General features: G+C 41.7%; 9 protein-coding genes and 1 long non-coding RNA gene across 21 annotated transcripts; 3 read left to right on the plus strand and 7 right to left on the minus strand.

The window, feature by feature from the left end:
- Nucleotides 1-20,150: 20,150 nt before the first annotated feature.
- Nucleotides 20,151-42,773, minus strand: ZNF831 (zinc finger protein 831). Of its 7 annotated transcripts, none has more exons than XM_085241675.1 (7): nt 42,476-42,766; nt 26,509-30,766; nt 25,518-25,660; nt 24,695-24,739; nt 23,734-23,903; nt 22,914-23,065; nt 20,151-21,830 (listed from the first exon to the last, which is right to left on the minus strand). In XM_085241675.1, the coding sequence occupies exons 2-7, from the start codon at nt 30,733-30,735 to the stop codon at nt 20,982-20,984; spliced, it is 5,586 nt and encodes a 1,861-aa protein (XP_085097801.1). In that variant the 5' UTR covers nt 30,736-30,766; nt 42,476-42,766; the 3' UTR covers nt 20,151-20,981. The 7 variants fall into 7 exon arrangements, with proteins under 7 accessions (XP_085097801.1, XP_085097798.1, XP_085097799.1 ...); XM_085241672.1 differs by having other exon boundaries at nt 26,509-30,809; XM_085241673.1 differs by lacking the exon at nt 42,476-42,766 and adding an exon at nt 34,829-34,991 and having other exon boundaries at nt 26,509-30,809.
- A 10,925-nt stretch (nt 42,774-53,698) lies between these two features.
- On the plus strand, nt 53,699-59,458 carry PRELID3B (PRELI domain containing 3B). The gene is made up of 6 exons (XM_085241541.1): nt 53,699-53,904; nt 54,509-54,677; nt 55,020-55,109; nt 55,786-55,856; nt 56,580-56,682; nt 57,297-59,458. The coding sequence occupies exons 1-6, from the start codon at nt 53,873-53,875 to the stop codon at nt 57,414-57,416; spliced, it is 585 nt and encodes a 194-aa protein (XP_085097667.1). The 5' UTR covers nt 53,699-53,872; the 3' UTR covers nt 57,417-59,458.
- A 2,888-nt stretch (nt 59,459-62,346) lies between these two features.
- TUBB1 (tubulin beta 1 class VI) lies at nt 62,347-76,543 on the minus strand. Of its 3 annotated transcripts, none has more exons than XM_010722558.3 (7): nt 76,397-76,543; nt 72,100-72,208; nt 71,811-71,921; nt 67,200-71,692; nt 64,208-64,320; nt 63,628-63,728; nt 62,347-62,527 (listed from the first exon to the last, which is right to left on the minus strand). In XM_010722558.3, the coding sequence occupies exons 3-4, from the start codon at nt 71,869-71,871 to the stop codon at nt 70,629-70,631; spliced, it is 1,125 nt and encodes a 374-aa protein (XP_010720860.2). In that variant the 5' UTR covers nt 71,872-71,921; nt 72,100-72,208; nt 76,397-76,543; the 3' UTR covers nt 62,347-62,527; nt 63,628-63,728; nt 64,208-64,320; nt 67,200-70,628. The 3 variants fall into 3 exon arrangements, with proteins under 3 accessions (XP_010720860.2, XP_003212169.3, XP_085097663.1); XM_003212121.5 differs by lacking the exon at nt 76,397-76,543 and adding an exon at nt 73,815-74,083 and having other exon boundaries at nt 67,263-71,692; XM_085241537.1 differs by lacking the exon at nt 76,397-76,543 and adding an exon at nt 73,815-74,083.
- Nucleotides 67,723-68,826, plus strand: ATP5F1E (ATP synthase F1 subunit epsilon). The gene is made up of 3 exons (XM_003212122.5): nt 67,723-67,754; nt 67,838-67,973; nt 68,696-68,826. Exons 1-2 carry the CDS (start codon nt 67,723-67,725, stop codon nt 67,959-67,961), a joined length of 156 nt encoding a protein of 51 aa, XP_003212170.1. The 3' UTR covers nt 67,962-67,973; nt 68,696-68,826.
- A 414-nt stretch (nt 76,544-76,957) lies between the features above and the next one.
- On the plus strand, nt 76,958-81,803 carry CTSZ (cathepsin Z). Its single transcript, XM_085241540.1, has 6 exons — nt 76,958-77,095; nt 77,529-77,692; nt 79,014-79,193; nt 79,779-79,929; nt 80,223-80,385; nt 80,911-81,803. Exons 1-6 carry the CDS (start codon nt 76,959-76,961, stop codon nt 81,022-81,024), a joined length of 909 nt encoding a protein of 302 aa, XP_085097666.1. The 5' UTR covers nt 76,958; the 3' UTR covers nt 81,025-81,803.
- A 1,651-nt stretch (nt 81,804-83,454) lies between these two features.
- Nucleotides 83,455-92,917, minus strand: NELFCD (negative elongation factor complex member C/D). Of its 2 annotated transcripts, XM_085241535.1 has the most exons (15): nt 92,762-92,917; nt 92,366-92,481; nt 92,138-92,247; nt 91,455-91,564; nt 91,044-91,151; nt 89,934-90,086; nt 88,465-88,595; nt 87,937-88,102; nt 87,157-87,291; nt 86,678-86,817; nt 85,922-86,036; nt 85,555-85,650; nt 85,186-85,326; nt 84,728-84,857; nt 83,455-84,357 (listed from the first exon to the last, which is right to left on the minus strand). In XM_085241535.1, exons 1-15 carry the CDS (start codon nt 92,825-92,827, stop codon nt 84,323-84,325), a joined length of 1,752 nt encoding a protein of 583 aa, XP_085097661.1. In that variant the 5' UTR covers nt 92,828-92,917; the 3' UTR covers nt 83,455-84,322. The 2 variants fall into 2 exon arrangements, with proteins under 2 accessions (XP_085097661.1, XP_085097662.1); XM_085241536.1 differs by lacking the exon at nt 85,555-85,650.
- A 3,817-nt stretch (nt 92,918-96,734) lies between these two features.
- On the minus strand, nt 96,735-232,519 carry GNAS (GNAS complex locus). Of its 2 annotated transcripts, none has more exons than XM_085241538.1 (12): nt 232,150-232,519; nt 181,798-181,870; nt 146,599-146,653; nt 146,398-146,517; nt 133,023-133,120; nt 107,684-107,738; nt 104,803-104,876; nt 104,373-104,431; nt 103,179-103,299; nt 102,544-102,674; nt 101,426-101,493; nt 96,735-100,580 (listed from the first exon to the last, which is right to left on the minus strand). In XM_085241538.1, exons 1-12 carry the CDS (start codon nt 232,397-232,399, stop codon nt 100,434-100,436), a joined length of 1,251 nt encoding a protein of 416 aa, XP_085097664.1. In that variant the 5' UTR covers nt 232,400-232,519; the 3' UTR covers nt 96,735-100,433. The 2 variants fall into 2 exon arrangements, with proteins under 2 accessions (XP_085097664.1, XP_085097665.1); XM_085241539.1 differs by lacking the exon at nt 232,150-232,519 and adding an exon at nt 185,170-186,388.
- LOC146542982 (uncharacterized) lies at nt 212,790-214,604 on the minus strand. Its single transcript, XR_014887738.1, has 2 exons — nt 213,822-214,604; nt 212,790-212,960 (listed from the first exon to the last, which is right to left on the minus strand). It is a non-coding gene; the product is annotated as an uncharacterized LOC146542982 (long non-coding RNA).
- A 16,265-nt stretch (nt 232,520-248,784) lies between the features above and the next one.
- On the minus strand, nt 248,785-262,438 carry NPEPL1 (aminopeptidase like 1). The gene is made up of 12 exons (XM_085241679.1): nt 262,227-262,438; nt 260,989-261,174; nt 259,703-259,873; nt 257,428-257,517; nt 256,683-256,764; nt 256,340-256,482; nt 255,752-255,829; nt 253,437-253,537; nt 252,940-253,063; nt 251,260-251,436; nt 250,498-250,608; nt 248,785-249,706 (listed from the first exon to the last, which is right to left on the minus strand). Exons 1-12 carry the CDS (start codon nt 262,374-262,376, stop codon nt 249,548-249,550), a joined length of 1,572 nt encoding a protein of 523 aa, XP_085097805.1. The 5' UTR covers nt 262,377-262,438; the 3' UTR covers nt 248,785-249,547.
- A 2,370-nt stretch (nt 262,439-264,808) lies between these two features.
- Nucleotides 264,809-275,153, minus strand: STX16 (syntaxin 16). 2 transcript variants are annotated; one of them, XM_010722554.4, is made up of 9 exons: nt 274,781-275,153; nt 272,480-272,491; nt 271,529-271,636; nt 270,233-270,373; nt 269,565-269,727; nt 268,543-268,634; nt 268,166-268,309; nt 267,589-267,669; nt 264,809-266,728 (listed from the first exon to the last, which is right to left on the minus strand). In XM_010722554.4, the coding sequence occupies exons 1-9, from the start codon at nt 274,913-274,915 to the stop codon at nt 266,624-266,626; spliced, it is 981 nt and encodes a 326-aa protein (XP_010720856.3). In that variant the 5' UTR covers nt 274,916-275,153; the 3' UTR covers nt 264,809-266,623. The 2 variants fall into 2 exon arrangements, with proteins under 2 accessions (XP_010720856.3, XP_085097796.1); XM_085241670.1 differs by having other exon boundaries at nt 272,480-272,523; nt 274,834-275,152.
- Between the last annotated feature and the right edge of the window lie 13,205 nt (nt 275,154-288,358).

Below are 288,358 nucleotides of genomic sequence, written 5' to 3' on the forward strand. Positions count from 1 at the left end.
TTTGGAGAGGACATATTTTGCTTTCACTGGAAAGCCAAAGGATCAGAAACCCTGAACCAGCTGTGCTGTATGGAGCAGAGTCTGCAGGGAGAAGCCACTATCAGGGATACACTGGATTGCCACTGGAGTGAAGTGGGAGTCTGCCATTGCCATTGCTGTTCTCCTAGCAACTAGATGAAGCAACAGCATGAAGTGAACAGTGCCATGATGCTGCTTTTTACAGTTGCCTTTCTTCAGAGACGTAGCTTTGCTGGAATAACAGCCTAATGCTCGTGTTACCGATGATGAAGTTCCTAGTCCTTCTGGCTGTGAAGGGATCTTTACAACATCTGCTGGATTTTGAATTGAGAAATTGGATTTTGCGGATATGTTTGGTCTATTTGTGTGGTAACAATTCCCGTTTGCCTTGTTAATTGGTTTTGTTTTGTTTTTTTCTTAGTGTGGTTTAGTGATCAGATGCAGGAACATCCTTTTACAAATCTGTCGATGAGATAGCTGTCTTATAGCAACCAGCAAAAGTTAATTGCGTGTATAGTAGAAAAAAATGTGCACATCAGTAACAGAAACCTCCTTTGTTTTATATGACGTATCTAGGTGGATAAGACTGTTAAAATGTATATAGCAGTCAGTAAACTGTGTGCTAATAATTCGTTTACCTACATGAAAACCAGATGACCATAAATACTTTTTTTTAATTATTATTTAAATGTCTTTTTCATATTTGCACTAAATAACATTGGTTGGAGACTAATGCTTCTGATGCTCTGATTTGTAGTCTAGTATAAATAGAAGTTCTGCTGCAGTTGCCAGCTACTAATGAAGTCAGTGTGCTCTTATTGAAACTTCTTGGTAAGACTGATCTTAAATGCAAGTACAGGTCTGACCATTTCTTCTTCTGGAGGGTCAACAGCTGAGTCTCATCAGCCTAGCAACAATCTTGACACCATGTTTGAATATATAACCTTTCCTCTCCCCAAGTAACTTATCTCTCAGTAAGAAAAGACTTCCAGAGAGAAATAAACAAGTGTCTGCCTGTATGAACTAGTAAAGGGAAAATAAAATGATAGATGAACCTTTATTATTTAAACAGTGTGACATGACAAACTGCAAGTGCTGCTCACACCTAGCCCTCTGAGAGCAGCTTTCTTTGTTGATAAGCTTTGGTTGAACCTGAACTTTAGTAACTGAAACTAGCTTTGCACATACATTACACACTGGCATGACATCGCAATCCTCCAGATTTTCTTCAGACCGTCCATGAAATCATATAAATGTCTGAACACAAAGGCAATGCCAAGTTGAGCATCAGTGCTGTGAGGATTCTGATGTAGTCACCCAGGAGTACTTAAGTTTGGTGCAGAGGCTGTGAGGGCTAAATCATTGTAATACCTGGAAAGACTGTGCGTATGGGTAACAAGCTATGGCATGAAAACTGGGATAATAACTGCAGATCATGTGTGCGGGTTATGTGGCCTAGGGCTGGTGCATACTTAAGTAAATGAGGGTAAGAAAGCTGTTTCACTGCCAAAGCGTGCCACACTCTCTTTCTGCAGTGCATTTATGGTGCACAGTTACTTTTGTACCTCACAAAACATCCATTTAGGTGTGTGCTGTGGGCCTAGAACACCTTATGGCACAGAGTCTTCTGTTCAGAGCTAGGTTACAGGGTCATTATACAGTTTCCAGAAGCTGTCTTCTGTAAGTTTGAGATGCTGTTGGTAAAAAAGAGGTGGCATAGATATCCAAGGTGGTTATGACAATGCAATTCATCTGTTGCCATATTGTGTTTCGTCTGATTTGGTGGAAGAACAAATGGCAGCATCCTTATTGATGGCTGGAAAGGAACACTTGTTTCCAGAAGAGGTTGAAGTCAGCAAAATAAACACGGTTGCAAGATGAGTATAAGCCTAATGTAACAAGGGAATTCTTAATCTATTTAACTGTTCTCATTGACATTATTGTACTTATTCTCAAGGGTCTTGACCTCACACTCAGTTTAATAACACATGCCTAATAATAATAACAGTGGAATACTTCAGACTTTGCAGAAATTCCATACATTTTGCACGTTTAAGTCATACGTTGCCTTCTTGATAGGTGAAACATCAGGTTAGGAAGAGGAGAAAAGTGTGCATACCATACAAACTGCATACAAGTTTTGGATGCAGCTGATAGAGTTTTTCCCCTTTTCACACTTTCCACAACTGCATTTCACCCTACTTTGTCAGAGCTGGTAAAGCAAGTGGTACTAAACTGAATTCTAAGAAAGGGATGGGTGCCAAAAGAATGTTCTTTTCCAGTTAGCAGGGATAAATACTGGGACATCAGCTGAAACAGGACAGCAGTGTTTAGTAGGAAAATAGCAGAGATAATGTGGAAAACCCAGAGACAGGCAATGGAAAAAAAGAAAGTCAATTAATTGATTTTTCACAAAAATATCTTTTCTGTATAAAAACAACCAAAAAACAAAAAATAAAATAATTCAACAAGAAAATTAATGGGATAAGTAGAGAAAAGGAATAAAGAAACAGGATGGAGGAAGAAAACGAGATGCTAATCTGTTCCCAAGGGTCAAGTATATCCCTCTGACAGTCAACACAGCTACAATTTTGCTTCTACTTCTGCTGCTAAGTGCTTCTGTAAAGTAAATAGCTAACCAGGCACCAGGCTGTTTAGGTTAGTTGATTGCTATTTGAGCTTCCTAGGCATTATGCTATTTCCCTGGCAAAAATTCTTCAGCCACAAATATTTTTGGGCCTTGGTTGTGTTGTCGTTAAGGTCAAGAGAAGAGAGGCAATTGGCGATTATTTCTGAGTAGTGGTACTTTTCATGGTTTTGGACAATGCTTTGTGATAAGCATTAAAATAACGTTGGGGTAAACTGGAACAAAAGGCAAGTTCAAAAAGTTATTTTATTGATTGAAGAACTTAGTGGGGGAGGGAACGAAGAAGGGCTGGGATTTGTACAACTCTTTAACAGTCTGGCTGTGCTCTTTTGTCAGTGTTTTTATTGACTTTCTCTTCCAAAGAAACAATGATGCTTCAAGCTGTTCTCTAAAATCTGGATATACCTTGGTGAGCTGAGACAGAATGCATCACAGCTGGTAGCAAGGGGTAGATGTGTATACACACATTTGAGCTACAGGAACAAAAGAGTTGTGGTAAAGCTTTTCTCACTCTGAAGTGCAATTGTTTCCATGTCTTTGAGTTTTGAATAACAGGGCTTCACACATTATAAGGGCCATACAAAAAGTAACTGTTCATAGCTGTGAAATCATTTATTGTTCTGTTGAAAATTTTCTCTCTCACTAGTTTGTGTTTTCTCAAACTTGGAACAGAGAATTTGGAGACAGACTTTCTGCTTCTGATATTTGCAATTTTGAGAAGAAAGATAGACCTAATGTCTGTTAGCAGCTGAAGTTAAATTGTAGTGGCTCTGTGTTATAAAAGTACCTAACTGAGGAGGGCAAAGTACTCATCTTCATTTTGTGATGACTCAGAATTTAGGGACAAAGATTTTATATATCCATCATGATGGTAATGGGCAGCAGATCACTATCTTACCATAAGGTAGCTACGAGTATTATTGTAGAGTCCAGTTAAATAGAATAAAATATGAAATTGGTAATGACTGTCAGGTTTTCATGCAACAGATAGTTTAATAGGAATCTGATCAGATATAGTTTCTATCACATACTATTATTTACTTTTAGTTACTTGGTGAAGAGATGCATGGGTTATTAATAAAACATAACTAACTATTGCTTTAATGTGTTTGCTTAGAATAGTTGAAATAGTTTATATTTGACATTCTGAAAATTCACTGGGACCTTAAGATTTGCAGAATATAATGAAAATGCAAAAAAAGAATTGGCATGAAGTATATGTGTGCAAGTAAAGTTAATTATGCTTCTGGAAACTGGCCACCCAAGAAGATCTCACAGAGAAAGTAAAGTATTAATAACATTATTAATCTACTGAGTTTTACTGCCAGTAAAATAAGTAGAGAAAGCAAGATCAGAGAGAAGTTATAAAGCAGCAACACAAATAAGAGATTTACAGTTGTCAGAGATATTACATTTGTGGTTCCTGCTAGCAAATTGTGAGTATACACAAGCAGAGCAGCTATATACCATGTCTAGATATTGCAGTTTGCAATGGGAAAAAGGGCACAGCATCATTTAAACCTAATATCTTTCTCATAAATCCCTCATGATTATTTATTAAAACCATCAGAAGACATTTTTTCATGGGTTTTGGCAATGGGAAGGGGAAGTTGAGTGTTGGATTAAATGCATTTCTTCCGCTCTTACTCTGCAAAGTTCGGGTACCATGGCACTGTGCCACTGTTACTTCTCTGGAAAGATACCTATATATTTTTTATCAAACAGTTTCTATCATTTCAAAATATCTCAACCAATTGAGACTGTCATTCATGAAAAGCTTAGGACACAGTTTAAACTGTTCCTGAAAAACCACTTCTCTCCAATCCAGCACCAGTCAGGGCAATGCCACATCATGCACTGTAATTCTCTAGTGTACTTTCTGCATGTATTCACGTCAGTGCTTTGGTAGAAACATGTTAAGCTTTGATTAAGGGATACATATTATTTCTAATGCAGAAAGAAAATTCTGCTCTAAGTCTGTGGTTTTCCATTAAGGTTCAGATTCCGTTGCCAGTTTTTGGTGAACGTTTTCTTTTAAGCACTATTTTGGCTTTGTTGTTCTTGCCTTCATGACACTCACCGTGGCCTTCTCAGCTTCATAATCAGCATTAATTTTTCAGTATATGCTTCTCAGTGATAAAGAACTCAGTTACACAGACCTCCCTGGAAATTATAGGAAGCTGCTTAGGGTGCGGTTGGACTTGATGATCTTGAAGGTCTTTTCTAACCTGAGCAATTATATGATTCTATGATTTATTTATTATTTCTTTTATATTTAGATTATAGCACTAACTTAAAGGGCCAAAACAGAAGGATGTGATTGCTAGAGGTACTCCATGTGCATAAGAAGAAGCAATTCCTGCCTCCTCCATTCCTGGTCAAGACAGTAGGTTTGCACAGTTGGGAACTTGAACAGATTAGACCTATCAAAAAAGCCACACACGGCTTAAACTTCCCTGAAAGAGAACCATCATTCACTTTTCAGTTCTTCAGTTGCAGAGGAGGACACAGCTCTTTCCTCTATTGCTTCAACTTTTTTATTCGTAGTAAAACTGTTGTTTAGTTTGAAAATTCACATCTGTTTTATACAAACTTCAGCTTTAAATGCTGTTAAACCATCATTTGCTTCTCCTTGTATGGTTTATAATTGGGATCACATACTCCCTTCTTGAATCAGGAACTGAGGCCAGGATTCCCTGTCTCAGTAAATATCTCAGAAATCAGTGACAAACTCAGTCTCATGATGTCTCTGAGCTGGGATCTGTCACTGGTAACAGCTATTGGTTGCTACCAGCTCCTAGGCTGGCTCAGGAGGAGGAGAAAAGAGCTGGGAATGCAAGTGTACACCCCTGCACAGGGGGCTTGGGCAGAGCAGACCTTTCTTTTTGACCCTTTTTTTTTTTTTTTTAATATGTCTATTTGTAAGTAATTTGTTTGTTTTCAAAATCTTCCTTATTTCCCTTTTTCCAAACTAAGTTAAACCCAAGTAAGCATCCTGTTTAAAAGTAAATAAATAAACAGAAGAACTAAGTATGTAATCAAATCTCAAGTGCATTGCTTATACAAATGATCTGTACTAAGTCTCCATGAAAACCCAGAGAACTGGTATTTTATGCCCTTAAGATGTAGTTTTTGGTTTTAAAAAGGCCTTTTTTTTTTTTTGCTGGGACTCTAACATACCTCTAAAATGTAGTTGCTTTATGGATATAGTGGTATATAAAGGTGTTTTCTAACCTTTCTTCAGTATTACACTCTGCTTCTGCCCAAGGGGTGTGTATTGTACCGTGTGCTTATTTTCTCTGTATTTGTTTCTCAGGGCTGCTCATATAAGCTCTTAGGTCTGTAAAGTGTGTCCAGGTTGCTTTTCCATTTGGAAACTAAAATACAGCAATATAAGAAGCAGAATTAATTCAGATATATATTTTTCATGATGATTTAAGAAATCACCCTCTCTTTTTGGAAGTATTTTACAATCTGGGCAGATGGTGTTCTTTGAGGCAAATTATTCTTGTCCTTTGTGAACTTGTGAACACTATCTCAGTGTTTGCATTTTGTCTCTTGGTGCCACTGAAAAATGAAATATGTAATAGTAAGTCTTTCTAGACTCCATCTTTAATTCATATCCATCACTGAAATACTGATTATTCCTAATCTCAAAGAAGTGTATTTTAAATAAGCCAGAAGTTGAAAATAAATGTATCTTGCTTAAACCTTTCTATTCTGTTTCAGTGATATTCTGAATGCTGTTTTATTTGAGACGGGTGTTTGGAATTAAAATTCAGCGGTCTTACAGAATAAAGGCTCTGTATTTGGGGCATTTAAAAAGTGTGGCTGATTTTATTTTGCTCTTCATTTTTGCACTCTGGCTGTATTTACATTTTATGCCCAGATGGTTTTCTTTAAAGTCGTAGTATAACTTACATGTAACATCTTGCACCAGAGTTGTTTTCTTGATTTATGCCTCAGTGTTTGAACAGCCTGAAACTTTGCTAGGGCACCTATGGGAAAACTGCTTTTTTAACACTGTGTATGGCTGTTCTCTATCAACAGAAAGTTGGAAACGTGGTTTGTGTGAGTTGTGGGACAGCATTACCGTCATGTCCTGCTGGATTTTGCTTTTCCTTTAAAGAGCCTAAAACCTTTCTCACAAATTCTTCATTATCATGTCAAGTATAGTTCTGGAATTAAGTAAGATGTAATCAAATGCATAGAAGGTCTTTAGGCCTGTGTGTCTATGATAAAGATGAAACTTATGAGCTGACACTTGTCATGTTAACTATTCATAGATAAAAAAAGCCTGCATATGCAATTGGCTATAACCATTCTGTACGTTATCTATAATATAAGGTCGCACAGTAAATAAATGTTTGTTATATTTTAAAACTAGTCTGCAACCTGACGTGCAATTTAGATGTCCCTTGTTGCTCAGATATTTCTGTTCAGAGAATAAAAGAACCTGTTTTGAAATGGCACCCTAAAAAATAATACGTATAGAAATCCATCACATGCTGAACTTAGCAAGTGAGAGTGTTCTCAAAACGAAGTAGTGTGGGCTTCTCATTTCTGCATCTGGGGAGGTCCTGTGGGCTTTTGATACTACTTAAAAGGTGGAATATCATTATGGATGAAATTATGCAGCTGGCACAAGGGATTGATTTCTTATCAATTTTGTCTGGGCCAGTTATGAAATGTTTTGGCTGCAATAAACACCAAGTATTTTTGTTCCATTCTTGAACAAAGTGGGCTAGTAGTATTCCCAGAGAGTGACCTTAATGTTTCCTCTCGAAATGCATTGTAGCCAGAGTTCTGTTTCACCCCAGTTTAGAGGAGGAAAAAGTAGAAAAGCATTCTGTATAATCTGAATTAAGTAGAAATTACAAATACTACTTCAAATTCATTACTGTAAATATGCCTAAATTTACTGTAAACTGGCAGAGCCTGAGTGACATTGGTAAAGTGAGGATATTAACTAGGTGACCTTACCAACACATTGTGATCTTCTCAGCGAGGAAGAACTTCTCTGCAGTCCCAAAGAGATTCAGTCTAGTAAAGCAATTATTGGTTACACTGAAAAACACCTGTTCTTGTCTGAAAATCTTCCCATGTAAGTTTATTTGCATCCTTTAACCACTTCAGACAATGGTTAGAGGAAATTATTATGCTAAGTTCACTAAGTTGGCAAAATATAAGCATTTCTTATTAGAAAACCTGAAAACAGCAGTTTTTCATTAAATCATGATTTTCAAGTAATCTCTTCAATGTTGTATGTCTACACTCTATATTCTGACTCACTTTCACATAGAAAATAACAAAACATATAAACTTTACAAACTGAAATGCTATCTGATCTGTGGCTTTGAGTGAAAGAACAGGTCTTAATTTCACTGACTGCAGCTTTTATGTTTGCCTGGGTCACACAGTCCTACAGACCATCATCACTGAAGTAAAATGTTTTCTGAATTAATGTTATGACTTGGTTGATTTAGTGGAAGAATTTAAATCCTTTTGGTCTGACAAAAGGCTATTAGGATTTTATTGCTATTAAGACTTCTTTATGTATCTGATTTTTAGCAGAACAGCAAAGGTTGTAGGCTTAGGAGTCTTTGGAGCAATTTACTTGCTGCTTTCTGTATTTTTGCTCGCAGATGAATGTGTTTAATACAGCCTTGTGGTCTGTTTTAAGTTGAGCTGTTCTGTAAAGCCCTTTGTTAATTTTCCCTGCATTGCATAATTTTGACTTCTCAGTTGCCGGAGGAAGGGAAAGTACTTGTAAACCTGTTCCACTTTGCTAAGGTGGCTGGCTCCTTATAGGTGCTGCCTGCAGGTGGCTACTAATAAATGCCACTGTGCTCTCTGGGGGACAACGTTCTTGTCTTGTTGGTCCAGTATTGCTGTGGCACTCTAAATCTCTTCCTAACACTGTTGTGTGCTGTCATCAAAGGTACAGACATCATGAGCCTACATTTTCTCTACGTCTGAGCAATGTTCTTGCTAATTCATGTTCATGGCATTCTTTATTTGCTGCTGATCCTGCTCCCATGGTCATTTTTCAGGCTGTTATCTCTGTTGTTTTCAGCACCTGCTCATCAGCTAATCCCCTGAGCTTCTGCCATCTTTCTGCTTTCATAGCAAGGAAAAGCACCAGAAGTCTCCTTGATGCCATCTGCCCTAAAAATGTAGCTCTCCAGAATTACATATTTACAGCTGATCAAGAAGTTTTTGTATCTGAACTTTGCTCTGCAGTTACATCCAAGCTCCCTGCAGCATCCCATTTCTGTTGCACGTTCTTGTGCTTTGTTTCCTGTTCTGAATTCCTGTATTCCAGAATGACACTTCCTCTCTTTGGTTGATTGAATAACAGACTTATCCTCTAGCAGATAGCTATCAGTGTCCTTTCTCTATTATTTTTTCCACATTGACCTGTGACCCAGCCATTTTCCTCCTCTCCCATTTGAATTTAGAAATAAAGAACTAACAAATTAATCAAAACCGGTTTTGTGAGACCCTTTGTTGCTTTTTCTTCAGTTTTGTAAGTCATGTTAACTCGGCCAGTTGGACGTGTTGATTTAGATATTTTGTGAGTAGACTGGCCACATACCCAAGCCTGAGATATTGCATTTAAATCAGTCTTCAAGAACCAGGTTAGTCTGGTGACACAGCTATCTGTTCAATGCTTTAGAGCTCTTTTTTTAAGAAGTCACTCGTGGAAGTTCCAGGACTTCTCAATAGGGTTTAGGATTTATTAGCTTGGGTGAAACTCCATGTAGTCATGATTAGACTCTAACTTGGTGGTTTACTTCAAACCAACTTCATCTGTTCTGATCTTCCATGTTTACAATATTAACCTCAGTTATAAGCATTCAGACAGACCCAACTCAATTCTTCCTGACCCCAGAAACGTGTGGATCTGCCTACCCAGAATGGATATGGGGGGTTTGGAGCAAAGGGAAAAGAGAACAGTGGAACAAAGTGAGGCAAAGTGGCAATGAGGAATCAACGTGTTCCTGAAAAGCTCTTCCAGAAGATGTGAGACCCCCAGGGAAAAGACTTATTGAGAAGAACTTGCTGAACTAGTATTTGTTTTTAGCATTAATAGGTATTTTTGGCTGTATCCAATGAAGGTACTTTATTAAAATATCTCAGAGATCTAAAATACGCTTAGTGAGAGAAAATAAGAGAATGCTATAAACATGTTTTGCCATTGGTGTAAATATATTATAGACACTCATTTCTTATAACTGAAATTAAGCAAAAGGCATGAGCACTAGTAGTTGCACTCAATTAACTTTCTTGTCTGTCTTTTCAGAAAGTATTTGAAGCAAGTCATGTAACTTGCTACTGTGCTATCACGGATGTAGATTTGGGGAAACAACTGAGAGACCCATTCAAAGGTGGATTAAATATAGTCTTTTTTCAACAGCATTGTCCAACACACCTTAAAAAAGGGAATTCAACATCCAAGTTAACTGCCTGTTGGAATGCTAGCCCCGAGTCTTCCCAGAAGAATGTGGAATGGATTTAACTTTTCAAGGAGAGAAGATATTTAAAGTGATACAAGCTATGTGAAGAGCTTAAGGATAGTCAACGGAATAGTTTTCTGTTGAGTCAAGCTCTCTTTTTCTTATTGTCACGCAGCATGTTCTTATAGTCACGCAGCATGGGATCGAGGGTGATGGAAATATACATGTGCGGAAGCGTGAAGAAATGACTGTCTCTCTTTGTATATCTTTTTGTGGCTTTTTTAGACTTGGCTTTACTGCTCCATAGTTACTGTTGCTACAGTCCAATTTGGAAACCTTCCATCAGAACTGCTATTTTGAGTACTGACTTCTCCATGTCTCATATCTCGTTGTTCTTAAACTTGAGGTAGCTAGAGCTTAGGATGAGAGGAGAGCAGCAAATATTGTTTACCTGAATTTTAGCAACACTGTGATGTGGTTTCCCACAGCATCCTTGTGTCCAGTTCAGGATCTTGTCTTAGGCAGTTAAAATGCTAGATGGAAAAAATGGTATGGACTTACTGGAACTTCATGCAATTCAGCAAGGACAAATGCATAGTTCTGGGATAATGCGAAATAATGTCCAAGTGAATAATTCAGATCACTTATCTACTCATGGACAATAAGCTGAACTGACTGCTGCTAGGCTCCTTTTTACAGTGAGACCAAGTTTCTGCAAGCATCTTTCTGGATTCCCAGTAGCAGAATTTTGATGATTTTGGGGCATAAATATACATGCTTTGAATCTCTTTGCCTTGTAGCTAGTAAACTAAAAATGTCAAGGATAGTTGCCACTTCCAAAGACAAGATACCAGCAAATGTATGTATTTTCAAGAATATCTTAGAGACTTACTCTTGACTGCATTATTCAGGAGGCAAAGATAACTGGTAAGGTTGTTGTCCTGGCCCTAGTTTTCTTGCTGTGGCATTGTAATTAAACCAATACAGTGATGTTTATTTTTTTCCTACTTTTATTTAGTTTCTTTACATGTTGTGTTCTTGATGAAAGCAAAATGGAAGATCAGGCAGAATTCTTAACATAGGAAGGCAATGCAGTGCAACTACATTTTAGTACGCTAATCCAGCTTGGATAGGCTTTTGTAATTCATTAGTAACTACTATGTGAATTAATGTAGTGAGAAATAGTGAATGTGGATATGGTCTAATTCTGTGAATGATGGAATCATTAGTAGACTTCTAGAAAAGCTGCTTGATCATATTGTCTAGTGACCTCCTGTGTAGAGTTGTACAGTGAGTAGCTCTGTTCTGCCCTCACTTAAATATGCCAGAGGAGGGATTTAGTAGATGTAACTGTAGTGGAACGTTCCCTGACTCTATTTCTCTTTTTTTCAGTTTAATCTTATTGCATGACCTATTGTTTTCCAAAAATACTTCATCAATTCTTTGCCTTCCTGGAGGATTTCTTCTTTTAAGCACTTTTAAACAAACTCTTAATAAATTTGAGTTAACTTTTTTATTATTATTATGTTGGTACCTTGTCATTTAATTTAACTGGACTGCATTGGTGTAACTGAGAGCAGAAGGTTGATTCATTTAATCTTTCTGCATATGTAATCTATTTCTCCAGTCTTTTTTTCCTGCTTGGAATTTCTTCAAATTTGTCAACATCTTCAGGGTAAGGAGGTTCTCCAAGATCTAATAGCACCTGAATTCTTTTTGAAGTACAGAACATGTTTCCGCAGGCATGTTATTAATTACAGATATTTCCCTAATTCCACTTCTCTGACTGTTGTCCAGCTATTCACATCTGCAAATCCACATCTGGAACAAATAATGAGAAAAAAAAACAGTTGTGTTTTTCATACCAAACATGTAAGAATAATGAACATTTTGCTTTTGTTCATAATTTTAAACCAAAGTTTGCAAATCCTTTTTATATAATGTCTTAAACTCCATAATATTGCACAGGATGAGGCAGCTTTTTGCGCTTTTCTTGGCTGTATTTACTTTCTTGCTTCTGGACATTGAGTGATTTGAGGTCTGAGACCTTTGTATCATTTCCATTTTTAATATTTGCTCCATTTACAGCTAGCATAACCCATAACTAGAACCAACAAAGCTATGCAAAACTTTTTCATAAGAAGAATGAGTATAGAATTGGAATAAAAACACTTGCGGTGTGCAGAGGTGGCGATGATTTGTTTTATGTGCCTATATTGCATTCCATTTGAGGAGCTCGATGCAAATCATTCTCTGTAAGCAACGGGAACTTTAAACGCATTGTAGAGTTAATGGTCAAATTACTTTTTAAGAGGTGTTATTTTCCCTGTTCCTCCCTTCAGCCAACACGCATAAACATGTATGTGCACATCTCTATCTAAATTGCTAGTTGTGCCAATCTTGTAATTGCATTTGTACATGCAGGTTCTGAGATTTGTGCTATTAAACCCCCTGCTTAGCTTCCCCGTGATTTATTCCTCTTCTCACACTAGAGTTTCCTTTCATAGGTAGGAAGAACCCTGGCACCTCTTCTCCTGTTTAGCTGATAACCTACATTGCTGCCAAAACATTCTGTGGAAATAAGATTTGTTCTTTTCCTTTTGCTCTAAGCGTTTTGATGGAGAGAGGGAAGTTTCAGTAATGGCATGTTTTTACAGAGGACAGTAGGCAGCTCATCTGAATGACCCTGTCATACTCCCTGCTGCGTATTTAAGACAAAATCTTTTGCTTGGGAATGTACAATGAAATGAGAGGTATGTTATCAAGCAAAATAGGATTATGATATGTACAGTAAAGAATGATAAGTCATAGCCAGTGTTTTATCTCTAAAAATCTGTGTAAAAAGAATGGGAAGAGGTACTGTTGTGACCTTAATTTTGCACTGTGAATCCTCTAATGTCTTTAGCCCAGAGAGGTCCAGTGTAATTCAGGAAGATACAATGAAATCTGACTCCATAAAGGCTTAGCATTCTACATTTATGCAGAGTGACTGACCTCATCACCAGCACTACTGGACCTAAGTAGCATTTAAGACATCTGGAAAACAAGACCACAGTAGGTTATGAAACACAGCTCCCATGGCTCTCATCCAACTTTTCATTTTGTTAATGGCATAATAATCTTTGAGAAGAATCTGAGTTTAATATATCTGAGCTTGCTCAGACTCTGAAACACTTCCAATCATTGCTGGATTAAGTACATACTCCTAATAACAAATCATGTTGTACTTAGCATTGCTTGTTTTTGTCAGTCAGCAAAACAAATACATGCTACAAATGCATATAAACAAAACCTGCGAAGCTTAAAGAAACTAAATTATGGATTGACTACTAGAATCACTGTTTTGTTTGTCTTTAATTAAAAAAAAAAAAAGAATTGTTTTTCTTTTCCAAGAAAACAAACACCTTAATATGAGGGACCGTTAATGAGACAGAATAAAACTGTACATTGTCCCTTGGCACTAGAATACTTTTTGACCACTTTGTAAAGCATCCAAAAATGTTTAAGAGAATTTCTCCCTTGTTTAACCTACTCTTCTGAACTCAAGCATTACGTAAATAGAGAGCATTCTCAGGCAGTTGTCATGAGTAGTCAGTAGGTGCACGGACACTGACTGTGAGAAAGAGGACCACTTTTTTAAATATTTGAGTACTACTTAAGGTTAAGGGAATTGCTTATAACCAAACTGTGGAAGACACAGCTCTTACATTATGTGCTTCTACGTGATGTTTATCCAGTTCCACCAAGACACTTTAAATGTACTATTATAATCTCTCAGTATTTTATGGTTTAAAAAAATAATATTGACCTTTTCGTCCACATGACTTTTGTGGAATGCTGACGGTAAATGAAAAATACAGACCAGGAGACTTAATCTGCAGCCTTAATTCCACGCAAATCCTTAAGGTAAAATTAATCTTAGAATCATAATATATCCCAAGTTGGAATGGACCCACAAGGATCACTGTGTCCAAGTCCTGGCTCCACACAGGACCACCTAAAAATCAAACCATATGTCTGACAGCGCTGTCCAAAAGCTTCTTGAACTCCAGCAGTCGTGATGCCATTGCCGCTACCTTGGGAAGCCTATTCAGTTCCCCACCACTCTCTGGTGCAGACCTTTTCCCTCACCTGGTCCTCCCTGTCACAGCTCCATGCCATTCCCTCAGGCCCTGTTGCTGCCACCAGGGAGCATTGCCTAGTGCTGTCCTCCGTTCCCTGTGAGGAGCTGTAGGCTCCCATGGGTCGTCCTCTCTGCCTCCTGTACTCCAGGCCAAACAAACCAAGGGACCTCAGCCACTCTTCCTGTCTTGCCCTCCATACCATTCACTTTGCAGCCCTCCTTTTAATGCTTTCTAGTAGTTTTATGTTCTCTTGTTGTGGCACGCAGAACTGCTCACATTGCTTGAGGTGTGACCCCACCAGTGCAGAGAAGAGCGGGGCAATCCCTTCCCTCATCTGCAGTGCTGGGCCCCACAGCACCACTGGGCCTTTTGGCTGCCAGGGCACAGTCCTGGCTCACATTCAACTTGCTGTCAGCCAGAGCCTTTTCCACAGGGCCGTTCTCCAGCCCCTGTCCCCCCAGTCTGTACGTGTAACTAAGCTTGCCCCATCCCAGATGCAGGATCTGGTGCTTCCTGTTGAACTTCATGCAGTTGGTGACTGCCCAGCCCTCCAGTTTGTCAGTCTCTCTACAAAGGCTTTCTATACTCAAGGAGTCAGCATCTCCTTCTAGTTAAGTATTATCTGCAAACTTAGTATGCATTCAAGTCTTGCATCTACATCATTTATAAAAACATTGAAGAGAAATGGACTTAAAATGGGCTCCTGCGGAACCTTGCTAATGAGTGGTTGCTAGCCTGATGTAATCTCATTTACTGTAACCCTTTGAGCTCCACTCATGAGGGCATTTCTTTTTCACCAGTTATATTACTTATCTAGCTGTATCCTTGACATTTTGCCTGGAAAGATACTGTGAAGATACATCAAAAGCTTTGCTAAAATTGAAAAAAAAAACAACAAAAAAACAACCAAATGTACAGTGGTTTAGCAAAGCTACTTAACTACATGATGATAATTATAACATGAACTAGGAACACATTTGTGTAAATAAAACACAAGCAATAAACAATACCAGATATACATTGCAGTATACATTCTGAGTAATGCAAATCAAATATGTTTAGATACAGTTCACGTGTGTATAAACAAGTAGTGCATAAACAGCCACGGAAGTACTAAATATTTTTGGCATGGTGTTTTGAGGAAGCTACTGACAAAAAAAAAGAATTTATTCACAAATGACATTATAATAAGAACACTCATCTAAACAGTTACTGAAGTTCCCAAATAATGAAGAGTCTGTAATCTCCCTGGTCTATTTTCACTTGTTCAGTTACTCTTCAACAGGGATCTTTACTTAGTATCCAAATTATTTGCTGTAAATTAAGCCCATTATTTCATATCCTCTTAGAATGGATGTGATAGTGTGTTCCCATTTTGTTCATACATCCTTAATTTTCTGATGCTGAACCAATCTGTGCTATCTTTTCTTACAGGTTATATTTTCAAGGTGTATCTTCATAGCTCTTAATCTCTGGGATTGCTCTGGTTGGTTTGCACCCCTCTCATCCACCCTAATGAAATTGCATGTATGAGTTATGATTTTCCAGACAGATCAATGAAATATCTGTTATTAATGTGATTAATAGGAAAGTTTGAAATAATGAGAACTTGTTCGCTCACATCTAAAGAGAGGTAAAAAACTGAAACATTCACACATTTACGGTCTATTTGAGCAGTGGGTGTTGTATATAGATCTTAACAGTGACAGATTTTGCCTTTTAATTTGCATTCTTCAACAGAAGAAGTAAAATTATGATGAGAATCAGTCACATGAAAAGAAATTTCAGATGTTTTTGTAGCGCAGTAATGATCCATCGGAACTGCTGCTAACTTTGGAGGATGAAGAGACAGATTTTTCTCTGTGCTGGTGCCCTCATGTGGCTTTGATATTCAGCTTCTTGAGAATTAATTAGAAATATCACTGCATAACTGACACATCTTTTGTATAAAAGGCAGAGAATAATTTTCCTACATAGCCCTGTAGCTGCCTTGTTCTGTGAGTACAGTATTGCACTGAAAGCCAAAATATGCTGTTCGCCATATGGCCAGTTGGGTTTGGATATGCAAACTCCAACTTCTGTAACTTAAGAACATTTCTCACAGTTTTCACACATTGATGCATGAGATTTAGACCCTTCTCCTGCAGGGGTTGTCATGGCCAGAAAGACCGTGCTGGAGTCACTGCCTCCTTTTGTGATGCTGTTAAATATGCAACAACAGATCTGTTAATGCTTTCAAAGAGAGATGATTTTTTTTTTTCAGTTTTCAATTCTAATGTTAGATCAAATTGTTGAACTTCATACTGAGTTAACATATCAGGGATTACTGCTGTCAAGAAATAGTTTAAAATATTCTTTCTCATCTAGCTTAAAATCATCCCATTTTTGCTCCAACTACAGCTGTGATATGACAAAGAAATTTCTATATTTAATGCTGTGAAATCTACAAAGGATAAATGTTTCTTCGCACAACATTTCTGAATTTCTTTAGAATGTTCCAACATTACTGACTGAGAAATTCCACTTTAAAAGACATGATTTAGCCATTATGCAAGAAAAAACTTTCTACAGCAAATTTATGACACATCCATAAATTATTTTAATGAGAGAACTCTTGCAAAAGCATGAGGTGAATATAGCTAACGTGGAGGCTGCTGGTCTAGTCTGATACAAGTGTTGTCTTGTCTTGTGCTTTCTAAATGTCATTGTCAAAGGTTTTCTTTACATCTGGGTTGGATTTGACAGGTATAGAGATTTTCTAAAAGACTTCACATTTTTAGGAGATTTTGCAAAGCTTTGAAGCATTAGGAATTTTACTTTGTTAGGTTTTTGACACAGAACTTTAAATTCTGATTAAAAAGTGGGAAAAAAAAACCCAACATATTCTTGTCATCTGTGCTATTATTAACAAAGATATGAAGAAAGTTTGAAAATGAAGATGGAAATATAACCTTTTTAAAGTCCTGCCTGACTATTCCTTAGAACACTATGACTTGTGTATTTCTGCAAGCACATTCTTCTTTTCCTGCTCTCTCTACAGATTCAGAATCCAGATGTAACTTTGAGTGATCCCATCAGAATAAAATCTCAAAACTACTGTTACTACACTCCAACTTAACTGGCTGTAAGGCCATTGCAGCTCTAACTGAAAAGAATGTCTTTATCATATTAATCTGTCACTGTTCAGTGATTTCTCGTGTCTTGACATAAGACTTCGATCCTTAGCTGATTTTTTTTTAATGCAAAACATTTAATTGTCATCAGTTTATTTGAAGTGTAGACATCCTCTTTGCAACTTCATAAATATTTATATCAGACTAGTGCTATCCAATGGTTCTAGGAAAGAGACGCAATATTCAAGTGGCTTGGTATTAGTTTTCCTCAGCACAATAAAATAGCAGCTAAAATCTGGTTGGGAACAGATTTGGAGAATACTTTTCACTGTAAGGACATGATATTTTGATACTGTATCTGGTGTAGTAGTGCAAGGAATTGCTTTTCTTGAGTTAACTTACTTATATATGTACATCAGTGTGACTCCTCAGAATTGAAATTGCTTCATTAGTAAGGATGCTTAACATTTTTGAGTCAGGAGTGGCCATAAATACACTTGTTCCTTCATAAAAAGTAGAGTGTTTTCCTTTCATCTTTAATTTGAGGTAAAACAGAAATATTGGCTGAGCTGACTCTCAGGTTGCATTGCATTGCAACCTGTCAGTCACAAGCAGAATCTGTTAAATATGATAAATTAAGGTTTGTTACACCTCTGTTATTTATGGGATGCCTGGTAGTTCAGTTTGGCCTCTATATTTGCACTGAGTTTACTCCATCTGAACAACACTTTTTGTATTCTTTAAGTTTAGGTATCGTTTGTTTGCAGTTAGTACCTTTCTGGATAGTAAACATGCATTTATTTTTCCTGTTTATATTTACTGTTGTCACGTAAAGCTTTCTGGATTCCTTTAAGACCATTTCAGCCTCTCTGAAATAAAAACGGCAGGGACTGCATCCTTAATTATTATTCTAATTTATGGACAGCAACCATCACATTTTTCAGTCAGTCAGGGTGATTGGATTTTCTTCTTCTAAATCACATCTCTGTTCCTTGGTATTTAATAATGAGGTACTTGAGCAACGTTTTCTATTTTGTGTATTCTCACAAGATTTTCTGCAGTCTTTATGTTGACATCTCTTCCTTCTCCCTCTTCTCCCTTCTTTCCTCTCTTTCCCTCTCTTCTTCCAATTTAGATTAACATTATTGTATTTCTTTGACCTCACAATATTCTCTGTACCAAAGATTCACTAAGAAACTCCCCACTGTTTGTGGAGCACTAATACTGAGCAGAACAAGAACAATTTAGGTTTTCCTTTGATCTTTCTAGTCCTGGTAATACTAAACTTAGTGAAACTCGGCAAATTACGATGTTGTCAACAACTTTCTTGCTAATCATCTCTCTCAGAGGTTTCCAGAGTAACCCATTAGTTCTCCTGTTAAGTTTTGATGTAGACTGAGAAACTTAAAACAATTATGACTGAAAATGATTAAAATTCAATATGCTTGAATTTGAGTAGTAAGGGTATTTTTGAAAAAAAAAAAAAAGATTTTGTGTAGGCTCTCTAGTAAACTACTCTGAGTTTCTACTAACAATTAGAGACAGGAACTGGCAGCTCATTAGTTATGTCCATGTTTGTAGTTAAGAAAAGATTTGCTTGTGAAATTCTATGGATAGCATAGTGCTTAGTCTATACTCTGAGAATAGTGACATTCTCGAGCTCCCATCTCTGCAGTTGGTTCTATAAATTACCCCTAGTAACTAGCACAATATTAGTGATATTTTGATCTTCATGTTTTATTTTTATTAAGATAAAACAACTCAGCAGTATAAAGACAAAATTCTAACAATATAAAAACAATTTAGAGCTGTATCAGTCTTCTTCAGCTGTATCACTCTAAATTAAATGGTAATTTCGTACTGCTTCTCTAGTCAACAAAACACACCATTGACAGGGCCATACCACTGCTGATGCCATTCATTCTTCAGGTATACACCCATGCTTGCTGAGCTCTGAATCCAAGGCTTACCAAGTTAGGCAAGATATGATGTCATCTTGTCCTCTTGTTGTGTGGCACATGGAAATACAACTTATGTTTACAGAAATTTACAATAAAGTATAGCAAGAGAACTGACTGTACTTCTGAGCTGCAAGTTGTGAGGTTTTATAACCTCTGCACTTAGTAAATGAGAAGTAAAGGAGGAAACTGAAAATGCATAATTCCTTAAACTAATGTTCCTAGATTCCTTTCCTTGCAGTTTTGTCACCAATTATTTATGTAATGCTATTGAAAATTCTGTGTTAATTCTGTGTTGTGACATTTTTAAAAGAGGAGAAAACTTTTGTGGCTCATCCTCAGTTCTGAAAGAGTAGATTTTTTCCTAACTTTTTAACATTAGAAGTAGCAATTAGAAGTTTTGTCACTATGTTTATTTTCTGTAACGGTGTACATTTGTGAACATAAATTGTGTCTAACTGTTAAGTTCTGTGTGGATATTTTCAAGAACTGTCCCATTTATAAGACATATGAAAATACAGGAATTTCATGGGACTCAACTCTTGGTTTTGTTTCTGTTAGCTGATGCCATGGGATGTTTGGCATCCTTTTTCACATATGCATTTATTTTTTTTCCCTATAGTATACTAGATCTATTTGTAAGTAGGATCTATGTAAGCTTAATTGTGCATAACTGAAGTAAAAGCAATTCCAAGTATTCCACATAGGTTTATCTATAAAACACTATATGTGATTCACAGTATTAAAACTGGTAAATGTTTAAGTAAAGAATTTGACTATAGTGTAGAAGTGAGGGATGCCGATTGGTTTAATCAAGTGAATACACCTGGTCAAATTTGAACTAATCGTTTATTCACAAAGAAACCAGTAAATCTGGGGGTTGGTAGCACAATTTATGGTACAGCTTTTTTTTATAGTTTCTTCACTATCAATAAAATAGCATCATTGCAGTTACATCTAAGAGCCTGTCAGATGTTTTACCACAAGGAGGTACTAATAACGAACATCCATGTTTTCCAACTAGAAATCAAGAATATTTGAGTAGATATTGGCATAAAAGGCACAGAACACAAACCAAAGCGTGCTTGTGTCAGTTGTCACAAAGAAGCATTGACATTTGTGCAACATGGAGAAGGATCAGTGTTTTTGCAGACTCTTTCAGTATCACATACACTTAGGGAATCTATCTTCCCCTTAATGCCAGTTTGTCACTCCCAGAACAACTAGCAGTGACTACAAAAAAAGAGTGTATAGGAGTACAACCATATCCTTCCAGGAAATCTTTGCTGCTGCTGCTGCTGCTGTTGGTTTGTGTATTTACATAAATACACTGCAGGCTTTTAATAATACAACCACTGGCAGCTAGCACTTCTGGGCACTAGATGAGACTGGTAATAAGGTTAACGATGCTAGAAACCCCTCATAAACGCAAGCTTAATATTTCCATTGAAGTATATGATGCAAGCTTCCCCTTTTTGTTTCAAATAAGTTTTATTTTTAAAGTTTTGAGTCTGTGGAATAAAGAATTCTCTTGAGAAGGGAATGCTGCGTGTTGCACAGAGGAATGGCTTTTCTGATCCTAAAGTGCTTCAGAAATGCAAACATACCTGGTATTTCCTTAGGTAATGGGCCATCATGCAAGTGTGTTACTAGCAGCCTACTTATATTTCTATAACAAGCCTGTCTTCATCATCGCTACTAGTGTCATCATATTCAACTCTGATTTGCTTCCTCATCATCTCTAAACCTCTCTTTTTGTATGTCTTGGAAGTTGTTGCTGAGTAATTATTGAATTCAGGGGACCTGAGTGTTACTGAGGGCTTTTTAAATGTAGAAGAAGCTGTTTCGTGCTGCCTCCCATAGATCTCTGTCTGCTGGTGGGCTCCATTCTTGGCTGCAGCTCCATGAAGGTGAAGGATTTTTTGCGAGTTCTCCTGCTCTGTGCATTCTGTATGGGATAATTTAGCCATGGAGACTGACTCAAGATGAGATTCTGCTTTTGATCCCAGCGAATGCAAACATCTAGCTTGGGAATTGTGAGTTGAGTTTTCCTTGGAAGATGAGCGTGTATTTTCTTCAGTTTGATCTTCTGTTATTCCTGAGGCCCGAATCATTGAATCTAATGTACCAAAGCTTTGAATCTCTAAGTCTACATTTGGTACATTTTCCTGTCTTGCCTCTAGACTTAAGGAAAGAGGACAAGTAGTCTCTGAGTTTGTGCTGATAGATTGGTCACCTTTGATTGTATTTGTAAGACCAAAAGGACAAGACCAAAAAGAAGATGCCATTGAGTCTGTCTGAACATTTGTCTGTGACTCCTCTGGAACTGATTGTTGAAGCACAAGTGGTTGTGTCACTAAACAGCAAAGTTCCACATCACTGCTGACTTCCTGCATGGCTGTATTGACTGAGGACGGAAAGGAATGAGCTGTCATTGGGATTTCCAGAGGTGCAGTGTTCTGAAAAGAGAAATTTGTTCTTGTGTGTTCCCTGATTTTCCCAGAAATGTCCTGTAGAAATTAAGGAGGGGAAGAAATTTACGTTAAAAATTTTCAATCCAAAGCAATGCTGTCCTTTAAAAGAGTGTGATAATAATGTCAAGTATGTTGGTATTTAGCTGTGCAATAACTTGTATCAACTGAGTAGCTAAGGATAGTATCAACCTTTGTTCAAACAACTCATTACTGCAGACCAAGTTACTCATCCCTCTCTTGATGAGAAGGCTTTTCTTTCTCCCAGTATGTGAGGTGTAGTAATAGATGTATATTTTTCCTAAGGTGTTTTTTCTTGGTTAGGTGACAAATCATGCTAATAATTTTTGGGTAATGGGAGCCAAACATTTCCAGTTCCTTGTGTATGTCTAGGGATAGCATTCTTTTTATTAAGATACTTGAATATATATCTTTCAAAGATGTTTATGCATCACTGAAGGAAAGTTTTAGGATGAATCTTTAAGAAATATGATGTCTGAGATTGTGAGATATGAAATAATTTTATTTCCTACACATAAAACACATCATAAGAGTTAGGCTCCTAAATGTTTATGCTATGTGAGGAACCAGTGCCCCTGCTACACAAAACCAATCTGGCTCAGTAGCATCTGTTTTCGATTGTGGCTAGTCTAGGGAAAAGTAAAACAGTTAGGATAAGAACATAGACTATTTCTCCCAGAGGCTCTGCTGACACTGCATACAACAGCATTGTTTGCAGCATGCACAGCTGTGCCTAAGGCCCCATCTAGCCAATGCAGCTTTTGGTTGTACTGAAACTGTAGCCTCACAGATGTACCCAGATGGCTGAAGAAGCCCCGATGCCATGTTGGATGCACACACTTTCCACTGCACGTGTCTCTTAGCATCCTCCCCGTTTTTCCAGTGATAAGCTAATACCTGTCTCCATCACAGGGCACTCTGTGCCACGTCTGCTGGCACCTCTAACAGCAGTGCCCCAAAATAATTTTAATACATTTTTAATAAAAATCTGTGGTAAAGTACTCTCAACTTGAATTATGTTTAGCAGTTTTAAAGTTCAAGTTTTAATTACCAGCATGTTTTGTTTTCCTCTCATAATAAACAGTCACGTACAATACCTACTTGTTTATCCTCTTTGTCATTTTGCTTAACGTGAGTAAGGTTTTCAATGTGGGAAAATATTCCTGAGTTATTTTTTCCTTCTTTCTTCCTTATGCAAAGCAGCTTGTCTGAGGCAGAGCAAGATGAGTCCTTTTGCTGGTGTAAATAATTTTCTATTGAAAAAAGGTTTGAATAAACTTTTACTTTGAGTGTTGTTCCCCCACATGCCAGAATTAGTGAATTTCTCATTATTTCACTCATCTAACTTTCATGTATTTATTGCTTTCTGTAACTTTTTATCCTAAGCCTTATACATTTTCCCAGCTACCTTTTCTCAACTTTCTGTTTTCAGTGGTAATTAAGATGTCTTGCAGAGTAATACCTATTCATATCTGCTATGAAAAACACACAAGATAATGTCTCTGCTTCAAAGGTGGTCACAACACAAACATTTCCTTACTATCACTCATTTAAATCAAGGAAGCAGAATATTTTCGCTGAGTTACTGAAACCAAGTCAACACTCCAGACTCACTTCATACAGCAAACATAAAATCTTGTTTCATAAAATGATAAATATTGATCCTAAACTGCGCAGGCTCCCAATAGAAGGTTATTCTGTGTCATTTATTTTTAAAATGACCTCCTAATTTGCAAGTTCACTTATATATGTATAGTATATGTATGAAAGTCGTGTGGTTATATTTTCACTTGCAGAAGATACAGAAAGCCAAAATCAATTTGCAGTTCATGTAAAGCAGGTACATACCAGAAATACTGCTAACGTTCAACCTTTTCAAAGCCAAACATTCAGTACACTCAAAAATATTTGAAATGCTCACCTTGTACTTTTGACTGAGGAGAATGGCACTTCTTACAGTGGTTAAATTTACAGGCTTGTGATGAACAGCCCTTTTTCAAAACATCCAATGTTCTATTTGGAAAACAGCGTCTCTTGTTCAGTCGGTTCATTTTCAGCTGAGTATATCCATGTATGTGCCTTCCTCCGTACCTGCATTACAAGTGGCATTGAAAGGCTAAACAAATATGTGCTATTTAAGACTGGCCATGGTAGAATAAGAATAATACCACAACATCAGGCCTTTTTCTTGGGAATTTAGGAATTTACTTCTGTGAAGGAGATGTTAGTTCATGTTAATTCAAAAGTCAAGATACTCCGACAATTATTTTATTGAACTTCTCAGTGTTAGATTTCAGTATGTCCTTGGCTTGCTGGGAGAAAAGAATTCAGGAGAAAAACCTTTCTGTATTTGGAGTTTTAAAACAGCATGCTCATAAATACTGAAATGCACAAGAATCACATGAGAGCGCACAGTTGTTGATATTTTGCTTTTCTTTTTTGTACTTCTTATGTGCAACCTATTTATCATCAGTGCCGAACAACATGTTTCAGATATTTAGAAAACTCACACTGGTTAATGCAACTACTTTGTTATTTACTCCAGCTAGTTCAGTTAATTTTAATTATTGGGACAAAATTATGTTGGAAGTTTCCATTCCTCTATCAATAGAATCAAACATGATACACACAGTGCTAAGTAAATCTAACAGCTTATTTAGATGTTCGGTGTATAAGAAAAATATATTACATTTCATTATTAAAAGTTTGGCCAGCTAGCTACTGATATAGATTGGCTTTCTGGTACTCAGTTGAATCTCTGTACTTTTTTGATATGGCCAAATCAATTCTGAGACTAGCAGAAAAGAAATGGGGGTGAAGAAGGGAAAAAAAGAACCTGAAAGTGTAGAAGAATGCCACAAAACAGTTTGGGTAATACAGACCTGAGTATTCTATTTGTGGTCCGATGATCCTTCAGAGCTGAGGTGCTGTTTATGAAGGTAGACATGGCGATTAAGTTACCAACAGTGATTTGTCCTGAAGGAAAAGCTCTGTCTGATTTTGGTCATGAGATTAAATAAGAGGGATGTATGCACAAGATGTGTTTTTGTTGAAGCATTTCATCGGACATTCTGCTGCCTCACACTCCTGAAACATTAAAAATCTTCCACTGATAGGAACTGCCATTGAAGTCAGAGGAACTGCATTGATTGATACAATGTGCCTTCAGTAGCTTTATGTTCTTTAGCTTCATATTTAAACTGAATGATCATTTAAACTACGGCTGGCTTTATTCACTTAGTGCTAAAACTTGATTTTTTTTCCTCTGCATTCCCTTGTGAATAAAAGATACAGAGCTGAAGACAGAAGGGTCTTGCACATAGCTTTTAACTGTAACAGGAATAAAACTGAAGTTTTTTGCTTCCCTTCATACAAAACAGAGTGCTGACAATTTTGAGAGATAAGAATCAGTTCTAAAGCACAGTAACAGTCACCTGACCAGTCATCATCTTTCTTTGGTGTATGTCTCTTTTGCTTAGAAAAGTTTGCTCCTGACAGCAAATAGCATTGATACTTTTGATAACTTTGAAAATTTACCTTTGTGGAACTGCTGCAGTGTGGGAATAGATCTTTCTATGAGAAAGTTTTGACAAGGATGAACTTTGGGGGTGGCTTTCTGTTTTCTGTGGACATTTTTGTACCCATCGCAGCAAAATGATGTTTGTAACCAGGGAAAATGAAACCATATAAAACCATATTCCTTACCATTTGGGGAGGATTTTAATTTTTTTCTGTTTGTGGCTCCTCTTGAGTTTATTTGTTGCTGGTTTTTCCTTTTTGCAAACTGATAGTTTCTTCTTTTTCTCTGATATGTTTTTAAAAGCACCACCAGGAGCTGCTGAGCATAACTATTAAAAATATTGAAAAAATTGAAAGCACGTTAAAAATTGTGAATTATATTAACTGAGATAGTAGGAATCTATGCTCATTAGGTGGCACTGAGTAGCACAGTAGTTGATAGTATTCTCTGACATTTTTCCTAGAATTTTCATGTTCGTTTTTCTGATTGCTTTGTCCATCTGATTTTATAAAATTTAAATGACCCATTGCTTTTGTGGACCTGTACAGAAATCAGTGTGTGTTCTTTTGCATTCTTCTCCCTATATAAAAAACAAGCTGAGTCTTATAGAGCTGTTCTAGTGTATCTTCACTTGCTTAAAAACAAAAAGCTTTCAGACTTTAAACACGTACAGGATATTAATACAATTTGATTTTGTTGATGTTTGTCTCTCACCATAAGGAAACATCTAATACATAGCCTGCCTCTGACTCTAAATATCTCCAAGTAAAATAAAGTCTTGAGCTTGGCTATCTCATAAGTCCTACTCTAATTCAAATACTAATTTAAAATGAAAATTGTGAAATACAAATACTGTCACAAAAGAATATAAGAAATACCCCAGGGGGAAAAAACTGAGAAACAGAGATTATGATCTTCTCACTAGACAGCATTTCTACTGAAATTCTCAAGTGAGAGGTACATGCACAGAATTATGCATGTTTTATACCAAACAAATATGACTTATCTTGTAACGATATAACTGATAAATTCTGCATCCACAAATGCCTGCAAATGTCCATAAACATGGACATTAGTTTCTTAATTTGTTTCTCAATTGTCTTGTTTTTCTATTAAAATTGTCCTTGTAAGCTGATTACACCCTTTTGAGGAAGGAAATAGGATCCTTAATCTTACCTCCTGCATCTGTTGTCCTTGAGAAAAGGATGAAGGCAGTGTGTTTAAGCTCTTGTTTGTTAAGCTATAGGCCACAGTCTTGCTAATGTTTTTCATTTTGAAAATAGAAATATCACATTTTGACAGTGTGCACTCATTGCTGGATTCCTTGTGGATGTGCATGGAGGAATAAGCAGAGTCTGCATTCCCTTTCTGCTCAGCAGGCAGAGGAAGGCTTTTTGTTAAACAGCACCAGGTTAATCGAGTTTCAGCATTTAGTGATGGGAAGGTGCTCTTGGTGCTCAGTACTGTAAAACTTTCAGAGTAGGAAGTCAGGCTATTGCTGCGTAGTGCTGGGAATTCTTCGCGGTGAGTGGTGAGAGCGTGGCAATCAAACGTGCCAAAGGAATGGCACAAAGAAGTGGAGCTATCTTTTGATCTCTGAGTCTGCTCCCTATCCTCTGATGTTGGTGACGTGTCCTTAAGAATGCCTGGGCTTCCCCCTGTGTCCCACCCCATGACTGTTGACTCTGCATCCTTGCTAGAAGCTTCCTTTTGGCCTGATGCTGTCATCGAAGAGTCACCTCCTGAGCAAAGCTGATGTAAAACTTTTTCTTCTTTGATGTCGGCTGATATGACAAAACCACTCGAATACATAGAAGTAAAGCATATCTTCTTCTTTGGGGTTTGTGCTGATGAAGTTGTTATGCTCATCCACTTCCCTTCTGTTTGTTTTTGATAATTGAGATTATTTTTATTCTGTTTGTTTTTCCAAGCCCCTCTCATAATTTCCTCCTTATAAAAGGTGCCATCTACTGTTGTTAAGATATTTGTTGTTTCTGAACTGACTGGTGAGCACAATACTGGAGTTTTCCAGTTTGCATGTAAGTTCCATCGTAGCTCTCCTTTGCTGCCTTTTTGTCTCACTTCAAATTTTAAAGGGGACCAAAGCACATCACTGGAATGAGAACAGGGTGATCTGCTGTTGGAAGAGCAGGGTGGGTTGATTAAGGAATCTGTCACAGAAGTACGAGGTGTAATCTGTTCGGATTGAAGCAGAATCGACACTTCAGAGTTTCTCTGATCTTGTGGCAATTTAAGGATATATTTTGGAGAAAAGGCATTTTTCGATGGGTCTGGAGTTAACTGACCAGATTGCAGATGATGGATTTTGGAAGATGCATTAGCAGTGTTGTCACTGAAAAGTGGTACTCCTGTTTTCACAAGACATGTTTTGACATCTTTATCTGTTGTGTTGTGCAAAGCAAAAGTATCGCAATCACTTCCCCTGAAGTCAGTCCTCAAAAATCCCACAGACGAAGCTTTTGAGATCCCTGCTGGATGTGAAAGAGGGTTAATGTCACCATAAGGAACAACTTTAGTGGGGAGTCGGGTTGTTTTTATACAATCCACGTTCTCAGCACCTCCAGCTGATTCGTTAATTCTTGTGCTTAATTTTTGCTCCTCTGTTTCACAGGAGAGTTTCACTGGTGCTGTGGAAAGACAAGGAGTGATAGTGCAACAGGCAGTCTCTGCTTCATTTGCTGCACTGCTTTCACTACAGGGACTAGGGTAGCACTTTGAAATAATGTTTTCTTTCTTCTCCACTTCAACTTTCAGCTTTTTTCTTTCTGATGGTAAATTCTGGGATTTCCCTAAGGATTCTCTGTTGCTGCAGTGGACCCACAGGGGCATCAAGGCATGCCGGACAGTTTCCTGATTCCTGTTATGGTTTCCATAATTGTTTGAAGTGCTTTTATAATCTGATTCAAAGGTACTGGATTCTTTCCCAGGACTTGATTCTTCCCATTTGCTACTCAGTACTGGCAAGCAGTCATCCTTCATTCTGTTAGTGTTGGGTTGACACTGAGTATTTTGCAGCCTGCACTCTTGACTGCTTGGAGCTGGTAACGTGTTGTTGCCACCCGTGTGTTTGTCTGTGTCGCTGCCATGGGGATCTTGGGAAGCTTTGCTCACTGCAGTATGTGCACTCACATTTACTGAATGTGATGTCTTCATTACATAGGTTAAACTGTCTGTGGTTTCCTCTAAGGACGCGTTGTGTGGAATACGGTTACCATTAGCACCAGTTTCTGATTTAACAGTGTTTAATTCTGTTGTCACAAGGGAGGAAAGGCTGTCACTTGCAGAGCTCCTGACATCTTTTTCTTCAGCGGTGTCAGTACTGCTGACTGATTCCTTTGAATCAGGAGTGGAGCCTGTAACATCTGTAATCTTATTCCCCCTTTCTTTGATTTTCCTGGCATGTTGACTGCTTTTCATTTTTTGGTAGATTTTCTTAAAGGTTTCATCTCCATACATTTGCCATTTTTCTTCCGAGAACATCTTTAGCTTCCTTTGATTGTGTTTCTTGTTTTTAGTGCCGACTGTTTCTCCAGTCCCAAGCCTCGTACTCATCTGCAGCTCCTCCGAGGGAGGATGATCAGCCACGTTACTTAGTGGCACATCATCCACTGCTGTCTGTCTGACTAGAGCTCGAGGATGGCTGCTGGGAAAATCCACCGAATTTGCAACGAGATTGTTGCTAGGCAGCAAAGCAGCAGCGCCTGTATTTACAGACTGCTTAGTAAGAGACAGCGGTTTTGAGCAGCCTGCGATGTCATGCACCGCTCTTGTGCCTTCCACAAATGGCAGAGAGTTGCTTCGTGTGACAGGCACAGCATCTATCGTTGTGGAGAACTGTGTGGGGACTGAATGAAAAAACATGGGCTTGCATTTCTCTAGGGGTGCTAAGGTAGATTTTGCTGAACAAAGAGAGAAGTTCTTTTTCCTGTTGGTGTCAGAAGTCCTGATGTCAAAATGGAAAGAGTCTTTGTATGTATAAGGCATTGGCAGATCTATGCTTCCCTGTTTAGAAAGGACAGTTTTTCTGGGCCTGACATTGTCTAACTGAGTGTCATCCACCACAATTTTGTTATGAGAAATAAGTTTTGAAATGTGTTCCTCCAGCCTCTTTTTCTCTAGCATCAAGGCTGTAGCTTTCTCAGCTGGCTCTGACTTTGCACTGCTTCCGGCCGTGCACCTTGAGCTGCTGAAGGCAGTTTCATTTTCCAGTTCAGTGCTGTGCTCACAGAGGCTGTGCAGCGGGCTGGAGGATGCCAACTGTTGTTCTGTGCTATCAGAGCGTGACAGATACCCTGAGTCGGTGCTCTCACACTTCTTTAGCTTGCAGTCAAATGGCTTGTAATCCCACTGTTTTTCTGAAGAGGTTGCTTGCTGCCTTTGCAACTGAATGTGCTTGTTGGCAGCTGAAGTTCTTTGCTCCTGCATCTTCTTTATCTGGCACTGACCATTTGGCAAGGCAACTGGAAGTGATAAACTTGCAGGTTCTTTTTCAGAAACTTCCTGATCAGTCTTTGAACTAAAAGACAGATGAGGTCTTTCTTGATTTTCTGAAACTACTGTCGAATTGCTTGTTGCTGGCACTGAAAGGTCATTAAGTTTCTTACTGTCTGTTACAGCACTGGTCTCCAAAGTCACCTGTTTCATCTGCATCCCCTGGTCTTCATAGCTGCTACCGTGTCCTTTGGTGCCTTGCTGTGACGTGATGCTCTCTGTTGCTTTCTCATTTTGCTCCAATGTACCGGTGTTGTCAGAGTCTGAGGGTAGTTTGGTGTTGTTGACGTGTGTTTGAGTTCTTCTGTGTTTGTACAAATTACTTTGAGTTTTAAATGCAATACCACAAGTGGTGCATGGGAAGGGTCTCTCTCCTGTGTGAGAGCGAATATGTTTCTCAAGGACACTTGGCTTCAAACAGTCTCGACCACAGTGTTTACAGATATATTTCCCAGCATTTTTTGATTTTCCTGGGCTTCCGATAGGTGCGTTGACAGAAGAATTTGGTGATGATAAAACGGGTAAAGTGCTCACTATGTTCAATGTTAGAGTTTGCCCAAGTTGTTTCTGAAACACTGACTGGGGCTGATCTGTGCCTTCGGAAGGAACAAGCGGGTTCAGGATCAGAGGAATGTTACCGCTATCCAGGTTTCCACAGCTCCTGCCAGCCACTAGCTGACTGCTTGGCTGAAAGCACCCTGCCTGGACAGGCTGGTACAGGGGAATGGTGAGGGCTTTTAGGTACACGGGTTGAGGCAGTGCTTGTTCCTGTGGAGGAACCGCACTGCTTTGGCTGAGAGCTGAAGGACCCTGTGCAGGCTGAAGAGAAGACGTTGGAAGTGGCTGGTCTGCTAGTGCAGCTGTCAGACCAGGATGCTTCTGTGCCTCCATTTCAAAGGTTATCTGTCAGGTACTCATGTAGCTGTAGGGAAGGGGAAACAAAACCAGTAGGAGTCTTCAGAAAGCTAAATAAAATAAACATATTTTTATTAGTATATATATAAGTCAATCACTGGACTTGAAATGCTAGCAAATAATATAACAAATCATATATAGGCATTATACAGACTATAACTACTATATTTTCCAGTTAAATTGATTCACCTTTCATTGCTAAGCTAGAAATTAAAGAGTTCTGCATAGTATAAAGAAAAATGAAGAATGCACTTAAAACCTACAATAGGTGCACAAAGCATTAGAGATAAATCTGAGTATCAGATCTGCAAATGCAAGCTCTAGCCCAAACTCAGCAAAGCCAGGTGAGCTCTGAGGTACGTTGAGGTCACTCCATGTGTTACTGAGGATTGGAAAACCACTGAGGGTAAAACATCTTTGGGCAACTCGTTCCAAACACAGGACATTAAGCATGGCTGTATCATCTGAGTTTAACCAGATATGGCTAAAATTGAACCAATTTTTTTACACCAATGAGACTTAGATAAATATGTACAAAGTAGAAAAGATGCTATCACAGTGAAATAGCAGGGTAAATTAAAGCTGTTGTTTGTGCAGCCCACATTCAATTTGACTAATTAAAGGGAATAGGATGGTACACTGTTTATTTTTAGATGCTTTCAATTCCAGCTGAAAACATTTTATAGACAGAGTTTTTGGATGAAGTAAAGCCATTCTTATGAAAATCTGCCTAAATATATTCAGGGTTGGTACTGGTTCAGACTAATGTTTCTTTTCCTAAACAAAAAAATTTCTTGCTGTTTTTTTCCCCTCTTAGAAATAAACTGTTTGAAACAAGGTAGCTGACAATTATTTCTGGAAAACATAATAGACATCAGCATCATCTCATTCTAGTTTGGGTAACAATTAGAAAATGATCATTGAATGCTTATTCAAATTATTATTATTCTGCCATATTCACAACTGCTTATTTATTGCTTGCCTCCTCTTCATCTAGTCAGGATGTATCAAGCTGTAGCCCAATATGTAGTATGAATATAACTGCACTTGTGCAAGCAATCACAAAAGTAAACACTTAAAAGAACATCAGTGGCTAAACGTGAAATATACAATTTGTTGCCTTACTGGGTAGTCTGTAGCAGCGTTGCAGTACCCTCCTTACATAGTTTTAATAGTTAACCATTACTGGGAGTGAGTAATAAATGCTTACCCCCCAAATGTTCTTTGATTAGTGCCATACGGCGCACAGCGTGTTAGCATTGTTCAAAATAAAATCTCCGTTGCATGCAGTTACTGGGAACTTTCCAAATGATTCGTATAAAGTAGAAATGGAAAACTCGGTGCAATTGTTTTCAAGTATTCCTCATTTACTGCTCGATCTCTTGATAGAGATGGTAAATTGATGGCTGGATGAAAATCCAAGTCCTGCTACTTCATAGCTGAAAATGGTAGCACCTCACACCACATGAAATAATGGGAAAATAATTTTCTATTAGTTATCAAGTGGAATAGGTAAAGGTCAATGGGCTATATGCTCAGTGATAAATCTGTTTAGCATCTTAATAAATAGACTAGGAATTCAGGTACTTTGCATATGAAATATATGCAGCATTGAAACAGGACGATAAAGCAACGCTCTCAGCAATCCTTTGCAAATGTAAAAGTTTTGTGTTGTAGGAAATTACCTTTCATCCCTTTGATTATGTCATCCCTATGTGTAGCTCACAATGCAATTGTAAGTACTTGTCTTGAAAATCCAATATACCTGGTGCCTAATACTGCACTCTTCTAATTCTACGCCGCATCTGGAGAGTCCTTGCTGACTGGCAACCCCTGCTTCACTGTCAAAGCTTCTTCCTATCTCTTTTCAATATGCTTTGCTTACTGCAAGAATTGGAAAAGTGAAGGAAAAGACAGCAATGCAGTCCCTGGGATGTGTTTTCTGACTTTCCTTCTGGAAACAATCTTTTCTTCTTTCTCATGAATTTTGTGAATCAAATTCAACATATCAAGTCTGGAGTTTTCTTGTTCACTCCCCTGCTTTATAATAAAGCATAATAAATAATATTCTTGTCCACATAGCTGCTTTATAATAAAGTTGTTGACTGTATTCGTAAGGATGTTACAAGATTATGGCTGATTAGTGGAATTAATTTATTATCCATATTCTGCACTGCGGTTAACCCTACACAATAGGTTGCTCTAATTTGCAAAATGAGGTGGTAGACATTTCACATCCCTTCTAGGTTCCTAAGCTGCTTTGATATGTAGGCACTTACATAGTGTAAATTTGACTGATTGCTAGGAGCTGTGATGGCAGAACCCATGAAATACCAGGTATTGTATAGAAATAAAGTCTAATATTTGCTGCAAAATGTATAATAGCATGCAGGATTTATCTGCTCAGTGCAGATAAATTGCAACTGTACTTAACAAAGACAGCAGCAAGTAATACAACATGAGTCATTGGCATTCATAAACTGGGCCTGCAGTAGTTCTGCCAAGGATGTTATATAGACAGGACTCGAAGAAAAGCGAATAACATATAGCTAGAAGATCTAACAAATAAACCACATCAGACAAAACAGATCATAGTGTCTGTGCTCCCCTGGAGAAGTGTGAAAATGTAGAATTCATGTTTCCACCCCATTAAGCCTCCTCCAGAGTCACAAACTTATTCCTCTTTGAACATCCTCCTGTGCGTGCACAGCTGATGGTCACTGTGAGGCCAGACTGGAAATCAGTAGGACTTGTAACGGAAAGATGTTTTTAGTATTTATCCTCTAGTTCCAAGCACCAGAATCTGTGTAATTTCACTCAAACTGTGAAGTTGTCTGAGGCTCCAAAAACAGTATAATCCCATAAATCTTTTCAGTGTTCTGTAATATTCTATGAGGAAAATACCCACGTGCTTGCAGACCAGTTTTAAGAGTTTTATAATACATTTCAAGCAGCTATGGAAGTTTGCTACTGCCTACAGCAAACAAAATATACTTCTGTGGCTTGTACTCTGTACAAACATATTCTCTGTAGTGATCTGTATTCTGAAAAATGGTATTTTTCAGATCTGTTGTTTATATGCAGAAGTTACTGTATTTCTTTGCACACTGATAAAAATAGCTTATCTCAACTTAGTTATACCCCAGCACTCATTCTCGACAGTCCTTGCTTAAAGTAGGAAACCTTCCTTTGCTGATTATCCTCCAGACTGTTACTGGGCGGCTCCTACACAACCATCTGAGCTCCATTTGTGGCTTGTAGCATGGAGTATCAGTATCCAGTATCAGTATACTGGAGTATACCAGTATCAAATCCTGATCATCCTTAGATAAATAAACGTTTTCAATAAGCAAAACTAAGTGCAGGATTTGGTATGCCTGAAATTTAAAAAATTAATTTCTTATCAAAACTTGTCAAGAAAACTCAATTAAATGCAGTTATTTTGTCCCTAGTTTGAGCTATACTTTTAGGTATGCACTGTAGGTAGGCCTGGAACACTACAAAGTCAAAAAGTATTTTCGTATGACAAATCAGCATAACAGAACCTGTTTTATTCTGTTAACTGGTAGAAAAAAAGACTAAATAGATGTGTTCCCTATTTCTGTATATTTTTTTTTTCCTAATTCCAAATATGCTTGCTTCTTTTAATCAGCAGTGTTATAATAATCTTGGATTGTGCAACCAAGTGATGTTTCTTATCTGCGTGGCACACATGCACTGTCAGTTGTCCGACAGCCAGTAACACTAAATGAACTTGTAACTGCTTATTTCCTGTATCTGTATGTTACTTCTTGGTATTCCATTAAGAGGAGCATTATAATCCTTAAATCCAGATGCAGTGTTACTTCCCGGGCTCGGTCTACAGGTACAGTCCGTAGATGTAATAGTTAGGTTATTTTTTTACCATACAGATGTAGCTTTTCAACGCCCTGAACAAACAGTGTACTGCACTATCTTAGGAATCTTTGCATTTTTTAAAGCTTCTGGTGATCTCTACTTTAAATATAATATCATAAAGCACACAGAGGAGGAATCCTCTTTAGTTTGTAAATAATTTTAGCTTACATACCTGTTACTGAGGCTCACATTTCAGCAAAAGAAGTCTCACGTCTGTCAATACTTCAGACAAGCAGAGAGAAACAAGGACAAAGACTTGAAACAGATTAGAAGTAGGAAGTATTTTTTTTACATCGGTGTCACAGAAACAACCTTCAGAAAACAGGAAGAGATGAAGCAAAAGAAAATGAAGTAGCATTTCAATCTGCTCTTATCCTTTATTCACACAGAAGCCCATAAACAGAAGCAGCTGCCTCTGAGTACAGGCATTTGGCGCTGCTTTCAGTGGCAGCACTCAGTGAAACAGGCTGGCACAAAGGTAGAAATTTTCCTTTGTCTCCCTAAAGATAATTTGCCTGTAACCTTAAAGTAAAGATACCTCCCAAAATGTGTTGGAAAAGGAAGCAATGGAGGAGAGAAGCTACTTTCTGTTCACGAAAAGCTAAACTCATCCAGATAGGGTATTATCCCAGCAGCTCCCAGCAGTGCCTGCAGCAGGGTGGTAACCAGCAGGCAAAAGCTGCAAGGACGTTAGAAGTGTTTGGGGCGTTCTCAGCATGCCTCTCCAAAAGCTGTGAAAAGCTGTAGTGAAAGAAGGATAGGACGCAGTCAAGAGAAATGAAAAGATCATTTTGAGAATTTAAGCAGTTTGCGGGTTAACTTTGGTAAAAGCCCTCAAACAAAATGGCCAGCCGGGGTGACCAGCAAGGAGGAGAGCTGTTCCTTATGTGCGTGCATTGGAATGGCTGCTGCTTCTGCTGCTGTTACACTGAGTAAATCCCAGCCTACAATGGCAAGATTCGTGCCCAATAATTTTACAACATTAGCATATCTGACCTGTAAAATTTCATTGGGAGCTCTTTTGGAAGATGTGGTGTTTAATCTGTTCATAACTTAGTAAGCACCGAATCCAAATAGCTGCAGCCTGCTGGTGTGGATTGGACGGGGTGAAACTGTAATATTTACGATTGTTTGTCCAACATCCACTCTAGCAGAAGCTCTTTCTTTCAGTAATTTGGTTAGTAGGCCAATGCTGGATATGTAAATGGATTTTAATTCTACACAGCTCTATTGATCTCAGGGAGTTTTGCCTGTTGTTTGGGTATTTTTGGTTCTTTTCTGGATTCTATTTTAGTAGACCTCCAACACTGATGGCAGAGATATATGTCTGTCTTATCCTTCCTATCTTTCTTTTAGTTATGTGGTCTAGTATTGTTGCCTAAGATCCTACTTGTTTCCATCATACACTGGATTGGTCCTAGTAATGGTAATGTAAATGTCTAAAATCAGTGACTCTAGAAAACCACTTGACATCGTGCACTGCTTTTCAACAGACCCACACTGTCCATACGGACAAAGGGGACTGCGTGCAGCAGCTGTGTCAGCTCTGCTGGGAGACATGTTCCTAAAGCAACGGATTCTCACACAGGAGGGTTACTGCCTGCTACAGCCAACAAACTATCAGAGTCAAAACACTGCACTTCTTACACAAGAACCCTGGCAGGAATGTATACAAATAATTGATCACGGGCATTTTTTATGAAGTACCATCTCCTCAGTTTTAGCGCATATATGGAGCCAGTTATATTCTATTCCACTGAGAGTCTGACTATCACTGAGGTGAACTTACTTAAAAAGGAAGCTCATTTTAGACAGTACTAATAATTCCAGCAGTATGCTGGAACTAGTAAGGACTCTAAAACATAAAAGCTCTTAAAATTAATTATTTTGCATACTCAGTAGAGTATCAAATTCTAAATGGTGAAGTTGAAAACTAGTTATCCTGAGTCCAAAAAGAAATAGTCAGATATAGCAAGTTACAACTAAAGCAAGTGGCTGACTGAATTCAGCACCTATCATATGGTTTCAGGGCTTAGCAGAGACTTTTGAAGCTTGGTCTGATATTCCTAACCCTTATACAGCTGAGCCTGGAATCAGACTGATGCCACCAGTGCGATGATCCCCATGTGTATGGGTGAACAGACTGCTCTGATGGCTGTAACAAGTGTCAGCTGAATGCTTACTGACAACTTGTATCATACTACATTCATTCTGTTTGAAATTAATTTGAAACTAATTATTTTTGTTTTCTATTTTTAGCCACTCTCTGTAGGTGTTACTACCTCAGAATCTCTGTGCAAGATCACTTCAGTTCACTTAAGTTCAAACCGTTACCCTGCTCAAGGAAACCCAATTAATTTCAATTGCCAATATACAGCAAAGCAGCTAGTTCAGCTATGCACAAGGATAAGCCTGCTGTCGGGGACAGGGCAGGGTATACGTGGTGCTTACAAGCTCATTTCATGCTTAATTCTAGTCTTACTCAGGAATGGATGAGATAAATCCACGTACCATTGCCATGTGTTTAAAGTTCCAAGAATGTGTGGAAAGGGGCTTCTTCCCAGCCATTTATACCCTGCACCTGTCAAAGACCTGCAGGATTTTAGTCAGAGTTGTGACCAAGTGGAAGGAGCAGTAAGCCTGCTTCCTAGAGTAACAAGCTAATAGATTTCAAAGACCCTATCAACCACGTTTTAAAGGTTAAAATAAATAAAGTGTCTTAAAAATTGTTAACTATTAATTTTCTTTGTGAAGACAATAATGCTGTGAACAGCACACGGTATCTGTGTATAAGATACAGATGCTGTTATTATCATTTCCAGCTGCTAGGTTACCACTGATGGCTAGCAGGAGGTGTCAGTGTTCATGAAGAGCTCTCTTAGTTGACTAGACAAACTATTTAAATACAAATATAACGAAGTAATGAACTATAGAGCCAGAAATAAACTTCATGCAGGTACATCAAACACTGCTACTTTAATGGAAAATAAATGTTTATGAGTTCACCCTAACGCTGGAGCTTTCTAGATCTCAATTCAAATTTGCAAATGGAACTGATACCTCTTCTGATTAGCACAGAAATGAAAACCTGTTTGGCTCACTGAAAAACTGCTTCCTGCCTTTATTCTTTTCTCAGTTTGACTTCATACCTCAAGGTGTCTCATAACAGAAGTTCTGACTTCACCTTTTCACTTGTTTTTAAGGGATGTCTCTGATCTCACAGGACTGCAAGCCTTACCAGCAGCATGCAAGCTGTGTATAACTTTATTGACAAAGTAGGGAGCCTCAGTTCCATGCAGAATTAGGATGAAAATGTGTAATTTCCTGATCTTCTGAAACTGCCACAATCTTAAATCATTTCTTGCTCAAATTCTGACTTTTGGAAATCTTGCTGCTCATTAAGAAATAATTGTTCCTGAAGTTTCGCCCTGCTTTGTCTGCTATAGGAGTACAAAGCACCTAAGGAACACACTCATTGAACTTTGAAGGTCTGGTGCTATTTCTTGTGGACAAACATTTTTGATACTTTACTCCACTGTGTTAAATCAGCTTTTTATGTGTTTTGTTAAACACAGAGTATGGTGTTAAAGCCTTTTAAGAAGAATGTAATCTGCAGCACGTTTTCTTCATTCTGATCAGAAATAGCACTGACTGTTCTGATCATTATTAAATATATAGTTTTCTATATTTCAAAATGCTGACATTGATAATAACACTGTCAGATAAAATTTTAATGTATAAATAGATGTTATTTTGGCCCTTTTGAGCTCTCCATACAGTTAGTATCAGTGAATGTTTCCTGTTCTACTTCTCATGTTTCTACTCTTCCAGTTCCAGTAATGAAAAATGCTTTCAGTTTATTTTATGTCTTTATTTCAAATCTTATCACTGCTTGCTTAAAAATAAAACAATCAAATCTAAGCCATCTGTTGGTTTTGTAACACTGTTAGTGACTTCACAATGAAAAACACCAAACAAAAAAGAAGATTGTTAGTGCTTAAAAAAAGAATCCCTAAAAACCTCAGAGGATTTCCATTCTTTCATCCTTTTATCACATTTGCTCCTGTGCATTATTTCTCTGGTGAATAAAGAGTTAACCTCCAGCCAGCAGTCTGTAATCAACAGGTTGTTCTAACAGAAAAATAATAACCCCTATCCATCTCTTAAAGTTTAGAAGGTTGGACTAAATGATAAAAAAATATTGATTAAATCCCCTTAAAAACAGAAGTGGGGTCAGGACTAAAATGAAAGGCTTTCTGCTTTAGTAAAAAATCCTCCTCGTTCCTAAGTGAAAGAACCATTACATTAATAACTTAAAAATATATCTCACAACACCCAGAACTTAATTAATCTCTGTCGATACAGAATGATAACAAAACACTTGCTAACCTTTAGGTGGCCAATTCACAGGCAGGTGGAGAGGTTCAGGTCTCCCTGGAATAGCGTTGGAACAAAAGCAGCATCCTGTTTCCTTTTTTCAGTGTCTTTCTCTTCTCTTTTTTTTTTTAAGCATTTGAAAATTGAAGGGTGGGTGTTGGGGAGGGGGCGAAGGCAGCCCACGCCTGGGGTGGGAAGAGTTTTAATGGCCGATGCTGGTAATATGGTTTGCCTGCTACAGTGTCTGCACTACTGCAGCTCTGTGTGTGGGCGTAAAGAAATGACACGACTGGGTTTCAAACCATTACACTGAAGATTTGCAAACAGTTAAAAAAAAAAAAAAAAAATGCACAAACCCATCAGGCACAAATGAAAAATGGTTACTTTATTTCTCTTTTTCTGAGTTGGGGTTGTTGGTTTTTTGTCTTTTGTTTGTTTGGTTTTGTTGTTTTTTTTTTAATTGAATGGATTTAACCCAGTCAGGTTTTCTCCTCGACCTTTAAAATAAAAAAGGTAAATTAAGTGTTTAAAGAAGGTTCTTTTGTTTGAAGTAGTGTGAACATTTTGTTATCGTTTTTGCTGCTGAATTTTGAAGAAGAGTCCGTATTCCAAAAGGTGTCCAAGGTCCCACAGTAAAGGTCTCCAAAGCATGCCTGTATTTCTGCCTCTGCTGAATCCTGGTAGCACCAGGCAGAATGGGGCTATAGACATAGCAGCTGCCCCACAGCCAGAAAGGCAGGGTGTTTTAAACCATGATTGTTGCCTTGAATGTTCCACAAAACACAGCCAAGACAAAAAGGGATGTTCTGGCAACCCATTTTTGGTCAGTACTCCTGCAATGTATCAGCCTTGCTGACCCAAATCCAAATCAGACAGAAAACAATTTGAATGTTTGGTGTAAGTAATGAACAAAAAGGAGGCCAACAGCAAGGAGGCAAAGGGATTGTTCTCTATAATACCGTGGGGAAGTAGAGGAAAATGCTATTTAAGCTAAAACACAATTGCTGGCAGCAGTGGGAATGAATATAAGTGGGTATGAACAAACCATTGTTGGGAAGGATGGGGAAATTGGCTGTGAGACGAGTGAGAGCAATTTACAGGAGTACTGTTGACCCCCCAGAAATGAAACAGAAACAGAACACTTTTAGAAAGGAGTTCGAAAATTTCAAGGAACCTCTGTGACTCATCTGCTCCATGACAGTAAGGAACTAGAACTTGTTAAATGCATTTCTTCATGTATGTATGGGAGAAGGCATCTAGACTGAAAATTGTGTGCCTGTACCCAGAACAAATGCATTCCTTAGTGCAGTTTCAGATGTGATTCTTTTAATATTCAAATGAGTCCCAAATCAAACATATTTTGTTGCCATTAAAGAGCAAGACAACCAGACAGCTAGGCAAAGCAGGCTGGCAAGGAGGGGATACCCACAGTGCTGTATAGTGCATAGTGTCACTGGCAGTTCTTCACCCCATCCTGGTCACAGAGGATCCAGAGCTGAATACCAAATCAGCAGAATTCAGTGTGTGAATAGAGGCAGCAAGACTGAACTGAGCACTTCAGGCTACTAATTCCAACCTTTAACAAATAGAAGGTAGTTAAACAATGAATCACACTACGGTGAATGAAAAAAGATCTTCATTTCTAAATCTATCTGGTAAAACTGTCAGAGAGATGTTACTGCTAATCCACAGAAGTACAGGCTGATGGGGTATTAAGTGGGGTCTGGACACTAGCCATAATAGGAGCTTGAGTCTTTCCTTCATGTATAAACTACAGGCTGAGGTCAGCTCCAGTAAATTTTGCTAGAGAAATATCTGTGGCCTCAAAAAGCACATGGTTAGGGGGAGTAGAAATATGGCTCCTAGCAGTGTTACAGTCATGCAGACTCTGAATATAACTGTACAACATGATGTAGAATGCTGACTGAAATTGCTTGAATCAGTAAAACTGGTAATTTTCCTAGCACTGTGATTTTTTGTGTGTAAATAAGTAAAAGACAGGTTTTTATCTTCTTCATTTTTTGTGACTTCCTCTAAACTGTAAGTTAATCATGTGCACTGTGTGCTCCATGAAAGCACTTGCGGTCAGACACAGTGTGCGTTATTCATAAGTCCTTTAAATCTTGCTTTTTTTAAATTAAAAAAAAAAAACATTGATTGCAACTTTCACGGCAGTTTGAATGAGTAGTAACAAAGTGCAGTGCTTGAAGCAGTATCTCTGATAGGTACACACTGCTCACTTTGCATGTCATGGACAGCAGTGACTGTCAGCTGTAGTACCTCTATTTCCATGCCACTGTGGCATTTATCATTTCTGCCATGGTATCATCAGCCACTGTGCTGCAGATAAAGTGACATCTCAAATGTCTGAATGCACCTAGTCCTCCTCTGGGGACTAACCCACATGAACAATTATTATATAATAATTCAATCAGTTATCACATACAGCAGTGTTCATATGTGTGAACTCTTAACTTTGAGTGTACAGAACACGATTGCCTACATAGCTTCCATTTGACCACAGGTACACTTAGAGTACACTTAGGTATTAGTGTGATATATTTCCCCACGGAACACAGCTCTATAAATTGATAGAATCTCTTAAAGCAAGTATTAAAAATCTGGAAACATTAGATCATAACAATAAAATTGAAAGCAGGATTAATCAGGGCATTCCAGTAAATTGGAGAGCTAATTATGACTCTAATATCAGTAATGAATAATGGCTACTGATGGTCATGTGGCACTTCTGTATGTTTTTGCTCGACAGCAAAAACTGCCACCCTAAACACAAGTGTAACCCTCACATATGTCAGGCCAAAAAAAAATAGAAGTCCAGGAGAAAAGAACTTAAAGACAAAAATGTGCTTGAACAGCAAAAGGGAGAGACATTTTCATTAGAAGCAAACGTGGTTCTACTTGCCAAAGAAATGCCAGTACAGGGAAAAGAACTAAAACACAAGGCATAAGTAATAGATCCCATAGGGAAGAGAGTCAAGGGCTGCTGAGAAAACACTGAGGCAATCAGGACCAAAGTGTAGCTGATTATTCATGTAACCAAAGTGTTTCACTATTGAATTTCTGCTTTAAAGTGCTCGTAGGTTTTCCATACCTCAACAGCAGGGCTGTGCATGCAGACACTCACCTGTGTGCATACATATATAGGCTAGTTGTAGCCTCAAGCCATCTCCCATTAAAAGTTACAGACCCTATTTTGTATAAAATTATATTTAATATGCTTTAGCTAAGGTTGTAAGTGCTGATTCATCGTACAGGGTTGATTTGGGGCTCCACTTGGTTTATATATTTTTAGTATTAATTCAGCATGAGCAGTTCTGGCAGATTTATGCATTAATTCATAAGGATATTCCACAGCCCCAAAACAAAACTTAAAACTGAGAGAAACAACAGGTCAGTGAGTTGAGAATTGGTCCTAACGTACCTGGAAATAGGGTGGGAATGAAGAGAGCTTCGTTTACTCCTCTGTGCTCAAGTCATTCTTTTGCTGAGAGCCGAAAGGGTAAAAAGAGGAGGATGTTAATGCTGCATCTTCTACAAAATAAATGTCTTGCAGGAGGAGTATGAAGAATCTTTCCAGGTTTTTCAGATTGCTGGAGTAATGAGCTATAGTATTTTCAGGCATATCACATCATAAAAATGATTAATTACAATTATGATGCGCTTAAAAGCCATGTAGCTTTCAGAGGAACAGTTGCTTCAACTCAGAAAGTCAGGAAGGTTAGGTTTTTTTTACATACGCACAGACTACTCATACCAATTCCTCCATCTGTTTCTTGTTTGTCATAGAAAACAGATAACTTCAGAACTGCTGATGATATTCAGAAATGTTCTAAAAACCAACAGCTACATTCACTTAAATGTACTTTGCAGAAAATGAGACTGGAATTTGACAGGGTCATTCATCACTAAAATCAACTTTCGGATCAATGTCAGAAACAATAAAGGCAAACATCAGTAACCAGAACTGCAGAAGCACATCACTGATTCCAGCCCAGTACCACTCACATGGCTAAATCCATGTTCCACACTACTCAGCCAACTCAGCTATCTTTTTTCTTATTTTCTCCATAAGCTTTTATGTAGTTGTGTTTTTTCTCAGCCTGTTGTCAAGGAAGCCCTACATTCTTGTAGCTCAGTATCCAGCTCTTTATTCTATAAACACAGAACAATATAGGATTTTGGATTGATATTCCAGTATGAAGTGCTTCTTCTATAACCTTCTATAATCTTCTATAAAGATTTGTTTCTACCAAAATATCAGTGTTTGCCAATTAACTTGACCTTTTATTTACCTCTGTATTACTAATGCAATTCCTCTTGTATTTTGTTGTCTTCGAGCAATTTTATGTTCCTCTAAAAAAACGTGGGAGGCTACCAGCTAAATTTTCAGTGATAACAAGATTGTACACTACTTGTATCCCTTCGTGTGCCATAAACTTACATTTCTTTATAATTTTTATATGCCTTTTTGTTGGAATAGGAGGTACTATGTACACACAGAATTTATGATGCACTTCAAGGAACTCCAAGTTCTTCAGCACTCGAATGTGAATCAGTGTCTGCTCAGCCCAGGGCTAGCTTTCTCTAGAGTGCAGTAGTCACATCCACACTGCAAAGAGCTTGATCTGTCTCAAGTTTTGGCACTTACTGCTGACATGACCTGACCACTGTCCAAGCAGTTCTTTCTTAGTTGTGTCTTCCTGGCAGAGTACTTTCACCCTTCCCAGTGGTGCATGTCATGGCAGTGGACGTACATTTCGGCTGTGGATCGTGGTTAAAGGCATTCCTGTCGTTCTCCCCTTTGGGTTTCATGGAGCTATGCTTTTCTCCTGTTGTCAAGGAAACACCAGTTTTTTCCCCCTTGCTCATTAATGTCTGCATTTTTGTTTCCATAGCTACAAAGGAACCTTAGTGTTTTAAAATAGCGGTAATTGGATTACCTTAATTTTTTTAATTTGTTGGCACCATTAATGGCTCCAATTTTCAACAGCAGACACCAAAACTGTATCAGCGGTTTTTCAGCTACTAATGCTGAGCGTCCCCTTGTCCTGAAATACTGGATACGTGCTGAGAAAACTCTTCAGCATCCAACCTCAGGCTCTACACATGGTACTCCAGTTTAAGTCACTGAGTTCTCAACAGGGATGGGCAATCTCTTGTTATATTTAAATGTAGCTTTCTACATATACTAATAAGGTATATGCAAAACTGGAGATTTTGCTTATTTCTTCTTTTGTTACTAGTTGCCTAATATTCCCTCCATAACTATATTGAAATGCAACCATTATAATTTAATTGAAGTTTCCCTGATCATGTCTGATGACCATCTATCTGGCACTGGCTGAATTTCCAAACACCTGTTTGGCACAAAATACGAGCTGCAATTACTGAAAATAGTCTTTTCAGTTGCTCTGATTTCTGATAGGAGCCTTGTGATAGAAGTTCTGTTGTGAATTTTCAAGGTGTTGACCCCAACATTTCGCATATTTCTGAACTTCTGTAAATTTGACCACCAGAAGAATAATGTGGGAGAAATTTTACAGGCAAATATCTAACATACCTGGGATAGCAGCAGCATGAGCTAGCAGTGTGCCCCTGTGGCTAAGAAGGCCATCGGGGCTCGTTAAAAAGAGTGGCCAGCAGGTCGAGGGAGGTGATCCACCCCATCCACTCTGAGAGTGCAGAAACCCAGGGTGGTGGCACTGCTGGTTGGAGCTGTGTGTGATGGATTCAGTGGATTTCTGTTCGGCCTGGTGCCCAGCCAGCCAGTGTGAGTGGGGATGCCTCCTGGTTAGGGGATACAGGACAAGATGTACTGAGGCTGAGGACGGGAGGAACTTGATACTGGAAAGTAAGAAAGGCAAAGGTACAGAATGTGCATTTATGGTGCATTGTAGCCACTTCAGATAGGTAGGTAGAGTGCAATAAATAAATAAAAAGTGTGAGAGGGTGGCATGGTAACAATTTCAGCGTGGTAGGAATGTACACACAGGCAGAGACAGGCTGGCTATCTAGGAGTTTCGGTCTTCAGAAAAAGTGAGTTATGCCCTTCTAAGTCATACCAGTTCTTAGCTACACTGGGACTCTCAATCCTGTGTGCTTTTCCCATGTTCCTGAATCTTTTTTTTTTTTTTAAGAAAACAAACTAAGGAGGGTCTCCAACCTAAAAGTAGTTACAAGCTAATATAAGAAAGATGTGACAGAAAGGAGCTAGATCTGATCACTATAAACAAGGAATTCCCATTAACCTAAAATACTAGTTCCTGCTTTTCATCATGGGTTTTCTTGCATCCTTGAGGCAAAGAAACAGTATTACCATAGAAACAGTATCCTGTGTCATTGCAGGCCTTTCTGGTGCTGTGTGCTGTTATGGAAACAGACATCTTAACTGCTGTCCACATGTTACACATTTCAATTATTGTGTTTGTAAAGATATGTTATTAAACTATAATTTCAGGATTAATTTTAGTAACAACTAAGTCTCTGAAGTGTTCAGCAATTTACTGAACACCTCAAGGTTGCCCCATTTTAAAAACAGCATTAAAACAAAATGTATATAACAGTGTCCTTGAGGCAGTAACCGACCTGTCCAAATCTTAGCAGGTGCAAAAAATTGGAATAAGATGGACTGTCCAACCTTCCAATCATTTGTAAAACTACTTCAGGAAAGCAGATTCTTAAGCTATATGATGTGTGCAAGGACACATCCTTCCTGTGTGTGTGCATGGAAATGAATGGCAAAAAATTCAGTGAGAAAATGTGACTTAGTTGGCTGAACTGGGAACCATGAATTCTGAAATGTTAATCCCTGCTGAACCATTCTTTTGTCTTGGGAAAGCCATCTTAGATCCTGATCTTAGGCTTATTCCTGGGTATTGAGTCCTTAGAGCTCTGAGAAAATCTCCTCAACCTTCCTGTATTCAGAACATCTGACACACTTCATATGTATACACACAATATACTACGTATTTCACTACTGTTCTGCAAGCATCATTATTTCTTAATTTTTGAAATAAAACCATTTAAAAATCTGTGACACAATTGTAAGTTTTTACTTGAGTTTGCGGTCATTCATCATTTAACTTGTCAGTTGTAAATAGCTTCCTGGCCAATTATATTAATTATACTTTTTAATTACTGTAATTCAAGAAGCCTAAGTGTGCCCTTCTTTAACTTCATCTTTCATCGCTTTATCTTTTAACTGATTTTAATCATAATTATCTGTACCAGGAAGGTGATACGCTGCCTCTTTTCCTTGCAGTTATTACAGCCTGTAATGGGAATATTTCCTAACACCGAAAAACTGAAAAGATGTCAACTACAGATAGGATTCGAACATGTATAATGAAAACAGCCAACCATAATGAATTCTTTTTAAAATTCAGGTGCCTCTGCTGAGCTTCAAGGGAAACAGAAAAACAACATGGAAAATGTCAGTTTTGAAATTCGTCTGATTTTCCTCATAAGGCCAATGATGCAATGATGCCTCAACAATATTCATATCATTTAAATGGAGCAATGTTTTATGAAGCACTTCTAATTTAGCATCAGTTTGACTCCTTACACACTTTTTCATCCCTAAACCAAACTACTGAAGATGGTGTTCTTGAATTCAGCTTAAAAAAAAAACAACATGTTAAGATAGTCCATCAAAACTCCCCCAAAAAAGGCTTTCAAACTGGAACTGTGAGTTCATTTCTTGTATTCATCTCACATCTCCTCCCCCCACCCCAAAAAAAAAACAGCTGTTTCACTCTATACTGTCCGTAACATTGCAAATTTTAAAAATGTAAATAATTTAAAAAAAAAAAAAAGGTATTCACATATGTTGCACCTTCAGGGCTACAATATCTTGCAAAAACTGCTCCTTATTAAATCTCTTTGCTTGCCACAAAAAACAAAGCGACCTCAGAGGTCTCCATATTACTTATTCTGATCAACTAAAAAAAGTCTTGTAATTTATTTAATGAATGTTACAACTTCTGTTGCAACCACAAGACCAAGACCTTCTTGTTATACCATGCTGACTGGCACAAGACACCTGGTTGCTCCCATCTCTGAGACGTGCAGTGGCCTGCAGTGATCTCCATAGGCTTCAGCCCTGTGTAGAGCTGGTTGATGCTCCTGGCTCAGAACATCATTTTCCACAGGAGATATAAATCCCTTATCAAGGACTTAAAGGTCAGGGCAAAGCAACCCTTGTCTCAGCATGTGGGAAGTGCCTGATGGGAGGATGCCACCACCCAGATCCCACCAGTGGCAACGCACTGACTGAACACTAAACGTAGCACAAAAAGAAGCAGATGTGGAGTGCTTGTCTTTGCTCTGTGCTCCAGTTTCATGTGCTGATAACATCCCCTCCTGGGAGATGTGAAAGTGTCCTATTGAAGCCTGCAGCTAGTGAGGTAGGAATTCCTTTCTGGCTCTGAAAAATGAAGGGATCCAGCAGCTGAGGTTTGCCTAAGTCTTAATTGTGAACATTTTTCATCTCTGTGTTCCTCATGATTATTTGAATAATCATGGGAGTAATTATTGAACTGAAAAGAATATTCACCATCACTTTTCTGAAGAAGGGGCTGTCTTTCAGGCAGTTGTAGTCATCTTATTTTTGTTTAAATCTGCTCAGATCCCTTATATGTGTGTCCATATCCTTTTGAAAGTACTCCTTTAATTCTGAGCATTTCAGCAGGGAGTCAGATATGTATGGTAACTGAAATACATGTTTATAACAGTAACACTGATTTGGAAATAACTGAATTAAGTTTTCTTTTTTTCTTCTTTATCTTAGCATGTCTCAAGGTTCTGTGCTTACTGAAGCTTTGTGGGGGTTTCTTATTAATATCACTTTTTACTTAGACCTCACCACGCCTCCTGATTCCATCGCTGATGTATCTGGCAGCACCAACCTGTTTGAGTCCATATGCACAGGGAAGCATTCAGCTGTTCAGGCAGTATTTGTTTTTTCTGTTCCTATGGTACCCATACCATCGCACATTTGGGAGTCCCTTATTTAGAAGGCACATGGTATTCATATCTTGATTAAAAAGAAAAGCAGCTGTAGCTCCTACTTGCTTCATTTTACCTTTTTATAGACTTCAATTCCTAGTAATTATTGATTTACAGTATTTAATGTATTGCAGAGTACTGCATCCCCTGAATTAGCCACAGAATGTATAATAGAGCAATTCTTCTTTCTGAGCACTAAAACCATACACTGACATTAACCAAGAACTCCAGTTTTGCCATCTTATCTGTCATCATCTTGCTGACAACAATGTATTTCCTACTGACTTAGTGATGTAGAACTGATGTGGATATTATTTACTTGTGCAGCAACGTAAAAGATTTCTTAATAGAATCTTAAGTTTAGTGGAAAATAATAAATTGAGGCAGCTAGTAAGAAAATATATAAATGTATACAATGCAAGACCTAGATTTGAAAAAAATGTAAATGATTGCTGCTCTGTGAGCATTGCTCACAGTCATTGCTATGCCTACTTTGTCCAAATATTTATGCAATTTCTTCATATTTTTCACTTTGTGGTTATTATGTCTTGGACTCACTGCAGATAACAGAGAACATTCCTGGGAGGTGAATGGCATTAACTGAAGTTGGCTCATTCACACAATAGTAACTTTGCTGCTTCGTGCTTTGGATTTAACTTTTTGTTTCCTTTACATTTCTTATTTATTCCTTTAATTGTTGCCTTTGCTGAAGCACAAAGTTGCAGTCAGCTTCCTGGACAGCTTAATTTCAGTATAGCTGAAAGCATACGAAGAATTCTCAGCTTTTATTTCCAGGTTGCGGTTTCTTTAAACCTGATAGAGCACAAGATGTCTGAGACAAAGAGTTTTATATGCAATTTGAAAAAAAGAGCATGGTCGGAAGACCATGAGTACATATACAGCTCCATATTTGTGATTTAACATGTAATATTTCATGACCACTACTGGTTCTTTGAGGTTTTACATTGGACATTTGCATTCAGCACGTGTTTAATAGCCTGGTGTGCTTTTATAAGAGATGTTGTGGTCTTTAGAATTAAACAAGGATCAGATATAGGGAAGAAGCACAATTATTTCCAAACAACCTGAAGTTTTAAAGTACTTTAAGACATGTTTTATCTTTAATTGTGCTGTTATTGTGCTTGCTCATGAGTTGTGGGTGACAACGTGATTATCATCTGCCTACTTGATCACATGCACATTTGCGATGCTTGCAAGAAGAAACATTGTCTAGCTGGTAATTGTCATATTACACAGGTTCCAAGAGACTGTTTCCTAGACAACAGGAGAGTTGTGGTGCATCCACAAACTGCACACTGCTGTGTATCTGCTCTTCAGTCAAACACCTGATGGCAGCTGCTGCTCCCACTGATGACATGGACAGGATGCAACTGTTTCTATAGCCAGAAACAAACTCCTTGATCTCTGCAAGTCAGAGAAGCTGTTGTTTCATAGGTATGTGTTACATATTTCTCATACTATGTTCCTGGCACCTAAAGTTTTTTTGTATAAAAATTCGGTGTTAGTGAAATATCATTTTTAGCCTTTCTGGGTTTCCTGACATGAACTTACTGGCACAGGCAGCAGTGCTGTGAGTTGTGTTTGTGTAGGAGGTGACCAGAGCAGAAGTGTTTGTTAGTGTGTAAAAAGTGAGCAAAGGAAGCAGTGTGACTTACTGCTGAGCTTGGCTGTTCTGCAGGCCAGGCACCTATTCAAAATGCTGACAATCATTGTAAGTGATGAACAATGGACAGAGATCTGCTGCCTTGGGAGAGGATGTGCTGCTGTTCTGCTCCTTTGATGTCACCCATACAGAGGGATTACATGACTCTCTGCAAAACATGTTGAAGTAATTTATGTAATCTAGTAAACAAAAAAATAAAAAATCTTGATGTGTTAGTAATTTGACTGTTTTCTTGAGTAAATGGAAACATCAGTATGGAGGAGCCCAGACCCACAAATAAATTTCAGATGGCTTTCACAAGATCATATGCTATTTTAGAGATTAGAAATTATTTTCCTAAATTGACTGAGAAGGAAATGAAGGCCATCTTGAACCAGGAAATAAACAGACAATAGTATTATTAAGAAAGTGCATCCCTCTTTCTGACCCTGCCTGTATCACCACGCTTCAGAACAGGGCCACTATTTTACTACAGTCATACAAAGCTTGATGTTACAGAGAAATAATACATGTTAAGAAACACCAGAAGGAACCCTTGTAATACAATCCCTATTGGAAAACAATTTCTGGATCTGCATATGAATCCGTGGAACAGAGTTCCTTGTTGGTTTCAGTCACAAGAGCAAAGTTTCTTTCTCCCTTTTTTATGTTATAGACATTCTTCCTGTTGTGTCATCTTCTATTTCCCCAAAAGACAAGAAAAGCTGTGTGAGACACACTTGTGTGTTGTGGTTTGTGCTTCAGTGCATTTCATTTCTGCAAAAATACATATACATGTCTCCATATGCAGAGCACAGAGAATGACATTGCATGTGTCTGGGTTTGATGCTGCTGAGAGAGCAGTTCACTTTTCTGTCCTTTCTTTCCACTGAATAGGTTTACATGTGATTGAAACTGGCATAAAAAGGTGCTTTGGAAACTTTCTGGCCAGGCAACAAGAGGCTCTGAATCTTGGGAGTCTTACAAGATTCCTGCAGCCTGTCTCACATCTCTGCTTGTCATCGTGGTCAAGGAAAATACTGAAGGTGAATACACAAAGATGCTGGAAGATTGTTATTTATATACATGTCATCTGAAAACCTCTCTTCTTCTCTTGCTACAGTACTGATGACACAATGAAGATCTGGACACGTGTGTTTACTGCTCTTTCGTGTTTCCTGTGTCAGAAATCAGAATGCCCATTACTTTCCTTTCATCCTTTCATCCTTTCATCCTTTCACTGGCAGCATGGAACACCAGTGTTGGAGGGGCAGCAGGTTTCTGTGGTGTAAAACACTGCTGAACAGCTGCAGGGTACTTGGGCTGTACTTTCCGAAATGATCTAAACTAGCCTAAGATCATTCTGTTGTCAGAGGGAGTGTCTGTGGCTCTATGTGTCTGTCTCCTCCATTTTTTGGCTCCTATCAGTTACGCTGCTGTAACCAATATCAGCAAACTGCTCCTGCAGAAAGTTAGCTCTTCTTTGTAGGTTTAACTTTCTGCCAAGTGAAGCAGGCTTTATCTAGAGGATATAAAAGGAATCTCTCTTATTATTATCTGGGGATGTTTTATTGCTGTTATGTTTTCACTCATAGTTTTGAAGTACTGGAAAAGCACTGAATGTATCTTTCTGTTTTGTTACCAGCAAGGAATTTCTGTTACATCCCATTTTAACACGGAAGCGGGGGAACAGTTTATTTCTGCAGAAAATCATTCTTCGGATTTGAGGCTGGGGAGCCTTCTGAGAGTGCTTGGGATGAGAATCAGAGATCTGCCCCCTTCCTCAGGGCAGTGCTTAGAGATGCAGGCACATGGAGGTGAGTTTGCTTGTGAGGAGGTGAGCTCTTTCCTCTGATGAAGTCTTCTTGTGGAGAACCTTACGGAAATTGAGCCCCCTCTTGTGGATTTTCCATACAGAATGTACAAATCAGGTCAACCTTTCTTCTGAATAACAACATATATTCCTGTTTATTTTCCCTGACAGCTGACAGCTAGCATGTTTACTGCTGTTCCATCTCTTCTTAGGTGGTGATTAATCTCAGCATAATGAAAATGTGTAAAATGATAACCTGTAAAAATTCTGATTTGCATTTCATAGGCAGCATGGCACCATCTTTACCAGAACGTGGGGAGTGAGAGGAAAGGGATTTGTTGGCTACTTCTATTGTCCAATTTTTCTTCACATGAGAGAAAAAGAGCATAGAGAATATCCTACAGGGTAAAAAAACACTCTCCAGGTTAACTGAGAAAATATGGAAACAAATGCAGACACTTGGTTGTCTTACAGTGGTCTTGTTTTATTTTGGGTTGAACTGAGTTGCATGACACTAACAGATACTGAGTCAGTGCCAGTGGAGGAAGAACAAATGTCACTGGAAAGCTGTGGAATGTCAGGTTAAAAAACAAACCATTAGCCCATAGTTTCTCTGAAGAGAAAAAGAGGTGGCTGCTTACCACTGAATCACCTGAACGCTAATTTGTGGCGTACTTAGAGCTCAGTTCTAACCTGGCAAAGGTGTCCTCATTTGCAACAGCTTTTGCAGAGTGTTACACATTGTGGAGTGGTGACATTTCCCCACTCCTTTTAATCCCAATCAGAAATCCAGAATGATCAAAACGACTTGATCAGAACTCAGAGGAATTGGTTCCAACCCACACTGAGATGCTGTCGTGCTTCCTTTCTGAAAAGATTGGGACTTATAAGAATTTGTACAACTCATCCAGACACAGATATGTACAAATGACTTGCAAGGCACTGAGGAGCTGATTCATAAAGCACTGCAAAGAGATCTTTGCTATCCAACAGAGGTTTTTTAGAAGCACATGCAGGAAAACTCTGCCAAATGGTCACAGGCTGATGCTGAATTCCGTGCTGATGGTGAAAGATGGTTAATAGGTAGGGCGTTCATTAAGAGTTGTATAATGAAAATAATTTAAGAAGTATGTCTGGAAAAGAAAACATTGCTGATGTAGGTTTCCTTACAGTACAACTGCCAGGCTGACAAACAGTGGGAACTTGCCTATCTAGCTCCAGAAAAGGGCAGGAGCCCTGCATGGTTTTTGTTAACGCTGTATACAAATGTCAATCTCCCAAACACATCAAAACTTCTGCTCTCGGATGAAGAAGTGATGCAGCTCTATTGTAGTGTTAGCTGCATTTCAGAATGTGGCAGGAAAATAAAACACCGGCGATCTGCACCTGCCAGGGCCGGGCAGGACGGGGTGCAGCTCTGTGCCGCAGCCCCGCAGCCCCCATCGGAACTCCGGGCGCTTCCAGCACCGCTGCAGGCATCTGTTGTAGGACATCGCTGATGAATCTCCACGCGTTTGGCACCATGACGGATAACGTGGCTTGTTTATTAATCTTGCCCATCACTTCAGCTTGCTTCAAGGACGCGTCGAGAAGCAGCGCGGGGCAGTCGGTGCCGGCTGCGGAGGTGCTTTATAACAGGGCACAGAGCGGCCGCAGTTCCGTACCGGCGGTTACAAAATCGCTCGCGGGCGGAACGCGCGCTTACAAAACCGCGCTGCCGCGCGGGTCCGCTGCGCCCCCTGGCGGCGGCACTGAGCGCGGGGCCGGGCGGGGCCGGGCCGCCTTCAGCTGCTGAATTCCGGCCGGGCCGAAGCGGCAGCGCCTGTGAAACACGCGTTGTAGCGATCCGCAGCGGCACAATCTGAAACGCTTTAGGATGCATCCAGAAGTTAGTTCTCGGTTAACGAACGGTACCGCGTTGTACTCTTGAGCCACGCCGCCGATCGCCGGGGGAAATGGCTCAAGAAACGCCCCGCCCGCTGCGGTTAGCGAGACGGGAGAAGTCACTTCGAAGCCGCCGGAAGGCCAACGCCCGGGGCGCCCCGCGGTGCCACGTGGTGCCGGCGGCGCCCGCTGGGCGCGGCTCCGGACGCGGCCGTGTCACGCGCATGCGCACTGAGCGGGACGCGGGGCGGCGCCTGACGCCCTCCGCGCGACTCCAAGGGCTCCGCGACCTCCGCGTCACCGCTGCGCCGCGCGCGGATTGGGCGCCGCCGCGACCCGGCCACGCTGCGCAGGCGCTGCTGCTGCCGCCGGCGGCCCGGCCCGGCACCGCGGGGTGACGGAGGGGCTCCGCTCCCGGAGAGCTGCGGCGGTGCCGCCCCGTACCTGCCGCCATGAAGATCTGGACCTCGGAGCACGTATTCGAGTGAGTGCCGGGCGGGGGCGGCTCAGGGAGCGGGGCGGCGGCGACGGCGGCTTCTTCCTCCTCTTCCTCGTCTTCTGTCGGGTCGGGGCCCGGGGGAGCTTCCCCGCCTCCGAGCCGCTCTGCCCCGGCCGGCTCGGTGCCGGTCCCAGTTCGGACGGGGCGGCCGCGGCTTCGCCTCTCCTCCCGTAGCCTTTGGGGCCGTTCCGCTCCGTGCCGCCCCTCGCGGGCTGGGGAGATCCGGGGGCTTAAAAACCGCTCCGGTTGGCGGCAGCTGAGCCCGCGTTTCTTGGGGAAAGTTCCGGCCCGAGAAGTTTTCAGTCTTTCGGCGTTATGTCACGGCGAACGCGTTCTTATCGCGTTAAACCGGGAGGTAACGGGTCTCGGGATCCTTGTGAGCCAGGCGCTCTGTGCTCAATTCGCACCACCTGCCGCTGCCCCGCCGCGGTGCGGCTGACTTCTGCTAGGGAAGGACGTGTGCGGTTAAGAAACGTAAACTGAACTGCTTTACAAGCACAACCCGACCGCTGCGTTGGGTTCAGCTTGAATAGAACTCCGGTTACAAAGCTGCGGTGCTCAGCCTTGTGCTTCGGTTGTGTTTTGGCAGTCATCCCTGGGAAACAGTAACAACAGCTGCCATGCAGAAATACCCAAACCCGATGAACCCCAGCGTGGTCGGAGTGGACGTCCTGGACAGACACATTGACAGCAGCGGGAAGCTGCACAGCCACAGACTGCTGAGCACGGAGTGGGGAATCCCAGCCATCGTGAAATCGGTGCGTGTGCTGCGGCACAGCTGGGAAGGGACCGCAGGGAGGGGAAGTTTGTGAGGATGTTGTAATAGAGATGTGTGAGCTCGTAACGAGTCCAGGCAGTTGTGCACGAGGAAGTTTTTAACAGTCCTATGTATCCTGAATTCCAGACAGACAAAAATTGGCAAGCTCTTACCTTGCTTCCAATTGTAAAAATGAGATCTACCTCCCTGAGTAGTTTTATTTTTAACTAAACCTCAGTTGTCAGTGTCTGTTCAATACAGTAACCACTACAGGTGCATTTAAAAGCACTAAAAATAATGGCAGTTGTTTAGCATAATTAATTGTGTGTATCCCATCTCCCAGCTCATTGGCACGTGCAGAACGAAGACTTACGTTCAGGAGCACTCTGTCGTTGACCCACTGAAAAAAACAATGGAGCTTAAATCCAGTAACGTGAGTACTCTGGTTCTGGTTATGCAGTTCAAGTAGATTGCAGCTGATAGTTGTGCCTTAGAGATTTGAAGACAAAAGGCACCTTACAAATGATTTGCAAGTTGCATTAGAACACTGTTACGTGTTTAAGTGATGTGCTTATAGCTGACCAGTTCTTCTCAGAAAGGAGCTGCTGTGGTTTTGGTACTGCTCAGCTGTGAAGCATCTGAATCGTAGAATTATAGAATCACTCAGGTTGGGAAAGACCTTCAAGGTCATCAAGTCCAACCATAAGGCATACAGAACACAGTGATGAGCAGATTTCCTCTTCTTGGTTTTGTTTGGTCTTCTGGAATGTTTTTTTCCAAGCCCTTTGGTGCACAGCGTCCCCATTTCCTGATGGTTTAACATCTGCTTTACGTAATGCCGCACCTTTCTGATTCCGTGACATGAACGTGGTATTTGTGTATGCTAAATGTTGGTAGCTGATAAATGACCCAAGCAATCCAGGAAAAGACCTGGATTGATGAGATCAGCAAGTGCTGAACTTGGAGGTTTATTTATCGAGTTCTACAACCTTAATACTTGCAAGAAAAACCTTGTTTAAATCGGATCTGTGTGAGTTTTCTATCTGCAGCTTTATATAATATTTCTGTAATACTTTTACTGAGGGGTAATCTTGTTTTATGTTCTGCAGATTTCATTTACAAACCTCGTGTCAGTAGATGAGAGGCTTGTCTATAAACCACACCCTCACGAACCAGACAAGTGAGTACTTCTTCCTTCTGAGACTGCCCGAGGGAGAGCAGACTTTGGCTCTGTAAATTGCCTCGGTCTTCCTTACAGAGGATGATGCAGTGGGGTTTGTGTGACTTCTGTTGTGCTGCCTTGGCTGAAAAGAGATGATATACTGTCACTTCAGCTACATTGCTTCTGCAGAGCACTACTGGGAATGTGAACGTTTGGCACAGTGGAGCCCAGTTCAGACCAGTTGTTCAGGGAGTTCTGCTGTGTCCTGCATGTAGCTGAGCATATCTGTATGTCTTCAGTTACCAGCTGTGAGTTTTGATCCCTTCATCAGCCCAAGCACAAAACTGCACACTGCACATTTATCTGCCTCTATTTTATCATTTTGGAGAACATTAATTTATCTATTTAAGGCAACTTCAAAGAGTGCTGAATCTGTACTCCTAGAATTAGTGAAGATTTTTTGCCTATGGCCATGGGAAAGGCTAAAACCCACTGTTGCTCTAACTGCAGGCTGCTGACGTTGGAAATAGCTGAGTGCCACAAAGAGTCACTTGGACTTAGTGGGGACTCTTGGCTTTTGTTTCATGGGTAGAAGTGTGTGCAGTTAAGCAACTGAGACAGTGGGTTGTTGTGCTACCAGCAAAGGCAATGACAGTGTCCTTGTTGGGGCAGAGCACAAAGCCTTTAGGCAATGCACTGTTTTAAACTACTCTGCACAGTTCACTTTCTGTTCTGTTTCAGAACCGTTTTGACACAAGAAGCAATAATATCTGTAAAAGGCGTCAGTCTCAGTAGTTACCTAGAGGGATTAATGGCAAACACAATTTCCTCCAATGCTAATAAAGTAAGTATGACCTCTGTGTAATGTGTGACCACTGGCTACGTGGCAATACAAATCTCTGTATTACTTTTTGGCTTTGTCAGCAGTCTTAGGATACAAGTAGTTCTACTGTCTGTACTGTAGATTCCTGAATGCTTAGCTTTTTGAACTCGCTCTTTTTTTCTCCTTGCAAACGTGGACAATAAATCCTATTGGCAAGTGCTCTGAATCTTCATTGGAAAAGCATTTCCATTCACTTAAGTCTGTCACTCCTTGGCTGCCCTCTTGATGCCATCTGTTAGGTTTGCTATTGAAAAGGTACTCATCAAAACTCACCTGAAGCAGTGATGTGGAGTAATGAAGTGATGTTTGAAGGATTGTTCTTTGTGAACCTTTTGAGAGTTTACCCTTTGAGTTCAGCCTCAAGAATGATAAAACACAAACTGAATAAAAAGCCACTTTGTGCTTTGTAACACAGCACTGCTGACATAAGGAATCTTCTTGGTGTGAGCCAGCACATCTTTCTGTGTTAATCAGGTTTCTGAAGTAAAGAATGTCACAAAGCTGTGTATTTCTGTACCTTTGCTTGGATCACTGCTAGGATTCATACACTAAAACTTATTTTTTCTAACCTGTAGGGCCGTGAAGCATTGGAATGGGTAATAAATAGACTCAATGCTGAAATTGAGGAGTTCACAGCTTCAGCAAGAGGAACAATGAGGAACTCAATGGCAGCAGCAGCATTTGTAGAGAAATGATAGTAAATATATTTGTGGTATTAACAAGGTTTAGCAATCTAAAGCTTCTCTCCAAATGTAAATATATATATTCTTTATTATTTAAGGGCATACCTATGTATTAGGTATGTTTCAAGTTTAATTTGGAGAAAAGCTAAGTTCTTACTAATGAGGCTGATTGGCAAAGCTTAATTAATATATTGGTTCAGCTGGACCGAACTTAAGTTGCAGATGAAGAAATAATTTTCAAGTGTAGTTCCTGTATTTACATGAACACTAACTTATAATACTTCAGACATGAAATGGCCTCGTTTAGAGGTGAGGCTGTATATGTTGGAGGAGACTGGCATGTTTGGTTGACTTCTGTGGAACTTTTGCTTTTGTGTGACTTATGGACTACCTCTGGGGACCAAGCCCAAAATTAAGCAGAAGGTTTGTTCCAGCATTGTCCTATTTGTTTGTTAAGCATTGACAGTTGTCTGACACAACTCGGTTTAACAAAGTTTATTACTTGAAGCTTGAAAAACAAAAGAATGTAGAAAATATTTTTTATATGCTTTTTAACTAGTTTGACTAGTTGAGCTAACCTGGTACTCTATTTTTCAGTCAGTATAGGTAAAACATTCAGAAGTGTCTCTTATCTGCTAACACCTAACTTCTGTTCCTAAGTGTGACACTGCTGGGCTGGACAGGCAGAAATATGAGATAAAGTTTTATCTTAAACTTATGGAATAACTCCATTTCTAAGAGCCCATTAAATAAAGAGGTACAGTATGCACAGAGCCTTAAAAATATCATAAGCTGATGGCACTTCTGAGAACAGTAGCTGTTCACTCCAGAATTTCAAAGTATCATGTGAAGGACTAAAAAATGTTGCTGAAGCTGGGTAGAGATACCTGAGCATAAAAGAAAGTAATATTAAGAACACTAGCAATATACTCATTAACTTGATCATGCTCTGGAAGTAACTTGTTACACAACAAAAGACGACGATTTGTTCTCCTTTAAATTAAACACTGTTCTGAGTTCAGAAGGTCCTTTACATTTTAGGCTTATTTGCTCACAAAATAAGGCTCTTTAAATGAAAACCTCGAGTTTTCTACACTTTTCTTTCCTGGTACTTAATACAGATTCTCGGTACTGACCTCAGTGATCAGCTGTGGGAATTTCAAGCTCAGTCCCTGACATTTGTACTTAAATAATACACTTTGCTGGTAGTCCTCTGACTTCAGTAGAGGCTGCCTGTCCCATCTGACTCCTTCAGCGTGAAGAAATAATGGGGAAAATGCAGCCCCAAATCAGCTGGGTCCTTCATTCTGGTGCCAGAGACATTTCCTGCAATTTTAATTCTAAGCTTACAAGTAATCTCAATAGTCTCTTAGCCTTTAAGAACTGTAATGTCACCTGTTCCAGCGTATTTTATGTTGCATGCCATTTCTGTTATATGGAACTGCCCATTGAATAGTATCTGCTATGTGAACAGCTTATTTTAAGTGGGAAACTTAAAGGGGGAAACCAATGAGTTTGGGGGGAAAAAAGAGGTATGTATGTATGTATGTATACACCTTTTAAAAGTTTAACTATTCTAAATATTTTTCTAAAACAAATGATTTGAAAATACCTTTATAAACTGAAATAATTGTGGTTTGTTGTGCTTTTACAGAAGATTATTGCAGCTGAAATAGCATTTCAACTTAAGTGTATTTGAAACTTCTGCAAAACTGTACTGTAACTTCTGATTAAAAAATGCAGTGCTTAAGAGTGACTTCAAATATTTGTTCAGCCTTCAGCATCACTTGCCATTTTAAAGTCAGTTTTATCTTTTCCTAGTTCTTGTGCACTGAGGGCCTACACAGTACGAATTCAGTTTGTCCTTGCACTGAAAAAACCTTCAGACTACTTAATTTTTGCAAGCATTCAACAACTTCTCGAAGATCATGATTTATTTTGTTCTATTTTATTTGTATGCCTGCACTCATTATTCCAAGGAATATTGTTTTCTGTATGTGCTTGGTTTTTTATTTTAAATAAAACATTACCTGCGTTCTGCCTAGTTCCTCAAACTGTTCTATTCATTTCTTTTAATTGTTAGAGTATTAATCTGGGTGGGACATGGAGCTGAAGGAATAGTCCAGACTTAATAGCTTATTTTATTCAGATGTGTATCTTATAGTGTACATTTGTAAGTGGCAATAAATCAAACCTGTTTGCAGCTACTGTGGTCTTTCTTGCTCTTTTATAAGTAACTACTTTTTTTCCACAAGCCTGACACTAACTAGCAACCAGATTTCAGTTTCCTAGATCACATGGGAAGGTTTCTGCTCTGTTTAGACTGAGATCCGTGTACTACACTTTATCAAAGTATCAAAGAGTATGTCTCCCTACATGGAACCTAATACTGTTGTTAAGAGCAGAAGGGTTGCTTGAGTCTGTACAGTCAAGGGAACAGTTGGGTTGTTTACCCACAATGGTCATAAGAGGAGACTTCACCTAAAGAAGCTTTGATTTGGTGTGATGGGCTGTGCAGCAACTACACACTGTGTTCCATCAGAGAAGGAAGTGTGTGCACTGCTGTCAGTATGCATGCGTGCTCAGATGGTTTCTTTGCTAGCTGCCTGCACAGCTGTGTCATGGCTGGCAATGCTCAGGTGAATGCAGGGTGCTGTGGCTGAATGCTCTGATGCTGCAGTGAATGTGATGCATGCTTGTGCAGAGCAGCTGTGCATTCTGCTGGTCAGAACCAATGAGGCAGTGGGAAAGAAAATGGAATTACAATTGGAGGGACAAAATTTAAGGACTAGAAAGAAAGAAAGGGGTGGAGGGAGGGATAGAGAAATATGATGAGAACAAATCAGTGGGGGGGTCTGGTGGATCCTTACTTCTTTCAGCTTACCCAGGTGGATTCATTCTTCACCTCACCTGCAGATGCTGTTAAATTGGACAAACTTCAAACTCACTCAACTGAATAACTTTCCTAAGAAACAGAAGTGAGTAAGCTTTAGATCCAAAGCTCATGGCCTGGAGATGATGATAAGATCACTTACTACACTGTTCACTTGAATTTTTAACTAAGTTAGAACTCATTAGCTATTGTTGCTATTCATTGTTTTAAATGTTTTGAAAAAACAATGCATAAAAGATGTTTTTTGCTCGCATATGATATGAGAATTGGTGATGCTAGTAGTGGAATTTTGCTGTTAACTTAGTACTGGAAATTGCACTTTTCTGGTCCTAAGGATTTTTACTGTAAATTACACCTAACTTGTTCTTCACTTCTTGATTCACACAGATGCTGGGGGTGGCTAAAGTAGCAACTTGTTTCATATTACTTGCAAGGTGTTTTAAGAAGATCTGTCGGGTTTGTAACTTCTCAGTGCTGTGTAGTTGTCCAGCTTCCATGCACCCATCTGCACTGTAAGTTTTTGTTGAAGACCTGTGTTTGTGCTCTGTCAATCTTGCTGATAGCCTAACATTTCAGTGTTCTGAAAGGTGCCACTATTCGCTATCTGGAACAACAAACTGATGCCATGGAAGAGGGAAAAATTCCTAAATTTACTGTAATGCTGCAATGACTTGTGTTTGTGTGTACACTAGATGTAAGAGACTTTTCTGTTAATGACTGAAGTCTAAGAAAACAAAAGGCTTTATTTATCATCAATATTTCCTCTTGCTAACAATGGGTGACAGCACCTGTTTGTTCACAACGCAGTTAGCAACTGATTTACAGCTTATTGGGGGAGGGGGTGTGGAATTAACCACAACTGCCTACAACATTGCTGTTTTGTCTGTTGTGGTCTGTATTTGCAGTTAGAGCACACAGCTGAGTTTCTTTCCAGTAAGGTACAGCTAACTCCCCACTGTCTGCACACCCTTTACAGTGACAGGCACTGGGATCAAAGGAAAAAATTAGCATCCTGTTGAGGTTCAAAAGTGAACAGATGAACCAAAGAATGCTGATAACACAAGTTTGTCTGAAAGCTCTGAGTCATTTTAGAATGCCCATGTTCTTCAGGGTGCAAAGTTCGTTCTTGCACGTGTGCAGGACTTGCAGCAAAATCTAGTAGATATGTTGCAAAACTAAGAGTAAGGAAACTGTAGTGCTATAATATGATGGAAAATATAGCAATAATAGCAGGGCAGCAAAGTCTGTAGCTGCAGCAAATGAGAAGAAACCCAAATGCAGAAGTTACGGATGCATAAACAAAGGAAGAAAATTTGCATACTTTCAGAAGGGCTTGGATATACAAAAATCTCCAGCAAGATGCCCTCACCTCCCGTGCCAGCCCTTAAATGAGGGCTGGAAGGGGTGGATCCTGGCTCTTCCATCACTCAGATGGATTGCTTACACCTGAGCTCCCTGGGTTGGCCCTGCCTTCCCACCAGGTGCTCCATCACTGCTTCAGGCCCTGACTCAGCACTGCTGCTATAGAAACTGTGTGTCAGAACCTGCACTTGGGACTGAGTCATACTGTACAGTCACCTTGTATTTTGAATTATCTGGCTGAAGTAGTAAAAGCATTTAACTTTCTTAGCCTGATATTCCATCCAGGTTTATTTTCTCTCTTTTTAATCCTCAGTTTTGAGAGACATTCAGCAAGCTACACAATTTCCCCTTATTTCTTCTAGACAGGGAGAGGGGAAGGAAAGGGAGGAGGGGGAAAGGGGATGGAGTAGGGTGGTATTGCATAGATGATGTTATACTAGTCTGTAAAGTGAAGTACAATAATGGTGGTTATTTAACTAGGATCACACAATCAAAGGGGGTAGAAGGGACCTCCAGAGATCATAGAGTCCAGGTTCCCTACAGCAGGATCCTAAGTGAACCTAGCCTTTCAAAGAAACACAAGCACCTGTAAGACTTAAAACTTTTGAAAAAGTGCCCCAGCTCTTGCTGCCACCTCCATGCTTTTTAAAGCTTTATTCAACATTGTAACAGACCGAAGACAGAAAGTTTTAGGTTATCATGCTATTTTATCGTAACATTTAAGAAAAAGCTATTAAGCACATCAAAACATGTACAAAATCATGCACAACATTCTTAGACCTTGAATGTACCTGAATTGTTCTCTGCAGATCCTGGGTTCCTCCAAAGACTATTTATTCCCAGATGGGCAGCTAAGACATGGCAGACCCTGCAAAATATTTTCTACTTGAATCCAGATGTCCAAAACTTAAAAATAAGTTTCCTCATCTGCTTCATCAAATAACCTTCAAAATGGAATAGAAAACAACACAGAAGTGCAACTTTATTTTAAGATTAGAGCTGATTTTGGAGCATGTTTTCTGCTGGTGCTCTGTGCTTAGTGCTGTGCTTAGACAAAGAGGAGATTTAATAGGAGATGACCTTTATTGTCATCAGCATGCCATGATTTCCAGTAGCTGTGGAGCAGATTAGGGTCATCAGCAGAGAGAACAGCAGAGCATTAGCAGCATAGCCCAATACGGCTTACACAAGCAGAGAAAGGAGATAAATCCACAGCTATCAAAGGTAGGAAGTATGACTACTGATCTGTATATTTTATACAATAGTAACCATAATTCCATGTTTCTTGACAGTGTTATTTCATAGGAAAATAGGCAATAACCTTATGGAGTTAAGGCATAAAGAATGCAGTGAAGGGGTAATGGCTCTTATAATCTGTTGGAAATCACGTTGATACTGGCTTTTCTTTCTATGGTAATTTTCCTTCTGTGCAATTATTTTTTCTTCCCTGTACAGCGTACTTGAGAAACTTTATAAGATTAGAGATAAAGTCAGTCACAAAGCGATGCAGTTGTTAAATAACAAGGACTTTTTTTTAAGGAATTAGTTTTATTTTCTTACTGTGAGTAGAGGACAGCATCACAAAGATGCATCAAGAAAGATTTGTCTGCTCTGCCTTCTCATCTACAAATACTGAACTTTTGACAAAATTACATGCTGCATAAGCTCTAAAGTTACAGATACATTATGAATACACATTCAGGTGCATTCATGAATTATTTCAGATCTCATCATTGGCACATATCAGCTCTTTTTTTTTTTTTAAACTCTGTTAATTTTTGTCTTGTGTTAAATCCCCACTTTTAATATTTAAACAGTAAAACATTATTCTTGTCACCTTCAGTCTGTGTTCAGCAGTCACCTGCCGTTAAAAGGTGACCTCAGTGGGAGTGCTATGCCTGGTGATTATGCTAAATCCATTATACACCCATCAGCTGTATAATCACAGCAAAGCCTGGATGTATTCACCTGAGAAAAGGCAGTCTCCTGTTGGTATGTCCACTTTCTTGGTCCATAAAATACTCCTGGGATAACATTCTGAAGAACTCTGTGCCATCTTCTGCCTATGACTGGAAAAACAACAGGATTCCACTACTGTTTTACAAAACAGTCTTGAGATGAGAAGGCAGCAGCTGCAGATCAGCCTCTTGATCCACTCGTACTATAATTAGGTGTACCTTTTTGAACTAAAATATAAGCTGTTCCATTTCCTTTTTAATTAATGCTCCTTTCTATCTCTGTAGTGTTATTCATCAATTCAAGCTTACCACAACCTAAAAATTACTGTTGTTACAGTTCAAGTTTTATGCCCAGAGGTACAAAATGAAAATAAGTAAGACCTCACATTACCTAAAACCAAGCAGAACTGATATCACTGCGTATTTCTTTACCACACCATCAGTTCAGCACACTGCTGGCTTTCAAAAATAAATCCTGTACTCACTGTGGAGAAAAATTAGTTATTTCTTTGCTACTTTGTTAGCATCATCAGAAAGATCCACAGTTTTGAGTTAGACATTATGAATCAGAAGGAAGGAATCAGTCACACCTTTACAGTGAGAGACTTGGTTGACTCGAAGCCGCCCTGTACATCTGTGCATTTTTATTTTCATCTCTGTACATAAGCAGTAAGCAGCCCGGTGTCTGGATATCCTCTGGTATCTGGAAAACAAAAACAAAAACATTTTCATTTCCATTACATTGCATTGCCATTGTTTTATTTCAGACCTTCAAAGGGTACTCTTTGTCAAGCTGTCATAGATGTTAAAATCTCACTGAACAGGGAGAGCCATGCCAAGACACAAAAATGGCTTCTACTGTAGATACTCTTCTGGATGTGTACTTCTGTACTGCTCCACTGTGAAGGAGCAATATTCTAAATAATTCTGTGAGCTCTTACTGTTCAACTTTCCTGCACAAAATCAGCAACATCAAGACTAGAATTGTGTGTTTAGTTATTCTCAAAACTGATACTTTTTGAGTTTCGTTGTATCTTTTAAAGTTGTTCTGATGTTATTAGAGATCTTCAGTTAAAAATATTTCTGATTTAAAATCGGTCATGCTGTGAATTTACTTGGCTTTTCAGTTTCATCTCTCACCTGGACCTTCCTGGTCTCACTTTTTGGCCTCCCTGGACCCCTCCAGTGTAAAGACTTCAGCCTCCTTGGAACTCTTAAAAAAAATCCCCTTTTCAGATTCTTTGGATCTCTCCAGTCTGAGCTCTTCATCCTCTGTGGAATTTTCCAGTCTCACTTCTTCATCTTCTCTGGACCTTTCCAGTCTCACATCTTCAACCTCTTCAGACTTCTCCAGTACATCCTCTTCAGTCTCCTTAGAGCTCTCCAGCATCACCTCCTCAGATTCCTGGGAGCACTCCAGTTTCACCTCGTCCATTTCACTGGACCTATCAAGTCTCACCTCCTCAGGCTCCCTGAATCTCTCTGGCGACAGTTCCTCACTCTCCTTAGATCTCTCAAGTCTCACCTCAATACCTTCTCCAGACTTCTCCAGTCCAACTTCTTCATCCTCTTTAGACCTCTCCAGTCTCACTTCCTCACCCTCCCTGGATGCCTCCGGTCACACCTCTTCAGCTTCCTTAGACGATTCCTGCGAAATCCCTTCGACCCCAACATACATCTCAGAGCAAACCTCAACCTCTTCAGAATCACTGGATCTCACTGATTTTAACTACTTCATGTTTCAAGGCTCCTCTGAGTTTCCCTCATCGACTGCTGAGGATGTTTCTAACCTCATCTCTGCACCCTTCACAGATGTCTCCAGTGTCTCCTTTCGGGATTCTTCTTCCTTCACTTCCTCAATTCCTATGGACATTTCTAACCTCACAACTTTAGTTCCCACTGATGTATCCACTCTCACATTTCTAGATGTCGCTAATCGCACCTCTTCAGCTTCTCTTGATCTCTGTATTTAACTCTTTTAATATACCCTTTCTTCTCTCTGCAAACTCACTGTACCCTTATAATCCTCCCTCCTTTGTGTGCTCCTTTTTAAGTTATGTTTCCTATGCCTCTAAAAGATTTTATCTGATTCAGGCTTTACAAATACATTCTAGCATTTAAACAAAACTTGAACAGGGCTTGAAAACAGTTTGTACAACTCTATAATGGTGCCTTGTTTACAGCTTTATAAATATCAATATATACTCTGCAATTTTTGTAGAGCTCAATTTCAGTCACTAATGTAATTTCTATTCTGTCTCAGCATGGTACCTCTCCCAAAAATTTAACTTCTAATTCATGCTGACAATTTTGTCTTTCAAAACCTACCAGTAGTAAATAGAGCTAAATGTGCAAATAATTGCACCCACATCACGCATCTCCAAAACAGACTGAAATCTGAGGGCACTGCACAGAACTGCAGAGGCATTTCACATGGAGATACGGAGAGGGAGATACAGAGGTGGGGGGGAAAAAACAGCTGATTAAAAAGAGGAACAGGTGAGAAACAGCCAGGCGGGGAGAGGGAACAGAGGGACACACAGCAGGAACTCAGGTGTCCATTTCAGCTACAAGAACTTCTGTTCTGCTGAGCCATGTTTATGGCCTGGCAGCTCACAAGGCTTAAATTGTTGGTCCAGACAGAAGGAACTGCTGTAGGAAACCCTGCTTTCAGAACGTCAGCACAAGAGCAGTGTGATCCCAGAGACATCAACTGGCAAATAAGGACAGGAAGTTTTGCCTTCCTACTCTCCCTTCCTGGTTGCTGTTCCTCTTAATTACACTAATAAGGTAATCATCTCCTCATACTGGCTTATGATATCCTGGAGACAGATGACAATGTACCTGGTGAAAAACTGTTTTGTTTTTTTTTCCTGTAAATCTATCCTGACATCATTACTGTACGGATTGTTAATTGCAGCGGCTCTGGGCTGAGATCTCTAATAAAGAACATTATTCTGTGCTTTAAAGCTTTGCTATCACCAGTTAAATCGTCACTGCGCAGTGATGTGACAGCACTCCGTGGTCTCAAAGGAGGTGAGCAAAGAGGACCAAAGTCAGCCCAGGACCTGTATGGCTCCTCAGGGCGTCCCACAGGCTATGTGATGCGGTTTGGTTTTGGAAAGAAGACACAGGGAAGAGGTATGAATACTTAAGTACAAGGATTTAATAAAATAAACAATCCAAGATCTCCTTAGCCCTAATTACTTCAACATTTGCATATTGTATATGGGAATTGTCTGTTTTCCCATCATTTACTGGATCATAGCCTCGAGTTTGCTGTATTTTCTGTTGTTAATCTGTTTGGAGAAAGTGTTTTATAGCACTTCAGGTGCGTGCAATAAATGCACCTTACAGCCAAAGGAATCCCAGGCTGCGGGCACGGATCAGGACAGGCACAGCTTAAACTCCAAACAAAGGCAGCCTGCACTGCAGCAATCAGTGGCTGCACACGTTTACAGATCGTTCTCATCCTCGCACTCTTAAACTGAAAATGCTGGGAAGCGATAGCAAAAAGGAGAAGGGAAGACAACTGATAGAGCTTGAGGGAAAAGGAAAACCCAAAACGCCTTTAACTCTTACCTGAATTCTTAGATTACACGAGAGCTTCTTAGCAAAGAAATAACGCGTAACCAACATACGTACTTTATGGCCACGCGTAATGCGGTACGTTATCAGCTCTGAACCACTGCAGACCACGCACAGAGCTTTTCTGGATCCCTAAAGCAGAGCCCAACCGGCCGAGGCCGCCCCGACCCACGCCCCGCCACGGGTAAAACACGCAGAGAACCGCAGGGGCGGAGCCACGCTGAGCTCCCAGCGCAACCGCCGTGGCGAGGCGACTCCCCCTCGCGCGACTCGTCGAGAAGAAAGGCGGAAGTCGCGCGCCCCATTCAGCCTGCTGATTGGTCGCTACCAGAGAGCGGTAACTGGGACTAGTGTAACCGACAGATTACCATTGGTCAGCTTCCCTAAGGGAACTCGAATTCTGATTGGAAGAAAGATCACTCTTGGTTGCTGCTTGGCTAGGAAGCAGAGGGGCGGTCTTTCCCCTTCCGGTGGGCGCTGACCTTGTGGGCAGCGGAGCGTCCGTTCATCCGCAGCCATGGTGGCGTACTGGCGGCAGGCCGGGCTCAGGTAGCGCCGGCGGTGGCTGAGGGCGGGGCGGTGCCGTTAGATTCCCAATTTTATTCTCCTCCCCTTTCTCCTTCTGTTTTCAGCTACATCCGGTACTCCCAGATCTGCGCTCAGGTTGTCAGAGCGGCGATGAAGCCTCAGTACAAAGCTGAGGCGGAGAGGGCGGCGACGGCGACCGTGAAGACTGTGAAGGCCAAGAAGGAATAGCGGGGCTAGCAGGTGTGAGCACGGCCTGTCTTGTGCCGCGGGTGGGGGAGCGGCACGGGGCCCCGTGTGCAGGGCTGGGGGCTGCTCTGTGGGCTTCTCTGTGGGCAGTGCAGAGATCGCTGTGCTCTGACCGCGGGGCTGTGCGTCCCTTCGGGCTCTGCGTTGAAAAGTTTGGGTTTTGTTCGAAGTCATCTTATCTGTGCAAAGGCTGTTTGATAGCTGTGGAAGAGACCTGCTGCTTGTAGCTCTGTGTGTGACACTGCACGTGCAGCCAGCAGGTCAGGTCTCTTCTGGGCTCTGCCTGAAGCACTACATAACAGGTAATTAGCAAGGGCAGTTTTGTGACTGGGACTGTTACACTGATGGGACAACAGCCTGTCCCCATAAAGTCAGTGTGTGTACCTTAACGTTACTGTAGTTGTGCTAGCAGAGTACTGTTGCTGAAATGTCTTTCTGTAAGATGCTTGTAACTAACAAGACTGTCCAAAAAATACATCTCTGTACCAAGGCCTGCAGCTCACAAGGCTGCCAGGAGCCACGCTTGGTTTTGTAAAAGTTGTTGTAAGTATGATCAGGAGCGATTGATTGTGTTACACATCCAGAAAAAAATAAGTGGTGATAACATAAATGTTGGACAGATCTATTCTTGATCTCAGAGTAAGCATTGCACTGCTTGAAGTCTGCCTGCATGTGTTCTCTTGAATTGAGTAATTTGTATTTTAAATCTCTTGTAGGAACTGCTCTGCTGAACAGCGAACTCCAAGCTGTAGGCAAACTCAAGACCGCAGTTAACATCAACACGTTAACTGTAAAATTTGCCCATGTACATAAATCAGCTAATAAATTTCATTGCTGAATAAACAAATGAATGTGTGGCAACTGTTGTTCCTTTGGAAACAAAATACTCCCTTTTGCAGAGACATTTATCTTTCGTGTGTGTTAGAATGGATGACTTTTTATCACACTCTACCATTTGTTAGCAACAGATGTTTATTGTCAAGGCAGATCTCTTCGTGGCTTTCATGCTGATATTTCAGGTCTATTAATAAGAGAGAGATGTAAGTGCTGTTTAAAATTTTTTTGCCTGCTTCATTTCCATAGTGAATGAATACTTTTGTGCTCAGAATAAACTTTGTCAGCCAAAGACATCTTGATGCCACTTAAATTTAAGGCAGAACAAAGCAGAATACTTCTCCGTGGAGGTGCTGCACATGATCCATCTCCAAGACTGAACCACGATCAATGAATCAGGAGTTGGAGGTGGCTCCCTGTATGGGGTGGGAAGTGCAGAAGGCTCTGGACTGTACTCTGGACTGTATTACTGTCCCTGTTAGCACTTGGTCACTTTCCCTGTGAGGGAGCAGGCATGAATTCACTAGGAAGCAGTAGGAATGGAGGGGAACACAGTCATTTCCCCTACCCAAGTGAAGACGGAGTATGTTTCTGCTGCTGTGTATACTCAACAGTATAATATTGTCCCTGTGCATAGGAAGGAATATAACGTACTTCCATGACTGGCTTCAGATTTGTGTTTACCAAGATGCTTCTACTATTGACTATAATACAAAAGACTGAAAGATGAGGCATGGCTTTCTTCAGAGTATAACAAAATCTCTTCTGAGAGAACAGTAAAACAAGCTTTCTTTTTTTTTTTCCAAGTAAGAATTTTTAAGTGCATGTTAGTCATTATGAACAATGATTTTTGCCTACTAAATTTTTCAAGTGTTGAAGTATTTTACAGAATGCTATATATTTTTATTTCAAAGAATATTATAAATGCAGTGTTAAGTAAATGGCTGTAAAAGGCATACTTTTCTTTCGCAAGGTATTTTTCTTATTTAGTGATTGACATTGAACTTACTTCTCTTATTTAGCTGCAAACCATCCCATCTGTTGCTGTACTGAGTGATAGGAAGAAAATTTACAATAGTTAATACATAGAAGGGAAATAAAAACCAAAACACCACCACGCCAAAACTGTTAAACTGTTTACAATTTGGTATGCTAGTATAACTGAAGCTATAGTTTGAAATTGAAATAAACCACAAAATGAGTACAAGCTCTGCAATAATGCAAACCAGCAACGTGACAGGACTATTAAAATATATCCTCTTAACCAAAAAAAAAAAAAAAAAAAGGTGAATATTTAATCTTTTGTTTTTCCCCTGCATTCTGCTGCTAAAGGAACTGAAGTTGTCAGCAGCTCTAGATCTATCTCTAGAGTGCATGATGACATACTGCCTTTGTAGGCCCTACAAGTGTGTATTCCCAACACAGTAGCAAGTTCACAAGCAAAACATGGACTGTGGTTACCTGAAAATAAGTAAATTTGATAAGTTTATAACATCTTTTGCAATTGCTTGTGATCCTAATGCACACACACAGGCTGTATATTGTATAGTTAGCAATAATATTCCAGAAGGGAATACATTTGCAAGACTGTTATGAGGGAACCTGTCTTCATAGTGGATCATATCTGGGAGTGATTTAGTATAGACAGGAAAGTAGAGCATACCTACTGTTAATTTCAAAAGCTGTATTGTAATTTTGGAGAGGAAAATAATCTTAAGGATGATGTTATTTTTGGTATGCGGCTTGTGGCTAGTGCTTTTCCTTTAGTGATTGACAAAAGGCTTAGTTGGAGAATGTTTTATACTGCCACTGTTTTTATGTTTCCTTTTCTGGGCTAGCTTCCACTTCTTCGTATTCCTCAACATCTGCAGTGGCATCTTGGTACTGCTGGTACTCAGAAACAAGGTCATTGGTGTTACCCTCTGCTTCAGAAAACTCCATCTCATCCATGCCTTCACCAGTGTACCAATGGAGAAACGCTTTTCTTCTGAACATAGCTGAAAACTGTTCAGAAACCCTGATGAAGAGCTCCTGAATGGCCGTGTTATTGCCAATAAAGGTAGCTGCCATCTTCAGTCCTCGCGGTGGTATGTCACACACAGCCACTTTGACATTATTAGGGATCCACTCCACAAAGTAGGAGCTGTTCTTGGTCTGGACAGACAGTAACTGTTCATCCACTTCTCTGGTAGACATTCGGCCTCTGAAGATGCATGCCACAGTCAAATAACGCCCACGACGGGGGTCGCAGGCTGCCATCATGTTGCGTGCATCAAACATCTGTTGAGTAAGCTCTGGCACTGAGAGGGCTCTGTACTGCTGGCTACCTCGTGCTGTTAGAGGAGCAAAGCCTGGCATAAAGAAATGCAGGCGAGGAAAGGGCACCATGTTAACAGCCAGCTTCCTCAGATCTGCATTCAGCTGGCCAGGAAAACGGAGTGAGGTTGTAACACCGCTCATTGTTAGGGACACTAAGTGATTGAGGTCACCATAGGTGGGATTGGTGAGCTTTAAAGTTCTAAAACATATATCATATAGTGCTTCGTTGTCAATGCAAAAGGTTTCATCTGTATTCTCTATTAGTTGATGGATGGAGAGGATGGCATTATAGGGCTCTACAACTGTGTCAGATACTTTGGGTGAAGGAACAACACTGAAAGTGTTCATAATTCTGTCGGGATATTCTTCTCTGATTTTGTTGATGAGGAGCGTGCCCATACCTGAGCCCGTACCACCACCAAGAGAATGGATGAGCTGGAATCCCTGCAGGCAGTCACAGCTCTCACACTCGTTCCTGACCACATCCATGACATTTTCAATCAGTTCAGCTCCTTCTGTGTAATGGCCCTTAGCCCAGTTGTTCCCAGCACCTGAATTACCTGTAAGCAGAATTACAAAGAACAACCACATTAACAAGAGTAGAGTTTTTTTAAGAGAGGTAAAGGCAAGTTTGGACCATTAGCCTTGGTTGGTTTGCTAACAGCATGCCGTACATACCATGTATAAAATTGTCAGGTCGAAATAGTGGGCCAATTTTACTAGATCGTACACTGTCCATTGTACCAGGCTCCAGATCCACCAAGATAGAACGGGGCACGTATTTATGGGCTAGAACAAAAGGAAATTTTGTTAGAAATAAGAGACAGGCTTATAATCTATTCAAAAAAATCCACCCCACCTACAGGTTTTGGGGAGGGGATTTCTTTAATTCTATTAATTCTATTAATTCTTTTAACCTTCCTGTCGGCCCTGCAAATTGCTGATGCCCTGTGTGCTGTGCACTTACAATAAGCTTCGTTGAAGTACACGTTAATTCGCTCAAGCTGCAGCGATGCATTCCCACGGTAGTTTCCAGCAATATCAATTCCATGTTCATCACTTATCACCTCCCAGAACTGGAAAAATAAAGAGGTTCAAAGTCATAATTAATTTATTTTTTCAGTGCAATGTGTACAGCATGAGCTCTGCTGCTCTTGTGCCAGTGGCTGCACACAAGGAGGGAACTGTGCCTGAAGCAAGGAAAGCTTTGTCATTTGTTAATTAGGCTGTAGAGGGTGGAAGAACAATCAGAGTACAAAAAATGAATGAATTGCAATAGTACCCATCACAGCAGGGATCCTGCACCTAATAAGTTCAGGAGAAATGCTCAGTAGCCCATTTATGCTGGTTGGATTATTGCCCACGCACTTTTAAGGTGGAGGCCTCAGTTCATTACCTTAGCAATAAACTATTGTAAGTTTAAGCAACACCAGTACTTGGTATGAATGTAACAAAAAGCCAGTGTTGAGGCAGGGAGGGGTGTCTGTCATGGACAAGTGGGGCTGTGGCATGGCAAAGCTGTCTCAGCCAAGTATGTTTTATCTTGACATTCATATGGCTGTCCTGCGCTGGGGCTCTTATCTTGGAGCTGCCATAGTGGCAATGTAGACCCACCCAGCTACTGTAATGACCCAGCTATTCTAACTTTAAAGATCTTTTGGTTTAACATCCAGTCTCATTTTAACTGTACAAACACAACACTGCCAACATGTGCGTGGTATGTTTATGTATGTGTGCTTTCATATAGGTCTTGTTAGACTTAAGTGGTTCCCAGGGCAAATACAGTAGAAAAATGATTACCCTTTCAACGTTCAGAATAGTTACACTTAAACTGTGTCTAGGATTTACATTTCCTGGCCATCCACGGCTTCATGCGTCAATAAAAGAAACCAAGGTGAGATTTGTGAGAGCAAGAAATGGAGGAAGAACACAATGGAACAACACTTCAACTACCATGCTTCTTCAAAAACACCCCCAGTCACTAGTTTTTATTTTTATTTTTTGGTACTACTTCCTACTAGTGAACAAAACAAGATGTTTTAGACATCACACAGCGAAAAGCAACGTTTTTGTTTTGTTTTTTTTTTTCCTCCTGGTACATACAGTTAGCAGTGACTGACCTCTCTAAACCACTGTTTAACCTACAAAAATGCACTCCAAATGACACAGCTGTCTCTCACAGGAGGCTAGGTAGGCAGGAGTCCTTAATTTAGGAAAGCCTAATTGTTCACTGATAGCACAGGGCGTTCTGCACAATAATACAATCCCATACCAATGATCATTATGTGGCAGTTAGTGCTGTGCACCTGAACTAAAGTACTGCCATGGCAAATTTGCAGTCCTGAAGTCACTGGCTCCTTCACTTGTCCTGGTAATTTGTAGACTGGATTAATGCCCCTGGGAACACAATCCCAGCACAGTCTGGAGTACTTACAAACACTGTAAACAACAAACAGTTGTTGCAGATGTTTCACTCTTTGAGTTTCAACCTTCACATGAAGAGCAGGTCCATCTTACCGTGTTCTCATCAATATACTCATGTTCATGGCTAGCATTTTCTTCATCCTATCCCCAAGTCAACAAAACAATTGACCCTCCTTCAAAATCCCCATCTGTTAGCAATGTTTGACTCGGTAGAAATGATAGAACTTATTCCTAGTAAGTAATATTGAAAGACCATACCTTAGCTCCAATTTGGTTTCCACACTGGCCAATCTGAAGGTGCACGATCTCACGCATTTTGCGTAGCTTAAGTGTTGGTAGCTACAACCTAGCACAGCTTTTGCAGCTGCAGTCCCTAGGAGAAGCCCTCGTTCTGCTGCTGTATCAGCTACACCCAGCACAGTCTGCCCCTCAGGGCCCTTTTATACTGCTGGGACTGTCACTCTGCCAGCAAGGGGAGTAGCTGACTCCTCACAAGTGGCTCATCAGATGTTTCACAAGGAGGCAAAGCATCCACTCACCTTTTGGAAGAGACAATTGTCACATACACACAACACTTAATTCCAGTTCTTTGTGCAGCAGTGTGACTCAGACCGTGCACACCGTATTTGTGCTTAATTACTTTATGTGTATCATATGTAGAAACACATATTCATGTAGAAAGAGTACAGCCAAAAATGAACAGCGCCAAGTACCTCTGCTTCTATCACAGAAACTGTACACGTAACGAAAGTCACACACTGCAACATCCATAATAAAAACAATAACAGCTTCTGAGCATTAATTCCCTATAATGACAACATTAGCACTCCGCCTGGCAAAGTTGCAGTTTGCTATTAAGCATCATTTGCAGTGTGCAACTGCATGAAGAAGAGGGACACAGCCAGCAAGAAAAAATACTTTGTACGCTGCTCAAACATTTAATAAGAATCCATAATTTTCAGCCAATCTGAGAACTGGGTCAACCCATGACTAACTTGCACAGACGCCTTCTCTGTCCCCACTCCTCTCTCCCACCACTAAGAAAGACAATATTTCTTATATTATTTTTCTCATTTTCTTGTATCTGAGGCGTAGCATCGGAATTTTTCAGGAAAATGCTAGAGTGAAATCCCAGCAATTAGCTATATTGCCCATAATGTGAAATGCTTCACTGCACTTAAGGAAATAATGCAAGCCTGAGTGAAACATGACAGGTTGCCTGCTGATAAAACAGGGCCAATATCATTAAGCAACAGAAGCCCAGGATGGACTTCTTCTGGAAATAGAGTATTTTGTTTACATCAGATGACTGACACTGCTTTGCAAGTGTTATTTTTAAGGATAGGAGAAAGAACTATAATTAGGAAAGCACTTTTGATTATTTTGCATGAAAAGATGGCACTGGAAGGACTTGGCTTTTTGAAAGTAACTTTTACCACATTGTGGGTTACTAATGATAAGGCATCTATGAGCTTTCATTTTGTTACAAGAGAAAAATCAGCTTATTCCAGACTTCCCCACCACAGATGACTTCCACTTTTCCCACCAGCCAATGCAGGAGCAGATAACTACTTCTAAGACAAAATTTAGCAACGCAGCAGCATCACAAAAAGGAGCTAGGAAACACTCTGTCACTCCCTGCCAAGCTATAAGCTGTCATTAAAAGCAAGATCTATAATAAAGTAACGCGTAAAGTAAATAAAGATCTATAAGTAAAGAACTCCAGCAGGTCAAGGCTGTGCCCACTGCCCTTTGGTGCAGAAGCCTTTTCCCAACACGCAGCCTGACCCCCCACAGCCCTTCTGTGGGTTCTGATTGGGGGCTGCAAGGACACAAGGTGTCAGTCAGCAACTAACAGCAAATAAATGTTACTTAACATATCCAATGTGTTAATTTACAATAGCTACAAGTTATGAAGAAGCCAAAGACCCCAATTTTTTGTCCAAAATGCTTGGCAACGTAATTTCAGCAGCACTCACTGAGGGCATTTCACAAGCACGGGAAAAAAAAAAAGGAAGTGAAGGAAATATGCAATATACAATCACGAAACATTGTTTTTGTCTCTTGCTAAAAATAGCTACTGGGAGTCATATGCCTCCTCTGAAGCAATTCCTAGTGCAGTCTTTATTACTACTGCACGTGACACAAAGAATCCCAGTGCTTTGTGGAAGTGGTTTTGTGCCTCTTTTCTGGCCCTCCCTCAGAGTGCTTCTATGTGGCCCCACATCTCCCTTTGTACCAAACCTGTATGAAAAGCATGTTTCTCTGTAGGTTTTGTTTGTTTGCAGCTCTGTCATGCTTCAGTGCTGAGAAACCTCGAGCCTGTTTGCTACACAAGTACACTTCCCAGGGACAGCCATTTGCTGCTGCAGATTAGCAGCATGTGTCACAAGGAAGAGAGGAGGACGTGGTGGAAGGCTTGGCTCTGAGCAACTTTTGGCACAGCAGAGATTAGGGGCAGCCTGGCACCGAGCCCAGCTGTTACCAGCCTGTCCCACAGCTCCTGTTATCAGCCTGACCGCTGCTTCCACCACCATCAGAGTGGGCCTGAGATACCGAAGTCTGGTGATGGGTGTAAGGAAGGACCACAAGCAACCTGCATTTAGTTACTGGGTTGGTTGGTTGTTTTTTTGTTCTTTTATTTTCCTTATTTTTTCACTTTGCACCACTCCAGTACACATTAGCAACAAATACACACATCCAGGGAAGCTTTCTGGGATGATTTTTTTTTTTTTAAACATAGTTTGCTTAGAAGGAACCAGTTTTTCCACAGTAGCGAAGAATATATTTTATATTTGAAATGAAGAGCCACGAACAACACCCCCAGTGCTGTAACTCACCTTATCCCTGTCCCCGCCAGCCCGTCCTTCCCTGGGGCTCTCTCAGACCTGGCTCTGCGCTGCTGAGGGGCAGGCAGTCACCGCTCGGTCTGAGACTGACCCGGCTTTCTAAGACCCGGCCCGTCCTGCCGCAGCCCCGCTCACTGCTCAACTCTCGCCGCACTCTTGGTTTTGTTCCCTTCCTCCTCAGCGCCTCCGTTTCTCTGACCATTAAAGGCACCGTCCTCGTGCCTCTTACAAAACGCGCTGAGAGCAGGGGAGGAGCTGCCTGCGGGCTGCTAAACCTGCTTACAAAGCGGAGCGGGTGATCTGGCGGCCTGCCCCGGCAGCCCAGAGGGAACTCTGCTCCCCGGACCGGCGCAGCTCCGCAGCCTCACAACCCGCCGCGCCTCACGACGCGCTGCTCACCCCCTCGCCCATCTGAGCGCTCCCCGCGGGGCCGCGCCCCCAGAGCCGAGCGGAGCCGCCCCGCCTGATCCCAGCCCATCGCTGGGGTCTCCGCCCTGCCCTTCAACGCCGGCGCCGCGGCCGCGCGGTGCAGGGAGCTGCTGTGGTGCTCGGCATGGCCGATCCGGCGCGGCGCCTCGCGGCCCTTCTGCTGCTGCTCTGCGGCTGCCTCTCCCCCTGCCGGGCCGGTCTGTACGTCAGGGAAGGGCAGCACTGCTACAAGCCGGCCCCGCGCAGGCCGCCGGGGCTGAGGTGAGTTCTCCCGTCTCTCGCGGGCCGCCACCCGGCTGCGGGCTGTCCGAGCTGCCCCGGTCCCCTCGCCGCCGTCTTGCCGCAGCCGCGGCGCCCGGCGGCTTGGCGAGGCGGGCATCGTCCGGGCGCGGTCGGGGAGCGGCTCCGGGCAGTCCCGAACCCGCGGCTCCGGGATCCGCTGCCCGATCTGCGGCTGTCACGGGGCTGAGGGAAAAAGGTCGGCACCGCTCCGCCGTCACGTGACCCGCGCTCCGGGCCGGGCGCGTTACGAAATGCGGGAAACTCCTGTGCTGTGGTTTTATTTCTTTTTGGTTGTTTTTTTTTTTTTTTCTTTTCCCTTTTGTCTTTAAAGTCCTTTAATTTCCATGAAATTTCCCCTAGTCTTCCTGAAGATACAGGCGACCAGAGCTCTTCTTTTTTTGTCTCCGTACAGAACCTACCCCCGGCCTCACGAGTACCTGGACATCGCCAAGCTCCCGCAGAGCTGGGACTGGAGGAACGTCAATGGCGTCAACTACGCCAGCACCACCCGCAACCAGCACATCCCTCAGTACTGCGGGTCCTGCTGGGCCCACGGCAGCACCAGTGCCCTGGCAGGTACTGAGAGCTGTGTTCTCACCAGCCAGCCTCTTGCCCTCAGTGATCTGTTGCTCTTTGCTGAGCAAAGGGTGTTCAGTTTAAGCTTAGAAAACAGCTGATACGAGAGCAGCCAAAGATCACGTGAGGGGGGAGTACTGGGGTGGTTAAAAAGCTGTTTGCAGAAGGATTGCATCTGTAGTGCCTGCTAAGCTGCTATCCAGAGTGGGAATTCAGCATTCTGTTGAAGGAAGCTTATGAACAGGAGGGAGACTGACTTTTTATGTGGCCTGATAGCGACAGGACAAGGGGAATTGTTTTAAACTAGAAGAGGGGAGATTCAGGTTAGATGTTAGGGGAAGAATTTTCACTCGGACGGCGAGGCTGTGACAGTGGTGCCCAGAGCTGTGGGTGCCCCATCCCTGGAGGCTTCCAGGGCCAGGTGATCTGGTGGGAGCAGCCTCCCCATGGCAGGGGTTGAAATTGGATGGGCTTTAAAGTTCCTTCCAACCCAACCCATTCTATTCTTCTTGGAGGGGCAGTGAGGGTAGAAGCAAATACAAAAGCAGTCAGTGTCCCCCCATCCCTTTGTTGGTAGCTCAGCCTGCTGCACCACCTGCTAAGGCAGCAAAAGGCCCTGCTGTGCTGAGATATGAGGAAATGAAAGTTTCCACTTACAGGAAGGGCCCTGTTATTCAAATGAACTGACTACCACAGTATACAGACAAAGCTCTGTCAAAGTGTAGCTGAATGTCACATGTCTAATAGGGTTAGAAAAACAGTTGTGTCAGTTAAGATTGCTAATGCCCTGAGAAGCACCTTGTAAATATTGATTAGGAAGCCTTGCTGCCAGGTAAGCAGCTATTTCAGACAAAATAAGGCAGCAGGATGGCAATACCCATCTGAGAGCAGATGGTGAGATGTTTTCGCAGCAGCATGGATATACTTCTGAAAGTTTTTTAACTGCTTTATGCTTGTGGCTGCTGTTACCTGGAGCTGGGCTGCATGGGCTTATGACTAGTGTGCTGGTTTCATGATTTGTATTTTGATTTGAATTAAGAGCTCCAGGGCTCTTCAAGGGTTTGAACAGATCTTATTATCTGCATCTTTTTGCTGAGCTTTTAATGGAAAAGGCTTGTAATGAAAACCCACAACCACTCAGCTTGCCTCATGCTATGTGCCTTGCTGCAATAGAGGCTTTTCCAACCACAAACACTGTTGCTTGCAAGTAGTTACAGGTTCGATGAAGGAGACTGTTTTAACACTAGATGCAATGTTTAACAGCCCACGCTCTCCAGTAACAACTACTTACTGCTTATACTTTTATTTTTTTAAATTGCAGATCGAATCAACATAAAGAGAAAAGGTGCATGGCCTTCTGCCTATCTCTCCGTGCAGAATGTGATTGACTGTGCTAATGCAGGATCCTGTGAAGGTGGAGACCACACGGGTGTTTGGATGTATGCCCATGACCATGGGATTCCAGACGAGACCTGTAACAACTACCAAGCTAAGAACCAAAGTATGATGCCTGTTTGCTTTGCGGTAGGGTTTCAGTCCAAATGTAGAAGATCTTGATCATTTTCTGGGTTTTCCATCTACTCGTTCCTGCCTTTCAGTGTAATACCTGCTGCCTGACTAACAGAACAGGTTTCTGTGTCTTCCACTCTAGCTAGACAGCATAACGCAAATCATGTCCAAACAAGCTAAACCACCTAAATTGTCTAAATTTAATCTCTTAAGTCTGGGAAACATAATCTCTAATGTCCAAAATACTTAGGAGTATCTCCTCAACCTAAAAAAAGAAGAAATGAAATGTTTGTTCTAGTATTACTGAAGTGGTTCCTCTTTCTATAGAGAAGGACACTTCATCATCAAAGCACTTGTGCCTATTCCAAAAAGAACAGTAACTAGTGATGATAGAAGCTCCAAGTATAATTTCCAGAAAAACAATTAGTTCATTAGAGATATGTATCAGTAATTATTCCTTATAGGATCATCCCCAAATTAAGTGTTTTAAAAAAAAAAAAGGAATAATCTTAGTATGGTATCATTAGTTCACTTGAAAAAAAAGCATTCTCTTGTGATAATTTCTTTTACTTTGCAGAGTGCAAAAAGTTTAACCAGTGTGGAACATGTGTCACTTTTGGAGAATGCCATGTGATTAAGAACTACACCCTCTGGAAAGTTGCTGACTACGGTACTGTCAGCGGAAGGGAAAAAATGATGGCAGAAATCTATGCTAACGGACCAATTAGGTAAATAAATACATATATATTAAAACTAAGAGGTAGAAAAGAAGAAAACGTTTATGTACTAGTAATATTTGGATTGAAATATCTGGAACTCAGTCTAATGACTGAAGTGAATTTCTGTGCTCTAGCAGCTGTTAGCAGCTCTGCACTAATGCACACTTCAGTTTGTTTGTAGAGAAACTGAGCTCTGAAGTCAAAATGCAAAAAAAAAAAGGGTGGTTTGTTTTTTTTTTCTTTTTAGCCAGGCCTCCAACCTGATTCCTGTGTGTAAAGATGCTTGCTCTGTTTCATTACAGTTGTGGTATAATGGCTACTGAGAAGCTGGATGCTTACACTGGAGGACTCTATACGGAGTACAACCCCTCACCCACAGTGAATCACATTGTATCTGTGGCTGGCTGGGGTGTAGAAAATGGAACAGAATACTGGATTGTTCGTAACTCATGGGGTGAACCCTGGGTAAGGAAGCATGGGAAGAAAGATGCTTACAGAATTACATTAGAGGAAGAGTGGAGTTTTCTCCACTTGCAGAGAGGTAGTTTTTCTATTTGCAAAGGTAGTTTGCAGCTAGGGAAAATAAAACTTTCTTTGAACTAGATTTTCAGTTAATTAAAAATGGGAACTACCTAAGCTGAGGACTGAGACACTTGTCCAAAGTCACTTAGCTAATATCTACTCGATCTCAAACGCTGCCCTTTGTTGGGTATATGCCTTCTGTTACAGGCAGCTGCAAATAGGTTGGTTGTAGGCAAAAATCAAGTCTTGTACGTAGGATATTTACCTAAAGGGGATGTAAATTCACCACGGCAAATTGCCCCTTCAAACAAGATTGTCCTGTGAACCTAGTGCAATGCTTCTTCTGTGAACTCCTGGATTCACTTCTAGATCATTCCCATTTAGAAAACAGAACAGATTCAATAGCATAATTATGTTTTCAAAGTCACAATGTCTGTGCTTATACTGATGCAAATTAATTCTCTTCAGGGTGAAAGAGGGTGGCTCAGAATTGTGACAAGCGCATATAAAGGTGGAAGAGGAGCAGAGTACAACCTTGCTGTTGAAGAGGACTGTGCATACGGAGATGTTATCCTTCCTTGATTCTACACTGTACATCTTTTTTTTAGTAATTTTGGAATCTTCCCAGCACAACCCTGTTCTGTTTAAAGAATAGCCTAAAACTTTCACAGCGCAACTCTATCATGCTGTTGTGCAAAACTAGCCCAGATAATACAACACTGAGTCTTCAAAGTAAAATAAATACAAAGCTGCCTTCAGATAATAATTTAGAATTTAAAAATTAAAGAAGTAATGTACCTATGAAAACGGTTGCCTGCCTTGTTGCACAGTACTTTAATCATACTGTCTTCCAAATCTTTGTGTGTATATATGTACTTTTTTATAAAGACAAATTACACAGTGTACTAAGACAGAAAAAGTACACACAGTACTTGGATCTAGAGCTTAAACTAAAGTAACAAATAATTGTATGATATTTGCTTAATACTTTATGCAGATTTAAAAAACAAACTTAACTCTGGACATGATATACTCAAAAACTAAATCCTCCTTAGTCTCCTAGGGAAAAAATGTTGCTGTAAGTCTTATTTTTATCCAACCAAAGTGATAGCAGGATTTAAATCTTTAATTTGTTCTAATTCCTTGCTTTAATTTATGACCAGCTTTGATATTTTGCTTCTAGAAAGGCAAAGTATAAATTGCTACAAGCCAGAGCTTTCCTCCTGCTCACTAATATGAGGAAAGGCTGCAAAATTCTCTTCCCTAAAACTGAGTCAATTACTAAGTGGCAATCAGTGCTATATTAAGTGTCACTAACTGGCATTGTTAATTGTATTTAATAAACTGACAACATTATCTTACGTGGCTGTATGTAATTTTAAGAGTTTATTAATACTTGTTTATTGCTGTACCTGACAAGAAGCCTTACATGGCAGCCTAGTTAGCTGAGGTAGCACTGCTTTAATTGAACTTATGAGAGGGCTGCTCAATGCCACAGTATGTAGCAACTATGATGTTTAAAAGAACAAAAAACAAACACAACCTCAAGTGAAGTTCCATTACACACACAGCTGGAGCTACAACTTATGAGGAAACTGTTGAGGGATACCAGGGAACAAAGAAACATTCCGATGGTGTACAATACAACTTAATAATCAATCTCCAAAAACTACTGTAAATCAAACTAACCTGTGAATTATGCCTTACTCAAACCTATAGATAAGTTAAAGCCTTTTACTGGTGTAGACAAGAAGCAAAACAGTTTCTGTCATCTGTTACCTCTCGGTGGATAATTTCTGCAACTTACCTTGGCTTTATCTGTCAAAGCAAGGAGTCTGCTCATCATCAGAATGTAAGTTAGGGCTGGCAGAGTGGTGAAGACCCACAGATGAATAAGGCTACTAGAGTCAAGGGTGAAATTAAGATTGTTGTGCTGTTCTGATTCTCTTTGATATCTAAGAACATGTTTTAGACTAGTTAGGCCACATTCCAGCAGGCTGGGATACTTCAAAGCCTTTTTTCTACATGTAAGAATCCTACTCTAATCAACAGGTGTTGATCACCCACCATTCACCTCTTCAGCATTAAAGATCTGGAACAGACATTTTAACTCTAGACAAAAAGACAACCAAGAATCTCATGAAGTGTGTTGGTTAGTTCCATGTGCCTCTTTGTTTTACCTTAGTAGAGTGACTTCACAGTGCCACTAAGGACTAATTCTGCCAAACTGCAGTGCCTACTGTAAGTGTCATTCAGCAGAATAAGGGAGTGTAACAGTGCTATTGTCAGTACTGTTAAGTATTAACTAATCAAATATCACTTACATGAATGCAGAATTCAAGTGTTCAGAGGAAATGATAATAAGCTTGAACACTGAGAAATGTGATTTGTTTGAACAGCTGGCAAATTTGCAATGGAGGTAGGAACAAACTGCTCTTGATTATCACTAAGATGATATGTGAGGCAGGGCTACAATCTAAAATGAAGACTTGTAGGGCAGGTTGTTTCTGCAGCTGTTAATTCAACTAAGAGAGGAAGTCAGGAACCAAATATGTATGACGATTCTACATAAATATTATGAAGAGAAGATCTCATGCAAGTTTAAGCACTTAGATATCTACTCAAAGATATGCACAGAAAGGAGGGTTTGAAGCTGTGCCTAGAAAACCTACCAGTGAGGGAAGGGCTGAAGAAAGGAAAGATGCACTCCTTTTAGAAAGGAGTGAAGAATCTGTACAACCAGCTTCTGTCTGAAGCTGTCATGGCAGCCTGGAGTTTCCATTCATAAATCGCTGACAGCAGAAAGGAGCAAAATGATTTAGTTTTTAAATTTATGAAACAGTTGGACCTAAAACCTTCACCTTTGTCTTTTAGAAAACAGGTTTTTCAGGAGGCAGATGTGCTTGTAAGGCACGCCCAGGCTTGTTTGTGCCCCTTTTAAATACTTTACATGTACAGGGAGAAATCCAGGTTGATGAACAGAAACAGAGTGGACTGATACTTTCTAAGAAGTCTCTGGAAAAGAACAGACCTTTATTTAAAGATACATTAAAATCTTGGGCATAATCCCCCACTGTTCAACCAGGACAGAGTAGAGATAAATATTAAAAAAACCAAGCCACATCACAGTAACAAAGTTTTTGCACGCTTATTTTTCAGACAGCAATAGAATTCTGATGTGGTAATGAAACTTACCAGTAACATTTAATGCATCTATTTAACAAAAAAATAGATTCTGAAGGATACCACACTCACATCAGATTAATGTGTTAATACAAAACTAACCTTGATTGTTACCACTCCATCTGTATTACATAAAATGTGGATTTTTTTCATAGCAGTATGTGTGTAAGATATTTAGAATTCTAATATAATACAAAGCTGAGGGAGAGGTGTTATGGATTCTCTGCAGCACAGAACTAAGTACACAGATTTTTTTCCTTTTTTAGACTCACAAGATGAAAGCTGACAGCATTCAAGATTTAATCATCAGAGGACTATCTGAAGAACGTTTTTAGTGGGAACTACCTGCCCCGTTCTTCAGGTTTTTATATACATTACACAAAGAGAGACAAATTCTGCAAGTAACTGAAAGGAACATTCTTTGAGACAAGTCTGCCTCCTGCTGCCCTCTTCAGAATATTCAGATTTATACTATTTGTTTAACATTAGAAAATCCTTCAGTATTATTTCATCTTCCAAATTGCAATAACAATCCTCTGACAGAAGGCTTAAGGTCACCACGCAAGTCAATCAAATGCCCTTCAGCCTTTTCTTCCTTTTTTTTTTTGTCGCTGGGTTGCCCAGTTACAGAACCTCACTGGTGGAGAATATGTCAGAGCAGTGACCACGTGCTCTGCATTCTTGACTTTTCCACTGCTTAGTTCATCACGATAAAGTTAGATTTGCAGTGAGCTTAAAAGAAGAAATGAAATAAAGTGTTCAGTACATTACTCTGATTTACTTGCTTGCATGTGGATTTCTCTATTATGTTATTAATTAGGATTTTAAGGACCAGATCACTTTAGTCTAGGAAATAGGTGTACTATGAAAGACTACTTCCTTCCTTTACTTTCTCTAAGACAGCAGTACCTCTTCAGAAACAGCATTTATCTTTAAGCTCCTCTCTACTACTCAGATTCCTAACTAAAGGAAAATTGCTAAACATAGGTCCATAAAAATGAAATAATCTGTTAAAATATCTGGTAGGCATTCCTATTTTAGCAATCCTCCTCCTAAGCATTGTTTACAAATTGTAACAAATACACAAAGAAGCATGACTTACCTATAAACTCCGTGACAGGATCATGTTCACCTTCTGTTTTAATAGTACCTGCAATACTTTCATTCTCCAAGATTGGAAGAAAAAGCTGTACGAAGTCTGAGGTATATGGAGGAGCAATCACATCCAGCACCTGAAATGCAGACAGAACAGGATCATTCTTCCAGGTAGACAAGTGGTAGAGGCAGTATTTAATTCACAATCTTCTCATAGGCACTGAAGTATAGTTACACTTTTAAGGCCTTTTTTTCTCCATACAAGTTATCAACTACATATTCTTGTGGTACTCTACCCATTACTTTAATACTTTCAGAAATCAAAATTCAGTAGACATGTGTTGCTCAGAATCTGCTTTCTTACCATTGAGAATTTTTGAATTTGAGGCAAGCTGACTTACCATCCAAACATATGCATCAAATATTAAAGCTTATTTCTATATGTTAACCATTTTTTCTGCTGACCTCTGTAACAAAGTATCTGATGAGAGAGATATCTGTGTCTAACTTCTCCAGGCATTTGCGGATATAGCTGACAACAGGCAGGACGTATCCTCGACTAAGTAAGTGCACCATTCTATCCAAGAGAGTCTTCTTCAGTTCCAGCTGATAAAGAGGGAAGGGTTGGAGGTGGGAAGAAAACCAACAGGTCAGGACTCTCAAAACAGTACTATTTACATTGCTTTTTTCATGGATTCAATATCTACTACGATGCTTGCTAACCGTGATCATATTCCTAAATTAAATTCTTAAAGCTGCTGTGATAACAGCTGTTATTCTAAGCAAGCATATATAATATGAAGGAACATAAAAAAGGAATCCTCTGAGAATCACCTGCTCCATTACATCAAGCTGTGAATGTTCTGTTTCAAAGAGTTTGACAAGAAGTTGTAAAACTTGTGGATGAAGCAGCTGATGGCACGTACTGATCTGCAAACAAGATGAGAAAGTATGCTCATCAAAACTTCACTTTAAAAACCAATGTGCTGGTCCTAGTAGAAAAGTTTGCACTCACATCCACTGTCAGAGGTAAATTCTTTTATAAAAAATTATTCCAGTACGCAGAGCTGACAAATCCAAATAACTCTGAATAGAAACAGATCCATCTTTGTATGTTTACTGACCGTGAACTGAATATAGTTCAAGTTAGAAGGATAAAAATTGCTTTTGCTCTCAACAGGACTTATTTGTACATTTTTACCTCATCCAATAATGCCAGATGAACAGGAGTGTGATCAGTCTGCAGCTGGAAGTATCGGGGCTCTGACACCGTCCAATCCACCCACTTTAATACACCCATTGCCACCACTGGAAACCTGCAGAGGAAGAGATCACTTTAGAAGAGGACCATCCAAACAACCAACCACCATCTTCCAGTATATTCTAACGATTGCCAGAATTTCATAGTTTAGCTTAGGCCAGAACTAATCGCATTTGAAAAGCTTTGATTGAAAAGTTGTCATCACATCAAGACGAGTCCTATCAAAACAGAAGGAAAAAAAATAGGCTGGAGAAAAATTCTTTCTATAAGATACTTCCTGCTCAGCACAAAATGCTAAAAGCAGTCCACAAGATTAATATACACTCAAAGTTTGTTTCAGTTTGTTCAATATCTGCTATTTCGTAGTGTTAAGAAGAGAAGACATACCTATTGCTAAGAAGGCTTCATTAGGAAGACAAAACAATCTGTCACCCTTTTCCAGAGGCAGGGCCAAACATGCTGTGCAGTGTGAGAGGGGCAATTTGTCAATGTCAGCCAGAATTCACGTCTTCATGAAGGAAGGATTTCAAGAAGTCAAATGTATAATTTTGAAAGCTGCTTTCAGACCAGATCTCACTTGTTCTGAAGTAAGGATGTTGTCACAGAGCTGCCCACAAAGGCACTTCCCTGTAGCATTCGTCATAAATGGTACTTTCCTTCCAACAATGAGAAGTTAGGACTGGTTTCTCTGCTCACCTGATGCACTGATAAAGAGTGCTCAGCTCTGCAACCAACTCTGATGCTCCTTTGTTCTCATTGCAACACAGATTGTGAACAGTTTCAATGGCTTTTGAAGTTGATTTCAGCTCATCCTTGTTTATGCTCACTCTCTTGTTCTGAAAAATGCAAAGTTTGAATACAAACATACAGGGAGTTTCTGGTTATTTAAGCAAAGGAATTGTAGCTTGCCATAACCCTAAGACTACTTTGTATTTCTCAAAAGTTAGATTCATAAGCAAGCTTTAGAAGAAAAAAGTATCAATGAGCTGAAATATTTAATTCCGAGGTCACTGATAATTTTTCTTCTGAAAACTTGCCTATGAATCCTGAAACATTTCTCATTAAAATAAATAAACCAAGCCATTTTAAAGTGACCGAGTTAATGACCATGCATTTATTCACACAGTTAGACTGTAGGGTGAGAAAAACACATTATGACCAGGACTGAACTTTACCTTTTTCCACATCTCCACTACACTGGCTGCGTATGCCAGTATGTGAATGTATTTATGCTTGTGGTCCTGGTTGATCTTAGCACCTGGTTTAAACAGTGACTGCATGAAGAGGTCCAGAAAGGCAGGTACTCGGATCTGAAGAAAATGAACAGTTGATTAGAGTCTGAGAATTATGAGAAAAAATGTACTTTTTTTTTTTTAATCTGATGTACCTTCCAGAGAATGAGACATAAAAAAATTCCTCCTCAAGAGGAAGTTAGATGGTTTTCCAAAGAGATCTGAAGTTTTGACAACCACACTCAAAACAAAAAGAACAACAACAAAACAAAAACAAAACAAAACAAAAAAACAACAACAAAAGAGCAGAAAGTTATAAATACTGCAGAAATCAGTATCATTCAAGTATCCAAATGCCATCATTTATATATATTGATCTCATATGAGATCAAGGCAGCAAGAAACCTGAAACATGCCATTTAGGACTGCTCAACTGATTTTCTTGTTTGTTTGTTTTAAGGAAGGAATTTAATTCCTTACCTCCTACCTATTAGGAATTTTTAAAAATAATTTATTCCATGTAAAAAGACAGCTTAAAATAATTAATGCAAAATACAATATAAACAGTAGCCTCACATTTTGACATCATTTAAAAGATAGAGGGATGAGCCAGAGTGCTAACTTCTGTTCTGTGCTGATACATTTAGCACAATAAGACCTCAGAATTTTGAGTGCTACTGCAATAGAAGAAGTTTACAGATGTTATGAAGAGAAGCTACTGACCAGTTCTACTGGAGGTGGGTCCATGCTGGTAAACATTTTGAACAAGACAGTAATATCTGCTGGATTCAGAGCCCCTTTGGACAGCATTGCACCGAGAGCCTGACAGGCACGAGGGTAGGAGGCTGCAGTACCCAGTGCTAAAGTGATCTGACTGGCATCGTGGCCTCTAGGTGAGCAACACAAACATACAAAGCAGCTTATTTTTTTCGTTTAGACATCCTGGCTGTAGCCCCGTTTGATTCTAAAACGTGCATCAAATAACAAAAACGATTATTTTTAACAAAACACCAAGAGCTGATGATTCCATTTCAGGTCTCCCAGTACTTGACATGAAACGTATCTCATTCTACGGATTTTAACTCTACAGAAAAAAGTGCTCTATTCCAAGTGATTTCACTCCACCTCAGTGTGAATAAAAAGCTGAAAATTCTCCTTTTGCTGGTCTAAGGTAAGTGGGAATAACTAAAAGAAGCAGTTTTCCAAATCATGGTGACTCATATGTGACTAATGGACACAACAGGCACTCACTTCTCATGAGCGTATCGCTGAACCTCCTGAGCGATCCGCCTGACAGCAGACCCTCCTTGCTCTTCTTGAGCTAATATGGACATCATGGATTGAGCAAAAAGGTACGTGTGCTCCCCATGGCATACCATCTTCTGTGAACACACACATCAAAAACGTTATCAGACAACAAGAAATATGTCTCTGTGATTATGCTGCCTTATCAGCAAAGCTTTCACTGAAATCTACTAATATGAAAAGGGAGAAGGGGAAGCAATCAATGGCCAAGAAGGAAGTGCAGAAAAGCTGTCTACTGCTGTGCACTGATACTATACAAGAAGAAATGGCTACATTGAAAACTTGTATTTGTTAGATGCCAGAGAGGAAATTCTAGCCTGCTAACCTTCAGTTATTTACTGACCAGTACTATTTAAAAAGTAAACCAAATATAAAGCCATGTAAGCCATCACACCATTTCACAATAAAGAAGACACGCTATGTTAATTTAGTTAGAAATTTTCACACTGACATGGATGATAAAACAATTCTTTTTATTAGCCAAGGAACTGATTAGGCTGACCTCGAGATCTTGCATTAACATAAAAGAAGACAGTATTGCTTTTTACGAGGGCTGTTCCGAAAGTAATGCCCCCTGTGTGACCTGGTGTAGGGAACCTGCTTTGGCAGGGGGTTGGACTCGATGATCTCTGGAGGTCCCTTCCAACCCCTACGATTCTGTGATTTTATGATGTCAGCCCACCACCTCAGGGGCAGATATTGGTGCTACGGCAGTGAGTTGAACCTTCCCACCAATGTCCTGTAATATGTTGTTGCTGTGTGATGGATGGCAGCAGAGGGGCAGACTGACAGAACAGCATCTGACATGGGAGTGCATATGGAGCAAAGGTGTGCCACTGAACTCCTCATGTGGGAAAATCTGCAACTACTGACATTCATCAATGCTTGCTGAATGTTTACGGAGACCAGACAGTGGCTGTGAGCACAGTGATGTGGTGGGTGGTGCATTTCAGCAGTGCTGACAGTGACAGTGGCCACCTCCGCTGGTGCAGCTTTGTAGGAGCGCAGCATGCAGCTTTGGGTCATTGCTGGCAAAAATGCACAGATAAAGGTGGTAGCTGCGCTGAAAATTGGTGTTTTGTGGCTGAGAATTGGCACTAAGAAATGGTGTTGTGCTTTTTGTACCTGAGATAGTTTCCATGGAAATAAATAAGAGGAGTTACTTTCAGAGTGACCTACATACTTTACAAAATCTATTTGACAAACATAGGAAATGTCACACACATTGCCCAAAACGTTCCTGCCACAGAACAAACCAATTTCTATTTTTGAACTCGTATATAACTTTTCTTTGTAAGATTCTGTATGACTTCATAAGATGCCAAGAAATCCTGCAATCCCACAGCGATCTGCACATCCTAACTGGAAAGGAACAAAACTACTTTTTGAAACATAGAAAGGAATAAAGGACTTACAGCAAACTCTGGGAGGTTTTTTTCAAGGTTTTCTTCTCCTCCATCTAAAATTGTTGCCAGAGATGTACGCAGAACTCTGGAAAACACCTCCAGTTGCTGACAGGCTGTTGAAACACTGGTTATTTCTCCTTGATAACCAGCGTCAGATATAAGCTGTAACAAAAACAACAACAATAAAAAGTCACAGAAGACATGTATTACTTAATATTTCAGATATCCTAGCAAGTCTAGAACACACAAAATACGAGATTTGTATCTGCATACATTTATTGCACTTCATGTTCATTAGTTAGACCACACAAAAGGAAAGTAAACCATAATGATTTGTTCTGAAATAGATATATTCTAATATTTCCTTTCCCTGTCTCAGAGACATAAGAAACTGAAGTGTTCCATTAAAGCACCAATTGATAGAAATTTGTGTTTTGCATAGGAAACTACATGAATTATACCTTCCATATAAGGTAAGACCATCTTCTGACATGAGATTTTGTGCTTTTACTTTGTGTGTGCCAACAACATCCATAAAGCAAGATCAGAATTGGTATATTTTGTACTCATATATATAAATACAGATCTGTACATATGGAATAAATACAATAACCAGTAACAGGGTTTTATGCACACACACACATATGCCATCTGCAAAAGTCCAGGAGAGGTAGGAAAAAAAAAAAAACAAACCTGCAAACAAGTATTTCCCAATACATACAAAATAAATCTGTTGTTATGGCACAAAAGCAAGGAAAATATGCAAGGGAAATAGACAGCCTTGGTGTTTTCTCTTAAGCAGCATACTAAAGTTGCACTGTTAAATTAGAACAAAGGTTTACCTGAAAGCAAATTTACAACCCAGTAAATATAAAAATGCCACTTAGAAAACAGGTGATGCAGAATTTTCAAACCCTAGTCAGAGCAAAAAAATCTCCAAAAGCAGAACGTCAAATTGGAAAATGACATTCATAACTTGTAGGGCAATTTCTCCCACATTTTAATAAGCAGCATCAATAGGAACACATATGAATTACAGGTAACACTACAGCCCACATTTGATGCCAGAACAATAAACCTCTTAAGGTTATTCTTATATATTGCACTTCAGTGTATTACCTTCACAGTAAAATTAAGCATTAAACAGTCTGGATGGGCTTCTGCCAACTTGTAAAAGAGATCTCTCCATGTTGTATGTGCTATCATTTGCTCAAGCCAAGCTGGAGTCTGAAAAGATTAAAGCAACAGAAACAACCATAAGAATTTCAACTAGTGAAGATCGTTAAAGTAAGCATTTGACTTCTGAAGAATCCAACGAGTTGCTATAGAAGACTTTATCTTATCCATATAACTTTCCTAAATTATCAAAACTTCTCAGGAGTCCAGATGGTTTTCCAAACGTGGTTATTTTTTAACCAAAGAGCGTGGAAGACACCTTTACTCACCACCTACTGGTCCGTCACACAAAGACATCTGCCTAGGCACAAGCGGATACTCATGTAAAGATGACGACATAGATTTCATCCATACCTCTCCTTCCTCTGTAAAGATGGAATCTGCTTTCCGAGGGTCAAAATGCTTGATAAGTAAGCTCTTTAAATGGTTTTCTACAGTCTCCTGAACTTGCACTGGCTCAACACCTGTAGAGAAGGGGGAAAGAAAAAACTTGGTCGATGCAATCTGATCAAGCCTCTTACATTTTCCAATAACATTCTGTTACGGGAACAGGAAGCACTCAACAACTGAGTGGTAATTTATCGTTAGGCAAAAGATGGGAAAAGAGCCATCAGCTCTATTATCAAGCCACACAGTTACACACGTGTCCAGATTCAGAAATTCTCATTCATTTTTCCTAAATGCAGTCTGCACTAAGGAACACAAGCAGGTTACACCATCCATCTTCTCTCACTTCCTTCAGCAATCAGGATAACAGCAACACCAGTAATTGTACAGTCGTTACTGGGTGTTACACCAAAATATCCTAAACACAAAAGGAATTACCAGGACTGGTGCAGCACTGAGAAGTTACACAAGGATGGGAAGGAAGGGTAATACTCATCCTGAAGACATTTTTCACGTAATAAAGAATTTAGTGATGTACACGTACAGGACAACAACTGGAATACGATCCAGTCTCGGGTTTACCACCAATTCACATACTTTTGGTGCAAGGCAGCCTACGGACCCAAGTCACACAGCATCACCCACTGTACCTGTCTGAATGAGCCACTCTGCCAGCAGGTTCACCGTCTGTGCCACTGCAGTGTAGTTTTCAGACAGAAGTTGGATAACGTTCTCCGGTGAACCTCCTGCTTGGAAATACCTAATGGAAAGATCAGAGAAGAGCTACTAGAAAATTACATTTAAAAAAAAAAAAACAAAAACCAAAATTCTCACATTTCCATATAAAACAGCAGCTATGCACAGGGAGCTGCACTCACCTTTTCAGCGTGTTAAATATCGACGGCTCCATGATGTAGTCAGGGGTTGAAAACTTCTTCAGGCACTCCTGCTGGACTTCAGCATCATCTTCCCCCTCCCCATCCTCATCATCTTGCTACTTGCAAACACAATCACGTCAGCCACCTCCGCTATTTCTGGTGCACCCCCTCTATTTCTATAGGCAGGCCGTTTTTGCTCACACGCAGCACTTCAGCACACGACCCGTTCCCCAGAAACAAACGCTTTAACACGACAGGCACCAACCCAGCCCCACCTCGCTGCCCTTCCCTTCCTTCCGACGCCCCTCCGCGCCCCCCGTCCCGCACCGCGGAAGGCTCCTCCCGCCCGGCCGCCTCGCGCCCGACGCCAGGCCGCCCCGCGCCCTCAGCGCTCACCGCCCCTCCGTCCGCTTCGTTGCCCCACTCCGCCGCGCCGCCCTCGAAGTAATCCGCATCCTCCATGGCTCCGCGGCCGAAAGAACCGCGGCGACAGCCGGAACCAGGCCGCGGCCCGCCCCTGGGCGGAGCGGCGCGGAATGGCGGACCGGGCTGCGGGGCGGGGCTGAGGGGCGGCACCGGGGCTCGGAGCGGCTCGTTGCGGGGCGGAGGTCGCCGCGTTGGGGCCGCGGGACGAGGCGTGGGCCGTCAGCTGGAGAACGTGGCGAGAGCGGGATGCGGCACGCGAGAACGCAGCGCCCACACGAGCAGGAGAGCAGCGGAGTGCTGCGGGCCCACGGGCAGCAGGCAGAGCCGGAGCGGAGAGAACGGCTTCGGAGTATAATGAAAATCAGCGTAATAGCTTCACTGGAACGAGTCGGATGGCCTTTGGTTTTAAATGTGCGCTCCCATCTGTATTTCTCTCATTTCTGTTCACCACAGCATACAAAGAAGAAAAAGCACTCAGACTTACCCAAGTGTCCCTGGCAGCTTTTGTTATCCTGCACATAAACGCAGCACATTTCCCACCCAGCACACATCTGACGATGGTTCCTGTGTGAAATATCCTTCAGCTGCGGTTCCCAAGGAACGAGGGTCCGATGGGGCACGGAGCGCCGACGTCTGAGCCGATGAGTGCTTAGTGCAGCACTGAGGCCATAGGGGGAACTGGGAGGAGATGTGGGTGAAGAAATGGGGGAAACCCTTTTTTGGGGATGGGTATGGGAACAGCTCCTCTAAAGGATTAACAAATGCACCAAGTACCTAATGCCAATGTTTAGAACCCACCCATTTATCAAATTTTGTTACTGTTCTTTTGAGCAAATTGTTGAACGGCTTTGAGATTTCTTACCTAAAGTGCTTAATGTGGTGCATGTGATGAAATCATCAAATTTCATTTGGTTTCCTGCCTGGAACAAGAGAGACATCCCAAACTGAAGGGCTGACCTCCAACAAAAACGTTTGCCTTATAGCCACAATTTTAAAAAATACCCATCCTGGAATTCTCTGTACACTCATTCTCTCTGCTCCTTGCAGATTGATGCTAAGAAAACTGGTGTATTTTGCATTAGCCCTTTGCAAATCAGGCAATACATTTAAATGAGTTAAGGCATTAACTTTCCCACTGAAGAGGAAAGTAGAGTAGCATCAAGTCAGGCCTCTTGTGTAAGAGTTCCGTAAGTGCGTTCTGTCATTCCTTACTTGGGGATATCCTGCATCTAAAGGGAACACTCTTTGGGCCGTGGTGTTGGACCATTGGTTGCAGGCTCCCCAGTTTTAAATCACAGATAGTTTACAACAGCCACTGCCAGTAGCAGCACTGGGCCTTCAGATGGACCTTTGTAGCCCAGCACAGCTGGCAAAGCTGTGGGAAACAACTCAAGGTTAGCATCCAAACCTTCATTTTAGATGTTATGTCTTCAAGTTAAAAGCGAGCAGAAATTAAAACATACAAATCATCACACACACTTCAGGAAAGATGTGTGGCCTCCTGTGGTTCTAGTCAATACAAAACATCTTTCATTAATACCTCCAAATTTTACGTGGACACATATTTGGTTTTAACACAGTGCTCCTCTCCATTTGCTCTTCTGATACTGCCATGAGAATACCAAAAAAATACCAGACGTTAAGTGGAATGGAACCCCTCTCCAAGCAGCCTTCCACTCACACGCCCGATGAGGGGATCCAGAACCCTCACACAGTTCTTTTCTCAGCTTGATCTCTGCTGGCACTCCAGCATTTTGGTTGTAAGAATGATAACATTCCAAAATTCATATCAAATACAGGAAAACTACAAACAGAAACACTATTCTTCGCTGCTAATAATGTGTATAAAATTCACAACTTCAAAACGTTACCTAGTTTGCACACCAGGACGACAGCATGGAAGGAACTCCCAACCTTACTACCTCTGGACTAAGCCTGTTCTTCATCCAAACTGGAGTAGTAATTGATTATGAACAAAAGCATTACCCTCTCATTTAATATCACAACTGGGTGAATTAAAGTGAAGAGAAACACTCACACTTTAATTCGTTCCCATTTGTTTACTGGGACCTCAACTACGGGCAGCACGTTATGTTACATTAAAAAATCCTGTAGCTGGCATCCATCCTCTCCCTCCAAGCTTTACCGTTCCCTCTGGGCTGAGGACCATGCCTAAAGCCTTTATTTTTTCTTGTCATTAAAAGTTTTTTGAGGCAGAATTCCTAAGAGGGAAAAAAAAAAAAAAAAAAAAGCTGTTGTTGCTATTTCAACATTTTCTGTAAACTAAAAATAAGGTTTTTGGTCAGATATCCTTGTTGCACAGGTATCCATAAGCACTTGTTTGTGTTGTTAACCTAGAGAAGAGCTCCCTATTTCTGCTCAGAACCATGCCAGGTTCATAGAACTCAGAATTTATTTTAAAAAACCTTATCATCTTTATGTGTTTAATGCAGTGTGAAATGATCATAGTGCCTCACCAAACTGCTCTCCCCAGCAGAAATGTGCATCAAACTGCACCCACTTTGCTCAGCTCAGTGCAGCAAAAGTAGTCAGGGTAAAAAACAGCTTTAACTTCTGATAACACAAAAAAATCAGAACTGCAAACAATTAAGGGCAGTACTAAGGGCTGGAATTTCAGCTATCGCTGCAATACAGAAATACCTGAAGCACTTCTACCAGTCACCAAAACACATCTGCTCACAGTACTGAGCTCACTGGTTATGACTGGGATTAGAACACATTCCCTCTTGGAATCTGTCCCGTCAATCAGCAGATTTCTCAGTGAAAGGCTTTCATCAGTGGAGCTTCAGAACTCATTTTGCAGCTTATTTTATTTCCAAAGATACTTCAAAGTTTGTCAGAAAGACTTTTTCCAGTGGACAAATTTTCAAAATTGTCAAGCTGCAGAAGAAGGGTTCACTTCTGTTCTTGGACTGCAAACAGATGTTTGCTCGTAAGTACTTTTATTGGTACACAAACTAACCTGGTATGAGGATCTGCTCAGGTTTCCACTGACAGCAGTCTGTGGCCCTGATGCTTGCGGTTAGTGGGAATTTTATCATTGAGTTCCACAGAAGAGGTGTTGTAAGTGTTGGCACTGTTAGAAACACACACAGCCCATGAGATTGGCTTGGGGGAAAGAAGAGAATTTGCTCTCTTCCAGGACACGTTACATCACTGTATATCTTGCAACATCGTCGTTATTCATCTTGGACATTGTGCAGCACCAATCCCAAGCTGTATCGGGATCACTAAGGCACTGCACTGGCACTCTGACAGCACGGGTTCTATCTCCTCATCTGCGGTCTATTTCCTCTGCAATCATATTTATAACTTTTGTTTTTCCTGGTACATCATTTTTGACATCTGAAAATAGAACGCAATACAAAACATCCCAATCGCTCACAGGAGCGCTGTGCCACAACTAATTACAAGGTGCTCAGACTTTAAAGCATGGTCGTTAATATTTCTGTGCATAGATTTACTGGGAAAAGCAAATTATGCTGCAGGTATCAATTATGTGCAACACACTGAAACAGAACTAGCTTCGGTTCCTCCAAAGCTAATGGCATTCTCTAGGTTAAATCCTATCCTCAATGCTGTGATTCAGAATACTTCTCAGACAAACGAAGATACGCCCTTAGGGCTCCTATCTGGCAACCGACCCAGTGCGCCGTCGTGCTTTTGCATCAAAGCCTTCTTCCAACAACTTACACTGCTCCAGTTTGAGCCTCTGACAGAGCAGTTTCAAGATGCTTTCAGAAGCTGCTGAATGTTTTTTGTTTGCTTTATAAGTCTACAGTTAATTTACCTCTCCACATTATTAAAAACCTTCAGGAGATAACACTAATCTGATGCATCGCATTGGCTGCTGAGTGTGTACTGATGTACAAACTGCTAAAAGTTCTTGCATTGAAATAAGTTACTGCAAATGCACAGTAGCTGATTTTGAAACCACAACATCTCTACAATTTATTATTACTTTTTACAAAATACCCAAAGTGATCAGACCATATTGTAGGTTACTGGCTTGCCAAAGGTTATGTTTTTAAATCAAAACCATTTCTGAGTTACAGAAGTGCCAAAAACAATCTTGAACCAGTATTTTTTTTTTTTTTAAACCAACCCCCATCCAACGGAACAGTTGTATAACTTAAAACAGAAACAAAATTTGTGTTGGAAACTGCTTAAAAACCAACCCACCAAATCATGCTAGAGCAGTAGCCTTGTATGGCAAAGATTTAGCTTAGGGCAATTTAGTGCCAAGATATAGACCCTTTATAATGGAAATACTGACACAACCTCGACTATAGTGATGCAAATGTGCCCTAAAACACTGTATTTGCTTTTATTAATAAAAGTGGTAGTGTTTACATTTGCAGGTATCTTACACTTCAGCATCACAACGAATACTGAGTAGAATGAGTAAAATTTTGGCTGTAAGGTCAGAAGTTTCCAAACAGATGAATGAGACAGAAGTGAAAGTCCTCAATCATAAAAACAAGAAGTTCAAATAAATAAATAAAACAAAACTAGGAAATATGGGTAAGCATTAGGTTGGAATGGTTCAATTAACTGCAAATTATGGCCACTAAATTAGAGAGACAGAAGAAAACACAGTAACTTATTAAATAGCAAGCATTAAAGCTTTATGGTTTTGTATTAAAAAAAAAAAAGAAGAAAAAAGAAAAAAAGAAGCTGTTAAAAATAAGACTTGCGTTTACCAGGCCACCAAACTGCATGGACTAATAAAGAGACTAACAAAGGCAATACTGAGACATTAAGACACATACACACTCCATACTTGTGCAACTCAACTCTATTCAAAACAATTGCCTTTCTCCTCACTTAAAAAAATGCATCCCCTAAACAATTCTGTTCATATAAAGCTTTCCAGGAAGGTTTCTTAAACTGTTACTGTCTTACACAGCTCACTGTTATGATGTACCCTTCTCGTTATCAGAAGTTGGTTTATTTGTTGGTTGGTTTAAATGGAGGGGCTTTGCTTCTCCCAGGTGAGAGATTACACTCCCTACACCACAACAGGTTCTCCCCTTTTATAAATTTGCTGTTTACACCAACTCCTCCCAGGCTTAAGAGGATTAAGGGTTGGCACTAAATTAAACATTTTGGCTCCTGTAACTAAAATTAAGGCTCACAATGGATTTCCTTTTCACTCTGTGTGTCCCACTTTTACCTCCCTTAACCAACAGGCACTGGATACATTCTGAAGTGACTGAGGGCCATTTTGAGTCACGTTCTCCTACGTTTCTGTCAAGTTCAGGAGACAACTGTCTAAATGCATGAACAGGAAAGAGAATTTTTCAACAACAAAGATCAACTGCAGCTAATATTTTTAGATGATTTAGTGTCTTCTGAAAAATCAATAGCAATTTTGAATTATTTGGAGTGACTGGGATACGAACTCCATCAAATCCCAGCTCTTCACATACATGAAAATGGACTAGGTGATTAATTTTCATTTACAAGTTCAGCCACAAAAGCAATGCAAACTCGCAATCCTGAACAGCTGCAGTCTGAGTACTGAAGGCATCTGATACCTGAAGCAAATCTAGCTGCACAGACATCACTGACCACACTCTCGTTTTAATTTAAACTGGACCTTTTCTCAAAAAAGAATCACAGATCTCAGAAAAAGGGAAACTAGTGTGAAAGGCAAAGAGGCAAGTGTTCGTTTTCCTTTTAAGTCACTGCATTAAGATCCAGATCAGTTTAGGGGTGTAAATGAAAGGGAGTAGGGGTGTTTGAGTAATATAAGCTAACACTGTTCTAGATGTGTTATTACAGTTGTAATTTCTGACTCTGTACAAATTGTACACGTAGGTTTAGACACATGAAAAAGTAACACACTCACAGAGACATAAAACACCTAGGTATAAAATATAAAGCAGTGTAGTAGTTACTAAAATTACATGCTCTCTTATTGCTACAGTGATTTTTGCTCTTTTTCTTTTTACTGTACCACATGTTGTTCTAAGCATATAATTTGCATAAATTATTCAAGTTTAAGAAAAATCCACACATCTTCACTTTAAGCTACTTATATAGTTAATATAAAACAAAAAGGTTCTAAAGTATCTCTTTATTAAAAGAGAAATAAAAATGTCATTTGAAACTGGAATTCAGTGGCCAAATCCAAGGGCAGTGCACACCTTGTCATTCTGGTAGAATTTTGCCCACGCAGCGTAAGTGGAGGTTGGTGGGGTATTTGGCCCAGTCTAGAGATGGTCACCAGACCTGCATGATGCCCTACGTGTTTGTTATTGTTCTGTTTTTGTCTTTAGCAAAAAGGACTATGAATGACCAAAGACTAACATTTATAATTTGTAGCAAAATTTGGTTTATGTAGAAACAAGCCATGTTTTGCATTTGGATAGAGATTTAAATGAATTAAAGCTAAAATTAAAAAGCATGATGCTGCAACATCTGGTCACTTGTTGAAGACCTCACTTTTAAAGTGGTTAAGTTTGCACAATTTATACTTTTTTCTTTTTTTTTTCCTTTTTATCTTTTTTTTCTTTTTTTTACTAAACAGCATTTTTCCTTCTTTTATAAACCAGAAAAACTAAACTACAGATAAATTTTCCCTACCTTGAGCTAATGCTGCAGATAGGGTTGACAAAGCTGTACAGCGCAATCAAACATACTTACATCTTAGCTCATTGTACAGGTACAGCCATAATCAAGGCACAAAGATCTTCTACAAGTTATTTTTTTTTCAATAAAGTTGTACAAAATAATACATTTTACAGTCTGTACAAGAATAATAATCCAGCAGTAAAATAAAAAATGAGGGGAGGGAAGAAGAAAAAGAAGGGAAAGACTGTGAGGACTACAGTCCAGATAATGATTTTTATAGCAGACGGGATCATCAGTGGACAAACTGAAAACAGTGTGTGGTTAACTCTTTCTGCGATCACAGGCCATATGCAGTTCAATTCATAAATGTCCATGGTTGTCTTAAGACCACCAAGACTGGTTTTAAAAATACCCTTCCGAAAGGTAGCAGTTGGTTTTTGCACTGTCTAGGTCTGTTGTAGAATTGTCAGTATTTCCGTTCAAAGCCACATTACAGTCAGAGAACCAAACTCAAGTGTCTGTCTTCAAACTTGGTCTGTGACTTGGCACCTTCTTTAGTCTGATGCAGTGAATGGTACAAAGTGGAGATCACGGGTTATATGATTATGCCCACAACAGTGCTAAATTACCTAAAGTATTCTCTCCCCAATTTTTGTTTTATGCTTTAAATTTCAACCCCCAATTCTTTCAGGTGCTCCACGTTCAGGGCTTTCAATTAATTAGTTTCTTTCTTTCTTTTTTTTTTTTTCTTTTCTCTCTCTCTTTTTTTTTTTTTTTTTTGCTTTTTTTTTTTTTTGTTAATAACAGTGTTAGGGAGTCCTCATGGAAATGGCCTTTAAGTGTTAGGGGCCATCTCAAACTGTCCGAGGGGTAAAGAAGCAAGCTTAGAAGTGCTGCTATTGTCCAGCAAGGAGAAAAAGTTGAGGGGTGCAAATCAACGGGAGATTCAAACAGTTCTCTTCCATCCCTTGTGGGCAAGGGTGTTTTTTTTCTTTTCTAATAAGGAATAAGGAGTCCAAAACACAGAAAAAGGTGCTGTCCATCACAACAACTCGTATTGGCGAAGGTGCATGCGTTGAATAATGTCCCGACAGTCATTGAAAACCCTCCGGATGTTCTCTGTATCCACTGCACACGTGAAGTGAGGATAGCAATAGTGCCTTCCATCTCCACTTGCTGTGCTGATTCTCTGTTAAAAGTAAGAGAGAGATACCAGGTTACAATAAAACCGGAGAAAACAAAAAAGTCTCAGACCTCAGGTGAATGAAGGTTAAGGTAAGTGTGTGTGAGCTGTGTCTTCATAGGGATTTCTCACTCTCTCACCTAGAACATGGCATTTAGAATGACTGTAATTATATGTGAGAGGTCACCACGTACCAGGGAATTCTACAGTTGAAAGAGAACTCAAAAAGTGCTATTTCATGTATGTTCAGTGAATTTAGTCACACAGCTCCTAGCAAATCACTGCACGTAGAAAGTGGGAACGTGCCTCATAGTACAAATCTCTTTAGCCCCATTTTACACTTAAAAAAGCCTCCCTGAAAATCTTATTTTGTTCCAATATAAAATGAGCTCACAACTCGATTGCCAAACACAGCATTACAACTGAATTTAATAATACCTAAAACCCCTATGACTAGTATAGCTTTAGCTGACAAGTCATGGAAAAACTACATGAAAATATATCATTAATATTTTGCTGATGGTGCATCTTTTCATTAGTCTTTGTCTTTAAAAGTGATGAATAAAAGCCTGGCCCCACTAACAGCAGCAGCATTTCACTCATTATTCTCCATTTGAGGTTTCTTATTTCTCACCAATGCTTTTGCTGTTTAATTACAGTCTGCATCAACAAACGTACGTGCAAGAGCAACTAACAAAGTGCTGAGCTGTAAAACGTGTCTGTTTTGTGCAGTGTAGACATCAAATAGAAACTACACGAGATGCAGTAGCATTTTTCAGTATTAAGAAGTGCCTAAAGCCTGAATTTAAGAAGAATCACATAAGTAATATTGAATGAAAGAAAATACTTACAAGAAACTCGTCTCTAATAAAATACTTGGCCCTTGTAACTCTGGGATCCTCACCAGGCTCTGGTGTTGCTGATAAATAACAAAATAAGCATCTCATTAAAACACATTTTTTGCTGATAGCTCCAAAAATTCATAGCTTGTCCTGTTTTCTGTTTGCATGGGATAGAAACATTCGTATTTTGCAAACCTGACTAAGAAATAAAACAAAACATAATATTCTAAACAGCAAGGTATTAACATTTTTAGAACAAAGTACTGTTGAAGTGTCTCTAATACCAGACATCTGGCAGATTAGAACAACGACTGCAAGTGTGACTGAAAGGAATACACTCTTGCTATTCTTGGGTCTCACACCAGTAGCAGTAGCTTGGAACCAGTACTAATGAGGTTACAGATAAACTGTAATGCTAACTGTATATATTTCATTTACTACTGGTCCATTCATGTACAGAGGTATGTATCTGCACAGTTCTGTGAAGAAGGCCCTTCATTGTAGAATTCCTATTAAAAAAAGGTTCAGTCTGCTGACTTGTGGCAACCATCTCAGACAGCAGGGTCAAAGTTGGTCCTTTAGATATGTGTCAGATTGCTGCAGCATCTCTCCAGCACTACTAGTATAAGCTGCACTGTACTCTACCAGCAAAGTAACATGATGAAACTATTAATATATTAAACAAATAAAAGATAGGATTGTCACATTATAAAAACCTAAAATAGAATAGAATCATTCATTTGGAAGGGACCTACAAAGATCATCTACCTACTCCAACTACCTAACCCCTTCAGAGCTAAGCCAAAGTTAAAGCATGTTAGAGCATTATCCAATTGCCTCTGACTACAGACAGGCATGGGGCATCAGCCACCTCTCTTTAGGAGATCTGCTCAGGTGTTTGATCACTCTCATGCTAAAGAAATTTTCCCCAGTGTTCAGCTGTAACCTCCTCTATCACAGCTTTGTGCTGTTCCCTTGTGTTCTAATTCTGATGTTACTGCTTGGCTAAGAAACAACAAGAATTATTTATTCTTGTGATTTTCAAATTTTACCTGAAATTAATAAAAACACAGCAAATGAGATTAATAACAAAATTATAAATTGCTGATAAAACTTAAAAATCTTACCATCATCTGGTGTAGTGTAGCGAGCAAATTCTGGAAAGTAGTCTTCAATTTTAGATTTCCCTGCCAAAACTTTCTCTGCTAGCAAATCTTGTTTATTCAGGAAGAGAATTACTGAAATGGTCCGTAGCCACCTACAAGAAATTGAAGCTGGATAACTTGAGACGGCATAGCTAGGATCATGTAGTAAAAAGAAACACAGTCTAGCTCTGAAGACAACATGTCACTGTGATCCAATACAATAACTGTGAAACGTGATTTTAACACGTGAATTCAGCAGTGCGATTCAGACTGCACACATCCTGAGGTTTGGTTTATGTGGTTCCAGTGCAGGCAATGAAATTTACCCTCTGACTCCAAACACAACAAATAAGTGAGCTTACAGTAGTAAATTAAGAAGTGGTTATCACTGCTTTAATTACTTAACCCTCAATACGGCAACTACCAGTTTGTAACTCTCCAAAGTGTTCTTCAAGAAGCTGAGTGCATGAGACATTAATGTAACATGAAGGCAGCTGTGAGCAAAGGCTGGCTTAAACAGGGCCAAGAGAAGCAAATAATATATGTTACTCTCTAACAAGTCTTCACCAGGATTACTAGTTTATTCGATATTAACAATGAAACTTCAACTCACAGACCTGTTGTTCCAGATACTCTTGAAGAGATTTAGTGCTTCTTGAAGCCGATTGGTCTGATTGTCCTCTCGTATAACCATGTTGTAGCTACTGCTGGCCACCACAAATATGATAGCAGTCACATCTAAGTCAAGAAATATTCATCAGTTAATACCAACTTTAAGAAGAAACATCCAAGAATTTGAGTTCACAAAAAAGCTGCCAAAGTTTCAGCTTCATTAGGAGATAAGGCCAGAATGCTATTATTTTCATAAGCAATATGTACCAGAAATCTAAAAAGGTCTGGAGATATTCGTAGGATTACAGAATTCAGATTTCTGTGTTTCTGTGTGGCTGTGCTGCTCCATGCCACTACACTGACTTCTAAGATCATCTGCCTCAGACATCAACAGCAGAAGGGATGAGTCAGATCATGAGGTAACAGGAAGAGGAAGGAGCAGAGGTAAAAACCAAACAGATCTGTTATAAATAGCACAGAAGAAAATACTGCACAGTAGTCTCACATATATCAACAGTATTCAGCTGATACTCCCGTGACAGTTAACTGCAGTGAAGAGAGTTCTAAACTGCATTCTACCTCACCTCTTCTGTAGGATCTCACTATAACTTGTCTAAAAGGAGACAGACATCTGCATAGCTTCATAAATATTTTGTCCAAAGAACAAAGAAAAATGTTTTCATCAACATTAGCTTTAAGAAAACTTGTGTGGAGAAAGGTTTCACATCTTAGTAGAGACAGAGAGATGAAATAAACAGCTTTAGTGAAGGTATGGCAACACTTCAGGATATATAACTACCTCATTTTAATTGTATGAATGTTAGGAATAGTCTCCTACAATAAGCTGGACTATCAGTGTTAAGATTCCAGAGCTCACAGAATGACTGGAAAAAAAAAGCCAATTAACCCTATTAAATAAAGAGAGGAAAGCTGAAGAAGATGAACGGGCTACGTTAAGTTATCAAGCTTTAATTCCTTCCCTCCTACATTCTCCTTTCCCTACACCTCCCAGATCAGAGTTACAAAAGCTTACATCACACACACACACACACACACACAAAATTCCATCCAGTGTGACTATTCAGAGAATTCCTTAGCAAGCTACGTGGAAAAGAAGATGGCTTTCACAAGGTGAGAATATAAGACCATCATTAAAATGACGTGGGTGACTATTTTATAAAAACAAATTCTGACCATACCATTAAAACACTGGATCCATTTTCGGCGTTCATCTCGTTGCCCTCCAACATCAAACATACTAAGGAAAAAAAAAACAGTCACAGTACTTCTCAGGCAGATGAAAACAGCACATGTAAGAAATTTTAGGACCATATCACGAAACTAAAAGAAATCAAGCATTATGAGAACCTTAACAGGTTGACATATGCAAGCAGGGCTTTCACTACAAAATAGAACTGTGTGCTCTCACTCATGCCTATAGATAAAGAGTAAGAAGTTCTGGTGTCCGCACGCTGCAGGTTCATTTTCATCCTTTCAAAGATAACACTGAAAGAGGCCCTGCAGCAAGTCAATTGAAGGCATTACTTCCTCCAATTTATCTCGGTTCTTCTGCATTGTATTAAAGAATGGGGGAAAAAAAACCCAAAAAACAAAAGAGAGGACACTTACTGAAAATTTACTTTGTCCACTTGAAACTTGGTTTCAAAAATTCCCGATGTCAAAACTCTGCATCTGAGAAGATCCTAGAGCATAAAGGGAAAATAACTGATTCAACACATACTTTATAATTTTTCATAGATCCAGCAAGAGAAAGAAAACTTTTTAAACAGTGCTCACAATGTGCTACAAACAGAGAATAGAGCATTACAAAGCTGCACTCTGATCTTGTAAATGCCTACACACATATCCCTGTGCTCAACTTTAGAAGCACATACAGTTTCACACATACAGTGTGGAAGAGAACACTTACAGGTCACTTACAGTAAATGTGAAAGTTCAGACCAGTGGCACAATCATCACTGCAGATCCGCATTCACTGATTTCAGTGGGACTGCAGTGCACAACAGGATCCTTAAGCAACTACCAACCCATTCCCAACCTCAAAAGACAGATCTCTCCCCCCAGCTACTCAGTGCTTGGCTATTAAAGGAAATTTCCTGAAGAAATAAAAATGATAACAATAATTTGAGAGCTATCAAAAATTGAAATGACTATAATTGCTGCAAAATCCTATCATGTAGATTGCTCTGAAAGTAATGCCTCTATTTATTGCCAGGGAAACTACAGGAGATACAAAGAGCAAAATAACATTATTTGATAAATTCTCAGCTACAAAACACTGTGTTTTTAACATAGTCATCACTATGCGTATTTGCCAGGGATAAAAAATAGCATGCATGCTATGCTTGTATAAATCTGCACCAGCAGAGGTGAGCACTGTTTCACAGGTGCTATGCTGGCATTGTTGCTAGGAAAACATTGCCCACATAGTCCATCTTTCATCAATCTGAACAGATGGAAGTCAGACAGTGCCAAATCCAAACTATGTGGTGGGTGTGGTAGGACAGTCCAGCCAAGACTGACAGCAGACTCCATGGTCCTCAAACTGGTATGAAGCCTGGCATTACTGCGCTGTAAAATAAAGGCTGTCCTCTTCTCTGACCTGGCTCTGGAAGTATGAGTCTTCAGCTTAAGTCAGTGTTGCACTGCAGTGGTCAGAGTTGCTGGTTTGTCTGGCTTCCAGGGAATCCAGAAGGATCACCCCTTTCCTATCCCAAAAGACAGTGCACATCACTTTGCCCCTGACAGCTGCATCTCAAACATTTACTTTGAAGGAGAATTCACATGTAATCACTCCACAGACTGCCATTTTGACTTCATCTTGTGGTGACACCACATCTCATTGTTGGTAATGATGATCCAGAAAACTGTCACCTTCAGCCTCATGTTGGTTCAACAGATCCTGGCAAACTTGCAGATGGTGTTCTTTCTGTCCATGTGAGCATCTGTAAGGCTCACCTGGTCCTACTGTTTCCAGTGCACTTAAGTTGATATTCAACTCTGTACACAGCTCCCTGATTATTATCTGCATGGATGAGATAAAACACTCTTCATGTCATGGTGTGACAACTGTGCATGGCCATCCAGGACATGGCTTGCCTTTCATGCTGCTGTTGCCATTGCTGAGATGCACCACCCACCATCTCACTGTGCTCACATCCAATGTTTGGTCTCCATAAATGTTCAGAAAGCGTCGATGAATATCAATGGGTGCCATTTCTGCTGCACAGGGGAATTAAACTCCACAATTGATCCATCCTCACTTCCATGTCAGACACCATTCTGTCCTATTGCCTCTCTGCTGCCATCCGTCACACAGCAGCAAAATGTAACAGTGTTGGTGGGAAGGTTCAAACCCTGCTGCCATAGCACCAACATCTGCCTCTGATGTTGTGAGCAAACATCACAAAACAAGAGGCATTACTTTCAGAGCAGCCCTCTTTAAAAAAATAAAAACATACTGTTGTGTTTTATTCGTATGCACTGAAAAGCAGTGACAGTCATAATGCAGTGCCTAGCAGGTAATTAATACTGATGAACCTATTTTGCATAAGCATCAGACACAGTCCAATGGTAACTTACTACAAAACACCACTCTGAATTCTCTTAAAGGTTTCATAATTTAAGACTCAAAGTTTGGTGTTCTTTATAGTAGATCCAAATAGCAGCCAAACTGTAACATTTGGAGTATGTAGACAAAATCATGAAGAGATTGTAAAAAAAAAATGCATGTGCACAATACAAGCTCTGTTCTTACCATGCAGGGATCAAACTGGTTAGTCAAAGTCAAAACCACACAAAATCCAAAGGTTATACAACACTGTTAAATCATTAAACAAAGTGGCTACATTTTAACATCAGTTGTAAATTACTGTTGTCTGGCTATTTTAATACTCATTTAAATACACATATTTAAATATTGTTCTAGCTTCTTCCCTGGGTTTCAAATAGTTTATAAATTCTAACGCCGTAAGACACAGAAACAAGTTTGGAAAAGTGCATTGTCTGGAGTTCTGCACCACTAGAAATCAAAACAAGTGTGATAGGAAAACAGCCAAACAAAAACCACTGCTTAGCTCAGGAAAGAAAATGTAAGGAAGCAATTTAATTATTAATTGCACTCAGTAGATATTAGAACAAACACGTAACGTCCCAGAGGAAAATGCACATGGCCCTGTTTTACTATAAGCTTGCATGGAGCTTGGATGCTGTCAGTTGTCCCAAAGAAGGGCCATAAATAGCTGTTCTCACAGTTACCAACGCAATCCTTACATACTTATTAGTAATTACTCCAAGTAAATAATAAGAAATGTACTTGGCACAAGACTCAAACAACAAAGTAATTTTTACTGGAATACTGAATATGTACAGTACATGGTAACGACTACGTTAGTGCCAGAAAGAGCAACTGGGAAATTAATCAGAGAGATATCCTAAAAGACAGAGCATGCAGATATATCGTGTAATCCCTTAATGAAACTTTCCTTACCTGGTCAGATGGTGTATACTCATTTTGTTTGACTATATCAATCTTGTCTAGAAAACTGGGAAGAAAAGAAAAAAAATATTTTTAAATACTCAGGAAATTTAGATAGATATGGGTGTTCCCATATATCAGTAGGTAAGCTATAATGCATTCAGTTGCACCAAGTGCTGAATACAAGGAAAATGCTCAGCACTGGGAGCACACAGCCCTGCAGCCAGCAGAGGGCTGCAGCCACAGCAGCACCCAGCACTGCTGCCTTTGGGCAATTCTGTCCCATCACCTGAGCAATGTAAGCCGTCCTGCTGGCGTAACACAATGACTCCAATGAATTACCTACATGTAATAATCCTGAAAGTAATATTTATATGTCACCAAGTCATTTAGTAAATGAAATCTCTAAACTGATTTCATTACAAGTTCAGTTAAGTGTGAGAGAACACTGCTTTTGTTGTCAACTGTAGGGAAAAGTTTCTCAGTTTACTTTCTGGAGAAGCAGTACTAATAGGTACAGATATTTACCTAAAGTAGATATAGAAAGATTTATTTTTTTCCAATTTCTTAGAATTTGAATTAAAGAAGCTATCAAGTCTTTTTTTTTTTTTTAAACCAACAAACTGTAACCTCCCAATTGTCTTCCACCTTAATTTGGAGAAAAAAAACAAGGAACCCATGGGTGAAGTTTGACTGTGGTGTTGGCATAAGACTCAGACACCATAAACCAAACTTCAGAACACAGCCTTGATGCTTCCAGGCACCTTCATCACCTTCCCCATGCCAAGTATGCAGCAGTGTGACACCTTTCATTTTCATATGAATAGGAGATTAGCAGGAAATGCTTTCACAGTTAACTTCACTGATAACATTAATGATTAATCAGTCTTCAAATCAATATACTTTAGTTTCCTTTAAAATTCCTGTGCATTCATTTTGCCCCTATGAAGCAGAAATGACAGTGAAAGATGAGCTCTATACATAGAGAGGGACGCTGAGCGTGCACTAACTACAGTCGTGAGCAACAATTTAAAGGGGGAAAAAGGTGACTGAGTCCCAGATTCACACATCAGAAATCAGAACACCAGGAAAATCAGTCAGGGTTTCCAGCCCTCAGTTTCAGGCCCTGCTGCCCAACTGGCCTTCTAACACACGAGACGCAGTGCAGGGGAAGGAGGAAAAATGATTGCATGTTTTAACAGCGGCTTCAGAGCAAAGGCATTTATGCCAGGAACTACATTACCTCCTTGTTTCAGAGACAAAGGAAAAGCAATTTTTGATTAGCCCGAATTACAGAATTTATAACATATCAAAATTGTCAATATTGTACCGTAGCAAACACGCTATTAAAAAAGTAAGAAAGTATAGAGTGCAATTTCTGTTCTGAAAGGAGACATGGAGACGAACAAAGATAAAACTGATGAGCAAATGTGTACTGCACCATTTGCAAGCTGGAGTTTTTCCTTATCCCTTCCAAGCTGATAGATAATACTTTTTCCTTTTTACCCCAAAGGAAAAGTAAACTTTTTTGTTTGGCACACAGGGGACGTTAAGTATGGTAGACAGTCATGAAGTCCAACTAGCACAAATGCTTTCACCTTACAAAGTACTTTTTTAACACCAGTTTCAGAATCACGTGGAGATTTCAGAAGTTGGATGATGCCTGAAAAATGCTCAGAACACATCACATTCATAAACATGTAAAGCTGATCACTACAGCTTCCAGACTTCTTGTACTGAGCTCACCTACGTATGACACTTCGTGAAAGGTTCCACAAAAGGTGGGGTTTTCTTCTGTTTTTAAACATGCTGCTAATCAGCTTAATGGATTTTGGAAACTAACAGAAAATAACAACAAGAGATTGCTACAACCTGGAACTGAAAGTACAAACCTCTTACTGTTGTTTATGCAGACTATTTTTAGACCAATGATTTCCTTGAAAAACATCAGCCACGCAGGAGAAGCAGTACTGTACTGAGATGAAATCCAACAGCAACGTCCATGCCAGGTAAAACAAGTAGGAATGGAATAAACATATCTTCTTCCCCCCAGAAATGTGCTCTAATACTCAGTAACACCTGATGCTTGTAACAGTTCACGTTCAAAAAGAAAGTCTTTGTGTGTGTGATAGTTAGCAGAGAACCTACACGGCTCCTAAGTAGCATTTGAAGGAAACCAAGCAAAGCAATAATGCTAAATGAACATTTCCTCCTGTACATATCTCCCTTTTCATTAAAAAAAATCTGCTCTATCAACTTTAGAAGACATTAAAAAGTTGATTTTTTTTTTTTTTTTGCACAAACATTGGAAAGAATCATCATTCTCTCAATTGAACAACTGGAACAATAAATGTGGTCTAAAATAAGCAGCAGTAGTGGAGCACAAGAGTTCAGAAAAGTTCAATACACTCTGTTCAGAGATGTCTATGTCACTGTTAGTCAAGACCAAATAACTTATCCAGTAAATGAAACTAATAATCAAGTGAGGTGAGAACAAAAGCTTAATTCAAAATGAAAACAAATTCAGCATCATTAATTTTTATTTTTAGCTCTTATTATGCTCAACCCAAAACAGAAGTACTACTTTGTGTGCTGAGTTCACTGCTGTCAGACTGTGCTGAGCCCGTTGGAGAAATGCCCATCTACTGTGTCAGCAATGAATTTCACAGTGAGAAACCTTGGTGAAATAACTCAGACAAAACTATCACACCACGAAACCAAATTTTGTATTGAGAGTAAGTTTTGCACCAAACTATAAAGTCAGATTTTTTCTTCTGTGAATTTTTCCCAGAAATTCTATGGGAAAGCTGTTTTCCAGAATGCAAATCATTCATTCAGCATTGCTGCCAATTCTCACTTAGGGCCAGATTCTGAACGTGACTAAATAACAGTTACTGCCCTGCAAAACTGACACTCGGTATAGGTGCTTCTGTCTGTACTACTCATTAAAAGAAAATGAAATTAATGCTATGCTTCTAAGAGATTGCTAATAAAAGAGATTCTAGGTCATTCGTGGCCAGCAACACTGGTGATGAAGCATTGCTAGGACAGCAGCAGATGCGTCCCTGGGATATTAAAATGCAAGGTATTAATAAAAAACGTAAACAATCTGAAATTAAAACCACATTTTATTTTTGGATCCTTTTCTTCAGCTCAGAGAGAAAAATAGCATATGAAATGTTGGACACACATCTTTGAAAGAATCCAGTTTTGTTAATTGTACGGGATGTGCTCAGAAAGCAGGACTCACACAGACACACACAGAAGCTTTCTTTAGCTCCCTCTCAATGTAATTAAGCCATTCGCATACCACCAATTATTTCAAATTTTTAGCAAGTTTGTTACGCCAAAACTGTGTCCCGATTTTCTCTTCAATATGTATGCAGATTTCAGATTAATTGTGGAGCTTTTCTCATATAGGAACAATTGCCCTGGTTTTGCTTTATTCCTCTTTGGGGGGAGCTTCCTGAACCACCAATGCTGCCACAAAACCAAGAACTGCAGCGTGCGCTGGAAAAGCACACAACACATTAAAACCTCAGCCTCTGGAAACAGCAAACTTCACCACTTGGGGAAGAATGGGGAGGGGGAAATCAGAGCACCTTTCCTCGTGAATTTCCTGACAGTCTTCTCAATACACAATAACCTGACATTCCAGTCTTTGTGATTCGATGAAATGGTCGACAGGCAAAAACAAAATTTGCTCTGTCAGGATGAGGTTTTGTTTTCAGTCTACATTAACACCATAAATATCTCCTCAAACTGACCACACACCTATCTTTGAAAAGCTGCGCTTCCATCAGCTTCTTTCTTTTCTGTCAACAGAATCTGAATTTGTATACAAAATGTGTCTTATCCAACATAATAAGATCCCATCTTTAGTGCTGATAGATGCTGCACATAAATTCAAAATTTCAAAGCCGACTAAAAAGAACATTTGTTTGTAAGTTACTTCCCCCAGCAGCAGTATGGAATGCTGTAATTGTGAAGTTTCTTGCCTCTGACAGCCTTGAGATACTTTACAGACAGTAAATCACTTTCACAAGTCCTGCCAGCCTTAATTCCCACTGCATTTTCTGCCTCTACCATTGCACATCCTAGGCTCATCTTATCTTACATATAGAGGAAAGGGACAGGGAAAAAAAAAAACAACAAAAAAATGGAGGTGCACGTGGAGTCTGTTGGTTGCCTGGAGTCTCTCAAGTCAGTGAAAATGGAATTTTCATTTCCTCTGAGTCATGCATTTCTATCAAGATATTACTAAGAATTACCCACTCAGATGTACCCTGATCACCTTTAAAGCAGCCTTCACAATTCACACTTCTACTTCTGCAAATAAATTAGTATTTGTTTGCTGATCTTCCTCAAGAACCAACAGTACAAATGAGGGGCACGTTTTTATTATTTATCTACATTCTATCAGGGTTCCAGAACTGATTCCAAGCTCTCTTAAAGCTGAAGTTTAACTCAAATATTAATAGTGTTTATAAAACAAGAGCACATTTTTAATTTCTCGGAATAGATCATGCTTAGTTCTACTATGCTCCCTTTTTAGTCTTTGCCATACTCCATTATGTAACTAAAGAACGGCTTTCTAAAAGCTAAACAGCTAACTGTCTGATAAAGCCTTCCTTCAGCTTTTTGTCTGTGCAGAAGCCAGTCACAGGATCAGCACAAAGATGCAATGCACTCTTTAAAACAGGTATTCAGGCTTAGAAATATATATAATGTACGTACTTTAACACAGTTAAAAATAAAAAATAAAACACAGAGGGGTTTTCCAAATCCTGGAAAGTCAGCTCTGTTACAGTGTGAAACCACGGCTGCCCATCGCGCCAACGCACTGACAGCAAATCCAGGGCTCAGCGTCTACTTTCCATTGCAAGCGTGCATATCCACATCGACTGCCCCTCAGCTCCTTCTGTTCCTGCTGTTCTTGGGAGCAAGCAGGAGATAAGAGGGGAAAAAGTCCTTCTTAAATCGATGATAAAGATTTCTGTAACATTTCAGCTGGTTTATTTTTTAAGAGATGCAGAAAAGCAGGCAAAGTTTCAGGCACGATATAAATAAAATAAGCAAACATTTGGTCTGCTGGTATTTACAGTATCCTGCAAACACGGACTGTCTATGGAACCAAACCTGCCACATTCTCTCTCAAAGTGCAGTTAAAATTAAAACTGAGGCATGAGTAGACTTCTGTTTTGTTTTTAAGGCTACATTGGTGTTTTCTATTATTTGCAAAGCTGGAAGTTCTACTGCTAATGCGATCACAGAAGACACATCACAGACGTGCTCCTGGGTCATCTAAAACATTCAGAAAGGCATTATTCCTTTTTCCCTAAATAAAACTGGATATGGAAATAAAAGAAAAAAGTGTATCAAAACCCTTGGGTTACTTTAACTACTTCCCCCAAAATTAAGAAATAATTTGAGAGAAGCATATTTGGACAGCACTGTAACAAATATGATTGGTAGAACTACAAGAGCTTTGTACCAAGCCGTCAGATACACTGTTCTTCTACTAAAATTCTACCTGTCAGTTCTCAGACGTGAGGACATCACCCAAAGCTGCATTTATATCATGCACCAACTTGGATACACAGTACAAGACTCAAACAGCTATAAACCCAAAGGCAACTTGTCATGAACATTTTCCCCCAAAGCTGCAGATCTGTTTTATCTCCAGCTGGAAGCCAACTGCTCGCCGTGACCTCCTGGCAGTGGCGGAGGCCGAGCGGGTGAGGCTGAGGCCTGCCCATGTGCACGTGGCTGGCCGTGCCGCGTTCCAGCCGCTTGGAGGCGGAGGGGCACCGTGGCTCTCGTTTTGTAGCAAATAATGAGAAAGCTGAAAAGTATGACTCCATATATTTGGAATCATCTTGTGGTAATCAAGGTTACAGTTCCTTATATGGCGTGGAGAACATGAAGCGCACATTGAAAAATAGAATATTAAAACTATGGAGTATAAAGAAGTGCAACTGATGCAAAAACTCCTGAACATACCCAACCAACCAACCCACAGAGCCCCGTATTTCTGTGCTGCCATGAAACACAAACCTTGCTGGTTGTGCTCCCTGTTTCCCAAACTGCTTAATTAGAAGCACGCAGCTCTCCTGAGGCTGTGAAACATGAATGGATTTTGGGTAAGCGGGGCTGGATGCAAACCCTCCTTTCAAAAATCGCTAGTAACTGAAAAGCACAAATGGGGAAAAGGCAGGAGAAAAGGAAAATCTATTTAAAGAAATGGTGGTTGTCTCTTTTTTCTCCCTGCCTGTCTAAAGTTAGTCTGGCTCAGAGGATGCACTAACTTTCCCAATCAGTTTTACATTACAGCACGAGGCCAGAAATAGCTCCCAGCCGCCTTGGCCTCCAGCATGGTTGCCATGACAATGGAACCACAGCTCTATAAATAGCTCGGCAGCACCAAATCTTGTGAGACACATCTGGAAGGGGGCCAGCCCGGCCCCAGCTCTGCAAATAAAAATAGGCACAGGCACTTTCAAAGGCTGGAAAGGTACAATGCACCTCGCTGGGGCAGGGAGCGAGCCCGACTGCTTGTTAGCACAGGGTTTATTTGATGGCGGATTTAGAGAAGTATAAAAGTTACTTTATTGCACACTAAACTGTCAGCCTTTCTCTTAACATCTAGTTCTCCTCCTTTTCCCCTAGCCTGCGGCAAAGCCATACCACTTTTGAAACCGTAACAATGAAGCATTTTGCCCACAAGACTGTTAAAATAAGGAAAAACAGAAGGAAAAAGAGATCTACAAAAGTCTCCCTGCTAACTATCACTGTAGATTTTTAGCTTCAGCATATTTAAGCGTTTATGTGAGTGCGACAGAGCCTGGCTGGAGCCTCGCTCAGCTCCAGTGATTGCCCCGGCTTCCACCCTGCACAAACCCGCATCTCAGCACCAGCACCACCACAGCTGGGGCTGCACTCAGACGTGCCTGCAACCCGGGTCAGACCTGAGCCCTGCCTGGATCAGTGAGGCACAGCACAAAGCCTGCTGCTCCACGGCTCTGCTCGACAAAACTGCCTTTTCAACAGGCATTTTCTTTCCCTCAGTGGGTGAGAAAATGATGTATTTTTAGCACAGACTCTTCATCAACCCATTCAATTACATCCAAATTATCTGTGTGGGAACAGAATGTTATGTCAAAAATGTTATTCAGTATATTTGTCAATATTACCCAACAGTAGACATTTGTATAATCAGGAGACTCAATATTTTATGCAGCACATGAAAGCAACAGTTCAGGAATAAGACTGAAGTTGTACAGCTTTGCCTTAAGATTTGGGAAATAGCAGTCCATGTGATATAAAACAGCAAACGTGACTCTCCAAACATACATTCTTAGCTGCTCTATCAAAAGCCAATAGCGACTACAGATGGCAATCAAAATACTGCAACTATAATAAGCACTAAAGCCACAGTGAAATATCTTCCGTAAGCGATAAAGACCCCAGAGCAAACCTTCAACACAAACTGCACTATCAGCCTTCAGGATGCCTTTAGGTCCCTCCACAGCTATTTTCATTTCCAAAAATTGTAGAGTAGTTCCCATCCAGGCTTAAATCTGGATGTAAACCTCCCTCCCATCCTCCTTTCTCCACTTCCAGCTCACTCATTCGCCATCTGAACAATGTATACTTTAGAAAAAAGCAGTTTTCACAGAAATATTTTTTGAAAGTGCACTTTATATCATGTAGTGTAATGCAATTCTGAATGTATTGCTTTTTATGAAGGTACTTCAAGATCATTTACGAGCCTAGAATCAACAGAAAGGTTTTATTTAAATAATATAAAAGACCCTTACATGCATATATTTCTTGCTTCAGAAAGCAAAGTCACACACAAATACAAGACCTGACTTGCACAACACACATGCTCCCAGCTCGGTGCAGCAGAGCTGGCCGGCCCGCAGTCACCGGGCCTCAGCTCCTGGGCTCGGCCTCCCCTCGGCAGCGGCTTTGGAAGGATGCCTTCTCCATTTGCTGCTGCTTTATGCTCCCCTGACTGAGGGCATGTTTTAACCCAAACACCACTCATCACTGGTTTTCAAGCGAAAACCTCTCCTCAGGCTTCCCCCACCGATGCACAAAACAAGGCCCAACACTCCAGGTTTTTCCAGCTGCCTTCACATGGACTTGTAATACTTGTAAAAAGGAACTTTCGCACCCTCACAACCACCAAAACCAGGGTGATTAAAAACAACTTCCTACCATATGCCTCCAAGGCACACCCCACAATGCAAGCCTGTATATGTTAAATAACTCCAAAACAGCCCCTCACCCCACCCCAGAAACCGTGCCAGGAGGAAACTTAAGCTGAGCTAAGGCTAAGGTTGGGTCCAGAAATGAAAGGTAACGGTATGAATGAGATCACTGTGCTGTGATTTGATTCCAGGGCAAGCCTGTGGCAGGAACACCGTGCTAGGGAGTAAGGAGGAACATGGTGCAACCCTTATTAAAAGATGACAAAAATGACACGGGAAAAGCAACAACAATTAAACATTCACGCAACTTTATTTCTTAGCTTGCCCTTTCTACTCCTTCTCTCCCTAACTTCCCAAATTTTTGCGGGCCAAAGCAATGAGAGATTCAGAGCTGACTAATGATCCTGTTTGTTGCAAAACACTACTAATCTATTGCTTCAGATATGGGTATACAATCTCTTCTCTACAATTTAAAACAAATTTGTTTGCTTGCCATACTTAACTCTACGTGTGAATTAGTGTTTAAAACAAGAACTGAATTAATCAGAAGTCAAATAATAGACATTTCTGAATAATTCATGTATTATTGGAAGCAGAATGAAGCTAAATGGCATGTTCAGCCAGGGAAAACCAAACCCCACAGTATTAGGGTTATCAGGAGTGGTGGATGTGAGAACTGCTGAGGCAGTCTGTGCCTCCCGGCTCCCAATGCTACAAAGCTGCTTTTGTGACTTACCTGAAGAAATTTCTGTCTTTCCTGACATTTAAAATAGTTTTAACCATGCATGACTCTCAAAGACTGTCACCTTAAAGAATCGAACTCCTAGGCACACCGTCAAGTTCTGTATCTTTTTACAGTTATTTCAGTAGGAGCCACGAACAAAGACTAGAATTTCTTATTTTATATAAGGAGTGAAAAAGGTTATATCCAATGATAAGAAAACAACAAATTCTGTTTCCATGGTCTTCACTATAACTAAAGCCAGCAAGCTGGAATAATGAGAACTCCAACATGGCTGATTGTAACTAACCCTCCTAGACCTCCTCCACGTGAAACGTCCACAGTCTAAATATATTTTTGTTATGCCTGCTTTCTGAAAGATAGAAAAAGTCTATGGCTACAAACAAGGTTGATGATTTTCTGTTGTAAAATGTTTGGAACCCTAGACTAAGGTCACAGACCAAGTCCGCATACAGCAGAAGATGCCAACACAACAGTATCACATGCTGCATTACTCCTGTGATTGAACTTGGAAAGAAACCTTAAATTTAATAACTAATTAAAAAAAACAAAAAAACAGTGGTATGGTACAGAACAGATCACTCATACAGGTTTGAAAATAGTTTGTGCTAATTTAGACTAAGAAGACTGTTTAGGCAAAATCATTTAGGCAAAAATCAGTATGAATATTTCTGAACATAACTACAGAGTGCCTCTAGTGAAAATAATTTTTTTGAAAGTCCCCCAACATCACTGAGTTGCTTAATTTCAGATTTCATTTTTAATATGACAGAAACTATGAACTGTAGTTCTCTGCCCCACTGAAGGCTGCTCTAAGCAATTAAGACAGGTGAACCCAATGGGATATCCTTTCATTGTGTTTCAACAAATTATTTATATGAACCTTGTCCTTATGGTCTTTAGCTCCCTCCAGGGCCATCAAATCAGTAGAACTGCATTCAGCTGCTAAAAACCACCACATACACATAATTTAAAAATTGAATTATTATGACAAAATTAGTGACATCAGGACATTACTAACAAAAAAATTACGGATTTTTTTGGTAACAAATTTATTTTATACAAAATATGGAGCTTGAATCGTTTGGATTCTTCACAGAATCACAGATTTATAAGGTTGTAAGGGACCATAAAAAATTCAAAATTCTAAAAAGTGGGAGAGTTTCACAGTATGTGAAGTGACTTCACAGTATGAGATACAGGCATATATGATTCAGATGCTGCAAGATCTAATACACTAATACTCCATGCTGGTTTTCCCATTTGAAGAAATGAAGATATCTGCAAAAATCAAATCAGACGGTACCTACGTTTTTCTGCTTGTATGTATGGTTAGTGTATCACTATAGCTATACTACTCAGCCTAAGCACTGAAAATGCAGAACCAGGCACTTCCCCAATTGGTTTCTAAAAATAGGCATCACCATTTTTAACAGAAATTTTAGAAAAGGAGGTAGGGGGAGACGATTTGGTCTTACATGACAGAAAAGGAATTCTGCTCCCAGGATCGAGTTTCCGCAGGAACCAGGGAAGCAGTTGTAAGGCAGAGGATGAATATGGGCCCCAGATGAGCCCAGAACAATAGAAGGGCCAGCAATTACTCTGCTTTGAGTGTGGTGAGAGGGACGACTTTATTGCCTTACTCAAATATACTTGTACAAAGGTCTTCAGAGAAATGTTCACTTATATTTAATGTATGAGAATATAAATCCAAAAATTCTGCCTACTTAAGCACCATCACAACTGAGAGATTTCTGCTCTATATTTTAGGTTCTTATGCAAAAATGCAGTAATTTTGACAGTTAACTTGCTCATTGAAAGCTCAACTCTTTCATCTCTTTGATGCCAGCATCACACGTGACGATTGCTCCAGGCACTCCTGGCTGGTATGGCAGGCAGCTTCTTCACAGAGCTACCTGTCAATACCTGCTCTGAGCTGACAGTTTAAGCAATTCACAGCAGCTCACATTTCAGTTTCTTCTTTTTCTCAGGGGCAAGTCTTTTTTTTTTTTTTTTTCTTAATACATTCTTCTTTTTCAAACTTGGGAAAAACAACTCCAGGCCTCTATAAAAGCAGGCAGACAAACGGGCATCAAGCATTTTACTGCATCGGTAAAGAGCACACCTCTCAGTAGCAAAGGGAGCTGGAATATAAAGCTACTCTTCTTTCTTCTTGAAAACACTTGATCGTGGAATTTAATACCACACATAGTTTAAAAATTCATTTTAAAATGAGCAACTGATACAGAACAGCAATTTCATACTTTTAACTTTGAGGACTACAGGCTACCATGAAAATCATTCCCTGCAAGTATTTTTGATCCTGCATTCTTCAGCCATATGATAAAATGAAGAAGTCAGATTTGAGTGGTTGTCTCTCACTGGCACACACTGCATTCAGGCAGATAAAAGGAACAAGAAATCAAACTGGAAGCCAAATTTAAAGAAAAACAATAACGACGAAGATACCACTTCTTGGGAGTGGTATTTTGTGGCTTTTCGTGGGAAAGCCATTCACAGGGAGTGACCACATTTCTGAAGAACTTCAGCTCACGTTTATTTTCATATAAATTTAACACATCAAACAAAAAGAACCCTCAGTCATCCTATTTCATAATTCCATTCTGCTTAGATGTTCAGAATCCTTTTTCACTACTTGTAAAAGAAAAACCGAATACAGACCTTTCAGCTTCACTCACGATACGTTGTTTGTGGTAACATCAGCACACAGACATTGATTATGGAATATTTCCCCAATCTACATTTAAATATTTACTGTTCTTAAGCTTCAAATTAAGTGGACATCTCACAGAATATCCTGGCTTTAAAAAGGCTCAGGAATTGCCTGACATGATACGCCATATAGAACATAATTTGAATAAAATGTTGCGGCCCTTCCCCCTTCTCTTCCCCAAAGACCTTCTAACTTTACTTAACTTATCCTAAAGCAGAATTGTAATTAAAAAAATATGAACTCCTTCAAATCTCATCTCCCCAAACCACAGGATAACTACAAGACCGTAAGAATGATATTAAAAGCTCTACACATTGAAATGTCTGTACAGCACAAAGTAGAATATTCCTTATTTTTACAAAATGTATTTTAACACTTTCAAATGTTTTTTAACGTTTTAATGTGAACTTCTCCAAGCCACGTGCTTTTCAGACTAAAGTAGCAGAGAATGTAGAATTGAAGTGTGTGCAGGAAAACTAAAAGCCCTGCCATGGCACAACCTTAGCCTATTTTCTCCCTTCGCCAAAAGCCATGTCTGCTGGTTTTGGCACTGAGAGGATTTCTATTGTAGTTTACTGACTCCTCATGTATCAGGAGCTGCAAAAAGCAGAACAAAGATAGGACTGGACTAAGAGTGCAGAGATGGGAGGTGCACATGTGCAAAAAAAAGCTGCTGGGTGAGTGCTCAGGGAAAAGGAGGTAAAGGGAAAATCTGGATGGACTTAAAAAACACCTTCTTTTCCAACTAACTTAAGACAACGTTGTAATGAGGAATTGATAAAACAGTTGCTTCAGGTAAAGTTTGTTCTTTTAAACTGGCTATATTGAATCTAGTTATTACAGCTATATAAAGCTGCTTTAATTACCTAAATGATTACTAAACAAATTACTCATAGAACACAACTATTTAAGCATTACAACTCTAAAAACCATCAATAGCAGAACGATTACCTTTATCTTGAAAAAGAACCTTACAGTGAGGAGAACATGGAAGGCTGAGCAGGTGCTAAGGGTGCTGGTTTGGTGACACCTGTGAACCGCAGCTGCAGTCTCAGCACCCAAATGGAATCCTCTTGGACAGGCTTCAAGGGGGCCAAGGAGTGAGAAAGGACCAGGCTCTGAACTTTTACATCCTCCTCCTCTGAAGTTGTTCACTGCAAATTCATCCTCCCATGCTCTGTGGCATACCATACAAAATTCTGCTAAATTACTGCCAATCTCCCAACATTAGCCACTCTTTTCTCAGAATCTGGGAACAATGGCGAGGAGGAGGATTTGAGCCACTCTGGTCATGAATCAATACAAAACAGTGCTGTGAAATCTACCTATGCACGTAGAGTGAAACAAACCCATCAAAGAGGTGGAAAATAATTTCATCTCAGCAAGCATTAATTCTGAAACTCCACTGATGCTGCGCATGCTGACATCCTTAACTACTTTACTGCCCGGAAAGAAAGCCTCACAAAGCTCTGAATAACAACTCACTTCAGCACTATGGCAGTGCGGTCGCCCCTCCCCACCTCAGCCCTGCCGCCGTGGGCAGCAGCAACCTGGGGAGAGGAAGGCCAAGCTGCAGGCCCACACTGGGCATCCATGTTCCACACAACTGCTCATCCCAGATCCCACAGGACAGCTTAAAGCCATTTCAGTAGAGAACACGCATGAACCTTGGCAATCACTTTGTCTGCAGAGGGCAGTGTCTCATGTTTGCATTTTAAATGGCTGAAATCTTAAACCTAAATTATTTATTACCAGATTAAAATTTTTCTCTTCTACATGAAAGGAACATTTCTCAAGGGAAGAAGTGAACAAAAGCAGATGCTAAAAAACATGGGCTAAATTGTTGCACTGGGAGAGAATAGAAGGGACTAAGAAGGTATTTCTCTTCCCCACATGGAGTGTGTTCCCACATCAGCATACATGAGGGGCTGTGAACCCAGCTGGGGCTTCGGCTGTGCACAATAATTAACTCTATTATTTTGCATAAAAGACATTAAAACAAGAATCCTCTTACAATGTCTTACTGCAAGGAAGCACTAAAAGACTTTGCAGTCTTGGCTCAAATATCTGCCCAAAGCTTAGAGGGCATCTTACACTTACAGCCTGCAAATCAGGCAATAAATATACAATTCAAAACTGTGCTAGGAAGCACAGGCACATAGTAGTGGTACTGAAACGATCACGACACAGCTACAGGCTGTGCTGGCTCACCTACAGCTCTGATACCTGTAACTAGATGCTATGCAACTTGAAACGCAGAAGACAATTGCAGGATTTCCATTTGTTCTGCATTGCTATAATTAGAGTTCCGGCTCACGGCTTACACTAAGAACAGCAGCAAGGACTGGGAGGTGGAAGAGACTGAAATCAGGTGGGGCAGAATGGGAGAAAGTCTAGAGAAAGCTTACTGTTTCTGGAGAAAAATACGTGTGTTCTGACATGACTTACACTGTACACCTGCTTACACATGGTCATAATGGTTAGAGACTGCGTCTGTGTGAAATGCAGCTTTTATCACACCGCAGCATTATAACTCCACTTCCTCTACCCAGCAGCGAATTACTACATTCACCACAAGAAAGGGTACCTAAGTGCAGCAACTGATACGTTATACAATAGCTAATAACATGCAACTACTAAAAATAGCCATTTCCTTTTCTTTCTTCTGTATTTTTCAGCAAGACATTTTTGCCATGTCTTGAACACTGGCTGCCCTGTGCTGATTGTTATGGCCAGAACTAGTGGCAGGTGCAGAGCTCCCAACACTTCTCCCTTACCCCGTGCCACCCATGTTTAGACCCTACAGCTTCAGCCTGTAAAACTACAGCTACCTTCTTCGTATGAATACACAGGAAGGCCAAGGAGCAGAATGCCAACAAGCAGATGAGAAAATGTAAAAAGACTGTGACACTGATAAGTCACACTAGAATTTACAGTGCATCTAAATAAGCTTCTAAGGGAACACATCTGGAGTACTTCTGCAGACAAGCGTCTCATGCACTTAAAAAGATTCCCTCCTTTGATTGAGTCTACTTCAATTAGAGAGACCTATGTTTTATTAACACATCTTAAGATTTTCTACTTCTCTGCTTAAAGACAATAGAATGGGGGGAGGAGGGAAGGTCGATATAATTGACACTGGGGTCACTAACTTTCTTGATTGTGGCTCCAAACACCAAGCCTTTATAAACGAGAGAAAAACAACCATCCCAACCCCAAAGTGTTCCCTCCTGTCACCTACCTTACTTTTTCTAAGTGCAACTTACACACATTTAGTGGAGTTACAGTCAAAGAGGATTTCAAGGAAGAGAAAAAATAATCAGCAGCTGACAGAAGAATGACATTTTTCTAATGCATGGTTGATTTCCAGGAAGAGACTGTTCAGGGAAAATGTTTAAGTACAGACATATTTGTGTCTAACTCCAAACCATTTTAGTTTTCTGCACATCCAACATTACACCATAGATGTTAGGAACGCATGTGAAACAACTCAGATTTTAGATCATACACTATTTAAATAAGGATACTAGAACCTTATTTGCCCTGTAATCCATGTATGTATAAAACCAGCAAGTGCTTGTATAGATTTGGATAATTACAGAGTTCTGTTTCAAAAAAAAAAAAAAAAAAAACAAAGTTTCATACAATATAAACATAGTAATTGTCACTTTATCTCACAATCTACACTGTGATTTTCATTACATACAACAAAGGAACTACTCATGAGAACCAAACGAAGAGGGTAAACTGCACCCCTCATAATAACAGTCACAACCCTGTTCATTATTGTTTGTTTTTAAAGGTATTTGTTGAATTATTACAAACAACTCTTGCAGTCTGATGAAAGAATAAAAACTGGGTGCAGCATAAATCTTTCATTTGTCTTGAGGGAAATCAGTTTCATACTCTTTACCAACACACGACTTCATCAGAAAACCAGAGCGCACAGGTCTGGGGTAATTAGCAGGACCTTCTTAAACAGCCCAGAAAAAAGCTCTGAGGGAAACAAACATGTTTCACATCATTAGGAGCTGAAATGGAAGTACAGTACCAGCCCCTGCTCACAACCGCAGAAATCCTACCTATTTTTAGTTCACAATTCCAATAAGAAAACAGCTGGGAGTCTAATAAAAATATCTTGGTGACAAATTTAATGGACTGAATGCTAAAGTTACTATTTTAAAATAAAGTTCCTAATTATCTTTCAAAACAAGAAGCAATTAAGCAGTGGTGGAGCTACAGCTTCACAAGAATCTGGTAAGGCTTGGCTCCAATCAGACTGAAACTGGGAAATGGTTCAACACCTTTCTGATCCTATGAACTGGTTGAGGGCCAGGATTCTATTTTTAGGGAGGATTTTTATATATTTATTTACTTATTTTAATGAAAGCTATTCTGCTCTGACCCATCCAGCCCTGCTGTGCCCTGTTCTTCCCTGCCTGTCCCCAGTCACCCTCCCTACAGGCAAGGGACGCTCCTCGCAGCCGCACTTAGCATCCCACACCGAACAGGAGAAAGCTGGGAGGAAAACACAGCTCATGGTACCTGAAGAGAGCCTGGGGAACTGAGAGATGCTCTTTGCTAACAAACTGAATGGATCCTAGAGTAGCTCAGCTCCATGGAACACAGGCGGACAGCGAAGCACTCTAGAGGCAATGGCCAAGGGTCAAGGATCTCGCCTAGGAAAGCCCTCTGAGAGGGAATCCACAACATTGAGCATATGGATATTTGTAAATTTGCGGAATGATTCACATAAATCACAATAAAATCAGTTACAACCTGACACGTTCTTCTCTCATCTGACATGTTTTTCTCCAAAACTCTCTAACAGGTCTCTAAACAGCACATTTTAAATACTGGATCTCTTCATAAAACACTGTGATAACAACAAACACATTGTACCTGTAATCTCATGTAAGACACAAGACCACCCCCCGCTCCATCCATAAAGCACATCTTAGTTTCAAAGCAAACTCTCCATTTAGCAGGATCCTGGTGTTGGCCCATCTGCTGAACATATCATCCACGCTGCTAAGACAGGAAGAAAGAACCTCCAGGTTTGTCCTCTCACACGTTCAGCAAAATCATTTGAACGTATCAAAGACTCTTGATGATACCACAACACTTCATCATTATCATAACAGCCTGAACAATAACATCCCTCACTCATTTGATTTCATTTAATACTTCACACTCTCCAAAATCATCCAAGGATTCACTGATGGAGCTTCTATATTCTTCCTCAAGAAGAAAAGCTGCACCAATTAACAAATGGGGAAATTAAGCTGCATCAAGTCTGCTCTCCGGTAACAGAGCACATGGATGCTAAAGCTTCTCAGCTTGGAGGAAGAGGTGAGTGGTGAAATGCTCCAGTAGCTGTGGTGGGCAGAGGCCATTAAGGGCAAAGCCAGGAAAAGAGCTGAGACTTAACACCTTAACTGCAACACCTGCTCTTCACAGTGCACATTGTGACAGGCAGAGCAAATGAAAAGATCACGATACAACAACAGTCAGCAGACTCAACAGGATAAAGCTCAGCTCACTGTTGAGGCTCTGTGTGAGGAACAAATACCAAAGATAAACATCCAAGCTCTTTACAAAGACAAGAGTTCATCTCCCAGACGTGAGGCTTACAAGGAGCCTAACTCTTTCTGACAGTCACTGATCTCAGAACATAAATAAGCATAACTCAGCTGAGATGCCTTAATAGCAGATGTGGTGGACAGTGCAATCCAGACATGCTCTTTAGCAACTTTTCGAGCATCACCTGCATTGGCAATATATTAACAAAGCAGTGAACACTATTCACATGTAAATCTCTATTTTCATTTATTTATAAAAATTGCACGGGTCTAAGCAGGTTTTGTTGTTTTTATTAGAAAGACACAAATGTCTCCCTCAGGCCCACACAAAGCCATACTCCCTCCTGCCCCAGCTGCAGCCCTGCTGCTTGTTGTACTGGAGCTATAGTTTATGAACATACTTCGGGGAAAGGGGAGCCCTGCAGAGATCCAAGGCACTTAACAGCCTTGACTGAAAATTTACTGGGCAGCCAATATGTTTCAAGTGTAAATTACTGTCCAGATACTGAAAACCCCTCACTTGCATAATGAGTGCACTGTAATTTAGCCTCATCTGCAGATACCCTTCTTCGTTGATGTATTACAACACAAATATCATTGTTAACTATATTTAAGTATAACTGACTTTAACGTGTTTCAGTTCAGTGTATAGCATGTAGCAGGGTAATCAGTTCAAAAGCAGTATTTTAAATCTCAAAACCTATCAGTGAGAGGCTGCCTACAAAATTGCTCTTAGTCACACTTGAAATCAGTCAGCGATTTCTTGGAGTTCATTTGGGACTCAGACACATACTGTAAGAAATACTTCATAAGATTTAAAAGAAATTTGATTTAGTTTGCAGCACAGGCAGTGCAATAATCAGCACTATAACAAATAACACTGAGGCTTTTAAAATTCAGTTTCAGTTTGATAAACTCATTCACCTAACACGAGCTTAATTCACGTTTCAGTCTCTGACAGCCCCTTTTGCAGTAAAGGCTTTACAACCCCATTCTCTGCATGCAAGCACACGGCCTCAATAAACTTCTCAGCCCACTGCTACATTTCTACCCAATGCAACGCAGGCACCGTTGTCTGGGGTCTAGCAAAGATAATAAATTCAGCAACACCTGCAAATGCAGGCAGGCACTCAGACAAAAGAAGTTTAAATTAAAAACCTCAGTGAAGGAACAGCTTCAGCATGTTATGAGAACTGCTGTGCATGATGAGAGGGAAGCAGAGACCGTGTCAGTCAGCAGCACCGAGCCCCCCTCACTGGTGCCACAGGGATGTATCTGCAGTGTTTCAGCCCACGGAATAATGGACAATCAAACCTGGTAGTGCTTTCACAATGGACCAACCGATGTACTGGCCTAATTTCAAACTCGTAGCACAAATTCTCTCCTGCCTCCAATCTCTAGGAACACTGTTGCTTTTAATTTCTTTTTTATCTCAGCAAGTCTTAAATCAGGTCTTGCAGTATCTTTTTAGGTCAATCTAATAGCAATATTCTCTTCTGACCTTGAAGTATTCCTTTTCTGCAGCAACACAGCCCAAGCTCCTGCCACTCCAGCCTGCTGCAGCCACCCCTTCACTGCCTGGCAGCCACAGCCCTGAAAGAGTTTCCTTCCAGGCCCCTGCTCTGCACAAAGGTGGGCAGTGGAAGCATGGGGTGAGGGGGTCCTCAAGAAGTAATACTAACAGTTTTAGAACTCACTTGGAGTGACTGCTGCGGTTTTTCACCACTACAATCCTGTATGACTCCCGACAGAATAAAGGTGGCAATTCAAGATGGTGCTTGCTCTGTTTTTTAATATAGCTACTCCAATTTTATAGTAAAACAACCACATTTTCAAAGTTACAGATTAAAACTTCAGGAGATACAAAAATCACAACTGCCTTACAGAGTTCACAGATTTGTAACTCTTCCTCTCATCATGACTTCTTACCCTAAGTAATTCATCCTAGCATCAACACTGACTACTATACCCCTCATGTTTGCTTCCAAAAAGCCCTAGGTTTTGTTTTCTTTGCTTAGACTTTGCTTTCAACCTATGATCATAGAGGACATTTACTATATTGCTGACAACTTTTACTCAAATACAATATTAAAATTCATGCTGAAGAAGTTTTAGAAATACACCAAAGCGAATGCATGCCCCATCTGAGTAAACACTGTCACTGAAACACAGAAACAGCCGTTGTATGGGCAAGGGCTCCATTTGCAGGTGAAAGACAATGCAGAACACAGTGGAAATGGAAGCCCATTTCTCAAATCAGATACCTAAGAACAGGTAAAGTATGATTAATCCTCAACTCTTGCAGGCATTAGCAAGAGATACATTTAAAGAACAAAGCAGGACTATCTGGATGCAGGACTGGGTCAAGAAAGTGTGGACAAGTTCCGGGCTGGCTGTCCCATGCTGGACCTGGGTCAGGCATTGCCATCCTTCAGCTGAAGGCTAAACCTAAAACCTGCAAGACTTGGAAAGGAAGCTGTTATCTTCAGAAAGGGACCAGAAAGGGATCAATGCACCAATAGAGGTGTAGGACCATAGAGAAACAGAAGTGGCAGATGCATGAATGGGCTGGGTGCGAGGGGCTAAAAGCGGTGGAGTGAAAACAGAGGCAGAAATCAGACTCCTGGAGCAGAGTTAAACACGTTCAGAGTAATTCAGAACAATGCGGTGGGCTTCACACACACCTCAAAAGCCCGTGATGTGACTTCTTAAATCACTCACATTTGGGGCTTTTAAAGCTCTTTCTGCCATTATAGATCATTAATTTCAACATTTGCATTATTTGTGTTCCTAATTTTAAAGACTCAATCAAGCTACTCCACAACACCTTTTCTTTTATCTGGCTTCATGCTGTGAGATAATTTGTTTCTGAGACAGAGAAGTTTATTCGGGGTTGAGTGTAGGTTGAAATTGTGAATTTATGATTAGCTGTGACAACAGTGGGAATGTGTTGGATTCATAATCCATTTATTGGCTAAATTTAGGTAATCCTGTCTTCAGTGCACTTGCCAGCGGACACATTCCTGCTACAAACAGTCAGCAAGAATGGGCAGATGCTTGGAGTAGTTAGGTATAAATCAACTTAAATATTCAGACTCCTTTTCTTGGTACTGACTTTGCTAAAGCCACACAAACTCAGCAGTTACTGTGCTTCCCATCATCTTCAGCAATCACTTTCTGCACACAATATCCCAGTGGACTGTGGAGAAAGTATAACCTCGGCTGTATTTTCTTCTACCTGAGTTTAACCTTGTTTAGAACAGGGATCCTACTTCAATAACCAGTCAGTGGCTCTGGAACAGTGGGTTTTACAAGTAAGAGTAAGAATGAGGAATTAGGGTCTATTTGTTGGCTTGCAAAAGAATTCACGTAGTAGGAGGCAAGCTCATCAGCTTTAGACCAGCAAGAGAAGACATGGATATTATTCTTCATGAAAAAAATCTTTAAAAGTCTAACTGTTAATGTCCATAGGAAGCTCACATGTGCCAGAAATACAGGCCAGGGAAATCACTGTCCTGTTGAACAGAAGTACTCAGACACAGCCCTCAGAGCTGGAGAAGATGAGGAGAATGGCTCTGATGAAAAACACTGAGTGGAAAGAAAGTAAAAAGTAAGTAATAAAAAGGAATAAGAACCCAGACTAACAGTACCACAGATAAATCAGTCACTATTTAAAAAGGTGAGACTTTCAGCAAACACATTTTACTGAACGTTCTCTGAAAGGAACTTTGTTGTGAAATGAAATCAACGTGGAAGAAAATCATTAAGTACTCAGATCGGGACTCTTAATTGCTCTTACAAGTCAGCAAATCCAGAAGCAAAACACACCATAAATCTTAATAAAAACATAAAAAATTTACAACCCCTATCAAATCGGATATTAAGAAAACAGGACGTCCACATCTGCTGATCCTTCAGGAGCGCTGCACAGCAGTCAGCTAATCGCTGCACTCTCCCCCTTTCTTTGATAAGTATTTTAAAAACAAACATCTTAAAAAATACTTCTCATAAAGCTCTTCTGGAGCAGCCTGGCACAGTTTCAAGCTATCAGAGCGGCTCTGCTGGTGCTGAAGTTCAAGAAATACAACTCCCTGCACTTCTACCAGCAGCCTGCCCACGTTTCCTCTGTCCATGAAATGGCAGACGGCAGGAGAAAGCACGGCGAGGCTTTCCAGCAGGAAATAGCGTGAGAATAGGCTCCCAACTGCTACTTCCAGCCCTTCCTGATAGTGCAGGGTGTGAAATGGGTTGCAAATGCTGTCTCTCACATTATTTCCTTTTCCACTCCGGCCAAAACCAGGAAGCTGGGAGATACGAAGTGAAAGCAGTGTAAAACAGAGCAAAAAATCAAACTGAGGACCAATGAACCACGCTAAGCCAAGGCGAGATAAAGCAAAAAATCAAGTATTTGTGGGTACAGCCTAATAGCAGGAAGACTAGAAAGGAGCCCTTGGAGGCTTTATGTATCCAAGCCTTGCTTGCGATTCGCTGCAAACAGTGCTAATCAAAAGGCATCAAAGCAGTCTTCTTCAGGACATCCACAGACGCTGCACCAGGCCCCACAGAACTGTGCTGGCATCCTTCAAGCCCCCATACCACCAACAGCTCATTGGTATGGGAGAGATCCTGCTCTGGGAGAGATTCCAACTGTAGCTTTTGCGGAGTATTTGCGAGGCTTTAAGAACAAAGATCCTCAAATGAAAACTGAGGTTGAAATATAGCAAAGACAGCACTTCAAAATGTTCATGTTTGTTTATACTTGACAGAAGGCATAGATCTGACAAGCAGGTTTTGGCACACTGCAGTGGAAATGACTCTTAGATTCTTAATATTAAGTAATATACTCTGAATAAAATGAAATCCTGCACCTGCAGAAAAGAAATATGAAGGACAATTCATCACTTATTACCATTTGGAGTTTTCTGCATTCCAGACACTTCTGTGTTCTTCTGTTTATTATTAGTCAAGAGGAGTATCACATGGCAGCTTCAGTAAAAACATTTGTTCTCTTCTATACACATCTCCAAAACATGCAAGAGCAACAAATCTGGTCTCCTCTTAGATGTTGCTCCCTCCTCACAGTTAATATATATTCCCCCAGAGAGAAACTGGTGACAGCCTCCAAGAGCACACTGCTTTAGAAGCAGAATTGAAACTAATTACTTTGTAAGTTGAGCTAAGAAAAGGAAAACAGCCTCCTTTCCTTTCTCTCAAGACTGTACAATATGCCCAGGCAGGAAGTACAGTAAAGCTCATGACAAGCAGAGGCAGCTCTTCTTCAAAACGAATGAAGTTCCTCAGGAGTGACGTTTTCACTAAGCCAGTAAACTTGAGGATAAAGGGTGGGATACCAGAAGGGCTCTCCAACAGATGGGGCTACTGCTCAGGTCTCCCAGCTTTACACCCGTGATGGTCACAGCTGCAGTCAAGCAGCCAGGCTGGTATCGGTGGCTTCCTACAGTTTTCAGTGTGAGCCACTTCAGGTAGGACCTTGAGAGAGTAACAGAAGGTGCAGACAATGCTACTGCTGACTTCTTGTGGGGAAACACTGAAAAGCTGTAGCAAGGCATCATGAAGAACTGTAGTTACTGCTGAGGAACAGGTAAAAAATACCACTGCTAAACTCTTAATAACTATATCAGTATTACGGAGTTAGAACACATTATGTTGGGAATTATCTTCATTTCTACTTCTCTGCTGAAGGACAAGCAGCCAGAAGTGACATTTTTCCCCTGCTTTCATTTAAGAGAATTCCTGACTTAATCAACTTGTTCCCTCTGTTAAATGACTCTACAACAAGACAGGCTTTGCACTAAGAAATCACACTTCAAAATTAAATAAAAGAAATAAATGGATAAAATTACAAAGAGCAATAAAAAGAAACATTGTTTAGAGCTTTAAAATGGTTCTCCAGACTAAGAGTCCTTTAACATTTAACTAATCAACTTGTAATAGCAAGAAAGGATTTTCTGGAAGCTGACTGATTTTGAAAGAGAAAAGATATTTTTCGGTTTCCATGCTTTGCTTGTTTTAAATAAGCACCTTCATAAGTGGAAAATGCTGAGGACAAAGGACTCTGAAGGAGGTGACAAACTCCAACACTCCACTTTCTCTCTTACCTCCTATTAGCTCTAATGAAGGCAGTTTGCACATTCAAATTAAAAGCCTGCACTCGATAAATCTCAGCAACATTTCCTATTTTGCCTCTGCTGCATTTTCTAGACTGCACTCCCCAGGTTCATTTCAAAGTATCAATCACACCGGATTTTACTGGAAGCAATTTTTGTCAGGTCTCTTGAAAATTTAATGGGATAAAAACAAGCACAGAGTTTTAAAGCATTTTACCTCCAAGCAAACATTTTGCCATTACAACACTGTTCATAACAGAACATGCCAAATAAGAACACCACCAGTGCAAGACCAAAAGTGCCAGAATGGACACAAACTACCAACAAAAACAAAAAGAAAGGTCCTTCTGCTTCCTTCCAAGGAAGCAATGCCATACAGTTTACAACCAAACTGAATAAATACTAGGATTGTGACAGTTATTTAGAAGATGATAGCAATGGTATCTTAGGGAAAAAAAACCTGTCAGCAATGTACAGCATTTAATTTTGGTTCTATGGACCACGATGTAACATCCAATGTTCCACTAGATGGAGCAGGATGGTAAAACCATCCTAAAGGCCATTCTTCTCACTGACCCATGAAAGAGTCAGTGTCCAGCAATCAAAAATGGCAGCACATTCAGCTTTCTTCAGTACATTCAGGGAAGACCAAAATTTGATCTTCTAAAAATAGAGCAGCACAACAAAACCTTGGTGCTTAGCAATACTTCTCTTCCAGTGCCAGAAGATGACTGTGAAAAAAATACTAGCCAGAAACACTAAGAGATAACCAAACACTGACAGAAACAAAGCGATCTGTTTCCTTTTTCTGTCAGCTTTACACTATAAAGACAAAATTTAGTGGATAGTTGACAGAAAACAAAGATCTTGTAATATTTTTTCATTTAGTAGTAAATGAGCTTGCAAGGAGATCCATGCCAAATGATCAAACATTAGTCACCTAATGGAAAAGACATTGCTACACATCAAACAAATTCACACTAGAAACAATGGCAAAACTTCAAAGGGCTTTTGAAAGACCTGGAGCTGAGCAAGTCATAGAAAAATTATCTTCCTGGTATCTTCAAACAGAGCTAATTGTTGATTTACCTCTAAGGCTACCTACCCAAACAAAAAATGAACCTTACAAATTTTATTTCACCAAATGTTCTTTATGAGAGTCAGTAGCAGACAAACCACAGTCCTCCTTCATCATGAGAAATGAGGAAGCTTCTATTTCCTTGACCATTACAACTTATTTCCATATCTCCAAAAGAAACAGAGAGTAAGCTAATAGAGAACAGTCTTAACAATTTATTTTCTAAATTTAACTCCTGCAATTCTTGAGTTACATCATGAAAATATCAGGAATTGTCACAATTACCACAAACATATTGCAATTAAAAAATAAATCTGAACCATACTGTACTGCTGTATGTAGTAAATAATGACAAACGTAGCAGTCTCTCTCAGGACAATATTAATTACCACAGAGGTGGAAATAACAGAAAGGAATAGATCATTCTCAGATATGTGCACTAAGGTACACGAAGAGAAGTCTTGGTGACTGATCACAGGCCGTTGCCTATGAATGTTGCTGCCATTTTTGTTTTCAGATAAAGATACTGCATCAAAAGCAAAAGCTACATTGTACTTCCCAAGTCATTAAAATTTGCTGTAGGATCTAAAGTTGACTATTACGTGGTGTAAATGGGAAATCTGGTGCCAGCCTATGTCAAAGTACTGGCAAGGTTTTCAATGCAGACATTACTGTTGTACTGAACACCAGCTAGATAGATCTCTGGAAATGGAAATAGATTCCTGAATGGCTGATTAGCAGGAATTCACTGCATGACACCCAATCCTTATTTTCCAAAGTATGAAAAAGTAAGCATCAGGAAACCCAAAGGACTTTAAAACAAATTGTATCTCACAGTCAGTATATAGCAGAACAGAACAATACTTACTACTGTGCACAATCAATCAGCTGATATTCATTAGATCTCTCATAGCAGGCTTTCACACCATCGTCTTGCCAAAGTGTTTTTGTGTGTTCATAAAACTCCTGAAGGAGAAAAAATATTGTCAGAAAAAAAAAAAGGTTATACGTGAGGAGAATCAGCAATGGTAACATATCTTTACCACTTAAAAATGGGAACTGATAGCATTTTAACACACACAAAAAAACATTAAACAACTTGTAGATGACTGCAAGTTCCTTTGGCTTTCTTAGCTTCTTAGATTTAAAAAACTGCCTATCAGTCATTCTGACTAAGTCTAACTGTATTTTGAATCCTAGGAAGAAGGGTTAGCTTTTTATTAATGACAACTGTTGGCATTTTTAGTAATCCATATCATTTGTTAACAGTTGCTCTTTAGCTCCTGGCTCCACTGGATATTGCATTTCTTTGGCTGTCAACACTGCTTTCTTCTGCAGTGAAACGCTGTGTCTCAGTAATTCTAAAATAAGTGCAGAAAATGCTTGTTAGGTTTTACACTATTTTCTGTTTTCCAAGTTAGTGGGGCTCTCTGGGGACCACACAGACACTTGAGTGGCACTGCTTCTATCAGAAGATTTGTCCTTCGCAGAAAAAAACTGCAGGAAAAAAACATTGATACAAAGCTGCATTTTGATGGCACTAACCTTACAAATTATAAACTTAAAAATTAAAAACAAACTATAAATTTGATCATACTTTCTCTGCTACTGAATGCACACAAACAATAGTAAATGCACTCTATTATTAAAAAATAATCTCCCCAGTAATCTTTTCTTCAGTTTCTTTAAAGGACAGGAGAAAATTCATATATAGAATTAACGGAATCTTTTTGGTTTGTTCCATGCTTTTATGAACTGCTCAAGAACAAAAGGATCAGCTAAATTTCTTTCATATGTGCATAAATTTTTACTTGATTTCAAGTATCAAGAGACTGTAAAAATATGTGCTGTTAAAGGAATTAAAAGCGAAATCGAAATATTAATTCCTGTCCTCAGTTCTCCCACTTCGAAAATTACATTTATTGGATGCTTTGAAAGTTTCCTATTTTTCGGTAGTTTGGGAGGCCTTCAATCTTTGGCTGTATCACAGTATAATGAGGGAAATACCTTTCCTAAGCAAAAATCAGTAGGAAGAGAAAGTAAGGGAGAGGGAATTGTTTGGAATCTCACATATTTAAACCGAAGCCAATTTGAGCCCATCTGTATTTCAGGCTCGTTCTTACACACCCTTTACCAACGGCCAAGATCAGCAATCACTCTGAGCATTACTGCTGAGGTTGACATCAGAAAACAGGCACAAACGCAACACAAAAACGTTCAGATCTTATATTGGAGAGCTGAAATATCTGACAACCGCTCAACTTTAATGACCCAACAATCTGTAGGATACTCAGCCCTTGAACTGCCACAAAAATGAGGCTCGGAAGTCCTTATTTTCTTCTGTTTTTCACTACAGCTACGATATTCCAGAAGAGAGCTAGAATAAAGCAATTATTCCAAACAGCTTATCAACTCTGTCATAACTCATGAAAAAAAATATTTGGAGTAGTTTCTGCAATCAGACTCTTAAGCGGGATGAAAAGTAAATCCAGTTCCTGGTCCTACCATAAACACGTTGATAATAAAAAGTCTGGGATTTAGTTCAACAGAACTGTTATACAGTTCCACAAGGTCCTCCTTGTGCTGTAAGGACAGTTTTGAACTTCCCAAAAGAACGTGGATTACAATAATCAGTGTTTCTGCTTTGTTAGGCCACATCAGTAATAAAATCCTCAGTACTGCCTTTATGTCTGTCCTGCTAATCTGAGCTACAACCAGCAGCACTCAGGCAGTCCTTTGAATATGGCTGTTAACTGTCCATGTGGGCTGGGAAAAGAATTCAAGTCCACATTCTTTGAACTTAATATTGGCATTTCAAAACCAAGATCTACAGAACGTAACGGGCAACAGATTATAACAACAAGCAATACTGTTATTATTTTATTTCTAACTGAAGTACATGATTTGTGACAGCCAAGTAAGAGATGCCTTGTTAAGCAACCTTTTGTCTTTAGGCCTCACCGAAAATATCTTCACATAATTAGGGACTGCTGCTGACCTAACTTACACAGCTGCAGACGAGAAAACTCACCAATGAAAAGCTGGAACCAGACATACAGAGTTCAACTACGTACTTGTTATATAAAAGTTCTTGCTTTACACTTTTTATACTAGAATGAGTGATTTTGGAATCAGGACGCACTACCTAGTCACAAAAAACAAAACAAAAAACCCAACCAAACAAAAAAGACCCAAACCAGATTCCCTGCCCCCCTCCTTCACTCTCCCTCAAAAAGAAAAGTACACCTACACTAACCACAATTCTGAAATAATATTTAAGAAAAAGAATAACATAAGAAACCCTCAACATCCCATCTGAGTCATGGAATGTTGCCTAGGGGTACTCTCAGGGAAGATGAGCAAAACCACAAGATTTGTTAAGTATTTAGGTGGAAAAAGGCCTTCAGAGGCCACCAGAAAAATCAAGTGAGTAACAAGGTTTTGGGTGTTTTTTTTTTTTGAGTTAAGGAGGTCTAATTTGTATGAGTTCTCTAAAAATAATGAGTTAGGAAACAAATTAACCAAAAATTGCAGGCAAATTTCCTGAAAAGAAAGAACCAGAAAACTAGTCCTTACATGTCTGCTTCTTGTTTCCTCAACACTGATTCATTTGCTGGCACGTTCTAATACGGACTCTACAGCAACATCAACACAGGTTTCTTTTGCACTAATAATGGAACTCCTAATAAAACAGCTAAAATAAACAAGGAATACTAAATAGCATTTTGGTTTGAGACAATATTCCACAATAAATGGGATTTAAACATTAGGTTGAAAACAATCCACAGTCTTTGACAAGTATGGTCCTATTATCCATTCTTGCCCTGCATATATTTAAAACAACAACAAAAAAACACATTCAAGTTACGTTATTTACCATTTAAAAAATGCTGTAGTTACATAATACACACCCAAGATCCTGTTTAAACTATAGCTGAAGCTGTGTAAAGCAACAGAGTCAATACCAGCAACGGCAGACAGCATGGCATCACATGGCATCACTAACCAAAGTGAGAAGTGAATTCTTGCAAAGACTTTACACTGTTGGAAGTGCTAATATCACCCTAAAAGGGGAAGTGCCTTGGATAGAACACTTGGGGAAAGTTATGCTAACGTAACACAAATCTGAACAGCACAAGCAGGGCTTGAGATTGAATGTGTTCAAACCAGACAGCGGCACAGTTTGAATTCTGGGCACAAGCCCTAACTACCAGGTACAGAAAAGTCTGGGAAACCTTCCTTGCTCTTACTCAACTGAAGTGTGAAGGATGATGACTTGCTGATTGTAGGAAACCCTGCATCTTGCTACAGCTTAAATAACACCATAAAGCTTCAACATTTGTATGTGAAAAGAAATGTGCTTAAGAGTGAATGTTTTACTTAGTAGAGGACATCTTCTCCACCTTCTGAAAGTTTACCTGTACAGTGAATCAAAAGGTAACATTTGTGAACTGCCCACATTCATTTACAGGAATGCAATCAGACCTCTGGAGGGAAAAAAAAAATCAGTGGAAATTGTCTTGTAAAACAGATGCTTGGAAAACAGCACTTTGCTCCAGAAAGATCATACTAACACAGTCCTGATGTAGAAAAAGGGCAATGCACAGCCTGACCAAGTTAAAATCCTCCTTGTGTTAGAAAACTTCAATGAATTAAATAAATGGCAGCAGGTGATGAGTATTTTTTAAAAGTCAACCAGAGAAAGCGTTAAAGAACTCAAACATTGTAAGTATTTGGGGTTGTTAAAAAAAAAAAAAAAAAATCCTCAAGAGATAAACTCCAGGCCTGGGAAAAAATAAGGAACCACGATTCATTTTTGAGAGATATTCTAAAAGGATAAAATATTAGCAGAAAATGAAAGAGAAAAACTGGACATACTGTCTGCATGGTTTCATTCCCTCCAAATACATAAATCCTCAAGAGACTTTTAAAAAATGTTTATGAAGCAATGTTTTATAGACATTAGGATGTTGGCAGGGAAAAGTATTGGCACAGTAATTGCAACTGTGACACCACGTCCACAGGAACCTTAGCATGTATATGCAACGCTACCTTTTCTTTGTAAAATACAGGGTGGATCTGTCAGCAGAATAGCTTATTTACTGACTTCAGTAAAATCAATGCCAGTGAAAAAACCCTACCTACTAAAAGGTGTGTGCAACCATTACACAATATTGTGGTTAAAACTGGGATTCAGTTCCTGGGCAAAGTTCAGTGTCCCATGAAGTTACTCATTTCATAATAAGAGTTTTAAATATGTCATCCACTTAAAACCTTATGATTAAAGGTCAAACTAAATCAGCTTCAAAATGTAAAACTGTATCTTGGACGTTTGCTTTACTTTCAGGACAGCTGGGTTGCTCTCCATTCCCTAATGAACTGTATTAAAGTAACACAAGGGCAGCAAAGCGTGCTGCATTCCACTACAAACTGAACAGGTTGATTTTCTCCTTTCAGGATAGACAAACCCATAACAAATTGATTTGTTTTTCATTATTCATAGCTGAAAACAAGCAATTATGATTGACTGTAAGGCCACTCGGCCAAGGAAGCCAATGGTGTCCTGTCATTCTCCTTGTGTTTGGGCACGGGTTCTACAGTGTGTTAAAAATGCATCAAAGTGGACAGTTTAATAAGCCACTTATTTGAATAGGGAAACATCTGCATTCCTGCTGGTGTGAACAAGTGTTAATTATTGCTTGCTATTTTGGGGAAAATATGTCAATGATATCACAAAGGAAATGCATACCTACAAACAGTTGAAGATATTCTCCAGTTACTGGCACATGTCCAGAGCTGAATACAGAACTCTTTGGGAGGGGCCAGAGTACTCACCACTTCCCATAACCGAGTCAGAAATATTTTCAGCAAGGACTCAGTCTTATTATCAATAGTTTTTCGTGTTTAAAAAGAAGAATAAAGCTGAAATGTTTGGGGCTTTTGCTTAAGTAATTTTCACATTCCTCACAGAACCAAAAAAACCCGGGATGTGGCTAAAACCAACAGACAATGTGAAGAGAACTTTATTTAAGAAATTCCTGTCAAGTTTGAAGCTTCATCTTTTCCCTCAGTTAAGAGTTTCAAAGGCCACACTATTTGAGAAATGCATCAACGCACAGTTTTATACCCATTCTATACCAAAGTGCCTTTGGTTAAAAGGCCTCAATATTGCATCACCACAAACTGTTAACATGCCCTTTTATTTTTACTTACACTTTACTTACTTTACATACACCAGAAGTGTAATGTGATGAACACCACTAAGATATAATTCTTTCATAAATCCCCTATTCAAAATGCATCACTCTTCTTAGAGAGAAAGAACTCCTTCTGGCATGAGCACTGAGATGGAAGCTCAGCAGACATGAGCTCCCCATTTTGCCAAGATTTCTCTGTAATTTTGATTACACGTGGAAAGAAAGCAATTTGTTAATTAATTAAACCTACTGATAGCATGAAAGTCTTCTGTACCATCTCCGCTCTCTCTTGGGGCAGCAGAGAGCTGTGGCAGAGGCCATCCAACCAGGAGCTGTTTTTGCAGATCTCTGGCTAGGAAGGAAGGTTTAATAAAATTCTGAAACATCTCCTTTGAGCCTTAAATTAGAGTTTGGGAAATGTCTTTGATACTACATAATTTAGCTGCTTTTTATGTAATGAATATACGTGTTTACTTAAAGCAAATAGTTGAACCAAATAACCTTAACACCTTATGGAACTGCTGAGAAATGACGACACTTCACAGAATGAGGTGAGCATGGCACCACACTGCAACAGCCTCCAGGCTGGAAACTAAGAGTTTGCTTTTGCCAGACTTCCACCAACAGAAATAGGTAGTTAAGATAGTTCCTTCCTACTCTAAGTTAAGACAAATCCCAAGAAAAGATCACTAATTATCACACAATCTTTCTGAAGAATCAGCACCTGTGTTGGTGAAAGTGTCAGAGACTCCAAATACTGTCTATGTGAACACTGAAGACATATCTGAGGATAACAGAAGCATATCTTAAAAAAGTTATTAGCTCCTACCATATATTAATGTGCAATGAAACAAGCAAAACAAACACATGAAGAAACACGATTTTGTAAAAGTTCATGTTTTCACTTGTGTCAAAGACAGCAGTCATTTAACTCATGTAAGTGGAAATGCACGTGCATTACTACAGAGTACAACTATGTACTGTGTAGAACTTCTTGTGTAAGTTCTTAAGCTACACCCAGTATTTAGCATTTTTCCAGAAGGGTGCCGTAAGAACTACTGAAGTCATTTCAACAACCCTGACGTTCCAAGAGTGCTACACTGTATGATAGTTCAGCAATGTGCTTTAAAAGGATTACTATTTTTCCTTATATCCAACCTGAATTCCCCCTCCTTTATCTCATATTACAATCAAATTGAAATTAATTTCATTTAGTCATTTCTCCTGAATCCAAGAAAACACCTCTGGGAAGACAGAAATAAACAAAATATTTAGATCACAAGAAGGAAAAAGCTAATGTTACTCTCAGTTGGAGACGCTTTTATTGGCCCTACCAAAATGAAAAGGAAGAAAAGAAAACCTGGAAGGCTTCTTGTACTCTCCCAAAGGTAAGCTGAAAACCCTGACAACTTGCTGGTTTGCTGGAAGGTGGGACTCTACTGAAGACTCCACTGTAGTTTTGTTGTATGACCAAAATCACATCCACAGGGCAACGTGCACATTTACTATGGTGCCCAATCTTAATAGAGACCATAATTGTCAAGCCACAGCAACACCAAGCAGGCTCACAGGTGAAATTCTACTTCATCTACGCATACACCAATATTCTGTGATAGTATCTTACCGTGATTAAAACCAGAAAATGCTTAAGAATTTCTATATTAAATTTATGCCTATTTCCTGTTTAATTCAGCTGACAGCTCTTCTGTTTCAGCATAAATTGAATTAATCTGTTCTTGTTCCTCAAGACTGCTCTGAACAAAACAAAGATGATGTATCAAGAGAAATTAAGTCATTTCTCCAAATGAATTTCTAAATGTGAACGTACAAACCTACAAGTATGGTATGGTGGGAATTGACTCAATAAAACACAAATGTAGAAGAAAGGATTAGCATTTACTTTGAATGTTAATCAGATAAATTAATAATAAAGTAGAAGTGTTTTTGTTATTTTTATTTTCTATACAATAAAAATGACTACACTACAGAAGAGATCTGCAAATAATGTCATCTGGAAGTCCTGGATTGTAGATTCTCCAAATTGAGGAAATACTTAATAGATTTTAACTAAACTACATGAACACCTCAATCAAAACACAGCAGAATTCAATGCACGCTCCTTTAATTTTCCCAGTCAGTAACCTCATACTCAAAATGTGTTTTGGTTTGCAGCATGTTACAAACTGAAGCATAAGAAATAAAAGCATCCCCATTTTCAGTGCCATTAGAAATAGCTGCTAAAGGCAATGAAGTTCAGATTACTGAAGGAAAGAAGCGAGTTGTTTCTGCAGATGCTGCCACATTTAAGAACTGAATCAGGTGTAGCTGGAAGAACTGCAGCAAGCAAACCAAGACACCAACCACAAGGTTAATTATTAAAGCTGCTTTGCCCTTCCATTTCATCTCATTTCTGTTCACAGAAGTCAGAAGGGATACTTCTTTCTTTCTTTCAATATACAGGTACTCATCATTTAGGCTATCTTTAAAGTCAAGTACCAGAAAGAGCAAGTAAAGAATACTTCTGAGGATCTCCTATTATATCATTTTGCTGACGCTGTTTCTAATACTCTCCAATCCTTTTCATTAACAATGTATATTTGCATATCCACCTTTTCTAACACTTTTGCACCTCAGGACACTTAAATATATGTCCAGGATGTATTGTCAGTATTTTGTAAATGACAAGACATACAAGACACTAAAAAAAGCACACAAGACAAGTGAGGTGACTTGCTTCAAGTCATAAAACAAGTCTGGACGCTTTACTTGCTGGTAGCTACCAGAATTCCACAGAACGGTATGCAGACACCCAAGGTAAACAGGCTCCAGCCTCACTTCCCCAGTACAGCACAGCTACGCCCACCAGAGAAAGTGCTTTGCCTGCTTCCTCACCTGCGTGCCCGAATGCACAGAGCCCCATGAGAAATGTCTCCCATTAGAGGGAATGTGTTTGTCGTTACCTCATAAACTAGGTAATGCTGTCAAACCAGAAAAGCACTCTGCCTCTTCCATGATGCATTTTGATATGAATAACAAGATATCTATCATGATATGGATCGGGTTGGTTATCTGCAGGTTATCTGCAATTTAGCTTCCATAATTAAGGGAGGCTTTCGGCAGCAAACAGACCCAGTTCACATCTTTCATTCCTTAAACTGTATTTTCTTGTATTTTTTTTTTTGAAGACACTGCCATTAATGTTCCCACCTTCTCCTCTGTCCTGACTGCACATTAATGTAGGTGATACAATTTGTATCACTTCACTCCTACTGAACAGTGCATGGGAGTAAAGCAGCCCTCAAAAATTGATTCCGGGTAAAAATAACCTCCCCAGAATAGATGAGAGAAGGAGTAAGGATTGCTGGGGTTATTTTTAACCTGGAGCAGTTCAATGCTCTGATTTACTTGGGGGACCCGAGAAGGTTTTTCTGGTGCGAGGGAGAGTGGCACACAGTGGTGTGGCGGGAGAGGGCCGGGCTGGCTGTGGGCGGATGGGATGTGAGGCCAGCTTTGAGGCCGAGGCCGGCGTGTGGTAACACCAGGCCTCAAAGACACCACTCAGAAACCATAATAAAACCATTCAGCAGTGCTGGCAGTGGCAGATCCAAAATAACTACAATGGAGTAGTGTAATAAAAAATAAACAGGGACCAAAAAACCTGCAGACAATTTTGCCAACACCCTAAAAACTATCCCATCTCTTCTGTAGATCCATTTCCCCGGGTCTAGAGAAGCATACACCACAGCAGTGCCACACTTATTTCAGATTGCAATGGTGGATATTCTGAATCTACTGCCAATTGAAGTTACTACAGTATTTTCAGGAGATACATCTCCCACAACTGAGTCTACATTCATTAAGAAAAGCTGAACAGCATTTACAGCTGCCTATTTTGACTACCTTACGAAGAGACTTCATGAAGACCCAAAACAAATAGGTTTTGTTTGGCAGTTTGGTTCACACTGGTTGATCGTGGAAAGAAAAGTACTCATAGAACAAAAGCACTTCCTTTCCTCTTCTGAAAGTAATAACAAAAAGAAAGGGATGAGGAAAAAAGCCACTATTACAGCTGGCACTAGGGATGGAGAAAATATCCTAGCCACTGTCTGGTACGCAAAGCAGGAATACAAATACCACCTCCATAAGCCAGTCCATCCAGCATCACCCTATGCTTGAAAGAGGTGGACAGCTCATCAGAACTATCAAAAATACACATAAGGTTGATTTTTGATTTGGAAATATAGAAGCACAATTGCATTTTATCTGGAATGAGCTAAATAGTGACAACAGTGACAGAAAAGTCATTTCTAAGCCTCATCTATGATCATCTTCTGTTTTCATTTTCTGTCTAAACTAATAGAATAGCTGTAAAAATAGCCTGAAATATTGCTTTGTACAGTCTTAGCTCTTAAGCACCAAGTGGTACTCTGCTCACGTGGAAAATGGAAAACCAAAATTCAATCCTAGGTAGTGTGAGGAAACTACAAATGCAGTACTAAACTTGGGAAAGATTTCAAATGTATTGCTCAAGCAAACAATCTATTTGTTTCATTAGATAGTTTCATTGATGAGCAAAGATCATTTCATAATTTCTAAGCCATCTGCAATTTCTTCTTTTTTAAGATATTACTTATCATGGCACAATCTTAAAACACATGCCCAGTAGCAGTCATCACATGTGGGCATACAGATTCATACGAATGCATCAATACAGAAAAATTTCTGCCTCACTTCTAAGACTTTAACTAATGCACAATTACAGTCAGCTCAGTGATTAAAATTAAATCCTTCCACTATCTCAGCTGAGTTGGTTTGATTAACTTGGGAGGTTTTTTTTCAGTTTAACTTCCTTTTTCCTTGCTTAAACTAATCATGCTGGCCAGCGACAATTTAATCACATGATAAAAACTCAGCTTTAATAAAGGCAATGATGATGGTCCTACGTAAAAAGATAATCTTTCATTAAAAAAAATTGGCAGCATAGCATTTTAGAAAAAAGAGTTCTGCTTTCAGTACCTCTCCACAGAAAGCATGATCTCTCTCTTGTTCTCAGCGCTCTTTCAAAGCAACAAGGCTCAACATTTTTGGCAAGACTTAGTCCTTTCATGTCCTGTCATTTTAGCAAGGATACATTTCCTAATGATGCCAACAGAACACTACATACAATATTTATCAGTGCTATTCATATTAACAATAGATTACATGGATCTGATTAGCATTGCAATTTCTTACACTGGAGTTGCTAATTTTACTAGAGCAAAAAGGTTTTCCAGATTTTACCAGATCAGTCACCATGCTGAAGCTTCCTTAGATATAATACGTAACTAACATAAGGCTATTTCCACTTACAGAAAATGATACCTCTTCCAAAGTGCTGATCTAATATATATAATTAAAATGCAAGTTCAGTTTTTCTTGCATCAAAGAACTATAACCTACATTCTGACAATCTCAAAAATCAGATAAACACTAACTTACATAATCATCAAAGGTAAAAGGAGCCAACAATACTACTTCTAAACTAGTGGCTAATGTTTAAAATCTCAACCCTACAAACAGTTACCTATGAAATACTTCATAAAGTCTACAAAACTAGACATTAGTCAAGGTTAAGAATAGGCCTAAACTTTTGTAGGCTCAGGGCTTAAAAATTTAACTCAATACCTCTGCTCAGTGAAAGAAAACCCAGTTTTATTGGAGCACAGTTATTCCTCAACTTTCACGTTATCCAACACACTTCCAAAGACTCCTCAGTAGACTTGAAATTATTTATAGACCTGGTAAGTGTATATCTACTACTTTACACAGCAACACAGCACATAAAAGCACCAGACATCATCTAATCACAGAAGCCGATGACTTACGTTCCGAACCTCAGTCCACTTTGTTGTCTCTCCTATCCAAGGATCTCAGAATGCATTGCAAACGTAAAAGAACAGACAAGTGCAATAGTACTGAGCATTGCAGTTGCTAAAAAAAAAAACCAACAACTTTGTTTTATGAGAACCTCAGGCTATTACTAATTAGTGTAAATCAGCCCAATTCTATAAACAGATACAACCAGGCTGTTGACACACACTTCCCTAGTAGTAAATACTACCTACAAGAGGGCCTTCATTTGATTTGGAAGGGCTCACTGCTCTGCAAGCTACTGGAAATAAAAGATATTGACTATTTATTTTTATATTAAAAACAGCACTCAGAGTAAAAAGAGAACTTCCCTAGCTGTATCTAAACATTACTTTATGTTCTTAAAAAAAATTCTGAGGGCGAATTTGTTTGTTTTGGTTTTCCTTTGAAGAAACACATTAAAAATACTTCTGCTAAATGGAAGGAGCCCCAGCCAACACTGAATTGAAAACATATCCTGATTCAGACTGAAACTGAATAGGGAATCATGTCAGAACTCTTCGTTTGTCCTCAGTGCATATTTGATATGAATTAAATTAACACACATATCCAGCACATACCTGCCTGGCTTGCTCCCTTACTGCTATACAACTAGCTCTTTCAGGGAAAAGAAAAAAATAATCACTGTATTCCAACTGAACTGAAGAAAAAACTCTCTCTGAGATAGAGGAGACGAGGAAAAAAGTATTTCAGTAAGAGACAGGTCACAGAAACTTGTTACAGCACTGTAACAGACTGCAAACTGAACTATCATGAGACAATGGGCAGCAGGAGAGCTGAAGGCACCTGGCCAACACAAAAGCATGCAGGGTGAGTACAAAACTGCTGTTCTTTCCCTCAAATATTCTGCTAACACTGTCCTTAAAGTACAAAATTCTTTGTCCAACTGGCAGAAAGATCTTCAGTAAATTGACAAAACACTCCTGCAAATAAGACCGAGAACTATGAAACAGGTATCTTAGAAAAAATCTCAAAAAGCCTTAATTTCTTAAGGTAGAATCATAAAATGGCCCTAAAATGATTAATATTACATTCTATGTGCTACAGACTTCCCTCTCTCCATCCATCTTTCTGTGCTCATTGCTAATGCAACGCAACGCTCAGATTGCTAACAGCACATTACTTTAGCCTTGTGCACAAAGCAAGTTCCAAGTTGTTGTTTTCCTCTTTGTAATAAAGGCTGACTGAAGCAGCTAAGTTCCCAGAAACAGCAGCAGTTGCAAAAGGTAACTTGCTGGTTTCACGGACTAGCTTGTTCAATACTGTTTATAAATCAGTTACGAAAACCTTGCTGTGCTGCAAACTATCCCACATCTGTCTGCACTTGCACTTTCCTTTCAAGCACCTGAGACCAACTACTGCTGGAAACAGAACTGTGGTGTAAATGGATCCTGATTTTGATATATCATAATTTCTACCCTTATTGGAATATTACACTGAAAGTAATACATTCCTGTATCACTGCAAGTACAAGATATTTCCCAGCAATTAATAACATCTCAGTATTCAAGAGTTCAGTGAGTGCAAACTGTAGTTTCATGGGTTTCTTCTGTGTGCCTAGTTGAGACAGATACAATAGAAACTAATCACAGTGAGTAGGCACAAAGTTATATCACCAAACAAGTAATTATACTTTCTGCATTTACTCTGCTGGGATTTAGAATCATTAACTAGGACTGGCAAGGGCTGGGGCAAGGACATAGTTGTGTGGAACCTTTGCAGAAAGTCTGGCTGACACAGCTGTCAGAAAACACCTGAATCAGCAAGAAAACTCTACTATTTTTCCAGAAGAGAGAAATACAGTATCACTAAATGCCAGCTAATTATCAACTGGCTGCTGCACGCATTTTCCCTCTTTTTGGGCAGGGCAAATACCCAAACATCACTGCCCACACTACTCTTCTTAACTGTAGCTGCTCATTGCAATAGAGCATAAGAAAGGAGACAAGGACCCCTGCGTTCATAGACCTGAATACTCTTAACCATGCTGCTATACTTTAATTAGCGCTGACTCACAATACCTACAGTACTAATTCCCAAAGTCCAGTCCACTGTTTTTTGTAAATATTTACTACAGTGCAGTGAAAACCATTTGCAAAAAAGCATGACTGCAGCCAATGAGGATTTTTTACTTACCGGTGGGAAATCGAAGTCTATCTGGTTAGCTAAATTTAAGATGTAGTCGATTCGAAACTGGTTCTCTGAATTGGCTAGTTCAACTGGAGGTGCCAAGTTGCCCATTGCTGTCACTATTGTCTGCAGAAAAATAAAAAACATTGCAAAATGTGTCTACACACCTAACTTTGAATAGTTAACAATAATAGCTCGTATGCTTACCTCTATAGCTTCTTTAATATTGTTCTTAATATCCTGAATTTTCATTTTCTTTTCCCTGTAATTAAATACATTATTAGATTTATAGACCATAAAAGCAGAGCATCTCTTTGAAACAGAACATTAAAAATATTCTAGCAAAACTATATTGTTAACACTGAATAAATTTCCTCAGTACTGAATACTTTTGTAGAGAGATTCTGATCAAACACCTCAAATTTTCTCTACTTACACAGCGAACATCTGTTTGTTTCCAAAGGTGGACACTCAATTATGCTTAAATAAAAAATTACTGCTGTCTGACAGGAACCAAGACATTCTGCAAAATTAGCTGATCTTGATTCATTTTAATACAAAATACTAGAAATACCTGAAAGTTATTTAGAAAACATAAATTGGAAAGAAATAATAATAAAAAAGAGTAAATTACTATAAGTAGAAATAAATGAAAGGGGAGCAGAGCACAATGAGTTACACACACACACACACAGAACAAAAAAACAACATGAAAACGATGTCAGCAGAAAAAGCTAGAGCAGAAATCTCAACCTAACACAGACATTCAAACAGCTTGGGCATGAAGCCTACAATAAAGGACTAAAGTGAATACATACAATTTTCAACTACAAGCACAATGTAGGCTAGAAATCCAATTTGAATGCTGTATGTGAGCATTCACACTTAGGATTAACTGCAGGCAAATCAAAACGTGTAATAGGCTCAAGGAAACAAACTATTGCCTCTAATATATCTGTAAGGAGTTGTACTGCATGCCTTTTGCTATTCTGACAATAGCTGTTCTCAGTGCTAAATAGCACCATCAAAAGAAATGCCTGATCTCACGTTTGGTGCAGCCGGGCGTTCACCTCCTGGAGGTATGACTGGGATTGAGTTTGTAAACTGGAACTTCACATAAAGCACTGGGATGAAGCTGTTACAATATTCATTTCTTGCTATGCACATAACAATACTAAACATAACATTACTGCTTTGAGGTAAAGCAAATTAGCCAAGTTATTATTGAAACAGAACAAAAGACAACATCCCTGAATCATCTAACCGATCTTTTAATCTTCATCAAAATGTTCTACAAAACACTTGTGTTCCTAAATATTCATCATTTGTTTCTAAAATTACTTATTTTGAAAACTCACATTTTCCAGAACAGCATCTCGAAGGCTCCAAACTACAACACTATGCTTCTTTATTCTTTAAAAGGCAATGGCCACACTTCCAGTTTGCTGAGTACAGCTTCAAAATTTCAATTCACCTAAATAACTAACTACTCATGCTGTAAAAGCTTTCTATCACTTCTTCCTTTCTGTATTTATTCACAACCAACAAAACGAAACTGAAAGCATATTTGCTATCCAAGAGTGCAGAACAGCAGAACAAGAAGTACTGCTGGAGTAACGGGGCAGACGCAGCACTCCAAGAGTGGGGGGAATTTTGATTATCATATGAAAGATTAATTTAACTGCTGTGAAAGATCCATCACTGAAAACAACCACGTGCCAGCTGCATGCCAGGCTGCCTCATAGATGCAGGCTCACAGGATCCCAGCACACACACTGGGAAAGCACATCTGCAATGCAAGTCCTACAGACACAAAGCAAACAGCAGCACTCAATCGCCTCGCTCTGCGCCACTGGGCTCTACTGAACACATATGGATTGGCAGCAGACCTCCAACACAGAACAACGCGACTGTCCTCAAACGTCAGCTCCTAACAAACGTGCTCTCAAAGCACAAGGGCACCAAAGTTTGATGCAGAAAGGAAATGAAATGATCAGTGTTAGGAGTCAATTCCTGAGTCCACTAGAGATCCTGACCTACCTGGCAGACCACCTTACCCCCCACATTTGTACCTGAGAAGTACTGGTTTTGGCACTGCTGATGGGAGCGCCCAGATGCACTGAACAAAGGAAAAAAAACAGGAAAAAAAGAGGAGAAACTGAGAGTTTCCTCTTCTTCCTCCCCATCTTCAGTCTCTCCTAATGCCCCAGCACTGAAAGTGTTCATTCCACACACCAAGAATTACAGTAAGTGTGTTTCTTGGTTACTGCACACACAGCTGCAAAAAGCCACTTCATTTTTTTTTTTTTTAATAGGTTCCATTATTGAAAAAGAAAAAAAACCCACATAAATAATGCTATGACAGCAGGAAACATTTCTCGCTGATAGCGCAAGCAAAATGTCTGGCTTGACTTTGCCTCTAGTCTTCAGCTAAGGTCACGAACTCAATGAACACAGAATCCAAACTGCCCCATTGAGGTCAAAAGGACAACTGATATGCCCAGGGTGAAGCAAGGCACCAGTGTTTTTAAGGGACTACATAAAAAGTTACATTCAGTCATTTTGCTTTGTTTAGGAACAGGTATTTAGAAAGCCTCCTGATTTTTATATGAACTGCAGTTAAGATTTTTTTTCCCTAGAATTCTTGTGGCTAAATTTCTCAAAGTATCAGAGTTCCTGACTCTTCCACATCAGACCAAGAGATGCAGTATTTTTGTTACAGGTTCTTGTCAAACTTTCATATTTACACCTCTCCACAGATCCTGAGTTAGCAGCAGCACTGAAAGTGATAACGAACGTGGGGCGATGTAAGACCCAGCAATTAACAAACTGTTTGACAGCATCACCATCTTTACAACAGGAAAGAACACTCACAGTGCCTATTTCTGTGTCTGTTGCCATGGCCCTACAGCATGCCCGGTAAACAAGGACTCTTATTACACAGCAGTGAATGCACCATGTCATTTTGTGTTTGGTAATGTTTACTAAGCATAAATTTTCCATGACAATGGGGTATGTAATTCTTCTGAAGCTCAACGCGTTCCTCGATCGCTCATCCAACAGCTCACCTGCGCCTGGAACTCCCCTTTAAAAAAGGGCAATGGATGTCACCCAGTGGCTCAGGAAGTGTGGCTGGGGAACGCCAGCCACCATCTCGGCCATCCCCTGTGCTGCCAAAACTCTTTTGAGAAATCTCTGGCAGATTGCACCTCAAATTTACAAAAGTGATTGAACTTCATTTCCCTCAACCATGAAAGCTGAACCTTTGGAACAGATTCCTTCTTCTTCCCTGCTCCATGTACCAACACAGCAGCCAGCACGACAGCAGCTCTGCCTGCTTTCCCCGCCTCGCGAGCTCCCAGTGCTGTTCTGTATCTGTACATGACATGGGTTAATAAGGTCAAATTTTTAATCTCATTTAAAACTTTTGCTTAGGCTGTGTAGGGTAGGCCAAACAAAGCATTAGACTCTATTAGTTGAGGATTATAAGAAAAATCTCAAATCCTGCTGTTTTCAATATTTAAATGGGCCAAAGGAAAGCTGCACATAGCTTTCAGGAAAACAAATAAAGCCTATTTTAGGCACTATAAAAAAAAGATGACATTTCAATACAAGAAACATGAAATTAGAATGACATAAAAGGTCAGGGAAATCCAATATTCCTTGAAAACAAACTACGCTCAGGGAAGAGCAATCCCACCTGTGGCAGCAGCATAAGTCAGACTCCATCAAACCATATGCAATGAGCACACTGCCAAACAGATTATTAAGTTAAAAAAAAAAAAAAAAAAAAAAAGAACTAATTTAAATTTAATGCTCATTTCTGATTTACTTTCCAGAAAACACAACCAACCACAACTTGGAACTTGGAAAGTATATTTAATGTTTTAAAAGAACATCCTAGCAGGCCCAGATTCACCTTGCAAGTAGAAAAGGGGGAAAAAATGTACCACTGAAATGAATGGTTGAAGGAAACGTCACAGAATTCTGTTTTTAAAAAAGAAAACTTAGAGATCTTGTAACCCCCTTATGTCATTTTGGAAGAGAAGTTTGGATTCCTTTGATGGTTTGGGAAGGTTCAGGTGCTGCGTGCTCTGCTGGAAGTCTGACTGAACACGCAAATTTGTGAGAGGACTGAAAACAAAAGCACCAAGAACACCCCAGATCTGAACCAGAATGGAGGTACTGGTCACTATTTTAAGAGCAAAATGAGGTGATAGTTTTTTCCTACAAATACACGGTAAGGTAGCTTTAAAAAGAAGTTCCAAAGCTCGTAGAATACATAGTTTTTTATATATATAATTTTTTTTAATAAAATGTGAAAATGAAAAGACTGATCAAATAATAATGTTAAAATATAGTTAAAATTACAGTTAAATATTATTTATGTGGCACAGATCTAATTGTCACCGTTTCTACATTATTTCTGAGAGCTTAACTCAATTGCTCCCTGAAGTATCACCACTTCCACACACATGATGTAACACATACAAAGGACAACGTATTGCTGTGGCTTCCCTAAGTTCTCTCCTTTAAATGCTGTGAAAAGCACAACTGCTTTGCTTTTATTGTTTTAATACATAATAATATTTACCTACATGAGGTACATACACTCCTAGTATGTGGCCATTGACGGAGGAACGTGATATGGAAATTAAGAGCAAACAGACACTGTCTATTTGTAGAAGAACAGAATCATTCTCTAAGTTACAAAGCAAGAAATACAAATTACTGAAGCACTGATAAAAACATGTCACAGCTGTCTCAATAAAAGTTACTGTCAAAAAACACACTGGGAAAAAGGCTGAATGCAAAAGCAGACACTGTGCTGCTTCCGAGCACAAGTCACGCTGAAGCATGAGGGTGCTAGGCCTGGGACTCACTTATTTTCCAAGGGAACATGCCATAATGCAATCACCACCTGTCAACGGTTTACGGGCTGGTTCGGCCCGGTTCCGTGACTAGAAGGGCGGAGGGATCCGCGGATCCGCGCCCCCGGAAAAAAAAAGAAAATAAGGGACCCCGAAATAATTGAAAACAGTGGCAACAATCTGAGGTAAAACAAAGTAATTTACTAAATATGGTATCAACAGAATTTTATAAGGAGAGAGAATGTGAAATTGATGGTGGATCGGCCTTACCACAACGCTGAGATGAGAAGCGCAGGCAGAGAAGCGCAGGCGAGAAGCGCAGGCAGAGAAGCGCAAGCGAAGCAGCGCAGGCAGAGAAGCGCAAGCGAAGCAGCGCAGGCAGAGAAGCGCAAGCGAAGCAGCGCAGGCAGAGAAGAGAGCATCAGGTGACCTTGCCGGGAGTTATATCTCCTCGCTGACCGCAAAGCCCCCTGGGGAAACGTAGCTGCTCTTCTCCGCTGGACAGGCACCCGGAACTTGAGCATCAGCAGTCAAACCCCCAGTACATTGCATGATGTTATGATGTGGAATACCGATAATGAAAAATCATGAAACCATGACATTCCACCCCTTATTCCACATCACTACATCATGCTTAATATAGACAAACAAAATATAAACACACGCACTAGGAATTACTGACTGCACTCCCTCAACATCAAGTTCCCTTGCGGTACACATTGAACATCCCCGTTTTCCTGCATCACCCACCAAGTGGACCCAGGTCCCTGGGCAAAAACAGTTCCACGAAGAGGTTTGTCCTTCTCAGAGGCTGGAATAACCCAAACTGCCTTTCCCAACATATTCTTTACATGTACAACAGGGACTTTATCTCCCTCTACGGTATGTAGGGAGCTGGACTGGGTTGGACCACCACGATTGATAGATCCTCTGGTATTGACTAACCAGGTGGCTTCTGCCAAATGCTTCTCCCAGTGCTTAAATGTACCGCCTCCCATTGCTTTCAGCATAGTTTTTAACAACCCATTGTATCGTTCAATCTTACCTGAGGCCGGTGCATGGTAGGGAATATGGTAAATCCACTCAATACCATGACCTTTAGCCCAGGTACCTACAAGAGAATTTTTAAAATGAGTCCCATTATCTGACTCAATTCTTTCTGGGGTACCATGTCGCCACAGGACTTGTGTCTCAAGACCTAGTATGGTATTTCGGGCGGTAGCGTGGGGTACTGCATAGGTTTCAAGCCACCCAGTTGTTGCCTCCACCATGGTGAGCACATAACGCTTACCATTACGAGATCGTGGCAAGGTGATATAATCAACCTGCCATGCCTCCCCATATTTGTACTTTTGCCATCGCCCTTCCTCCCAGAGAGGTTTCATTCTCTTGGCTTGTTTAATTGTGGCACACGTGTCACAGTCGTGAATGATTTGCGCAATAGCATCCATAGTTAAATCCACCCCTCGGTCTCTAGCCCACTTATATGTCGCATCTCTCCCTTGATGGCCTGAGGTCTCATGGGCCCATCGGGCTAGAAATAATTCACCCTTGTTCTGCCAGTCCAGATCTATTTGGGCCACCTCAATTCTGGCAGCTCTGTCTACCTGATGGTTATTTTGCTGCTCTTCAGTAGCCCTATTCTTGGGCACATGGGCATCTACGTGACGCACCTTTATAACCATATTCTTTATTCGGGCAGCAATATCTTTCCACAGGTCAGCAGCCCAAATAGGTTTACCCTTTCTTTGCCAGTTGTTTTGCTCCCACTGCTGTAACCACCCCCATAGAGCATTTGCCACCATCCACGAGTCAGTGTAAACATAAAGCATTGGCCACCTCTCCCGTTCAGCAACATCCAAGGCCAGTTGGACAGCCTTTACCTCTGCAAATTGGCTCGATTCTCCTTTTCCTTCAGTGGCCTCTGCAACTTGTCGTGTGGGGCTCCACACAGCGGCTTTCCATCTGCGGTGTTTCCCCACAATACAACACGATCCATCTGTGAATAGGGCATATGTCTTCTCATTTTCGGGTAGTTCATTATATGGTGGGGCCTCTTTAGCACGTGATATCTCTTCTGCTGGCGGTGTTCCAAACTTTTTGCCTTCAGGCCAGTCCATGATCACCTCTAGGATTCCTGGACGGTTGAGATTCCCCATCCGCGCTCGCTGCGTAATCAGCGCAATCCACTTACTCCAAGTGGCATCAGTAGCATGATGGGTGGAGGGACCCTTTCCCTTGAACATCCAGTTCAGCACTGGCAGTCGAGGTGCCAGAAGGAGCTGTGTTTCTGTACCGATTACTTCGGAAGCAGCCCGAACCCCCTCATACGCGGCTAAGATCTCCTTCTCAGTTGGAGTGTAGCACTCTTCAGACCCTCTGTACGCCCGACTCCAGAATCCCAGGGGTCGGCCTCGGGTCTCTCCTGAGGCTCTTTGCCACAAACTCCAAGTGGGACCTTTCTCTCCAGCAGCAGTGTAGAGGATGTTCTTCGCATCCTGTTCCATCCGTACTGGCCCCAGGGCCACGGCACGGGCTATCTCTTGTTTAATCTGCTCAAAAGCCTGCTGCTGCTCAGGACCCCACATAAAATCATTCTTCTTCCGTGTCACCTGATAAAGGGGGCTTACAATGAGGCTGTAGTTTGGAACATGCATTCTCCATGGTCACGTAGGTAATGCCACAAGGCAAAACGTGATGTGGTCTTACTGTTGTCACTTGCTCGAGCAGGAGAACGTCTTCTTTTGATGGCTGAGACATTAGATGCCACCGGCTGGGAGGAAATCAAGTTGATGAGCCCCTCCAATAGGCTGTTTTGGGAATTCTGGTCCCCATTTGATGTATCCGTTACCATGACACCACCAAACTCAAAAAAGGCATTCCTAAACATAAATCTAATTAACCCAACCCGTAGGTTTGTTTCAGCTGTGCCCTCTGCACTATCCTCACCGGAAAGGTGAAAGGCTGCCAGCAGTGCCCTGCAGGGAGCTTTGAGGAAGGCTGCCTGCCCAGGGACCTTTGGGGCTGCACAGCCAGTGACTCTCAGGCAGGGCGAGCACAGGGCCCAGCTCGGTGTGCAGGGTGGGATGGCACAGCGGTGCTGCTCTGGGGCTCCCCTTCAGCTCTGCAAATTCCTGCATACAACCAGCTTAACTGGCTTCACAGTCCCTTCACACCTGTAAGTATCACAAAGAGACCATCACAGACCCAATGTTAAGAAGCATAATTCTGCTTACACTGTTACACCTGCTCCGTTTAGCTCAGCTAATTAACTAGCAATAGTTTAGGTAAGGAATGACAATAAAACTGTTTACAAAGAGCTCTGTGATGTATGAGGTTGATAAAGACCCTTTAATTTGTTCTGTACAATTAAACACCTGTGTGAATTGCATACTGGATTTCTTGTTCTTCAAGCAGGCATACACAAGATATCACACCATTGCTCTAAGAACAGATAATTCAGCACATTAGAATAAAAGACGCTCTTAGAAGTTCACTTACTGTATCAAGAAACTTGATACAACCATTTACAGGGATGGAATTTTCACAGTACACTTTGTGATTCTTCTCTTTTCTGGTACTGAAGGACACTGACCAGAAGCAATAGGAGGATTCAAGTCAGACTTGCTGAATCATCTTGCCTTGTACAATTTGCTATTTTGCGATAACCATTTGCTGTCAAGAAGCACTGAAGATTTTCTTTTCCCCCCCTATCTCCCCCACTGTGAATTGGTCCTTATTAATGGGGGGGAAAAAAAAAAAAAAAAAAAAAAAAAAAAGAGGGGCAACATGCAGATCAACAAGCAGCTTTTAGGCGTGTGACAGTGCTGAGTCCGGACAGCTCTGCAGTGCCCCAAGCCGTCTGCTGGTGCAGCCCCACCTGCTGCGGTCTCTGGAGCTGTCTGACTGGGCCAGTTCATCTCTCCTTCATTTACAGCAAAAAATCCCACCAGGTGAGGATATACTGACCACCAAACAGAGCATACATGGATCAACAGCACCTGCTGTTAAGGCTGGGATATTTGCTGTGTTGCCATCACCCCACACTCGGTTCTGCTGAGACGCTGCTTTAGCATACAGGCAGGGGATGGAGCATTGCTGGAGGCCTTGTTCTTGCCTCAAGTTTTCAGGCACTTCCAAAGCACTTCTGTTTTCATTTTGAAAGATCGAGTTGAAGCAAAATTGTATTGCCAAGCATAAACATCCAGACTCCAGTGATTTCTTCAGCCAGGCCTGGATACAACACTTTCCAAAGCTGGCAATCAGGTCTCAGACCCCCCCAGGGACTCATGTACAAGTACGAGGGGAACAGCTCCTACAGCAGCTAATGACTTCATTGCTACTTCAAACTCAGAAAGTACACAGCTGGCTGCATGCCAACACTAAATGGAAAGGAGCCCTAAAATAAAATGGCTGAGCACTGGGTGCCAAACACGAACACAAAAATCAGCCTGAGCGAGATGCGGAGTGGGAGGGAAGACAGGAAGTGGTCAGATGGAATACAGATCTTTTGGTGTGTGTGATCATGGTTCCCATTATTGTCTGAAACATTTCAGGCAGGTGATACTGCATGCAGGAGACCTGCAAGGTATATGCCTCTAGCATGAGAGAACCCGAGGCTTCTGCCCCAAACCCTGCAGATCAGCAGGAACACGCCGATGCCAGAAGGACAACAGCACAGCAGGAAAGGAAAAAGGGGGAAGACTCCAACTCATCTCTATCAGAAATGAGGTAAAATCTACAAAACATGTTTCTACACGCTCCCACAACCATGTAATGTCACTATTGCATGAATCACCTACTTTTATTCCCATCTTATCTTTTCAATCTATTAATTCAATATAATTAAAGACCACTAAAATATGCAAAGAACTTGCAATGTGATAACAGTGCTTCCCTATTTCACTAATAGAGGCAACTGGCATCACTGCTTCTGGGTATACACCTTTGTTGTCAAAAAATACTTCTGAAATTGAGACTTACCAATTATGTATCAGGTAAAATTGTAACAACATTCAAGTAGGCTCAGAAGGATACAAATTTAAAGCCATCAGATCACAGAAATTCCTTGAGATACATTTGATCAAGGCAAATGGAAGTGTGGCAGAGCCACCTGAGAGTAACAGCGAGCAGCAGCGGTGCACAGAGCTCCCTACCAGCTGATGGTACCAAGTCTGCCAGCTGTGATGGAAAATTCAAAATGTGTGCTCCACCATGAAGCAGTCATTCAACTATTAATTTACATCTCAAACTTAAGTCCCAAATATTAATCGAGGAATGAAACAAAGAAAGCTTCCTACTTATAGTAAAGTGACCTGAAGCATCTTCCTAAAAGTTTTGCTGTTGCTTCACTCAGACCTAGTGTGACCCTAATCACAACCCCCTCCTTTTTCCAAATTCAATGAAATCTACAGAGGTCCAAACTGTTGTTGCTTCTGAACACTGCAGATTCAGTATTGCCAGTCTGTAAACAAAGAATACAGTCCAAAAAGGAAAGCAGGTTTGACAGTGAATGTAGATCTCAGCACCTGAACAACAAGCGAGACACCAGAACTGTGCATTATTACAATATGCTGCCCTCATCCAAAGCTGACCTTAGATTTCAGTGAGCTACTATGGAAGATGTTTCATACATCACATGTTTCTTACAGCAGCGCCACCTTGTTTTCACAGCCAATTATTTGCATTACAGACACTTGCAGTCCCAGGGTTTCAGCAGAGAACTGCCCATACTGACCTTAGTTTTTGGGAAGTTCCAAGCTCACAGTCATTCTTAGCAGTATGATGTGCAGCCTCTTCTCCTGTCAGCTTTTAAATCTATGTCATATTTGAACAGTGATTCTTATTATACACTTTCTTAACATGTAGATTCCAGCAGAAAGCCACATTTGTGAAGAACATTACAGAAGTTCTACATGTTTTCATGTAAACTCATTAGTAGAACATTCCTACTGAAATCCCCAGGGGAAAAAATTGTGAAACTTGTCAAGTACTGTTAGATTTTAAGAGTTCCAGTTGTGCATTTGTAGTTCCAGCCAGCAGATGAATTTACTATGACTGTGCATGTAAACTGCATTTTTAGCATATAGGGTAATTCAATATTGGAACAAGCAGATCTGAAAATCTGTCCCTTGCAGCTCCAGACACACAGACAGGCAGGTGCAACAAAGCAAGGTGCTGACAACTTTGGCTCTAATCCATCAAAGCACTTAAGCACATGTTTAATTTTAAGCACATGAGTAATTCTATCAACTTTAATAGGGCTACTCATGGTTTAAGTACTACGATGGATAGGGGCCAGAATGCGCAGAACCTTTAAGAACGCTGCATGGCCTATGTTATATGAAATAGAAATGGCATTCTTCCACTGAACAATTAAGTTATAAAAGTTTTAGAAGCAAAATATACCGTAAGTTGAGCATGGTTCTCCCTATGTAAATACAGAGACGTGAGTTACTCTGCAGCCTTTGAAGACAAACTGATGCAGATTCTCATATGCAGGATGCCCACGTATCTTTGGTTTGCCCTTCTTTCCTTTGACTGCTTCATCTTAGGGCCGTATGTCACCTATGCCCCCCACACCACGTTTCCAAATGGGGGACTGCAATTCAGAAATCTGACATAGAAAAGACCGATGTATCAGCTACTACTTCCACTTCCCTTCTGAAATACGGTGTTACTGGGTGGAGTTTGAAAACATTCGTGCTAAAGCCTTCCAAACCCAAGGTGCCTATGCAGACACACGTGTGGCAGTTCCAGTATCACTGCCTAAACCATTTGTTGACTTCCTCCATAACATCAGTTATTTTCTGCATTCACAGCTTTACCTCCAGCTGTCTCATACACATGCAATGTGACAAATTTGGACGAATTAAATAAAAAACAAGAGTTCTTTAAACTTAAACTATGTTACACAGTCAGTGTTAAGGATGTTAGAAAACGTCAGCTCTGCAAATTTCTACCCAGAACAATTGCTGTAAAACAGAGTTGACTGATTTAAACTCTAAAACATTCACTAGAAAAATTTCAATCCTGTTTTAGTTGAACATGGCTCCAAAAATTGTTACCAAGTTTTACAAAGCAGCTTTCTAAAAAAGGAAGAGAATGGAACGATCTGAGAAATCCTGCACAGATCTCTTCCAGGAGGCCAAATCACTACAAAGAAAAGGCACGAGACAACTCGAGTTTTCTTCCTGTGCTCATAATTTCAGTCAAAAAGCTCCACAAAATTTTCACTTCTGTAATTATACTGTCCCAAATGTAAAATGAATCTTAACAGCTTCTAATAAAATATCAAATCATATCTGAAGGAGAAGTCAAAGTCAATTGAACCATCCCTGCACCCAGGGACCAACTGTCCCCAGGCCCCTGCTGGTCCCATAACAGAACATGTTCCAGTTTCCATCTCCTTACTACCAAACTCACAGCAAACCAATGCACCAACCTCTTGCTAAACACTTCAAGGACTCAACATTTTCTGTCCTCTTTCAACTGGAATAAAACTGAAGTTGATCATTATTTTCTTTCCTTCCCCCACTGTATCACATAACCACACCACAGCATACAAAACAGAACAGCCGTGCAACTTCCACTACAGCCACGTGTGTCAGCAGGGCTCAAAACTCTTCTTTTTCCCTAAAGAAGTGGAAAACAAAGGCAGTGCAAGGCCACAATGTGTAAGCCTGCCTTGATTCTAAATATTTTTTCTTTCATTAATTGCTACCACCCCAAACTTGGCACAGTTTACCTTCTGCTCTGACTATTCCTAACAGAGCCTAAAATTAACACAGCTATTTCATTATTTCATTCCTTGATTGGTCAACAAGCATAATTGAGAACAAATGCTTATTTTTTTCTGAAGAACACACATTAAAGAGAACACAAAAATACCTTTTGCATGGATTATTTTTTCTGAGATATCTCCAGCAAAGCAATTATATGCTACTGCTTATCAAACAGGATTTATAGAGAATATAGTACAAAGCAAATTAAAATTCCTTTAAATACAATTAAAAAACAAAACAAAACAAAAAAAAGAATGCTTTCAATCTATATCACTGCAGAGTCTCTAACTTCTGCCAGAATTCTCAGCTTATTGAAACTGGACACAGTGTGGTACATCAACGCGTTTTATAGTGCTACTACTGTAACAATTTAAGTAATAATTCTGACAATTCCTTACTTAAAAATCTTTTAAATAAGAAACTCAACAGCTATAACTGACTAATTTTGTGTAACAAATTAATGTAATTTGGCCTTCTCAGAGCACCAGGAAAGGGAGCAGAGGCAGAGGGACTGTGTTTCCAAAGAGTAACTATGACAGAAATAAACTTTTCTACAAAACCTGCTCTGGAGGTCAAAGCATCACAGCAGGCTCACACACACCAAATACCAAATAAAAAACCAACCAACCAACAAAACAAACAAACCAACAGCCCACACCTCTCTGCTGGGTGAATTCTTCAGTATTGCACACAACTCACAGCTCTTCTCTATCATCTCACGTTAACACGTCCAATGTTCTTAAGGCATTCGTCTCCAAAATGAGAAACTGTACTTCATCTTGTGAGCTTCGCTGTGCTCCTACAGCACCCAGTAACTCACTGATTAATCAAAGCTCTGATTTTTGGAACACCTTTTGTTCCAAACTGAAACTTGAAGCACTTTCTTCTTTATAAAAGATGATTTGGAAACCATTTTCCCGTTGAAGCACATGGATTAGCACTCAGCCTCATGTTTATAAAGCACAGGTTTGTTAACACTGCACCCACATAACTTGTTCATTTCAACACAGTAAGTTGCAGCTACATCACTACACGAGACAATGGGAATTAGAACTAGCAGAACTCAGTACGAGGGCTTATTTACATTAGAAGAGCATTTATAGCACAAAACCAAAACGCCTGCATACACAGTTTCAAATAACCCAACTGCTTTGCTATTTATATAGCATCTCCTGTATCACTGATGTTACTACTACGTTTCTGCTGAGAGAAGCCTGCCAAGAGGTGAGGCTGCATAGAGCCCTGCTGCCTGCAGCCGTGTGCTGCGAGCGCCTGCACCAGGGCTGGGCCAGGGCGAGCTGGGAAAGGCCAGCATGAGCCCATCCTTGTTCTGAGCATAACCCCAGCAGCAAAACACTTGATGGTCTAAGCCTAACAGTGACATTCAGTCCCATGCAGACAGTAGCGGTGACAGGAAAGCTGTTCTAACACCTCCAGGCACCCTTACCTGGGTCACCTTTCCTCAAGAACGGAAACTTCACCCAGTCCTTAAGCTTTGTGGTACAACAGAGTTGGCTCAGATACAAATAACAGCACTGATGTAGCCAAGGCTGCCTTCAATAGAAGTGAAAAGCTCAATTTTACATCTGTAAAATGCGTAACACCAAAGTGTTCATAACTCCCATACAACTCAGTGAAAACTTGTGGTTGTTAGTCTTGAACAAAGAAGTTAAGGAAGCATATTTTCTGCTGATAAAAAAGCAATAAGCTTTAAAACCTGACTTCCAATATTCTACAATCTCCCATAAGCCTCCCGAAACTGCAGAAACACAGGAGACAAATCTTCCATTGCCCGTGCAATTGCCAGCATTCTCAGACAACCAGTTTCACTTCTTGGAGCGTTTTCTCTGGTTTGGTCCCTCACAAAGTAGCAACCGAAGTGAGAAATGATCTTAGGAGGGACAGACTAAGAAATAAACCCAAATTAAATTTCAGATTCATTCAAAACCAAATGTTAGCACACTTTCTTCAGATGCTCAGTAAAGCTCCGATATGTTTACACAGACACCCAGCCGTGCAAGCTAAGTTACCCTCTGTGACTCAAAAACAAACACAGATATTGTTTAATTATAATCAAGTTTCCATCTATAAGAGACCCACTATACTCAATTTCAGTGCCATCAGTGGAGAAAATAAGCAAGCACAAAGCAAAAGTGCAAAGAATTCTGCATAAAGAAATTACCCAAAAGCAACTTCCACCAGAACTCACCTCAAAGGCTGCAGCACTCCAGGAACAAACCCAAACTGTGCTCTTTTATTACCGTTTATCTCTAACGGTCTGGATTTTTTTTTTTTTTTTTCCTATCTGCAGAAGCTACGTATGTGCCTTTACAAACCTTTTCCCACAGCCACGGCTTTAAGGAAACAATAAATTTTTCCAATATTTATTTGCCTATGTAATTGCAGCCAAAGCACAAAAGGGCAGCAAACCCAATCGGAACGGACCGTTGCTGGTTTCCATGCAGCAGAGGCAGCAGGAGAGCAGTACAGCCCACAGCCAGGTGTGCTGGGACACCGGGCAGTGCTGCCCCTCACCTGAGCACCGGGCGTCCATGCTATTTCGTTATTGATAGCAGAGACAGCAGAGAAAAGGAGGAGCAGGTAAAGTTTATTGACTGCAGCCTCCTTTCAGAACATTCTGTACCTCTCCTTTGTAGCTGTACTTTCTTTTTCCCCCCCAATAAATAACCAGACAAAAAAAAAATGCCTCCTTGTAGTTCGGCCCCAGCATAGCTGCACACAGCTGCGATGTGCAGAGCTCAGTGCAGCCCCAGCAGCTGCTGCTAATGCTTTAGTAAAATCGGCCCAAATGCAGAGTCTGAATTATTTCTGTTTTGATCTTAAGGTGACTGAATTGTCGTAGCTCGGAACAAAGATGACTCACTTTAAGAAAAGCAACCCAAACCCCCAAATATGCTATCAACCAACCAAGGCAAGCCAAGCAAAAACATGTGATCAAATCGGTCCTCTAGTTGGAGCTTGTTAGATACCATCCCACTTTCCAGCTGGTCCGGCAGGTAATGCTGAATATGAAGTCAGATACATAAGCAGTTCCTGACAGCTGCATGCAGGTTATTCTGAAAGCAAATCAGCAAAAGTTCAACACGTATCAGGCAAGAGCTGCCTTTGCAGCACCGTGCTGATATCTGTAGTTACCTTGAATATGCTATGAAAGTATTCATTTATTTTCCAGTTATTGAAAGTTTTGCACTACCAGAAGTTAAGATGATATATGAAAAATATTTGGAAATAAACACCAAATATTACCAGGCAACAACAAAATATCCTCACTTCCTTCCAAGCACAGATACAGTCATCATCACATTAAAGCCATCAGTGAAATTCTTCAGCCAGTGGCATGCAGCACTGTTAGGCTCTCAGTTCCACCTACCAGTGCTGCTTTCCTGCCTGGCTTTAGGAGATGCTGACAACTGAAGAACGTGAGAAACATGGGACTTTATTTCCAGCTACTCATGACTTAATTTACAGAAAAGTTAGGATTCAGTTTATGTTCAAAAGTGCAAATTTCTGTACAAGTACTTCTGAAATGATTTTGTTCTTGGTCAAATCAACCTACTTAAAACTGTACTGCAAGTTACCTGCTGAAATGGTAAGCAACCACTTCCGTATGCTTAGCAAAACAGAAAAAATTCCTTCGTTACAATGGAGCTGTAGAAATCATTCTGAAAACACGACACAAATTCCCCTGATGTAAATATTATATTTCCCATTATACCCATTCATTTGAACTCTGTAGTAAGAGAACAATACTTTCACAATTCAATTTTACAGTTCCTTGACTGTGTCACGGTAAACTATTTTTAGTTCCAAAAACTGAAGTGAAGCCGTCCTGCAGCACACACAGACGTAACCGGCGCTGAGGCACACGGATGGACAAACTCCGAGCTGTAAGTCAGCCCAAAGCAGATGTGTAAACACTGACGCTCTCACTTCTCAAATTCTTCCCTCACGTACCTTACAAAATCCACTCCTGTGCCAGGAGTTTGAATCACACAAAGCAGTACTTCCTAAACGTTTTTTTTGGTTTTTTTTTTTTGAAGTTGGCAGAGCAGCTCTTGCACACGAGTTTCCCCATATGCAGATTATTTCTCAACAAGCATGAAGAAGCTGAGTCTTCACTTCTCACGGAGGTATTTAGTCTCTTTCGTGCAAACTTAGAGATGAACGCATGAAGTACAGAACTAGAGGAGACTTGAACTGCTCAGGCTAACACATAAGCTTGAAAGATCAACATTAAAACAAATTTAAAACTCAAAAGGCTCAGAGCCAGCCTCGTGTGGTCTAAGGCCGAACCACCAGGCGGCCTGAAAACCTGGGCAGCACTCACAGGCAGCTCAGGAGCTTTTCTGAATCCTTCTCTCAAACCTTTGGAAGCCACGAAGCCCTGCAGCACCCACTACGCTGCCAAGCCCAAACGTCCTGAGCAACCTACCACAAACCCGGATTTCTAGGGAACCCTTCCTTTTGCATTAGGAAGGTTCATTTAACCCATGATGTTTTGGGCAAACATTCTGTATCCAGATTAGCCTTCTCCAACGAAACACAAATTAACTGGAAAAATTCCAAACCATGCTTGCTGAGAAGTCTGGAAGTCACAAAGGATGCGGAGAAGAAAATTTCACTTTATTGTAATCAACATCTGCATGTATTTGGACTCAACTTGTAAGAAGAAAAACCTTTTACTAAGTTTAAAATTGGAAATTAATTATACCTGAATAAGCACATTTATTATCGTTTCCTTTGATAAAAAGGAAGTTATACTGCTGCAATTTAAATCAAACCATGACAATGGCACAATTATCACACCCTCGCCCTGACCTGATATTTCTAAATGGGGAAAAAAATAATAAATACAGTTCACACTGACAGTATATAATAAATAAGAAGGACAAAATAGATATTTAGCCCATCAGAATATGTAGCACTTTGCTATGATTGTCCAATTACTTTTACAACATATGGTCCCTTAAATATTAATAATACTGTTTAAATGAGAAACTTATTCACAGCTGATGAATGTAACCTCAGGAGAACGCACAAATTGCTAGAAATTATTACCTTGCAAATTATTTAACAGTATTACTTGGACATAAATATCGATCCAGCTAGCTGCTACTTTGGCTGCTAAAGAAACCAAACCAGAAGTACTGAGAAACTGGAGATCACTTGCTCCTATCTGAACCCAACTGCCCCAGTGGCATTCCAGCTAATGCAGAGGCATCAACCAGGCAGCACAACTGATGTGCAAGATTTGCTTTCTATCCTATTCACAGATAATTAGACAGAGTTAAAAAAGATGAAACCTCTTAAGGAAAATAAGGAAAAGAAAAAAAACTATGCAGAACGTGACAACTTCAAAACTTGTTATGAATCCTGCCTGCTTCCAGAGTTCCTAAAGCACCAGTGGCAGAACCTGGCAACAGACTTCAGTAGGAAGCAGCGTCAATCTTTCCCTTACACTTCTTCCCTAATCCTCTAAAGTGCCATTTCTGAGCTATAATATTGGCCTGCACAAACCATCCATCTAACATAGCACAGCATGGATTCTTAGAAATAATCCTTCTGGAAATTTCTGTAGGCAGAGAGATTTTTGCCACTACATTACAGAAAATATCTGCCCAGTAGTACAAATTTGATTAAAACAATAAAAAAGAATTTGAAAGCGATCGTCAACATCTGGAGAATTCTAAAACATATTATTTATCAGATACATAAGAGACTACAAAAACCATTTCTTCATTTATGTAAGAAACAGTGTTTCTCAGCTGAGTGGTAAAGCACAAGATGGGGAGGTGGGGGCAAGCAAGAGAGTGAGAGAAGGAGAAAGACCAAGGAAACACAGCATGTCCCTGTCCTTTCTTTTTAAAGACGAAACAACCCGCCTTAATGTAAGAGCCCTAACATCTGTTTTGGTTTGTGCTTTTAGAGATGTGATCGACTCCAGCTCACAGTGCGCCAGCGTTGTGGCTGTTGATGCAACTCAGAGCAGTGCTGGAAAGCTCACCAACACAGATCTTCGTTCATCAGCTTTCTGAGATGGCACTTCTCAAACTTATCTGCTTCTCCCTATCTGTTTTAAAAATGAGCGGGGTGGGGATGTACCTAGCAGAAGGTACGTGGTTAGAAAGCTGCTGTAATCGAGAGGGAAAACAAAGGGAAGAGCACACCCGACTTTCAAGATTATTCGCTTCCAGCCTGAAAGACAAGGCTTTCCCCTAAAATGTTTACTGTAATGTAATTATTAAGAAATCTCCTTTTCAAGTTTAACAGAAAGAGAAGCCAAGTCTATTCCCACAAGTTACAAGTGCTATGCAAACAATATGCAGAAATGCCACACTAATCTACTGCCTGGAAATCAGATAATAGCAGCAACCTACCTACACCACAGTGATATTCACTGCTATCTCCATACTACTTTCACACAGAAGTTAAGCAAGACTTCTCAGCAGTTCAAACTTCCTACAGAACACAGCATAACCGACTGCATATGTTGTGTCTTCCAAACACATTTATGAAATGTTCCATGTATTTTGGTAGGTTATTAATAGTTGGTGTTGGCAGAGAAAGGACATATTAAACTAAAAATGTAAATCGTGTAAACCTAGTCATAAACATTTTTATGACTAGGCTTTTTTGAAGCACTTTACTGACATTAGCCAGTCAATCCTCAACCTTTCCTATGAAGTAGATTAAGCATTAAGGTAAATCCAAGGTGTGGCATCATGACAGTTTACCCTTAGTGGCAATTACACAATTGGAGCAAATTCTGTCAGTTTCATCATTTGAAACCATTTTTAGACTAATGATCATTATGCAACTCTTCAGGTATGGAGGCAGTGACATCACTTGTCTCCTACACTGTGCTTCAGAGAACGCATCAGATACTTGCCTGACCCAGCTCTGTGCTCACCATTTCTCCAAGAACAGTTGATAAAAAAGGAGAGGGCGACAGTAAGTGACTGGGTTGGCTGGGTAATGATTCCATCTTAAGCAATCGGCGTTCATATCCAGCATTAATATTCAGGAAACGTCCCAAGTCTCAATCATTAATGATTAAGTATCACCACACCCTGAAATATTTCACTTCATATCTGTACTGAAATCACGAGATCCAAACTTCAAACGTAACTGCTTGCCATTTTAAAGGCTGTGTTGGAATGGAGGGACGCTGGTTACAGCAGCCTGTAGAAAACCCACCTCGGTGCCAAGGCATCAAAACGTGCAGACTAACAGCTACCAATGCCTCAACAGTTTGAGGACATGGCAGCACATTCCCGAACGTGAGCAAGCATCCCTTGGAAGACTGAGGAAGAAATGTATGTCTAAGGTTAGAAAATTTAATTCTTTGACCCAGAGGGACTCCTTAATGAGAAGCAATCTCCTATTATTTCACCTCACTTCACATCGTACATCCACCCAGCTTTCCAAAATACCAACACAGCCACGCTCCTGAGCTTACACAACCCAGCTTTCAGCAAGCAGAAATTGCTGTAGGGATGGATCAGTCCACCAAGGCAGGGATCAGAGCCACACCTCGATGCCCCACAGGAGTGCCATGTGGAAACCACGCACAGCAGCTCCACAAGTCACCAAACAGAAGTTTCCTCAACAGTTAGAGAATTCATAGGTTTGGTGACTTTTAGAGACAATTCCACTATAGTCTCTGTTATAATATTTTCAAGTGAAGCTTCTTAAAAGGCCTATTTTTACAAAAATCTAATCCAAAAACAGGTTTCAACATTTAAACATTTATCATCTTACGCACGTTATTATTTTTGAAATATTTCAGGAGCAATCTGAAACAAGCCATGTATTTCCTTGAATTTTACAAAAGCACATTCATTTTGATGATGGAGATATTTTCCTCAGAGTAACCACGTGTCCCTTTTTATTTAAATGAAAGCTGGGCAAAAAGGAAAGAGCCACAAGAAACCCAGCAATGCTACCACATGAGATGGCACATATACCTGAAACAAAGCTTAAATAGCTGCAGTCATATCTGCACCATCCCACGTAGAGCTGCTGCACAAAGGGTTAACGTGCACTGTGCAGCAGTTAATGGCCACAGATAACGACAGTTAGAGTTCAGTAAACTGGCAGACAGATTATAGTGCAGTTTTATTACTACCTCCAACACGTTTACTGATGTGCTTATTAGTTTTTTATAGCATTCTGCTCTTGAGCAACCAGTTTATAATATTTACCCTTTACAAACTACGTATACAGACAACACATACATATACAAAAGGGTAACTGAGTTTACATGGCAATACTGGTACAGCAGCTAACGCGTTATGTGTGTATAGCAATCACACACATCTTGCAGGGACAAACCTATTTATAAGCCTAGAGGCAAAAAACAGCTGCCAGAATTCATGCTTTTTATGCATTTAAAAACAAAACAAAAAAACAAAAACCCATGTATTAGGGCTGGTCTTTTTCTCTTAGAGGATGAAGGTAAAAATACCGCCACCACAAAAGTTTTTGTATACACACCACACACACTGAGCTCTCCTTTTCCAAGTTACCTCTATTACCTGCAGTACACCAAGAAAGATTTTAGTCCAACATGAATAAACCTTACACGTTGCACATGGTAAAAATATTACATACACTGGGATGGCTCTTTTTTTCATTATGTTTTAAACATTTCCTAGTGTCGTTCTTTTGTACATCTTCATTAATTGAATTTATCCTTTAATCCATAATTATCCGGTATTGTTTTCAGTCCACACACAACAAGCCACAAGGAACCAAACCCCAGCTAACTGCAGTTCATTGCCACCGCAGTCTGCTCACAACGTACCGCCCACCTTACAGGGCAGGGCAGATCAACCCCTCTCAGGCAGGCACCCATCAGGCTCTGTGATGCAGACAACTGACATACAGACTGTAATTCAAAATACACACATCCTCTTAGTAGCATTTGGAAGCATGGTACTACCTCTGAAACATCACAGACTCCTACAGAAGCGGGACAGCAGGAAGTTGCCTTGCAATGATAAGCAGTGAATGCACACACGGAGTGTCCATTTGTTGTGTTTCTCTGTGTCACACAGAGAAAATTCCTCCCATATTACGTTGCTGCTTCTTGTCCACTTCATCCTCAACAACAGCAAACTGGAAGTCTCTTGAGAAAAACACCTCAGTCAAGTCCAGTCCGTAAACACAGACTCAGCACAAAGCACCTCACCATGTATCAGGCATGTCTGACCCACGTCTCTGTCAAACACTGCATGTGTAATTCAGAATGCAGCCCTCTTTGAGTATAAATAAAACCAGGGACCTGCTATACCACTACTTCTGATTCATCTGCAGCACATCCTTTTTTACTACTCTTACCCAGAAGTGGAACAAGCGTGTTTCTAAGATCAGCACCTTCAGAAAACAAGAGTGGGAAGCAAAGCACTGGTGTGCGTAGCTGAGACCAACCGTCCTCCAGCCAAAATGCAGGGGACAGCCTGATGAGCTGTACTGTGTGCTAGTGGTGTGCAGCTCAGTCATTCCAGGCTGTGGCTGAGAAAAAGTGAGTTAAATCACAACGTTAGAATCTACTTTAAAGTGTTAGCATTATTGCTTTTAGGAGCTGGTTACAGAATTGAAGATGGCCCTTCCATACAGGCAGTTATAGGCAATGGTATTCTAAACTGAAAGGAACTCAAATTAAGGCAATTTTAATACAGGCACTTTCTAACTTTTTCTGCATCCTCAATAATGTTGTTATAGACCACCTACATGTAATATATATCGTTTTCTTTCTGGATTGAAATGAAGCTATCATGCAAACTTAAATATCATTTCTACAGGTCAGATTTCATATTCATTTTTATACCCTTCACTGCAGCAGTTTGTCTGCTGCTCAGATCGCATTTCACACGAGAGACAGAATATAAAAATAAGCTCTATTTATTGCTTTATAAGCATTGCAACATTATCCAGTAGTAAAGGACCTACACACTATCCATCATACTTCTAGTTTGGAAGGCCTTCTAGGTGATAAATATTTTAATGAAATTCAATACACCGTAGGTGCATCAGTGTGAAATGAATGGATAGCAATATCTATTGAATATAATGAGCAAACACATGAACAAAAATCTTCCAAACCTTTTCAGTTAATTTGCAGTCCTATTAGAGACAAGTGAAGCCCACACAGGCCAGAAAAACAAATACAAATACCAAACTACCTCCTGCCCTCCTGGGACCAAACCTTGCCCTCTGCTCTATGAAGCATGAGCATAATTGTGCTTCAGTCACTGAAAGGAAAAAATATTCTTGATTTAATAACCTGCTTTGAAAACAAAAGGCACAACCTAAGCACTAAATATTATTAGCTTTTTCAGAACACCAGCTCCAAACACATCACTCCTCATTTCCCTCTCTCGTAACTGTTTTCATTCATGTCATCAGAAGGCATCTTATTTCCAGCAACAACTACTCACTTTTATTTTATTTTTTTAAATGCTGCTGGATGTGCAGAACTACTGTTGAGGAGGTTGCTTGGCAACAAGTGAGATGCATCAGAAAGACAGATAAGGTCCACAATGAATGGAATTGAAGAGAACTATATTTGGTTTCATTCAGAGATACTAACGCACTCTAACCATAACAATTTGAATTTTCCACAATGAGGTGAAATTTTGCTATTTCTTTCAACACAGACACAGAGTCACGCTGAATCCATTAAGCCAGCTTGCCAGTCCACCTATAGAGAGGCGACCATAAGGAGGGCTTCAACCTGGGTTAGTGGTTTGGTACAGAAAGGAACTGACATGCAGTAAATATTCACAAGACTTGTAGCCTACAGAGGATAGCTGTATGCTTCAGCTGCCTCTCAGTGTATTACAGACCTGTGCTTCCCCACATCTCCGCATACCTGAAGTCACAATTTGTTACACGCTATGCATAAGGAACAGACAAGAAATTAGATGACACTGAGCATTCTGCAACAGCAAATAACTGATCAGAAAAAAATATGCCCAAACGATTCAAGGAGGTCAGAAAAGCCTTATACAGCAGAAGATGGAAATATTCCTATCAATTCCTAGTGAAAGAGGTTCTTTCTTAACTCACGCCCTCAATCAATTTTATCTGGATCATGTGAGTAAGAATCAACCGGTCTGGCACAAAAGACAGTCAGGTCCTGTCCAATCTTTGAAGCTTCAGAAGGAAGTTAAAGCAGTAACAACATAAAAGTAGCTAATTATCTTGATGGGGAAATACAACAATAAAAAACAACCCTCCATCAGTCCCCACCTCTCTGGCACCTGCAGGCAACCACAGCACTCTGAAGGTTCCAAGGCTTCCAAAACCAAAGCAGAATTGCATCTACAGCAACGACGCCCAGGATCATAAGCCAAATATGATTCCCTGTTGCTGCAAAGGAAAGCAGGTGATCTATGGTGCAGGAAGCACCTGCCAGCACCAGCAGAACCACCAGGAGCAGGCACACTTCTGTCAGGAAAGCTGCATCTCCAGAAGCTGCATTGAAAACCACTTTAAAAATAAACTTGCCCTTATCTCTCAGAGCTCAAATGAAGTTTTACCATCTCAACAAGTTATCTCAGTTAAAGTATCTCCACTGCTAAGGAACTGAAGCTCAGTCATGCCTTCACATTTTTGGTATCCTTCTCACACAGCAGCACCTCTATGTGTTAATGAAATCCCACTTAGGCATCCTCCTTGTGGACCTCCTGCAATTCCTGGGGCCTTTCCTTTAAATCCTTCCCAACAGTTCCACGTTCCTCACGATCTGAAGACACTAGAATAGGACAGACTATTTTAATAACTCCCTTATCAGTGTTGAAGTCCACTTTATTACTTACGCTTCACTTTCCCTCTTTTATACATCCAAGCTACATTTGTCTTTTTGCCACAATAAAACACACTGCCATAATTAACTAACTGACTTTCAAGTCCTTTTCCAATTTTACAGATACAATCTACATTCTGACTCCCGTGAGACTGCCTTGCATTCAGCTATATTAAAACAAATTTATGAAGTACAACTTTTAAACATGTTATTCAGATCTCCCTGTAAAGAGTAACCTGACCTCCCCAGCATTAACCATCAGCCAGTGTGCAAAGAGGGCTTTGGGACTGAAGCAGACCAGCAGTCTAAAGAATGACTTTATATACTTACCCAGTATTTCCCCGGGAGCTTTCCAAGAAGTGGTCCCACCCGTTGCCTTTATTACCCACTGCACTGAGATCTATCCGTGAGGCAGCTTCTACAGTGCCGTAATATACATGCTGTTAATTCCACACAATTCAGTTTTAAAAATCAAAATATAATGTGAATACATCATATTGGAGAAGAAAAGCACTGATACCAAACCGGTTGATTTTATCTACCAGATCTATAATCTTCCCAAAGAGGCCTAAGTTGACTCAAGAACATCCCACTAGACATGAAGCTACGCTGACTGTAACGTTCTTCCTATACAGCCTTTTTGTGAGAAACCATAACTTAAAAAAAAAAAAAAAAAAAAAAAGGAGAAACCTGGCAATCTGGGCAATCTCTCAATTCTTGTTTCAAAACCTGCCCTTTCTGACAAATGCTCCTAATACGCATCTTTGTCACAGATTCTAAGCTCCCCTCTTCTTTGTGCAGTGTTGTATGGGATGGATGCATTCTCCTCTTTCTCATAAGGAATAAAATACTTCTAGAAAATTGTTGCTTCCTCTAAATAACAATGTATTATTTTACTCTCTATATTCAGTAATAAATCTGTGCTCAAACAAGATCATTAAAAGTAAAGTATGAAAAAGTATATTTTTTTTTTGTAAGAGGTCTTAAGATTGTGCAAAAGAATCAGAAATGCTTTACCAAACTCAGTCTTTTGTACTTCTAGCACTTCACTTTCCAACAGGGGCAAAAAGACACCGAGGTCACAGAACACTATGAAGTTCTTCAGTGATAAACATAAGGAAAGTAAACATATTATTGCATAAGGTACAATTACATAAAATGAGGACCGTCCAATTAGGTGAAGGCAGAATACAGAGGCAACACGGGGCATCCCCAATTCCCAAGGGTTCACTGAAACTGTGGCCCAGTGACACAGCTCACCCTCACATTCAAATAAAATACAAAACCAAAAGACAAAATAGTTACATTGGCAATTTTTGTGGATGTGTAAAATTGTGCGGCTCCAGCTATAAATCTTATTGTTATCTACAAATGTTTGGTATAAGCAGATTGTGTTCCTTTGAATAACTATTTTGAAACAATATTCACCATTTTTACAAGCCCAAAGTGACAAGTTGCATCTAATCTGCAGGCATATATTGCAGCAGGCTTCAAAACCACTACAGAAAACCCAGTGAGTTCCTACTCCATAGAAATTTAACAACAACAAAAAAATCCCATAAAGCAAACCTTCCAGAACATACTTACATAAAATACACTGAAAACATCAAAAACATTTAACACAGAACCCTTAGTGGCACTGACCTCTGCAGCTCTGCTTCCAAATCTGGGAGCTGCAGTCAGGTCAGGACGTGGAGCTGGAGCTGCTCACCCTGCACAGCGTGGCAGCCCGGCTCGGGGTATCACTGCCCCTCCTGAGCACCCCACCTACCCCACTGAGCTTCTCTTGTCTGTTTTCTCATTTGTTTCGTGAGGAGAACATCTCCTCAGCTTTGCACTCTGAGTACTTTTTTGGTTTTGTTTTCTCCATGAAAAATACCAGGCTGCGTTTCACAGACTCTCAGTTCAGACCACCAAAACCATTTCAATACATGGATGTTGTGTCCATGTGACAATGAGCTTTTGCTGATTAATAAATAAATTAAAAAAAAAAAAAAAAAAAAAACAAACGCCTAAGTTTTTATCTTTATCTTAAATGGTCTTAAACCATAAAAGCCACATAAAATATCTGAAGCCATACCAATCCCTCTTGCAATTAATGCAATTAATTGGTTAAATATTTCTCATTAATGACACCGTGAATCAAATTTAGCTAGCTTTATTTTTGAGCTATTTAAGTTATCAAGACTAAAAACAGACACAGCTCACTGAACTTGCTGCACCTCAGTGTCCTTTCACACAATTTTAACTGTTAAAAAACAATTTAAAAAAATCAAGGAAGTGAGGAGCAAAGCAGCCCTTCTCACTGCAAACGTGAGGAAGAAACTCACTTCACTAAGGCTGGTTTCCCTCGGGCATTCTCTAATGCACACAAATATTTACACTATATAAACGTATTGGAATAGCAGAAATGAGATGACTTCACTTTGAAGGAACAAAGCCCTACGTGTGTGCACAGCCATGCAGACCAGGTTGGGGTATTTAGAGATTAGGAAGGCAAACAGAAATCCCTCAGCCAGCAGTTAAGTTGCCATTCGAGGCTGAACCGATCACCTGCTGGGACCACACTGAGCCTGGATGGAAACCTCCACACCTCTGCTGCTCCAGCAGCTCAGCCCCGGGAGGCAGGAGGGTGCAGCTGGGAGAGATGATTATTCTCTGGGGCCATAACTAAAAAGGCAAGCGAACATAATGCTTATTAAACAGCCCTTTGGAGAATGCAGTCAGCACCAAGAAGCTAATAAATACGGTCACAAGCCATCCCTACCTTCACAGGAACAAACATCTTAAACATATCTTCTCATCGAGACACTCCACCGCTGCATTCTTCCGACAGCAGTTAATTTGGTCCCTCAGCTGTCCCAAGCATGCCTTGATGTATTGCTGTTCCTGTGTAAGCAAGCTCAGCTGCAAACAACTAATTCTAATTAACTGTATGTTTATACTGGAGTACAGTTATGAAAATTCTGCTTTAAAGCAGGTGTGCCTACAGTGGCACTATATCCTAAATGCTCTCACATGCACTAAGAATTCAGGATTCGATTGTCAAAGTAAGACAGAGGGCATATCACTTTCAATATGTAAGGATTAAAGTTACATTAAAAAATCCCTCATCAGTGGAAATGCTCACTGTCATCCATCTCAGCTCTTCATCAGAGGTAGGACACGGGCAACTCTAATACACAAATGCATGACGCACCTAAAAAATAAAGGTACAGATAAATTTGCCTGCTGGATTACACTTCAAACATCTACGTCTGCCTCAATCTAGAAGACACTCTGAAAGGATGCTGACAAAACTGGAAGCAGTGAAGTGTTTTTCACTATTAAAAATAATAGTAATAAAAAAATCCTCTGGGAGAAAAGAAATGACACAGCACATCTCTGCTGTTCCTGAGCCGTCCCACAGAGTAACAGCAATGCAGGAAGCCAAGCAACCCAAGAAGCAGGAACAAAAAGTAACACTCATATCTAGATTGCTAGAAGGAGCTGAGCATTAATTAATAATAAATGAGAATATGGGGCAAAAATGCTAGCATTTAACATAATGAAAGAGGAAAAAAAAAATGGAACTAAAGGGAGGTGACTGGCAGCCGGTAAAATATAGCTCTGCAGAGAATAAGGGGAATCTCAAGGGATCTCAATAATGTGAAGGGACGGTTTTAATACAAAAATGTAACATTCCATGAGTTTAAGACAACAAAAAGTATTCTGTTCATTTATAATGAAACGCAATCACTCACCTGGATAATAAAGCCATTTTTACTGGGAAAAAATCAGAGTACTGCCCATCCAAACTGCACGGAACTAAAGAAATTCAGTGAGATACCAGCATAGAAAACTCTTCGCACAGTGCTACTGCTCCTGTACAGCAGCTAGAGAAATGTAATCACTGCACAAAATATGTTTGAGAAGAGCTGAGGAAAACCTGATGCACTCAACTTGCACTCAACTTTTTTTTTTTTTTTTTTTTTTCCCCCAGAAAGAACACCAGAACATAGAATACAGACGTGTAATTTGTAGATTCTGAACAGAGTTGCCTCTAGGAAGCTATCTGAAGTTTTATGGTGGGCATTTAATACAGCTTGTTATTTATCAAGTAACAGGTAAGATAGAATGATTATGTTGCTCTGGTTTGTATAAGTAGGGATTTGCCTCCAATCAGAAAACAGAGAAAAATACACCATTTCCACTTTGACCTGTGGACACAGAGTACAAACATTTCAAAAAATCGGGGCAAATAGAGGAAAAGTTCTTTTTAGCTGTTCTCTCTCAGACCCTTCCTGTTATACAGTTGTCCAACTTAAACCAGCCTTTATGCTGTGGCAGAGAATAATTTCCCATAGAGAAAATTAAAGGCTGAATGGAGGAGAGACCAAATTTAGAGCTCTAACGAGGAAAGGCAGGAGGAGGGCATGCAGAGCTACACCAGTCATAGCACATACCAACTTCTGTCCAGGTAGCAGGAAAATAGGGGAAAAAAAAAAAAGGGAAGATAAAGAAAGGATGACACGAGAGTATTTAAGGACCAGTGTTGCAGTGAACACCGAGAACACAGATGAGAACAAGGTCTGTATCAGTCAGAGGAAGCATGAGATACTTGGAGAGCTCCAGGCACTACGGGGAGAGCTGCAGGCTGGGACCACTGCAGAAAAAATCTGGGAGACACAGAACAAGTTACAGAAATCAGACTCAGCTCAGAACCCACATAATGGTTTATTTTCTGTTTGAGAAGGCAGAAGAAAAATCACAAGTTTTGTAAAGACCAACGGAGAGATTGCTTTATTTTTTAAACCAGAACTACTGGGCAAAATCCCACAGCGACCATCGGACATCACAACCCGCCCGGATCCGTTCAGCACGTTTTACATGTAGTTATTTACACCCTAAGGTCTCACCTGCCTTCTTCTTCTGCTCCTCGCAGAACATCACCCATGTCTATTCCCCCCCAGTCAATGCCCTCCACGCTCTCTAGAACCACTCTGAAGCCTCCTACATCACGCTCATAGCTGCCTTTGCACATCTTAAAAGCTTTTGTTGAATTTAAACCTCAAATATAACCACTGCTATGTTTTTGGCCAGTCTCCTTACATGCCAAGTCACGTCGCAACACACGTCAGCTCACCGTAAGGGAGAGTTTAATACTGTTCTGGATTTATTTAAAATCAGAAAACTGAACTACTTAAGTGAAAGCACAAACATCGAGTTGCAATGCCAGCACAGTAACTCCTGGCAGAGAGGTACTGGTGGCAGCTGAAATCCTACAGCTTTGCTAGGAGAATGCAATGCTTCCCTTCATCAGGGCAGATAAGATGCATGCTGTGCTATAAGCAACACCTTTTTTGCATCTAATTATTCAAAAAAAAAAAAAAAAAAAAAGCTGACGTTCAGTTCTCACTTTCCTTCTCTCATGTAAATACGAGTTTCTTGAAAAAGCACAAACACACAAAACAGTTGCTTGAAAATAAAGCAGCATGTAAAAATGACAGTCTGTGCCTTCTCATTCTGCGATTATGGTCAGCCCAAGCCTACCACGAGCATCTAAAAACAGACAGAACAAACCCATTTCTTTAAACTTTCAGGTTCCTTCATGCACTGCTCTTCTGTATTACTTTCAGGAAGCAACATCACATTGTTTTGTACACTGAAAAACCGAGCAGGGCACCTGCCTTATTCCTCCACCTGTTGGATATTCAGGGCTGCGGACATCAAGGCTCTGCCAGGCAATGCACTGCTGCCATCATAACGATGGGAGCCTTCTGAAAGCTCACCCTGCAGTACTCAAACACACACCTAAGCAGAGATCTAAACGTTGAGTAGTTGCTCATGTCCTCCGAAGGGAGTGTCTTCTATCTTAGGAAAAGGACCACAATAAATATGAGAAATTCAAAACCTGGAAACTTTTTTTCATCTCATTTTTCTTCTATAGCATAACTAAATATTAGTACTGCTTCACTGAGTTCAGGCTGATTTTTTCACAGAACATTTTTTTCCCCAAAAAGATAACTTCAATCACATCAACACCACACTGAAGCTTCCAACGATTAAGGATTCTTTTGTTTTCCTTAAGTTGTTCAACACCACCAGATAGGGCTTCCAATTCCTTTCAAATTGATGGAAGACAGTTTTCTTCCATTTACATAAATATCTGCTGTAACCATCACAAGCTACATGCAGTATTCAGTTCTTAATTACAGCACTTAGTGCTGGTATCGTCCTGCCCTGTGACAAAACTCAATGACACAGCTGTGCCAGCTGTTAGGCCAGGACCCAAACCAGACTGCAATATGCACCTTTCTCCACTCCCCACCCAAATCCTGACTTCACGTTCTGTGGCGCAAATCTCTCTGAAAACCAATAACTGCTTCTTCAGCTGGACCAGAAGCATTCCCAGTCCAAAGGAGCACACAGCACCTTGCCAGCACAGTGACATCCCTCCCGTGCCCCGGAATGGGCGCTGAGAAGAAAACGCTGTCAGACTCCAACCTCAGGAGCCTCCTGGCACACACTGCGATGCAGAAACACACACTGAGCCTCCCTCCAGTTTTTCAGGCTTGCCCAAACACCAGAAAAAAAAATGGTTTTGTTGCCAGGAGGGTAAAATGCGATAAAGTCCGTTTGTTTCTTAGCTTTTTTTCCTACCAAAAAACAAACAAACAAACAAAAAACCAAAAAGAAGAAAAAAAGCAAAAAAACCCCAACCCCCCATGGTATTGGTACACAAATCTAAATGAACTGTCAAAATAGAGCAATAACAACTGTGTACACAAACTAATGATAGCCACTGGGAGGGAATTCATTACTTTAAAATACTTAGTTATAAATATCATACTTTTCCCCATGACTGGTAATATTAATTTCCTTCTTTAAATTCATACAAGACGACTAACCTTAGAAAACAGAACACAGAATTGGGTAGCAGAAGACAGGAATCGTTTCAGTCACAAAAGAGTCTGACAAAGCCCAGTCTTGCAGACAACACAAAGCACTGGTTTACGTGAAATGACAGTCGAACTGAGGTTCCTTTTTACTGGATCAGACACATAAAGAAAATATCTGAAAGGATCCACGACTACAATTCCTTCCTCACAAAACTACTGAATCTAGCTGAGGAAAGAGGAAGAAAAGAAGCCAAGGCTTCAGGGGTTGACTTGGCTTACTTAAATTCACTACTAAGAGAAAGTAAATTTTCAAAGTACATGAGAAAAGCAAATAAAGTTGTCATCCAAGTCCTGAAAATAAAAGCCATTCAGTTCTGCCTCTGCCATTACCATCAGCGGATTTCATAAATACATAGACTTGTATTCAATGCTTAAAAATATCAGTTTATGGAATAAGGTCATCATTATACAACACTGTTTGGGCAACCAAGGCTGAGAACACTTTTTGAAGTTCTCTATAACCTCAAGACTTCCTGAATCATAAACACTATTCAAACTTACTAATCACAAAGGCATATTCCCCTTATTTGTCGATCTTTGTAGTGGATTTCGTAAGTTACATTTCAACCATTTATTCCTATCTAAATATTTCTGCCTGTCCCAGTTTTTCCCATGACACTTGAAAATTGCCTATTTCCCTTTGCCAATTTCCCACTTTCTAAAATGACACATGACAATGACCCTCTATCTTTAGAGTCTGTCAGCCAAACCCACATTGATCACAGAGGGGAAAGATGACTGGAAAGAAGTCAGTGAAAGGCCATCATCTCAGAAGCCACGCACCCTGGCCCCAAGATAACATAAAAGAATGATTTCCCCCCCCCTTCAACCTGGACTACATATTGACATTAATTCCTCCAGCAAATTCCTTACTCCTCCTACTTAGCCCCGTCCATGATTAATCCTTTCTGGTTCTCATGAATTGGTGTATGAATTTCTGCACAGTCAAACAGAAAAGATTTTAACTCCACATTATCAGGATGCTGACAAAAGGCTCCATGTGACAGCCAGCCTACTCCTCTGGAATAGCCGCACGAAAAGACAGTGGAAGTGTTCAAGAAGAGGGGAAAGAAAGGAAGCAAAGTCCCAGGCTTCCTGCTAGTACAAGACAATTTTAAACCTTCCTACATCACAAGGGGCCCTACTGCTGGCAATAACTCAGAGAGGAGAAAACTTGGTTGATACCATTTCTTCATCACACTTACAAGGCAGCTCTTCCATGTTAAAGGTTAGGCACGCTGGAAGAATACCACGGGAAAGCAAACTCCTGTTATTTACGAAATTGCTGTAGGAATGCAGCCATTGACACAAGACCAACCGGAGCCACTCTGCGAGAGCTGGCAGAGGCAAAGCCCTTCCAAGCCTCCAGAAGGCAGGCAGTGACTGGGCCTTGCTGCTCCAGTGCTGCACTCTGCTTACGAGCGCCACAGTGCTGCCTTGTGCCACGTGCCGCCTTCACAGCAGGAACAGGAGAGGTATTTCTGTCTCTAACTCAATTACAGATTATAAAACATCACCGATTTTTTTTTTTTTTTTAACAACAGGCTTTACTGTAGTTAACTTAGCTAGAACTTTAACCACCTTCAAATTCACCTTAGCACTGTTAACTATTAAGCACTTTAATTAACTAGAACACTTGATTCCATACAGTTCCTCAGATAACTAATTAGCTAAAACGATCAAGGACTGAAATCCCAAAGGAAATTCTTCTGGTTCCGTAGAACTGCACAGGTTTCAGCTTGCTAATGCTACACCTCTACACGAGGCCAGTTTACACACAGGTGTAGAACAACTGTCCCTTCACCTGTTTATGAGCAGAAAACAAAAGTCTTGAAAACAAAAGTCCCCACATACTCAAAGGAAGCCAGTGCACTTAGCACTGCACGCCCTCCATCACCACCAGAAACTAAGAGTTTTTGAGTAACACTGAAGAAACACTTGTGATTCCCTTGTTTTTATAGCACATGACACATCACTACAGGTATCCTCTTTCTGCTTCAAAGGTCAATTATCAAAGGGCAACCAAATCAAAGGCAAACAAGTTTTAGATAGGACTTCAAACTAGACTTCTTTCAAGCCACATGAATAAGCTGCATCAAGAGGAATAATTCAAAACTACATCTGTGAGTGTGGACTCTAACACTGAAGACTGTCTTCATCTCCAGCATACAAGTCTTCACAACCTCTCTGCTGTATGCATCACATATATACTACGTGATTGGCAGCAGGGCTGCGCTGGCAGAGGGGCTGCAAGGTAATCCCAGTCCTTTGCTAGGAGAAGACAGAAGCCAGCAGAAGCTGCTGAGGCCAAATTTGCCACGTTGCCCTGGAATCCAGCGGCATGTTCAGCTTAGCCCAAGCCTACAACACAGAAGTGAGATACTTAAGAAAGCAATACTGCTGCCAATCTGTGTTCCAGTCCCTCGCCAACTCTGCAGGCTTTGTATAACGGGTCCCTGAGATCCCAATCTCACACAGATTTTGGTATGCAGCTCACAGGCTTTGGACAGTTATCCACCAATGCAATATATCATTAACTACACACCAGCATCATCTCTTTAACAGCATTTGTATGCTTAGCAAATGTAGAACTTTGCTGGTTAAATGGATTGATAATTTTAAAGGCATCAAGGATGCCCATTTTAATGATGAAAGTTAAACTTAAGCAGCAGATCTTGAGAGCTGCAACATCAAAGTCAACTTATGCAAATCTTTTAAGTTATGCAAGTATTTTAAGAGGTCTTTACTAAAAAGAGCAGCCAAACAATGGAGACCACTCAGCAGAAATCAGATGTAGGACCAGGAACTTAGGAGAAAGAGTTGTCTTGAGTTAAGAAAACATTCCTTACAAAGAGGAGCTAAAACCACACAGTGTACCACAGAATGCAACTTATTATGAATCAGCCTGAAGTTTCTTTCAAAAGGCTGTGTACCTTATCCTAAATCAGCGTTTGGGGATTAGGAGAAAGCATTGTCAAGGCTTCTCAGCTAAACATTTTAGCCAGATGTTCTTACTAAAGAATTAATACTGCAAGACTAGTGAAAGCTTAATCTGCCCAAAACAATAGGACACACAGAATAAATTAAACTGACTATAAGGTAGGAGGTGCTAATACAAAAATACTGTTTGAAAACAAAAAGGCAAAAACAGTAATATCATCTAAAAATTTTACATAAAAGGAATAAGGTCTAAAATTCCAACACCTTAATTCAATTAGAATTGATTTAGCAGGTCTTGGTACATACACACACACATAGATGCTTGCCACACCAACTAACATCCAGATCTCTTCCATCTCCCTACTACGGTTAGGTGAAAAGTCTGAGGAAGATTTGTTCTCTAACAAAGAAGAGATTTTCATTTTTCATATCTTAAAATGCCTTTCCCCTCCCCGTTATGATCAAATAACTGTATAGATTTCAAGCACAGAAAGAAAATCCTTTAGAAACATAAATCACAAACATCTGGACAAGCAAAAGCAAAAGAAGAGAACAAAATCTGACCCGCTGTCCTAGAAATACATATCCCAATCTTATTTTGTGAAGACAGAGAAACCTTGCTTACCCTAAATAAAGAAAATTGCATTCATTTTGTACACTAACAGAAGGTGTATTTACAGCAGTATAAATCAATGCGTTATAGCAGAGGTAAATTAGTGTCAGCCATGTTGTGAAAGAAACCGTAGTGAGAAAAATAAAAATTAAAAAAAATCAAACCACAAAACTTGAGCCTTGATCAAATCAGCTACACTGAACCTGCACACGAACCCTTCTACACCATTAACTCCTACTTCTTACTGATGCCTGACTTTTTCAAGTTAATGTCTACCAATCTCATCTAAAAATACATGCCCAGATTCTACAAAACATGAAAAGGCAGAAGGAAGGAAATATATCAAGTTATAAAACAAAACCATTGACCGTGTGGAACACAGACATAAGGTAAAGTGTAAAGAGAAAAAAACAAAAGTACTTACTCAGCATTAAATCCATTCACATGCAAAATCCTCATCTGTTTGACTATTGTGCTTTTACCAGATTCACCAGCACCTAGAAAATGAAAGTAAATCAAATTGAGAAGGAAGCATGAGTGATAAGGGACATCATTTTTTCTTCACGGTAAAATCAAGAAAGCTGGTTTTCTCAACGCAAGAGTGAAAAGTGAAAGAAAAAGAAGTAATTGCCACTGGAAACTTCAGTTGCAGCTAAAAATAAACGCCCAGCTCAAGTCATGTGTCAGATCTGAATCTTGGATCATTTCACTGTCCATTTTTCCAGTGTCAATGTTAAAAGCAGACTGCGAGGTCTGGAAGGAAAAAGGACAACTTCAACGCTTTATAGAGGACAAGTCAGAGAACGTCAAAATCTGCTTGTCTCGGTCAACACTATCCAGTGAAGGGAAAGACTGAGTGTAGTCCAGCTAAAAAAGAAGTGTTTTTGTTAGAACCTTAAAATATATTGTTTGACTGCAGTTATCACTGTCCAATCAAAAGACTGTAACCTAAATCACAAGAAATAAGATATATGGATACTCACATCTGAAAAGGAAAGGCAACCCCTTAAGCCTCCACCCACAAAGCTACAGAAGTCTCCTTTCTCTAATCCATGCCTTGGAAGCAGCCTCAACCCCCTCTACGTGCTCCAAACCGATCCCACACCCAGTGAGACATTAAAGACACCTCTTGTGGCCGCATGTTCCAAACAGGCCCCCACTGCTCTCCTCTCAATTCCCTCATATACCTGAAGTACAAACAAATAAATAAATAAATACTCCACTTCCTCTTATTTCCATAAGTAGTCGTATTCTATTTCTGCTATGCTGCACGGATGCCAGTGCACGAGGCAGCCCATCTGCCCATAGCACCCATTTTCCCATGCACACGGAGAAGACTCAAACAGCAGCATTTAACTGAGCTGCTCCACGCTGCCAGATCAGCTTTCTATATAAAGCAAGCATGTTTTTCTAAGAGTAGTATCACAACCTGGTAAAATTTAGCAAGATTCTCTCCTGCATCTCCTGCTGCTTGTTTATTCCTCTCCTCACTCTGTGTCTCAGCACCAGGAAGGCATGTGGCAGAACGGGCACCGAGGCACAGCCTGTGCTCCAGGATGCCAGGCCTCTGTAGCACACGCTGACAACACAAGCCTCCATTTTGAGCCTCATGTTCAAAACTGTATTTTAGCAGCTACGCTTCAAAGTTCATTTTCTGACAGATGCACTCCTCTCCACTTTCTCTTTTCCTTCCCTTCCCTTCCCCCTCATGAATTCCTAACAGCTCTGCTCTTCTCTCCATAAAATCAGTCCGCACGTTTTGCCACAATACCAGAGCCCCGCTCCTTTCCCCTTGCCTTGCTGACCGGTTGGTAAGACGCAGGGAGCAGGGCTTGCCTGCAGTGCTCTGTGCAAGCAGCACATCCCCTGAACCACGGCTGCGATGGATGCGCTGTGCCCTGGCTGCACCCCTCAGGCACACACCCTGCACCCCCATCACGGCAGGCAGAGACGCTGAGCACCTCCAGGGGGCACAGATGGGGTCCTCTTCACAACAGCAAATTGTTCAGAAGCAGTAACACATGCTAAATCCCTATTTCCATTACTAATAAAATTTCAGATGTGACTTTAAATTATGTCTGCTAATCAAAAGCACTTCCAGCCAAAATCTTGATGTCGCTAAGTCCAAAAATGGAGATTGCTGTTGCTGCAAATGCATACAGCTCGGCATTGACATACCTGGCTTCTCTGGATCGGATACAGCAGCAGTGAACCAAAATTAAGTGTTACAGCCACATTTCTGAATAAGCCTATTTCCGTAACTGGCAGCTCATTACGGCTCTGTTCTTGCAAACAACGATGCACACGTTTTAACTTCACCACCAAGGATAGTTCCATGAATTTCTGCCTGCGGACGGAGTGGGGCCTGCGTGCAGCAGGATGGGCTGCGGGCTCACCGAGCTGCAATTCTGTGGCATTATTTGAACACGATGTGAAAATACTGAGACTGCCCTGCACTTTCAGAGCATTTGGTGATTGCATGTAACGTGTCTCACAAAGCAAAAGTAACACCACAGAGACGTGAGCCTCACTACTTGCACATTAAGTTTCTGCTGCAGATTGCCCACAGCAGGCGAGGCTGCCAGCAGCTGTGCCAGCACAGCCACACACACAGAGGACCCTATGGCCGCCACTACGCACATGCAGTGTTTTATTTGCAAACATCCAAACAATTTTTCAGTCACCTGAACAAAGAGGAAAATCCAAGTAAGCCCCTGCGTGTCACAGAAGCGATCCACCTGGTGAGGAACGGCTCCGTGCACGCAGCGCTCAGCCCCAGTACGGCAGGCCTGTGAGCTGAGCTCCAAACCGCACAGCTGGAAGATTTCTGCTCAACGCCGAGCGACTTTTCAGCTCCACGGGTGCCGCCGCAGCTCCAGCACGTTACACCTCCCTCCTTAAACGGGCAGTTAGACGCTGCCGCCGGTCGGGGCACACACGCAGCCCGCTCCCCGCTCGGTGCGGCCTGGCCTCTGCCGCTCGCTGAGCCTCGCGATGCCCTCATCGCGCCTTACGTTAAAATACTCCCAAACACATTCGCTCTCCGATAACCGTTCCGGCCCTTTCTTTCTCGTAATCCCCGCCCGCAGTCCGGAGCGGCGGTTCCGTACCGCACGCAGCCGGGGCGGACCGCCGCCGCCTCCCGGATCCCGGCCCGCAGCCCGGCCCCGCGCCGCCCCGCACGCTCAGCCTCGAGCGCGGCCGCCGCTCTTCCCTCCGGGATCAACATCCTCTCCGCGTCCCCCCCCCAAGAATTCCCCGACTTCCTCCTTTCCTCTTCCTCCTCTCCCTCAGCCCCCGAGTGCAGCGGGCAGCGCCCCGGGCCCGCCGAGCTCCGTGCCGCGCCGGCCTTCCCCCGCGGCGCCCTGCCCCGTTTACCTCCCCGGCTCCCTCGGGCACGGCGCTCCCCGCCGCCCGACGTCCCCGCCGCCCTCCTCCCGCCGAGACTCCGCTCGCCGACCCGGCCCCGCGTCCCTCCCGCCCGGCGCGGAACGGCTCCCATACCCGCGTCGCCCGTCCGAGCCCCCCGCGGGCGGTGCCCGCAGCCCCTCCGGCCCCGCCGCCTCCGCGCCCACCTCCCGGCTCGGCCGAGCGCTCGGGCCCGGCGGGGCTGCAGGCCGCCCCCGGCCCCGCGGAACGGGTGGGCCCCGCGGATCCGCTTCCCCGGGCCCCACCTCTCCCGCCGGCCTCCCCGCGCCCGGGCAGGGGGCAGAGGGACCGCGCGCGGCCCCACCGCCCTCCTTCCTGCCCTCCTCCCCTCTGCCCGCCGCGGAGGACGCGGCCCGCGGCCCCTTACCCAGCAGCAGGAGCCGGTGCGTGGCCCTATAGACCTGCTTGTCCTTCTGCAGCTGCTTCTCGATTTTCTTGTTGGCCTCCCGCTGCGCCTTCTCCTCGTTGCGCTGATCCTCCGTCTTGCTGTTCCCTAAGCAGCCCATCTTGGGGAGGGGGCGGCAGGGGACGCGGGGCGCGGGGACGGGAGGCGGCCGGGGCTGCCGGGGGGAGGGAGGGAGGGAGGGAGGCACTCTCCCGGGCTGCCTTCTTCTTCCTCCTCCTCCTCCTCCTCCCCCCCTACTCGCTGCTGTGGCGGCCGCTGCCCAGAGCCAGAGACATGGAGAGAGCCGAGCCCGTAGCCAGCCAAGGGGGGGCCGATGGCGATGACTTTGCTGCCGCTCCGCCGGGGCCTCCTCCCCGGCAGCTGCAGCTGCTTCTCCTCCCCGCCCCCCCCGCTCGGCCCCGCGCCGATCCCCTCAGCGCACCTTTCCCCGGGGGGGGCCGCGACGGAGCGCGCTGCGGAGCGCTCGGTGATGGCCGGGCCGGGCCGCGGCTCCTTCAGGCGGAACAGAAATCGCGCCCCCCGCGCCGCACGCACGGGAAAAAATCCAGCTTCTGTGCCACCCCCCCCCAAAAAAAATAAAAAAATAAAAAAAATTAATCCTCTTTAGATCCAAGGCACGGGCTGCAGGCGCGGAAACCTCCCCGAAGCCGCGGCGGGGAGGATCGGGAAACGTCTCTTCCTCGCCTGTCCCCGCGCGGCTCCGCCGCTCCCCGTCCCTCGTCGGAGCCTCCGCGCCGCTCTGCCGCTCCTTTCCTCCCTGCGGGGCCGGGGGGGTCCGATCCAAACCCCCCCCCGCTTTTTTTTTTTTCTCCTTTTTGCTTTTTTTTTTTCACATTAGGTTTCCAGGCAGCTGAATCCTCTTGGCTTCTCCAGAAAGCACAGCGGGAAGAGAAGGAGGAATTTTTTTTTTAAGCCCCTTTCACTTCTCCCCCGAGCAAACGCTGTCCCCTCACGGGATTTTCTCCTGTCTTATTTTCCTGCTCTCTCTCGCATTTCTCCTGGCTGTCTCTCTTTTTTTTTTTTTCTTCCCCCTATTGAGCCGCGCAGAGGAGGCAGAGCGGCGGGGTGGGGCGAGCGGCCCTCGCTGAACGCTGGGAGCGGAACCGCTCACATGACGGCCGCGTCAGCCCGCGCCGCCGCCGGCGCCCTCTTCGAACCGGGCCGGGGGTCCGCGCAGAGCCGGCCGGGGCCCAGCGCGGAGCTGCACCGCAGCCGGCTGAGCTGAGCGTCCCTGGAATGAGCCGCGGATCAGAGCGGCCCCTAAAAGATTTGCAGGGGTTTGGGGGGGAGGGGGAGGGCTAAAGTCGTAACGTTTGGAATCGATTTTAACGGGGCGGTGCCCGAGGGCACTTTATAGTACGCTTCAGAATAATTCCCGCAGACCTCACTGCGCTAAATATTTATGTGCACTTATATTTCCACATCTGATGAACTTCGGAACGTTCGCCCAGTTCCCTACAGAACCACCGTGCAGACAGTGGGGCGATGCTCCCCTACGTGGGTGCTGCTGAGCCCAGCGCCGGGCTGCCCTCACCCACACGGGACTGCCCCGGGACACGGGGCCGGCTTACAGGGCCGGCTTACAGAGCCAGCTTACAGCCGAGTTAGGCTGGGCGAAGCAGACGGGCTGGGCACAGCACAGCTCGGTGTGCACAGTGCTTCCACCCACCATCTCACCAGCCACCCACCTCCGTTTTATTTTCTAACAGTTTTGGAAACTTCATCCCATAAGCTGCACAGTAGTTTTCATGCAGAGGCTTATCAGCTATACTCAGAAAACAAAGATTTGTGCTTTTCCTGGCTCCCTAAAACACACAAATGTTTTTCCTCTACACCTGAGATTAGTGAAATGTCCCTTACATAAATTATTAATCCCCACTTGCAACATTCAATTATCCCCAATGCTATTCCCATGCACACACCTTCTTACGTCACCCGGTTACTATATTTAGAGCCACCTACAGTAAAATAATTATGTGAAGAGAGCAAACAACCAGAAGGTCACGTTCAGTGTCAGCAGATGCGTCTGCTTCAGAGCTGGGAGAGGAGTGGGCCTCCAGGGAAGCAGGGACTCCCACGGCCAAGCCTCAGCCTCAGAGGATTTACTGGGACTTTCCCTGTGATTTTAAATGCTACAGCTTTGGGGAATGCAGGGCCTAAGAGATCTGGAGACTCCCATTGCCTTCTTTGAGTGTTTTTCGCCAAGGCAATTTCCAAAGGACTCAGAGAAACTTGGCTCAGAATTGCCCGTTAACTTGAAATAAAGATTATAATAATTCCTTGTATCTGTTACGGTTTTTGTATTTACTTGTATTGTTTCCATGTAGTTATTATTAAACTGTATTTTAACTGTGACATTTACAAGATATAAAAGAATCAATACTGCAGAATTCAGACTGAAAACTATAAAACCTCCCTGCTTTCTGCTGGCAGCAGGTATGAAGGGAATGCAGCACTGCCAGTACCTGCCACCTCGGGCAGAGGGGAGAATCTGCCCCAGCCCCAGCGCAAAAGGGGGAAGGGAGCAGCTCTCGGGCCTCCAGCAGTTCGCAAAGGAATCCACAAACAAGATAAAAAAACATTGCTGGAGGTGCACAAAGGGCTCAAATCTTCACAAGCAGCGAGCAGAGCTATGGCAGGGAAAGGGGAGCAGGAAATACTCTGTAGAACTGACCGAGTCCTGCTGTGTAGGTGCCAGAGGAGCGCAGGTCGCTGTCTGAGCACAAAGCAGGTCTGGCTCTGTACTGGTGTGCTTTGAGGCTGAGCAGAGCGTGAGGCAGCTGGAGGAGGAACACACACAGCTCACTTATAAAACTCCTGTTTGCTTATGATGGCTGAAGAATTAGATCACTGTATTTCAAATGTTACCAAGTATGAAGAGGGCTGTAAGCTGTAAAACCAACAACCCCTTGCTCCTGAACTGTTAAACCTGCTGACAGTTACAGACTTCTGAAATGTACGACACAAGACATAAGGCACTGATCGATCTTTCCAAGACATTAATTGCTATGTTGGTTCTTTTTTATTATTATTTAAGAGAGCACCATTTGAATAGCAGGCATACCAAAACATTAATTGTCCTCATACTTTTTGCATATTTAAATGACACAGTGCTGATGTGTCTTCGGAGTAAACCATGGAACAAGTGGCATTAGCTTCCACCTCATGAAATTGAGGTTCTTGGTTACTTACAAGACTACTGCCTTCAGAAGGGGAAGCGCATGCAAAGCCTGACCCCTAACTCCCTGCGCTGGTAAAGTGCAGAGCCTGAATGATACAAATCTATCCGAGGACTGACAATACTCTAAAGAGTGTGTCAAAGGACACTGCTGCATGGCAGGCAGAAATATTTTCCAAAATCGCAAGATAACGTGAATGTGGAAGTGGGTGAAAGAGGCATCCACTAGAAGACTTAAGTCTGCTGGCTCAGACTGCAGGGAGAGACAGCAGAACTGCTTAAAGTTATGAACATCTTAATGGGACACTGGTGGAGGATGTGCACGGGAAGGTTTCATACACCTGTAACCCACTTCATTCTACTTGGTAATTTTACTTAATTTTTAGCCCAGCTGGCCTAACTTCTACATTCTAAGGATGAAAATCCTCAGTTCTTTTTCCTATTTTAATACTTCATATTCTATGGACTGTTGCATACAGCCCTTGTAACACATTCTCTTTGTAGCAGTCTGCCTTCCTGCACAGCACGAGGAACCTGAGTGGGTAAGAGGGAATTCACAAACTCTGGTTGGACAATGTACACGCATCAGTTGTTCCTGGAGCTAATTGTAAGTTCAGATTTTGATATTCTGACACATAACACTTAGTGCCTCTCCATTCTTTATTTAATTTGGGTTCACTAGTTACCCTCTGCGTTCACAGGAAATGTGATCAGGACATTCATCTTATAACACAATGCCTCCTAAACCCTCCAGGGTGACAAATACCCCTGTTTCCTATTGCAAACAATCCACATTTGTTGGGAAGTTGAAAGTACTGAGCACTTTGGATGTCCCAGCCTACAGAAAAGCCGATCAGCTAATTATTTTTCACAGTTGCACAGCTGCTTATGGGACCATGCTGTCCAGAGAGAACACGACCTCACAAACTTTTGGCTGTGAGCTGTGGGGGTGGAGTTGTGACCAAACCAGTGTGTTCATTTGGAAGGGAAGACAGAGACTACATCACGCTTGAGCATCCCTTAGCAACCAGAGTCAAATGGCACCGCAGCTCTGGGGAGGCTGTCAGCCTGTCCTGTTCTGGAACGGCATCTAGTGCAGTTCCCACTGCTGCAGAGAGGACAACATTTCCAGCTCAAAAAGTAAAAGCAACAGTGGTGATCTAACCGTACGATTTCCTTTGTTTCTGTTTATAGGAAACAGCTTATTTTCAGCAAGGCTTTCTAATGGAAGGACAGGGAGCCCAGTTAACCTGGAGAACACATGAAACAAATGGTTCTTACAGCAACACTTTTATCTCTGATTTACTTTAGACATTTTCCACTTAAAAATCCAGGCTGCAGTTGGTAACCTCCTTCTCTGTGCTACTAGGGTGCACCTACATAGAGCCAGGTGTGCATAGAAAAAAAACAAAACACAGAAGAAATACTCTCCTACTTAAAAGCTGTCAGGTGTGGGGATCAATGTACAGCAAACACACAGCAATTCCTTGCTACTCTGAAAATGCAGCTGCAGCCATGCACTGAGGCACCTCCTGCACCCACTGCTCACACTGTGAGCCTGCTCCCCACTGAGGAGCGTGGGGCAGAGCTGCTGACCACAGCAAGGTGCCGTCCCGAGGGTAACAGAGCTTCATCCATTGCTCACTGAGCATCTGTGCCCCACAGCCAAGCATCTGCTGTTGCAGAACTATGTTTCCACCTTGCCTTTTTATTTAAAATATCTGTTCTTCCCCACTCTGTGATTCATTTGAAACCATTGCATGGCCCTGTAAAAAATTAAGATTTTAGAGAGTGGGTTTTTTCTTTGTTTGTTAGGGCTGGTTGGTTTGGTTTTAGTGTTGGTTTTTTTTTTTAATTAATATTTCTTTTCCAAGGATTTAAAGTATTGGGAAAAATAAATAAGTAAGCAGTGAGTGAATTCATATTAGGAAGGTGCTGAAAAAGCACCTCTGAGGATTACAGCCTTTTGCAGAAATAGTCGTGATGTTTTTCACACAGCCCACACCACTCCAGGCATTGCTCTGCTGTCCTGGAAGCTCCTGACGCCGGGCTGGCAGCCCTGACAGACCTCCTTCTTCCAAACGTAGCGGTTATCTCCAGGACAGATGGACTTCTTCAGTTAAAGGACAGTTTGTAGCAGTGCACGCTGTATGTTGGTTACTTCTCTGCTCTGAAGTCTCTCCGTTTTTCTAGCTTTGGGAAAGTAGAGCTGCGGGCCTTTGTTGAATGTCCCATCTAGTGATCTCAGTGCATTTAATCCCCAATAAACTCAGTCTTTTCATTAGTGTTATATGAGGATTAATTAAGGCTCCGGTTCAGACTTGGATCCATTTTTTCCCATCTGTCTGAGGCCCGGCAGCGGCGCCGTGCAATGGATCCGGGCGGCAGCTTACGCCTTCCTTAGAAGGAGGCATCTCCTCGAGCTATCAGCCCACAAAATCCTTTGGACTCTTGGAAGAACAAAACTTGGTGATAAAAAGGGAGACAGTTTCAAAGTCTCCAAATTACCCTTTGGCCTGCTGAACAAGGAACCCTTGAGTAATCCCAAGCCTGTTTAAAGGAGAAGCAAGCAAATTAAAGCCAAACAATAATCTAAAAAGGAAAAACAAAGCAAATAGATTGGAGTTGGAGTAAGAATCCAATGTGGGTTTTTTTTTTGTTGTTGTTTCTCCTGCGGTGACCAGAACAGAAATCACTTTAAAAAGGACTAAAAGGTAAAGAAGGTTGGAAATTAAGCCATTATCAATTAAAGCCTGGGAGGGCAAAGCAGGGTCACCAAGCAGAACGACAAGTTTGTCTGTCGTATGGGAAAGAGCGAGCCTATCTGAGTGCAATAAAACGAGCATTGTCAGGAAGAAATTAATGCACCACTAATGTATTCAATAAAGAACAAACACAAAACATTTAAGTACAGATACTCCAACACAAACAGAATGAAAACGAGATACTTCCCTCTCTGGCAAAGGAGAAGAATGTTTCCATACAGAAATTCTAAACTTGAGAGGGGTTTTTGTTTTGTTTTTAAATAAAAACAAGCCCAAAGTCTACTAATAGAATTAACCGAGACCTTCCTTTAAACCAGAGAAAAAAAAATCGTGCCTCCCTCCTTTCACTTCGAAGCTTTTTCTCAGAAACATTAAAAGGGACTTTAAGGAACTCATGGGATTATGGAAATAAAATACTGAGTAACAGCTTTTCAACTACTTGCGTTCCTCGTTTTCTTGCAGTATTTTTTCGTGATACTCCTTCTCCCTGCTCATGCATTCTGCACTGTACTTTACAAAAAAACCAAACAGCTCTTATGTAACAAAAGTACAAGCACATCCGAGCTCCGTGCATAACACATATGGAATGCTGATTCAAAAACAAAAATAAAAATAAAAATGGAACATCTCATTTCTCAGATTTAGTTTCAATATTTGTCAACATTCATGCCAGGCCTACTTCTTTAGTAAAGAATTATTCTGTTCTAATTCTTGCTATGCTCAGGTCACAAAGCCCACAGAGGCAGCAGTAGTAGAGGCTGATATCTGCTAAATCCCAGGTTCAGATAGCTCTGTGAGGCAGCAAGCAGCCCCAGGCTTCCCTCCAGCCCGAGGTGAGCAGGGCAGGAGGCTCCTGGATCCCAGGACGGTGCCAGCAGCCCGCAGTGCCCAGCATGGCTCCGACTGCACCATGTGCAGGGAACCAGCAACGTGCACTGCATGTTATGAAGATAGCAGGAAAAGGAATAAGAGGATTGTTAAAATAGTTTTTGTTAAGTTGTCACACAGGTTTTAATGCGTTGTAAACATTCCTCTCCTTTTTTTTTTTTCTTCTTTTTTTTTTCTTTTTTCTTTTAATAGAATGATCAGGTTTTCACACTCAGAATGACTTTACATTTTAGTCCTAGCAAACCACAGCACTCTCAATACCAGGAGCCACTAACAGAGATGGTCTGCAAGGAGCAACAGAACTGTGATTTCATTCCTCGCTCCCTGCACTGCGAAAGGCCTGAAAGCATCCTCTTTCAAAAAGGGTATTTTCCCCCATCTTTTTCTTTACATAGAAAACTTTTAAGCCTAGGTTCTAAAATTACACATAGATTACAAGTATACAATTATAGAATAGGGGTCTCTTGTACCCTATTTTTCCTGGAAGAATCTGGCTGTCTGGCAAACTAACAGCATCAGTACTTCTTAAGTGCCTTGATGTTAAATTAGGGTGCCCCACATCCCCTAGGGCGGTTGCAGAATTTAGACCCTTTTCCAATGCTCCCGCTAAGTCTTTCCGGTGGTTTTATCTAGATTTTAGCAAGGCATATAAAACAAGCAACTGTCTGTCAGCCTTTAGGTGTGCGAGGGAAGACTCTTCTTGTTGCTGCAGTTCAAACACCGGCCAGGGCTGCAGTAACCAGGCAGCAGTCCAGACTCTGGACCCAGCCCCAGGAGCCCCGGTCCCAACACATTGCCTCTGCTACGTTAAAACAAGCAGCGGTGCAGGGCTCTGCTCGTGTACAGACCCAGCGCAGGGCATATCCTCAGCATCCCTTCTGCTCAAATGCAACGTCTGAATTAACCCTGCTCACAGGCCTGCTCAAATGCTCACAGTAGCCAACAAAAAAAAAAACGTCCGAGGGAAGGAGGTGAGCTCGGGGATCAAACAGAAGGACGAGATCCAGAAGGGCTGACCTGGCGTCAGCCGTTTGATCCAGCACAGCCATCGCTCCGTGAGTGACCCTGCAGAGCCACTTCCCCCTCCTGTGCCTCTTTTCCCAACTCTCTTTTATCTGCCTCTGTCACATAGGTTGTAAGCTGTTTGCTTCCGACATGTCTGCACAGAATCGAGAACCAAGGGGCCCTGGTCTCACTTTTGACCTTTAAGCCCTTCAGTTATACGTTTCATCATACAGAGATTATTCAAAAAGGAAGCAATTTTAATAGACTGCCTTCTTTTTATTAACACCTATTTTAACCCAGACATTCTCAAGAACATTAAATGAACAAGCGGCCTCTCTTAAGACACTGCTTTTCTTAATGAAAACGCTGAGAAAGCTGCTGGTATTCTTTGAGCCCTTCTCCCACAGGCCCTGCAGCAAGATCAGGGGAAGCCAGAACCAGCATGCTTGCTGCAAAGTATCAGACAAAGATACTTTTTATTTTGAAACTTAAGGGAAAAAAAAAAAAAAAGCCTCCACACTTCTCAATCTTTCTTTGTACGCCATAAAGTACCAAACAGGGCAGAAACCCACGGTGTGCTCTCTTGCAGATCACCTCCAGGTTTGCTTTATGCTCCTTGGTGTTAAAATAACCGATTTATTTTTCCAACGCCCCATGCACACTCTCTTGTCTGAGCGCCCGATCTGCTCCTCAAGCAATCGGCTCTTTAGTTTAGTCTCTGCTGAGCAAACAGCACACAGCTGAGCTGCTGGCAGCCAGCAGCCCACAGCAGCCCCACCGAACGGCCATGGGCTCTGTGAGCACAGCCTACATTTCGCACGGATACCCGCAGCCTCACAGCTCTCTGATGGACGCTCACCCTGCCCTCAAATCAGCCAAGGAGCCAGCCCGGCCTTCAGGCCATGGGGCAGGGAGCCCAGGGCTCTGCAGCACCACCATCCCACATCGAGGCCCTCGATGGCTGCGCCGCCCCACGCCCACAGAGAGCCCCAACCCATGAGATGGCACCCAGGCTGCACATCGAGCACAGCAAGGCCTGCCCCCCGGCCCAGGCTGCAGGCAGGGCCCTCCCGCATGGCTGAACTTCACACCCTATATATAAAACACACAGCCAGACTTTTATCCTGAAACATTCTTTCTGTGAGCAGGCGCTACTGAGGGATATACTAACTCCATACATGAGAGCGTTAAGGAAGATTTTGTCCAAGGAAACACTTCCCAGAGGAAGCGCTGGGCAGCCACATTATTTGTTTTGTTTAAAATGATTTCAGTCTCGATAACGTCTCTTTATCAAAACTACACATGTGCTGAGCACACACAGCGCTGCGTGTCGTGAGGCACACAGGAAGGGGTGGATTTAATTTATTTCTTCATTATGAATATTGCAGTGCTGTAAGGAGAATCCTGGCTGATAGCGTGAAGTAAAGCCAAAGCGTACGAGGATATTTCGGGGCCCGAAGTTCCTGTGCTGCCTTTTCAAAATTCAGTCTTAAATTCTGTATTCCTAATCCTCTCTTCTGTCTGCACCATTTCATGAATGGACATGTGTATTATCATGGAGCTGAGCAGTAGCCCAGAACAGTTCCCATTAATATTCATTTGAAAGAAAAATGGAGTCCCAGCTTCCTGTTTTCGCTTTCCTTGAGCAAGGAACTGCGTAGGGAGTTCATAAGTCACAGCTCTGACGGGCAAAAGGGATAACAGCAACTGTGACACACTGAAAACACACCCCATCAAAATGAGGACTCCGTTTCATGCTGTGAAAGGCATTTTGGCAATAGGATTGCTGTGAGTTTGTTTTACAGCATACTCTTTACGGTGGACTAAAGCATCAGCTCTGCTGGGGAGACTCAGTATTCAGTCAAACAATGACGGCCACAAAGCAGAAACAGAACTACCATGTTCTACCAATACAGACCGCCTCCCCGCTTTCAGCCTAGAAACAAGAATAATTTCTTCTTCATCCTAAAAGCTGTCTTGAAGAAAAAAAAAAAAAAAGGAAAAACAAACAAACAAACAAAAACAAAGAATGGAATTCAGACTCTATGAAGTGACTGCACCAACCCACACTGGACAAGCCAAAAGTTGGGAAGGCATAGCTATGATGGCTCAATCTGGAGCACACAAGCTACAGAATCAAACTGTGCAGTAAAGACATGGAAGAATGCTATTATTTTTGAAAACTGTACCTTTAAACAAATTTCAGCATACAAAGTGTCAAAGGCTACGAATTCCCTTGCCTGAGCCTTGCTTGCCTGAGATGAACAAAAGAACTCCCTTAGTTTCAGGTCTCCGGTAAAGGAATTATTGTATTACGAAATGAAGAATGCAAAGTGTTGAAGCACTACTCCCACTGTCTAAGAGAATGGACTGCAGGTCCAGGATCTCACTGCCCAAGAGTATCTTTCTCTATAAAAACATCAATTTGAAACCTGCAGTGACTCAGTGAGAGGTGGTAGAAGCGCACACATTCACTGGCTGGATCCCAACATACCAAACTGGTCTGCACGCAGACAGGAAGATGGGGCAAGACGTGACAGTAATAATCTAACACGACTTGAGACCTCCTGCCCTAGTAACAATTATGTAATTGTTATGGTCTCTTAATACCTGAGTAAGAAATCTTTTTATTGCATCAAGTTCTCATGCCTGGACAGATATGCATCACAAATGAATCATCACCGACTAGCTTTGAAGACCCGAGCCGAAGCGCACCCCATCATGTAAGCCACATATCTGGGCACATCAACACTTATGGCCCAATTTTCTGGAGACAGCTCTTTAGGTACATTGCCCCAGGGTATACTGGCTGTGAGAAACTCTGGTTTTCCAGTAGCATCCTTAAAGGATTACAAAATAAAGTAATATTGGTTTAACAAAGGAACTTCTTAATCATAAATAACTAAATTTAAAAACAAAAAACAAAAAACCTGACTTCCTCTCAAACAAGAACAAAAAAGCCAACAAAATCATAAGCGAGGAAAAAAAACAACACAGAAAAAAACCCAAACAGGCTTGAATTCACCTCTTGTCCTGACATCACCTTTCCTAGCAGCCATGAGTCCGCCTCTGTTCTCGCTAGAACATTTTGCTTTGCTGGGAGAGAGCGTCTCTCCCCTTCATAATTTGAACCCCTCTTCTGCCCCTTTGCTTTGGTTTCAATGGTTCTTTGTTTTGTACCTTTCCCAAACCAGTCATCAACACCTTTGAAAAAATGGTCGCTGTCTTACAAAACTCTGCTCCTTGGTTGATTCCCAGCTTTTTGATCTACCCTCCTGGAGGTGCTCCTCTCCTTGTCAAGGACACGGGGCACCTCACACGTGGGCCTATGTGTTAATTCAGCACAGAGGTTACAGCACAGGATGGATTCAGTGAACGTTAAGGTGTTCTCAAAAACTCTGCTCGCTAAACCACACTTTGACTCACATATGCCCCCAAACAATCATACATTAGCAATTATAATGATCTTTAATTAAAAAAAAAAAAAAAAAAAAAGAAATATGCTGCTATTCTTACAGATAAGAATCTATAGAAATACTTGTATATGTGCCATGAAAGTCTATTGTTCAAACTACATTTCAGTGAGGGAATATTTAACTACCTTACCTACATTGCTTGAATACTACTCTACAATGAACCTCTTTGAAGGTTTCTTATTAAAAAAGCTTTAAAAATTAAGCAGTTTGAATTATTTTTCTATGAACCACATAATCTTCTTAAGTAGTAAAAAGTTAACTTTAGCTCAAGTCATTCCACTTGGAAAAATATGATAAAAAAGCAGTAGATTCATGTGCCTTGCCCTGCATTTTCTCTAAATGTAATGTCTAACCCCTGATTGTTGTAATTTTTCATGGTAAAGCTTTCTGAGTGTTTATAGCCAGCAAAATTTGGCTTTTATACTGGAAAGTCTGTTATATAAATGTAATTTTCATTTATATCCTCACATATAACAAAGTCATTAATGCAGCTGATTCCTCACAAATCTTATACTTAACCAGCCCTAGCTCTGGTACTGCATAACGTAAACATGTCTAACACACAGCACAGGAATATCTTACCTCTGAGAGGCTATGTTTTCTTAAACCAGAGGTAGCAGCTACATTTGCACACCATTCCTGTTCTAAGTATCAACTGTCAGAGAGCTGGGTTTTATTTCCAGGGAGCCACAATCACCTAACTACATTTTTTAGTCGCATGCAAGTGATTTTGTATAGCATAGTTATCAAATGTTTGGTACAGACAGACAGAGAAATGATGTTGGGTTGCGGCTTGGATGCTAAGGTCATATAAGACTGGAATTTGGGTTTAGATTCCATAGCACTGAAATTGCTCTTCAGAGATTCCATCTCTGTTGAAACCAGACCCAGAAAAATCTCCTCTTCTGGTTTTTAATCCTATTCAAACCCAAATATTGGAAACAGCTTAAGATCTATGAACTAACAGATCTGGCCCCTTGCCACGTGCTGTGTTAAGATGCCATATTTAGCTTCTCCTCCCTAATAGTCAGGCTTTTAACCTGCTACCTCCAACCCTTTCATCCACATCCAGCGTGCTACTAACCAACATGGCTTTGCCCCTTTTCATTCTTCCATTTCTGTTAGCTGTTTTGCATACAATTAACGTGGCTAGCCCATGGCACAGGGAGAAGTGACTGTTAACTTGTGCTCCCTCTACTGTCTGATTCGCTTTGCAGCATAGCATAAAGAAATTGCAATTTCTTGTTGGCAGCAAGGTCCATTTTTTACTCTAGTGTTAAAAGTGGCTCTGCTACATTTATGAAGATGCGTACTTCAAAAATTAAGTTTCTAGACATCCAGAACTCCATGTATTACAGACAAGCTATCTTCACCTCCAGCAACTCTCCAATCTGAAATGAGGGAGTCACGAAGCTAGGATAAAATACTTTGGAACTGTCAAGCAGCCACAACACCCATCAAAATCAATGTAAGTCACAAGTTCATCCCCCTTTTAAAAGATCAGGCCCATTAAATTGTGGTTATTAGATTGGACAAGTCCTAGTCAAGAGACCAGGAGGCTGCGTTCCAACTTCTGACCCACAGATTGGTGCTATGCTGAGACCTGCAGCTTTTGCTTGACGTGGTTCCTCACTCCTCAGCTGGCACGGAAAAAGCATCTTCGTGTTTTACACTGGCAGTGCATTGGTAAGGTGGGGAGAAGAGGAGGAACAGCAGAAAATTTGGTGGCTCTTCAGTGGTGATTCCTTTTCACGAACAACACGGATGTTTTCCACTCCTTTCTGCAATATAGATCAGCTTTAAGTTGCAATTAGAAGCACCCTGCATGTTCTTGAAGGGCTTTTTGCCTCTTGCATGTAAAACAAAGAGGCAGAGGACTTACATGAGACTCCTTGAAGAGGGAGGGACTAAAGCATGCAATTGGATGGGACAGCTGAACATCATCCAGCCTGGATTTCTGGCCATTCCTCATGGAAAGAGGGCAGGCAGTTTTCTAAAGATTGCTTGCAGCTTGCCCGTGATGTGGCTCCTGATACTTTCACTGAACCCTCTGTCTCTGGGAAGCAGCCTGCTGCAGAAGTCTTGTGCAGTAAGGTTGGTTTCCATCTGATGCCAAAGGTAACCACTTTGTGGCTACGTCTCTTCACTTCTGCTGAGAAGGACATTTTCAGGGCCAGGAGTAAGGAGAGGGGCTGTGGGCACCCAATGACCTAAACAATGCCTTTGAACTCTGAAGGGAAAGGAGTTCTTTGTCTCTCTGTTTGTTGGAGCACTCAGTGCCCACAGGCTGGGTGCTAAATCTATCCTTCCCATGGATGAATCAGCAGCAAAGAATATTTACCATTGTTTAATGCTGTGGTGGTCTACAGATTTGACCAGTGCACACTTACGACTCATCAGGAAAGACAATGAGTAGCATGGCATTTTAAAAAAGGAAATATTTTATGCCTTTTAATATCATTTTTAAGAGAGAAGCACATGAGAAGAATGAAGTAGAAGATCCCTTCTTGCTGTCTTTAGAAGTGACGATGTTGGTTGGCCACTTTCAGAACCATTTCAGAAATGTTTAGCACACTATGAATGAACTCAAAGGTTCACACTGGGTTCTGTCTGAACTGTGTATGGAAATAAATTCTAATAAAAAATAAGCTTTTAATCTTTGTTTATATTGGCAAGTAAACTGGCTGAGTATAGAAGCCAATGGCACGACTGAGTACCTTACCTATGTTACAACTGTTACACTAAATAGGTATTTTAGAATTTACTTCATACAGAAGAATCCTTAAATAGACTTTCTTACAGGGCTTAAAAAAAAAATGTTTCCTGTTTTCTTACTGCACTTAATTATGAAGAATTAAATTTACTTTTCCTTAAACAAAGATCCTAAAATTGAACCTCAAGAATATGGAGAAGATCACAGAAACCCACCTTGAAGATTTTAATACATTGAAATTGTTTAATGAATACTCACAAACTTCTATAAAAAAAATCAGCAGTGAACACATTAACCTATTAGTATTATGGGTATCTTTAGTCCTTAGACTCAAAATGTACAGCTGTATATATCTCAGGATGGATTAAAAATCATCAGGAAAGATTAAAAATAATCTCTGATGGATCTCAGAGTTCACTGACTCGTTGTGCCTGTTACATTCTGCTCTTTGTTCACATACTGAATGTTATTAACATTCATTTTCTTCTACCTCCTTGAACACTGTGAGCAGTGGGGCAAAGTCAAGTAGAAGCACACAGACTGACTTTCCATCAGACTCAGCTCTGACCAGCAGCTTTCATACTAGTGGTGGTTACACCCACAGGCGTGCACCAGATCTGGTACTGCGAGAAGCTTGAGATGGCAATGAATGCTTTTAAAGAAACTGTTAGCTATGACCTTACTTTGGTTTCCAAAGTTTTTAAGTGAGCAAAGAACCTTCCCAACACTGCTCACAGTTCCCCTCTGCTTTCAGCATTGCTGGTCAGTTATCCTCAGGTGCCGCTTACGTACCTCCTTAACCCTTCATGTGGGCATTCCAACAACTGTGTACATTTCTTATTGTTCCTGAAGAAGAGCTTCTTCCCCCAGCTGCAGCTTTCATTTGCTGTTTCTACAGTGAGGAAAAGCGAGGACTGTCAGCCCTCCTGCTTGCTTTACGAGGTCAGGCTCTTGTCTTACAAAGCTGGTTAGAATGGACAAACCAATGGTGTTCTACTGGAGAACATTTATGAAATTGAAGAATTTTAATCAGACATCACTTGTGGATTCCATTTCAGTTTGATACATTTGAAAGTGCTTGGAGTTTCAAGAGCTAAGTTCAGCTTGTTAAACAAACCCTTTTTCTGCACATCTCTTCTGTTACGAGCAACAGGACTTCATAAAAATATTGGGAAGGAATCAGATTAACTTGAGATTCGAAGGGGAAAGCAATTCAACAGCATCTAGAGGGGAGATATAGATATTTAGAGGTATTTTGGTATCTGAAGTCCCAGCTGGATCTATGTGGTGGATTTCTTTGATCTGCCTACCACAACTCTCACAAAAGAATCCCATTAGAAATGTCACTGTATTTTTATGCAAATAAACGCCTCTAAAACACACACTGCACTCTATACAACTCAGAATGTGCACTTTATCTTTGACAAGACAGGACGGGTGATTTAGGATCATAACAGCAATGGGAGCAGCGGTTGCTGCAGGAATCCATTTGTGCTCCCACAACGCAGTGGCAATCAGCAGGACAAGGCTGCCTGCGTCCCCGCAGTGCTTTCCAGTGCTGTACGTGGGGCTTCTCTGCACAGATCTGAAGAAGGGAGGTTTATGACTTCTCCTTTCACTGTTTGCACATTTTAAACATGCACCCACTAACAGATACTTGGGAAGATATTCCATTGGGAAGTTTACGTGCTACAAGAGCACAGTATTCATGCACGGAAATACTAATGCTCTCCATTTAATAAACCTAAACAGGAAAAAAAGCACCTGCCAGCAGGCACAGAAATGTTGTCATTTCAAAGTACTATTTCTTAACATGATTGCAATTGGTGGTCAGTTGTTTATTCAGTTTTTTTAATTTCCTTTTTCTGGAACTAACACTTTAATTAAAATCCCTCTGCACAATAAGCTATGCCTTCTCTGCCTTAAATGATCATTACAAATCTTCTAACAAATGTAGTACAGAATACAACATCCGAGGCACGTAGATTTTGCATTTGCTAGAGCATGATTCTAATAAACGTGCATGGATTTACCCGTAACAGCAAACAGAGTCCATCCAGAGGGGATCCAGCATTCCCTGAGCACCCAGGAAGCAGACAGCAATGCTCACACCCGGGCTAACCAGCTGGATGTAATTCCACCAAAATCTGCTTTATCTACAAGTATCTGCAAGTAGCTATCATCTCTTTCAGAAAGCTGTGATTTTATTTTTTTTTTGTAGCTCTTATTTTCAGACTAAAGGATTCCCCATTCATTACAGGACCCGTGAGCATTCGCTGCAAATCAAATCAGCCCTCCCAGCACCCAGCTAGAATCCCCCAGACTGCTCTGAACTTTTTCTTCCTTTCTGCCGGCTGCCTATCTTTTGCAAAGCTGCCTTCATCTGCTTTCTTGCAAATTCATGCTTTTCAGGGGCTTCTTGTTTCTGCAGCCTTCTCAGATTACAATTTCTTTTGTGTTAATTAAGCTGAAAAATTGAAAGAATGTCGCTGACTCTACAAAGAGCACAAAACAGGCTTGCTTGAAAAGCTAAAAATAGATTGCTCTGTTCAGAAGACAGACTACTCAGTCTTCAAACTATTTGTACAATGCGAATTAATTGCAGATGGCCAATTCATTTATTTAGACCTCTGTGACAGAAATGAAAGTGCTACTGTGACCGACTGCGTGCACAGAGCTCCCTTCAGGTGGTTGGGTCAATTAAAAAAAGAAAATACACCAGCTCCTTTTTGATTTTCTAGAAGTCAATTTGTGCAAACGTTTTGTGTTTCGATTCCCTCTCCCCACTCTCACGGTCTCTCCCCACAGCTCGTTTTTAAGCCACGGCACTGATGTGCACAAACTGAACGCTATGACGGTCAGCACACGACTACTTACAGCACCCACACTGCATGTGCAGCACAGTTATGTCCCTGTGATTCAGAATATATTTTATAGTGATATACACGTTGCAGCAAAGACCACCTAGACTATTGGAGTTATTTGAAATTGATGCTGTTTTCCTTTTTTATCCTGTTTGTTTTAAATAGTATTTTAATTATCCTTTATTTCCTCCTTTCTCCTTAAAAGAAAATTTAATTTTAAAAGAAATTACTGGTTTAATGGTAGAAAATTCAGGAAAACCTAAATGAAAGCTGATATTCTATCCTGGCTTTCATTGTTAGATAAATGGGAGGTTTCCAAAAATACCACACATTAGGGTGTATAAACTGTAGCTGCGAAATAAAAATATCATTGAACGAGATAAACTGTTTGGGAAACAGAATGATCTGTACAAGGACTTTACAGCGGATCCTGAACGCTGTGAGGCCTCTTTTGTGCTAGAAAACTAGAAACATTGTCATTTGGGAGTCTAAATAACGCCAAGAAAAAGAAACTAAATATTAAAGTCCCTTTCCTCCAACTCCAGTGTCTTCCCTTTGCAATTTTACTACTTTGCAGACTCTACATCCTTGTTTGCAATCCCACTGGCTTGAAAAAAATGTGCAGAAGTTGATCCACGCAGGGTCAGATCTAACAGGGTTGTAGGAAAACGTCCCCAGAAGCTTCAGGTGGTACGATATGATACTGAGCATGCTGACACTATCACAGATATTACATTTTTTCTATTGCTGCCTTTTAAATAACAGAACGTTGCTCTCTGCATTTCAAAGTATTGATATTGCACCCAAAGTCTTTAAACAAAGACTGGTCTTTTTAAAGGCATCCAAGCTTAAGCCAGAAATACAGCTTGATGCAGAAATGAATTAAATTTTCTGCCTAGACGAGTGATAGTAATCTACTGGAATTAAAGTACCAGTCTTCTCCACTGTTTATGCTCCTTCTGAAATGCCTCATGAAAAGTCTCTAGCTCATCAGTTATGACAGGTTTAGAAGGGACCAGACCATCCTATGCCACATTTTAAGTTATATTCCTTTGCAGCAACTTCATTTGAGCTCTCATCAAGGTCAAGTGAAACAACCCGTTTTTAAGCAATATAAAACTAGCTATGTGATTAGGCTGAAGCCTAGATGCATGCACCTTCCTTCTGTTTTCATGAACTACAAAAAGTTTAAACAGAGCTACAAATTTCCTAGCAAAAAACAAACCCTTTCCCAAGGCAAGAAGCTTCACAGGATGCCCATAAAGACAAAATCCGTCCTGCTCATTTTGTGCATTTCCTGGAAATGCAGGTGACACCTGAGGTGGAACAGAGGACAATAAGGCTGCTGGATAGCAAAGGTCACTGCCTTCAGCTCCATCCCCAACCAGGCTGAGCCATCAGGTGCAGATATACTGAGGGCTGGGGAGGGGACTGGTTAGACTGCTTTACAGTGAAGTTACACATGGCCCCAGCCCTCACAGGATTTACAGCACAGCTCAGTCACCCTGATGGAGGTCCACAATGTCCTCAAACTGGTGTTTTTGCTTTCAGACCCAATGTAACATGAAAGCCTGGCTCTCAATGAGGGCACGCCATAGGCAGCACGCACCTGACACCCCAGGTCTGTGCTGTGCTGCGCTTTACTGCCCATGAACTTGCCGAAACAGAAACTAATCTTGGTTGAAAAACAAAGTTCTTTCATCGCATGTGTAGAAGAGGAATTGGTTTTTCATGACACGAAGTAAGGAAAGTGGTACCGTGGAAGCAGCATCGGCCTGCAGCAGCTTCCACTGATCAGCCCTGCCCTAGCGGCAAGGCACTCCTCCATACAGTAACACAGCATCACCAACTACTTCTTCTTTTAAAATGATCAGAAAACATTGAACTACCCACTCACAAGCACGGGGCCCATTTACTTTCACTAAATTAAAGGGCGAAAGATTGAAAAATAAGTAAAAATAAACTGACTGCTGCTTTTGGAAATGGCACTACTCCAGCAGCCAGTGCTCAAGCAGTCACTGCAACCTCAAGCACAAAGCGTGGGATCAGTGCTGCTGCAGTAAGCGACCACTTTCTGCCTTCATACTTCTCTTGTCGCACCCCACAGAGATTATCTGTTGGGTGACAAGGCGACAGAGCAGGGCTGTGGCCTGGCAGGTGCCACCCGCACCTCAAGGAACGGCTGCCTGCTGCCATGCCCCCAGCGTTGCTGCCATGCCCCCAGCGTTGCTGCCATGCCCCCAGCGTTGCTGCCATGCCCCCAGCGTTGCTGCCATGCCCCCAGCGTTGCTGCCATGCCCCCAGCAGCCACCAGCACTTGTGATAAATCCCAAACACCGCACAGGAAAGCTGTAGTCTAAAAAGTGGACAGAAAACAACAGCAGTCTGTGTGAGCACTTGGAAACGAAGAGCAACTAAGCTCTTTTTTCTTTTTTTTTTTTTCTTTTTTTTCTTTTTTTTTTTTAAAGAACTCTCCCACTGTGGATTTTTTTATTTTATTTATAAACCATGGTGGGGCAGACTGTAGGGATCGTGTCCTTACACAGGCACATGCTACCTTCTCCCAAAAGAGAAACATCTTTGTTTACTTAAACTATTTTTGTTAGACCTAGTTTTTTTGCTGGTTCTGAAGAATTTTGCCTTGCTTGCTAAGTAAACACCAACATCTCTGGCAGAAGCAGTGCCTCTGAGAGTGCACAGTATCTGGGCAGACCTCACGAAGATGATATGTATATATATGCTCAGTGCTCTCTGAGGTGAATCACGTCAGCCCAGGTCTTTCTAATAAATACAATGCTTTCAAACATTTTCTATTGAAGATTTTTAAAACAACATTAGTAATACAGAAATCCACACAGAACATTTATCTTTTCCAAGCGTGTGAAAATACAAACTTGCTGAACCCTGGGCTTCTCAGCGAGCACAGACACCTGCAGCACAGCTCCTGCACTGCTGTTCTCCTGCGACCACAAGCCTCTCTGCCCCCCAGTGCCACTTTTCTTTCAGAAGGAAAACAGATTATCTGTTTTTGTTTTTTTAATTTTCCTTTCCAACTGCCTTTGGAGAGAATCTTTGCCTTTAATGAGAAAAAATAAATTTCCTTTAAGAAAAAGGGAAAGCCACGTAGACAAGTGATCTAGCTCGTCAATGCCACAGTTACACCAAACACAACCCCATCTCTCAGGTAGCACCTGTTCTGCCAGCAGCTTTGTAATGGTGACGGACACATCCATACCCTGTACACCCACAGGGATTGAGCCTCCAAACTAGGGCTCACACAACGCAGGGACACACTGCATCGTGTCCTACCAGCACTGTGCTGAGGACAGGAGGACATCAGGTATCAGCCAGGACGTGTAAGAACAGCAGGCTGCAGCACAGGCCGGCCCCAAGAGCACTCAGTGCACCATCAGGCACGGGTGCACTCAATGTCTTCCATGCCTGTGTCATTTACAAGACCTTGAGCAGTACAGACACAATACCCCAGATACAGCTGGAAGGATGTTTTCTAGATACAGAGCTGGCCGTAACACAATTAACCAAAGGCTGGCCCATAGGGTGATACCACTTCAGGAGTACATGCCTTACTGAAGACCATTCTAAGCAGGTTGGAATTTCAAGACAATGCACAAAACGCAGGAAAGGGCAAGCAGAATATCACCCACCTACAAACAAGTTGTCTTCCTGCCACTAAACACCCAAGAGATGAACCATTCTGTCCCCCTTGTAGTAAAATAAATTCAAGAAAGCAAGGAAAGTAAATAAATTGTAGCAATATTATTCCATAGGCTATATTTCTTTGCAAAGTTATTACATTTCACTGATTGCTGCTACAAATTTATAATGAGAAGAATAAGGTATTCGTTCTTTATAGGATGTCCCAGGAAGGCACGGTTTGCCTGTAAGCAGACTGCTCAGAAGACTCATCAACTCACTTTTCAGCAGCAGCTTCTTTTTATAAAGACAGGAAGTTATTTTTTGTTGACATACTCTTAATGGAGAAAGATTAAAAACAAATAAATCAGTTTCTGTGTTGCCATCCTGATGCATCACGACAGAGAGAGAGAAGAAAAAAGAAAGAAACGGCGAGACAGATTATTTAAATACTGCTTTACCATTTTTACCCAAATATATAAGATGGTAGGCTAGCAGGAATTCTGGTTTCTCTCTAGCATTTTGACTTTAAATTCTTTAATATTTCTTAAACTCAGAGTAGTGATCGAATTTAGCGTCTCTCCAGCTCACACAACGAAGAGGAAAAGTGCCAGCCCCACTGATCACATTCACCCCTTCTTCACTGGCCCACGCTGCCTTACTGGAGCACCTCAGGCTTCTGAAGAAGGAGGAAGTCAGAGGGCTTTTGCTAGTTCTTGTCTATCCACAGCCCCTACCAAAACTTGTCTCTCTGGACATAATCAGAGCTCAAGGAGCAGCCTGTCTTTTAAACCACGAGGACTGAGATCAGCTTCCTTTACTAAAAAACGAAAAAAGGAGATAAACTTCTCATACAAAGCACACTATTTCTTAAGTATAGAAAATGAGATATGCTACTGTTTCTCATAATAACAGGATTTGAAGCATCCCTGCTTTCATAGGTTACATCATTCTCTTGATGTCATTTCATCATTAGGTTATAAGAAAAGGAGCATTTTATCTCATTTTGAGGAAAAAACAATAAAAAACATCAACATAGTTAAACTAAAAGAAATTCATCATCCTTTACTCTTTAAATAACTCCATATACTGTTAAGTTTTGAAAAAGCCAAAGAGAAGTTTCTCCTCTTCTATAATTCCAAAGCAGCCTTAACCAATTACTACAAACTTTTCCCCAAATGAGACACATCTACTTTGGCTGAACATTTCATATGAGAATTTTCAAGCCAAAAGGAGTTCCTTCCACAGACAAAATTGGAAATGAGAGATTAAAATCACCCTAATGATAGATACTCAGTTATGCCTCTTAACTATGGACTCATGCCTGTATCTCTATAATTGTGACAATATTTTTCCAAGCAGAGTATCGTGTTGTATGTAACATTGAAACTTCCTGGTCTCTACTCCTTCTCTGCTGCATGGTTACCATCTTATTTTTATAAGCATTCCATTCTGGGGCTGGCCCTTTAGCTCTGGCTGAGCCAAGCAGCTTCTGCTTTAAAGCAGCTATTTTGCAACTAGCTGCTGCTTGCTGCATCTTTCGTTTCCAGCCAGCAAGTACCTGTAATGTTTTCCTCTACAGCTACAGAGAAAATAGTACTTTCTCACAGGTGCTGCCTCTAAAACAGCGTGCTTTTTGGGAATAGCAAACGGTGATCTGGACCATGCAGGGAGTTGTCAGGGTGGGCTTTGTTTCTGGAAGTTTTGGAAGGACTGCAAAATGGCTGGTTTTAAACAAATTCATAAAACAAATTCTAGATTCACATGATTTTCTGCTGGCACTACAGTGCTAGACTAGTGAGGTCTGCATCAAAGGAGAGTTTTCACTGCCACTCCAAATCAATGGAGCCACGAACACCACCACTGGGCACTTCTGACCACTTCTGGCTCAAAAGCAGCAACCAGCAGGGCAACAACAGCAAAATAAACAAATTATATATTTTAAGCTAGGTAACTATAGTAAAATTACATTACTTGGGCTGCTCTGTAGTGACACACTAACCCTTTACAAATAATAATTAATGTTTTTTTTAATTTTTTTTCCTTAAAAACAAACAAAAAATCTGAATGAGTGAATTGTGAGCAGCCAAAACTCTCCGCAGTGCCCAGAAGGGAGGTCTGTCCATCCGGGCTGCGAGGCATGGAGGCTTTTCTTACAACCAATTGCCGTGGAACAAAGCAGCTACCTTGTTCTTAGAGGAAGATATGGTTGTTCCCTTCACAGCATTTTTCTCAGCCTTGAAATTGTGGCAGTCAGCTGTCACACTCTCTGAAGCATACACACGTATCACGGAATCACACACACAATGGCCAGGGTTGGAAGGGACCTCACGGATCATGAATCTCCAACCCCCCTGCCACATAGGTGGGCAATAAGAGAAAAACCTGAAGCACGGTCACAGTCCCAGGAGCACCTCAGCCTCCTGATGCACAGAAGAGCCTTCACTACATTTTTAGCTAATCTTCACTCCAGGACAGACATCTGCATCAGGGCAGTACATCATGGATTTTAGTGGAAGTTACTTGCTGCTCTGGCAGGCAGTAATCAGATTATGAGAATTACAGAAATGATGGGCTAGTTGTCTACTCAGTGTATGGGCAGCCTGGAACAGGTTGGATAAGAGGAAAGCATTCAGATTAGTACAGGGATGAGCTCAGTGTAAGTCCAAATAATTCCAAAATAACGCGTACTGATGCACAATATCTCTGAACCAACATAATTACTATTCCAACGCTTATCCTTACTTTCCGCTATTTCACCAAACTTGCACTGTAAGATGTACTGTCTAGAGGGCACTGCACTCATTTGCTTTACCTACAGCACCTCAGCATCACACCTTCCCCATACCACACCCCCGGCTCATGCTTTTTGTTAGAAAACACTAAAAAAGTGAGAAATGTCCAGGACCCTGCCTGTGTGAGGGCTGCAGGCGTGCCCTGCTGTGGCACAACACAACAAGCACTCAGCTTCCCTTAGAAAACTCTCATATTCAGCACAGCCACAGCAGCCACATTTTCCCAAGTGTAGGCAGTTTATCCACTACTGGGCCATCACAGCCCCCAGTGCTGCCGGCCTGCTGGCAGTGAGCGTGACTGCTGCCTGGGGCTGCTGCAGCCACAATGACTGGTGAGGTGCTGGATTCACTGGCCAGCTTGCACAAACCCATGAGATAGCCACTATTTACTTCAAATCCTTAAGTTATATTTCTGAATTATAACTCTCACAGCAGAGCTCATATCCGAGTGCTCACATCTTCTGTGGGCTCACATAGCACATCTGTGGAGTGGAGGCTGGGAGGGGGAAAGTGTGAGAGAAGTGCTGACCGGCCCCTCCCTCAGGCTGCACAAAGGCCCCAGGGCTCTGCCCAGACCTCTGGCAACAGCTGGGGGGGGGGGATTTGGGGAATATTGTGGAGTTTTGTAAATTGGAAGAAATGCACGCCAGGGCAGGAGGGCGAAGAAGACACAGCCAGAGCTGGAAGGCTTTCCCGTTACTGGGCAAAGCATCTGCCACAGCTGTGGTAAAACACAGTGCATTTAGCAATCCCAGTCCTACAGCCTGTCTGCTCACAGCCTTGTAACTGCACAAGCAGAAGTACATACATACAAACTCCATGCAAAAAAAAAAAAAAAAAAAAAAAAGGCAGGATAAGTGGGATCAGGGCTCTCGGGATGCAGTTCTGGTGAAGTCAGACAGTTCTCTGTCAAAAATGCTGAGAGAAACTTCGTCTCTTTGCAGGGAATGCCCCTTGATGGTCGGCAGGAGTCTCTTTTGGCAGCTACACACTGTCCAAGGGAGACATCCGAGAGGAGATGTTTAATTTACCAACAGTATGCACACTTGGTACCTGGCTGCACGCTGGTTTTTGACCAGGGAGATTTGCAGAAGGATGGGAGAAAGCCTGAGGTGTGGGGGACAAACAAGGAGTTCAACAATCAAAGCTTGCTTTTCAGCCAGGGCCACCAGGTCACAGGAGAACCAGCACAATCCGATGGGAGAAACTGAAATAGCAAGTTGCTGATCTCCCTCAGTTTGAGTACAAACACAGGAGCAAGCAAGCTCTTTCGGCAGCTCCTACATCTGAAAGCCTTGCCTCACTTCAGCAAATGTTAACTGCATCAGTGGTTTTCACTGCAGTGACTTTCTCTTTCCTTTCCAGTTTTCTAATGCCTTAGGAATATTTCAGAGGGAATCCTTCCCAAATATGCAAACACCAAGTCAATACTGAGTTTTGTTGTTGTTTTTTTTTGTTTGTTTGTTTTTTTGCCAAACTGCCTTTTCTTTACATTGCTCACAAAAAAAAAAAAAAAAAGATTAAAAATACTTTCATACAAACAGAAAGGAACTGGAGCTCAGCAGGTCCAGTACAGCAAATTGTTACAGATAATCAAAAATCATTGCTAAACGAGTCATACATTTCCTTGTCCAGCATGGCCTTCTGATGATATGTACTCCCTTTTAATAAGAAGTAATTTCAATGTCTGCTCCTTTTATTGCACACAGAAAAGCGCAGAGCAGCACTGAGGAAGCAGCATCAGACCTCCAGCCCAGGGAGTCTTCTGGTTTGAGTCAGGATTTGGGGGTTTTATAATTATTTGTATCACTTGTATCATGTTAATAATAAATTGGGTTTATGATCTTTAAAAGAACCTCCCCTTCCCAGCATTTTCTTCACTTTAATTGACTTACCTGCTGAGGGGAGGAGTATGCAATACTAAGGATTAGTAACAAATGACATAATTAGCATCAATTGCATTCCTTTGTTTATTTAGAAATTCCTTGCTACAGCTTCTCAGTTTACTAGTTTTTCACATGATTTTTTTTTTTTTTAGAATTTAGAAAAATTCTATACATTAATTTTTACACAGATGTAGGAATTTTAATTTAACTTTTTAGAGTTCTAAACCAAAATTATCAGGTATTACTTTCTCCCAGCACTTAAGAGTACTGAATTCCCATCTTGTGGTTGCTGCTATCACGTTCCCCACTTCTCCATAAAACATGTATGTTGCAGCTGAACATTTACAGAACAGTTCACACTCAGGATGAAGTTGGCTTCCCAGCGCTTGGCCAGCATAACTGCACACAGTGATCTTCAGATACATGCAAAGCAGCTCCATGCAAGCCCAGGGCTTTCAGCACAAAGTATATTAACACCAACAGAAGAAACTTTACTAATCTGATAATCATGTAATGCAACTAATATGAAAAAATCTGACCAGCTGTAAATCATTAAGAATATCCTACGTCTGAGAAATATTAACTATATCCATATTATTATTAAAACTTAAACACTTAAATACTGAACTCATGTATTGCTATGTATAAATTAATTGCAATAATGAAGAGCGTATTATCCAATGGCTTAAATAAATTTATCTCATCTTGAATTTGATAAATTCAGTATTACTTTAAAAGAGAGAGGGATGTTTCCAAGCAGAAGTGCAAGCATTGCAAAGGTTGGCTCAAACTGCCCCCTCATTTATGTGCTCACTGTGATATCATGCAGCAGGAAAAGCTTACCAGGAAAAACAGAAATCATCAGAGAGACTTTTTGCTTTGCAATTTTGTTGGTTTTGTTTTGTTTTTTAATAAGGAAGTGTCATTATTCTAAAGAACAGTATGGAATGCCCACCACGCAGCCAAAAATTCTGCTTCTGCAAAAATCATTCTGAACAAACAAGGAAAGCACGACCACAACCGTGACTGCTCCGAAGCAGAGTATCTGTGCTGTCAGAAGCCGGTACTGCATGTGCTCTCAAAGTTCCCTTTACATATTCTCTACACAACAAATACATTTTATCTGACATTTTAATAACATATGTTGTCCCTTTCAAATAATATACTAAACAATTACCGTACTCCTGACTCCGATATATACATATATTTATTATTATTTTAGAGGGCAGTTAAAATACCCAAGAATGTTTAAGTGCTTGCTGTGTATGTTCATACTCTATAAACAATATCCTCACCATCATACCATTGTAAGGAGCTTAATTTTATTACCTACAAGTAACACAAACACTGCATTGATTTCTTTAAAGCTCAGGCAAATGAAACTATACGATTGCGGAATTCTGTCATGAAATAATGTAATCCTAGGAGTTAATCTTACCTCACTGGTATCAATTACTCACATGAAAAGACACGTTGCCTGTGTCCCCAAAGTTGGGAAAAGGACACAACGTTAAAACAGTTTTAAACAGAAGAATAACTCAGAAGGCAATGCTAAGAATTTAATATCTAACAACTTGTGACATGGAAATACAGGCATTTTGTATACCACCAGAGCCACATTTATAGTACAATAATGAGACTTTCCACCGCTGTACCACCAAGCTAATTTGGAATTAGATATATAAATTCAAGAGCCCATTAACCACTGAAAATAATATGTGACTAACCAATACTTCATCGTTTCTGAGAACCAAAATCTTTTTACTCACACTAGGCAGTGAAATGCACATATCTTGCGAAGGACTGTAATGTAGATATACACAGGATTTATAATCTCAGTTTAATTTCTTCGCAGACTCCCAAGGGACCAATCTCAGCTACATCTGAGCTGTTTTCATCCAGTTCAGACTTCATAAATTATGAAGGGCAACGCATATTAAGTATGTGAAAAGGTAACCATTTAAAAATGACAATTCCTGGAAAAAATGCTCTTTAAATGTTAAATTCCCTGAAGAACAGAAATGGCCAAAATGTGTTTCAGACATCTGACCATTAGTCAACTATCGTTAAAGTGATCTAATTATTAAATAGGCAAGAATTATTTGCTTTACTTATATAAACTATCCTTCCTCGCTGGGTCTGGAATAAATTAACACATCCACATGTTTCTTTGCTTACTATGCCAAGGAGAATGACTAATATTTTTCTATAATAATATTTTGATAAGAAAATGAATGTTCAGTTTAGATTTATAATAGGAGTTGCTGTGTACTTTTTATGAGCTGAATTGAATATGAAATGATCAAATTAGAAGGATATGAACAACCCAACTTAAAAACAAAACAGCTTTGCTCAAATACTAGTAGTATTTTTTTATTTCTTTTTTTGCTACTCTATCAAATGAAAGCATATTTGGGCTGTCAGAAATACACTGGTTAAAAGATTTAGACAGGCTTCATACAAATTATATTTAAACATCAAAACTAATTTAAAGTGATCCAGAGAAACAAGCTGTGGAATGTCCAATCCTTAAAAAAAAAAAAAAAAACAGAACACAAATTAATGCTGAGGGCTTAGCTTACTAAATACAATTACAGCCATCCTCCTCCCCCCTTCTCTCTGCCAGATGGGACGTCCTCGCCAGGCCGCCTCCTGCTGCAGCAGAAGCACCTGGACCACACCTGGGAGCACAGGCCAGGACAAAGGCATCCATCTGCAGTTTAAAGGCTATCACTTCCAGATGTATTGGTAACACACCAGCAAAGAATCTAGAGCAATCTCTCCTTAAGCGTGTTTCCTGTGATAATCAGCCCCAGAGCATGGGCACAAAGTGCACGGCAGGGCAATGGATGCAGGGAAGGGATGAGCTGCAGACCCTGCTGGTAGTGACCAGGGCTGTCAGCACTGAACTCTTGCAGTGCTCTCAGCCCAGGTGACAGACTGCCAGGCAGCAAGATTGAGATCTCTATCTTAAAAAAAAAAAAAAAAAAGTATTAAAGTCGTAGCTGCTTCTAACTTAAGGACCCTTCTACTTATCCCTACCCTGTGGCTGAGGCAGCTTCAGGAAACCAGCCTGGCTGTCTGTTACAACAGTTGTTTTTGCCTCAGTTATCTTGTCCAGTCAAAACAAGTCAAGTTCATAGCCAGAGCTGCAAGAGATATCCAACAAGACTCCTGCAAGCCCTGCAGAGAGCTGAGCATCTCCTTCACGCAGCCCAACCACCACTCCCTCCTGCTCCCCAGCACACTGTCAGCCCCATTAAGAAATGGGATCGTTCAGCCTCCTAGCCCAAAGAAAAGCCACTCAATGTCTCCCTGCCCTTCCCTATCACACAGCTTGCTGCTTCCTTCCTTGGCCACCATGCAGTCCCCTGGAGACAAGCCCGCACCTTCCCAGCTGCGGGGAGCCCAGTGCCCCGGCAGGATTGGGGCCCCGGCTGCCTGCTGCCCTTGAGCCGCAGCTCTGCGCAGGATTTATAATCCATCTGTCTGCTTGCTGCCGCTGCCAGAGCCGAGGGGCCAGAATGGGATGACAGCGCTGAGATCTGCACTCCCAGAGGCGACAGAGGGTCTTGAACACCAGAGCAAAAGGAACAAAAAAGCACCAAAGGAAACCACACACCAAAAAATTAAAAATAAAAAAAAGTAGATGAGGAAGAGAAGTGAAAAGCAGCCCCCAAACCTTCTAACTGGTCTGTCCCAAGACTGTGCAGGAAGCTCGGCGAAAGAGGAATTTGTTGTCCCCCACATCTGGCACAAAGCTTCAGCACATACAAACAAAAAAAAAATCCATAAAAATTCCAATAGTACCCAAATCTCATTCTCTGCAGTGCACAAAGTGCCTCTTTAATATTTTTGATCTGCAGAGGGATTTGCTTTGGGACTTCTAGCCAGAGAAGGCATAAGGAACAGAGCAGGAATGGATAAGAAGGGAGAAGTTCCCATGGGGGTTTCAGAAGTTACTGCACGTTTATTTCACCAGCTGCTATTTTTAACCCAGCAGTTGCTATTTTTACAAATGTCAGTGTTTTCCATTTGCTGAACTCTGTCCCCACTCAGGCAGCGCTCCGCTCCTCCCCACGCAACCCTTTTGCCCACCACCCTCACTCCCCATCCCACTCCCCACGTCCGTCCCACCATCCCCACACCCCATCCCACCATCCGCACCCCCTCCTCCTGCCCCCAGCTTCCTCCCAGCCCCTCCGCATGGCCCCCGCTCCCCCTGCACGCACGCAGCCACTCTCCTCCCTCCCCGCTTGCATTTCATTGTGTGCAGCACTTTGGGATCTCTTTCAACAGTATCAGAAAAGCCTGTGCTCCCCTCCCGCTGCCCCTCCTTTCTATGGATATTATATATTTTACAAGTTGTCTGCTGTGCAAAATCCAAACGCCATCACCCACTCCTGCTGTAACTTCATTCCCCTCCAAACACATTCCTGCCAACGGGGAGGGGGGGAAAAAAAAAAAAAAAAGAAAAAAGAAAAAAAAAAAAAAGAAAAGCAAACGCCACTGTTGCTAAGTTTTGCACTTTATACCCTTTTATATTTACAATCCTCTCTTGGCTAAAAATAGCAACACATGATCCATTTATAACTGGCCGGACATGCCCCGAAGCCGCTGGCGGGGCCCTGGCTGATGAAAGGAGCTCTTTGCGTTCCTTCTACCTGAGCTCATCTTGCACTTAAAGGGCTCAGACAGCTCTGTTTCCACAAAGCATGCATTGAGATGACTGCTGCTTCCAGGGGAGATCAGGATAAGGGAGAGAAATAAAATAAAAAAAAGACACTAAGCCATACAGACTGCCCCGTGCCCTTCTACTTGGAAAAACAGTCAGGGAGGGAGCAGCCCAGCAGAGGCAGTGCGGGATGGGAATGCTGGGCTGGAACGTACCCAGCACACAGCAAAGGGGCTCCAGGGGCAGCTCAGGGCCTCGTCAGCATGGGAGCAAGGAGTTCCTCTGGAACTCACCTGATGTGGCTGTGGGACAACAGCAGACTTGGCCTCAGACAGCGCTGGGGTTGCTGCAGAGGCACCCAGAGGTGGTGGCTGGGAGGTGGCCCCAGGAACAGCCCTGGCTCCTGTCTCAAATGGGCAGCCTGGGACACGGGGGTGACAGCAGCTCCAATGTCAGGTGGGAGATGACCTACCAGCAGCACCACAACCAGAGGCAGAAGTACGTGGTTCTATTTGCTGTGATTATCTACCAAGGAGATTCCAAAGTTGTGGGATTTTTGCTCTGTTATTAACACCTTCTGAAACTGATGTTAAAAATTTCCATTAGCACCTGGGAAGGATTCACAGACCGCACATGTAGCATAAACAGCTTTGGGATTACAGGTAACGCCACGAGGGCCGGGTGCAGCGCCCGCTTCAGCAGGAGCAGCACCTTCCATCAGGGAACTCAGGTGCCACACTAATGCTGTCTCCCACCCACTACCAACAAGCTCCAACACCTGCAGATTTCCTCTCTGGAGAACAAGGTTCCTGCTTTTAGTCTCCTGTTGCAAAACCAACCCCAGTTCCACAGCAGGGTGACAGGTTACACATCAGAGAGAGCTGTAACAGGAAGTACAGCGAGCTACAGTGCCATGGAAGAGCATTTCAGTGCCATTTATCACAAAGATGCAAAACCCAGACACTAAAAAACAGAGTTCTCCCAGAGTTACGGAACTTTATAGGCAAATATACCTTCCAGTTATAAGTTTCTCAGGTATTTGAAACATTTCTCAATACTTCTAGGAGCTCCAAAATGCAGTTCGTTTGGAATGACAGCAAGAGTTCAGTGTCATTATGCCATGAATTGCAGCTCTGAGGAAAAATAATTATGATGGGACAACTGACAGTCACAGCTGGCAACATCACAACTTATTCTTTATGGCCCTATTGTTGTTTTTCTATTCTTCTTGATTTTGGTTGCTCAAGAAGCAGAAATGTCTTATTTTTAGGGGGAAGGGAATAAGGGGCAGGGCAGGAAAGGGCATAGCAGAGCAGGTATAAACAGAACAAAGAAACAATGCCAGCAGTCCCCGTGACAGTGCGTGATGCTTGTTGCTGTATATCTCTTCTGCAGAGCTGGCTTCAACACAGGTCTCAGCCATTTCTGGAGCACCTGGCTCAGAGTTCGATAAAGAGCTGAGGTGCAGAGATCTCCTCAGTCAATGTCTGTCCAGTATTCGATTTCAACTCAGCAAAAGGAATGAGGAGAAAAGGGAACACATGTATCTTCCGTGAAAATACACTCCAGTTCTTAACAGCACCTATCCACACTGCAAGATGTTCCTGGAGACCATTCCTGCTCTGGAATACCTCTTTATATTTGCTATGGCACATCCTAATGCCTCCAGCTAAGATAAGACTTGTTGATCCTTTTCTGAAGGTGAAATATCATCTAGCATCTCCTGCTGTGATCATGTAGAACTATCGGGCAGGATGAAGGACTCTGTATGCATAGAACTGTTACTTCAGCAGCGTATTTAACCGCATGCCTGAATCCAAACGGTGGGAGACATCCAGAGACAGCAACCCCAGAGCTGTGCAGGGCTCGCAGATGAACAGGTAGGCTGGTATCCACAACACCAACAGGGTGTGATGGCAGTGAAAGGCTTCCTTTGTATGAGGTCATATTTATTCTGGGATAACACCGTTCCAGAAAGAATTAGGTTGTTCCTCAAATAGTTTACAATGTAGTAAGACAAAACTAAAGTTGAATATGTAAATAAAAGTATACTATGCTGAAAAATAAATTATGCTAGGGAAAAAGAAACAAATATAACAGCTTTCCCATGAACACAATATTTAGCGTCTTTAACGTCTGTATTCAGAAACACTACATGAAGTACTTCATATACTACCTTTGTATCTTAAGGAGACTGCTGGGTGTCTCATCCAGAGCTCTACCCAAAATAATTAGGAGCATCTTCCTCCAGCCTGTAGCAGCCAGCACTAAGCCAGCCATAACAGGGACTGGACCACAGAACCCAACTCTTCCCAGCACTGCTCCGGCGTGGTAAAGCCTCCAGGGAAACAAAAGCAGTCATTTTCCTTTGTGCAAATCAAAGCTAGCACAAGGTCACCTAACAACAGAGTGGTGCACAACTGTACACATGTAGCTAGGAGCAGCATTTGAGCCAAAAAGCTTTAAAACTTTCTTTGTTTTTCTTTAAAAAAAAAAAAAAAAGTGATCCTGGGCTACTGGATCCCCACAGAGCCACTGACATTTAGATTTGTTTATTTTAAAGATGTGTCACTATTTTTCTCATATCAAATGATTGATTTCTAAATTCTTTTCCTTCTGACCTCTCACTTTCTTCCTGCTTGATTCTAGACTCAAACGTTTAAAGAGTGGACATGGCCCAAATGTTGCAATTCTTCATTCCACAGATTGCTATCACTATCACAATTGCTATTCTCTCTGGATCTGGAGAAACCCACACAAAAGGACGCCATGAAATACACATTTGAATAGTACATGCAAGGAATATAAAATAGAGACTTTGAAGTGTCTTTACAAAAATACCCCTTAGGAATTAAGAGGAAAGGGCTTTGTTTTGTTTTTTTTTTTTTAATACAATGGGAGGATTATAAAGGCTGTCTTCTCTCAGCAATGCCTCAAATGTTCATTTTGCAGATCTAGGTAATTATTAGGAGCTATGATTGCATTACCCCCGTGGAATTGTTCTCAGACTAAATTCACTTCTGCAGACAACCCAGTATCACTCAGCAATTCTGCCTTTGCATCTGAACAAGGCTGACTTGACCTGCTTTGATCAGATGTGCTGGGAGACAAGAGGTAGAAGCTCAACTGAAAGGGATTCTGGAGAACAACGGAAATCACACAGCCAGTGCTGTCAGCCAGCTGAAACAGATGCTGCAATTTTGGATACAACTGCAGCTTTACTGCTGAGAAGCTGCAGAGCGAGCTTGTCACCAGGGCTCCCTGCTGCAGCCACATCCAGGAGAATGGGAACTCGGTTCACAAAGCTGCAGAATGGTAATAAAAGCTCCAGACTCCTCACTCAACCACAGTAACACCAGTTTGTTGTGATGGTCCAACATCCCTAGCAGAACACAGCTGCTCTGTACTGCCACGAGTTATATTCAGTCTTACACCACTACAAACAGCGTATTAGTTGGAAGTCCACTACCTAACAGCTGTGGTTATGCCAGTACCTAGTGAGTGAACACCACATCTAAACCCAGCAAAATCCTTTGCTAAGGCAACGAGTCGGACCAGAGAGGACTCCTCTCTGCACAACCTAAGATGTGGCCATGGGAGCTGAAGATTTAATTGAGCTGTGCGCTTGGCTCTGCTGACACTGAGCATCCTGAACTACAAACTGGAATCCTATGGGATCCAGCTCACCAAGAACCTGTCTGAAGGAAGCTCCTGCACCCAGGACTGCTTCTACCATCACTTCCACCAAACTGGTCCTGACAAAAGTTTCCTTAAAACACAGCAATTTAAGAAGAAACCCCAAACCAGCACACTTTGTTTCATGCTGCTACTTACTTAAAATAATCTCACAGTTTCTGACGAGCACTAAACGTTACACCACAATAATGTACATGCTCTTACAGGGCTAAACATGCCAAAGCATCAAGCACCAGCTAATGAACCCCCAGTGGTGTCCTGTGAGAGACAACATCAGACCTTTAAATTGTACCAGCACTTGAGGGCGCTCCTGCGACAAATTTAACCCGCCCTAAAATCCACCACTTTGTTTTATTATTAATCAGAGCCTTCTGTTAAGATATCAGTGACCCATGTTGACATTTGCTTACACTTTTGCTGTTACACAGTGACCCTGCTATTCTGGTAAACAGCAAGCAAAAGTTAGTCCCAACATTAAGCATTCAAGGTTAGCACATAGTTATCCTTCCAAATATTCACACAAAGTGATAAAAAGGGCTAAAGGGACAAGAAAACAGTTTCATAACCTCTTATTTTTCCTGTTCCTGCAGCACTGTACTTCCCCATAACTTTATTCAACAGTAGTTAGTGTCCTTCAGAATGTTTAAAAACATCCTTGTCAGCGTTTTAGAAAGTATGTCAGTTAATAATTTTAAGAGAGCAGAAACATAACAAGGAAGGTGTACTTAACAACACAGCCTCAAGCATACAGACTAGCCTGCCAAAGCTTAGGCAACTACACCATCTGTCCTACAAAAATGCACTCATGTAAGTGCTGCTTATGTGTCAAAAATCATCTGCAATTATAAAAAGGCACAGGCAAAGTTGAAAGGGAAGCAATCAAAGAAAGCTGCCCCATAAATCCACATTGTCAACAAAAGACAGGCAAACAAAAGTAGGGTATAAAGTAATTGAGAACAGTACTTCTGTCTGCAATGAATCCTTCTGTAGTGTTCTGTGATCAGTTAGGAATAAGAAATAAGCTTTAAAAAAAAAAAAGGAATAACTAATAGTACATATCCAATTTTAACAGTTCCTCTAGCTGTGACGTTTTTGAGTCGGTGCACACCACCCTGAATGAGGTTATTCATCAAAACTTAGTGTGTGAATCAGAGATTGGGCAATAGCTGCCCATCCTAGAAAGCAGACACCGGGATGCTGCAAGGCATGGCTCAAAGCTGGTTCAGGGCTTTTCATTGATGAAACTGTAAAGAAAAACAACTAACCTGGAACAATCCTTTTGGTTTTGATATACAAAACAATCAGAAGAACTGCCTGAATGCACTGAAGTTTGGAACAGATGTGCCAGGGGCAGACAAAGATCATGAGTCAGGAGAATACGGGTTTAAACTGCAAACTTAGTCTTACAAGCAGCAGATAGATCCCACTGTCTCCAAAGACTTTGAAGGAACATGGGTTCAAGTTGAATAGCTAGCTGTTGCCTGTGCCAATGGTATTATTGGAATAATCATTCAGCACTTAATTTATTCCAGAGGAACTCTGAAGTCCAACTATTTAGAAACTGACATTCTGAAAACTACACAGGAGTTTTCCAGAAGTCAAAGCCACAATTTCATCATCATAAAAATTATCAAATAGGAATTCAATTTAGGGCACTTACATTAGGTGTTTAGAAATAAATTTTAAATACAAATTCATAAATATAAATATATTTATAAATAACAGCAGAAGCCACCTAGATGGAAATACGTAATGAAGGGGACAGTTTCCACAGCTGGCTTAGGCTGTTCAGTACTGTCCAGCGTGGCAGACACAGCAACCTGGAAAACTCCAAGGAAGCAAGACAGGTACCAATGAATTCAGCAGTCTCAATGATTAAAAAACAGCCAAGTGAGATGCAGGAGATCTGAAGTTTAACTGTTGGTCTCTGCCAAGCGAGAACAGTGGGAAAAGAAGATACCAAGTATTCAAGCACCATGCTGAGCCTGTTAAGTAATCCAGATTTCAGCTGAATTAAACACACAGTTGTGACTACTGCAGACATCTGTTTACAAGTGGTGTCTAGATCATTAGCAGCTAATTCTACCTCTCTGTGACATTCCCTGCCATATGCTGGGTGATAATCTCAGCAACCAACAGGGGTTTCATCTCAAATCCAACAAATCTGCTCTATAGGGCTTTGTGGTTGTCCTTGCGTCATTTATGAGGCAATACTTCTCAGTTATTCTTCTCTACTCTTTTCATACCTCCTCTCTACTGTTTCACATCACCTGTAACTTACTTTCTAAGTGACAATTTCTTCATGCTGGCCTAAGAAAAATTCCCTTCCTTGACAAAGGTAAATGCAAAGTTTACCTCCTGGATAAACACGCATTCAGGCTTGAATGCATTCTGCTGCACATTCCCTTTACCATGAGACTGGGAATCCCAGTGATACTAGCAGAGCAACAACAATTAAACCAAAACTTTTTTTTTTTTTTTTTTTCTTTTTAAATACCAACAGCCCTCAAACACTAAGAAGTCACCTCCTATCCCCTCCCCAGCTGGCACCACCACCTGCAAGAGGTGTAAGTCAAGACACCCTAGAGGTTTCTGTCCACCCCTAGTGGGAGCAACCTTATGTCCTCATTTGCACTCCTGGTCAGAGCTGCATGTAATGAACAGAATACTAAGAGCAAGGTGAGAAGACCAAACTTTACATGCAAATTCATTAACAGTGAAAATCAGAGGGTCTTTGCACTTTGCTTGGTGAAATACATGCCTACACTAAAAGATGTGGTGGCACTTTTGCAGCCATAACATAAGCACATCAACAAACAAAATTTCACATCTGCCATTAACCAACAACCAGACTGGAGGTGACTTCTGTAATTACAAAAAAAAAAACAAGATACAAACTGCTTCAAAACCTGGAGCATCTCCTTCTCCAGGACACAAGCAAAGATACCGCAAATCAATCACACTGCCTCAGCCTGGTAGCCTTCCTCCTCTACACAGGGGAAGCTGTGGCCTCTTTCTCTGTCCGCTTGGCACTAGCTGCACAGAGCTTCTTGACAGCATGCCTGGCAGCAGCTTCAGCCCCAGGACATCTCTTGACCTACTGTCCCAATAGCTGCTAGTGCTCCCACCCTGCACTTCTACTTCTCTCAATGAAAGACAGCAGCAGACTTGAAGCAAACTTGAAGGAACACTGGCAGACCAAATCAGGGTGGGGAGAGCCATGAGGATTCAGTGGTCCTGTCTCCTGCCAGCCCTCCTGGAAGCAAGCAATCTGACAAGACGTTCTTGCAGTCCCACAGCTTTCACCAAGGCTATGGAGCGGTTCTGCTGCTGGCAAAGAGCAACATGTGGATGGGATATTTTTATGTCCTCTTTGTTCTCATCCCTGTCAATCCCAAACAAGTTTCAGCTAGCTAAGTGGGAAGGATGGTTCACAATGAGACAAGGATTCCCCAGCTCAACCTGCGTGTCACCGCAGGATGAAGAGGGTACATGCCACTGTGGCGGCACAGCTGCACCGCTCCTGGTTTCCCAGCTTCCAGTAACCTTCCAGACTGAAATAGCAGACCTCCTGCTTGATTTTTAGCAGTTGAAGAACAGAAGTAAACCGCGTAAGTATTATGTAAAATGATCTTTTTCTAAGTATATGTTTATTGTGCACAGAAGAAGTGGATTTAATTACAAACAACTGGAAGTTTTTAACAGTCTAGATTGCCCCTACTCCCCTTCTAAAAACTAAGATTTGGCAGCAGCTTTTGGTTTCACTACAAGTCTTCTAAGTATTTCCTTGGAAAGACTTTACACTTGGTCCCAGGCAAAAAGTCAAAATCAACATTTAAAAAGCATGCCCTGCATAATTTCCAGGATTCAGCAGCATTAACGTATACTTATAGAGGCTGGGAGGAGAACTGCTTTTTGTGCTCTTTGACTTAGTGCATAAAGCTGGTCTTCAGACAAGGAAGTTTATATTCCAAATAATATTTTTAACTGCATGTGGTCAAGTGCATAACTTATCAAGACTTTCCTCACCCCCTCCCAAAATAAGCCTGAATTGTAAATGTCTTTGCAGTGTTCAGATTTTTCTTAAACCTCAACTAGAAGCAACAGATTCTCAAGCCTTCTAATAGAGAATTGTTTGATAGTAGAGGAAGTTTCACATACCATGGGGTCTTAACTCCTCCACAGTAAAACTATAGTTTGGGACAGATCGTGGTACTCAAGCTGAACTAGGTGGCTCTCCAAGGAGGATTAAGAATAATTTTGTGATCTGTCAGTGTGTTGGCTGGGGAACAGTGACACCACAGGTGAGAGCTCTTGCTCCTATACCAAAACCACTGGGACTGCTTCGGGTTTGCAACACAAACTCTTGGTTTGATCCAAAGCCCAGGAATGGAATTTCATCAATTTGATCATCACACAGGCCTTTGCAAATTGCTTTCAACTTTTCAGTAGCAGTAAGCTTTTGAATTCAACAATTTACACATGTAAGCAATTATCGCAGATATCAAGGGATATGCAAGACTAGAAAGCTTTCTTTATAAATATCTGAAGTATTTAAAAACAAATACATATTCTTCTGAAATATCTGGGAGTCAAGACTCACATCACTCACCACATTTTCAGGTGGTACAGCATGAAATGCTACAGACAAGTGAAAAACCCTCCCAGAAGCTGAAAGGAATGAGAGAACTGAGAACACTAGTGGCATTAAGGAGTCAGGTTTAGAGCAGAAAGTATTTCTGAGCTTTCGTCTAAAAGGTAGTTGTTTTACATTTCTGATCACCAGAGAAAAACTGGGACTATCAAATCATGATTTTCCTGTGTGGGAAGAAGGCAGGGAAAACATCATGGGACTATATTATGCAGTATTTTTCTTCCATGCAGAGAGTTTTATCTGGTGTTTATAGAAAAACAGTCTAGATGCACACTGTCAGGTCCCAAAAGCATGCCTTTCTTCCTCAGTGTCTGTTTCCTCCCCCTGTAAAGTCAAATCTCCACAAACTCCCCAATGTTCCAGAACATCCCCCTTCCCTCCAGCTAATCAGCAACATTGAGATTTCAGCATGAAAGCCACCAGGAAAAATGCAAAACCAAACAAACACAGCCCACGACTGACAAATGGTGCTGAGGGTGGGCAGGAGGGGCAGTGGAAGGGGCCACGATGCCAGGCCCAGGCACAGCACAAGGTCCATGAGGGGATAGGCTGTGCCCTGCAGCAGGGCCCGCCATGACCAGTCAGCCTGGGATGGTCACAGCCCATCATGGCCTGTGTCAGCACAGAGACGTGCCAGCAATGCTGGTGGCTGAAACTAGCTCTGTCGACAAACCTGCAGAGCTGATAGAATCCAAGGGAGAAAACAACAGGCCTGCAGGGCTCTCAGTGTCCCAGTCAAACTACCATAAGCAAAGAGTCAGAAAGAACTAATGTAAAGTGGTTGCCTCACTTTGATGCCTGAAACTGGTCTCCAACAGCGCAAGGCATTACTAGAAGTTCAAAATAGCAAGTTTGTACCAGAGATGGAAACCACACTCCCCATGTGCAACCCAACAGAGCAGATGCCTTACGCCCATCAGCCTGAACCTCATGCTGCAACCAGAGCCCAGAGGCTGCACAGCCTCACAGCTCCTCTTGTCACCCAGCACAGGATGGAGGAGGTGAAAATGGAGCCCCTTCAGGCTCAGCGGGGAATAAAATGACAGCTTGGTCCCCAGGGAATTCTGCTGGTTTTAGCTTGACAGAAAAACACAATACTTACAGTAAAAATGTAGCTCTGAAGTTATTTTTGTTCATGCTGATGAGAAAACAGAGCTGGGTTCTCCACAAGCATCTGCCAACTGCTGTGGAGCAAAAAGCTTTACAAACTTCCTGAAAACTGCAGGGCCAAAGACAGAAAAACTCCCTTCACTTGCCTCCGGTTGCTGCACGTGCTGGCACACAGCAAATGCTCAACAGCTCATGTGTTCCACGCTTTAGAATCTCCCTCATCGATTGCCACCTGCCACTCAGTAGCCAGTAACATGCTTGGTTGAGGTATGACTCAATTTCGGTAATCAAAGGAATGTTCCCAAAGTAAGTCTTAGATTTTGAAAGCAATTTAGTTTGGCATAGTTCTCCTATAGCTCACAGGGGGCACAGATGGGAGAACTGCCCCGAAGGTGGGGAAGGGGTGGGAATGCAGCCTCATACAGGGCTTGGTTCACACCTGAAGCTACTTTATATGAAATCTTTTGTAAAAATCCACATAAAAATACTTTTCCCCACTCACATTACATTCACTTCTACCCTACAAATAAATCACCTTTAGCACACCGGGGAAGCTGCAGTGGCTGTGGCTACAAGAAGCTCTTGCAGCTCTCTCCCACTGGGACCACAGTAAGTGCCATCCCCACACAGCACGTCCACATGCGGGATGGCGAGGGGCTGGGCCCTCTCTCCATTTGTTTTTCCACTGAACCTGATAGACTTCCTGGAGGTCAAAGTCACGGAGCTGAGGCAACACTGCAATGTGCAAACAAGTCTGTAAACCTGTGCACAGGCAGGACTGTGTGGATTCAGCTCTTCAATATAGTGCTGGACATCGGGACAACCCTGTGCCATGCTTAGCTTCAAGGTGGGCAGATCAGGAGATTGGAGGCACTGGTTTATTTGGTGCATTTGCTAACTTCTATGAAAATCCTTCCTTGCAAGAATGGTTAGCTGTGCTTAGGATGTAGAAAAACAACAATCCTTCAGTAGGAGGAAAATTTCTCAAATTCTTCCTCCAGCTTGCAAACAGAAATTAATTGGGTTTTCCCAGAGATTTCAGCACTTCCCCCCACTTCCAACACTACAAAAAGAGGCAGGAGAAGTGGCTAAACAGAGCAGGACTAGATTGTAAAACTGCATCTTTCTCCTTATTGGGAATCAATACATCTTCCTCAGCATACCCCTCTTTCACTTGGAAAGTAACTAGTAGCAACTTCCTGATGCTTGTTTAACCACCCTTCCCACCCACATTTCTCAATGCAGAGAATACTCAAAGGTTGTGTTTTTTTGTTTTGTTTTGTTTTTGTGCGACATACAAATCTTAGAAGTGCTGCTCATACACAGATTGGGTGAATTTTCTTTGCAGAGAGAACATATCAGTGAAAATGAAGAAAACTTCAGCTGTACTATTTATAAAGCTTACAGTGTCTTGTTTGACCAGGGAAGAATGAGTTACGGAGTTCACATTCTCTTCTTGAGAAATATCCCTCAGGTCCAAATATCTAGAACATTATGGATTAACACAGCTGGCAGCTGGGTATTCTTATAACAAGTATCTGGATTTGTTCTTACTTTAGGGAATTGGCAAGCTTTTTCCTTGCCTTTTTAAAGTTGTACTGATTTGAAAGATATTCAGTGAAATCATGCATATCTGTGAATAAGTACACTCCCAAATGTAAAGGTGACAAGGCAGAAATACAGGCAGTTAGATGTAACTGTGCTCTTCATGGCTTCTCTTTCATGATCATGACGCACCTTATCAAGATGTGCAGGTATCAACACACAGAAGGGATATAAAAACTGTTCACATTTCTGTCGAAAAGCAGAAAGGAAATTACCCGAGAAACTTGTTCTCCCATCTGCAGGAATAACAAGCATGACCATGAGGGTGTAGTATCTATCTGGAGTCAAGGTGGGATGACATTTTGAGTCTCTCATTTCTCCTTCCCAAGGAAGCTATAAGAATAAGAAATTATTATTCTAATAGATGAAAATGGGTAGACATCAAATACGGGGAAAAAAAACCCAGAGCTGTCACAGCTGGACCTATAGCTACAATCCTCCAGCATTGGAACATTTTCACCCATCTCAAGGGACAAAACCAAATAATTTCTCTAGGCCAGTTACTTTACCTCCAGGTATATGCCAGTCCTGCCTGGCCACCAAAGATGCCCCTTCAACACAAGCACAGCTCCAACACATTAAAAGTAAATGCTGGAAAACTGAAGAGAGTCTGAACTGCATTTCTATAGGCAGCTCCAGAAACTTCACAAGCATGTCACACATCAGACAAAAGGACTTTGCTTCTACTTTATTGCAGCGGTATAAATTTGAACTATAAATAACATGAAGGCACTTGGTACTCTCTCTCTTCTTTTCCTGTTCCCTTTTTCAATGTATTTTCAAAGTACATTTTCTTTTAAGAGACATCAGGTAGGGTTCAGTCCTCCTCTCATCTCCTCACTGCTGGTGCTCCCTGTGAGCTACTCCCAGCCATAGCACTGCCAGCCTACAGAAACCCTAGCACAGAGAACAGCTCAATTTAAGATGCTTCAGTGTGGAAGGAGGTAACAGCTGTACAGGAGCAATCACGAAATTTTTGTCTTCTCTGGAAAGAATGCAAGTGAAAAAGTTCTTCCCATTCCTAAAGAAAAACTTTATGGGAGTCACCTGCCCTAACAACACTTTTGGACTCCAGCCAGCATGCATGCTGAGTAAGCCTTAATTTCTTGCAGGCAAGAAACGTGGTAATTTCACTCAGGGATAGCCAGCTACCAGGAGATACAGCAGCCATCCTTCCTCTGCAGGAGAGAAATAAATACTGCTGCTTTCTTTCAGAAAAACAGATGGAACAACAACAACAACAAAAAAACACAACAGAATCAACAACCAAAACCAGCACACACTGGGGGTAGAGTCTCAGTTAAAAAAAAAAAAAAAGTCTGATAAAACCCTGAAGTTAGATCCCTGACTATACATGAATATGGCCTTTCTTCAGTAACACATTATGATCTCTAGCCCATCAGGCATGTAACGAGTAAAAATACAGGTTACCACTAACACAGACAATGCCTATATGATGGAGAAGAGATCTATGTCTATAGCCACACTGTGGCTGTACGGCTGCTGCTGTCACTAGGGATCAGGGAATTCGCCAGATCTCTCAGCTCCTTCCCGACAGCAATCCATGCTTACATGAACAACTCCATTAGCATTAGATGCAACTATAAAAGCAATTATTTGGCAGTTCTAGGTGGGACCAACCTAGCAACAATAGCATGCCACCCACAGCGGTCCTCCATCATGACACTTCTATAGTAGTGCTGCTTCAAGTTTCTTGACACCTCCCATTGTCAGACCCCGTTTGAAGCTCTAACTTTGCCAGATTTCAAATATGCCAGCTGAAGCTCTCCATGCCATGCGTCTGCCTGACATTAATGATTTTGTTTTGTTTATGTGGAGATGCTACAAAGAAAAAGTCAGGGTCAGCAGCATTCAAAGAGGAAAAAAAAAAAAGGCAAAGAACAATGAGCTGCTTGTCTGACCCTTTGTATGAAATTCCTAATAGTGAACAGCAGAAGAACTACTGTAACAAGTGACCCAAAGCACAGAGGTGCTATTGCTGAAGACACCACTTTGTTTTAGAGAACATTCACCAAACCACATCACAGCTCCAGGAGCTAGCACTGCCTGTACATTGGTTAAAGCCTTGTTTAAGCTTGCAAAGCTTTCCAGGTATTTTCCTTCAGGGTGAATATGCTCCACATCCAGAGAATCTCTGCTTAAGAGACAACGCTCTGTGCCATAGAGTGCATTCTGTATACAGCAGTGGGAACAGAGTCTTGTCTTCATCATGAAGACACCCATAATTAGCGTACCACCTCCTGGTGTCTGCAGCAGGATCATCATGTCTGCAATGGAAAGCATCCAACAGATGGAAACCACAGATTCCCACATCAAGTGTTTTTGTAGAATCTGGTAATTACTGGGAGCCCCATTGGAAAAAAATTACAACTGCTTCACCACTAATGACAGCCCATTTGGAGCAGTGTCCTGCCACCTTCTGAGCCTGTGTGCGTGCAGGATGCTGAGTCGTGCAGCAGGGCAGCCTGTTACGAGGCACTTGTATCTCAAGCATCCCATAGGATTGAACCCAGATTTTTTCTTTTTTTCCCTCCATTCCTTCTTTTCTTGAAGAGAAATGCCAACTGGTATAAGAAGTTTCAATAGTCCTGTTCTCAAGAATTTGAAAATACCAAAATACAGATTCCCTTTATGGTTTTAGTCTATTTTTTTTTCCATGTCTTTTCCACATCTTCCAATAAGGATCATATATTTATTTTTACCAGGGCTTACTCTCCCTTTAGCTCATAAAACATGGCGCACAAGAAACAAGGGCAGATGTAAAGTGAATGATGACACTGTCTACAAGGACAAGCTCACGTGAGATGGAATCTCCTCATGCACCTAAACCCACATTTATTTCTTATAAAAGAATATCTTTTTCAATCTTGCCTGCATGGCCCCTGCAGGAGGCAGAGCAGCGCTAGGATGCTGACAGCAAGGTAGGAAATCATGACATGAAGGATGATTGTGGGCGACACCATTAAATATACCCTACAGAACCAGACCAGCTTTGTTCTGGCACTGAGCTACTGCAGTAGAACAAGCAACTCGTGCTGCTCATTGCTGGCACCAACCCACGCCTGGCACCTCCTGGATTGCTGTTAAAGCATCCAAAACTTGACCTACTGAGCCTCCATAGCCATGAGATACATATGAAATACTACAAAAGAACCTGAATACTATCAAGAAAAATTAGCATTAGACAAAGATGGGACATACAAACTTTATGGTAGCTTCAGACAGCTTTCACCTTGGCCTTTCCACAGTGGCATTTCCCTCTCCAACATCCATAAAAGAAGGATGATGCCCCCTCATCTCACAGTAGCACCATGCAGACACAGTCACTGACACGGAGCATTCAGTCCCTGCAGTGACAAGGGCTGCAGAAAAGCCCACGAGTTCAACAGTTCGTTATTCAGTACAGGGTACGGATGGTGCGCTGTAAATAGGGCACGGGGTGACACACTGTATGAGGAGGATAAGAATATTGAATAGCTGCTCATTCACTGCACAACATCCATCTTGTGCACTGAATGAAGTACAAGCCTGTGGAAAAAAAAAAAAACACAATGTAAACCATACAAGACAGTCTTTAATTATATGGGACCCTTACCAAGCAGCATACACACAGAAAGGGGGACTGTGGTTAGTACTCACACTGATATTTTCTAGCTTTAAGTAATTTTTTTTCTTCCTGTGCAATATAGTCCTCCTACAAAAACTTCAGATTTGCATTGCCTGCATTTGTATCAAAGTATTTCTGTTAGAAACATTTTTATGTAAGATTCAAAACAGCTCTTACTCACTATACTGTAGTTCAATATATTGCAGTTAAGTACCCTGGATGACAAGTGCATCTATCTATGATGGCATATAAAGATAGCCAACTTCCCTTCTCCATTGTGGAAATAAACTCAAAGTACTTCTCACATGGGTGAGAGTTCAGCCTGAGAGGACCTGGAAAGTGATATACACAGACTGCAAGCATGCCTAAAGACCAGACAGGATCTCCTTACAGTTAACGAGGCTACAGAGCTGAAGGATGTACAGGAGCACATCAGAGCTTGGAGCACAAGCAGGAAGCCATGCTTGTGCTTGAAGCTTTTGCTATCAAACCAAGAGTAGAAAAATCCCCAGTCCACATTTCTTCAGCTTTTTTACCCACCCTGACCTCCATTCATTGGAAGAAAGCTCAGCTGCTGCTTTAAATCTAAGCTGGATGCTCCTGCTTCCTCAGCCAGCTGCAGGGCAATGTTATGCCTTGCACAATTTGCAGATGTAACCCATATGCATCTGGGCTACACCTTGGTACACAGACATCAGCTACTGCAGCAGCACCTGTAGGTGCGCATGAAGTACAACCAAATGCATTCCAAACTTCTTGTTCCAGCTAAGAAAGAGAAAACTCCAAATAGCTGTAAGAGTGGGGTACAGGGAGCAAGGGAAGGAAGCCAACGGGAAAACTAACTGTCTGCGCAAGGAGCGGGGAAATGGGTCTCTTAGGCATCCCGAGACTTACAAGAGGGCCAAAAAGTGACTTCCTGCTATTCAAGTCCAGGCTGAAATATAATAAACCACTGCCAGCATAACACTGACTCATATCCATCAGATTTATAAATCAGTACTTTGACAAAGAACGCACTCTCTGTTGGCTTTAGCATAGATAACTCCCAACTACTCAGATTTGTTGTTTAACCCACTCCAAGTTGAATGCCATTTCTGCAAAATCCAATGCTGTGCACAGCCTGCCAGCATCGATACGAGAAAACAGCCAACTGAAACGTTACCTGAGGAGAACACACAAGTCTTCTGGACAACATTTAGGCCATAAAGACAAGCAGATCAATATCAGCATAGTTTATTGCTTTTTTTTACTTCCCAATTTAATATAGGGGAAAAAAAAAAAAGGAATATTCATAGCTTGCTCTTCAAGCACTTCACTAGAGAACAGACTTACAGACAGAAATACATTAAGAAGCTACAGAGCACAACGCCTACAGCACAGCCCGCCCTGCTGGGTGAAGGTGTGATTTCTGCATTCACACGCTCGCAGCAGGCAGACCTCACTGCCTTACACAAGCACTCCTTGCCCCCTCCCATCAGATGGAAACGCAGCTTTTCAGACACTCCTCAGCACAGTTACAACCATGTGAGACAGGGCAGCGTTTCCGGAATCAAAACTTTCAGCACGAAGCCCGGCACAACCCCTGCTGCTGCGCACACGCAGCCCCACGCACACTTCAGCAGCTGGGAAGCTCCTCAGCCACTCGCCAAACTTCCACACCATCCCTATTCCAAACGTCTTACAGCACTGCAGCCCATTCGCCTTTGACAGCAGAGCTCCGAGCGACGCGTGCTGACAAAGGGGGACCGGACCCACGGCCGCAGCCGAAGGCCGGCATCCGCCTGGGGCCGCGCAGCCCAGCAGCTCGGGCTGCGGCCTCGGGGTCTCCTCGGGAAGTGGCCGCACCTCCCGTAGGGCGCGGCAGGCTGCGTGCAGGTGCTGCGTGCGGGAGCTGCGGGGCGGCCGCGAGCCGAGCGAGCCTCACGGCCCGGCCCCGCTACTTCGGGAGGCAGCGGCGGCGATGCTCGGAGATGACCGCGAGCGGAACACCTCACGCTTTCTCCCCGCAGAACGATCGCACCGGCGTAACGCGGCGCCCTTCCTCACGGTGCCGACAACTAAGGCGGGAGAAAGGACGCAGCGGCAGTCCCGCGGCGTGCGCGACCCCCGCGCCCCGCCCGCAGCCCCGGCCCCGCAGCGCTCCGCCCGCACCGCACGGAGCCTCGAGGCGCTGAGGCGCTGCCGCCACGTGAGCGCGGCCCGGCCCTGCCCTGCCCCCGGCAGCCACCGCCCACCGCCCGGCCCGGGGCCGAGGAGCGGCATCCGCCGCTGACCGCGACGCCGGGCCGGGCCGCCCCGCACCTGCCGGGAGCCGCCGGCGCGCTCCGCCTCCTCCCGCTCCCCGCTCACCGAGCAGCAGCAGCCGGTGCGTCTGCTTGTACTCCCTCTTCTCCGCCTTCAGCGTCTTATCGATGCTCTTGCTCCGCTTCTTATCAGCCCGCTCCTTGGCCACCAGGTCCTGCCGCAGCCGGTGCCGCACCTGCGGGTCTCCGCACTGCTGCTGCTCCGCCGCCGCCGGGTCCGCCTCGCCGCGGCCGCCGTAGGGCACGGAGGGGTGCGCGGCGGCCAGGCGGGAGCGCAGGCTGTAGCACAGCCCCATGGTGCCGGAGCCGCCCGCTGCCCGCCCTACCGCATGCTCCGCGCCGGGCAGGGCGAGGCGGTCGCGCCCGGCGGCCTCTTAAAGTGGCCCCGCTCCCTCCGGCGGGCTGCGGAGCGCGGTCCCGCCCCTCCCTCGCTGGGTCCCCGCGCCGCGGCCGGCGGGAGGCGGCCACACGTGATGCGGACATGTTTACCGTATTCTCTGGAAAGCGGCCCCCGCCCGCCCCCTCCCCGCTGGCGGGATGCTCCCACCCCGTCTCGCCCCGCTGCCAGCACCCCGGCGCCCGCCGCCGTCACGTTTCCCCCCCCACGAGCCGCGGCCGCGAAGCCGACAGGCGATATCCCTGCTTTGGGCGTGTCGCGACATGCGAGAGCCCCGCGCTGCCGGCCCGAGGTGCGCTGCTGTGAGGTCCCGACTCGCTGGAGATGGGGATGCGGCCCCATTTCTCTGCCCCAGGTTCTCTTCACTCCCTGCCATACACGTCTGTGGGAACGGCTTCTTGTGTTTTCCATCATCAGTGGGGACGTTAATGGTGACTCTTTGCTCTCCTGCTCTGCTCCTCTCCTCTGTAGGCACCACATCTGTTTCTTTTTTCACAAGCAAACTTCAAATTTACCTCCCATGCAACCGATGTACCTGACCGGAGCTGTAACTGTGGCTGTGGCACCGACCCCTCCCCTGGCAGCACCCTCAATGCACAGCACTGCCAACTCTGTCATGCTGCACTTCGCACTCATCTCCGGCTGGCTCTGAGCATTCCCTTACAACATGACTAATGCTCTCTGGGGCCTGGCCACACATCCTGCATGCCGGAGTCAGACCTTTCCAAGCAGCTCTCAGTGCTGCAGCATGCCCCTGCTAACAGCTTGCATGCTTATTGCTGAAATCTCACTTTCAGTTCTTTTTCCTAAGTTGGACATCTTGATGGAAATCTCTCTTTGCAAAGCTGAGAGTCCCTGTGAGCAGAACACACCCATTACGAGCTGCTCACTTCCTTGTTTCTGCAACGCTCAGTGCTGAGCAGGTCACATACTGCAGCACAAGCCTGCATCCCTAGCGAGGGGATTGCTGCATCAGCCGTGGGAGCTGCAGGATACTGCTGGCCGAGTGTGCCAGCCGGCTCCAACATATGTTTGTGTCTTGGCACCCGTGAGGTTTTTGCCAGTCTTGGGATTTAACCTAACCTGTTTGGTCGGTATAGGCTCTGCAGGGAGGCAGCACCGAGCAGCTCACAGCCCTCGGCCCCGTCCCACAGCTGCTCTGCCAAGCACCTCGCTGGCACCCTGCACCCTGCGTGCTTCCAGGAACAGTCAGCGATGGCAAGCTGGGATGCCAGAACCGAGTTCAGGAAATGTGTTTAAATGATCTGTGAGTCTGGGCTCAGGCAGGGTCATGAACAAATGCTTCACAGCAAGAACAGCCCCAGAGAGATTGGCACCTATTCCATCAGAAGACACTGCGTGCCTGTGTCCATTAAGAAGGATGCCAGATATGGCAATGAGTTTATTTCTGTTTCACCTAGGCCAGGCTAGGACCTCATGGTCAGGTCCTTTCTTCTCTGGTCCTACATGTTTTGCTCAGGGAGGTCAGTGGGTCAGAGAGAGAACATCTACTTCTTTCTATTAATTGTTACCTATGCAGCATACGTTACACCTAATCAATACCCTGCTGCCTGGCCATTACAGTAGTTAATGAGTGTACAAATTAAATCATTACCCGGCGGATAAGTTCACTTTAAACATGACTGTGAACTCAAGATTCAGGAGCAATTGTGTTTTGCAGAAATTAATCAATCTCACATTGAGCTGAAGATGCCCACATGACTCATTTTCTGTCTCCACCACTGTAATGTCTCTTCCTCTGTGACAGAGAGTTCATCCTTCTGATGAACACACCCCTGAGAATGCAATATACCAAGAAAATGTAAAGGTCAGACTAGAGGATTATTAATAGCAGTTTTCTTCTTCCTATGCGTTTTGGAGAGGTACACGAACAAGAGTAGGGTCACACTTGGCAACTGCGTGCTCTGTGATGGGGATCTGTGTGCTGCTGCACAAGGAAAGGGGACTCGTGGAGACAAGAGGTAACTAAACAAAATAAAAAGGTAAAGGAAGAAGCTAGAAAGAAGCAGTCAGTCTACAAGCTTGTTCCCTTGGCTCTGGAGGTAGACAGATATTTTCTGTTTTCTTCTTGTGCAGTTTGGAGCAGGACATGCTTACAATCACTGTTTCAGTTTCACCACTTTAAAACCATTTCTGGTTCAGGTGGCAGTCCTGTGCAGCACACCAGCTTATCTCTGCTGCAGTGTTCATCTTCTCCTTAGAGTGATCTAAAGGAGAAATCTGAGTTGGAAGTAGAGCCAAAGTGGAAGACAGGCTTCCCCTCTTCTAAGGATTCAGAATCCTTAGAACAACTCATAAAACTTGTGGTTTGCTCCTTTCAGGAAATCAGAAATTGTATGTGACTTCAGTGACAGCAAGGGTAAGGCCACTTATTTCATCTTGATAGAGTGGGTGACACATTGACAGTTTTCTGAAATCACACAGAGTGTGTGAGACTCACAGTCTCAGAGGTAGCAGAGGAAATCACCTCTAAGGTCAAACCATCTTCTGCCATTTATGTGCCCTGTTCATCCACGTAGCATTATATTGGGGACAGATTCAGACCTAAAAAGCACAGCTTAAGTTTGTTGCACAAAATGCATTTAAAGAATACGTTTCTAAAGGCCACACTGTGTATCTATCCCACCCCAGCTACGCAGAGTAGCCTGCATAGCTCCTGTCAGTGTGTTCAGCTTCTGTCAGCCTCGAGGGACAGAGATTTGCCTTCCCCAAGGGCTGTGGATCCTTTTACTTTTTTATTCTGTTGCTTTTACTGCAACAGGGGGTGGAAAAAGTGGAGAGGTGAAAAAGCAAGCCAGGCCATCTGGGAGTGCAAAAAATACAGGGGAAGAGAGAAAGAGAGACAGTAACTACAGGACTGTGACATTAAAAGAAGAAACATGGGCACATAAGCAAAAGAACTTGGATTACCACCAGGAAATACGTCAGCAGGAGAAATGTAAATGAGTAAAATTTGCATTTATTTGTGCCTTGGGAGGGAAACTAATTGATTGAACTCAAGATATCCTCACAGAACTCCCATTCCTGTTACTGTAAGTGGCCTAAACATGCAGCATTCATTTCTTGTTGCAAAACACTGGTGTGTCAGAGCTGCTCACGAGCATCCTGCTGCCCCTCTCCCACAGCTCGTCCTCGCTCCAGTGCACTGCTTTGCACTCAGCTTTACCAGTGCAGGAGGCTGTAGCCTGGCACCTCTGCGGAAGGCATCTCAAGCAGAGCAGTGAGCTGCTTGCTGCAGCTGCAGCAATAGGGGCTGCTGAGCACCTCCAACACTGCCTCTTGGCACTCAGTGGCAAAACAAGGCCCTTAAGGCATAACTGGATGAAGTGAGGTTTGTGAAGTTTGCGCAAGGTCTGTATGACCACTACAGACTGTGAGCATTTGACATTAATTTTAGCTGAGCAAGCTCTGTCTGGTCTCTTCTTTTGGTCTTTTGCTTCATAAGGTCGATAAGTAGATGCTGTTGTTCCCCTGTTTCCAGACTAAAGATTTAAAAGTGAGCAAGCACCTTATTTGTCTTGGATTTCATATATCTCTGTTTATATATTGAGCTGAACTGTTAACTTCTTGTCTTCTTCCAGAAACTTTGAGAGCCAAGAGTTCCTAATATCCGTAACCACAAAGTTGCCATCATTGGCTTTGCCGTATCTGTTAATTTAAAAGCCAGTTTATCTGCAAATTAAGAATTATAACATTCAGATAAGGGATGAAGGTTAGAATTAGTTACATTTGAGTTGTATTTCTAACATAAAATGGCAAATGTCATGTTGAGCTTTCAGTCAGAGGACAGTGTTCTCAAGACATGGACAGCAAATGCTATATTCTTGTTGCAGCACAGCAGGCTTCTAGCTTCCTGGGCTCATGAGAACATTGGATGAGTAAAACCCCCTTCATCTAGGAAGGTATTCAAGTCCATTCCATGTGTGATGAATGCAAAGTATCTACACAGAGCCCAGAGCATACGGGTATGGCTATGGGCTGTGATGCCCGGTCTCAATGCCAGCCCTGACACCCTCCAGTCTACCTCCCTGAACACAAGGGCGAAGTCCTGGGCTGTGCACAGTTTTAGTGCAGCTGAGTTGGTGAGCTGCCAGCTTATTAATATCCTGTCTAATTTTGTGCAGATGTTAGCTATTCCAAAGCAACTGCCATAAGATCCTTCATCCTTCACCTCATTCATCGTTTGTCTTCTCCACAGTCAGGACAGAAGACAGGTTGTGGCTCAAAGAATGGCATTCAAGGATGGCAGTGGGACTTGGCTATGTGTATCTGAGAGCACTGCACTATGAGCTCAAACTGACACAGTGGGTATAAATTAAAGTGTGACTCTTTGCTTCTGGCTCCGTTCCCCTTGCCAGGCTTCGGAAGGCTCTCATTTAGCTGTCCTTCTGCAGTGACAACAGCCTGTGCTTGGGGGATGGAATGCTCACGGACAGGTAGGGTTCACTGGGCACAGAACCAGCCTGTGTCACCATCCAAACTCCAAAGTACAAGCTTTTCACTCCACTGAATACAATAAAACTTGCTACCTTTCCACTTGTCCGTGTTTTTGGATGTTTAGTTGTTTTCAGCATCGTGCATCGCTTTTGCTTCAGGCATATTCCCCCCCCCCTCTTTTTTTTTTTTTTTTTTTTTTTTTTACCATGTGTGCTGTTCCCTATAAGTGGGATTTTGGGTCTTAGAGATGTCACCTGAAAAAATATTTATGATGTCAAGAGGCAAAAGAATAGAACACATTGTAAAATTCCTTCCATTCACAAACACCTGATGAATTCCTCCCCCCCGCGCTGCTCTCACTGGCTTCACTCACACCCCTGGGGTCACCTGCTGTGTGTGGGGTGCCCTGAGCTGGGCTACAAAGCCACATGAAAACAGCAAATCAATATTCTGATTAAGCAGTTTGTTTCCATTTCTTAACCAGCAATCTTACTGACATGCCCTGGTTTCCCTCTGTCCCATTTGTTGTTGGGATCATTGTGACACCTCCAGCGAGCAAGGGTTGTCTTGGGACTCCCTACACAAACAGTGTGGGTTTTCAAGGATAATACACAACATAAATGAGCAGCCTTGTTCTGTCAACAAAAGCCCGTGTGTTTATAAGAACTCTCAAATGTGTTTTTAAAAATACTCGGGTGGGTATTTTTAGCAGTGAGAGCCTCTCCAGCCTCCCCTAACACACCAACACTGTTCTTAGCGATGCTCTCCCCTCACTCCCCCCTCACTCAGGGATGCTCCTGCAGCGCAGCCCCAGCAGCAGAAGCCCTTGTTAGTCGGGCTGCACTGACATCTGTTGGCTCTTATCAACAGGGGTAGGAAAAAAACAAAGCCACTCGGTTCCATACACTGAGATAGCAGCCACAGGCAGAAACAAATAGCTGGGTGAGTAACCTTGTGATAACGCTGCCTTGTGTCCAGGAGCAATGAGCAATCCGTAGACAGAGCTGGCCAGTGGGCTGGCTATTCAGGTTTGGAAGCTGAGGGCCTCCCATCCAGCTGGCAATGTGTCCCACACTTCATGAAGCATCTCATTCCCAATGACTGTCCCTCCAGTTCTGTGCTGCTCCTACAGCTCATCCTCAACCCCAGAGCTCTGGGCTGAGGCTGCAGCCCGCCTGCAGCTGTGTTCCCCCGGTGAGCTGATCACTCCATGTGACTAATTAAACCAGAGGACACACACAATCATTTCTGAATCAGCATCTGAAAAGATCACACATCCTTTCGGAACAGAACAAGAAAGAACTGAGCAAACATTTCACTTGAACCATTGCAGTCTTACTCAGATGCGCGACTTTGACAATCCAACTTTAGTTGTTCAGTGCAATAAGCAAAGAACAACTGGATGTCCTGCAGTTCAGCCAGCATCTTTGGTTAAAAGTTCCATCCTGCAAATGCTGTATTTAAATGTCAGAATTCTTATTCACAGAATTCATAGAAAGCTTCGTCAAAGTAACAGTGCTACCCACTTCTGTCAGGCTTGGTGATGGAGAAATTACCAGCCTCTTTTTTTTTTTTTCTGACTGCAGCCAGAAATGCAGCAAGCACTGAGTTTCGCTGGGAAGCCCACTGGGAGCACTCCTGGTCCAGACACTGATTTGGCCTCAGTGCTCTTTGAGTGAAAGGAAGAGACAACAAATAGCACAGAGATACTGGGGCATGGAGGGGAGAAGCACTTGGATTGCTGCAGAAGATGCCTAACAACTATCTGTACCTGTTGTATGCACACCCCTTGTACCCAACCCAGGCCGCAGCGAGGAGATGGAGACTATCATCAATTTCCCTTTCCAGTGGAAACAATTCCAGGAATCCTTCTCCTTGCTATTCTTCACAAATATTTGTTAAATACTTGAGTCAACAGCATTTAATTTTGGCCTTACAAAGTATAATCTCTTCTTAAAAAGTCAGATCAGCCCTTTGGGTTTAAAGACAGGTCGTGTCATTTAGGTTTCAAAGTCATTTAAAATAGAATTAGGTTATTTTACAGCATTATAAATCTCTGCTGGTTGGCTCCAGAGTAAGTAGGCTGTTAATCCTACCAGTAAAGATTTCATAATTTCTCTGAGCACTGCAGTTTACTATTTCCCATGGAAGCATCGCGCCAGGCTGACTCTGCCTGCTAGACTTTGTTGCTGTCTTGCCATTTCAAAGGGGAAAATCACAGAGAAACAACAGATCTACTTTCTTAGGGGAGAAAAAAAGCAGTGAACATGGAAGCACTCATGGCCACATGGCACAGTGAAGGGGGAAACGTGGTGCAAAAACCCGAGGGCAGCTCTGCCTCTGAGCATTTGGTTCCTGCCAAGACGCTCAGGAGCCAACATGAGGAGCTGGAGCTGCCAGGACCATGAGGCTGAGTGAAGCCAGGGCTCTGAGCTTCTCCTCACACCTTCTCTGCGTGCTCTCCTTAACGCCTGCATCTCGCCTCTCAGTAGGGCTGCAGACAGCAGGCATCCATTTACCATAGCTGCAGCTGTAGTCATAATTCTGATTGCTTGCACACTGCTTGCAGGGCCAGAGGGAGGGCAGGGAATGCTCCCACAGCACTACAGCAGTATGTGCTCTGCGTTGCACCTGGCGCTCTGGGAACAGGATCAGGCTCCCCAGATGCAGCCTTCTGGTAAGTCCATCACAGTGCTAAGTAGCAGATTTCACTCTTTAACCCTCTGCCTGCAGCAGTATAGCTTATGCTGTTAGTTAAAGACATCAGTATAGCTTGTGCTATTAATCAACGACGTCTGAAACTGCAGCGAGGGCTGCAGGATGATGAGAGCCCGGAGTTGCCTCAGGGGACAATTCTCGGTGCGCAGAGTGGTTTTGCAGCGTTCCCTGCCTTCCCTCACTGAGAAATCGACGGGGCTGGCAGCTGCAGCGCCCTGCGCGCCGTGCACGGCGAGGCACGGCCCGCCCTCTAGGTGTCCCCAGCGCCACGCTCAGCCCGCAGCGCCGTACCCGCGGCGGTGGGCAGCCTGGCGGCCTTCTCGGGTTGCTACTGAGGCCTTGGTGTGAACGTCAGCCTCGTTACAAGTTTTTTGGTTTTTTTGTTTGTTTGTTTCTCACTGTTTAGGCTGGCACTTCCCATCTCGCTTTCCCACCTCCGGTGCCTCAGTCAGACTGCGTGCTGCCCGGTGCCAGAATGCTGCTGCGCTTGGGCTGCGAGTGCGAGAGTAGGATGCTTGTCACACACGATCCTCCATGCTCTAGAACAGCAATCAACAAATTGGAAAAATACCATGCTCCATCTCAAAATGTATTTTGCTGCTATCTCGGTCACCATTCTATTTTTCAACTTCCCTCTGGCTTTCATAGAGAAAGAATCCATTAACTGTGTGCTGGGCCGGAGCTGGAGCCCGCTGGGCGGGAGCTGTGTGTTTGCTGGGGCACTCCTGCCGAGCCCCGAGGGAAGGCTCCAGGCAGCAGAGGAGGAGGAAGGCTTCCAGCCTCCTGCACAAAGCCTTTCCGCAGCTGTGAGGCATTCCTGCTTCTCCTCCTTGTTATCGCTATTGGGAAAAAAAAAGAAAAAAAAAAAAAAGTGAATGGGATAATGAAGACAGTGAGCATTTTAGCTCTTTTCATGTCAAGAAACGGTTTCATTTGGCAAACCAACACTTCAAAGGCTGTATGGCACCACAGTGTGAGCAGTGGGTGCAGAGGCTGCAAGAGGAGAGAATCCAAACCCTGTCATCCTCTGGATGTGGAAGCACATACTGCCAACAGATCCTCGCTCTGAGCTGCAGAATCTCAGTGTTCAACGCCAAGGAGATTATTACTGCCAAGCCTGTGTCTGTGTTAGGAGTTGGGCCACTTCTTGCGGAGTTAGTCAGGAAACTCCAAAATCAGATTGTTACAGTGTGCCATTTTCTCCAGTCAGATTTTGTCAGAGAGAGACAATACCTTCACATTTGCTACAGGAGTTCATGTGTTTCTTAGCCAGTTTGTTCCAAATGTGACTGCAGCAATCAGTGGCACAGAAAATGCCCACGATGCACAGAGACAACGCCTCGCTGAGAATTTATGCAACTTGAAGTTCAGAGGTTGCACCTTCCTTCCAGTTCCCTGTTTTCCACTTCCACGTAGCCATAAAAATCAATCCATCCATCACTGCAGCCTTTGCTTTTAACTCCTTGAGACCTTAAATCTGTTTCCAGAGATGGCAAACTCTTTGTCACGACACTGGGAGGGCTCAGGATAACTCCTGTGCTCCTTCTTCCCTTCACCCCAGCAGGACTGGCAGAGCACTGCCTCTGTCACAAACCTTATCTGCAAAAAAACATGGGCTGCCATGTGCTGCAGTGACGGCAGGGCAGAACGACCCATTCGTTTCTGCTACCTTATCAAAAATGCTATATAGGAAGGGGCAAATATTTGTGTTTTGAGTTAAAACATATTCTTATGGCTTTAGTCATCCCTTTGTTTACTTAACACAACAGGATTTGTTTTCAGTTATGTTTAAAGATGTGCTTTTGGAGCCACACGGACAAATTTGGCAGCAGAATTCACAGCCCCACCATATATCCTCCGTTGGGCAGGATCAATCATTAGTGAAAGATGACAAAGAAAGCTTACAGTCTAGGTAGTAAATGGCTTTAGTAAATAATTGATATGACAGGAAGAGGATGTGCTCTGTGAGGCAACAGCATTCCTGTCACTGTATCACCTTCACGCTGTTCTGCCTTGCTAATTAGTCCTGCTCTGAGCATTACTGGGAATACCAGCTCAGGTAAAGCACTACATTCACCTCAAACTCGAAGATCAGACTTCTGAACATGAAGGGAAAAAAAAAGAAAAAAAACAAAATTTTATTTCAAATGTGAAGAACTCTTCTGTTTATTTGTATATAGAAAGCAAGCAAGGATGCTTCGGAGACAAGGACCTGATTGCTGCATTTAGGAATATGTATTCAGCAATAAAGTGCCTGGATTAAGGAAACATAAGAGATCAATAGTTCCCATGTCAGAGAAAATGAGGATGTTGGACAGAAAACAAATCACAGCATTTGGGTTGATGATTAGAAATGTATACACAGCAAGGTGATGGGGAGGGTGGGCTAACCTTCTTCCTAAAGGGATCAGCCAAAGCTCAGTGAAGAGGAAACAGGGTTTAAATTGCAGCATGTCCTTAAGAAGTAACTAAATGGGTTTAGATACAAGGATTTAAGAAAAAGAAATTTAGTAATATGATTTTTAGGAGCCCCACCTGCCTAAGACAATCCCAGGATGCAAAAGGATGAAGCATGGTCTGATGGAAGAACCAGGCAGATTTGGAGGGAGGAGCTCCTCAACTCTGACATATATTTATTTGTCAGAAATTTGGAAGCTGTTTTTTCCTCAGAAGTGTTTTTTTGTAGGTAATAACTTCAGAGAAAGAGAGAGAGGATGGGAGAGAACGGTGCTTGGAAAGGCAGAATTGCCATAAAAATGTCATGGTTTGGCACAGGGACACTCATTTTACCTCACCTTCACCAGTGGATGGATTTCTTTATTCATGAAGGATTTCTTCTCACAGTTTTACTCATAAAATGAACACAGTTGCAGTGTTCATCTATCACACACAACTTCATTTATCCCGACTAAACGTTAACAGCTCGTGTGTGCAGGAGGAATGCAGCAGGTGAAGCTCTCCTGGAACGGACAATTTTTCCATTGCTCAGTTGTCACACATTTCACAAACTTACCTTGAATTCTAATCACTGTTTTTAATTAGCTGATATGAACTTGATTTCCTGTATTTGTTATCTTCAGAAATTTGTTTTGAAGAATACACTGCATAATAGACTTAGGGAATACAGTCATCTAGTAAACGTTGCAAGTTAATAGTTCAGTTTCCCATATGAAACAATTGGGAAACAAGAATATATGACCTAATTGGTGAACGCTGCTTTTTTTTGGCACGACCAACCAACACTGAAAGCAGCATTATTATCTTGGCAATGCCTGCTGCACTGAAGTGTTTCTCCTGGCTTTCTCACTGTATAGAAAATTGAAGAACTGACTGCAGTTTACTTGTGCCATTACCTTATGCTTCATAAAACTGTATCTTCAACATGAAGTCATTGAACAAGTCAGCAGACTCTCCCATTTCTTCTGACAGTTTGCTCTAACATCTAATTTGCTTTAAATTATAAAGGAACCCAGCTCTGTCAAACTTTTCCTGCAGACAGCAATCCAAATATTAAGAGTGCAATAGAAATCCGTTAGGGTACTGTGCCTTATACCATTTGGGAATAACCAAAATATACCTTGCAGCTGCTGTCTGTGCTCAGCATGGGACATTCAGCCACGAGACACCTGCCCATGCCGTCTGATGGGATGTGGCCTCTCACAGTTGTCCAATATGGGCTGAAGGGCTCTGTGATCAGACCTGGGCACAGTGGGGTGGGGGGCATCTATGCAATAAGGCTTTAGTTCATAGTGCCATTGGACTGGTGCAAAGAGTGAGCAGAAGCGTGTAAACCAGGCACAGACATTGCGTTGTGTAGATGCACCACGTGAAAGCCTTACAAGAAACAGAGCTGATTAGAGTTCTTCCCTGAAGATGTCTCACAGAATCATTAAGGTTGGAAAAGACCACTGAGATCATCTAGTCCAACCACCAGCTCACCAACCCACCTGCCTCCTTGTAGATGAAGAGAAGGCAAAGTACCAGCGTTACCCCAGAAGATGGGGATGAGGAGTGTTGGATGGAGATGTGCAGACGATGACCTGCAGGGATGGCACAGGACTGCCCATGTCCTCGTGTGCCAGCCTGGGTGCTGCGTCACTGCCTCTTGGCAGAGCACACAGAAGCAGCACTTGGGCTTCCCATGCTGGAACAATGATGCTCGTTTCCAGTGCACAGCCAGGCCTGGGTGAATTAAGCTTTCTGGATGTACAAAGATGGATCAAACACTTTGTGTTATCTGCGGCAAAATCTCACAGATGTTTCCTTGCAGACATCTTAAGCAGAATACCAAATGTTTTACCACCGCATACAAAGCTGGTCCAAAGCCAAACGTTTACAGTGTTTTGTGTTTGCCTATACTATTGCTTGTGCCTGTCAAAGCTGCTTCCTGTTTTGGATATTAGATCTCAGGATGGAGAGCTTCCAAATGCTGGGCAGGCCAAAGTCAGCTGTGCTCAGTAAAAATACAGAGAATAATATCAGAAGAAGTATAAATATTCAGATGAATAATTGCTTCTTTATTATTTCCTGGCTTGCAAGCTTACATGTGCTCATAGAAGGGGGGCAGTTTTAAAAGATATACACTAATGCACTGCTGGCTTCAGATGTGAAGATCTCTGTTACTCTCACCGACCTCATATTTTACATGTCAAAGCAATATTAAAAAAAATAAGCATTTAAGACCCATCCCTTCTCATACGTACACAGTGGGCTTTGAGTTAGGCTTGTGAGCTTGTCCACTGCTGAAGACAAATAGGATGCTCCTTTGCTGCCCCTGGCAGTCACTCAGCTGGGGACACGAAGGGGCTCACATAATGGAACTGCTCATGGAGTGACGTTCAGAGAGAAGCACGCTGGTGGGACACAGCTGTGTGTAAGGAGTGTGCTGGATGGATGGGGAAAAAAGCCACATGTGTGAATGGGAATCCCCATATTATACAAGTGAGTGGCATTTTAGGCAGAAAACCTATAATTAGTGTCTCCTTGGCTTTACTTCTAGGCTTTGGGAAAAAGTACTTCCAGGTTTGCAATCCAGGTTTATTCATTGGAGCTAGCTTGATGGGAGATTAAAAATGCTGTAAAATAAAATAGAGAAAATAAAAGTGTTTGAGTAGCTGTAAAAAAAACTAAAACCCAATGTTTCAGGCTAAAAACTGAATATTTCTCACTTAAGTAGTTTCCAAATCAAATCTAAGTTTTTTTACTATTTAAACACTTGCACCAGAATTTCCAGTGGCCACACATGGCTCACAGGCTCAGTTCCTTTGGATGCTGGGGAAAACTATATCTCTCAATCTCATACATATCCCTGAACTCCATCTCCTTTTAACTTGTTTTAGTGGTTCAGATGGGAGGAAAAGTGGCATGGTTCTGCTCTTACATACCACATTTGGGTATCAAAATCCCAACTCTGCTGCTTGCACTCCTGCATGGGTGCTCTTGGAGCCTGGCACAGAAGCAAAGGAAGGCAGGGAGCTGTCAGTGAGCAGGCAAGAGAAACCTCAAAACAAACCCGTCCGTTACCATACTTATATGCACTGGAAATAAGCAAACAAAGAAAAAAAAAAGAAAAGCTTACAAAAAATATAACTGCTCTGAATAGTTTCCAGAGGCGCGTGCCTGCCCTGGGATCACAGCCTCTGCCACTGTTATCAGCAGCACCACATGTAGGAACTGATGCTTGTGTTCACACTCTGCATTGTGTTTATGGCCTTTAAAAAAAAAAAAAAATGAACGTTTGACAGAGTTATTTGGCAGCAATTTAGTGCCTTGTTTGATGTAAGCATAAACACACCCTTATAATTTAGGAGGGATTACAAAGCAGGTGCAATTGAGATAGTTTAACTTGCATCCTTTCAGTACCTCAAAATCAGCCCTAGGATCCTGGGGTGGGATTATGAGTGCTGGAACCAGCACAGGCTGTGATGTAGGGCCTGCTGATGAGCTGATACAGCCTCACACCTGCAGCTCTTCAGAGGTTCCATTATGCCATCCCCCAGACTGATTTATTTAACTGTCCAGGTTAGAAGCATGTCAGGGTAGCCCCGCGCCCTGTTTCTTAGAAAATAAAATTGATTCATTTGCTGATTTTTTTACTGTGCTTTTGGATATTTCATGGCAATGAGAAGGAAGGGCCAGGTGAGTTCCATCAGTGCCAGCGCAGTGCTTTGAGCTGGGCACTGCTTCGTGCTGTGCTCATGGCCAAGTCAGGAGGTGCTTTGCTATTTTATGGTCATCCAGAACCACAGCTTCTGCTCCAGCCCTCACTTTGGTTCTGTTCATTTCCACATTTTTTTCTTCTGGGTTATGTTATCTGTTCCAAGGCCAACGCAACCCCACTGGATGACAGCTATTATTTATACACAGGTTCACTTTTCTTTCTACTGTAAAGGTTTTCTGAGTATTGAGGTGAGCAACTCTGCAAACAAGGTGCTTTTAAAGTACAATGAATGCCCCTCCAGACAACTATCTGTCTGGATTAGTAAGGCTATAAGACATAAAAAGCTTTTCTTCATGAACTGTAGACAATTCCTTGACTTAAAGCATGAACTGAATTGAGTAAAACGAAAATACATTTATCCACCACAAGTTTTGCTGTCTTTCGAGGCAGTGCTTTTTCCTCCAGAGTTTCAAACCATGAAGATCTCCTGTTGGAACACCCCCTCTACATTGAAGACCTGCAGGATCCTCTGGGAATACTCACACTCCAAGAGTTGGAGCTTGCAGCTAATCAGGGCTCTTTCTTTTTTCTCCCTTTCTAGGTAATAGCAGCTGTCAAATATTTTCACAGTTTGGATTATTTCCCTGGACCATTACATTGTATTGTGCCATCAGTGCAGAAGAACCGTTAGTTCTGCCAAACATTGCAGAGTTGGAGAGGAAGGCAGGCTGTGCCTCGATCCCATCCAGCTGCTCATCTCCTTCCTCCCAGGCCACTGCTAAAGGTAAATGCTCCTATATAAGGAGAGAATGTAAGTCGTTTTGTTGTTTTGTTTTATAACTCTGATGCCTTTTTGCAGCTGAACATAATCCAAGATTGACTTTTTTTGTCTTTTCTCAGAAACCAAACTTTGGTTTGAAGGTGAATTTAGGAACTGGTTTTAACCCCTAGAGCCCTCCGAGTCTCCCAACCCATCACACGGTTCTTCCATGCAGCCTCATGTGTGATGTTTGTGCTCTGTTGTTTCAATTGGTCAACTTCATTATTGTTAACCTCGCTTATCCCAGAAGCCCAGATCCACAGAGTTAATTTTATGCCACAGGCTGGAGACAAAAATTATTTGATTCTTGGGAGCCATAACATACTCTCAACAGCCTCGAATGAAGATGAAGAGAATGAAGATGAAGAGAACTTTGGGTGGCCTGGGGCAACTAAGGAGGCAGGGAGTCTGTATTCAGCAGCTTGAGCGTGACGTGCATTTTATTTCCTTTAGCTGACTCTTCTGCTGTTCTACAAAGGATGTGATTGGAATTTCCTGTGATCTACAGCCGTTCTTTCTTTCTTTGCTTACCTTTTCATCCAGCCTTAATGCCACTGAAATGTGACAGCTGAGTATCACAGCATCTAATTGTTATAGCAGGAAAAGGGAAGGCACCAGAGGAGACCATGAAAATGAGGTGCCAGTACTTCCCAAGAAAAGCAAACCTTGTGCATTGAGGTTTTCCCAAACTATTTTCCTTTTGTAGGCAGATAGTAGAGGAGTCACTACACAGGACAGAAGCAGATCTCCTCAGCGTGGAGATAAGATGTGGGAAATAGAGATGAATCAGAGAGCCCTGGATGGGTCCTTAAGAGAAAGACATCCTAATTCCATCACATCCAGTTGTGCCCTGGGCCATGATCACACACAGCTGTGGTTGCACTGACCCTTTTTTATCTCACTGCTGAGTATGGCTGTGGCAGCTCCTACAGCCAGCGCTGTTCCATCCAGAAAGGAGCAGCAGTACAGCCCTGCCATGGTATAGCTCAGGACACTGCCATTTATGGAAAGCACACCAGAAATTATTTGCAGGAAATGAGAACTCAGTGAATGTGATTGTCTGACCCCTCTGCACCAGCCTTGCTGCCTCTCCTTCCTTTGGAAAGAACTACTTCCATTCTAAATAACCCCTCCGTAAGGATCTCAGACACACGGGCTCGTTGCTGGCAGCCTCCTCTGTGCTCAATTCTCTCTGGTGCTGAAACAGCTGCTTATTCCTCCAGCTCAGGCCTTTGAGATGTAAATAGTGTAATCCGACTTCAAGAGGCAAGGAAATATTAGCAGAATTTAATGTAAATATTGTATAAATCATCCCAAAATAGCACGGCCACGGGATGAGCCAAAGACACTAACAGAAAGTTAAACAGGCTGAGTAAATATAGACTAAATATATTCCCCTCCTGGAATTGCCACTGGAATGGATCCAGACAGGAAATAGGTTCAAATGCAGCCTTGTGGCAGTGATGTTAAAAAGCCATTGGCCCATTTGGTGACATTTATAGTGAATTTTATGTACTCCATACATTTTTTAGTACACGTTGAGTTAAATATTATCAAATCTATAAAAAGATATGGAAAAATGTCTGTTTTCATATGGGCAGACACTGCCCGGAACTCTCTCCGTGGGTTTTGAGTCAGAGAAGTGTTTGAAAGAAAACATGAGAGAGAAAATAAGTCCCCACACTGCAGTTTGTGAGAACTGTTGTTGCCCCTTCAGTGCCTGAAGCTGGTGCACAGCAGGACTCCTGGGGGACAGAATGATTCCCAGGGGACAGAGTAGCTCCTAGGGGGCAGCAAGATTCCTAAGGTACAAACTCAGTGCTGCTGCCATACAAACTGGGATGCATCATTTCCATTGGATGCCCAACCCAAACCATTGCTTCTGAGCTCCTTGTGATGAGCTTATACAAAAACCAGTAGTATTCATTCCTGATCGCTGTTGAATCAAACAAACGAAGTGGAAATTCTTCAGAACTGCACTGCACTGATCAGAATGTGCTGTTATTGTGTGAAGGCCTGTTTTCAGATGTATAACTGCCAGGAAAGGGAACGCAGAGTAATGAAGTTGCACACAAATGTCTGGAGCACTGTGTTCTCAGAAATGTAAATAACACTACAAAACACCACATGGGATATGTAAGCTGCTTTAATAATAATAATAAATTTATTAAGTGGCAGGAAGCCACTCTGCTTTGTAAACCGATTTTACTCAATCACAATCCCCCTGTTTTTTTTTTTGTGTTTTTTTTTTTTCTTTCCTTATTTAACATGAATACATTCTGTCATTTGAACATGAAAGATTTAAGTAGAGAGACGTTCTGAGCAGCTCATTGATTTTACTGGTCTGAAAAACATTAAACATGCGGAAACAGCACCTTATCAAAACTAAAGGCCCTTTCTCATGATATCTCCTTTGCTGCTAAGCTAAATTGTCATTGAAGACGCCAAGCCTAGAGGTTGTTTTTCCTTTGTCCTGTGTTTGGAGACGCAGTGGAGCCTGCAGAAACGTTTGATAAAACCTCATGTAAAGTAATTCAGAAGGCTTTGTAAGCAAAAACTGCGGTTGCTGCTTCAGAACAGGGAGAGCTTCTCATGCATTAATGCACTTAGTAACTGTTGTTTGAGGTGCTCAGAGGAGGACATGCCCTCCTGGTACAGCCAGCTGAGTCTGAAGTCTGCACCACTGCTATATAACTGTTTGCACCAATAATTTAAAAAAAAAAAAAAAAAATCAGGCTGTTTTTATCAGAAATAAGTAATAAATCTTATCATGATAGTAAAAAAAAATAAAATAAAATGGCCATTTCTCATTTGTGACATTTTCATTGCTTGAGAATGAATCAGTGCAAAGTGAGGTAACACATGCACCCCGTCACAGAGGGCCGGGCGCATCAAACCAGGCGCCGCCTTTTGGAATCCCTCTCCATATCATCAGGGGGAAAGTCTCCATTGCAGCCTAGGGGGGACACCATGTTTAGCAAAGGGTCTTCAGATGCCCCTCCAAACAGGGACAACAACAAAGCCACGCCGTAGCCAGTAGCTCGTTCACCCTGGAAAAAAAACAAACACAAGAACAATTCACATTGCAGATTGCGTTGTCTGGGCTAGGTTTAATTTATAAACCCACTCAGCTGGAGCAGTGATACAGCACAGCCTCAGCAAACACTCAGTGTCTCTTCCAAGCCTCCTCAACTTACTCTATTCTTATTGTTACTGTAATCTTTCCCTGTTGGATTAAACCAACACATCCATTGATTCACAGCAATAGAGCTCATGTTGAATGGAGGACGGTCTTATGCTACCATTCCTCAGGGCAGAGAACTTTCTATCCATCCAACATGAACACAGATTTTGGAGCAGGAGTTGATTAAGTTGGATTTAGGAAAGAAAATGGAGGGGGCGAAGAGTAAATTGCCTTGCTTTTCGAGGAAAAAAGTACATACATTCCATTCAAGAGAGGAGGAATCCCACAAGCAAATAAATGTTTTCCCTATTGAAGGTCAGCAGGAAAATCAGTTCTAGTCAATCACCTTAAAACACTATGGGTGAAAACAAAGGCTAGGATTATTCCTTTAAAGAGAAAGCAGGCAAGTTGTCAAACTCTACAGTGATAACGATGTAGCAGGTTCAAATGATCTTTAGAATATTTTAAGATCTAAATAAAGGATATGAACAGATGAAGCTACCAAAACAAAGAAGCTCCCAGCAGAGATGAAGAGCTTTCCAAAAGAATTAGATGGAGAAGAATCCTTTCTTTGCATCTGATGCCATAGAATCCACAGCATCTGCACTTCCCTTCCTTTGCAAGCAGGGTAAAACAAACCAAGTGACACAGACGTACCGCATGAACAGGGGCGGCAATGTCGATGTGAACCCAGACTCCAGGCCAGTCAAAGCCAATGTGAGAAGCAATGAAGAGCCCAGCACAGGAGCTTGGAGTATTGTCTCGGTCCTGCAGGAGCAATAAGAATACGGTTGGTCTTGCAAGAAAAGAGAACAATAATATTCTCTTCTTAACTACAGAAAAGACAGTTGTGCAACTTTAATTCAATGGCTATGAGTGGCTTTAAAACCCAGTCTTGCTAGTCAAGTACACTATAAATGCTGAGTTAATCTTTGGTAGGAATCTGGCCCTGCTCTTTTATTCCCTGGTCCAAACTGCTTTCTGCACTGTTCTTGGAACTTATTGCACATTGTAACTCTCAAATGCTGCAAAAGCAGCTGCAGAAAACTGTCCTCAATTTCCTGGCTTCTGCATTCCCAGTAACTGTCTCTGGTAGTTATGTACCATCTGAGAAATACTTTAATTTACTTCTTAAAAGGTCTCCATCCAGGAATTCAGAATCCATCTTAGAGTTATGTTTAAAAGGCAAGCAGCCCACAGATAACTTTGCAGCAGGCTACCCTGTTTACAATGATGCTAAATATCACAGTAGTGGCATTTAGCCTCCAAAATCCCCAATTAAGTGGTCTTTGAGTTCCTTATACCTTCCATTTCTAGAAGATTACAGCGCACAGGAAGAACTTTTATACAGTCAACACAGTGAGAATACGTACAGAAACACATTTTTATGTAATAAAATGCAAAAGGACAAAATCTTACTGCCACAGAGTTCTTCATATCAGCTACAGCAGAGGTAAATTCACTGAAGTGGAGCTCAGGACAGTACACAAGAGGATGGACCAAGTCTCCACAGTTCCTGCCAGCCTTAACACAAGCCTTTTCCCACTCTTCGTTATTGGTAAGGACAGCAGCATGGTACTTTCCTGTAGCAATTCCCTAGTGAGATACACGACAAAATCAGGAATGATTCATCTCAGTGCTACAGTACTGCACAGAACCATTCCGTACTACTTCCTTCCAGCTGCTTTCCTACTAACAGAACCAAGATAAAACATCTCAGAAGTACTTGAAAAGAAGGCAGAGTTAAAAATGTAGACAGAGACACTGTAGTACTGATGAATCTTATAAAATTTCTCAAAATCCATTCTCATATGCAAAGTAAGTCACATTTACCTGGACTATTCAAATCACTGTCCCATGTATTTATTCACAGTGACTGAGGAGGCAAACTTTATCATTTGTCAGTTATTTGTCCCGTTTATTCTTTATCAGCAATTGATTATAAACATCTAACACATACACACACACACACACACACACACGCACAAAAAAAAATCCTGGCAATCTGTATCAACCACACAAATATTCAGAATGTAGCATACTCATTCATCAGAATGGTTACATGGTTACATTTCCCAACAGGTCTACAAAACCCAGAGGCCATCATCACATCAAAGTTTAGCAGGACAATGACAGGAAGCTTTCTAAAGATTAATGTTGGCTCCAATGCAACATTCACACTTCTAAAATTTGTTACCATTTATCCTCCTTATATAAAGACAAATTCATTTCCTAGAAAATTAAACTACAAAAGTTACTGGTTATGGACAAGAAAATTGCTGATCACTAAGCACTAAAATAGTTCTGCTAACTGTAAGGCTACTGAATTGCAAGCATGGAGTATTGGATCACTTGCATCAGCTGCTAATGTCATTAAAATAATACCATTTCTTCTTTACATGTGTAGAATCATAGAATGGGTTGGAAGGGACCTTACAGATCATCTATTTCCAAACCCTTGCCATGGGTAAAGTTGCCATGCACTAAATCAGGCCACCCAGGGCCCCACCCAACCTGGTCCTACCCCTCAGCTCTGTGCTGATAAGACCTCACCTGGAGCACCAGGTCCAGATGTGGAGCCATCACTATGAGAGAGACGTGAACCTGCTGGAGTGCATCCAGAGGAGGGCCACAAAAATGACCCAAGAGCTGGAACACCTCTCCTGTGAGGGCAGGCTGAGAAAGCTGGAGCAGTTAAGCTCTAGGAAGACCTGAGAGTGGCCTGTCAGTATCTAACGGGGCTGTAAGAAGGAAGGGAATGGGTTCTTTGGCAGGGTGTGTTGTGATAAGACAAGGGGAAATGGTTTCAAGCTAAAGTAGAAGGTGAGACTGGATATAAGGAAAAAAGCGTTTTTTGGGGGTTTTTTTTTTTTTGGCAATTAAGGTGGTAAAGCACAGGAACAGGTTGCCCAGAGAGGCAGTGGATGCCCCACCCCTGGAGACATTCAAAGTGAAGCTGGACAGGGCTCACAGTGCCCTGATCTAGCTATAGATGACCCAGTTCATTGGAGGAGAGTTGGACTAGATGGCCTTCAGGTGTTCCTGCCAACTCAAATGATTCTATACACCCTCTGTTCACTAGCTGGTCTGAATCAGTACCTGAGCTCCTGTAAGAGTGGCCATATCAAGAATGATATCAGCTCCAAGATCTTTGCATGCATAAGCAACTCCATCAGCAAGTATCAGCCGACCTTCTGCATCAGTATTATTGATTTCCACAGTTCTAGGAAGAAGAGAAGGCATTTAATACAACATTGCTTCAGCCTGCAAGACTCATCTATCCTGACTAATACACTGAGTTAGAAAAGTACACCAAATCTGCTTTCAAACTTGACTCTGCAAGTCTGTACTGCTGCTTATTCCACAATTGCAAGGAAACTTTAAGCAAATTTCAGGTCATGGGAAGTACTTTGATGTGCACTTACACACCAGGACTCTCAAAGCACACAGAAAACTCACTGCTATAGCTGTCTGAAATCCTATTATCAATATTTAGGGAAGCTGATGATGTTCACAATCTGTATAGTCCTATGATAAATAGAATCAAAGGTTGTTTCCTCTCAATGTTTCTGGGAAAGAGATAGGTACAATCTTACTTTCCAGAGTAAAGAACATGAATGTCATCAGGTCTTGTTGCACGTGGTCCAACTGCATTCTCAGCCAAACAAAACACAGCATGAAGATTGTCTTTAAAACCCTGTAACAACAATAGGAGATGAATCGGTTTTAATTAACACCAAATTCATTTATTCAGACTGAAATCGATGTGAGATTATGATTTCTTGGCAGAAATGCCACTAATTACATGAGAAATCTGATAAATGGTGATTTTGTTTGTACAATTACTACACTGTGTGGGGAGATTCTATAAACAGAAACATAGATAAGCAGCAATTAATTAATAAAAGCATCATTCCTTCTCAACTAGAGTAGCCTTAAAAACGTCACATTCCTAAGAAAAACAGACTTAGTTTTACTGTGAAAGTTCTGTAGCTGAAGAAACCTAGACTTGTTGAATCAGATCATGTTCTGAAGTCCAAAGGGCAAATGCATCAATTAAAACCTTTCCAAAATAACGGGCAGCCTCTAGAAGCCATAAAGGAACTCTGCAGCTGCTACTCTGGCCAATGGGAAAACAGAAGAGATACTCTTCCATCTGTGATGCTTTCCTCTTTCAAAATGGTCTATGCAACAAAAAACTCTATTAAGAATCTCTTGGAAAAGGAAAATTTGATGTAATTCACCAAGTGGAAGATGTGGTCAAAAAGAGGAAAGCTGCTCCCACTGAGCTTTCACTGAAATTCATCCCTTCTGTAACTGCAGGACCTCCCTGTGCTCACATGCAGAAGATGAGAAGAATCACAAAATTTAAGTGAGTATTTTTCTCTTTTTTGTGTTAGAAAGCTCACAATGGATCAAACATGCTTGAAGGAAAAAAAAAAATAATACATCAATTGCTTCAGTTTGCTATCCACTGACTTTTAAAATCACATTGTAAAATTGTCCAACAGCATGCAGGCAGCTGATGTTTTCTGAAAGTGGATAATAACCTCTGCCTCTCTTCCCACTGAGCTTTCTATTCAACAGAAGTTTAAGCATTGAAAAAAAAGTCAACACAGTAACAAGGACAAATTCCTTTTGCTGCCTATCCGAATACATTTTCTACAGGGATGTTAATTCAACAAGACTTGCACAGAGTTGTAATATTCAGCAGTGATATCTTTCTTTTGTTTTTATGTACGATGGCACAGATTTCTCATGAGGTCTGACCATTTCTTCAGGCTCACTTAGTCCAAATGTATTACTGCCAGTTAGTTCGTAGTTACAATAATTGCATATGAAGTAATGGTATCTTAGACTCACACCTATTATGACTGAGAATGCAATTTGTCAGTGCAGATAATTACACACACACACATACTTCTAACACGAGGATTGATTGAATCGCTGAAAGAACACACCACACGTATCCCAGACTCTCCCAAAGCACTGCAAAGTTCTAGCTTTCATCCCTTGCAAACACACAATCCAACTTTCTGCAGGACTTTGTAGTGGCTTTCCTATAATGCTGCTCAGAAACTGTGAAGTTTACAATTCCTTGTACATCAAACATGCTGCTAACACCAAGGCACAGACTTAAACTGTTGAGAAATGGGAATTTGGCAATGATCATCTCCTGGACAAAGCTTCCATCAGATCTACGTGTTCATCTGCAGCAGTACGAGGCCTTTGAACTTTGGATACTATTTGGAGGCAGGAACTGCTCTGTCAGCGAGACTCAGTGACTGAACTTGTGGGAAGGGCAGAACTGAATTGGCAGCAGCCACTCTGTTTCCCCAGCTCATACTGTTAAAGCACAATTCTTAAGAATAATAATTCTTAAGAATTCTCCATATTTCAACATTTGGCTTCTTCTCAGCTCTGTGACTACTTTCTGACCGCAGGAACAAGCCAACAAGCAGCTCCTGATGAGACTTGAATTGTCATTTCCCCAGGAGGTTAATATTAGAACTGGAGAATGATCTGGAACATAGATAGACTTCATACTGCAGAGCTGTACGTCCCCTTCATTGCTAAGAGGACAGCAGCTGCCTCAAATCCCAAAGCTTAAACAAGATCAGCACTGAATTCAAGGAACTACAATCAACTCAGTCCTCAAAACAGACCTGAAGCTCAAAAAAGACTCTTAGAATAAGGTTAGCCCTCAAGCAATTTTCACCATTCCCAAGATCCTAGCAAAGACTTGAAATACTTTTATGAAATAGCAGAAAGAACAGAGTGGCCCAGGAACTCTAATGGCAAAGGCAGGTCAGAACCTGAGGATCAGGCTGGCCCTCAAATCTGCGAGTACATCCAAAAGTCAGCCTGGCACTGGTAGGCTACATGAGATCAATTAACACATTTTACTTACTTGCTTTACAGTGGCTTTGAAGGCACCCAAAATAGCAGCTGCTCCACCACAGTCTCGCTTCATTCCTGGCATAGTAGTCTATTTAAACAGAAACACTTTTAAAGCAAAAAAAATTAAAAAAAAGTTTCGCCATATTGCCTGATAAAGGCAGTATTGCTGCTGCCTCTCTATCTCTGGTCCTGACAGTGCTTAGCCATTACTAACACACAGCACACATACATATCTGCTTTTTGGTAGATCTTGCTTAAAACAGTGAAAGCACTAGAATTCTGGTGCTCATTTGTTTAAAAAGAAAAAACAGAGAAGTTGATTATAAGATAGGCACTGAGGTCAACTCAGATGGGCTTCAGATCTGTCTCCAAAATCAGAAAAGAAACATCTTTGTTCCTAAATTTCTACTAGCAGTGAGCAATACTTAAAGGCAAACAAAATGTTCCTTAAATTCTATATGGCAGTTTGTGTCTGCATGGATGGTGGCAGATCAAGCATTTACTCAAACAAATATGCTTTGGTTGCCATCAGCATTAATCAAGTTATTTCCATTAGGAAATTTCATAGTAAGCAAAAACAAGAGAAGCACTGATGTACCTTTCCCTTAATGCTGAGTCCTCCAGTGTCATACACAATACCTTTCCCCACCCATGCAATGGTCTGTGTTGCACCATCTGGAGTGTGACTGAGAACTGCTAGGGCTGGAGGATGCAGCGCAGCCTTGCCAACTCCATAGATACCTGGAAAATAAGAGAATTAAGTCACTTGTGGGCAAGAAAGACTGTGGAAAGTAATCTATTTTCTGTGAAGCATATTGGAATATTATGAGCAATAAAACTCTTTCAAAAATGCATAAATTAAACTTTCAAATGGAGATGATGTGATCTTACAATTAACTACTACTACTACAAAAAAAAGATGAATTTTAAGCAAGACATACCTCCAAAGCCTCTCTCTTTCAGCTCCTCATCTCGAATAATGGTAGGAGTAATCCCAAGATCCTTGCCAACTTTTTTTATTTCCTTTATCATTAAAAGAAAAAGGACATCAGTAAGTGATCAGAAGGACACAGCAGAGATGCACTCCCGTATGGGTTTTACGTGATTTTTGCAAGTGTACACATACAAACATTCACTATTTGGGGAATGGCACTGGTTTCCTATCACCTAACTTCACTGAGACATCCTTGATTATTTACTACTGCAAGAAATGCAAATCTGACCCTTCATCTCTACCAGGTCAGAGGTAAAAGCCAGTTGTTCACTCTGTTGGACTACGATGAAATAAGGCAGGAGAATTTTCACTCTCAACAACTTTTCAGATCTTTACAATAAATTCATTTGTAAATGTGTCAGCTTCTTTCAATTTCTTTCTGAAGAAAATTACCAGCACAGGGCTTAAGAAATCACTAGCAAAGGAGTGAGTACTGTGACCAAATCAAGAATTTGCCTCTTCTCACTGTCGGTTCCTTACACCAAGTTTTACCCTGCACCTCCTTCCCACTTTGTTAAGTTCTACCAAGTATTAATGACTAAAGAAATAGCTTAAACATCCCTGGACATGTTCTTTCATATGTCCCCTACCACTGACTAACAGGTTTTGCTAAGAGATGGAAGCACTCGTTCTTGATTACTGTAATCAGGATTTCCAGTAAGTAACTCTTATTCATCATCTGTATTACTCACCTCAAGGAAGTTATCTGTATTCATCTCATTGCATGGGGTGTCCACAATTCGAGCAGCCAGCCTGATTCCTTCTGCAGCACTTGCCAGACACTACGAAAAGAAGTGGGAACACGTGAGAGCTGGCCTTGGTTCAGCTTGCTTTCCACATAACTTTCTATCTAGTCCTACACAGATTACACTGGATATTAGGTTCCTCTGGAGTCTATGTCTGACTGCAACTGATTACAGGTAGCTGTACAATACTAATTAACGTCAACCAAACTAATTGCTACTTTTCCTAAGTGTTATGCAGAAGATATTTTCTCCTCTGTGCAAATTTCTTGGCATTCCTTAACCCTCTCCACTACCACAGAAAGGATCAAGAATGCAGTGCTAGGCAAAGAGCAGGAAAGATAAGATGAAACAAATTCAGAAAGTCACAATGAACTTGCAGGACACTTGGGCTGGAAAATCTGCCCAAGAGATTACACAGTGTAGTGCACTACCTGGGATGCTACACTTAACGTACAGCAGACAGAATGGTTAAGTATCATAAAACATTCTATATGGCAATATGGTGGATCCATAGGAAATTTGAAACGTGAAATATCTGTGCAAAGCATACACACATTGCCTTGCTCCTGTTGTATAACTGACTGCCCTATACCCAGACTGAGTGAAAACATATCTAAGCAGGAGTGGATTGAACCAAAATGGCCCACAGCAAACACCCTGAGGCTGAGCATCCTCCTGTTAAAAAGGACAACAGAGGCACCAGAGGCTTTTAACTTTTAACTCCTGAGAATCAGTAACTTGAAGACAAAGAGACCAGATGGAAGGAAACTTTAAGTTTTACAGTAGCTACACTGCACTGAAGATCACACAGCAGAAGTGTGAGTCAAGAGAGATTTCAAAGGAATCTGACATGTTGGCTAGCTTGTGCTGAGGAATCTGAAGTTTGGTTTGGCCAGGCTGGCCTTAGGACTCTGTATTTTCTGAACCCCAGCATGCCTATAAACTGTGGCTTTTTCTGAAGCAGTGCCTGATCCCTACTATTAGTTTTGATTGCTTTAGTTCCCCCAAAGGATAAGAACCTCCTCAGGAGCCAGGCTAGGTTTGGGGTGATTCATCACTCGGATTCATCACCATAAAAAGAGGCACTTTAACTCCAATGCCAGGTCTGAGGAAATCACTACTGCTTACTCAGAAATACACTGTGCCTGGGTTTGGCTTCTTGGGGACTCAAAAGAACCTGAGTAACAGCAGCCTTCAGTAACTGTCCTATGAAACTGTGACAATCCCTTCCAGTCCTTACCACATAATACGAAGGACAATGCAGTAGGCGCAGAATATGGCAACATGCCTAGGGGAGGTTTAAAACGGGAGAGGAAGAAATGCTATCACATGCATCTTCCACACTCTACATTAGCTGTCTGGTGCTGGCTGAATTTAAGGATTGAAAGCTTAGCATGGAAGAAGCCAGTAGTAGTTTTGGCATTGACTTCAAGGGAAGAATGGGAGGAGGAAGTCGTTTTGGATTTTAGTTATGAATAGGCCAAGAGGTTTGGAAGCTATCCATCTGAAGGAATTACTTTTGGACAACAGGTACTTTATTTATTTAACCTATTTCTTGAAGACAAATGGCTTAGAATGCTATAGGTTACCTGATACGGAGTTTCCTCTCTTTAACAGTCGGACGTCTGGGAAACAATCTTTGATTATCTACTAATTGAAAGATAACTTAAGCAAATATTGAAGTGCTATGTACAGCTTATCCCCAGGCTGAACCACTTCTTAGGGGTTTTGCTACAAAAACTCAGCCAAAGAAGCCAATATCAGAAGCCATACACGATCCCAGAATAAAAGGCATTTAATTATCTCATTGTGATGGACGCCATCATACAGATTTTGCCTAAATAAAAGAGGGATATCCACATACTGAAGGTAAAGTAATATTAAATGTTAAAAACTTAATATTTGCTTCTATGAGAAACATGAGAAAAGAGAACCTTGTGCTACTTGTTTGGTATTTTCCATCCCTAAAATCTAAGTTCTGCAATAACATCTTCAGCCCTTGCTACATTAATATATTCAATATTTCTACTCACATGTGCTTTGAACTGAACAGGTAACTTTGATCTAAGATCATGTCTTACTTCAGATACAACACCTATTCCATATATAGCCCGAGGCACACTTTCTTGTGCATGCAGCTAATCAAAGGAAAATAAAAACTTTAGAGAATAATGAAAAAAACCTGATAATGGGGAGAAAAACCCACAACACAAAAGCTTACTTTAAGCGTTGCCACTTCTATAGGTCCGTTGTTTTGTCCAACCAAGAAAAATTCTACTGTTACAGTTTTCTTCTCTGTGCGTCTCGATGCGCTGGAGCGATGTGTGAACAACGGGAAAGCCCTGGCCAATGCACAAGCAGAAGCAAAAACTTCAGACCGCTCACAGACCATCTGAAACATCAGCCAGAAGACAAACAAGTCAGGTAACAGCAGGGACATTGGGAGACTGCATTTAAAAGGATTCATTACCTTTCTAGGTTAGTATTAAAGTACAGTATAACATAGTATTGGCAAAAAGCAGAAGAACTGATGTATGAACAGAGACGTGCTCCTACATCACACCCTGCGTGGATGGGCAGCAGTGCAAACAGCAGCACACTGAAGTAACTCGTTCAATTCATTTCCCACACGGAAAAGAATTACAATACTGGACATGACTGTGCAGGAATTAACAGTCCTTCTAATGGATCTGGACTGTCTTAATTATACTTGTCTAATTAACACAGGTCAGCCTACAAAAGAAACAAGGGAACTATCAATGTGTGTTTGAAACAAAGTGAGCGACTGTATGAAAATGCAGTTAATATTAACCCAAAGCTTTCTAGGATGCAGAATGTTTTTCTGAAGTTCATTACAGAGATTACCAGTGGAAAGCAGCTTTAGTTAAATCTCTCTGAATTTAACCATAAGGGAAAAATATAGGCAGAGTTATAAATCCTGAAAATAAATGGAGTTTAAAATTAGATTTGTTACTGACACTGACTACATGAGCTTTCTCTACTAAGCTGGAACTCTGGATCTGGAAGAATCAGAAAAAAATTAAATTACAAATTCATTGGACCAGAACAGTACAAGAACTTTTCCTGCACACGACTTGTGCTGGAGCATTAGTATGCATTGAGACTTTTAAACCCTTAAAAGGGTTATGTGATGCAGACACTCTGCACTCGGTATGGAGCTCATGTTAACTTTCTAAAGCACTATACACACCATGTGCTAATGTCTTAAATCCTAGTTTGGAAAAATCTACTACTGCTTCCCTTTGCATGAACATTACTGGTTGCAGACATTCCACACATTTTCACCTGTAATTCCTTTCAACTATGTGAGCATGCAGAAGCTATTACACTTAGGTCTCGTTTATGACCCAACGCAAAAGCATTTATAAATGCTGGTATAATTACAGAGATAAGACTCGCCCACCTCCAGTCTCCTCAGACACAGCTAAAATCCTGAGAAGCCGACAAAACAGTTTACCAGACACGTCACCAGCAGCACCTACTTACCACAATGCATCTGTTGACACCTCCTGGGAGGCAGTTCCTAACCAGACGGGTGATGAACTGAGCTGCAGACGGGCTGTTGTGCCGGCTGACCCGGGATGGCAGCGCGGCCACGGTGGCGTAGTTCAGGTAGAGCGGGCAGCTGTCAGTGGGGTTTGGGTTCAGGGTGCCTAATGCAGACTGCCAGAGCTGAGGAGAAAAGAAGAAATTGAAACCAAGAACTGTAACAGAATTTTCTTTCTGACTACAGTCTCATTCTGACTCCACTTAGGCAGTCTCAAATGGTAAGATTTCAGGTGTTGAAACAAGGACTTTAGGCAAGCCCTTCTAAATGCAACAACCTTTAGAGCGAAGAGATGGGAAATATGGTGGACCTTTATTAATTAGAAAGCTCATATGTGCTTTCCATTACATGGATTTCTTTTAAGCCACACAAACTACAATTTAAAAACACAGCACTAAGTGCTAAGGCTGCTCCAGAGGCTTTTAAGTTGAGGCCATCTCACTAGTGATAAACGGAGGGACTGATTTACTAATCCCAAGTCATTCTTTCACACAGAAACTTAATTAAAAACAACAACAACAACAAAAGAAGGCTAAATGTTGTCATGTTTAGCTCAGGAGCCCAACAAATGAAACCTCCGAGCATCCTAAAAGCTGTGATGCAAAATATTTCTCGTTTCACTGCAATCCATCAACACCCTCTACATAAAAACAGGTCCACAAATTCCAGAGCAGGAGCTGAAGGCTGGGAGCGGAAAAGAGACGACGCATCTCTCAGCCCTTGCGGGCAGCGAGGCTCAGCCGCCAGCTCGCCACAGAACGTGCGTTTCACCATTACGTTATCGCAGCCACCGCGCTGTCACCGCGGAGCAGCGCTTTCCGCCGTCAGAGCGGCTGAAGGGGAAGCGGAGCGCCGGGTTTGAGGCGCAGCGCTCCGCCTGCGACTGCCGGCCCACAGCAGCTCCGGCGGCCCGTGGCGGCCCCGCTGCTCCAGCGGACACCGCGCATTTCGGTTCGGATTTTTCAGAAGCTCGAGACGTAACGCTGCGGCCCTTCCCGCTGCCCGGGGCGGGTTTCCCGTGCAGCCCCTTTCCTTTCCCGGCCGCTCCCGGCCCCGGGCGGCTCCGAACCCTCCGGGCCCAACTCTGGGCGCACCCTGAGGCCGCGCGGCGCCGGGCCGGTGATCTGCGGCCCCGGGAGGAACCGCGGCTCGCGGGGCTCCGGCGTTCAGGCCTCACCTCCTCGCTGACCCGCGGCTGCAGCTTGCCCCGCAGCTGGGCCCAAGGCAGGCGGTGCAGGTTGTGGAGCTGGCCCAGGACGAGCAGCGGGCGGCTCTGCGGGTCCGCCTCGCCGGCGTTCGCCTGGAACTCCAGCTGCACGTTCGCCATCTTCCTGCCCGCGGCCCGGCCCGCCCGCACGGCTCCGCCCCGCCGCCCAGCGCCGGCTGCGAGGGGCGGGGCGGGGCGGGGCGGCGGCCCCCCGGCGGTCGCACCGGGTACGGCAGGCGGGCGGGCTGTGCTGCGGGGCCCGGATGTGCGCGGGGCAGCGCCGAGCAGCGGCGGGCGGGAACGTGGCGAGGCCGGGCGCGTTGTGAGGGGAGTGGCTGGGCGCCGCCGTCCCGCTGCCTCTCACCGTGCCACGGAGCTCCCGGACCACTGAGATGCACTGGAAACCTCTATTTCCCTTTAATCGTTCCGCTCAGGAATGGAAATGATGTAAAATTATAGAGGGATCCCAATGGAAAAGCTAAGCGTCAGACGGAACGTGCTTCTACAGACATATCGAGAGCAGAGGAAACAGCAAAAATGCACTCAGAGTTGTAGGATGGGGAGTCACACAAGGGAAGCAGTGCTTTCCGGGCTCCAGCTTGTACATGTATGTGTTCAATATGATATTTATCCTCACGTTGTCATGCTTGTCGAGCACCTCCCATTAACGCTATGTCAGCAGCGAATCCCAGTCAAGAATCTGCAGTTGTGTGGAAAGTCTGAGCTTCACAAAGGGACTGAGTGTGCTTCATTTACACTGCAGAAGTAAATGCAGATGCAAATAATGGAAGCAAATCTAAGAAAAAAGACTTAGTTTTAGTGGGCCCCCGAAGGGACATTATGGAAACTTTATAGCCCAATACGTTTTAAAGTAGCCTGAATTAAAGGTCTAACAAGATCAATTACAGAGGTCAATTGTGGATGGGATAACCCCATAAACAAGTCCAAACTCCAGCACTCAGTAACACTCCATATAGAGATATGTAAGCCAACTTTTACAAGCCTCTTTGCTGGGCCAAAGAACATGAGCTGTTTGGGGTTATTATCTCAGTTTATATGGACAATGTGGGAAATATGAAAGAAAATAACAGAATTATTTCAGGATTGAGACATTCAAAGGATTCTACCAAATAAAGCCTTTGTCATGCAGTACATTCTGCTATTCCTACTGCTGCAAGGGTAATAATACACTTCTGTCCTCAAATGTGTAGGACCCTGAAGAAACAAAGCGGTAGGCAGTTGCATCTAAACCATGACCCTTCCCTCATTAAGAGCAGCAGAGTCCTAATCAAAGCAATAGAACTGACTTTCCCTGTCATTCTATCTATAGTAAAGAAGTTTGACATGCTTTCTACTAAGAGCAGCTGCAAGCATTTGGACTCCTGTGGGCCAAAGACCAGCCTTCCCTGGGCACAGCAGTTATTAATCCTCCAGAAATTGCAAGTATTCATAGAATTACACCACTCAAGCAGCCTTGCATATTCCACCATACTTAATATGTAAAAGCATGATGCATTCCCTGTTTCAGTGAATATTATCTAACTTATTTGGAAAAAATAACAAAGCGATTGTTCCATTTTCTTTTCAGTGTTTCTACAGTTTTGCAGTAGAAGTTAATTCACTGTTACAGTGTTTGTAATACTGTCATTTCCAAATATCACTAGAATTAACTTCTGTTAACAAGTTTATTTTTGTATGCTTACGAGCAATTTAATGGAGCAATTCTGTACAAGCCAACAGCTCTATAGGTCATTCACACCAGGTGGGGAGCCATGGATTCTTGGGAGATGCTCTAGCAGCATTCTCTGTTGGACTCACACAGTTTCCCATTGCATTTTGTAAGCTGTCAGAGGTTCAGTACAACCTGGGAAGAGAATCCAGGAACCACAAAGAAGCCCCAGCCCGCAGAACCATATGCCATCTCTCTGTGCAGCAGCATGCAGAGATGGTTACAGGGCTGGTCAGAAGCAGTCAGTAGGTTCAGGTAGCTGTTGCTCCTGTAACACCTGAGCAGGTAGCAGACAGCCAAGCTACTTCTCAGGTGCAGTGGCTTCTTTGGGAACTGATGCTTTCCATTCCATACCACTCCACATAGAGATTATTCTTACAAAGCACTGCATAAGGGTTTATGCTTTAGCTATAAATAATTTAGACTGAATTGCAGCAAACTAGACATCTGAAGATTTAGAAGCCTAGATAATTATTTTTAAATAAATTCAGCCTCAAATCAAACTAGCTCAAGTCAAACAGGACAATTCACATTGGAATTCAACCTCTTATGCAGCGCATATTAACAAAGTGCATTTCCTTTAACAGAATTTAGGTAGCAAATAAGTAGTCAATTACCTCAGCTAAGTTATTGGCATTTCAATGGGGACTACATGGGGTGAAAATCACTTGACAATGCAATTGTGCTGCAAAAAGTTAAAAAAAAAAAATCAGGTATTTCATGTCACTGCTGCTTTTATTTAATTTTGAAGAATATATGTAGACATTAACATCACAAGAATTTGCTTCAGCTTACACTATTTTAAGAAAAAGGAACTGACCAATTAGGTTGGAAGTGTTTTATTACTTCTTTGAATCCTTTAGCCATGATAAAATGTCAAAAGCACCAGTCAAGACAGAAATAAATAACACGTTCTCATGTTAGAAAGTTGCAAATACAGTATATTAAATTATAGCAATATGCTGCTTCACACCAACTGATGTAGCCAGCACACTAGGGAGACAGTAGTTTTACTCACGATCATCGAAAAGATCTATTACCAGAACAGAGAGACTGCACACCCAACTAAAAGCATACTTCTTTCACTGATCTACTGTGTGAATTTCAACAAGGGCTTGAACTGGCAGCTTTGGAAGTTCAACATCCCCTTTGTCTGGAGGTAACACAGTGGTACAAATCTCTCCGCAATAAGCCACAGCTTACATGTTTTTGTAGTCTTTTCTTTCAGGCCTGTTCCTGCATCGAGTCTGTTTAAACCCACATCTTAGGACCTCCTCAGTACATTGTAAACACAAGTTCAGGGCAGGTGCAACATTAAAATCATAGCACATATTACGAAACTGCACTTCAGGGCATTTGAGCAGAACACCTCTGCAAGTTTACGGGGAGCACTGCATCAGTCAGAAATGGAGGAAATTAAGTTACAGTCTCTTTGAGGGAAAGTCCATACAGAAGAGCCATATTAAAAATATTAAGGCAAGGCCTCTACAATTGCACACTACTTTAGGCCTGGATTGAAATATGAATCCTCTGTTACATATCCTTTCTTATGGCCTACAGCAAAATTTCCCACTGCAAGAAATTTTTTTTTTTTAAATAAACAGGTAATTTTCCACTGAAGACCTCCTAGGACACATCACTTGCATGGCATCATGGTCAGTAGGAGACCCAAAATGCATCCTTTTCTAGGCAGGCATTTGAAAAAAAATAACTGTTATGGGAAAATGGATCTAATACATATCGCAGTAAAGTTACATATGTAAGACCACGTGTGGACAGAAGCACTGTAAAACAAACAGCTTAGAAAACAACTAAGAGCCAAGAGCCCCCACAGCAGGTCACACTGTGTAGAAAGCCAAAAGGGAAATCTCTATTTTTCAGGTTTAACTTCATCACCGCTTTGATGTAATGGCAGTATTTTTTTTTTTTTAAAGCACATAAATATGCATGATCTTTCTGGTAAAAAGAAAAAAAAAAGTTCGCATGATTGCTCAAGCTCAAAAAAAATTTAATTAGCTAAATGTGTTAAATTATACTAGTGATTAAATCTTGTTATCTACAGGATCATATACTATTTTGATTCTTAGTAATGATTCTTTAGCAATATCTAAATTAAGATCACAGGGATGGAATTAGGCTCTGCCTGTTAAAAGCTATCTTTTTCATCTCCAATTCCTCTGAGTTTTCGAGTCTGAAAAAACGAAGTCAGACATTTTTGTGCCTCGTGCCTCAGCCCTAGTCCCATGACTCAGGAACATGGTTTAAATTTGAAGCCTTAAAAATTGTGGCTGTACAGAAGACAACATATTCTTTCTCACTGTAACAAACTAATTAGAGAACTCTCTAATAAATTACAGTTCTGTAGTTATTTAAGCAACACGTTTCCAAATACCTCTGGACAAGGAACCAAATGATTCATTTGAGAGCATCAGATTTCCTGACATTCTCCATCTACACTTTACCAACACCTCACTAATCACCAAATTTGAACTTTGAAGAATCCTACAGAAGCATTGCACAGACTTTGTACCACGAGGGTGTATACATTCAAAGGCAGCTTTCTTGAGTGCAGGTCCATCCATTCACATTGGGGAAAAAAGTTCACGTAAACTCCAAAAATAAGAAAATGAAGTGAAACCTAGTGTGACTTTACGCCAATAAGAACAACAATGAGGACAATTACTATAACAAACAAAATTAGAATAACAAGCATCTTCCGATTCTTCTTTTGATATTGCTCTGCCTGTAGAAACAGAGAAGAAAGAGTTAATGCCTCAATTTATGCAAAGTAGTAAGCACAGACTCCTCAGTACACTGAAGACATGTACCTCGACTTCTCTTTGCTAACTTGGCTTTTCGTACACTGAATATTGCAAGCAACTCCCACAAAATAACTCCAGCCTGCACCAAAGACTGCAGTGAAGGAAAGCGCAGACTGAAGGCATATTTATCCACATTAAATATGAAACACTACAGAAAATAATGCATCCTCCTGTTGGTTATGCAACCTTACTGTGACTTTTCTGTAGTCCTTGAGAAGGTGTGATGGCTGCACAGGACATGAGCTGTATAGAACAACAATTGATCTAAAGTGGAATTGAGCTATGTGGACAGTGGAAATAAAAATCAAGGCACTGGGTGTGTGGAAGTCCAAATGGAAAAAGTTGGTAAGATATTTTTAACTCATTGTGTTAAAATAGCATTTCTGTATCATATTTGCATGACACTAAAATTCAACAAAGCTTCATTTTTTAAATTGGCATTTTTATTGTACCTGATTCAGCTGTGCATTTTACTTTCAGTTAGAACTGAAAGCTTTCATTTTGTTTTGGTTCACTCCTTCTTTCTTCTAATTACCTTTTCTCATTTTCTCCCTTTTTCCCAGGGAATAAAAATGTAGAGAAAACTCTCCAAAAGCCAAATGAAACTCTGCTAACAGAAACTAAACTAAACAAAACTTGCATTTAGTTCTTTTTAAATCCATAAGCACTGAATTTTTTAAAGGGAAAAATATTAATTCTTCTCTTTTATAGTCTCTGAATAATCATTTTTTTATCATTGAGATAACTAGATATGCAAACAGCCCATATTTTACCAGCTTACCTTATGTAGTTGTTTTAAACCCTCTTCAGTTTTGATACACGACTGTTCAACATTGTAGTCAATCCTATCTAGAACTGTTCCCTAAATGAAACAGAGAGAAGGATCAAACTGAACCAAAATAAACTTTGAAAAGATTGTGCTTATGAGCAGCAGAGCAATAATGCTTACAGTAAACAGCTCATTAGAAGATCTAGTTGGACTATCTTGAAACGACCTTCTTGGCTTATTGCCTAACTGGCAGCTCTGTCACTATCTCATCTCACAGCCTTATCTCACAGCCTTTAGTAACTGCTATGACCCAGGTCAGGAACTTTTGGCTGACATTAAATCTAAACTTTCTGGGAGAAATAATCAACAGAATCTGGAATTCTACATTTTTTTCTAGTTTAATACCCATAAATGGTTATTTTTTCTTCATTAGATCATCTTCTTACAGATTTCAAGCAGAGGATACTTTAGCCTTAACCAAAGTGAAAACATGATATTACAACATGAGAACATTGTATTACAACATAAGGAGTCTGTAAACCTTAATGCTACATGCAGTCTCCCATATCTCACTGTGGTGCTGATGTACCTGTTCTACTATCATTGCTCCCAGGTCCCTAAATATTTCATTGAGATCAGAGATTGACTGTACAATCTGACGGATTTCTCGTTCCCGCTCTTCCACCAGCAATGTGTTTTGCTCCACCAATGCTAGCTGGTCATCTGTAAAACCCTGTTGAAATAAAAGATTTAATTGCTGTTTATGTGTTCTAGAGTAAAAACGTTAGCAATAATTATAGCAATTATAAGATTCCACAACATAAGATTCCTTTTGGAATTTCAATAGTAGAAAACTAGTCAAGAAAAATCTTACTGTACATTACAAACAGAGTTTTAGTGTCACTACAATAACTTGGTAACTTAAGAAGTTTCTTTAAATTGAATTTGCTTAATATCTTAACTTACTCTGTCATAAAGTGTATCATCCTCCCCATCATCCATCAGTGGGACTGAGGTGTCAAAGAAGTGTTTGGATCTTTCTTCTCTACTCTTCATGCCTGTGAAAGACAAACTATGCTGGAGCACAATGGACTCACGCTGAAGTCACTCAGATTTTCTATCACCTTTCAAAAGCTGTAGGTAGGAGAGTATTTTCCAACAGCTTTTGGAGGAAACGTGACACATACGAGAGAGAAAGAATGAGGACTGAAGCAATAGGTAGAAAAGCATAAGAAAATCTCTGATAAACGACAGTGTCTAAATTGTAACTGTCACATAAGCTTACTGCTTAGAGTGTAACAAATGCAACCACGCTTACAAGACAGATTAACAGAGTGATTTTAAGTCACTATGTTCCATGAAGTTAAAGAGTTAAGTAAGCCAAGAGTCTTAGAGTACGATCACTCTATTCTGTATGAACAGAACCTTCTGACCCTCATTCCACCTCTACCATTTATACCACAAGAAGAAATTGCAGTACTAGATCTGAAGATCAGTTATTACATATGAAGTTGAAATTACTTTGCCAAAAAACAACTGAATATTAGATTTGAATCAGAATAATCAATTTCCAAGCTGTTTAAGGTTGCAGAACTTTATCACAGACCCCTTCTAAAGTTTCATCTATCGCAAACTACTAATCAACAGCAGGTATCATTCTGAAAAACAACAGCTGCTCCACCAGCACAACAGAAGTAGCTGGGCAGATCACAATTTGAGAAGTAATAATATGTTAAGAGTGTAAATGGCTGAAACACACTGCTTTCATTGAGAAGTCTAACTGGTATTTTTGCTTTAGCAATATGAAGTAGAGAGGTAGAGCTGTGAAGCAGAAATTGCTGAACTCTGATCTCCACTCTATTATACCTTTTGTGGTCCTGGGAATATCACTTAACTTCTCTATACTTCCCTAAACAAGAAAATAAGCACACCTTAATTAGTGCTCTCCACAAACAGTGCCTGTGCATTACTGCATCTTTGATGCTTACGTTTGAGATAGTCAGACTGTGCGTGCCTGAAGTTGGTGGATAGCTCCTGAAGGGACTGTGCTAAGGAAGACACTACATTCCTGAGAACACGTGCTTCTTGTTCTGTACAAGTCCGTGACCTGCTCTGCAACACCTGGACTGCTCTCTGACATCTGTGAAATAACTGAGAAAACAATTCAGTTAGTTAAAAACATACAGCAACTCACGCTTCAAATATCACATTGAATTTATTGTTGCCCAGTGCAATGTTTAAAAGGACATAGAAATACAGAATATAGATGAGAAACGTAAATCTAACAGGATAGCACAGTAACACAGGTACTTCTGATTAAGACATTTGCTTCCTTGTAACTGCTTGGACTGAAAGCCATAGAATGTCTTTGTGTATTTCTGTGAGGTAGCTGTAAACATGATTTAATTGAATCTCCCATCCATTCCGAGATAGAAAAGGAAATGGGCAAGTAAAAATAGGGCTGCAGGGGTTGGAGTGTTAAGTCACTCACTCAGAGCTCACTGAGATGGTCAGCGCAGAACCAAGCTAAGAGCCCAGGATTTCTGGCTCACTGACTTAGAGTAGAAATGTTTTACTCCAAGAAAACCACTGCCTCACCATGATATCTGTTACAGATACATCAGTCTGTAAATTCAGAATCGAAAGTACTCTGTACCTGTGTGATCTCTTGGGTTGTTATTTCTATTGCACGCTCTTCTTCACTGCTGTCGTCTAGTGTTGGTCTGTTCAGATGTTTATCATGAAGACTGGCTAATTCTTTCATCTTCTGTTTCACCCTGGCAATATCATACTGAATCTAAAACAACAAACACAACAACAGGGAAAGGAAACTGAGTAACGTTTCAGAGGAAAATCTTCTGAGAAATGCTAGGCAAAAATATAGAAACCAATCTCATAACAAAAAACAGATCGAAGATCATTAGAAAAAACCAAAAACCCACAAAAAGATCGTTCTTACTAACTGAAAACTTACCTGAATTCATCATCTTTAAACCTCCGCTTGTTAAGATAAGACAAGACTGCTCTTCTCAAATGCGCTTTACTGAGTTGCAATACTATACTTATTATATAATATAGTAAGAAAAGTTTAGCCAACTTCTGAAAATGTAAATAAAAATTCAGGTCACACCTTCAAACTCTGTCAAACATGCCACAGATTGAACTTAGTTAAAGCTAAATGATGTGCTCTCCAACTAGCCATGAAAACAGACCTGTAAGAATGATTACAGTCCTAGTAAAACTGATCATCTTTCTGCACACAAAAACCAATGAGATTGTGTTCTGAGAAGACAATTTAAATGGGTTTTCTGTAAGTAAAGTAGGAGCCTCGCACTCCAAATACTGGAGAAGATTCTTAATTGGATGTCTCCAGAACAATTCCCTCACATTTGTCCAAATAGTTCAAGAATTTGCAGCTCATCTGTACCTCACAAGTGGGAGAGCTTCTGCTAGAAGACACTAAAGCTTCTTCTTTCCAAGTAGTAAGCTGCTATTCTATTCAATTGGATCCCTCAATGGGTTCAAACAAAGCCTATAGAAAGTGTTCCATCTTTTGTCCTCTCCCTTCAAAGTCTCTACCTGAGAAGAATTTTGCTGTGCTGAGAGCTTTAGGACCCTTCCTGCAGCCTCAAGTCAAAATGTTCAGTGATAGCATTATCTATCCTAGTGGTTCAAATGTAGTATCAGCACTGAGCCTCACTGATGATATCAATTCAGCTTCCAGGAATTTTTGCTCCAAGACTCCTTCATTTCACTTGCAATACATCCTTCGAGGAAATAAATGACATCTTGCCTGATATTTTCTTTGAACAGGGGTGGCAGAAGTTAGAAAAAACACAAATCTTCACATACTACTTCTATCATAAAACTTATGGCATTGGCAACATAACTAACAACAGGAATACATTTCTACATGAAAAAAACTCAGTGTTGGGTTTGCCATACAACTTACTTCATCTGCTCCATCAACCCATTTGGGAGGTAAGCGTTTTGTTACACCAATTGCTGCTTCGGGATCTAAACTTATTCCTGACACCAGGGCCATACGATCATCAGCAAGCTGCAGAAGATAAAAGAAATATATTCTTGGAAGAGATGGCAAATAGATATTACTCAAATTAGATGGCAGTTCTTGAGGAAAAGTGCTTGTGTGCCTTCTTCTCCCATAAAAAGGAACTTCAAGCATGTGTATGCATGTGATGCAGGTATAAATTATTGAAGACAGGCACACTGCTGTACAGCAGCACTACAGCAGTTACAGAGGGGATGCTATACTTGGAAACTATTTTGGGGATAAGAATTCATTTTGTAGGTTGAAGTACTAAAAGGTTATGAACGAAACTGGGAGACAGTATCATTTTTTTCAGGTTGTCAGCTGAAGCCAGCTTTGTAATTCTAGAGATAAGATAACTTCATCTCCTACAGACAGAAAAAAGTGGCAACAAATGATACTGCTTAGAACATATCTAATTACTGCACTGCCCATTCTTCCAGATTTCTTATTTTCTTCCATCAGGCCCAGAAATCTTTATGGCTCTCCACCTCCTTTATAAACCAGTCCTTCCTCCTTCCTGAACAGTGGTTTCCTGAAAGCCTGTTCTTTATCCCCAACATTGTTTCCTGACCAGAGTTTATATAATTCATAGCATAAAGTATTGTGAATAGCTTCACTGTACTCTGCATGGATACAAAAAGCCAAACTAGATGATATGTATATACATATAAATGTGGCACTGTAATTTCACAAAATGCCTGTCTCTTCTTGGCAGCCTTGTCAGACTGTACACAAGTACATCTCCTATATAATGAAATGCAGTAAGCTAGCACTGTAAAGAAAAGAACATTTTTGCTCAGTGATGTGTGCTTGATGCAGTGTGACAAAATAAGATGTGATAAACAATACCTCATCCAGCTCCTGAAGTGATTTGTGGATCCCATCAGCCCCGTCCAGTTAGAGACAGCGAAAGGTAAAAGGGAAAAAAGACACAGAGGACACATACAGGGTATAGTTAGTTGAGAAAATACTAGTAGCTTGGTGTTGTTGTTTTAAATACATAATTGTTTACAACAAATAAAAGGACTTTAAAAACAACACTATTCAATAACAAGTACAATATCATGATATATTTGAGACAGCCTTTTTGCCTGGAACACAAGCTTTTCAGGTTAAAAACTGATTTGCAAAATCTTCTGAGTGAAAACACTGAAATATATTCAAACATGGCACGAGAGCAATTTTACTGCAGTGTTTAACATCTATGGGTGAGTTGAAGTTTCCACTGATTGAAGAATTACACTTCTCCAAACAAAGTTTACAAAGCTTACAAACTTTATCAGACATTTATCGATAAGCACCTCAGTTACCACAGGATAAAACAGACAGCAAATGGCGAAAAGCAAAAGCAAGTGCGGCATATGCTCCCACGTGCAAACACTTCAATTTCAGGTAGCATCAGTACATGTGTGTGTGACACCCCTCGGTTGGCATCTGCAACACATCTGCAGCTCTGCAGCTCATCACTCCTCGTGCTGCTGGTTGTGTTAGCACGTGAGATCTGAGACAAGGACAGCATACTTGTGGTTTGCCAAAGCAGCGAGCTCCAATTAATGACCTCTGTTACCCTGCACTCAGCTTCTCAAGTACAGCTGTACTGTTAGGGATGCTACTTCAGTTAGCTGAGCTTAAGGAGTGGTTGACAGTGTGAAAACGCAACTCCCAAGGCAGAAAGCTGCTTCTGACACAGTGCCCTCATAACAAAGTATTTCTTCAGGAGAGGCTTGGAGAGCAAACTAGGATCAGCCCAAACACTATGAGCTACAGACTGCAACACGGCCCTGCTGGTGTGCAGCAATCCTGCTCTGGGGACAGCGCCCAAAAGAAAAAGTAATTAGCTATTAGCTATAGTGATAAGCACCTCAGAAACATGAAAGTGAAGAGCTCACATTGACATCTTTGCCCTGCTCACTGTGTTTACAGGAAGCAGCAACTATGGAACTTGGAAGTGTGCACAGTTGAGCCACTGATCAACCCCACCAGCTGCTGAAGCCAGGACCAATCTCCAGCCACTTGGTTTTGGCAGCATTGGAACGAGCATCAGAAAATTCTTTGGTTCATGTTAACAAACATGACAAATAAACATTTCATGCAAATGCTAAATGTTATTGTGCTCACTGCAGTTCCACTGCTCAGCAGCCTGCATGCAGTGCCACTCTCATTTTCTATAAACATTTATAAAATTCCAATGATCAAAATGTTATTGATATCAGCAAAATAATTGTTAACAAGAATCAAATGCAGTGTCAAATTAAATACTGCAATACATATCGTTATTGACGCTGCCTGGTCTGTAAATAAATTCAATACACAGCTTGTATAGATACAAGTGTAATTAAATGGACAATGAACGAAGACCGCTCAGTGCCAACTCATCAGCTGAAATCAGTGTAGTGGCACGAAGCATTGCTTTTCCCCTAACCAAAAACACATGAATGCAAAGCAAGTCAAGGAGATGAGACCGCTGGCAGATATTTACTGGATGCTGTTCCAAACAAATGATACATTTTAAGAAGCAGCTTAAGACCCCAGAAAGCCGAGCTGCCCAGCAGCTTCAATGCTATAATCAAAAGTTTTAGGCACCGTTCAAATTTCCCCCAGGAAACTGCTTTGGTAGATGCTTGTTTTGGGAAGAGTTATTCTGAAAATTCTGGTCTTCCGTGTTTGTTTCCCATCGCAGTGTGACCAGCTCAAAACATACAAAAAGCCACAGAAAGGGCCACGAAGCGATGCTTTTGGAAGGCATCACACCGTCACCTCCCGGCCACCGCACACACGGCCTCACAGCTTTCCTTGCATCGAGGGGAAAGGTGTCGGGTGTGAGGAAACACTACGGACACATCGAATAACCCAAAGCACCGCATTTAACGGCGCCCAAACAGGCGAATAGAAGAGTTCCTCTCCACAGAATAAGTTCGGCTTTTATCACTGGGAAAGCATAAAGAAATCAGTGGGCAATGACCTCCCGCCAAGGCTAACGGCGCTTTGGGCGCAGCGCTCGCGGAGGGACCCGCAGGGATCGGCACGGAGCTCTTCTGTTCGCCCTACGCGCGGGGGAGGCGGGCGGGGGGGCGCGGAGCAGCGGGCACGGCGCGGCCGCGGGCAGCCCTCGACGCAGCAAGGTACATAGGATGAAGGGAGGAGACTCACCGCAGCAGCCATGCTACGTGAATTCAGAGGGCTGGAGGAGCCGTAACTACTCACTTGCTCGGCCAGCAGCTGCCGGCTCTGCACCGCGTTGTTCCGCAACAACAAGAACGCGTCGGTAAGACGCCGGGTGGCCATGGCCGCCCGCCCGCCCGGGGGACCCCCGCCCCGGGGCCGCTCAGCGCCAGTCCGCCGGGCGCGGGGCCCTAGCTGAGCCCGGGGCCTGCGGGCAGAGGCCCGCTCAGAGAGCGTGGGCAGAGCCCCCCGGCGCCGGCCGGCCCCCGGCCCCCCGCATCCCCCCGGATCCGTCGGCGGCCCCGGCCGCGGCCCGGCTCACTTCCGCGCGGTGCATCGCTCCGTCCTTCCGCCGCCCCGCCCGGGCCCGCAGCCGCGCACCAACGTTCCGCCCTTCCGCCGGGCCCGTGCCTGAGAGCGGGGTGGCGGAGAGCGCGGCGAGCAGTGCGGGCGGCTGCCAAAGGCCCTCGGGGCGGAACGACCCGCGGCTCCCGGCCCTGAGCGGGCTGTGGGAAGGCAGCGGAGCCCCGCGGTGACTGCCGTTGCTGTGACCAAGGGCGGGCGTGGCGGCCTGCGTGCCCCGTGCCGGGCCCAGGGCACCAACCTGCCTGGCCCTGCCTGGTCCTGCCCCCACGGCCGCACTGACAGAAACGCCGAGAGCCAAGAGCACACTTCCCCGTTTATTTATTCTGTGCTTTTGCTTCTCACTGCTTTGAAGTACCCTAAGCAGGCACGGTTTGGGTTCAAAATAAAATACTGTAGAATGACCATTTTGATTTCACTGCTTCTCTTTTCTCATTTTTCTCCTCTGAATCCCCACCACTGCCCAAAATTTGCTTCGCTTTCAGTTAATTTTCCATTAAAAAAGCAACTACAAAACACCCCATCTTACACAAATCTTTCTGTCAACTCTGACCATCCAAAAATCAGAACATTCTCCCAAATGGACGGGCCATTTTCAAGAACAGCTTTGGGTTTGACTTTTTTTTTTTTCCGACAAGGCTGACCAAAATTATTTATTTTATTTATTTTTTTTCCCACTGCTTTTTGCTCCTCGGTGCCATCAGCTCCACTGCTGCATGTTGGAATCACAGAATCATTAAAGTTGGAAAAAACCACTAAGGACATTGCGTTCAACCACCAGCACATCCCGCCATGCCCTGACCACGTCCCTCAGTTCTGCAGTACTTGAATGTCTCCAGGGATTGTGACCAACAGCTTCAATTCTCACCCAAATAAAACAAGAATTACTATTTCCACATATGGAAGGAGCAGAGGCTGTAATCACAACCCCATTTTCTGGAAATGTTGCCCCATTTTATTGAGCCACTTGGGCAGACTTGTGCAGTGAAAAGCAGAAAGAGGAATCTCTTTGCTGCCATAAGGCGTCTGGGGAGTTTTCTCAAGCAGACCTTCTGCTCAGCGGGAGAGACCCAAAACTTGGAACTCAGCAAGGAAATAAGCTCCAGTCTTATGAGGATCACCACACGCATTTCATTTTTCGTGGTCTGGTGAAATGTGTTTTCACTTTGGCTGCCTTACAGAGGCTTTAAAAATACATGTATACGCTTCATTTCTTCATGCTAATTTTTAATCTACTGTAACAGTTTTTTATTCTGAGAACAGTTTCAGTTAATGATCCTCCAGCCCTCTCTTGGCATTGCTGCCGTGGCTGTAAGTGGAGTGGAATTTCACACGCACCCAGAGATCTCTTAGTTCTGGATGCATACGCAGAGAAAGCTGGTTGGGATCTCTGACTTGGAGGGATGGCAATGTGAACCCCATGGGAACCCTTCTGGCCCTAATGGGCTGGAAGTCGAGGCACAGTGGCCATTTACATCTTTTAGTTCTTTTCTGACAGCTTTCTAAGCTTTGAATGTTGGGCAGGCTGTGAGTTGAAGTAAAAGATATAAAAAACATTTGGGACTGATACACAGTGGGATAAAACTCTATAAGGAAGCAGTCCAGAGCTAACTCAGTGAATAACCACTTCAAAGTGTACATTAGGAAAAAGCAAAGGGACTGGAAGGAATGGAAAAAAAGGATTAATCAAAGAAAACTACATCTTAGAAGCTAGGAAGTGTAGGCATAAAGGGAAATCTGCCAGAAGCAAAGCTGAGTTAAACCTCGCAAAGGAAATTAAAACAAATAGCAAAATGTTCTTCAGGCATACAGACCAGGAATTGAAGTAGAGAAGAAACAGAGGTGATGACAGAGGGAGAGGCAGGACACAGATGAATGCATAATATATAGTGGAAATGTACACAGAGGAAATGAATGCATGGAGATAGGAATTATCTCATGCAAGTGGAACAAAACATAAAGATCATAATGGGACGATAATTTCTGACCCAGACACCTAACAGGACTCGCCTGTCAGGAATGTATCTGGCTACTTAACAGCATCACTGCAGGAGCAGCGGAACACAATGTGAGAGCAGGAAAAGTTGTTCCAGAATTTAAATAGGAGAAAAATGATTCAAACCTGATCCCACTGACATACAGGACTTTGGGATAAAGTTAGCAGGAAAGAATAATACGAGATATGATGACAGATAGAAAAGAGTTGAAATATGACATGCATTTACTGAAGGTGGGTAGTGTCAGACTAACCTGATTGGCTCTGTAATTAGTTTTCTAGGCAGAGAAAAGCTGGTAGGTCTAACCTCTCTGGTGATGAATAAACGTAGACTAGAAATTAGAAGATATTTAACCTTCAGAGGACTGAGGTCACTCTACATCTTTCCTGCATTCAAGGCAAGGGCAAACCACTGCATTATAAAGTTGCACTCAAACCATTCATAAAACTGACCATATTTTCTCTCCCTAAGACAGCACCTATCCCTAAATATATCTTTCTAAGCATAAATTATTAATATTTTGGGCTGTTGCTTCTTAGTGCTAGAATTCACTGCCATATATTTACTGCTGTCCGGAGTGCTGCCTCTTTCTTTGACCTCTGAACTGCTTTTTTAATGCCTGTTCTGTTCTGCAGTTCTTAATGAGCAATGAAATAGCAATGCTGCATGCATGCACAGATTCCTGCACCCACTGCCTCCCACATCCAGGGCCTAATCCAAAATGGTGGGAACTTTCTGTTTGCTACCGTAGCATTTGGATCAAGCTTCCAAAGGGAGGCAGAAATACTCCAGATTTCAAAGATCTATTTTGGAGCGGATAGCTAAACATTTCTTTTTAATGGGAAGATAATCAGAGCCATATTTCAAAAGCCAGCCTTTGAACTATGATTACAAACTCCTTTCTCTCCATCCAGTTCCCGGCAGAAGGATCTCTGTATTCCCACTCTTCAGCTACTGAGGCTAAATCAAGGGCAAACAGGCCCTGTGCTTCATTGGTCAGATGAAGGTCAACCCCCATGACATTTTATCTTGTGTAACTGAGTAGATACATGGAGGAGGTGAAATACTGCAGAGCTTGGAAGCCTGAACAATAGGCTTGTGCCAAAGGTAGGATTAATGGACCATTAAATGTATTTTGCCATGGCAAATCCCACCATCCTTGTACAGCTGGGACACTTGGCTGCCAGAAAATTTCTACAGGAAAGTTTCTATATTACAAATTGGCAAAGCAGCTGGGTTAGCTCTGTCATCGCTAGAGATGCTTTTTCTGCACGGGAACTGAGGAACTCCTGGCAAAATGGACAACATTATTGCCTTTATCCTGTAGCAGAATATTTGCAGGTTTCAAAGCTGTCAAACTCGCAGTTTCTAGAGTGTCACCGCAACAAGATTTGTTTTGCCGGTGAGTTGGGAGTCCCTGAGTTTTGGCAAAGGATGTGATTCTGACGGCCTCTCTGTAGGTGGTGCTACAAGGCAGTGAGATGAAAGAACTGTTAGAGATATTTTTGAATTTCGGTCCCTTGGTTTCTTACCAGCTGCTAGTTGAACTTTCCTAAAGAAAATCAGATATAGTTTCCCATAATTTCTTTATGTTGCTGTCCTATAATCTAAATGCACCCAGTAGAAATACAACACAGGAGAACTGCTATTTTCTCTGCATTCAGGCTGTTCACATTATGTACTCCTCCTGGAAATGTACAGTTGAACAAACTGTCTTTTCACATTGATCTAACTTGACTTGAAAATTTAACAATAGAATGAAGGATATAAGGAAATGGAGAAGATCTGAAAAAGAATAACTAGGGGGCCATTCAGAGACCTTAAATAATGAATATTTAATTATAAGGGGAAGGAAATTTATGTTTCTAAGTGAGCTCTGTCCTTTGACATACACTGAAATGTTTCCTTGAGTTCAGCTGCTCATCTGCACGTGCAAAAATGGTAGAAAGGATTCTGCAAAGATACCAGAACTAAACTAAACCCCTGCTACTAAAAGTAATCGATCCAGGTGGGGTCAGGTCTTGTTTCAATCTGGGTAGTCAGTGAAGACTGCTGTGTCTGTATGGAGGGGTGGGAGGAAATTTGTATTCAAAATTCAGCAGCAAAAATTACTGCCTGCAGGCAGCAATATCCCATATGTAATAAAACAGGGAACCTTGTTCAAAGGCAGGTGTGAGAGTTACAGCCTACGAGCTGCCACCCCAGTCTTGTGACAGGCCAATAATGCCTGTGGTACTTATATAATGGAACAACTCTGTCATCTAATATTGTGCAAAATTCCTTTCCTTGGTTGGGCACTGTATTAAATATTCTGTGTCACTACAGTGTCAGGTCACCTCTGTAGCAAAGATAAAGGATTGCTCTTTATAGGCATCTGTATTTTTGATTATCCTAATCATCTCTCCAGGAGTGAAGGTAACATGTTTAAACTGATGTATCAAATGACAAAATTTGTCACCGGTCTCTTTCTTGGAAGATATATATCCAAACATTTTCGATCAAGGTGGCACTCCTAGATGTCCTGGAAGAATGGCTTAGCTGAGCAAAAGTTTTGGGGTTGGATATACAGCAGTGGTTAGATGTCCATCTGCAGAGACAGCAGCACGGAGGTAAGAAGTTTCTGTCCCCTAGCTGTTTGCTTTTGACCACAGCAATTTGGGTGGTACAAGCACTCTGCCAGTGCTTCCCATAGGCATTAGTGCAAGTCAGTGGGTTTACTTGCTGCTGTAGCAGCTTGCCTCGAGAAGCAGAGGTGCTAAAGTGCTGAAGGTGGTTTTCTTGAGCCAGACTGCAACTCCAGCTTTGGCAGTGCTATGTCTGGAGTAAGAGAAGAGGGAAATGTTTTGTTTCCATGTTGTGGCAGAAGCCCATTGTGCTTCAAACATGTGCATACATAAATAAATTACAATCAAAATAAGTAGCAAGGGAAATATTACTATTCGTATTTTAGAGGTGAGAAACCAAGCCATAAAGAGATACAGTGAGCAGGTCTCCTACATGCTATAATGTAAGAACTGGCAACAAAACTCAGGATTTATCACTACTACCATTTTACAGATGGAAACAGCAAGTCAGAGGGCAATGCTGGCTTGAACAAAGCTTCACAGATTATTTGTGGGAAACCCAGGACCTGAATCTGGAGCTACTGTGTCCTGGTCAGCAGTTTTCCCAAGGGAATCACTGATAAGGAGGTAAGTGTCAATGAGCAGCAGAATTTCAGAAAAAGGGAGACTGTTCCAGAAAAGAACATCTGTGTTTGTGTTAGAAAAAGAAGCTTACACTCCAGCATTGCCAGCAACTCATACCTATGTTCTTGTTATCCTAATTAGTGGCAATGTTCCACTTCCAGAAGTTTTTATCTCTTTAAGTCGGGTGATTTTTTTCCCCAACTAATAAAATTAGAGAAGGCAATTCAGAAAGATATATTGCAGTAGATCATGATCTGACTTTCATTCCAGCAATAACAACAGTTATCAAAGAAAGATCTTCTTCATAAACGCACGAAACAAGTCAGGCTAATAAAGACATGAATAGGTTTTGCACATTAAAATATAAAAATAATCAGAAAATAATCTAGTCAGAAAGCCTGTATAATGAGTATTATCTTGCACAGAAGTAGTCTGACTCTGCTTGTGATGGGTAGCATTTAACCATAAATCATTCTGAAACAAGAGGGGAAGGAATGACCCTACTAATTTCAATGCCATTTGGGAGCAGCAGAGGGTACATAAGAGCAGTTTCCTACTTAGCCAGTCTTCACTTTTTTTTTCTTTTTTTTTTGGCCTGGATCTTCCTGTAGAATCAGGAACTGTAAATACCTTTGGCGAGCAAATGGATATCCTCTAACGAAGGAATCATAGATTTCCATGCTGGTTTCTGACCTCGGATTGCTGCCTGCAGCTGACGTATTATGCCAAGATACTGCCTTACATGGTGTTTATTGCTATTCTCAGAGGTACTTAAAACTGGGAAATGCTAGAATCTGAGATAAGTACCAAGATGATGTAAGAGTGCAAGGAAGGAAACTAGACCAAGCAAAAGAAGAAAAAAAAGAGGTTTATTTGACCAAGTGGAGCAAGGTCGGGGGGGTGGTCAGAACTGCAGCTGAGAATGGCTATGGGGAGATGATGAAATCCCCTTTCTGCCTTAAATAGCATCATAGTAAAAAAGAAGGGCAAGCCATCCATCTGAAATCAAAACAAATGGGTTGCGAGGAACAGCAGAACAGCAGCTCCATGACAAAATGGTTCCATTTGTTTCTCTTTTCTTCCTGTTGCTTACATAAAAGAATTAGTGTGTCTGTGTCTCTAGAAATGCATTTACCTCCAAATCTATGAATTTCCACTCCATGAATTGAGGCCTCATGGGTAAACATGTTGTACTGTTTTGAGTCTATAAAGGAAGAAACTGAGGCAAGGCAGTGTGATGCTCCTTTGAAAGTAAGTTTTTCTCCAGGTCATCCTTGCCTGATCCCTCTGAAGATATGGATGTCTGACCTTGGATAACTCACTCAGCCCAAATAGCTCCTTTATCTCTCAGTGGTGTCCTTCCCTGTAATTCCCAGTGGCTGGCTTCAGGCCAGGAGCCTTCAGCTGCTGCTTGTGGGCTCCAGCTGGTCTGCAGAGGCAGTGAGCACTGTCTGTGCCCTGAGCTCCTCGCTTATCCATCCCCATTGCTGGGAGAGGATCATCCAGCCACTGTGAATGGTGACAGCAGCGGTCAGTTTGGTTGGGGGCTATTCTGATCTTCCTCTTTGGTGCTGCCACGTGCTGGCTGGGTTGGGAGGCTTTGTGATTTGCAGGCTGCATGGCCTGGCTCTGTCCACTACTGTCCTGATTACATCTCTGGAAAGACAGTCCAGTGCCTCTTGGCTGGGTTTTACAGAGGTGGCCACATCCTCTCTAGCTTCGGGAACATCTGTTGTTGTACTAGAGTCTGTGGAGAAAAGACAGACCCATATCTGAATTGTTCTATCTAAGAGGGCTGGATGCAGCCTGTGCCAGTCCAGCCGATAGTTATCCTGACACAGCCACCTCCTTTTCCTAACATGGGGATGTCCACTCCATCGTCTTGCTACTGCATCCCCATGGGAAAGATTCAGTCACCAGGAAATACAGTGCAAAAACTGCGGTAGGATTTAGGATGCCCGAATCTGGGTAATTCTTAGTGCTTCATTTCCCAGGTAACAGCACTGCCTTCCCCCATCACTGTAGATGGAAGCGTGTTAGAGACATTTTAACATCAGTTACAGAACTGAGGTGATGGTCCAACTGCTGACCTGCTTTCCCTGCAGCCTAGCTGTGGATGATGGTGGTCTGGGTGAAGTTAACAGGATGTAATATGGATCCATGTGTTTTCTTGAGGTATTCAGTCTAAGAAGGCTCAGCAGCTTTGCCTATCCGCATCTTGGTTTCCTGACCAGAGATGAAGTGTGAGGAGCTGAACTACATTCTCTGGGAAGAGCTGATAGGGTCTCCCCCATCTCTTCCCCTCTTCTGGTGCTTTGAACCAAAACAGCTGCAAACTTCTTTGTGGCAGGAGATGTGCTGAGTGGCCTGGCAGGGGTTCAGGAGGATATAAAGGAATCCCACCCACCAGTGGTGAGGGCTCTGTGCCACCACCAGCCCTTGCGTGCCCTGAATTCTGACTTCCTGGTAACTGCTATCTCCATAAATACCGGTCAGCCGGCAGGAGGGGGGACTGACATCACTGAGCTGCGTTGTATCACGTGAAATATGAGGTGACACCCAATACACTGGCATTAGGCACAGGAGTTGTCTGCTGATGTGGTGACATGCTTGAAGCAAAGCTGGAAAATTTGATCCTTTCCTGCCCGCGGTCTCCCAGGCTCTGTGGTGAGGCACGCTTGACTTGCTTTGCTTGGGTTTGGGGAAATGGGAAAATGTAGCATGCGGGCCAGAACCATCTGCAGTTCTTGAACTCAAACATGCCAGGTTGGCAAGTGCCCTCGAGGCTGTTCTGTCTGCTGCCATCGGGCCCTATCGCAGCTGGAGAGCTGGGCTGAGCACAGCACGGCCAGCTCAGCCCCTGGTGAAGCTCAAGGGAGGTGAAGAACGCTGAGCTGCTCTTGGCAATGCTGTATCAGTGTCAACTTTGGCCAGTAGTCAGTCTGGCTCCAGACCCAGCATGAAATGCCTCCCAGCAGCAGGGACTGCCCTGTATCCCTTCCTCCTCCCCTAGGATCACTGCCTGCCTGCTTTCCTGTTGAACCAGGGGTGGAGCTGCCATGTGTTTTTCTGAACATGTGGCCCAGGAGCTGTGAACCTTTCTGTACGGACCTGCCTACCTTTGCTTCATTTCTGTTTCCAGATGACTTCTCTCTAATTAATCAGACAACAGCAGCGTTACCAAGTCCAACACCCAGGGCAATGAGGGTTTGCCCTCTCCTGCAGCTCTGCTCCTGGTTTCTTCCCGACTTCGTGGTCCCAGTGCTAGAATGATGCTGCCTATAAAGAAACTGAAATCATATCAGTGCAGTGAGCACTAATAATTTTACACCCATAATTACATATCCAACCTTCACATGGCCCAACAGTTGAGCAAGCACGTAGGGTAGCACAGCATTGAAATGACTGCTGAGTGGATGGAATAATGTTCTTCCTGCAGAGACTGTGATGACCAATACCTTGGTGTGATGCCTCATGCATCTCAGAGCAGTTATGCAAGCATCCTTTCCTCTCCAGTGCCACATATGTGAGTGTCTCTATTTCTGACTTACCAGGAATTAGGCAATTTTCTTTGGGTTCCCACACAGGTTTTATTAAAAAAAAAGCCCAACAAAAGCATACATTTAATAGTAATTTCTGCCTGTCCTAGCACAGGACTTGAACAGGGAAATAAGATTTTCAGACAAATCTACAATATTCCATTGAGTGGGTGTGTACACATATGCATCTAGGAGGGTTTCTGCTTGTTTATGTAACACAAGTGCTTTGAAACAGATCTGTTTGCTCTGAAGAGCAATCCAAGAGAGGATTAACGAACAATGTGCAATTAAAGCCTGCATGTGAGACAGCAAGAATAGCTCCAGCTCTGCTTCCTTTCCAGGATTTCTTTTGCGGGCACTTGAAGTGGTGCTTGTTTAGACTAATATCTTTCTTTCTATTCTTTCTGACAGATTTTTCATTGGTGCTTTACAAAGGCAGCAACAAAATAGTGCTCTAGTAAGGCAGGTGGCAGCTGCTCGGGTGGTGCCCTGATGCCCTCAAGGGGCACTGAGGGGTCTGTAGCTCACGCTCAGGGCCAGCCCCTTCCCAGAGGGGATGGTTGGGTTCATGGAGATTGTCCGGCTGGCCAAACTCAGCAGCTGCACGACGATCCGTTCCAGCACATGTCTCCTGCATGACCTCGCGCGTGAGCTGTTTAGGATGCGGATGGACAAACTGCCAAATCTCTCTGGGGTGGAGGTGTAAGCCTATATATTCATAGCAGAAAGGGAGGGAGACACAAATGTCTGCCAGTTCCTCGACCTCTGTAATTCCCAGCAGGCCGTATTGCCTCGTGCTGGTAATTTAATTTTGTGTGATGAACACAGCCGCATGCCTGTGAGTTGTGATTTCTGCAATAGCTGCTGAGCTGTGACAGCAGCTCCCGGGGAGGAGCAGGGCTCAGTCCTGGTGCCACCACCTTTCCCACTCTGCAGGGCCCCTTCACCTGAGTCCTCAAGAGAAAGGCTGTTCTCCATGTTGCTTCCCAATCAGCATGTGTTGACAGCAGCCCTTTGGGAAGGCTGTGATTCAGTAGAATGATGCTTTTCCTGAACTTCTTCATGTTGCCACACTGACAACGACAGGCTGGGTGTAAATGGCTAAAAAGAGTGTAGGAAGAAGTAGGAATAATCTTATGGAAGAACAATAAACCCTGCACTACTGTTTACTGTAGAGGGGGGCAAACATGAGGGAGCTCAGAGCCAGGGCTCCAACCCTGCCCATTGCCCAGATGTTGCCTGCTGATGTGAACCAATTTTCCATTTTGAAAGTGAGTCAACCATGGCACAAGGAGGTGAGACAATCCCAAGAAGAAATAAGAAAAGCCTTTGGCGAATCCGTGGTAGGCATAATGTCTTGAACCTGCACCTCACCAGTAGATCAAGGCCTCCAGATCACCCAAAGAATGCGCTGCAGCATTCGGTGCACATATTATCCTTCTTCAAAGGAGCAACAGTGTGCACATCATTAAAAATAAATTTTTCATGCTGATCTTTCCCAAATGCTCTCTCTGTATCTAGGCTCTTAAACAGTACCCATTCTGCACATAAGGTCATGCATTTATATCTCCCAAGGAAGATCAGACCTCCTTAGGCTATGGAATTGTACTCTGGGCCACTGATATAGCAGTTTTATGGAGATGGATAACTTCTGTGGTTTCATGCTTCCTTTCCCTGAAATGCCATTAAATGTACATCAAGTGCTTTTGTATTTGTTTGAGGGAATTTCCTTCCAGACTCTGCAGAGAAAAACCTGGGGATGGAAAGGAGCTGGGGCTGGGTTCTGCTGCTGTCTGGCAGTGCCACAGTGAGAGCTGTGCACCTCGTTTAAATCCATCGCCTCACTGTGAGCTGCAGACCTGGAGAAGTTACTTTGTCTGAAATACATTGAAATACCACATCAAAGTGCCACATGGATCAAAGGTGAAAGCAACAGGCGTTCATTCCTGGCTGGCTCATCTTTCAGACCTTCCTCTCTAGTTTCCAATTTGGATCTGATAACACAGCCTGAACGTAGCCTTTCATACGCCTTCTTTCCTCAAGGCACGGGTGGCATGGAGCATGCATTTCCTTGTCAGCAGGCTATGACTTTCTTCATAGTGTTGGGTATGATGCTATGTTTTGGCTTTAGCAGAAAAGCAGCACTGATAACACACCCAAGTTTTAGCTCTTGCTGAGCAGTGCTTCGCAGAGCCAAGGACGTTTCAGTATTTCAGCTTCTTGTACTGTCCTGCCAGCAAGGGGCTGGGGGGTCACCAGGGAGGGAAATAGATGAACAAGGGAAAAGCAAGCTTTTATGAAATGAAACGGTTGAAATCTTTTCTCATATCTCAGAGCTCACCCATGGTTAGGAGTCAGGTACAGAACAGAGCAAATCACACAGTCACAGGACTTGCTGTTCTTAAGAAATGTGAAAATCTGGGTGTTCTCTTCTGCGCTGCCGTACTGATTGTCAGGGAGAGTCAGAGCCAGCCCAGTATGAAGGAACGGTCTCATGACCTGAAAAATCTTGAATCTGACATTTTTACATCCTTCAGCCCCTTTCATTTATGTCAGAAAACCTCTACTGAATCTGTAGTGGCTCTCAGGGTGGAAATCTCCTCTGATAGATGCTCTCAGCTGTGTATCCATTACTGCAGCTTGGTGTCAGAATCAATACATGTGCCTAAGTGAGATTTGTGCAGGTGTTGTGTTCTGAACTCTGAGCTCAATATTGGTACTTAGGGCCCTAGCGAATGCCTTTTGAAATCGAGACCCTCCTAGATCTGTGGGTTCATGTAATATGAAATAAAACCCCATGTTAAAGCTGAACTGGATTCTTTTATGTCAGGGTTGATCTCCAAAGTTTGTAATGCTATTCAGACTGGCAGTGAGACGAACAAGGCAATTGTATACCTCCTTTTCATACCAAAAACTCCAAAAAGAAAACACTGTGACTCATTAGCTATAGAAGCCATGTTTTGTTCAGCAGAAAGCTTTGCAGATTCTCTGCTCCCAGATCTCCTTACACTCCTCCATCCCACCGTTCTGGAAAAACTCCCACAGAAAGACAGGCAGATATTTTAATCAAGAAATGGTCCTTATTTCCATTAGCAACAGCTGTTTTCCTTTTAATTTAATTCTACATTCTGGATTCTGTTTATGAAAGCTGCCACTAATTATGTTTTTCATCAGTCAATGTTCAGAGATGGCTAATGGCCCAGCACACCTAATTAGTCCTTCATGTATGATAATGTTTCAGCAAGTCTATAGTTAGTTGTGTAGGGCTGACATCCGCTGTGCAGCGGAGCTGCGACTGGGGCTGTGCAAACTCCCCTGGTGTGTGTCAGATTGTGCTGCAGCTGCCTTCCACTGCTGCCTCCAACATGCGGCTGGCTGTGGGCTGCTGTTACAGGATGTGATGATAACAGACAGTGCCAAAAATGGCGTCTGATGTCACTCAGAGCATGCTAACAAAAGGGTAAAGAATTCAAGCTGCCTTTGGAAGCTCTTTGAAGACAGGGAGTGAGAGACTGGAATTACAGCTACTTTTAATTTTCTTTCAAATCGTGCACTTGATAAGTGTTACTGATGGCTAAGCATGCTGTGCTAGAGGTGCTTTTCTTCAGCTTCTTCTGGGCTGAATCCTTCTAGCCAGCCTTGCTTGAGTGTTCTCAGCTGATCCGTGCATTTCAAGCCAGCTCGCAAGTCACCAAGGGAAAGCAGGTTGCTTGTGACACAAAATGTGTTGCTGTTTTTAATGTCCAGAGTGCCCAGACACTGGTATATGACCTAACCATGCTAACCTGGTGAAGGTTAGGTGGGTCTTTGGCCAAGTATTGAAAAAAATGTGACGCAGTTGTCCAAAGCTGTGTACATGACAAATAACTCATCTTTGTTCAACAAGACGCATGAGTAGGTTCATTGAATTCTTTGCATTCCTTAGAGGTGGAGCTGGTGTTTGTAAATCAGGCTCAGCTGGAACTTTGCCTTCATTCTGAAGGTGTTTGCAGCTGCGAAGAATAGGAGTAATTATCATCAGGTTGCCTCAGGTAAGAAACATTTCAAATGCTCCAGTACACAGATAGCTTTGAAAAATCTCCTCATCTGTCACAATTGTGTATTAAATTCTCATCAGCGTGTGTACACAGAGCTGGCTCTGTTCTGTTGACCAGGCTGTCACCTGCAGAGTTCAGGGCATTGTGGAAAATTACAGAGTAGAAGCATGTTTTGTTTATCTCTGTAGAAAAGTGGCACACCACTAGCTCAGGATTTGTAGTTGTGCATTGCACAAATCAGTCAGTCACCTTCAGCCTTTCCTGTGCCTGAAACAGCTTGGTGTCCACGATCATTCTTCTTGTGCTTTCTCTGTGAGCCCCAGGAGAGGCTTCAGGAATGGAAAAGTGATGCAGAAATATTTGCTGTACATAATCTTAACAGCAGTGAAACCACTATCTTCAAATAATGAGAGATACCCTCATATTTTGCCTGAAGGTACTT

This window comes from Meleagris gallopavo, chromosome 22 (genome assembly GCF_905368555.1).
Source record: "Meleagris gallopavo chromosome 22, MGAL_WU_HG_1.1, whole genome shotgun sequence".
Lineage (NCBI taxonomy): Eukaryota > Metazoa > Chordata > Aves > Galliformes > Phasianidae > Meleagris > Meleagris gallopavo.

Bases quoted from the DNA above. Each gene is read 5' to 3' on its own strand.
- ZNF831 (XM_085241675.1), bottom strand. From the start codon at position 30,735: ATGGAGGCACAGAAGCATCCTGGTCTGACAGCTGCACTAGCAGACCAG. The intron at 24,740-25,517 runs GTAAGGAATATG...CTTCATAAACAG, and splicing joins ATTAAAATCCTCCCCAAATG to CACCTCAGCTCTGAAGGATC. The intron at 23,904-24,694 runs GTCTGTATTACC...CTTGTAATGCAG, and splicing joins ACCACAAATAGAATACTCAG to GTACGGAGGAAGGCACATAC.
- PRELID3B (XM_085241541.1), top strand. From the start codon at position 53,873: ATGAAGATCTGGACCTCGGAGCACGTATTCGA. The intron at 53,905-54,508 runs GTGAGTGCCGGG...GTGTTTTGGCAG, and splicing joins ACCTCGGAGCACGTATTCGA to TCATCCCTGGGAAACAGTAA. The intron at 55,857-56,579 runs GTGAGTACTTCT...GTTCTGTTTCAG, and splicing joins CACCCTCACGAACCAGACAA to AACCGTTTTGACACAAGAAG.
- TUBB1 (XM_003212121.5), bottom strand. From the start codon at position 73,871: ATGCGTGAGATCGTGCACCTTCAGATTGGCCAGTGTGGAAACCAAATT. The intron at 72,209-73,814 runs GTATGGTCTTTC...TTATTTTTCCAG, and splicing joins GAAACCAAATTGGAGCTAAG to TTCTGGGAGGTGATAAGTGA. The intron at 71,922-72,099 runs GTAAGTGCACAG...CTTTTGTTCTAG, and splicing joins GTACTTCAACGAAGCTTATT to CCCATAAATACGTGCCCCGT.
- STX16 (XM_010722554.4), bottom strand. From the start codon at position 274,915: ATGGCCACCCGGCGTCTTACCGACGCGTTCTTGTTGTTGCGGAACAAC. The intron at 268,310-268,542 runs GTAAGTTAAGAT...TTATTTCAACAG, and splicing joins ATGATACACTTTATGACAGA to GGTTTTACAGATGACCAGCT. The intron at 266,729-267,588 runs GTAAGCTGGTAA...CTGTTTCTACAG, and splicing joins GTTTAAAACAACTACATAAG to GCAGAGCAATATCAAAAGAA.
- NPEPL1 (XM_085241679.1), bottom strand. From the start codon at position 262,376: ATGGCGAACGTGCAGCTGGAGTTCCAGGCGAACGCCGGCGAGGCGGAC. The intron at 259,874-260,988 runs GTAAGTAGGTGC...CTGATGTTTCAG, and splicing joins GTGTCAACAGATGCATTGTG to ATGGTCTGTGAGCGGTCTGA. The intron at 250,609-251,259 runs GTAAGATTTTGT...TTGCTCCTGCAG, and splicing joins ATATGAAGAACTCTGTGGCA to GACCGAGACAATACTCCAAG.
- CTSZ (XM_085241540.1), top strand. From the start codon at position 76,959: ATGGCCGATCCGGCGCGGCGCCTCGCGGCCCTTCTGCTGCTGCTCTGC. The intron at 79,194-79,778 runs GTATGATGCCTG...TTTACTTTGCAG, and splicing joins CTACCAAGCTAAGAACCAAA to AGTGCAAAAAGTTTAACCAG. The intron at 80,386-80,910 runs GTAAGGAAGCAT...AATTCTCTTCAG, and splicing joins ACTCATGGGGTGAACCCTGG to GGTGAAAGAGGGTGGCTCAG.
- ATP5F1E (XM_003212122.5), top strand. From the start codon at position 67,723: ATGGTGGCGTACTGGCGGCAGGCCGGGCTCAG. The intron at 67,755-67,837 runs GTAGCGCCGGCG...TTCTGTTTTCAG, and splicing joins TGGCGGCAGGCCGGGCTCAG to CTACATCCGGTACTCCCAGA.
- NELFCD (XM_085241535.1), bottom strand. From the start codon at position 92,827: ATGGAGGATGCGGATTACTTCGAGGGCGGCGCGGCGGAGTGGGGCAAC. The intron at 85,651-85,921 runs GTAAAAATGTAC...TCTTGTTTGCAG, and splicing joins ATCTGGCATTATTGGATGAG to ATCAGTACGTGCCATCAGCT. The intron at 84,358-84,727 runs GTAAGTCATGCT...TCTTCTTTTAAG, and splicing joins TCCTGTCACGGAGTTTATAG to CTCACTGCAAATCTAACTTT.
- GNAS (XM_085241538.1), bottom strand. From the start codon at position 232,399: ATGGGGCTGTGCTACAGCCTGCGCTCCCGCCTGGCCGCCGCGCACCCC. The intron at 146,654-181,797 runs GTAAGTACTTTT...ATTTAATTACAG, and splicing joins GTGAATGGATTTAATGCTGA to GGAAAAGAAAATGAAAATTC. The intron at 107,739-133,022 runs GTAAGTATTGTT...TTTTCTTCCCAG, and splicing joins CTGATTGATTGTGCACAGTA to TTTTCTAGACAAGATTGATA.